Source organism: Labeo rohita, chromosome 1 (assembly GCF_022985175.1).
Source record: "Labeo rohita strain BAU-BD-2019 chromosome 1, IGBB_LRoh.1.0, whole genome shotgun sequence".
Lineage (NCBI taxonomy): Eukaryota > Metazoa > Chordata > Actinopteri > Cypriniformes > Cyprinidae > Labeo > Labeo rohita.
In genome coordinates, this window is record NC_066869.1 from 20,936,527 (window position 1) to 21,224,884 (window position 288,358).

The following is a 288,358-nucleotide window of genomic DNA, read 5'->3' on the forward strand; positions in this document are numbered from 1 at the left end:
TTCATGTTTATCTGTTTAAGCTGGAGATGGCATTTGGGAAAAAGCTGTTTTTATGTCTAGATGTTTTAGTGCTCAGGGATCTGTAGCGTCTGCCTGAGGGGAGAAGTGCAAACAGGTTGTGTCCGGGGTGAGAAGGGTCTTGGATGATGTTTCCTGCCCGTTTCTTCACTCTGGAGATGTATAAGTCCTGAAGGTTGGGCAGGTGCACACCAATGATTCTTTCTGCTGTCCTAACAGTCCATTGCAGTCTTTTCTTATATCTGATTTACTGGCTGCCCCAAACCAGACAGTTATAGAAGAGCACAGAACTGACTCAACGACTGCGGAGTAAAACTGTGTCATCAGTGCCTGTGGTAGATTGAACTTTTTCAGTTGACGGAGAAAGTACAACCTCTGCTGGGCTTTTTTCACAATTGAGTCAATGTGAATGTCCCACTTCAGGTCCTGGGAGATGTTAGTTCCTAGGAACTTGAATGAGTCCACTACAGCCACAGTGCTGTTCATGATGGTGAGAGGGGTGAGCGCAGGGGGCTTTCTCCGGAAGTCCACCGTCATCTCTACAGTTTTGAGCATGTTGAGCTCCAGGTTGTTGTGACTGCACCAGAGAGACAGCTGCTCAACCTCCTGTCTGTAAGCAGATTCATCGCCATCCCGGATGAGACCGATGACTGTGGTGTCATCTGCAAACTTCAGAAGTTTGACAGAGGGGTCTTTAGAGGTGCAATCATTTGTGTAGAGGGAGAAGAGCAGTGGGGAGAGAACGCAGCCCTGGGGAGCTCCAGTGCGGATGGTGCGGGTGCCGGACGTGAGTTTTCCCAGCCTCACTAGCTGCTGCCTATCTGTCAGGAAGCTGGTGATCCACTGACATATGGAGGTGGGTACAGAGAGCTGTGACAGTTTAATCTGAAGGATATCTGGAATGATGGTGTTGAAAGCAGAGCTGAAGTCCACAGACAAGATCCTTGCATAGGTCCCGGACAACTTTAAAGGAAATTTTGTCAATATTTTGATTTTTTTTTTTTTTTGGTGTGGATAGGACAAGAAGCAAGTGGGAGAGAGAGATGGGGGCAGACTCGAACTCAGGACACCCGAAACGTAACTGTACCACATGTCAGCACACTGCCCACAATGCCATCGGCATTAGTACTATACATTGTTTTAAACTTCATTCAGACAACTTTAAAGGAAATTTTCTCAGTATTTTGATTTTTTGGATCCTCAGATTCGAGATTTTCAAATAGTTGTATCTCGGCCAAATATTGTCCTATCCTAACAAACCATACAACAATGGAAAGCTTATTTATTTCATATGATAAATCTCAATTTCAAAAAAAGTTACCCTTACGACTGGTTTTGTTGTCCAGGGTCACATTTGTAAAAATCAATGGGTTCCAAAAAAAGGTATTGAACCCCTTATTTTTGACTGTGTATATATATGTTTTCAAAATATCTTCTGTGTATAATCTGTGTATGTGTATAATGTGTATAATCTGTTCTTCAAAGCCATTTAGGTTTTTTTTAACGACGTAATGGTTATGACTAAAGGGTGATGAGTAAATGATGACAGCTTTCATTTTTTTAATTTTCATTTAAGGTGTCGGCAGCAAAAGTATCCTGCTGGAGGACTTTTATTTTGAATAACAGTGACCATGCATCTACTATTGTCGTCAGCTTCGCAGAGAAATGCGGAAGTGTCTCTGCTGCTGATTATGAAGTTCAGTACAGTACTGACACGTACGTAAGGTAACGTCATCAAAAATTATCTTTTATGTTTGCCTTTTATAGTTAATTTGCTCATTGCATCGTTTACATTTAGTACTGAAAGAATAATAACTGCAAACGCGTTAAGTAGACACTGACGAGCTGAATCTTTTTCATTCATTCATCAATTCATGCGCTCGCTCGTTCATTCATTTCCTTATTCTTTTGTTCACTTAGCCAGTTGTTTATGCAATTTGCAGCATCTTGTGCATAGACATTAAAATTATAGTCCTGTTTCAGGAGCATATATTCACGTTAATGTGTTACTTTAGGACAGAGAGCTTCTTAAGATGCACTCAGTGTGCTAACTGTAGTCAAAACCTCTTGACTTGTGGTGATTTGCAGGTGCATTTGAATGACTGTCGTCCCCAGACCAGCTTGGTCAGGTCAAAAGAAAGATGGGTAGGCGGAGGAAGAGAGTTGCAACAGGTGATGGAGTACCTAGCCCAAAAAAGGAGGAAAAAACTCCTGCTCCCCCACGCAAGGAGAAGAAGAAGAAAACTGACATTGGGAAGATGTTTATCAATATATCCATCGGTTTGTGCATCTTCAGTCTCATCTGGTTTTTCTATGCCCTTTATATGCGCTCATCCTTGGCCAAGAGGGTTGTGACCTTGCACCCCTCTCCACGGGTCTTGGATGCTAATAGCTCAAGTCCTGCTGTGTCTCCCGAAAGATATTGGGGTACCTATCGGCCACAGGTGTACTTCGGGATGAAAACAAGAAGTCCCAGATCTGTTGTGACAGGTGGGGTGTTTCAAATTCACACTTTACGCACCATCTCTGTATTTTTACACTTGTCTTTGTGATGATTTGAGGTTATTACAAAGCCTGCCTTTTTCTATTAATTTAATTAGGCTTAATGTGGATGCGTCAGTTTGCTGAAATGGATGCAAATCTTAGGCACACTTGTGAGCAAGGGGACCATTTGCTGGGCTACGGATGGCTAATGCATGACGGAGTCTCTTTTGGAGTCCAGGAGGTCCATGACCGTGATTTTACCCTGACCACAGAGTTTGTGAAGCGTATGGGTGGAGATCATGGAGGAGACTGGACTTGGAGGATTACTGCAAAACAACATGTAAGAAATTTATGTGTTTAACAGCCATCGCTAGGTGATTTATTATTATAATATTGTCAAATACAAGGATATTTAATTATAATATAATAGGAGTTAAATGGAACACAGATATTGATTGTTTTCATTTGACATAAGGGGAAAACCTGAAGAAATGACTTTGAACGTAATGACAATTCATTAAGAAATCATTGCGGCAACGTTGATATGTGAACAGATTTAGGTCTTTAAGAGAGTCACAGATTGAAGGCCAGTCCATGGAAAAGTAATTAAATGAAATTGAATATAAAATATACAATATGTATGATTTTCTGAAGGTCAGATACTGTAAAGTATGGTAGACGTAGTTTATCAGATCCACATAACATTGCAGCTTTCTGGTAGTTCTGTTAATGTAATATAAAGTTAAAGTGGTTACTTCTGGTAAACAAAATCATAGAAACATTTAGAATTATAGTATATCTCTGTATTGAAATTGCTTCATCACAACAAGTCTGTCTTTGTTTCTGATTGGCAGAGCACTGCTTCCTCGGCTCCTGTGATTTCGCTCATGTTTTACGCTGCGACAGATATTCAAGGTTCTTTGCAGGCTCATGTAGAGGAGAAAAATCGCTTGAGCTCTGTGACTGGAACATCTGAGGAGCTTGGCAACTTCAAGATCACGTTTGGCAAGCCCACAGCAGGGGAAGGTGCTATTGGCAAATATGCCAGGTATCTTACATTTATTGCTGACTTCAAGATTTTGTAGTAGTATTATGAACAAAAGTAACAGGGAGAATTTCAATCACTTACTGCAACAGAATAAATAATGTAATTGTAATAATAACTTAAAGTAGTATTTTATTTGCAATAGTTACACATGTTTTTTTAATAAAATATATTATGTACTGATTTATTGCACCTTTTTACAATACAAAACATGGTAAACATTTTAAGGCCAGGACACACCAAGCCGGCGGTCAGCATCTGTCGGGCAAGTTTCTTTTGATGTCGGCTCTCATCAAGCTCATGTTGGCACCAGTTTGCCTGATTCAACATGTCAGGGCTGTTGGAGAAAGTGAAAACTCTGATTGGATGTTCAGTTTAGCAAATGAGTCAGTGCCTGAGAATTAAAGCGGAAGTGATGAAAACTAGGAAGTAAATGAAGGCAGCACAAACAGAAGCCTGTTCTAATGTTATGTGACCCAAGCATTTCAATATGCGAATAACAACGTGATTTCAATAAGAACAAATGTTACCCTAAACCACAAAAACAGTCATAAGGGTCATTTTTTTGAAACTGAGATGTGTATGTCATCTGAAAGCTGTATAAATAAGCTTTCAATTGATGTATGGTTTGTTAGGATAGGACAATATTTAGCTGTGATATAACTATTCCAGAATATAACATGTATTCCAGAAAATCTGGAATCTGAGGGTGCAAAATAAATCAAAATATTGAGAAAAACGCCTTTATAGTTGTCCAAATGAAGTTCTTAGCATTGCATATTACTAATCAAAAATTAAGTTTTGATATATTTATGGTAGGAAATTTACAAAATATCTTCACGGAACATGATCGCTACTTAATATCCTAATGATTTTTGGCATAAAAGAAAAAAAGATCATTTTGACCCATACAATATATTGTTAGCTATTGCTACAAATATACCTGTGCTACCTATGACTGGTTTTGGGGTCCAGTGTCACAAATATTTTCCTAACAACATGAGCCACTTAAAATTAAAAAAGTTTGTAACTGAAATTCAAAATAGTAAGCAAGGGCTGCTTTGTTTACGCTTTGTATATCCTTGTTTTGGTTTGTCTTTTTGAATGACAAATATATACTATTAAAAGCTGCTGATATAGACAGCTACATCTTCTCATGCAGGCATAAAACACGTGTGTTAGTTTGCAGTCGGCTGTAGTCTGAGCGGTGTGTTCAAGCGCAGCTCTTTGGTCCAGTTGCTCGGCTTTCCAGTACATCGTAGGCTTTCATTGCTGCTAGTTCTTTGAAGTCGGCTTGGTGTGTCCTGGCCTTTAGTTTTGAAATTTAGTGTATTTTTAAAATACAGAAAATCTTCAATTGAGTTAATTATTAATATGACTTTCTGATGAACAGAATGGAGGGGTGTGAGGGAAAAAAAGGTTTTCTGTCATTATTTTAACAAGTTACTGTATTGTTTTACACTTTTACTCTTTTTCTTTTCAGATATAACTACCTGCAAACTAAGAGCCCTGGCCTTGATAAGCTAACAGATATAGTGAAGAACAGCCTAAATCACAAGTTTGTTTTCAGTCCTCCCAAAGGCGAAAAAAGACATTATTTTGCCGTGGATTCTTACAAAGTCACCAACCACCAGAACCAACAGAAAGATCCCAAGATGGAGAGTGATTTTGTGGTGCATCAAGTAACCGTTCAAACCCCTTTCCAGATTGAAGTTTTGTTTGAATCCGGAAGCTTCCGGGAACGACCGGATCAACTTGTGGGCTCTGTTCTTACGGACGAGCTGGAGAAGCGTAAGGTGGCGTTTGATGAGAAGTTTGAGAGTACATTTGGCCTCCAAGCTAAAGGGTTCACATCTTCACATATCAAATTTGCTATGGCAGCTTTAAGCAACATGCTTGGTGGCATGGGATACTTCTTCGGACAGTCGGTTGTCCAGTCGGTTTATAATGAGCACCCTGTGCTTTACCCAGAGGGTCCGCTATTTACAGCAGTACCTTCTCGCTCTTTTTTTCCAAGGGGCTTTCTTTGGGACGAAGGATTTCATCAGCTCCTCATCAGCAAATGGGACACTCAGTTAACACAGGAGGTCATCGCACACTGGCTCGATCTTATCAACGTAGAGGGCTGGATCCCACGCGAACAAATCTTGGATGATGAAGCACGCAGCAAAGTACCGTCCGAGTTTATAGTGCAGCACAACGAAAACGCCAACCCGCCCACACTCTTCCTAGCCCTACAGGAGTTACTGGAACAGCTGGATGCTCAACCAGAGTTGTCATCCTCTCAAACCATGCTTCCTTTATTGAAAAGGTTGTACCCAAGACTGCAAATTTGGTTTGAATGGTTTAACACCACACAAGCTGGACCACTTGCCAACTCCTACCGCTGGCGAGGCCGGGACAAAGACACCAACCTTTTCCTAAATCCCAAAACCCTGACCTCTGGCCTGGATGACTACCCACGGGCTTCCCACCCATCTGCTGATGAGAGGCATGTGGACTTGTATTGCTGGATGACCCTGGCCTCTGGCATCATGGCAAATGTGGCACGAATACTTGGGGAACCCCACCAGGTGTATGAAAACACCCATCGTACTCTCAGTAATAATGATCTGTTAAACAAACTGCATTGGTCCGAGAATCTACACGCCTTCAGTGATTATGGAAATCACACCCAGGCAGTCTCACTTCTGCAGGAGAAAGTGTTCGTGCCTCCTGGACAACCACGGCACCAGTTCCCAGTTACGCGGTGGGTTCGCTCTGTTCGTAAAGCCCCTAAGCTGCAGTATGTGAATGCATTAGGCTATGTTAGCCTTTTTCCGTTCTTGCTACAAATTCTGGCACCGGACTCGCCAAAAATAGAGCATATTTTGCGGGACATTCAAGATCCCGAACGCCTTTGGACACCCTATGGTCTGCGCTCGCTCTCGCGCTCAGATCCCATCTACATGAAGAGGAACACGGAACACGATGCCCCGTACTGGCGTGGACCCATCTGGATCAACATCAACTACCTGGCAGTTAGAGCACTGCATCACTATGGCAGCATAGAAGGGCCATACAAAGAGAAGGCAGCTATCCTATATCAAGAGCTCAGGACTAACATCATCAATAATGTTTACAAGCAGTATATGGAGACTGGATACATCTGGGAACAGTATAATGATAGCACTGGAAGGGGGCAGGGTAGCCACCCCTTTACTGGCTGGTCGGCTCTGACTGTACTCATAATGGCTGAAGAGTATTAAAAATGATTAGCAGGGAAAAATCAGAATGATAAATCAAGATGCTCAACTGGTGCCATATGTTTGTTAAAACAAAGTGTAATTCATTTTTACGTAATTTAGGTAACTGGTGGACTTTTTTATTTGTTCATTTAATATAATAATGAAGAGTCCTGATTAAATATTTCAGTTTAACGTCCAGTTTAATGTGATTATATCCTCAGGTTTGAAAAGCCGTAGGCTTTTTCTGGATCAAACTAAACAACACCATCTGTTTGAACCAGGAAGAGCAGTGCACTTATTGTGGTCCATTGCTGTTTGGCTTCATTTGACAGAATAAATTCAAAACTTCTTATAAAATCATTCTTCATCTGAATTGAATTTTGGACTTTATATTCAGATAATCTCTTTATGGATTTTTTTTTAAAGTGTTATGTAATTTATAATTAGGGTTGGAGATTTGCTCTCTTTGTACTGTATGTAATTCTTTTGTTAGAGTTTGAATTGAATTGGTCACGCTTCACAGGAGGTTGAATTCCAATGGCAGAAAAAGAAATATACTGAATTGCAATGTATGTGTAATTCTTTCAGACATTTTTACACTTTTTTTTTTTCAAACATGCCTTTGTCAAGCCAACCTTCAAAGTTAGTCTTAACAATCTTTGCTTTTGCTTCTGTGGTTAAAAAAATTACACTTAAACTTATTTCAGTTCAGTGTAATTGTAGTTTTTCCGATTCTAGTTAGATGTGTGAAAACATTTGAAGTTCATTGCACACTGAGTCCGAAATTTTCATATGCGTTTTTTTTTTTTTTTTTCGGAGGCAGTATGTAAACGTATTTATTTTTTAACATGCGAAAATTTCGGACTCAGAGTGCAGTGACCTTAAGTATAACAAAAAAATGAAAAATATATTGTTTCGCAGGAAAGTATATATTCTTTGTCTGTGTCTCTACATGTATTTTTATTCTGTTTCAGGTAGGCAGTCTCAGTTTTCTTTGAGTCATAAAATTATTGAACATAAGGTAAGTGTTTGTGTAGAAACCCAGTCAACATTTCTTGCCACATTGTCAAATGAAGACTAGTGCATAGTTCACTTTGAGAATGAGGTTCTTGCTTATACACTAATGCTAACATTGAAGAATACGTTCTATTCTCACAGAATATTGAGAGGTGCCATATTAAACAGGGTTCAACAAGATGGTCCAGTGCCAGTGTGAGAGCATTTCAGGCCAGTTGAAAGAACACTTCCCTTTCCAGACAGTTAATCTTGTACATTCATTTTTATGGCTTATGTTGTATATGCCTGTACATTTCTGTTACAATTGATGATAATTTGTGACCCAGGACCACGAAACCAGTCATAAGGGTCAATTTTTTTGAAACTGAGATTTATACATCATCTGAAAGCTGAATAAATAAGCTTTCCATTGATGTATGGTTTGATGTATATTGACGTATATTTTTAAAATATTTATTATAGGCAGTATTTAAAAATCTGGAATCTGAAGGTGAAAAAAAATGCCTTTAAAGTTGTCCAAATGAAGTTCTTAGCAGTGCAAATTACTAACAAAAATTAAGGTTTTGATATGTTTACGGTAGGAAATTTACAGAATTTCTTCATGGAACATGATCTTAATATCCTAATGATTTTTGGCATAAAAGAAAAATCGATAATTTTGACCCATACAATGAACTGTTGGCCATTGCTGCAAATATACCAGTGCTACTTACGACTGGTTTTGAGCTCCAGGGTCACATGTATCACTTAAGATAATGTTATATAGATGTCTAACACACAGTTGGATAACTGCGTTTTGATTTAGTTGATTTTCTTTCTAAAGAAATTAAAATCTTGGTAGGTGAAGTAAAAATCTTAACCGCTGGCTGATTAAGCAGAAAATAAATAATGTTTAGCTCATTGACTTAAATGACTAAAAAACAATTATTAATTGTAAGTAGTATTTACGCTATAAAAAGGCTTTCTGCTTTCATTCAACTGAGCTTCAGAATCTGCAAGAAGCTTATAAACACAGGTTACATATATATTAGTGTATTAAATTACTGTTCCTTACCTAAAGTGTCTTAATTGTTATTCATTAAGTAGGTTTACTGTTTAGTGAAGCAACACTTTTGGGGCCTGTAAGAGGAACGGTAGCTAAGCTTGTAGATTAATTGTGATCATTTAAGTGTGTTGTTGATGATCGGAGGGAAAGTTCAAAAGTGTTGACATCCCTCTGTTTACACACTCCTGGTTGCGTCAGCAGTGTTTTGGAGACTTAAGCCTGTTGGTGAGTCATGCTATATTTGATATTTTTATTTTTTTTTTTTTTTACAACATCTTTCAGACAATGAAAGAACCATGTGGCAACGTGAGCAATATGACGAACGATGAGAGAGGAGATAAACTCACATCTTCCTCTATATTTTCATTCCCCTTGGGCATAATAGCATGTGTGCCCTCATAGCTGTTGCCATTTGAAATGCATCTCCCAGCCTTTGTAGTTTTTGGTTGTTCGGTGTGACTAAAACACTCAATGCGCAATCCCCCTCCCTCTCCTTAAACGCACGGTACAATGGGATAATAGCCAAAACAGCATTAGCGAGATCTAACGCACAGGCATAAATAGATGAGTCAGATTTCCTCCATTTGCGCATTGATGAGATCCCGAGCCTCTGTTTGCATCCATTGGTAAGAGTTGTTGGGGCATATTTATGTGAGTCACACTTTTGCCCCGTAATGGGACAGTTATTGCATTACATTCTCAAAGCTTCCTGTTTCATGGAGTGTGAGAGTTTCGTTTGCTGATTGTATCAACTGATGGATAACAATGAAGCTGTTCATTCACACCTCATTCAGTCAAGCTCAAAAGAATCAATATTATAATGTGGGGGGTGTAATGACTGTATACGACTGCTAGGGGGAGCCATTTAGTCACACTCGGTGCGTCAAACAAGTGTTTTGTGACACCAGGTCTCTTAAACAAGCTACTGTATCAACTATAGAAGACTTGTCCAATTCCATATACTAAACCTTTTTACATCCATACTCCACTTCAGTCATTCCAGTATCATTAGCCAAACAGATTGTGACATTGTCGTCTCAGGCCCTTTTGATTTTGTGTGGAATGTAGTGAGTGTGGCTCACTTTCCCTGTAGGTAAAGTCTTTTGTTTGTTATCCCTGACAGCATTCTTTCCATCTGTCATAAGCACTTGTTACCTCAGTGAATCAAGTGGTGATGTAATCGCTGAAACAGTGACGTTCAATGGCGAATATCTCCCACCACCACAGGCTGATATGCGTCCCATGGGAGCTTGAGTTGCTGATCAACAAGCGCATTGCCAAGCGTTCACCCTTTAGCAGTGCAACCATCAAATCCAATCCACGGTCGTCTTTTCCCCTCTCTGTTCAAACTCTTTCTTTCCTACTTCCTCCCCCTCCTGTAGCTCATAATCTTCAGTGTAACCTCCAGACGCCACTCTCGCACACTCGATTCTGGGGCCGGTGCCCCAGTGCCACTCACCCCAAAACCCAACCTCCCTCGGCCAGCGCTGGTCTGTGTGGAGATTATGTAAGCCTGCCTCTATAAATAGTGGCGCCCGGGATCTTTTGTCTTTACCTGCTCGCTCTTAGCCCAACAGTTTTATTTCTGGAGAGCTTGTGGAAGCAGTGCCATGCAGAGCGCCTGTTACCATAGTTACTTATGTTAGCGAGGAAAAAGAGAGAGAGAGAGAGACGCCACATTCTTATTTGGTTTCCTCATAGCAGCAGTGCAATCTGTTTGAATAGACTCATTCCTTTTCAGTCTGTAGTTGTCCCTCAGAAAAGGTGATGAATTCTTTTATTGGCTTTTACTGAATCACCTTGATGGGGTCAGTCGTTATGAAGTCTGCCTCCTGAAGAAATACGCAGTGCTTGAATTACACCGTAGGAAGAGGACCGCCATGCAAGTGCACAATGAGTTTGTTGATTTCTCCAAATGGCTCATGTGGCAGGTGGGGAGTTGAGGAAAAAGTTATGGGCCTCATCCCCGTAACAAGCAAGAGTGCCACAGTGTTGAGCGCCCTGCTGCGTAACAAGAAGTGAGCCCTGTCGCTGTGGTGCTAAGCTAATTTATCCTCATTTATCGTGATTAGATAACTCCAGGTAGCTGGAGGAGAGCCAGATTGGCCTGCTGGTATGCTCTGTAGCTGTGGCTCAGAGTAGAGAAGAGGTTGCTGGGAATGTGGGGGTGTCAGTCAGAGCGGGCGGGGAACTGCTGGAACCCTCCGCAGTCACGATCAGGAAGAAAGCCTGAGCTCCGGCCCCTCCCAGCCTGAAAGGCGAGGATGGATGTCCGGGGACAAGGGTGGGCGAGCGCAAGGGTGTATTTCTGGAACTGCAAGGGAAACCTGCAGCTCGCTGAGTGGGGTTTCGGTTTTGCAATCGGGCTTCCCTAACCCCACTCCCACACTCCGTAGTCGGAGGAGAGCGATAAGTCGCCGGTTCAAAAGATCGGTGCTTTCTGAAAGGGGTTCAGGCGCTGGAGCGTAGTCATGCATGGGATTGTGAGTGAAAGGGAGAAGAAAGCAAAATGATTTGGCAGCGTGATGCAAGCTTGCATCGAGTCGTGTTTCCGGTCGTGGAATCTCTGATGTTAGCTCTCCCAATCCCTTTTTTCGGCTTCACATTGTTGCTATGGTTTGAGGAAGATGAGCCTTCATCCGGTGCCGTTGGGGGTTTGTAATGTGGGACATACTGCAGAAATGTGATGCGGAGGGCGTATGATTCCTCTGCCTCTTGAAAACCTACCAGACATTCTTGAAAGTACTCCAAAGCCTTTCTTTTCAGTATGTTTTCATGCATTTCAAGCCCATTAGCTTGAACCTAAGCTTTTTGCAGTAGTTATCATAATATTTTACAGGTTGCTCCTTTTTATTGCTCTATTTTTGTACTGTTAGATGCAATATTTTCCAACTTTCTCTTTGCAGTGCTGCTTCTTCCCTCAGCTCAATCATTGCCTTGGGAATTAGTCAAATTATGAGTGGATACGATTATACCATTTGATAATGGTGTTGTTCAGCTTTCTACAAAAATGCTGCTATGAACAGATGGATCACGAGCATGAAAGAAAATGAGTGAAGACGCAATATTCATTTCATTGTCACATGCATTGCACTGGCAGGAGCTTATACTGATGAACCAATATTATCCGTAGACATCTATTTTGCCTATTTAAAGACTAAATGGGCTTAAGATATCTGTAGATACCGCAGTGCGAGCTCAGATCATCCGACGTTTCCTTTCAAACAAACTTTTAAGAAAATACCGACAGATCGATGGTCTCATTACACTTTTACCTTCATTGCATTTCTTTGGTATAATAATCTTGGTAAGTGCAGGAATTACATAAATCCATTACTGAGCTCCGTGGCATTTTGCAGAGGCGAGAGGTGAGCGCTACTCGGCAGTTATCACAACAGCGTCTCAGTGTTATGAACTCTTTAAGAGGAGAGCTTTTTAATAGGTTTAGGTCAACTGGGAGAGACCACTGGAGAGGGGGATATTAGGGGCTCGAATAGGGGAAAGTAGCGTGATGCGAACGGTTACCTCCAGAAAATGTCAAACTCGTTGTTAAGTGCGATTTTGTATCATCATAATAAGAGGAATATTTCGTGCACCGCCAAAGCCAGTTCCATCATGCATATGGCCACTTCTTTGTCATCGTGCATATGTATTTATGGAAACCTCGCCTAAATGGGTTACATGGCCAATCTATTTACTCAAGGCTGTTCCAAAATAAATGAAAAATACTGCAACTGCCAATATTTTTCAACTATTGTATGCACATGCTGTTCAGTAAAAAAAAGAAGCCATAAAATAAAACAATACATAAATAGATTTGGTGGACAAAGGATTCTTGAGTAGGCTTGTGCTAAATGAGTGCCTCGCTTTTTTCTACCCACTGCTCAACATATTCTTTCTCATCTCTTCTTGTCCTCCACTAGTGCTCCAGTGGCCTGTGTAAAATAATACTGCACAAGAGTGGCAGTCACAGCTATTACGACATAGCTGGATGGGGCAAATCACAGTTCTCAAGTGATTATAAAAGGCACCTGAACTTATCGTAAAGTTTCCACATACCCACTACAATGTAATACTCTACCCAATACTGCTTAAGCTGGTAGCTGTGTTTTGGAACATGATATCTCTGATCATTAGCTGCTCCACAGTTCAAGCTGTTTTTTGAGCATGGTGGCTGTTCAGCCAGCTACTATGTTCCAAGACACAGTTTCCAGATTAAACTGGATTTTGCAACGGGGAATTGTAGTTGTAGAGAGTAAAGCCACCAGTGTAGGAGTTTCCATGTGCTACTGTTGTAATTTTTAGAACATTTGGCTAAGAGGCTGCAAAACATAACTTTAATTTTATTAATCTAAATTCTAGGCTACTTTTTTGTTCTTATGAAATGCCTTCTTAGAAAAACTGTTTTTAAATAATGTTCAGTAACTTTCAATATTGCTATCATTTCCTGTTGAAGAGGCAAAATCGCAGAAATTGGCCTAGTTTTGCAATAATGGGTCAATGACAAATAAAGATGTCAACATTAATTGACTTTTTGTTTTAATAACAAACTGTCAGGTAAACAATCTTGCACTTATAGTTGAGGTCAAAAGTTTACATATGCCTTGCAGAATCTGCAAAATGTTAATTATTTTACCAAAATAAGAGGAATCACTCAAACTGCACGTATTTAGTATGACCTGGATAAGATATTTCACATAAAAGATGTTTACATATAGTCCACAAGAGAAAATAATAGTTACATTTATGAAAATGACCCTGATCAAAAGTTTACATACACTTGATTCTTAATACTGTGATTGATCCACAGCTGTGGTTTTTGTTTTTGTTTTTGTTTTTTGTTTAGTGATAGTTGTTCATGAGTCCCTTGTTTGTCCTGAACATTTAAACTGTCTGCTGTTCTTCAGAAAAAACCTTCAGCTCCCACAAATTCTTTGGTTTTTCAGCATTTTTGTGTATTTGAACCCTTTCCAACAATGACTGCATGATTTTGAGATCCATCTTTTCACACTGAGGACAACTGAGGGACTCACACGCAACTATTACAGAAGGTTTAAATTCTCACTGATGCTTTAGAAGGAAACACAATGCATTAAGGGGATGAAAACTTTTTGAATTTGAAGATCAGGGTAAATTTTACTTATTTTGTCTTCTGGGAAACATGTAAGTATCTTCTGTAGCTTCTGAAGGCAGTACTAAATGAAAAAAATAAAAATATTTAGGCAAAATAAGAAAAATGTACACATCTTCATTCTGTTCAAAAGTTTACACCCCTGGATCTTACTGCATTGTGTTTCCTTCTGGAGCATCAGTGAGAATTTGAACCTTCTGTAATAACTGCATATTTCCCTCAGTTTTCCTCAGTTTTCCTTTTGGATCGCAAAATTATCCAGTCATTGTTGGAAAGGGTTCAGCTACAAAAAAATGCTGAAAAACCATAGAATTTGTGGGACCTGAAGGATTTCAGCAGGTTAACTGTTTAGGACAAAAAAGGAGCTCATTGACAACTATCACTAAAAATAAAAAAAATAAAATAAAAATAAAACAAACAACAACAAACACACACACACACAGTTGTGGATCATTCAGGTAACAACACAGTATTAAGAATCAAGTGTATGTAAACTTTTGAACAGGGTCATTTTTTTTATATCAAACTATTATTTTCTCTTGTGGACTATATGTAAACGTCTTCTATGTGAAATATCTTATTCAGATCAGTACTAAATAAAAAAATAACATGCATTCTGTACGATCCCTCTTATTTTGGTAAAATAATGAACATTTAGCAGATTCTGGAAGGTGTATGTAAATTTTTTATCTCTATGTATGTATGTATGTACATATGTAAATAAATATGAATTATAAATACATTTCAGCTTCTAGAGCTGTTCCATAAAAAAAAAAAAAAAATCATTTTATTTTCTCTTGTAAAATGTAGTGACCTTCACCCAGCCATGCCACACATTATAAAATTGTAACTCTGCTTAGTACTTTTTAAGAATAATTAGGCCAACTTATGCACTTATTGCTTTGTTGATGTGACTTTTATTTACTGTTTTCTACAATTAAACAACCTACAATTGACCACGAAGAGTTATTTTGAATAAATTGCGTATAATGTATTTTTACAAAATAAATCAATGAAGAAAAAGGTAAAGAAATGGCCAAGGAAAAAGGAAACCGTTTTCACTTTGACTGTTATATTAGACCGACAGCAAGAATGTCACTGATATAGCATCGTACACAGACTCCAGGCCGTGAACTATAATTGTAGAATGGAGTAGCCTGCTATTTCAAGTGGCGCTCTCCATGGTGCTGGACAACAGAGCACTTTTACCGCCAGCTCTGCGCGACAGGATGGCAGAGCGTCTCAACAATCTACTTGTTCCAGGAAATATTCACATTTGTCTCATGGCCGTTTTACTTAATGTTGTACATTTTAATTAGATTTGTTTTCTATCTATTTTATGATGTTCTATGAATCTGTATCAAAGCATATCTAGTCTACAAGCAGTCAAGCTTATGTTCTGGAAAATGTGAATTTTCAGACTGCATTGACTTTACAGCCTGTTCAAGGTAATGACAAAACATTAATAAGGTGAAAAGGTTAATAAGGTGATACTATCATTTTTGCTCAAAAAACGAGAGGGATATGAATGAGAGTTGCTTTTCACGTTTATGATACATATTGAAGCTCTGCCCAATGCCTTTTTACCTCATTGCTCATTTGCATGTCCTAACAAACTGATATTCAAAACAAATTTGTCTGCGTTCACAGCCAGTTAATTGCTTGATTGCAGATATTTCTTATGTCGCTACGAACAGCATGTCGTGAAAGTTTGTGAAGTTTGTTAAATATCTCTTAGTAAATTATTTAAAATTTACAAGACCTTCATAAAACGAAATTAAAGTAAATACCCTCAAATTCGATGTCGAATTTTAGAGATTGCTTTGAGGACGACAGAAACTGAAAAGGACATTTTGTTTTCATGAAACACTTTCAGTTTATTTTCGTGAGGAACGCGTACATACGTCTGCGAAAACCCAGTCTAATGCATAGTGGTTAAATTTTAATTAGCTGAGAAACATTCATAGCTTTAGCCTGGCTCTCCGTCGTTCCCGTACACTTAACGACAGTCTTGTTGAAGCGTCAGAACCGTAACTCTCCTTTTTTGGGGAAGCCCGTCATATCCTCTGTCCATATATGGTCACGAAGATGACACGCAGCGGGGAATCCTCTCACTGGAGACAATGAATGGGGAGGAGGGCTGATCGGTGAGACGGAGTGTATAAAAGCCGAGCGAAGGGAAGCCGTTGGTGTGAGAATCAACAGATCTACACATCTACAGATAGCTGGAGAGCTATATTACCTTGACGCAGATCTCAAAAAGGGGGAATTCCAAAGTATTTACATTTCTTCTTTGGACGAACGCCTTCACGGACTTAACTATCGGATCGTTTTTTGCTCTTTCTTGTGTTTGCAATACCCCCTTATCAATAACCTGCTCGGACAGACAGCCATTGGAAAGCCATTCACGGAAAGATGCTTAACAACATGGATTTGAACTCTCAAGATTCTTTCTACTCTCAGTTTGAAAACTGTAACAGTTCTGCGATAGCGATGGAAACTCACGGCTCCAAAGACAGCCAGGATGTTTTCATGGATTCTGGAAGAACAGCACCTGCCCAGTTTGCACACGGTGAGTTTCTGACAGATCTTTAAAAAAATCTTAGCTCTATGTATTAAAGACAAGATTTCAGTACTGCTGCATTAAAAATAACATAATGCAAGTTAATTCGAGCCACTCACGAAACTATAAAGCCTAGTTATATAACTGATTGCACATTTCACTGAAGGCACTGACGCATGCCTGTTTTTTCTCCACATCAGGTGCGCCTATTACCCCCAAAACGGAGCCCACGAGTACAGATCAATATAACTCTTGTCAGGGTCCGAAAGAAAGCTACGCAACCTCCTTAGCTTACTCAGGCAGCTTCTATGTGGAAACATCTCAAGGAACACCGTGCAGCACGGAAACACTGCTCAACATGATCACCGAAATCGTTGGCATCTCAACTACCCCTGTGTCGGATGCGCATCAGTGTGCAGACGGAGCGATGAACGCAAGCCGTAGCAGTTTCGGCGACGAGGGCGTCCAAACGCAGGCCTCCACGTGCACCACCCCGCCGCTGTATTCCCCGGGACAGGCAGGCCACAGCTACCCGGACTCCCAGACCGCCGCGCAGGCCCAAGACACCGCTACATCGCATTTAAACTTTGCCTCCTCTGCGCAAGACGCGGAGCCGCTGTCTGAGAGCGCGACGTTCCCGGTGGTCATCAAAAATGAATTCGAGAGCAGCTGTTACGAGTGGGGGACCTTCAACAAGTCGTACTTGGATGCTGGCTTCCAGTCAGAGCCGTTCTCCATGTCGAATAGTTTTCAAGCTGATCAACAACAGGTGGACGTGAAAGAACTTTTGGACTCTTATTCCCCCATTTGCTCAAACCCGGAGACTGAATTCAAAGTGGAGAGTACCCTTAAACAGGAGCAGTGCTTTGGAGATACTTGCACACAGGGCTTCAGTGCTCCCATGTTTAACTACTCCACTCCAGTTATGGATATCCCACCCACCAGTCTTTTAAAACCGACCATTTTTCCAAATATTGAACTCCAGTCGAGTTGCGACACCAGCTACTCGACTTCCACAATAGACTCGGTACTGTATTCATCACTGTTGCCGGAGTCTTTCAGTCAAACTTACACACGGGCTCAGAAACCTAATCGTGTAAGAAAGAGCCCTGCCTCCTCCACCGGACCGGCCAAAGAGAAGCCCTTCACGTGTCCGATGGAGACCTGCGACCGGCGCTTCTCCCGGTCGGATGAGCTCAACAGGCACATCCGCATCCACACGGGACACAAACCTTTCCAGTGCCGCATCTGTTTGCGGAGCTTCAGCAGAAGCGACCATCTGACCACGCACACCCGCACTCATACCGGCGAGAAACCTTTTTCTTGCGATGTGTGCGGCAAACGCTTCGCCAGGAGCGACGAAAGGAAACGGCACGGACGGGTGCACCTCAAACAGAAAGAAAAGATGGAGTTGAAGCCACAAGTAGTCAACGCGTGGCCATTCACTTTGCCCGAGGCCATTTAAGCGACAATTGTGAAAGGCGTAATGAGCGCTCGTTGTGCGTGCTGTCAAATCTTACCGTCTTGGAAGATTCAAGCTTACTAAAACAGTTGCTTAGGCTACAGATTACAACTCCAAAGCTCAAGTGAACGTCGTGGCAACTGATTCAAGCGACCCGCATGAGCGCAAAGGTCCACTTGAGGTGACGGATCCCTGTTTCGAGAAACAGGGAATAGAATTTAAAAACACCGGACCTCCCACATTGAACCTTGCGTGCAGCTTGAGGTGTGTGCAGCAAGTGCATAAACTTAAATCGAGTGTTTTTTTTATTTATAATTTGCCCTCGACCATTATATTTCTTAATCGAGGAGCGTGTTTTGCAGAACACATGAACTGCAGTTCAGCACTTTCACTATGGAACAGCTCCAACCTCGACCTTGCATTGTAATGCGGCAGTAAAACGCACAGCTGGAATGTATTGCACTTATCTCCACTTTCGAACTTAAAATGGTTTTAATTCGTGCTTTTTGGTCTTTTCTATTCTAGCGCTGTCACCTGTTTAAGAGATCTTTAAAAATGCATGTATATGTTTACGTGATATTAATAATCACTGATAGATGCTTGACAGCACAAGTCAGATTTACCTCGTTTTACAACATGGTGGCATTATTGATTCATTTGTGCCAAGGTTTTTACAACGTATTTTCCCCTTTATATCTGTTTCATTTTGTTGCTATGCTCTATCGATTAGTAATTGTGTTGTACAATTAAACAATCCAGTTCTACTGTTGTCAAATTTACACAGCGAGTGGGAAGAAATAAATACATTTATATGCCAATGATCATTTGTATTTTTCTAACAAGTGCTACTTTTTACATTTTATTTTGAACTGAAAAGACTATTTATATCTTTATTTTCAACGTGTCCCTTGTGTTATGGAAAACACGGGCCACGCATAAGATGTCTTGAATTTCTTCAATCCATAATTTGAATGTATCAAGCCGTTTTTAAGACCCTTGTCTGCCCTAGGTATCTGCTATTCGATAACAGGTACTCTCTTTTTTTTACCAGATCATAATTGTGTGTTATTGTGTGACCATGTGACCCTGATTCATGAATTATGAATTATCCAGTTCACACGGCTCCTATATTTTGTGATGTGATGAGAAAAAAAGTAGAATAGCACAGGGTTTGACACTGCTGTTGAGTGAATAGAAAGCATACGTTGCTGCAGTTTTCAATAGCTCTTTCACATGATATTAGAACAGTTTCGACATGCCTTTCACTCTAAAAGCTTTTGTATTGTAATAGCTGAATTATTCAATAGAGGTAATGGGGAAAATGTAGAAAATGTGAACTTGCCTTAAGTTATAATAATACTGGAGAAATGATTTTGTACATATCAAGACCATTTATACGCAATACTTTGGATGAACGTTGATGTTTGTTATTTTTATGACGAATATTTATGAATAAAACCATTTCTTGAGGTGTTTAAGGAGAAGGCTTTTCACTGAGAATCGTCATTCAAATGGTACGGCAAGCTATAAATGTTATTTTGTATATACTCCTCCCATCTGTCCTGCCCTTCCCATGCAGACATCTACACTGGCTCTGAGATCTTGCAATCTGTCGCCAAGTGCTAAGCAGCAGCAATAGGGACTCCTCAGCATGTAGGCTGCCCTGTACGCATGACGCGTCCCGCTGGCAGTACATCACTGGCTCCCACTCCAATGCGTAAGAGACTGTGCTGTCTTCCTGACACTCTAGCTACTGTCAGTGATCAGCGTGTGATGGACCGCACAGCGTTACATTGATCAAACTGTATCATTCTGATGCCATCACGGTCCTCTTCAGAACAGGGTGTGTCATGGATAAGTGTTTAAGTGCTGCTTTTGTACTGTAGTGGCTATGCAACACTCTATCTATGAATGATATTCATATTTTCAATAGGGAGGAGAAGAGATGGAAGCATACACTCTTAAAAAAAGGTGCTTTATTGGCATCGATTGTTCCATGAAGAACCTTTGAAATCAAGGGAATCATTCCATTCCACGAAAGGTCCTTTAGACTAAACTCTTAAAAATAAATCTGGGGTTTTCATGGCAATGCCAAAGAACATTTCAGTGAAGAGTTCTCAAAAGAACCATTTTTTTCTTAGTGTGAAGAACGTTTTAATAATATAAACAACTTTTTTCACTATAATGAACCTTTTGTGGAATAGAAAGGTTCCATAGATGTTAAAGGTTCTTTGTGAAACCATAGATGCCAGTAAAGAACCTTAAATGTTCTTCATACTAAGAGAAAAAAGGTTAGTTTGAGAAACCTGAATGGTTCTTTTATGATATCGCTGGGTAAACCCTACTTTTTAAGAGTGTATAAGAAGAGTTTATTTGCAAAAACAGATAACTCCATTGTTTAAAAATGTCAAAAAATCATGTTTTTTTATGTTAAAAACGGAGGTATCTCTTTTTGCAAATAACGTTTTCATATTTAAACCAGAAACCACAATATAACCAAGTCTCCCGAAGTGTCAGTTTTCCACAACTGAGGAATTCCAAATGAAACCCTACTTTCATTAGCTCAACTCATTCTACTCCCCTCAGTAAGTAAAAAAAAAAAAAAAACTATTAAAACTCAAACTTTGGCAAAAGTTCTCCTTTGGGTTGATGTGGCTCCATGTTACTAAAAAAGCAACAGCCTACATTAGGCAGCCATATGTCTCATACAGATATCAACAGCCACATAATTGGTGTGTCAGGATCATTCAAACTATTCATTGCAATAGAGTGCTGTAGATATGATGTATTTTTGTAGGCCAAAACACAGAACAAGCATTTTAGCACTTTCAGTTCAATCGTCCCAAAGTAAACAGGCTTTTTGAATTGATTTTTTGTTATATGCATGAAATAAGGTTGAGAACTTGAGATATTTTCAAGTTTTAATCTACAACACAAAATACATAATACAAGTTTTCACAGCATGCTATTCTAACTCAAACTTTTTTCTTCTTTTTTTTTTTCAATTAAAAATTGAAAGAGATGTCCAGAACTTAGTGATGATGATATTAAAGTCACATATTTAGGCCTTAAAATGAACAAAAGTTTATTTATTGTGTTAACTTTCAGGTTAGACTACAAAACTATATCATTACTGCAGCACTTTATAGCAGAGTGTGCATAGACAAAGGATAAATTAGGTTCAGGAAAGAGCCTTTAAAAGGCATTTCTTGCCTAGAGGCAGATTCATTGTCTGTTACAAGTCGCCAGTTCACAGTCGGTGAAATGTCTCCACGTCCGTCAAATTAAGTGTTTGTTTTATGACGCGTAAAGGCCCGACTTTTAAAAGCCGGAGGTCTCGTTAAGTGTTACTAGCTATATAGGTCTCAAGTACACCTTATTAATCATAGTTGCACTTCAGACTAAGCTAAAAGACGATGCGGCCGCTAGATTGATCCGTCCCAGTGCAATCATTGCGTGATTTTATATCCACCTTGACGATGTGTAGCCGGCGTAGCGTGGTCCTCGGGTGGGCTTCGTAATCAGGGTGCATAATCATAAGCTACTGATGGCAATCAGCCTTAGCGGATTAATTCGTCGGATGGCTTCCCGGCCCGACGGTCCTGTCTCTGATCCTGAAGAAGGGTGTGGGTGTTTTGGAGAGTGCAAATGATTAAGATGGAGAAGTGGCGAGGTAAAAGAGCTCGTTATGCAAACATTTAAGTGTTTGATTCTCACCATTGTTCGGAAAGCGAATTTCTTCATTAGTATTACTGGTCAGGGTAGACACTAGTGGTTGGATTCGAGAACTTGCCGAGGTGTTTTTATTCCGCACTAAATGGCAAGTTAATCCGAGGGGTCAAGGAGTCTTGTCCAGGCTACCGCTGTTATCCACGGTGAAACATCACTATGGCAACAAGGGTTAAGCGTCACGGTGCGCCAAAACGAAATGGAGAGGTGAATATTTTGAGTGAGATGAATTGCCTGAAAGCAATTCAATCACATGGTGGAACAGTTCAGAGTTGTCCTTGATGGTGCGGTGGAGGCAAAGAGCCTTTAGACCCCAGAACAGATCATTTCAAACTGTTAGGAGTTTTGTGGGTTACATTATCTACAAATCAAATATGGTTTTGTCTCATGTAGAACTTTTGTGTTAGTTTTGATAGTGTGTAGCCTGCCACTGAACAGAACGTTATGTTAAATGTTAATGATATTATTAAGAATCATTTTTTATGAAGGTGCGTAAAAGTAAGTACATTTGATGGAGAAGACAGCATTTTTGTACCTCATACAAAGAAATACACAAGAAAAAGCTTTTCTGGCATATTTTTACATATGCCATTAGTAAGGTGAAAATGTTAATTGCTTTCTCTGAGATTCTGACTTTCATCTGTAACGTACATGTAAACCAATATTGCAGTCAGATTCCAAAGATAAGAGTAAACATAAATAGTATTTTTGAAATCTGCAGTCGGATTGAATTCATTCAGTTTGACAAAAACGAGTGCATGTAAACTTATCCACCTAGTGAATTTAAGGTTGGACTTTATTGATTTTTGTAACTAGAAGGCAGTGATGTAATACTCAAGTCATTCTCAAGTCCAGGTCTAAGGCAATATTTTCAGGAGCATTTGAACTTGGCCTGGACCCTTGTCCGAACTCGAGTATTACAACACTGCTAGAAGGTATAACTTTCCAATAGCTGTTAAACTAAATAATGGATTTACATTGATTTAAATAATGGATTTGTAACATTGGATTTAAAGCCTTAATTTGGACTTACTTGAGCATTACATATGTTAAATGGCAGGATATAGCATTAAGAGCCGACCTGCAGTGAGTGCAACTGCCATTGTTACAATGACAGAGAAGTTTGAAGTTACTGTTTCAATTAGATATCAGGGCCTATTCACAAAATATCTTAAGGCTAAAAGTAGCTTATAACTCGCCGATTTAGGAGAAAATCTTTAAAATAATGAGTGTGTCAGTCCTAAATGGACTCCTAAACTTTTGCTCTAAGAGTATTTCACAAAGCGTTTTAGCGTTAAAACTAGCTCCTAAAGCTGTGAATCATTAGGAGTAGTGAAGAGTCGCTAAGTCACTAAGACCAAATCACAAACTATCCTAAAATGGCAGTTGCTGGCAATCTGCCTTGGAATGTAAACATTTAAGAAACATTTGATGATTATGAGCTTTTAAAAAGGTATCACCTTCACTGCAAAAAATAAAAATAACAAAATAAATAAATAAAAGCGATTTTTGTAACTTAGTATTTTTGTCTTGTTTTTTAGTATAAATATCTAAAAACTCTTGAATCAAGAAGAATTTACTAGTAAAATGACATAAGATATTGTCTTGTTTTCTGGAAAAAATATCAGTTTTTCTTTGCTTTTGCTTAAAACAAGCAAAAATATCTGCCAATGAGGCAACAAAAATCTTGTTTATCATTTGAATTAAGATTATTTTTCTTACCCCATTGGCAGATATTTTTGCTTGTTTTAAGCAAAAACTAACCTTTTTTTCAGAAAACAAAACACATTATCTTAAGTCATTTTACTTGTCAAGTAAATGCATCTTGATTCAAGAAAGTTTATCAGATATACAGTAGTAGTTCTTAGCAGGTTTATTATTTGATTGTGCTGATTTTCCATTGTTTTTTCTATATAAACATGGACGCGTTTGACTGTTGCATTCGCGTCTCTTGCAGCATCTCATGGACTGTAAAAAACAATTTGTTGAGTCAACTTAAAATAATTTGTTACCTGGCTGCCTTAAAATTTTAAGTTCAGTCAACTCAAATAAGTTTATTCAACTTGAAATATTTAGTTATACTAAGTGACAACTTAGATACTTGAGTTGATTCAGCTTAAAATTTTAAGGCAGCTGGGTTACTTACCTTGCTTTTAAGTTTAACAAACACAAATATCTAAGTTGTCACTTAGTACAACTTAACATTTCAAGTTGACTAAACTTATTTTAGTTGACTGAACTTAAATTTTTAAGGCAGCAGGGTAATAAATTATTTTAAGCTGACTCAACAAATTGTGTTTTTTGTTTTTTACAGTGTGCATGAAACAGCATTCTAAAAACGCGGCACTCAAGTTAAAAGAAGTTCACTCCCATCTTCTTGCATGTTTTTTCTATTCCACTGCCCATGTCGCTTCTTTGTCAACACAAAGGATCGCTCTTTACTCTTTAATGTGATAATTGGCATATTGTCAAAGTGTCTATTCCTATTCGTATTTAGCATTAAATTCGAATTGACTGATAAAATCAGAAAAAACGCACAGCCCTGTTTATACTAGAAAACAAGACAAAAACTCTAGGCTAAGCAAGACAATCATTTTTTGCAGTGTTTGGTTTTGGAGGTTATCCCAACTCCAAATTTTCATTAACCAGTTGGGCAAAAGGGTAACAGCTGTTCTGGTTTTCTTTTGCATTTGCATGTCTTACTGTCAATGATGATTATTCTACTCTGTTAATTAGAAGGCTGTTTATATGCATATCTGCTAATTGTTTACGAGAAGCACACACGTAAGAGGCTGACAATTAGCTAAACATATACTTGTTTAATTAGTGACACTTAGCCTTCATTTTTAAATCTTTATTTGAATGTGGCAACATTTTTATTTTGAAATCTTTATTTGAAAATGGCAACATAATAACACACTCTACAATATTTCTATAAAAAAATCTCTGACAGAGACCCTCCCCTATCAGCCAATCACTGTGTGCATAGTTAGTGTGCATGCTGACATCATCCATAGCAATGAGGTCAACCCCGCCCTTACTCTTAACTTAAGACTTCTCTGCATTCCTCAGTAAAAGTTTGTCTCAGCAGCTTTGTGAATAGGTTTTAAGAGAAAACTCTTAGCTAAAAACTTTTATTGCTATTTAGGAGAACTCTTAGTGGTAAGATAAAATGCTTTGTGAATACGGGCCCTGGTTTTCAGCTGTGGAAGAACTAAGCATTTTCATATTAATTTGAAATTTAAATAAAAAGATGTGTGAGTGGGTAAACACTCCAACTTTTTGAATGAACTTTTTAGTCAAAATCCAAACTTGATAAACTGCATCAATTTACTGACATCTGGACAACAACTCCAGTTGTTGTAAAAATACTAGTTGAACATAGTGTATCAAACCCAGCATAAAGATATTCACCCCGGTTACTCAACACATTAAGCTAAAATGCAAAAATACCCATGCATCCATAGCACACATTCATAGTTAGAAGTCAAAAAAAGGCTTGAGTAGAGGCCGTTACCCTGTCCTCAGCGGGACAGTGATTGTGGTGTGGCTGACATTTGTGCCGCGGTAATGAGGCTTGGCCAGCAACGGCTATGTCACTTTGGGCCACCCATGTCAGCGTGTGTCAGAAAGAGAGGAAGAGGTAAAGAAAGAGAAAGAGAGGATGAAATTGGCTAAGATAAAAAGAAAGAAACAGCATGACATGTATTCGGATATGGAGAGAAATTGAGATTGTTAAGCGTGAGAGAGAAAACAATATGGTCAGTCACAGTCACACCGCTGCCAATGGTTTCACATGCCGTGTCAGACGATTGAGTGCCATAGTGAGGCAACAGTTACCTCAAATGAAGTTTACCACATTTGAACACACTGGAACCCGCTATCAGAAACAGGCTCCGGTGCTGTGCCGCTATAATCATTGCCAACAAATTTGTTATTTTAAAATCTTTTCTTATGGCCTCTGTGTTTTGAGGTAATAGATCTTTTTGCTTAATATTGTTTGCTGATTACATTTCTATATGGCTATAGATTCCTGCATGTTTATCCTTTTTTTTATACCACCCCCCAACCCCCACCACCCCCACACTATCAGAATGTAATAGTTGAAATCCTGTTCCAAAAGGGCATTAGCAAATGAGTGGGTTGGCTGTGCTTAACTCACACTGTCAGGGCTCAGCAGGAGTAGTCTATACATACACTTGCTGTACTATTCCTCAACACTGCCTATGAATCATGGTGCCATTATATGTGCATGAGCTGTATGCACATATATCATTTGTGTCTGAACAGACATGTTGCTTTTTATGCTGACATTTTCACACTGGTGTATGCTTGAAAATTGACAAGTTTGTTGTAGAAACACTGCACAGTGACTTGCACATAAAATACCGTACACACATAAAAGCATGTATGACAGTGGCCCCCAGTGCACTCTTAAAATGCTTGTGTTATGGTTAGGTACTAACTTTTACCACTCACAGAATGGATTCATAAGAAGCTGTTTATGTCAGACATTGTTGAGCTTGACTTGACTTCCAGCTAAAAATGTGAAAGAATTAAAAACACAAGAAGCATAATAACTATTAAATGCATTATCACTTTAATGTTAACAGTATGTGAACATAGAATGCAAAAGAAAACTTCTTTCAGTTTTTCAGTGAGATTTATGTCCTTGACGCATCAATATGTGTGTTGAGTGTCTGTTTGTATAATATATAGTAACTGTGTAACACAAAACTATTCTCTGACAAGTTCCATTATAAGAAAGTCACCTGTCTGCTGTATAGTCTTGCTCTTAATAATGTTAACCTGCTTTTCTTTGCCCAGTTTGTCTCACTTTCCTTGACTTCTTGATTTGAAATGATTGTAATCTATTCAGTTATTAAGAATCTACAATTTATTCATTCAAGCTATAAGGCATATTTATATAACTTATGGCTTGAATGAAGTAAATGAATAAAAAACACTGGGTTCAACTATATACATATACATACATGTACATACATACCAATATGGCCTTCGTTGCTCATATTTACCAAACAGGGCTAATAATTAGGCCACATCTGTGTCTGTCTATATATATAATTATATAATTATTTTAAAAATTAAATTAAAACACTTAATTTATTTATTTGCATGTCAGTGTGATCGCTAACTGGCACCAGAGAACTATGAACATCCAAATAACTTCTTATTCAATAAATTATTAAAATATTAACATCCTCAGGGACATTTCAAGCAAATATTTTGTCAAAGGGGTCTGGCTGACAGAAAGGTTTGTGAATAACTGCATTAGAAGAACAAGTTAAGAAACGTGAAAGCAGCAATGACACAAACTCCCAAAGTCTTCCAGGTTTAAATATTTTTGTCTAGACCTTCAGAACCAACAATTACTGAAGGTTGCTGATTACGGTGCTGACCATGGTTGGGAAGGTTAGTTTGGAAATGTAATAGTTTCAGTTACTTTATTAAAGTATGTAACTAATTTCATTTAAATACTTTTTAAAATTTCTAATGAATGTTTTCAACTGTTATTCATTTTCAAGCTCTTAAACCATGCAGGGATAATCTTACAGTAGGACTCAACACTGATTTTCAAAATCCGTCTTCACTTGAAAAAGATGGTAAAAAATGTAATTTTAAAGCACAGCCACCACAAAATCAAACTTTAACACCTCTTGCTTTGAGATTGTTCTGAGGTTAAATACTGATTTAAAATCACAAGAAATAACTTCATAGCTGACACTGTTTTTGAAATCAAATCTTTGCATAGCTATGACAGGAAACACTTGCATCTAAAATAATAATAATAGTAATAAAAAGCATTGGTCTTGGGGGAAAAAAAGCAGTCAATCTTAAAAAATAAAGCATATACATAAACCCAATAAACAGGCTTGTGCCCTATTTTGTGTCTTAAACTTTTAAAACATTGGTTTCTCATATTTTAGAGCAATCAGTGCAATCTGGGAAAGAAATCAATTAAATCTGTATGTATGTGTGTGGTCCTGATAAACTGTACGTTTTGGGGACAAAATGTCCCCACAAAGATGGCAATATCCTTGTCCTTCTAGGGACATTTTTTGGTCCCCATGAGGAAACATGCTTATAAATCATACCGAATTATTTTTTTTTTTTTTGAAAATCTAAAAATGCAGGATGTTTCCTGTGAGGGGTAGGGCTGGTGTAGGGCGATGGTTCGTAAAACCATTACGCCTATGGAATGTCTCCATAAAGTATGGAAATCCACTGTGCGTCTGTGTGTGTGTGTGAAAATATTCAGATGTAACCCCCCTAATCATTAACATGTTCATAAGTAACTGTAATTTAATTAACATAGACTGTAGAGACTGTAGAACATTTATATACAATACAATAGTGGATTTAACATCAAAATTTCAAGTCTAACCTTAAAATGCATGCTTATTATGTACCCTTCTCACTTTAAATACTTTGGTGAGTTAATAAGAATATTGGTAACACCTTAGTGTCCGATTCTCACTATTAACTAGTTGGTTATTAGCATGAATATTACTGGGCTTATTACTTAAAAAGCACATATTAATGTCCTATTCTGCAAGACCTTAATCTAAATCCTTAATCCTACCCAGTTCTTAAACTTAATTGTCAACAACTACTTTATGATGTATTAATAAGTAGCAATTAGGATATCAAGACAAAAGTATAGTTAGTTCATAGTTAATAGTTAGTAAATAATGAGAATTGGACCCGAATCTAAAGTGTGACCAGAAGAATTTATGTAGTTACCTATTATTTATTTGAAAGAATTAAAAGAATCGTTTCGTGTCTGTGCTTGTGTCATTCATTGACTTTGATATATGTTTTAGGAAATAGGAAAATAATTAGTAATAAGTAATTCTTTTAACAGAATACTTTTCGGAGGGAGTAATTCATACAGTAATCTAATTACACTGTTGAAGATGTAATTAGTAACTAGTAATTAATTATTAGTAACTTACCCAACACCGCTCCCCAACACTGATGAAAACATAATGTTTCACAGCTATACATTACCAATGTTTAGTAACTTGCATAATTACTTATCTCCTCTAAATTCAGAAGCATACACTGTAAAAAACAATTTGTTGAGTCAGCTTGAAATGTTAAATTATACTAAGTGACAACTTAGATATTTGAGTTAAATTAACTTAAAATTTTAAGGAAGCTGGGTTACTTACCCATCTGTTAAGTTTAGCAAACACAAATATCTAAGTTGTTACTTAGTACAACTTAACATGTCAAGTTGACTAAACCTATTTTAGTTGACTGAACTTAAAATTTTAAGGCAGCAGGGTAACAAATTATTTTAAGCTGACACAACAAATTGTGTTTTTTTTATTTTTTACAGTGTACACCATAAAAAAGAAAAAAATCCGTAAAATTTTGGTTAAAAACCGGCAGCTGTGGTTGCTGGAGTTTTACCGTAAAAATACAATAGCAACATTTTAGGTTTAGGGTTTTAACTTAAATTTACAGTTAAATACCATAATTTTATTAACTGATATAATGTTAATATACCAACCTATTGAAGCACTAAAATCTGTTTTTGTACCTTTGTAATACACTGATACACAGCAAAATCCCCAGTGTTAATTTAACACTCTGAGTGTGGACACATATAAACACTGAAGCAGTGTTGAAGGTAATGAGATAATTAGGTGATTAACGAAGTGATGATTGATCATTATTGAAGACACCTGATGTTAATAAGCAGAATCACCAAAGGAGAAAACCAAAATTTTTAATCAACCATTATAGTGGTCAGTGTGTGCATTAGTTGGGCTCTTGACCCTTAAATCTTTAATACTAGATTTTGTTTGGCTGCTGTATTTGAGTTGAAACAGCCAGACAAGCCAAAAGCTCAAGTCACCAGGTGATTATGTTTTAACATATTCATTGTTTGACGTAAATCACCTAGAGTCTAATCTCTAAGTTAGGTTTTTTTTTTTTTTTTTTTTTTTCTTATTGTAATAGCCTTGACAACCCACAGAAGATCCAGCACTTCCTGTACATTTTGGAAAGATTTTTTTACAACCTGTTTAAAAAAAAAAAAAAAAAAAGTATTTCACCTAGGCACACATAGACATCAAGAACCAGCCCATGAATCTCAACAATGGTGACAAACGGCATATTCAGATAAACAGATCAACTCTGAACTCTCATCATTTATTCATAATTTATTAATCATAATATTGATGAGTTAAGGGTCAAGAGCCCAACTAATACAAACACTGACCACTATAATGGTTGCTTAAAAATGTTGGTTTTCTCCTTTGGTGATTCTGCTTATTAACATCAGGTGTCTTCAAAAATGATCAATCATCACTTCGTTAATCACCTAATTATCTCGTTAACTTTAACACTGCTTCAGTGTTTATATGTGTCCACACTCAGAGTGTTAAATTAACACTGGGGATTTTGCTGTGTAACCACCAAATCCAGGTGGTGATGAGAAAATCACATAATGAACCGAAGCCCATCACAAGCAGATTTTAAATATTAACATACTGTATATAGAAGGTGTGTTATCCACATAAACACTATACACCATCATGGTAACACACATGAAACTGAAAAAATGCAATAAACATTAATTTAACAACATTAGGTGTAACATACAACTCTAATGTACAAAACTGATAAGAAAAAACTAAGAAGAAACATAAAAACGGTATACTACCGTGAAATTACATGTAATGTCCAATACAGTTTTTCACCATATTTAGTAGGGGAATTTACCATTAACCATTTAACAGGTTTTTACTGTTGCATTTTTAGAGTCTATTACTATTAAATTTACAGTCATTTACAGTTTTGTACAGTGTCTAAGACAAATAGTATGACACACAGGAAAAGGAAACTTAGAAAAAGCAATAAATTATGAATTCACTACCATTTCTGAATAATATGTAATCATGTAATGCATAGAAAAGTATATGATTATGTAATCCACATTAAGTTACATTACAGGTGTTTGTGTGTTGGTAACATTATGCTATTAATATGTTCCATAAAAACTGAATTAAAATCTACTTTAATTTTCTACTTTAAATTCTTTTTTTAGAAGTCAATAATTGTGTCTCATCTGTGTTACACATCATATGGGAAATGTAGGAATATTACAACCTCATTAACTGTCTCTGGTGCACACTGATGACCAAAAAATATTCAATTCTTTGTTTAATCTGGTTCATTTTGGACATGTTTTCAAGCTGTGCTATTTGTAATTGGTCTTTGGAGAGTATATGCAGAGTATTGTGAAACAAACTAAGATTTTCTCCTTCTGTTTGAGCAGAAACTGTAAGAGCCTTGTCATCTCCCCACCCCCTCTCCCTCACATTGTGGTACACTCCCTCCCACTGTGGCTTTTTACTGAAAATGGATTGTCACTGAGAGTGAAGGGGGGGGCATGAAATGTGGGAGGTGGTCTGTCTTTTTTGGGGACCTCGCTGTGAAAACACAGTAGCTCTTTAAGGACTACTTGACCAGTAGGTAGGCAAGACCATGACGGAGGATGAAACTGACTTCCGCTAGTATCCTGCAGTGCTTGAGCACTTAGAAAAACCTGTCATTATGTGCTTAATTAGCAGGCCATTATAAATTGTATAATTATTTGCCTTCATTTAAAGCATGTTGATTACTGAAATGACATAGGTTGGATGTTTGGTGTATGTGCAAATTAAATAGGACATTACCTTTAAAAGCAGAGCAGGAAGCAGTAGTTGCTCGCTCTTTTTAGAAAACCTAGTTTTCTTATCCTCACGAGGCTGCATAAGGTGAGATGTTTGTGAACCACTGGGAAGACACAAGAAGTCTCTTCTCTACAGTAATTATCAGCATTTACTACTGAGAGGAAGTGTTTCCGATAGAGATTTAGCTTCTCCATTCTCTGTATGAAATTACATTAGTATATATATATAGCCGGCTAAGACTTTGTCGCTCCCTGGACACAACACAATCTTCACCTAGGAAAATGTGATATTTTCTCACAGTAAGGACACTCGAGGTATTTTTTCACAAGTTTGATTTTAATCTAGATCATTTTGCTGACAAATCAAAGCGTTTCGGATATTTCTGTTCTTAAAATATTCCACAAGAAGGGATGCCATACATCAACCAGCAGGAACACCTTTGATCTCCTGATGTTCACTGCTTGTTAGATACCGTTTACATCCTCTTAGAGTTGGCTGGCCATTCAGATCTATTAGAAGTCAATGGGAGACCGATCCTAATCCTGTTTCTCTCGTCCTTTTCTCAGTGAGCGCTGACAGCCGACTGGATTGATGGCTCAATGCATTCATGAAGTGTCAGCCTACTGCCATTGGCGATCAGTTGAGTGAGGGAAGCCTAGTCTTAAGAGGGAAGTCCATTCCTTCACTGGGCTGCTTTACCCAGTTTGCTTCTTTGTGCCTAACAGGCTGGTGGCAGGATGTGCAGGTTAAGTATTAACCAAATACAGTGTATCAGGATGCCAGTGGTAATAGTTATGGGCATCCTGTTGGCTCGGTCTAACAATTGACTACGTCAAAGATCTCCATAGGCATGGCGTCCGTCATCCATCTTTATTTCTACACTGATAGATATCTGCATTTAAGTTGTTAACAGCCTGTGATGGATCTGCATACTCTCATATTATTTTATGTAGTACAAGCTTTGATAGATTTTTTTGATAGAATTTTAGCCCATTCCTTAGTACTTAACCACTTCAATTATGTGATGATGTTGGGCTTCCTCCTATGAACTGCTTGCTTCAGGACCTTCCACAAATTTGATTAAGGTCCGGACTTTGACTCTGCCATTCCAAAACATTAACTTTGTTCTTTTTAACCATTCTTTGGTAGGACGAATTGGGTCTTACGGTTGTTGTCTTGCTGCATGACCCTCTTTCTCTTGAGATTCAACTCATGGACAGATGTCCCAACATTTTCCTTTAGAATTTGCTGGTATAATTCAGCATTCTTTGTTCCAGATGCAGAAAACAGGCCCAAACCATGATACTTCCACCACCACGTTCCACAGATGGGATAAGGTTCTTATACTGAAATTCAGTGTTTTCCTTTATCCAAACAGAAGTTCTATTTTAGTCTCATCTGTCCATTAAACCTTTCACCAATAGTCTTCTGGCTTGTCCACATGATCTTCAGCAAACTGCAAAAGGGCAGCAATGTTCTTTTTGGAGAGCAGTGGCTTTCTCCCTGCAACTCTGCCATGGTTGTTCAGTGTTCTCCTGATATTGGACTCATGAACATTAACATTAGCGAATGTGAGAAAGGCATTTAGTTGCTTAGAAGTTACCATGGGGTCTTTTGCCACCTTGCAGACTATTACATGTCTTGGGGAGGGTAACAATGGTCTTGAATTTCCTCCATTTGTACACAATCTGTGGATTTGTGGAGTTAGAAATGGTTTTGTAACCTTTTCCAGTCTGATAAGCAACATCAACTATTTTCTTTCTATTTTCTTTCTATTTCATTCTTTCTATTTTCTAAGTTTTTCAGAAATCTCCTTTGTCCATGCCATGATTCACTTCCACAAACATGATCAGACTGTGATATTTCCCTGTTCTTTAAATAAAAAAGGCCATGCACTGACACCTGATGATGAAAACAGCTCTAAACAGATGGACTCTAATTTCACCTTCAAATTAACTGTTAATCCTAGTAATTCACATACTTTTGCCACTCACAGATATGTAATATGAGATTGAAATTTTCTTGAATAAATAAGTGACAAAGTATTTATTATCTCATTTGTTTTAATTTGATTCTCTTTGTCAGCTTTCAACATATGATGATGTTTTGGTTGCATTTATGTAGAAATACAAAAAAAATGTACAGGGTTCACAAACTTTCAAGCAGCACTGTATAAGTTATACAGACAGAAATATTGATGATCACATATATAAAGCTATATAGCTTCTTGAATTAGTTTTACATTGTAAATTACATGGTAATTCGTAGTTTTTACCTCCAAAAACCATAATTTTGGTAGTATGTTACAGTTAAATGACAAATAATGTTAAACCATTTGTAATTTTTCATAGCATTTTGTAAGGTAATTGACAGTAAACCAATTAAAAGGTCTTTTTTAATCATACAATTACATTATTTTACATAAGAAAAATTAAAAATCTGTAATGAAAAGTCTGAAAAGTCATCATTTACTCACCCGGCTGTTGTTTCAAAACTCATTAGCTTTCATTTTATGTATAAGAACTGTTCTTCTTCAACATCTTCCTCTGAGATCCTTAAAGGAGTAGTTCACTTCCAGATCAAAAATTTACAGATGATGTACTCACTCCCTTGTCATCCAAGATATTTGTGTTTTCCTTTCTTTCTTCAGTGGTAAAGAAATTATGTTTTTTGAGGAAAATATTTTAGGATTCCTCTCCATATAATGGACATCTATGGTGTCCGCAAGTTTAAACTTCCAAAATGTAGTTTAAATGCAGCTTCAAAGGGCTCTAAACGATCCCAGCCGAGGAATGGGGTCCAGTGTTTACAAAGTGAACATGCAAAGAAGGTCAAACACCCTTTGAAAAAAAAGGTAAAACAGCGATGTAGGAGGAGAAAATGAGATGGAAGTTTTTGACATACCCTAACTGTCATGAACTGGAATACACAGAGTCCAAACAGATCTAGACAAGATGAGCATTTTAGGTTAAAAAGTATATAAATTGTACATTTTTTAGAAAATAACTGATCGTTTTGCTAGATAAGACCCTTCTTCCTCGGTTGGGATTGTTTAGAGCCTTTTGAAGCTGCATTTAAACTGCAGCTTCAAAGGGCTTCAAGGTTCAAGCTCAGGGGCACCATATAAATCTATTATATGGAGAGATTATATGAGATTATAAGATTATATGGAGAGAAATCCTGAAATGTTTCCCTCAAAAAACATAATTTCTTTACGACTGAAGAAAGAATCATATGAACATCTTCGATGACAAGGAGGTCAGTACATAATCTGTAAATTTTTGTTCTGGAAGTGAACTACTCCTTTAACATTTAATTTATGTAACTAAAATCGTGAAATTAAGCAACTGAATTAAAATGCAATCCAGACAGAAATTCTTTTTTGTACCTGCTACTGCTTTTCTTCTAAATATGAAACAAAGTTCATAACTACATGTAGTTTATACAGAAATGGTCCCAAATCTTCTGTCCAGGCCACCAGGGCTCAAAGTTTCTCTCGCAGCGGTCCAGCATAGGCCAGATGTACTTTTATGTGTTCAGAACTGCACACCTCATTATGTACCACAGTGCCCTCACATCAAACACCCTCATTATATTTGACAATGGGATGTGCGCCAGGCGATTCCCTGAGCTGAGCGGGGGCTATAAAGTCTAAAAGGTTCAAACAATTTAGTCTTTATGGATATGCAACAAGGGCCACGGGCCACCCGTCTTGTTTTATGCAGAGATTGTTGAATTAAGGGGTAAGAAGGGGGAAATTCACGAACGTTGCCTTACAGCTCACGGCAGATTGCATGAACGTCAAAGCCGTGGATTGGAACAGTTTCACCTGTCAGTCATCCCTGCCTTGGATTGTCAGTTCCCTGAGGATGCACAATATTTAAATCATTATGAAACTGGATTTTTTTCTAAGGTGTAAAAAATTGGGAAAGTACTGGCTCAGTGTACACTTAATACCACTGACAACCATATCCACCCCAATGCTGAATTGATTCACTCCCATCTGACTCTATTTTTAGTTTACAAGTATCTTATACAATTTACATAAAAGCCCATATTGATCCTAATTCATGCTATATGATGCAAACTCTTGTTAGGGGTTAAACAAACACACCATAGCTGTTAAATCTATTAACATGCAAATCAGTGTAACAACTCAACAGCCTGTTGTCATACCTACACTGAAAGCCCAAATAAGTTCCAGAAAACACACACACACACACATACACACACAAGAGCCATACTTGATAAGATATACTCTGTTACTATGGCAACATCTGTGGCTCAAGCTAAGAATGCAGAGGTCTGTACTATTGTCATTGCTGAACGTGATTTTCACACATTTATCTGCACAGTGTCATTAACAGAGAACGATTACTAGATTTTTTTGTGCACAAGTTTCTCTTGATGTGTTAGTTTTAAAAATCACCTCCCTTTGCAATTACAAAGTCGTTAGTAAGCCAACAATCCTTTTTGTGGCATTTAGTGCCTAATCTAGGTTGATATGCATATTGTGTGCGGGTATAATCAAGCCCTTCACTTAGGTCTTGTTGGTTCATTTTATCCTCTCAGTATGTTCAATGGCCACTTGAGTCATATTATTAGCGCATACGTGCTTTTTCATTGTTTGATCACAAAATTTCAGAGAGAAAACAAACTATGTGTTTGCAAAATCTGAGCAGAATTTAGGTTGATTTCAAATATATTTCTTTGACTTATCTTTAGATTTTTTTAATGGCTCACTAGGTGTCTCAGAGTTTACCTGTTGGCTGGTCTATGACAAATATTAATGTAAGTATTGCAGCTATAATCTTACTAAAAAAATGTTTAAACAATATATTTACACTTTACACTTTGCAAGGAATTTTTTCCCTGCAATAAATATAATGATGACAGTGAATATCACAGCTATGTTGATTACATAAACTAGCACACAATATCAGATTGTACTCTAAGCACATTCATATTTCTTTTTGTCATGATTTCAGTGATTTAATATGCAACAGCACTTTCGTGGTTGTGGTGCATGCAGTTGTTTGCCCCCTTTGAGAAGCTCTATCTTTTGCTGTCCCCTGTTGATAGTACTCTTGCAATACAGGATGTGAGTGATGCATGTTGTTTGCAGGTGTATCGATTTCCATTTGGCTTTAATAGAAATGCACTTATTATTATTATGCGGAACATACCATTGCACAAATATGCAATCAAGTTCAGTCTAGCTAAGCGATTTCATTCTAATTTCTTGCTTTGCTTCAATCCTGCACGTCTCCAATGTCTCAGTGTTTAAATTACAGCGGAAAAAAAAAACACGACACATTTCAGGCACATGCTATCGTTGCTAAGCAAACAGAAGCTAATAATATCCTCAGTAAGCATTTATTGCTAAAAAGCTATGGAAAAGCACAGCACATCATGAATGGAATCCATCAAAATACAAAGGTAGATGACAGGCTAGTAATTAGCCCATAGTGTGGTTGTCACTTTTTGAAATGTCTGAATTAAAAAGACTGTAGAGAGAATGTGTGTGTGTGTGTGCGTGTGTATAGAAGGGTTTGGGAGAAAACACTTCCTTTAATTGAGCTGCGCTGAAGATGACAGCGTTTCATCTGCAGCAGGTGTTTAGGAATTACTGGTCTCATTAAAGGCTATTCGAGGACACCAGAATGCACACGGCCATGTAATACTCCTTTGCAGATAACAAGATAGAACATTGTTATCTGTAAGGGAACAGATGAAGGTCTGATGAAACTCCTGATGCTGCAAGTCATGTCTGGTATGACATACAGTGGCTTTGGTTGATGTAGTATTTTCAGTGTAGATAGATAGATTGATTTTAGCACCATTTTAGCATTGGTGTCTGTGATTAAAGTTTTAATAATTGCTGCTTTTTCGTAGATGTTGGCTTTGGGAAGTTTTCTGTGAATGCTGAGGTTTGCTGTCACTTTGCTGTAGAAGTTCTGTGATGTCTGAACACAATCTTATAGTATTTGACAGTCCTTATCATTCACTGTAGGTTTTCGTCCAGGATTCCTCTTTGCTAATGAAGTCTCACCATGCTTTGTGCACGCAGTCATAAACATTAAAGCTGTTCTTAAAACACCAAACAGTTAGGCTGTTAAGATACAGACGTGCCTGCTAAACAGCTCCCATGATTAGTCCTTTTTGGAAGTCTCAACAACACACATTTCACCTACGGTTTATACTAAACACTGCTGAACACAACTTATACTAAACTGATATAGAACCTAGAGGATATAGACAAAGACAATATTTCACTGTAGCCTACACAAATTATATTAACCCATATTATGGTTGTGTTCACATTATTTTGTCCCAATTCCTGTACTGTAGGTAGACTTTCACTGCGGTTTCTTGTGCGTGTTTACAGTACAACCACAAGGTGGCGTTAATGTCTTACTTTAACGATGTCCTCTAACTACTTGTTTCAGGTTTCAGACTGAAAGGTTGCGTCTCAATCTCTGCACTGCGTTTGTTGCACATTTGATCAGCTGTTTAACACTGTCAAACAGCAAACCTCTGGACAACAGGTCATTTGTAAAATTAGTATTTCCACCACAGATTAGACACAGTTCTATCAAAATGCACAAACAATTTTTAAGCCTACAGGATCTGAACAATGTCAATGAGTAATTGCTTTACATTAGAGCTCCAGTTTCCTTTAGAATTCACTAGTTAAAAATGCCGCCCAGGTTAAGGAGAAAGCTGTTAATTCATTGTCTTCCTGACTACACAAAAAATGCAAAAGGGTTTGTCCAGAGCGACTCACTGTACATCTGAGGTAGGCAGCACATTTTATGTGTTCCATATTTTTTCCTTGAATCGAACCCTTGAGTTACTTTTTGTAAAACTGCTATCCAATAAATTTCATTTGAATTAAAAAGTTTATATTTTTGCTTATACATATGGCATTGCTCTAGTGCAGTGGTTCTTCAAGCCTGTCCCGGACAGTGGTGTAGTCCTACGAAAAAAAAAAAAAAAAAAAGTGTTTTACTTTTACCCAGTTTACCCCCTCCTGAACGCACGGCGGAGAAGAAATTGTTAAATAAAGTTATTATTTTTGTTTTCTTTGCGCACAAAAATATTCTTGTAGCTTTATAACATTACGGTTGAACCACTGATGTCACATGGACTATTTTAACGATGTCCTTACTACCTTTCTGGGCCTTGAATGTGTCAGTTGCTGTCTAAAATATCTTAATTTGTGCTCCGAGGATGAACAAAGGTCTTACACGTTTGGACATGAGGGTGAATAATTAATGACAGAACTTTCATTTTTGGGTAAACTCATGTAAATCTCTTTAATACAATGTACATTAGAAAATGTTTAAATGAGATCATATTTTTCAGATAAAGTTTTAATATTTAGTGCAAAATCAATAGAAAAAGCTATATTTAAATTTGTCTTCATATCACATTTAATATTTTCTTCACACAGTATAGGCTAAATAGGTCGTTATACAATAAACTATACAACTGCCTGTACATTTTAGTAATTCTTTAGCATCAGAAAGTTTTAAATCCTCTGATCTATGAGGACTGAATGTAACGAACGCATAAAATGTAGCCTGCACTGTGTGGCGTACCTTCATCATCACCTTGATGTAAAACCAGTCCGCAAAAAAAAAGCTTTTTATCTTAAATTCACTGCTAAAAAAGCTGAATCACAGTCACCTTACTTAAAACCCCCGACTCCAGGCAGGACAAGTAGGGCATGTATTCTGCTCGTTGCGGCGAGCGTCACACACGCCCCTTTTTTTATTTCCCTGCGCTACGCGACGCGTGTTCGCGCTCGTCTTCTGCTGCAGAGAGTGGCGCTCGTGACGTCATCCTGCTGGAGCGGCTGCTGGGCACGGGCGGAAAATGGGCACAGATCTGCGAGGTGAGAGGCACACTTTCTGACACATGTAACATGTTTTGTACGGTGACAATGGAAAGTGCGTGTTTCTAGTCATCGGATTTGCTGATATTAGCAAGCGGCGGTCATGTAAGGGGCTCGAGGAGACGGATTTGTACCGCGACTCGCCTACGTTATTGGAGAAAATGGTGAAAATCTGTTGAACCGTGGTTGCGCCGTCGGGCACGATTTTGCAGCGAGGTAACATACCTCCAAATATATGCCCATGACCGATATGCTTGAATTGCGTTTGGCATTATTATTATTTGTCATAAAATGTAGCATCTCCATGGTTAGTATGAAAAGCGTTACAGCCGCATGCGGTATCATTTCTCACATCCACGGACCCAAGAGAGTGAGAGCATGAGCTCCATTTCTGATTATTTAGTGCCTCCACCCTTATCTTACATGACATGTTTGCCCATTAGCTGTCAGTGACACGGAGCGCAATCCTGATTATTTAGGAAGAGATCCCCTCTGAAATGATGGATTGTGTCTCAAACCCTAGTGAGCTGCCTAACTAGACAGCATTTTTAGCTGCCTACGTAAACATGGACATGATGTCGCCGGCCTTTTTCTTGTCTGGATGATTCAAGACTGTGTGGACAGTTAAAGTAGGATTTAATCAGTTCAACAACACTGTTTGCAGTTCAGTCTATTTTGTAATCACGATGATTGCTGTTTTACACTTTTGTTTGGGTAACTGGCATGGATTAAAGCCATTTTCCCTACATACACTGAGTTATGAATAGTTACGGTTAGAGATTGTCATAAGTACACTAAGAAAAAAAAATCAGATCACTAAAATTGGAAAACATTTTAATTGATGCTTTACATTTTTAAGTTTGTCTAAAATGATGACTACAGATTGACTGATACAGGCTAGTTGTTTTCACAAATGATGCAGATCATTTTTATAAATATCCAATAACCAATATCCAGGTGTGATTTGATTTTTTTTATTATTTTATTAGTATTTTGCATAATTTGCAATCTATAATAATGATATTAATGCAAAATTGTTTGTCAATCTAGATATTCACAAATATATATCTGCCTTTTATTTTGGACTGTTTCTAACTGCTAAAAAGATTTGCAGTTCTCATGTGGGAATGCGTGGTAGTAACTTTTTTTTTTATTAGACTTTAAGGAAGTGATGGTCTTAATTGGTAGACCCAAATATTAAAGATCCAGTAACCAAGTAGAAAGTTGTGAATATTATTAAAATATTGGTCAGAGCAATTCATTGCACTTATTTTGACCAGTTTAAATGTACTGTAAAGAAGAAGAGCCAGTGTAGATGTAATTTCCCTTATTATTGTATAGAAGTGCAAGCCTGTCAATGCTACCTCTTTTTTTTTGGCACTACATGATTATAATAAGACATAATGACAAATGACAATGAGAGATAATCTTATTTACTGCTTCAGACATTGGTGGTCCCCTGTGTCTGATCTGCTATTGATCTCCAGCATGCTTGGGACTGGTTTGTTTACCTCCTATGTGGAGTCCTGTTTTCTCAGATTTCATGAGTTCTGTCAGGGAAATGTGTAACAAGTTGCTTTATGTATGTATGTATATATATATATATATATATATGTACACACACACATATAGTTCACCTAAAAATTAAAATTATCCTATTATTTACTCACCCACAGGCCATCCTTGGAGTATATGACTTTCTTCCTTAAGATGAGTATGATCGGCGTTATATTAAAAAATGTTGGGGTCGAGATTTTGAAGCCCAAAAAAGTCCATCCATCCATCATAAAAAGAGCTCCACATGGCTCTGGGTGGTTAATAAAGGCCTTCTGAAGTGAATCAATGTGTTTGTTTAATATCCATATTTAAAACTGTAATCTCAAACTTACATGCCTTCACAAGAGAGCGGCGTTCAAGCGGATGACATAGGACGTAGGCATAGTGTAAGTAAATTTTTATTACACAAATGCATAGCTTCTCTTCAGAACGCCTTTATTAACCCCCCCAGAGCATGTGGGGCACTTTTTATGATGGATGGATGCACTTTATTTTGCTTCAAAATCTCAACAGCCATTCACTGGCATTATAAAGCTTGGAGGAGCCAGGGCATTTTTTAAAAAATATATAATTCCGATTGTATTCATCTGAAAGAAAGAAGTCATATACACCCTTGATGGTTTAAGGGTGAGTAGATCATGGGGTAATTTTTATTTTTGGGTTACTATCTCTTTAAGTCCCATAAAATAGTATAAATTTTAATATTTCATACAGTTAAATCTTTGGCCATACATTACAATTACTGATTTGGCAGTTTTGGTGGAATCCTTTTTTAAAAATGACAAAATGGCACATGTATCAGTAGGCCCTATTCAAAGTTTAAAACCATTATTATACTGCAGTGATTGTTTGACAGGTAAGTAGGCGATTGTTCAGGTTGTTTACACTACAAATGAAATATGGTCACAAGCATTTCACTGATCAGATCACAAAACATTTTGGTCCCTGATTACACTGTATTAGGGCAGACCACATATGATCAGATAATTCAAAATGGATATTAGTAGTGTATTTCCAAAAACTTCCCTGTTGGCTGTGATTTGAAGAATTTGATTTGAAGGGTATTTAAAGTGCACAGAGGAGTGACCACAGGCTATTGATGTTGATTAAACCCAAATATTAAATTGGAAAGCACACAGAGGTGAGATAATGCAGTAGTTATGTTTGTTAATTGCATCTGTTAACACAACAATAATGTTATTTCAGTATGCCTTCTAGCAACGAACCACAGCAAACAGTGCACTCAGTGGATGTGAATGTTTGCTAACCTGTATGGAAAATAACATAATTGTGAAATCGATTGGCCTGCATCAGCTAGCGGTACAGAAAGGGAAGTGTGAGAGGGCCTTTAGTGTTTTATTGGGATGTCTTCCCAGACTAGTGGCATGTGATGAGCTGTGGGTAATGAGGGATAATTGGCTCACTGAAATCCCATGGATCAATAGGAGCCAGACGAGTCTTTCGCCAGTGGAGCTTCAACTTTTGGAATCAACCATCCTGAGCAGCCTTGGCCTTCACTGTCTTCAGTTTTGCTGAGGCAGCTACGAGATTTTTTCGCATGCTTCGTACAAGCGTTAACAATGTCCTTGTGATTCTGCTACTATGCCAGCTGGCTCCTCTGGTTGTGCTCCTTCATGTTATTTTCCTACAGTGACTTTTACCTTCTTGCCTTTGCTTGAAATAGCGTTCACAACCCATTTTACTTAATTTATCTCAAGTGGTCCAGTGGAGGTCAAATGTGCTGAGAAGTTTTTTTTTTTTTTTTTTTGTTCCAGGAAGCTTGGACAAGAATTATATTGAGGTTTCCGCAAATGTCCGTATAACCAAAATTTGTTGTGGGCCTTGACACAAAGACTGCTAATGTGGTTAAACCAAGTTTAAAAAAGTGTAATAGCAATACAAAGAAGTAATCGCTTTGGAAAATTAATTAGGAAATTTAAAAAGCGATCAAGAAATTTTGCAATTTTTCTTTTGTAATGTGTTTCTGGGTGTAACAAAACATTATTGAGACAAAACCATAAGGCAGAGCTTGATTTTATCATTTGAGATTGACCAGAACAATAAGACAACTCAGCGTCGAGAAAATCTTTCCAGAGGCTGAGCTGGTTGTTAGATTTTGTTAAAAAGAATATGACCAGTCATTTTTTTTCCTTTGGAATAATGTGTTGATGATGAATGAATTGCGCACAGTAAGACCATGAATATACAGTATGAAATATGTATTATGTAAATTGGGTATTCAGGTACACATAACTTGTGGACTAAATTTGCATACTAAGCTTACTTTAAAATTTCCCATTCAGATCCCATGAAAATGCTTAATGAATAGTTTTAATTTTTGCAGTTTTTGCCTTTATTTTGATAGGACAGTGTAGAGGAGACAGGAAGCGAAGTTTGAGAGAGAGAGAGAAGGGTCGGGAAAGGTCCTCGAGCTGGGATTCGAATTTGGGACACACGTAGTGCAATGACGCTTTATGCCGGCATGCTGCCCATAAGGCTATAGACGCCGACAGTAGTTTTCTTTTTTCAAATTTCTTATTTAAACTCGAAGTTTGGATGAGGAAGTAGTGCTGTAATGAAAAGTGAAAATTCTGTCATTAATTACTCAAACCCCTCAAACCTGTAAGACCTTCGTTCATCAACACAAATTAAGATAATTTTGATGAAATCCGAGAGCTTTCTGACCCTGCATAAACGGCAATACAACTACTATGTTCAAGGCCCAGAAAGGTAGTAAGGACATCATAAGGACATTGATAAAATAGACCATGTGACATCAGCGGTTTAACTGTAATTTTATGAAGCTACGAGAATACATTTTGTGTGCAAAGAAAACAAAATAATGACTTCTTCAACAATTTTTTCTTTTCCATGTCACGCGCATGTGGCAGATGCACTATATCTTTACAGAGGAATGCACATGCATGCGTCATGGTCCTCTCGTGAACACGTGGCAGAGACTGACATGGAAGAGAAGAAATTGTTGAATAAAGTCATTATTTTTGTTTCCTTTGTGCACAAATTTTTTTTCTCGTAGCTTCAAAAAATTAAGTTTAAACCACTGTTGTCAGATGGACTATTTTAACGATGTCCTTACTACCTTTCTGGGCCTTGAATGTGGTAGATGTGTTGCTGTCTTCACAAGATAGGTTTTATCAGAAATATCTTAATATCTTAAGATCTTTTGGGTTTGGAACGACATGAAGTTGAGTAATCAAAGACAGAATTTTCATTTTTGGGTGAACTATCCTTTTAGTTCTTAAATGAATAAAAAAAAAAAAAACATAACAGTATGAGTAACTAAGTATAGTTATTTTCTGGTTGTCACCTTTTTTGCTGGAACTAGATTTGTGATCCAACACAATGGACAGTAAGAGCTATTTTGGCTACAACTTTTACATCAGAGGGACATTGTGTGATCATACTAGCACATCCGGCTTTACTCACTGATGAGAAACCATTTGCTCCAAAGATGTTTAGGAATCGATGTAGCATTTTGAGACAGGTCACTCACTGGCTTAAGATCTCGCTTTATAAATGAAAGTGAAATGCATGGTGTTATGTATTTAGGTAACAGGGATCAGTCAAAATCTTATTCTTAGCCTAATCATATGCATGCCTAGAATAAAAATGACTGTTCTGTTCATTTTCCTAGACATAAAATGTATATAACTAAATGTTATTGCACTGACTAAATAGATGAAATGACAGCATTCAGCTTGTACAAAGCCTCTTTCTATTCCATGAATAGAATTCAAATGTCATCATAAAAATTATGTAATGCACTGATGTGGCAAGAAATACAGAGAACATTGCTCACCATGACCTGATATAATAATGCGTGATGACGTGGGCACATGTGATTTGCATATGTATGAATCTTTCAGTAAAATGCTAACACCATGTTCTAACCAGGAACAATCAATAAGATTTTTTTTCCATCCATGTTGACAGCTAACTTGACGTAATAAAATCATAGACAATCAGATCACTAAAAATAAGGCATTGCTATTTGTGTGGTTTTGACACACAATTTGACAATGTCCCTGGTGCTCCTTTTTATAGTTAGGCCCTGAACACCGATGGTGCAAGGACCCTATTGGAATTGCTCAGATTCTTCTTCTTCTCCAAAATGAATTGCGTTTTTGAGGGCCTAAACATGCTCAAACCCATGAAACTTTGCACACACACCAGAAGTGGTGGAAATTTATATCTGATATGATTTCAGAAGTGGGTGTGGCAAAATAGCTTGATAGCGCCACCTATAAAATTTTAACGAAGTGCCCCTCGAGCTGTTTCACATACATGTATGAAATTTGGTAGACACATGTAAAACACCAATACCTATGAAAAAAAGTGCCTTGGTATGAAGTGCGAAACCCAACAGGAAGTCTGTTATTAGTTTTGTGTCGTTTTTGCCATTTTCAGGCATTGTATTGAAACAAACTCCTCCTAGAGATTTAAATAGATCAACACCAGATTTATTCAGTGTAATCTAAAGTCCCTTGTGATGTTAAATTGCGAAGATCTTGAGTTTTCACTGAAGGCCATGTCCGTGGTGGCCTGACAAACTTCGATGATAATTCAGACATACAATGTCCCATCTACACCAAACGTCACGTGTTTATTAAGAGTCCTGTCCTGAACACGTGCCCATGACCATATTCAGTTAGCCATAGCGCCACCTGCTGGCAACAGGAAGTGGCATGTTTTATGCCCTAACGAATTCCTCATGGAGATTTAATGACATCAACATTGTTTTTGGTCAGTCTACTCTAAAGGCCTTTGCAGTGTTCAATTGTGAAGATCTTGAGTGTTCGTTAAAGGGTGTGTCCGTGGCGGCCTGACAAAGTTTGATGCATTGCCATGGGAATAGAAGGTGTTGTACAATGTCCGATCTGCCCTGATTAGAATCTTGGCCTGAACACATCTAAAGGCCAATATACTGTTACAATCATAGCGCCACTATGTTTTACACTAACTTAAACATGCAATGTCCAACCTGCACCAAACTTCACATGTTTGGTAGAGTCCTGGCCTGAAGACATCTAAAGACCAACATCCAGTTACAGTCATAGCACCACCTGCTGGCAGCAGGAAGTTTGGCACATATAAATGACTTTGACATATTCCTTCTATATTTACCACTTTAAATTTATAATGCTCACCGTTCGTTGTTTTCCTAAAGCCACTGAGTGGTAGTGAGCCTGGGTGCAGGGGCCCTTTCAACCCTTTAATTTTTCTTGTTTCCACAAATCCTGTTGAATTTGTCATGTAATACCTCTTGTTTCACAATCAGTCTTTCTTTTTAGAATTTAACAGGAGCAGGAGGTCCAGTGAGATTTGGAATGGCTGTGGCTTTTCATTTGTTGTGTTTCATATGTTATAATCAAAATGTCAAACTACAATGTGAATTAAAAAAATTAACATTTTTAATCATTTTGTAATATATATTTTTTTAAATGTTAACCCCTAAACAAATGATATTAAAATCTATACTTTTTAATCTATACTATATTTAATTAAAATAAAAAGTAAACACTAAAAAATTGTCAAAATTATTGATTTTAAATGCTGCGAGTGAATGTGCAGTGTAAAAAAAAACATTAAGATTTGTTGAAGATTACATTTAACAGTCTTAAGTTATTAGTATTTGTGATCATTCACCCAAAAATGAAAATTCTGTCATAATTTGCTCATCCTCAAGTTGTTCCAGACCTGTATAAGTTCCACTGTTGAACACAAAAGAAGATATTTTGAAGAATGTTGGCAACTTAACATTTGCTGGTAGCCATTGACTTTAATAATATGGAAAAAATACTGTGTAAATCAATGGCTACCGTCAACTGTTTGTTTACCAACATTCTTGAAAATATCTTCTTTTGTGTTTAAAAGAAGAAAGAAACTCATACAGGTTTGTAACGACATGAGGGTGAGTAAATTACAGAATTTTCATTTTTTTGTTGAGGAAAAAAAAAAATTCTTAATTTCAGCCAATAACCAATATATCCCTATAACAAGTATATATGTCATAATCTGTATTTTTTTTCTTTAATTGATAATAGCGTCTTCTTTTGGAGTTCCCCGCATCGGCCCATCTCTACGAAAACCAATCACTCTCTTCTCAGTCCATTCCAACATTCTTCCTGCATTCTTTGACTTATGCACCCCATCCTCTTCTCCTTGTTACCTCTCTCTGATGATTCATCATTACTGGCTGGCTTGTTTGTATCCATTTATTACTGTGCCTCGCATTCTAAGCTTGTATCCGTGGCAACAATGAACCTCCATCTTGGAAGCAGCAGTTTGTCTGCAAGACTCAAACGGCTCTCTGTCATCAAGGTCAGAGCTGATTGCAGCAATGTTGATCGTAATGTAGCATCAAAGTGGCCGCTCTTTCGTAACCTCTGATAGCACCTGGCGTTTCCTAGGCTTAAATGGCTGCTGTTAAGAGAACCCTTTAATGGTTTTAGTTATGTTTTTACTGCTAATGCTTGCTAAGAAGGCCTTAATCAAAAGTCTTTTGTTATCCCATTACAGATCTGAGACGAGAGAGTCTTCAAGCCCCATTAGTAATGAAAAGGTTTTCTCTGTCTCCTCAGCTGAGGAAGGAGGTTATAGAGTGAGACAAATCCAGACAGAGATCATTTGTGGCACAATAGGGACAAAACCAAGAATGATACCAAAGTGCCTGTAATGATGTGCACTCCTGACAGAATGACATATGAGGACATCCACATAATGAATCTGATTGCACAGATTCTCATGTATTTCCGCTTTTTAAAATGTGTGTCACAATAGATGATATAATGATGATGCTTTTAAATCAGCAAGCAGCCTCAGGGAAAGAGCCCATGTTTTGTACCCTGTGGGAGAGAAACGCCACTGTGGAAACCCATTGTGATTTGATGAGCCAAGGACAGCAGATGTGGTCTAGGTTTTGACATGATTGTTTAAGCATGTTGTCAGATTTGTTTTCCTTCTTTCTTTTTTTCTGCAATAATATATCGTCCAGCCAATCCAAGTCAATGTCACTGTTTCTGAAATCACACTCCATTTATTACCTCAGACAACATCTTGCACTGGTCACATACAGTAAATAGTAACAATGCAATCCAGCCTAAGGTGGTTAACTGGTCATACCTGGTTTAATCAGGCTGACTAGCTGTCACGTCTAACACAATCAAATCAGACAAGTGGCAGTCTTGTGATTTAAAATCATTTGTCTAGTGTAAATTTATAATAAAATTAACATTTTGATTTGGAACTTCTGATCGTGTTATATTCTCCCTTAACATCTGAGCTTTTATTTACTGGAATATTTTGTAATTAACCTTGATGAGTATACAATCTATGTTAATATAAATTAGAAACTACCGTTTGTTATATATATATATATATATATATATATATATATATATATATATATATATATATATATAACAACAGTTTGAGGTTAGTACATTTTTTTTATTCTTTTGAAAGAAGTCTATGTTTATCAAGGTATTTATTTGAATACACATACAGGAAAATAGTATTATTGTAAAATATTGTTACAGTTTAACATTATTCTGCCAGTCTTCAGTGTCACATGAGTTTTCAGAAACTATTCTAATTGACTGATTTGCTGCTTAAGAAACTTTTCGCATTATTATCAATGTTGAAAGTTCTTGTGCTGCTTCATATTTTTGTAACAGTGTAAAAGTCTTTACTGTGACTTCTTATCATTTAATATTATTTAATGCATCCTTGTTGAAAAAAGTATTTATTTTATTTAAAGCTTAATTGTTTCAAACATTTGAATGGTAGCGTATATTTAGATATGATATATTTGCATGATTTTTTTTAATCGTTTTGTGTTGCAACATTGGTGATTTCGCTAGTAAAAAAGTGTATTAACAATTTACTGAAATATCGCTTGAGACTTACTGATATAAAATTTGTAATTAAACTTTATTTGGAGTACTACTTGTGCACAATGCTCATTTCTTAATATTAAGACTAAAATATGTTTTAATATCACCATTAATGAGGATTTTGTGATCTTTAAATAATATCGGTCTTTAAATGCAAAATATTTAAAGTGTACCTAAAGTATACTTCCAATAGTTCCACTTTAGCACAATCAAATATACTAAAGTATATCTTTAGTTGGACTTCAGCACTACTGCCGCACAATTAAAGTGCAATAAGTACAAAATTAGTTGTCCCAATTTAGGATACTTTAAATTTACCAGTTTAGTATATTAAAAGTACAATTGCAGCGTAATGCATAATGTGTAAATGTATTTGTAGTATACTTAGCATGAAATAAATGGATTTTAAACACATTTTAAACACTTTTTAGTATATTTAATTTTCACAAGGTTTGTGTCCTTAAATTGTGAATGACTGCTCATTTATTCCTCTATAAGAGCACAATTATAGTTTGAATTATTATTCTTAAATACTGGGAATCAAATGTATTTTGTGAGTTCATTTGTCAGTTTATTGATTTTGTTCAAGGCGCAAAAATAATTAATGCTGAAATTCTGAAATTCAGAACACAAACAGGAAATAAACTTCCGGAGCCAAGACTGCTGGACAATTTAGCGGTTGCTATTCTACTCTATAATATTGCTTGTACATGCACTGCGCATGACCTACTATGGCAGATTATTTGATTCGGTATCTTGGATTAATTTTGGAGAATTGTGCTTGTCTAATCCCCAGTTGAATGAATATGACTGGCTCTTTCACTGGAGCCTCATCTGAAATTCATTCTAGGATCATGTGTTCAGGATAAATACTTACCATTTCAGTTTCATGCTCCTCCTTATCTGCAGTGTTCCCAATACTGTGGGAATGAAAAGGGTGGGAAATGGAACCATTTAGAAGACTACTGAACACTAATGGGGATTAATTACACATTTAGACTTGTCTTACGTTGATGAAGTGTCTTATTGTGAGTAGTTAGATGAACTATCATGCCATGTGACCTACTACCAATAATTTCAGACAATTGAAGCCTTCTTTGCAGCGTCGTTAAGCTTCTAAGAGACTGTTCTCTGAACTATTGCCAAACATTACATTGAGTAATCACTTTGTAGTGTGGCATATTGAAAGATATACTTACTTGATAGAGGCCTGGACATAATATGTTAATTTCCATTAGTGCATAGAAATGCATATTCAGCTAAATCAGCTCCATGTGTTCCTTAGAGGCTGAAGCCACTCAGAGAGATTAGTTGACTAAAAATCTTTTACTTCTCAACTCATGATTTAAATTGTCCTGTGTTTGTTGTACACTTCCATGCACTGTTCATTTTACTATAAGTGCGGCCTTGTGGGAAAAAAAAAAGATTCCAAAAAAAGAGTAACGTTGTTAGAACTGATAAAAGGAACGAGTTTCAGTTAGTGTAGATTTCAGGAACAGAGATTTATATTTATTGCAATGCACAAATATAAATGTATGCCTCCAGTGAGCTGATATCAGCGTTTATGTTCCTCGGGTTGCAAGTAAAGCAATTTTACACATCTTGTGCTCAGTGAGTTTGCTAAATATCAGAATCAGAAAGCTTTATTGGCCACATGCTCACACATACAGGAAATGTGATATTTTTGCGACAGAAGATTCCAGTACCTTGCAGAATCAAAGTGAAATTGGGATGCACAATACTGGTAGTCATATTATTATCGGTCAATAAATGTGACTTTTTAATGTCATCTGTATTGTTCCAATAAGTAAAACAGACCAGTGTATTTAAACTGAAAATTATAGCCAAATGATAATGGACCCAACGTTATTTCAATTTGCCCTTTGGTGTCTTTGAATAGAAGCCGATAGAAGTAATGAGCAGGTCTTAAAGGGGACATCGAATGCCCATTTTCCACAAGTTGGTATGATTCTTTAGGGTCTTCATGAAATGTCTGCAAAATACTTTGGTTAAAATTCCCCAGTGGTCGTGCCTTGTCAAAAACAGCTGTGTTCACAGCGATCTGTTTCGGTGCATGACTCTTTAAATGATAATGAGCTACTGCTCACCCCGCCCCTCTCTTCTATTTTTTTGTGTATTCGGTGGCGTGTTACCATCAAAGATAAAACTAATCCAGTGGCTCTGATGTCGGGAGAAAATAAAAGACTCTGTTTATTTTTACATCCATTTACAAAACATCTGCGTTCCTTTCAAGACATTGTTTTTGCTTCAGCTGCTCGAGCACAGAGAAAATGGCGAGAAACAGCCAGGCGTGGGTGAGGCCTGAACAGTATGATGTCATGCTTCTCAGAAAACCAAAATGGCTTGATAATTTAAGTTTTTGGGGATTAAAAAAAAGAAGTGAAGAAATATATATCATTGTAGGGTGGTTGTGTCAACGCACTTATATGCACCATGTAAAAGTGAATTTTGCATCCGATGTCCACTTTAAAATAAAATATAAGTGCAGATACCCTGTACTCTATGCATTAAAAATGCATTAAAATTTGTTCATTTTGTGTGTCTTTTCTCTCTTTGACTAGGACAAAAGGTTTGGTCTGTGAGGAAAACCGATTAAGTGCCAGAAATAGGCCTAACAGCAGTCAGGACCTTATTGAAGAGCTAAATCAAGAACCTGTGACTCAGAAGAAGCATGTGTGATGATCCCCAGTTCCTTGCTCAGCCTGTAGCAAACCCAGAACATCTGAGATGAGTGGTCCTCTGTGGTGCCCAGCCGCTGTCCCTGCCTGCTCTTGGCAGCGCTTGGTGGCGTGAGCAGATTGCTCCATCCTGGCATCCACGGGAGCGTGGAATGGCCTCTTTGGACCTGCCGTACCGTTGTCCTCGCTGTGGGGAACACAAGCGTTTTCGAAGTCTGTCGTCTCTACGCGCCCATCTGGAGTACAACCACACCTACGAGACCCTGTATGTGCTGTCCAAGTCCAACAGCGTATGCGATGCCGCTGCGCTGCTCCCCCTAGTGGCCGACGGAGCCCTTGCTGCCGAATCGCGTTTTCCGTACCGCGAACTGCCCTGCCCTGGAGAAGAGCTCGGACTTGCGCCTTCGTCTACTGCTTGCTACTTGCCCAATGTGGAGTTTCCTCTGGGCGAGATCCTGGTGAAGACAGCCATGAGCTCTGGCGACGCCTTGTCCTCCACAGGGAACAACGCCGTGGCGGTGGCCGCAAACGTGGCCGCTAGTGCGGTGGAGGCGGCTTACGAGGAGGGCCTGGCTCGGTTGAAAGCTCGAGCATTTGAAAGGCTCGAGTTAGACGAGAGGCTCGAGAAATTGTCAGAAGAGGTGGAGCAGAAGATCGCAGCACGTGTCGGGCGTCTGCAGGCGGAGCTGGAGAGGAAAAGCTTGGAGCTGGAAAAGGCAAAGCTGGAGAGTGAGAGGCTCAGCCAGGAGAAGCAAGATCTGGAGGACAAGGCCACCGAGCTTTCGCGGCAAGTGGACGTGTCTGTGGAGATGCTGGCCAGCCTTAAGCAGGATCTGGTTAACAAGGAGCAGGAGCTTTCACACAAACAACAGTAAGTAACAAGCATTCCGCCTTCTTTCTTGACCAACCCCTTGCAATGAGGAAGAAGTGGCTTTGATTGAAGAAATAATGAGAAATGTTCTTGACTGCTCAAATGCTTGATTCACTCTAGGGCTCTCCAACAGAAGTTGCTTTGTGGAGCAAGCAGGGCGTTCACAAAAGAAGAAATGCTAGGTTTGTTTTCGACAGCTCTGCGGGTTAACCTCATTTAGACAAGGCAGTTGAGCAAGAGAGTTAACAAACCAGCAACTGTAACATCTCTGTGGTATGTCTTCAGTCAGATTTAATCTGCTCTATGGTAGGCTTTTCATGTTCATGGTTGTTTCAGTTTAGTGTGTTTTATTGGCGTGAAAAGCATTTGTACATTTTGTATGGCTTAGCTGGATGCAAAACAATGCAGAACAAAAATACAGCATACACTACTTTTCAGAAGTTTGGGGTTGGTGGTGGGTTAATAAGATTTCTTTTTTTGTAAGAAGTCATCTTTCTTATGCTCAACAAGGCTGCATTAATTTGATTAAAAATGCAGTATAACAGTACAAAACAATACAATTTAAAGAGACACAAAAATGAAAGTTCTGTCATTAAAGGAGAAGAACAACAATTTACAAATAATTTACTCACCTCCTTGTCATCAAAGATGTTCATGTCATTCTTTCCTCAGTTGTAAAGAAATTGTTTCTTGAGAAAAGATTTCAGGATTGTTCTCCATATAGTGGACTTCTATGGTGCTCGCGAGTTTGAACTTCCAAAATGCAGTTTAAATGCAGCTTTAAAGGGCTCTAAATCCCAGCCAAGGAATAAGAATCGGTTATTTTCTAAAAAAAAATACAAATTATATACTTTTTAACCTTAAATGCTCATCTTGTCTAGCTCCACGATGTGCATGCGTACTCTGTGTAATCCGGGTCACTACAGTTAAGGTATATTGAAAAACTCCCATCTCATTTTCTCCTTCAACTTCAAAATCGACCTACATTGCAGTTTTACCTTTTTTTGTAAAGGGCGTTTGACCTTCTTTTCACATTCACTTTGTAAACACTAGGTCGGTACTTCTGCAGCGATGTAGGGTGATTTTGAAATTGAAGGAGAAAATGAAAAGGGATTTTTTTACGACATACCCTAACTGTATTTACCTGGATTGCACAGAGTACACATGCGCTTCGCAGAGCTAGACAAGATGAGTATTTAGGTTAAAAGTTTATAAATTGTACCCTTTTTTTTTAGTTTTTTTTTTTTTTTTTTAAAATAACCAATCGTTTCACTAGATACGACTCTTCTTCCTCGGCTGGGATCATTTAGAGCCTTTTGAAGCTGCATTTAAACTGCATTTTGGAAGTTCAAACTCGCGGGCACCATAAAAGTTCACTAAATGGAGAGCATTTCTGAAATGTTTTCCTCAAAAAACATTATTTCTTTACGACTGAAGAAAAACATTGACATCTTGGATAACAAGGGGGTGAGTAAATTTTCTCAACCCCTTGAACATTTTTGTTCTGGACGCTCTCGGATTTAATTAGAAATATCTTAAATTGTGCTCTGAAGATGAATGAAGGTCTTACGGTTTTGGAACGACATGAGGGTGAGTAATTAATAGCAGAATTTTCATTTTGGTATGAAATATCCCTTTAAAAGAACTGATTTTGATTTTAACATATTTTAAACTTAATTTATTCCTTTGATTGTAAAGCTGAATGTCAGCATTATTACACCAGTCTTCAGTGTCACATGATTCTTTAGAAATCATTCTTACATACTGATTTACATTTACAATTAACATTTCTTATGCAGAAAACAGTTGCACCACTTTTTTTTTGGAAACAAGTCCTTGTCAAACATTGTGAAGTGCAACCTGTATGAATTTGCAATGGCCCAGACACCAAATTAAATGCCAGCATGTGGATTGTTTAAATTGATAATTCTTAAAAATTCTGTCATCATTTGCTCACACTCATGGCATTCCAAAACTTCTTCTGTGGAACACCAAGGAAAATATTCAGAGATAAGTCAATGTCATTGGTCACCAAAACTGTTTGGTTACCAACATTCTTAAAAATATCTTAGTTTGTGTTCTGCAGACGAGAGTTGAATAAATAATGGCGGAGTTTGAAAGGAATTTAATGCTGTTTTCTAAAGGCTTGTGCTCCTGTGATTTACAGATATTTTTATCTCCTCTGTCTAAGAGCTGATGAACTACTCTACACCCTACGGCCATTGCCTGTAATCCAGTTTGCACTGTTGTTATAATAACAACAGCATCAGTTTCCTAGCTGTATTTCTCTGTAGCAGCTCAGTCACAAATACGTCTTCATGTTATCATGGTAAGATTTCACTGCCATAATGAAGTGGTAACCCTGAGAGAAAGTGAAAAATGTCCATCAGATAGCTTGTATTTCAGTGTATTTAATTGGATGTTATGAGCTCAAAACTTGAAGTACAAAGGCATGAAATAATAATATATTTTAGAAGGTTACATATTCACTAAGCCTTTTCAATCCCGGTTTGTGGTTACAAAGCCTTTCGTAACATTTGATTTCTTTTCTGACCAAAAGCCAGAAAATTACAAATGACAGTTTTCAGATTTCAGAGTAGTACTGAAGTATAAAATTCTAGCAATAGTGAGTATAAAAGCTTTCAAGTGGTATTTTAGTTGTTAAGAATGAATAGGGAAAAATTAGGTTGAAAGAAATGATACTTCCCTTTGTTAAAGCCCCAGGATAAAGCTATTTAAACAAAATATCACCTGTCCCAGAATGATTTTGTTTCATATACTGGATATACAGTACTAGTCCAAAAAAAGAGGGGCAATTGAGCTTTTGGAGTGGTCTGAGTTTAGAGACTCATATGGTGTGTGATATTCTCAGCAGGACTTCATCTGAAATATACACCCACTGTGATTGATTTGTAGCTGCCTGTGGATTAGAGCTTTCTTGAGAAACCGGTCACGCACTGCTGGCAGGTAGAAAGAGGCCTCATTTCTCTTTTCCCTCTCTCACCTCTCTGCGTTTTGACCCTCAATGCCCTTCCTCCATTCTGTCTTTTTTTTCCCTCTCACTGTCACCTCGATCTTGTTAGCGTCTCATATCTCATCTGATTTCTGTTTCTCCTCTTGCAGTCTCTGGCTTCTTCTCACACTTGCTGATTTTTGCTTTATTTGCCTATTTTGTGTATATCCTCTGGAGCTGTACAGATCTGTACAGATACACTAGATAATTTAACCAATGAAACACATTTAAACTTTCAAGCCAGACTTGCTTTATTAGCAACAGCTTGCCTACCTTGTTGTGCATAGCATTTTTTTTTCATGCTTCAAATTAAACAAAGACCATCCTTGAATTCAGTGCTTTCTCATTTGTGTCACAATGTCCAGTTCAGCTCTTTTAAATGTGAATAGAGAGATCCAGTGTCCATGGCTGCAATTATTATGCAAACTTAGGTTTGCAGATCATGATTAATTCATCTGTCTTGCAATTAGAGTACCTCTGTGATGCCATAGTATACATCTTGAGGAGGGCAGAAGTGTGAATGACAGATTGATATACTGTGTGTGTTTAGTATTCTGTTCATAAGAGTGCTCATATAATAATCTCTCTGTATTTGCATACAAATCTCTGCTAATGTTCTCTTTCCACTGGCTTTGTCTTCCTCTGTGACCTATCCTGTCATACCGATGTTGAAATTTACAGGACAGGCACAGTTTGAGGACATGAGCTTGTTGGAATCGCCTAGAATAGCGAAGCATTGAAAATTCAGCAACTGAAAATATTTGTTCTAAAACTGAAAACTCATTCTTTATTACTTTTATTGTTTCAAATGTGGTGAGATGTCAACAGCTTGTAAACAATGTCTTGTAATGTTACATTTACCTCAGAAAAGCCATTCAATGTTCATAAAGTTCACTAGTTATTAAAAAAGTAATTCTAAAGGAGCATTTTGCTAAATATATGGACTACCTATCCCTATTTTTTACCTACCTAAATATATGGACTACCTATCCCTATATTTTCTTATATATTTTTTTAATAAATCAGTCATGAAACAAGTTTTCTGTAATTTTTAACGTGCATGTTATTAAACAAATTTTGTTTTGGTTTATCACTAGTCTAAAGATCTCTTTATACACTTTGTAACATGCAAATAAACAAGTTTGTTGCTTATATGAGCATCAGCTGAGTGACTGATAGCGTGTAGATCTCGGCGGTGTGAACAAAAGCAATTTAGTCAAGCTTATAATCTCTGATACTTCTAAGCATTCCAAGACCCCGTTTTTACCCTCCTCTAATTTCATCTCATTAACCACTCTTGTTTCTTGCATCTAATTATCATTCATATTGTCTGGAGACTGCGTGTTGCTTACAGCGTTACATAATCATTTACTAGTCTGAATACAGTGAGTTGATGATTAGCCCTCTGCTGCTATTTTTATGTGCACTTGAAATAATTGTCACTGCATTAGTGCAGAGGAATGTTAAATGTCAGATGTACGATTCCTATTTCCAGGCGACGTCTTTGTTTCTCAGTTGTCCGTGACTGATGCCCTGCATTAGTTTTACAAACAGCCTTCAAATCATGAAAATGCGGACTTTTCTCAATTGCAATTCATAAATAGTAGAGAAATTGCTTCAGCTTAGAAAATTCATGTTTATGCAATCAGTGGTCTTGCTTTAGCTCATTTTACATTATAAAAAACTTTTAAAAACTGACTAGGTAATTAGTGAGGCTGTGAAGTTTTTTGTATTATTATGTTTTGTTATATATTTTAGCAGTGGTGCTAAAAATTCAGATCTAGTTTTGCACATCCTTAGTGACAGTCATTTAGTGTAGTGTAGATATATAGAAGTGCATCATATAGAAAAATATTGATTTATTTTTTTTTTTTTGAGTGCTTCATCTGAAAATATTGCATCTCTACTTATTATTATTTTTTTTTCTGTATTGCACAACTAATATTCTAGAACATTTTGTATTAGTCATCTAACCTTCTGTGAATGAATATCATTCTTTGAATCTGAATGAAATGTCTTATTAAATTTAAGTAAAAATGTTCCCGGTGCACTGTTCGTACATTCTTTGTTGTAGCAATAAAAAGAATTATTGTTTAAAGACATATTTGACAGCCAACCAATAGTTGTTCCCATGGAAACCAGTCCGGAAAACAGTCTGTAGTCAATTGAAAGATCAAGGTTTCTTAAAAAAAGAGTCTTTTTTAGAATTGTGTGAATACAAGCTGAACTCTGTATGCCAGCTGCAACTGTGCCTTGCAAGGTTGAGCAGCACCATTACAGAATCTGGTCCCTTAGACCCTAAATTGATTTTATTACAGCAGTTGGGTTCCAGAAGTAAAACTTTTTTCCATAGGGAATTGATTTCGAACAATAACTTATAAACCTTTAAAGACAAGACCTACTGTGAGCTGTGAGGTTTTTTATCAGTGTTGAATAGCAGAACTTCTGATGAAAAACTACATTAGCCATGATTATGTAACACGTAGTATTAACTACATGTATGCATAATATGCATACTTTACAATACAATATATAAAACATCTTTTGATCAATAGTTTATATTTCTTCATTGTTTTTAATTTGATTATACCATTTACATTGCTTCATGGGATTGTATTTTGTTACCTCTTTAAAGCATTTAAGTACACTGTCTTGTAGTTTTGTGTTTTTATCTGATTTTTTGCTATTTGAACCAACTTGGCTTCAGAAATAGTGATGCTTGATCTCAGTTGATATCAGACTTGACCAGACATACTTATTTTGTGCTTTGTTAGAAATGACAGAAAATTACCTTGCATAAATGTATATAAATGCTCAGAAATCTAACTGGTTAGCCTATGGATCGTAGTGGTACCAGATTGTTTTGCTTTTCTAGCTTAATGTATTATAAATGTTAAAGGGATCGTTTACTTAAAAATGAAAATTCTGTCATTAAGTACTCACCCTCATGTCGTTCCAAACCTGTAAGACCTTCATTTGTCTTCAGAACACAAATTAATTTATTTTTGATGAAATCCAAAAGACAGCAAGGGTCCTACCAGGTTTTACAGGGTCAGAAAGCTCTCTGATTTTATCAAAAATATCTTAATTTGTGTTACGAAGATAAACGAAGGTCTTACGGGTTTGGAACGACATGAGGATGAGTAATTAATGTCAAAATGTTCATTTTTGGATGAATTATACATTTAATGTATATCAATAAAAACATCACCTGCTGTAAGATAACCACTGCTACAAATGCTTAACTGGATTTTTTTGATTGGCTACAACCAGCTATCATGATAATATATATATTTTGATCAGGCATTACAAACAGCTACTTCTTGGTGTCCAGACACAACTGGTTTCTGGGGGAAATGCATCTTTCTGAACACCGGCAACGTCATATCTGAGCAGTTTTAATCCGTTTCTTTTAGATAAGGAATGTGTGGAAGTAAGCAGGCACACTAGTTATCACACACTCTGTACACTGTGTTCTCGTCACTACATTCAGACTGAGTTCTGTCATACATTCCAATTCAAACCTTGAGGTATGACCTCCAGTCCAGATGTTAAATTGTTCTTTGTTTTTGGTTATTAATAGGCTGTGTGCATGTGAATGTGCATGTTTGTGCTTATTAGAGAAGGTTGAGTTTATTAGCTGACACAAGCTAGAGCACTTTCAAAGCATACCTAGTTTGAATTCCCACAGTGTGAATCTGAAAGCCAGGGTGTCTCTCCTAGTGTTTTTTGCTTGTAGCATATTGGATATTTAGATATCAGCTTTTTGCACTGGCAGTCTTATTTGTATTCATGTTCCCCTGTGAAGAAGCTTCAGTCAGCTCCAGGACTGTAAGCTACACTGGGAGAGCTTTGATTAGGGCAGACAGCAGGAGACACAATGTAATATGTCATGCTGCTTCAGCCACTTAATTGTCCATGCTTTCTTCTGCCACTTAATTGTGTTTACTTTAAAGGGGTCATCGGATGCCTATTTTCCACAAGTTAATATGATTCTTTAGGGTCTTAATAAAAAGTCTATAATATACTTTCGTTAAAAATTCTCAATGGTTGTGTAAAATAACATCCTTTTTACCTTGCCAAAATCAGCTCTGCAAAAATCATCTCATTCTGGTCGAGGCTGCTTTAAATGCAAATTAGTTTTGCTCGCCCCTCCCCTCTCTTCTCTCTGTGGAGAGACGAGCCTGTTTACTTTAGCCGCATTTAGCCACGTTTAGCCGCTAAACTTGCTAACTAGCACTTTATTAGGAAAGGCGATCACAAAAAGATTCATAAAAAAAAAAACCTTATACTCACTTCTGCTGTAGGTGAAGCTGGATCACGAATGATTCGCGTGAACATAGACGGATATACGTATATCCTCGGCAGCTCAGATGTCGGTAGTAAATGACGACCACTACGTTCATTATTACATCCAGCAGCACAACACCTCAATCGCTCAATTCTTTGTCATCCCTTCTCCGGCATCAAAGCATGGAGGTTGGACTGTTACAACTGATCTGAGGTAAAACACTCATGTCGATCAACTACCGTGGGTGCGGCCTCTTTCGGTGTGATGCCACAATGGCATGCATCTGAGAATGGCTTGATTTGAAAAAGGGAATATTATTTTTACAGATTAAATAAAAACCACTGCATGGATTTTTATCATTATAGGGTAGATTTGTACATACACTGTCAACAGACATTAATGTTTAAACAACATGTAAAAGTGAACTTAGCATCCGATGGCCCCTTTAAATCTGTACATATCGACCAGGCCAATCAATCGGCCAGCATTTGGACTTTTTGAAAAGTTTTGCCCAGCAACTGCATCTGCTTAGACAAGTGTTAAGCTGCCCTTCCGCTAACTCCAACAAATGATAAACATGAATCATTAATTTCCAGTGGAGATTAGTTATATGCATGTGCAGAATTTCTAATCTGTTTTGAGCATTTGATGCAAACCAGAGATTAGTGAAGAAATACATTAAGAATTACCCATATTCTTCCACTGAAATGTTTTTCTTTAAACACTATTTAAGTAAAATGAATTGCAAATTCTATGGGTCTGGCTTCCGGTCTAATCTACATCCAGTTATTTTTAGCTGTACAAAGTAGCTAAAAATAACTGTTGTTTTGTTGTGTGGTAATGCAAATTGGTGTGTTTTACGATATTATTTTAATGTATTATGTTAACACACCGGTTTGTAGTGCAAACAGTTTTACCATTTACTGCACGTTGTTAGTCTTCTCGTTGTTTCCCTCTAGCAGCTATTGCTATATATATATATATATAAAAATATATATTAAAATCTAATTAATTACATGATTAATTACATTAAATCTAATCTAATTAAATCGACACATTAATAAATTTGACACTAAATAAATTGGACTCTGAAAATACCCACAAAAGATTATTTAAAGCTATGTTTGTGTTAAATGAGAAATGACCAAGTTGACATTGCAAATTGTAGCTTCAGAAATGCAATGGCTTAACGTAGACTATGGAACAAAAAGATCATTTGAGAAGCATCTCAGTATTTTTTGTTCATCAAACATTTTTTTTTGTGTGTGAACTATCCCTTTAATGTTAATATTTTTTTCTTCTTCTTTTTTTAATGAAATGATACTCTGAATAAGAAACTAAATCTGCCAGCAGGTGGGGGTAAATGTATTTATGAGTCAGTTACTCTTTCGATTGGATTCGTTCAAACGGCTGATTCATTTAGGAATGGAGTAAATGGCTCTCTTTATAAATAGGCCTTTGAATCATTGATTCACACGTTTTGTTCAAAATGCGAATTCATTCAGAAACTAAACACAACAATTCTGCTATGGCTTCAAAGGTAGTCTTCAAAGGTCTCTGCAAAATTGAGCAAATAAACGTAATATAGTGTAGTCTTATTTACCAAACTGTTGAATAAAATCACATTTAAGATTGTGATAGGTCTGGACAAAATCAACACTCGTGTCATATTGCTCTTGCTGCCCATGTGATACTGTGTGATATGTGATATATATATATATATATATATATATACAGTGAGGTCAATAAGTATTTGATCACCCTGTGATTTTGCAAGTTCTCTTACTTAGAAATCATGGAGGGGTCTACAATTTTCAGCATAGGTGCATTTCCACTGTGAGAGACAGAATCTAAAAATAAAAATCCGGAAATCACATTGTATGATTTTTTTTAACAATTTATTTGTGAATTACTGTGTCAAATAAGTATTTGATCACTTGAGTCAAAAAATTTTAATATTTGGTACAGAAGCCTTTGTTAACAATTACAGAGGTCAAACGGTTCCTGTAGTTCTTCACCAGGTTTGCACACACTGCAGGAGGGATTTTGGCCCACTCCTCCATACAGATCTTCTCTAGATCTGTCTGGTTTCGGGGCTGTCGCTGAGCAACACAGAGTTTCAGCTCCCTCCAAAGATTTTCTATTGGATTTAGGTCTGGAGACTGGCTAGGCCACTCCAGAACCTTGATATGCTTCTTACGGAGCCACTCCTTGGTTTTCCTGGCTGTGTGCTTTGGGTCATTGTCATGTTGAAAGACCCAGCCACGACCCATCTTTAATGCTCTGACTGAGGGAAGGAGGTTTTTGCCCAATATGTCACAATACATGGCCCCGTTCATCCTCTCCTTAATACAGTGCAGTCGTCCTGTCCCCTGTGCAGAAAAACACCCCCAGAGCATGATGCTTCCAGCCCCATGCTTCACTGTAGGTATGGTATTATTGGGATGATACTCATCATTCTTCTTCCTCCAAACACGGCGAATGGAGTTAAGACCAAAAAGTTCTACTTTGGTCTCATCTGACCACAGGACTTTCTCCCATGACTCCTCTGGATCATCCAGATGGTCCCTGGCAAACTTCAGACGAGCCTGGACATGGGCTGACTTAAGCAGGGGAACCTTCCGTCCGATGCAAGATTTTAAACCATGACGTCTTAGTGTATTACTGATAGTAGCCTTGGAAACGATGGTCCCAGCTCTCTTCACGGCATTGACCAGCTCCTCCCGTGTAGTTCTGGGCTGATTCTTCACCATTCTTAGCATCATTGATACCCCACGAGGAGAGATCTTCCACTGGGGACATTGACAGTCATCATTAGCCTCTTCCATTTTCTGACAATTGCTCCAACAGTTGTTCTTTTTTCACCAAGCTGCTTGGCAATTGCCCCGTAGCCCTTTCCAGCTTTGTGAAGGTCTACAATTTTGTCTCTTGTGTCTTTTGACAGCTCTTTGGTTTTGCCCATGTTGCTACTTAGACTTTGGCTGATTGTGGGGTGCACAGGTGTCTTTATGACAGCTAACGACCTCAAACAGGTGCTACTACTTTAGAATCATGAGCAGAGTGTAGCTGGACTATTTAAAAGCAAAATAACAGGTCTTTGAGGGTCAGAAATCTGGCTGATAAGCAAGTGATCAAATACTTATTTGACACAGTAATTCACAAATAAATTGTTAAAAAAATCATACAATGTGATTTCCGGATTTTTAATTTTAGATTCTGTCTCTCACAGTGGAAATGCACCTATGCTGAAAATTGTAGACCCCTCCATGATTTCTAAGAAGAGAACTTGCAAAATCACAGAGTGATCAAATACTTATTGACCTCACTGTATATATCATAGTATAGTAACTATATATAGTTATGAGCAACAAAAATATATTTGTACTTGTTTAGAGTTGTGGGTATCTATTACATCAGCCCAGGCCATTGTTTCTATCATGTGGACAAATTAGCACCAAAAAAATTAAATGAATGGGGCTTTATATAAATGTCTCTCTAAGGGGAACTGACTGAATTTCCTTTTTTATCTTACCCCCATGTAATGCATATTAACAATATATAAAGGGCAGTGCAGCTTTGTTTACAGTAGTAACAAAGGAAACGCTGTATCGCTGCTGTTCCATAAGCGCCACCTGCTGGCACCGCCTGCTGTCAGAGAGTGAATTTGCATCTCATTTGTTTTTGTTTCACAATTTCACAAAGCAAAGGTCAGACCATTCTGTTTTTGCTTTAAATTTTGAAATTATACAATCTAATGTACATCAAAAACTGCTCATACAATATTCAGCATGTTTGGATTAAAATTAAAATGCAGTGGTTCAGCAACTGTTTCATGCAGTCTGATTCATATAAAGGCACAGTCAAGAAAAACCACAATAAACCGTGAAACCACCAGAATCCTAAAAAAAAAAAAAAAGTGTACTTCAGGGGGCTTACTGCGTTTAAGAGGTCAATTTTTTGCTGGTTAGCACGGGTCTGTTAAGCCCATGCTGGTAGATGCTGTGATTACAAAAGATTTCTGAAGGTTCTAAAGAATCTTCATTGACGAAAGTAACCATGCATTTGGGCATATTGTTGAAACTATTAAAACTGGAGGGCAGGATATTTAGGGCAGGATATATCAAACCTCTTGTTGCTAAAAATTGCTAGCATTTATTATTTAAAATTTGCATACGCCCCTGCATACAACATGAGTCATTACTTTTTGTATTTTTTTTTCAATGTTTTCAGAGGCTACTGTTGCAGTAAAAATGCATATATTTGCATAAGTAGGTGTATATTCACATAGAGACAGTCTCAATGCCAACAGACATGGACCTAAATCCACAAACCTTCAATTTTGATTTCCTGGTGTCTTTAATACAAACACACGCTGATCACAGTGTTACTCTCCCTTGAGAGGCCCCACACATTGTGGCTAGATAAACAGATTTATCAAGCTGACCGACGAAATTAGGTGCCAGCTCTTTAATTACTAAAAAGTCACTACTGCGGTTCAAGATGCACTAAGGGGCAGAGGAAGACGTAATGTATGTGGATGTGCATGTGCTATAGCACACAGTGAACACATGCTGATCTGCCCTGCCTCCACTTTACTAGGCCTGTAATTAGTCTCGTTTATACTGTTGATTGACTGTCATTCTCTATGTTGTTAGTAAACAAAAACATTGTTGACCTTTACTACGGTAAGAACACTGCAGTCGAGTGAATAGAAAGCAGTCATTCAAGAAGTGATTACACAACATGCTGAAAAAGCTGCAGTATGACTGTTTTGAATTGAAAAGTCTAGAATCAAAATGTATTCACTGGTATGCCATTCCCAACCAATGTGACTTCTTTGAAAAACAAAAGGAGATTTTTTTGAATAGTGCACTGCTTGCTTTAATGTTCCTTTCTTTGCGGTAACAATGAATAGGGAGTTTTAATAATAATGTAATAACAATAGCGGTCCATGTGACTTGAACTGTATTCCAAGGAGTGTTATTTCAGTGTTATTATTAAGTTATACCCACAAATACTATTATGTTATTAATTAACATTTTGAGTTAGCTTTTATTTTTATATTTTCAGGTTTTACTTTTAAGTTTAGTTTAAATTTTAGTAATTCAGTGCTTTTGTTTTTATTAAATAATTATTTCTGTATAGCGTTTTAGTTTTAGTACTTCAACTCAGTTGCACAGGCAATATTTCTAATATTAATTTACAAGTTTAAGTTTCTCATCTATAATATTTATTTAATATTTATATATATTTTAGTTACCAAAAATTATTTTTCAATACTTTAAGCTTTTGGTTATGTAATAGTTTTAGTTTTATAACAACACAGATTTAAGATCTGTTTGGTTCTTTAGCATAAACCACTTTTTTTCATTGAGCCTTTTTGTCCATGATTTCACTACTGATCAAATCTTGATTTGGTTGCAATGAATTATTGCACAAGAGAAACGTGGAAATATTAATACCAATGTGATATACACCAGATCTATGAAATATAAAAAGACAGCAGTGCAGACTACAGTCTGTTGTACATGATAATTTAATAGAGTCTGATCTTTATCATAGTTATTTGCTTAGAGGATCTTTTGCGATTACACAATTACATAAATGCCATTGAGATCACATTTACGCACATTCATTTTCCTAGTTTATAAAATGCTGCTTTTAATTTATGTGGATAATTATAGCCTCTTCCTTGAGTACAGGAACTGCTGCATATTCACTACGACGTATGACGTTATTTGCAACCTAGGTTGAAATACTCAAGATGTCAGTATCTCAAAATACCATTTTATTGGCGTATGAAAATGAAAAGTCCAACTGTGTGAGAATCTACTATGAGTGTGAGAGAAGCTCAGAATAGCTGAGGTGATGGTGTCGACAGAGGCGCAAGCCAGTGTTTGTGTACAGAGACATTTCCTACACAGAGATAACAGTTGTCGTGCTTTCATTGGCTGTACGCGCACTCCAGGGATTTGCAGAATGCTAGAGGAGATAAACAAGTATGAGAAAAGGGACAAATGGGAGGATGAAAGTGGTATCAGCTGCCCTTTTCCCATTTGTTGAGGTGTGACAGGTTTAAATTAGCATGTTCTGTAGACTTTAATTTCTTTAAAAGAAAATGCCATTGGTGGGAATGCTTCAGATCATTTATATGCCACACCATCCTGCCATATCTTAAAAGTTACATGCTCTTCATTTATTATTAAGAATTTGATCAAGAGCACCTGACAAGGTATCACCACTGAAACCCTTATATCTTTCTCTTTCTCGTTCATTTCCTCCTCACTCAGAGAGGTGGCCCAGATCGACCAGTTTCTCCAGGAAACAGCTGCGCGGGAAGCCAATGCTAAAGTGCGTCTTCAGCAGTTCATCGAGGAGCTGTTGGACCGGGCCGACCGTGCTGAGAAACAGCTCCAGATCATCAGCAGCTGTGCCACCACCCCCAATGGCAGCCTGGGTCACTGCAGTCTGCAGGGATCCAAACCTAATGGCCGACAGGTACAGTGACTAAACGAAATAGATGAAGGAGAAAAAAGACACTGGAGTGATAAAGAGAAATCAGAGATTACACCTGTCTTTGTAGTCAAATCATTTCATTTTTGCTCTTTCAATACCTATATAGGATAAACCATTTAGTTTTCTCTTTAAAAGCCCTGAAAATGGATATATCACTTGTAAAGTGTGGATTTCATGGTTTTGTGTGTCAGCGTGATGCATAGGTAAAATTGAATAGGTGTATAATGTTTTCTTTGTTCCTGTGCATGGTGTGCTGCCTACAAAGGTACCATTTTAAGGCATCATAAAGAAGGTGCCAAAAAGGTAGGCGACTATCTTTGTGAGCTCAAGGTCATAATCCTGTTTAGAATACAGCTGTGAGGTTTTCACATTCACATTTTACATTAGCAAATGATATTTTTCAAAATGTACAGACTGTGAGTTGTTTAAAGGGGTTATGAACTTATTATTTTGTACTGTTCTCTATGGTACACTTATAATGTTATCAAGATTGTTACATCAAAAAGCATCATAATTTAGAAGTAATAGGCTATTTTCTGTCCTGTTTTGAATGCCCTGTTTGAATAGATGTGGCAGATTGTAGACTCAAAAGTAAACGCCCCCGGCTATGATTGGCTAACGCTTGTGTATGTTTGACAGCCTACATCTTTCATAGATGGACGCTGCTGTGATTTAGGTTAAAAATACTCAGTACATATCAAACGATCTGTAATAGACAAAGCAATAGTGACCACGTAATAAAAAGAGTTACTCACTCTTGTGTGGTGCGATATTACTGCCGGATCCAATATGGTCGGTACAGCAAAATCCTGTGTCGATTTGTTCCTTATTTGTTAACGAATCTGCAGGGAAATTAAGTGAACATTTCAATGGTCCCTTTAATTACTGTACGAATACCAAGTTTAAATAAGTATGAATTTGACTCAGTCCATTGACATTCAGTCCATTTTATTAAGCAAGAATGCATGCATTTGATTAAAAGTGACGGTAAACAGTTTTACATTGTCAGAATAAGTTATTTTTCAAATAAATACTGTTCATTTGAACTTTCTATTCATCAAAGCATCATGAAAAAATGCATCATGGTTTCCACAAAAATTTTAAGCAGCAAAACTGTTTTTAACAGTGATAATAATAAGAAATATTTCTTCAGCATCAAATCAGCATATCAAAATGATCTCTGAAGGATCACGTGACAATGAAAACTGAAGTAATGGCAGCTTCAGCATTATTTATGTTAGCATTGTAACATTAATATTTTACAATAGTAATTAGGGATATAACGATACCAGAACCTCACGATACAATAATGTCATAATATGAAATCCACATTACAATATTATTGTGATATTTAAAAAAAAAAGACAAATGAAGACTTGAAAATATGAAAATGTTGTAGATTTTAAAGTTGAAATTCTTCTATCTAATGCACACTGAGAGTACAAAATTAAGAGCTCCATCTTATTTTCCTAAGAAAACTTCAGTCAGTAAACTGATTGAACTTTAAAGGAAACTCAACCCTCTTTTTAGTTGTGATATACTGTCTCAGTCTAAATTACATTCACACTGGTGTTTTAGAAGCCAAACAAATTAGAATATAATAATATTAACAATTTTATGTTATTCTTATTCCTGTGACAGCAAAAGCCATACATTGTAAAACAACTACACTGTAAAAATGGAAAAAATGGAGTGTAAAAAATGGACTGCAGGAACGTTACCCATTTAAACCACTAGCTGTTTGCAATTCATACTGCACTTTTAAGCTTTTATTTGATGTAAACGGCAGTAGAGCTTTTATTTTGAAGGAAAACTCCAGCTTCAGTGAGAACAGGCTTGCAAAAATGTGTCTCATTACATCCATCAAACTAAAGCATAACTGGTGGCCGTTGTGTTCCCAAACGTGTGCTAAACTCACAGAACATGCAATAAACAAGTTCACTGCATTTACTTTGAACTGAGCCATTGTGAGGCACAGAAAATGCTGGATCACGAGCTGGTTGCCTGAACGAAGTGTATGCTTCGCTTTGAAACGCGATATGTCTGAAGGGATTAAGCCATATGGTGCTTTAGGTTTTAGTTTGTTTGACAGATACTATGCCAAAGCATAATGGCCTAAAACACAGAGACTTTAAAGACCTTTTATGTTACAGTATTTTAAAAATCTACACTTTTTGCCTGGAAAACCTATATCGTTTCATATCGTCACATGACCATGGTAATATCAAGACAGTTTTGCTTTTGCAGTACCACAATATTGATAATATCGTTACATAGTAATGTTTTTGCCATATGTCTGATAAAATTAATGCAGCTTTGGTGATCAAAAAACTAATTTCAAAAGATTAAAAAACATACTTATCCCAGACTTTTGACTTTGTAAAGATTTAAGCTGAAAGATTCAAAGAGATAGTTATGTAACTAGCCGAATGTCTTGGCTGTGTGGACATGTGAAAAGATGGCTTTATAATATTTGAGTTAATGTAGTGAAATAATTCTTTGTTCTGTAAACACATCAACTTTTACCATTACGTCCAGAAAAAAATATAACAGATTGAGAGCAGGCAGTGGAAAATGCCTGAAAGTACTTGGTTAAAGTCATGGTTGAAGTTCTATCTGCAATTTTCTGTGAGGTAAATAAATCTTAATGTAGCACTCAGGAAGTGTTTTGTACTGAAAACTCATCAGTGCTTACCTGATTTCTATGAACCTCCAGAGAACTTTTACAATGTTAGAAGATTGCACTGGTACACTACTCTCATTTTCTTAGATGTAGAGGGTGTTTAACCGGTCTCATAACTAGCTCCTCTGAGTGTAGAGTGAATGCATTCAGATCAAGTAATTATTTTTCTGTTTTTCCCTGAGGAAAAAACTTTTTCAGAAATACTGAAAAAAGTGTAGAAATTAATATGTTTTGTAACGTGCATGTATAACGTGTGCAAGGTTAATCACAACTGCCATTTTAGGCATCTTGTTGACAATGGATGGCACATTCAGGCAGCACCTTTACAACTCACCCTCTGACATCATTGGGGACCCCCTTCATCACCATGGAAACAGCAATCTACATTTGTCATTTACTCATAAAGTGTATTGCACACAGCACTGTTGACTCAGTTTGAGTTCACACACAGCCTGTGTTCCCAAATGCCAGCCACAGCCTTCCAGTCTCCTACTTTCTGGAGAGGAAGTACACTCAGTGATGTCGGAAGAAGGGCACAGTGTTTCAGGAGCATACTTGCTGTGATTCAGGACATTTGGCCTAAATTACAGCGCAGACAGACGCAGGCAGGAAAGTAAGCAAGAAGGAAAAAGATGGAGGTGCAGAATTATTGTTGTCATCTCAAGCATTTCCCACAATCCCAGCCAGTCTTTTACACTGTGCACCACTAGTGCGATCAATGCTGCTGCTTTTCTTTCTGCCCCATTTCTGCAGGCATTAAGCCCAGTGTGTGTCTGTGAATGTGTGTGTGCCCTGTCAGCACTATGGCACCTTGCTTGGCCCATATTTTCTGGGGTGTATCACCTAACCTGCTAGAGCAGTTATTTAAAGGCACAGTTTCCCTATTTCCTGTATGAGACGAATACTTGCGTCTGACAAATAGAAGTCATTAGTAGTTGACGGATGTGGTATTTCTATGAGATGAGAATCCTTTTTTACAACACCATGAAGTACTATATTCTGGGTTTTACAAGGAAATCAATGTAGGCCAGGCTGTTTTCTCTTAAAGCAGAAGTGAGTATAAGGTTTTTTTTAATGAATCTTTGCGATCGCCTTTCCTAATAATGTGCTAGTTAGCAAGTTTAGTGGCTAAATGCAGCTAAAGTAAACAGGCTCGTCACTCCACAGAGAGAAGAGAGGGGCGGGGCGTGCAGAGCTCATTAACATTTAAAGCAACTAGAACAGGATGATTTTTGCAGAGCTGATTTTGGCGAGGTAAAAAGGATGTTGTTTTACACTACCATTGAGAATTTTTAACCAAAGAATATTATAGACTTTTCATTAAGACCCTAAAGAATCATATCAACTTGTGGAAAATGGGCATCCGATGACCCCTTTAAAATAGAAAAAAATATTTCATAAAAATTTTCCTGCATTTTAGGATCTCAGAATTGCAAATAATCTCTTAAATACAATTGTAAGTAAAATTCAGTTTACTTCAGTTATCATTAAAATAATAAATAAAAATGGTAAAAAATCTAAATATAAAAAGAATATCCTGCAACTTTAAAATTGAAGTGAAAACACTTTAAATAAAAAAATAATAAAATTGAACTCAAAATATTAAACGGTACTAAAATAACACTGATGTAGTTTGCTGAAATGAAGCAATTTTATATAATATTTAAAAACATAGAAAACACAAAATATGCATTATCCTTTCACAAGCAGATTTGTTAAAATGGCACAATCGATCAAGTAAGCATGACTATCAGGAAACAAAGGTGCAATTTTGCCAATTATTTGGCCTGGTAGTGTCTTTCATCAAGACACATTAGCGCAGGTTGCACCATAGGGATTTTCCATGTAATAAGTGTTCGGTAAGCCAATTTGCATAAAAGCAGCTAAATGACAAATTAGTAATTTGTAAGATGAGTAATCAGTGATGCAGAGCAACCTGCTGTCTTGTTGGCTGTGCTGTTATTTTGGACTCATTTGGACTCGGTGTTGACCCAGACACAACCTAGTCCTCATGAAGCGTAAATTAGTGACGCTAAAACATGCGAGTCGTAATAACGTCATTAAAGTTCTGACGAAAATGTGACGTGTTTCTCCCATGTACCGTATTTCTCTAGTCTGGATCCTGTCTAAACAGTTCACGCAAGTCCTAGTTTTCTACTCTACCTGTCAATCAGCTTTGATTCTTTTTATATTTCCCTGCAGATGTTGAGCTACGGTATCTGTTCAGTGAAATTTTGGAGCATCTTTCTCTCTTAAACACACTCTAACCTGATTTTTTTCTTTCTCTCATAGAGAAATTCCAGTCTCTCAGGGGCATCGAGGGGAATGTACCAAGTGTGCGATCGACGCTCCTCTCCTAGCACTGCGTAAGTCTCAGAATAGCCAAATTCTGCCTGCATGACTGTTTTGGCATCTGCCAAAATTTCTTATAATTATTATACATTTGAATGAAGTATATGAATGTAGCTCTGAGGGGAACTCAGAAAAGCTCAGCTTAGATGGTATTTTCTTGTTATCTTGGCACTGTACTATCCATATTAAGGTAGTATTTCTAAGAGCAGTGCTGCTTTGTTTACAGTGGTAACTAAGGGAAACGCTGCATCACTGCTGTTCCATAAGCACCACCTGCTGTTAGAGAGTGAATTTGCACTCTTAATCAACCAGTGTGGTGTTTTTGTTTCCTGCAGATATTGTTTATGTAGCATAATTTCATAAAGATAAAGTTAGACTACTCTGTTTTTGCTTCAGATTTTGAAATTAGATCAGAAACGGCTCATGTCTTTTTATATCACAATATATTTAGTAATTTTGGACGATATGATAAACAATATTTAAAAAAGCTTCAGAATTGCCTAGAACGCCCACAACAGATGTCTACACAAACTTCTGAAAAATGAATTTGCCCTAATTCTATAAAACTATAAAATATTTTAGAAAAAAATGGTACAAATAAATTAATTCTCACTGTTTATTTGTATTTAGCCTTCATGCAAACAAGAAATGTGAAAGCACCATCAAATAAACATAAGACTGTCAGACTAACCTTATTAATATTAATATATTTAGCTAAACTACAGTATAACATAGGCTGATTATTCTTATAGATTGAAACAAAAGTGCTTAAGAATATGAAAACAGAAAAAAAGAGTGCGCAAGAGTGAGAGTTTTTACTTGACCCTTTTAAAGCAACTCCTGTTTGAAAATATTTAAAGGACACATGCCAATATTTTAAAATATTTTCTTACTTATTGTTAGCATAAATAATAAACTGATTTAATTTATTTTTAAATGGGTAAATAAAATAATTTAATACTTGCAATACGTTTTGTTTATTGTGCTATAGGACTGAAATTGGTTCTGAAAATCATTTGTTGTTATGTATAATTAAGAGCTCATATTAAAGAGCTTATTTTACAGTTAAGTAATGGCCATAAACTGTATGTTTTTAAAGACTTCTCGCCATAATTAAAATAAAAATAGTGGGAAAAAGAGTGGGAACCCTGATCTCTTTTTATAACATTGTAAAAGTGTAGTTTTACCTCAGACTTTGAAGTACTAAATTTATCATTTTATTTCCCCCCAGAAGTTTTGCAGCTGTATCTCAAAAACGGCGGAGCAGCATGTTTATGTCTTTTATCTGGTGGCTTTGTCGGAGTCAGCCTGGTGTGGATGCGTCTAGGGAAAATCGCTAGATTGTTGAATTTGCCTCAGGGTTAAACCAGTCTGTAATCTCTCAGCCATGCAGAAGATATGCGGAAAGAGTCCTGTTGCACACAGACACACACTGTGTGTGTGGCTAAACTAAACTGCCTAAAAGCACAAGGCCAAAAACAACCAATACCCAAGGCTTCTGAAGGATACTGGTGTGTGTACTGAGAGCATGTGTGTGTCAGGTCAGGTTTAGCCTACGTAGTAGAGAGCAAATGCCCAAATTTAGTAAAACCTAAATTCTTGATCGAATTGTTGACAGAATTTTCATTTTTGTTTGAACAACTGCATCACTTTAATAAACAAACATAATGTCTTGGTGGAAATGTAAACATGCAGTTTTATTTATTTATATGGTGCTTTGTAAATGCTGTTTTTAATGAGGCCATAACTGCCTGCATAAATGTAGACAATTTGAACATATTGTGAACATCACTATTTTTATACGATATATTATTATTCTACTGAAATTGTCTCAACCAGTCACCATCTGACATTGAGCATGACTAATTCGCATCACAAACACTTTATTTTTAGATCTTCATATTCTTAGGCGATTTTCCCCATAACATAGCATAACCTTTGTGCGGCTGCTCTTTTAACAAGGTTCTGATCTGTGAATGAGACATCAGTGTCCATCTGTTGTGTGTGTGCATCTGCGCATGGGCCGTATCAAACCATTTGGAGCTCTGAGGGAAGGAAGGAGCAGCGTGGGTTTGCCTAGAGTCTGCTGTCCCTAAATTGACAGCACAGACTCCACAGGTCTTCCTCGTGAATCAGACGAGAGAGGATTGAAATACGAAGGACTACATACGATCACTGCTGTTCCTTCATTACGACACAAGCACCATCATTCTTCTGAGTCAATTATTAAGATGTTAATTAAACAAGTGACATATACTACTAGTGTTGAAAAGAGAGAAGACAGTAAGAAAGTTAAACTTTTATTTGGCAAAATGCATTAAATTGATCAAAAGTAACAGTAAAGACATTTATTATGTTACAAAATATTTCTGTTTTAGCTAAATGCTTTTTCTATTAATCAAAGAATAAAAATGCATCATCGTTTTTACAATAATTTGTGTTTTGAATAATGATAATAATAAGAAATGCTTACTGAGCAACAAATTAGCATATTAACATTATTTCTGAAGGGTCATGTGATGCTAAAAATTTAGCTTTGCCATCACAGGAATAAATTACATTTTAAAAATAAAAAAATAAAACACAGATATTTTAAATTGTAATAAAATAGCATAATATTAGTATTTTTTATTAAATAAATACAGCCTTAGTGAGCATTAGAGACTTAAATAAAATAAAATAAAATAAAATAAAAAATCTTACTGACCTCAAAGATATGAACAGTTGTATATATACTTTTCATAAATGTTCTGTCAATAGGTCATCAGTAAAACAACAAAATACAAGAATAACAGGTTCTCAGTGCTTTTGATCAAATTCTTTAATAATATACTGATTAATTAATAAACATTAATACAAAATTAATAAATTTTATAATAATATGTAAGTTGCTGAAAAAATGTCACATGAGTAAAGCACTATAGACATTACAAAATGTGTTTTTAGAAGTTAAATATATATCTTGTTATATTTTATATGATTAAATATAAGCTGCCCTATGGTCCACAACAGTTAGTTTTGTAAATCTTTCTGAGGTAGATTTAGGGGACAGACGTCTTTAGCCATTGCTTCTGTTTTTAGCATCTCTATTTTTTTAGCTTCAAATGAAAAGTACAAATAAGTAGTTCTAACATGAAGTAAGGTGTGCTGAAATGTTAAGAAAGCTATATATTACTATAAAGAAACCACACTTATCAAACGTCTTCTAAATGTTCTTCCAAATGTCTTTATTTTTTGCTCTTTTAAAGTTCTTTTTAGCTTTCACGTGCTATCTTACAAATGGCTTTTGATATCTCTGCCCTCGCCAGCCATGCATTACACATTACACTACCGTGTAAGAAGTGATAATGTGTCCCAGCTTCATCTCTAGTGGGTCGTTTGCTCTTCAACCCACAGTAAAATTGAAGTCTATCATTATAGTCAGTTGCCTACAGCAGAGCCTACAGTGACTAGGAACTGCAGTAACACAGTATCTCTTTAAGTCTCAGTGTTGGCTTTTGAACTGTAACATCTGGAGAGTGACTAAATGTCTGGCTGGAATCCCCAGTGGAAATTCTGTCACTACTAAGCCTTGGAGGAGAGCATTCCTTACCCATAATCCAATGCGACTGCCCTAACTGTTGCCGGAGTTTAGTGGTTTCTCTTGTAATGATTAATGAAAGGTCTTGCATAGTGGAAGTGTTCAGAAGTATCATACCCATTTAAACTGATGCCCATGCCAAGTAGATTTTGAATCCAACTTTTTGTGTCTTTGAAATTTAAGTGGCGTAATTATTGAAGATACAAAGGAATCAGGAATAATGCATTCGCGTGTCTAAATTTAGTCTAATTGACTCACAGCTTCCTCAGATCATTTGTTTTGAACTGTTTTTTTCCTATAGTTGTAATATATAATAAAAAGTGCATGATACCCCTAAAATTGTTGGTTTAGTGTTGTGTACCCTGAGCTTAGTGGTAAGAAGGATCTTCGGAGGAGTGATTTGATTGAAAACAACCAAGAGCCGCTCTCGTATGTGCAATTAAGGAAATAACCCACTACTCTTTCAGGCTTTAAAATAATATTTGCAAGATTAGTCTTTGCAAATTATCAGTCTTCCTTCCTACAAAGTGAGTTAGCAGAGTCTCTTATTTCTAAATTAGTGGGTGTGTGTGTTTGTGTGTATTATAGGAAGTCTGTCTAGACATATCTGATCATATTTCCTGGTTAACCCTTATTGTTCTTTTTACACTTTTCTTTTCAACACAAACCCTGTATCCGTACAGGGATAGTTCATCCAAAAATGAAAATTCTGTTGTTAATTACTCACTCTCATGTTGTTCCAAACCCGTAAGACCTTTGTTCATCTTTCGAACACAAATGAAGAAACTTTCCAAGAGATTTCTGATAGCAATACAAAAATGTCATGAACACGCATCAACGACTAACACAGAAAAGAATAAATTGTTTAATAAACTTGTTATTTTTGGGGGGGGGGGAGGGTTTGCATACTTTTTTTTTTAATCTAGTGGTTTCTTTGTTTTTGGTTTAAGAGATGAAGTCGGTGACACTAACTATTTTAATAATATATAATAATAATAATATTTTAATAATATTTTTCATTATTTTACAAAAGCACAACGTTTCGTTGTTATTGTGAGTTCACACAAATAAACGTAGAGTCTTTACAGATTCGAAAGATGTATTACTTTTATCTGTATGACTAAAAATTAGTATTTTAAGAGCAGGTGACCACACTGGCGCTTCCACCTGTCATGCATTGAGCGTGCTACTGTTCAGCTTCCACACTCCGCACAGACACATTTTTCTAGGTTAACATTAGATTGATCAGCCATGTAAAGTTGCTACTACATACATCTTACAGATGAAAAGCTATATTTGAGGTCCGATGAATGATAAGTGAGTGTTTGGATGTCCTGCCCGATGTATTATATAACCATATAGACCAGCTGTTAACGATCTGTCCATCTCGCACTGCGTGACTATGCCACTTTCTGTGGATTTTTTTTTTTTTTTTTTTTGATTAACCAAGCCTGGTTGGTAATGGTTAGTCGGCTATTTGGGGGCAGCCCTAGTAGTTAATGACCGAATTTTCATTATTGGGTGAACTGTGCTTTTGAAGGAGAAGTCCACTTCCAGAACAAAAATATTCTAATGATTTTTGGCATGAAAGAAAATTTGATAATTTTGACCCATACAATGCAATTTTGGCTATTTCTACAAATGTACCCATGATACTTATGACCGGTTTTGTTGTCCAGGGTCATAAATGTGTATCAATTCATATTTATTTATATCAACACATACACAAATGTGCACAAATAAAACAAACATAATATACAAACCTTTATCAATAAAACAAAAATAAAAAATCATAAACACAAGTAATAATAATAATAATAATAATAAAACAAAGTAAATCTGCTGGCTGCTGGACTTGCTGATAATCAGCAACATAAAAAGTTTTACAGATCAATAGATACAAAGTTTCTAAGGAAGAGGTAATGTGTTGAAAGAACTCCTGGAACATTAAAGACTGTGTGCTGCAAATGGGTGCAGAGGAGCTTTGGGGGACATGTAGAAATGTCTGAAACACAGATCCACTGCTTGTAGTAAGGTCTTCTGTTCCACTACTTCACTGTTGAAAATGCTAAAACTTGGGAGGAGTTCTTGGAGTTCAGAAATGCTGGTGTCATCCGGTCGCATAAAACTTCCTTCATTCACTCCTTCCTCTGTGATAAGATGAAGCAGAAGAAGAAACATTTTACAGATAAACTAGAAACATTTTTTCATAATTGTTGGAAAACCTACACTACTAATCAGAAGTTTTTGAACAGTAAGATTTTTAAAGTTTTTTAAAGAATTCTTTTCTACTCACTAAGCCTGCATTTATTTTATCCAAAATACAGTAAAAGCAGTAATATTGTGAAATATTTTTACTATTTTAAATAACTGCTTTCTATTTTAAAAGCTTTGAAAAGACTGGACAATTACATTTTAAAATATATTCAAATAGAAAGCAGTTATTTTAAATGCTGTATTTTGGATCAAATAAATGCAGGCTTAGACAGAAGGGAATTCTTTAAAAACATAAATAATCTTGCTGTCCAAAAACTTTTGACTGGTAATGTATATGGATCACTAATATAAATAGTTTACTTACCTTGAAATATTTCAGTTAATTGGCATGTGGATGTTTAATGTATGAGATTCCAGTGTTGTAGTTTTCCCTTCACTGAAGAACCCAATGTCTAAAAATAAGTATAAACACATTTAGTACACATTTAAAAAAAACATGCAAATCTGTCATAGCTTTATATGAGAAATGGCTGTAAGTAGAGGCGATTCTAATATATGCATAACAATATTCAACATAAATAAACCATAAAAACACATTTAGTGTTATTCCAATTAGTGCTCGCTTTCCAAACAACTGACGCTTGCCCTGTTTTGACCAGCAGGCGTCGCCGTTGTGTCACGAACGATTGGAAGCAGTGAATCATTTTGCGAAGCGATTCGTTTAATTGATTCGAAACTTTGAAAAGCTTCGTTTCTCCCATCACGTCTTTCTTTTGGGAAAATGTGATTATTTTTAGACTTTTCTAACAGAGAATTCGCCGAATTTGAGCGCATCTCTCTGAGCTGCCGCTGAGCGAATCTTACATACTGGACCGAAGTTGAATGATCCGTGCGGCGCGGTTCAAATCAACACCAATGTCTCATTTAGCATTAGCCATTTCCTATATATAACGTTAAATGTGATAATCATTAGTGCGACCAAACAAACTGTAGTCAGAAACCGTACGTCTAGAACCCTTCATCACCTGTAAAATAATACTAAACCTGTAGTAATGGTAGACGGTGATTTCAGTAACATAAGTAGTCCTATATACATTTCACCATACATTATTAACTTTAGGTTACTGTAATACATCTCTAAACAGTTTTACAACTTTCTGCTAATTTTAATTTACTTTATTACTGCTAGCGGCCTAACTGGGACAGCTAAGGTAACGTTAATGTGAAGTTATTCGTTTACAATGGAGCTCATTCTCCGCAGTAACGTTACAATACACTGACTAAAGGAAACTACAACTTCGTTAAAAAACAAACATACAACAACAAAAGTTCAATTTTGAAGTGGATTTCACGTTCTTCTTATAAGTATAATGTTATAAGAGTTATCAAAACCCTGTTACTCACCTCATACTGATGCAGCAGCAGCTTCTTCTGTCGTCAGTCACCGTCGTCCGTTAAAATTTGAACTGTCGCCGCGGGAACCAATTAAACCCAACGCTGGGTTATTATTAAAAACAACCCAACGATGTTTAAAAAATAACCCAACGTTTTAGAAAATAACCCAACATAGTGACCCAATATGTGTAACCCATCTATTGGGTTAAAAAAATAACCCATCTATTTTTACTGTGTAAGTAAAGATCATGTTCCATGAAGATATTTTGTAAATCTCCTACCATAAGTATATCGAAACTGAATTTCTTATTAGTAATGTATTGCTAATAACTTCATTTGGACAACTTTAAAGACAATTTTCTCAATATTTAGATTTTTTTGCACCCTCAGATTCCAGATTTTCAAATAGTTGTTCTATCCTATCAAACCACATATTAATAGAAAGCTTATTTATTGAGCTTTCAGATGATGTTTACATTTAAATACAAAAAACTCGACCCTTATGACGGGTTTTGTGGACCAGAGTCACATTTGTTGGTTTTGAATTCAGTGTACATCTTGAAAATATGTCAGTTGTGTGTGCATATTTGTGTTTTGAATGTATTATATTTTCACATTCTTGTACACTTATTTTGTAAACATTTGCAGTATGACTGTTTTACATTTAAAAATATATTTGTAAAAAAAATATTTGCATATTTAAATAAACAAAATATTTATTTGAAAACAAAGTAGTGTTATAGTGTATTTTTATTAAAATAAATAAATAAATAAATAAATAAAAACTGATATAAATGAATCTAAATAATTAACTCAACTGTTGGGTTACTTTTAACCCAACTGGATTTTAACCCAATTCATTGGGTTAAAATAACCCATAGATGGGAAGGTGCTATACCAACCCATAGTTGGGTTACTAGTTGGGTTATTTTTAACCCAACATTTTTTAGTGAGTACAGATAATGTACTCACCCCCTTGTCATCCAAGATGTTCATGTCTTTCTTTCTTTAGTTGTAAAGAAGTATGTTTTTTGAGGAAAACATTTCAGCATTTTTCTCCATATAATGGACTTCTATGGTGCCCCCAAGTTAGAGTTTAGATTCTCTGCCCGAGACCGAGCCCAGACTTGACCCGACCCGACCCGTGGGCCGGGTCGGGCCGATATTTCCTGCCACTATCGGGCCGGGCCGGGCCGGGCCGGGCGGGGCCATGATCAAGCATTTGTGTGTGTGGTTTTTTTTTTAATCATTACTTAATTAGCCTAATTGGGTGGAGAGCTATGCCATAATTATAAATATTATACGAATATTTTAGCAAAGTCGGCCTGAGCAACACGTGTAGGTCTACAAAGTTGCGCAATTTGCAACGCGTGTCATGCGCAGCAACGCTCTAGCTCCCGCGACAGCGTCTCCTCCACTTGCACACATAACACCGGGCCAGCTGTGCTGTATTGTGTATGTGTATAGCCTAAGTGCAACATGGAGCTTGAAGACGTACAAAAAAAAAAAATTAAAACGGGGGAATTAACTTTGAGCAAGTTTGGAGGAAAGTCGGAGGTACGGAAACATTTTCATTTTCTGTGTTTATCATTGTTCACGTTTTTTTAGGCTTTTTTTTTTTTTTCATTCAGATCTATTTGCGATCCATTCTGAATAAACAAACAATGCAGTTTACATGCTTCGTCCTTGTTGCATTTTTTCATTAAGATAAATCTAAACTAATTTCTGTAGTTCAAACAACTTAGAATTGTAGTTGAGAACGTCTGTTATAACGGCTCACCTATTAAAAAATAGTCGGGTTTAAAATGGGCTCGGGCTCATAATTACAGTTAATGTGTCGGACCGGGTCGGGCTCGGACACAAGGTGCACGGGCTCGGGTAGGATCGGGTTTAATTTTTTGGGCCCGATCTAAGCTCTACCCCAAGTTTGAACTTCCAAAATGCAAATTAAATGTGGCTTCAAACGATCCCAAATGTGGTTGTAAATGATCCCAGCCAAGGAAGAAGGGTCTTATCTAGCGAAACGATCGGTTATTTTCATAAAAATAATACAGTTTATATACTTTTTAATGTCATACGCTCATCTTGTCTTAGTCTGCCTGAACATGTTCTCCCTCAACTTCAAAATCGCACTGTATCGCTGTCTTACCTTTTTTGTTGGTTGTTTGATCTTATTTGCATGTTCACTTTGCAAAGACTGGGTCGGTACTTCTGCAGCGATGTAGGATGATTTTGAAATGATTTTTGAAGTTGAGGGAGAAAATACGATGGGAGTTTTTTGACATACCCTAACTGTCTTGAGCCAGAATTCAGAGTTCAGGCAGAGCAAGACGAGACGAGCGTTTAAGATTAAAAAGTATTTAAATTGTATTTTTTAATGAAAATAATGAATCGTTTCGCTAGGTAACACCCTTCTTCCTCAGCTGGGATCATTTACAACCGCATTTGGGATCGTTTGAAGCCACATTTAAACTGCATTTTGGAAATTCAAAGTCAGGGCACCATAGCAGTCCAGATATATGGAGAAAAATCCTGAAATGTTTTCCTCAAACAATTTATTTATGACTGAACATCTTGGATGACAAGGGGGTGAGTACATTATCTGTAAATTATTGTTCTGGAAGTGGACTTCTCCTTTAAAGAGACATTATTTTGGTGAGGGTTATAATGTCCAGTAATTCCTTTTATAAATTACTGTGTGAATTAACCACAACATTATGCGTGTGTTTTCTCCACGCTTCCCATTGCGTTTTTCCTAAACAGCGCATCAGGTCGAGGAAAGTCTGTGTCCCAGGGTTCAGGAGGTTACGACAGTGACAGTGTGGACCTCCACGCTCTAGAGGACTGCCCTGATGCCCAGTACTACCACGTCCAGTGCCGACTTGGGGAAGGAGGTGGTGGAGGAGGAGGATACGAAAGGGCGGCCGCTTCCCGGAGCTGGGGTCTCCGTAAACAGGCCATTCAGAACTGGCAGCGCCGGCCGTACCGGAACAGTACAGAAGGAGAGGAGGGCGACGTGTCTGACGTAGGATCCCGCACCACCGAGTCCGAGGCCGAGATGTGGGAGCAAGACAGGAGAGCAGAAAGCCAGCACGGGGGGAACCGTGGAGGATACAGACTAGCTACAGGTGCGTCATTGACCTGCGTGGGCAGAACGAGCAAAGAATTTGTCCTGGGGTTTATTTTGTGTTTCTAAATGGTGTTGGAAGAACATGGTTTGTTTCCCTGGGAACATGAATCCAAAGGCATAAATGTAAAAGTCATTTTTGGTTTGTCAGTCATTTAAAACATAATCTGGGGCAGACAGAAAAGGGCAGATGCTGCTATGGTTGCAAATGTCATTTCGTACGTTTGTGAGTTAACAGTTTGTCGACCAGTTTGTCAGGCTCGAGGCCACAGTACCCACTCTCCAAATAATGACGGTATAGTCGGGTCAGAGGCCCAGGATGCTGGCTGAGGAAAATTAGGTCACATGAATGCAACTGCTGTTAGGATCACAGGCCAGAGAGCAGTAGAGAGCGTGTGTCATAAAGCCATGAGCAATGAGCACAATTTTCCACCTACTGACTCCAGGTCATTGTGGGAAGAGCTAAATGAGTAACCAATAGATTACTATATGCTCTCATATATTATCATACCATACAGAGTGTGACTTGAGGCCATGATATCTTTACTGTATGTATTTCATTTATACTGATTAAGGCTCATTTGTGCTGTTCAGATTGTATCACCTCTCCTTTGTTCAGTTGTCAGATTATGTGGCAAAAAACTTTTGTAGAGGGCAGCAGTAGGCCTGCTCACATCTTATTGGAAAAATGTAAAGGGAAATAACAAATATATGCATCATTACAGAAGCTAACATGAAATCCTATATGTGATCCTGAACCACAAAACCAGTCATGAGGGTCAATTTGTCCAAATTGAGATTTTTAAATCATCTGAAAGCTGAATAAATAAGCTTTCCATTGATGTATGGTTTGCTAAATAGACCAATATTTGGCCGAGATACAACTATTTGAAAACCTGGAATTTGAGGGTGCAAAAAAATCAAAATATTGAGAAAATTGCCTTCCAAAAGAAGTTCTTAGCAATGCATATTACTAATCAAAAATTAAGTTTTGATATATTTACAGTAGGAATTTTACAAAATATCTTCATGGAACATGATCTTTACTTAATATCCTAATGATTTTTGGCATAAAACAAAAATCAATAATTTTGACCCATACAATGTATTTTTGGCTATTGCTACAAATAGACCCCAGCGACTTAAGACTGGTTTTGTGGTCCAGGGTCACATATTTGAATGATACACATGCCTTCCATGTCAAACAATGTCAGCGTCAACCTCAAAAAGTATTTGGAAGTTGCTATAAAATCCATTGGAGAGATCAAGGCATGTATTCTGTGAATTTATTTAAATGCAGACTTGCTTTTTAGCAGATACGAATGCAATTAAAAAATAAATGTTTATTATTATTTTATTATTGAGATTATTTATTATTTTTTTGCACATTGTTATGTTTAATATATTTACATATTTGGATGAGCTTTAATAATTTTATTTTACAAATTACACTACATATTAATTAATTAATATTACATAATTAAAACATGATGGTGAGCATCCACTTAAGTGCAGACTTGTTTAGTGTTTAAATGCATAAATGAATGTAATTGTAATTGTGTGTGTGTGTGTATATATATAGAGAGAGAGAGAGAGAGAGAGAGAGAGAGAGTATTATTTTATGGATTATTTTATTATTTTCTAAAATATTTGTACACATATGAATAAACTATTTTTTTTAATGCTAATATAATTAAACACTTTTTATGCAAGTTAAATAGTGTATTTGTATTTTATAAAACTTAATATTCTGTTGTTGTTTTTTTTTTAAATTAATTAATGTTAATTAAACTTTTATTTTATTTTATTTTGTTTTATTTTAGGTAATAATTTCAGAAATTATATTGCCTGCATCCACTGATCCAAAGTTGTATTTTTCCATCCTGCTATTAGTTGATGGTTAAATGGTTGATGGTTAAAAAAAAAAAAAAACATTATATATATATATGCATGGCAAACAACGTGGCATGATATTGCCTGCATCCACTGATCCAAAGTTGTCTTTTTAGATCCTGCTATTAGTTGATGTTTAAATGGTTGATGGTTAAAAAAAAAAAAAAAAAAAAAAAAAAATATATATATATATATGCATGGCAAACAACGTGGCATGATATTGCCTGCATCCACTGATCTAAAGTTGTCTTTTTAGATCCTGCTATTAGTTAATGGCTAGTTTTGGGCAGGATGATCCTAGACCAGCAGTCGTGGCTGGTTTATCCAGCTGGCATTGTCCAGGTGGAGGCCAAGCTTTACCATAGCTGTACACAATCCATTCTGTCATCACCATTACATCTCACTTATTTGAGAGCCTGTTTGAGTCATAGCTTTTGGCAGGTTTTGCTTAAAAATTTTAGCAGTCTTATAAAATAAGAGCACTGCCAACACCTGTTTCTTCAATCTCAGTCTCATTAGATCTTCAGCAAATCGTGTATGACTCAAGAGACCTAGAGTCTGTCAAACTGGAGCTGTGAGATAGAAATGGCCTGCTGATTGCATGATTTGGAGGATGTTCAGAACCTGTAGGAGGCAGTGAGAAGAGCAAACAGATTGATGGCTTTGCTTTTTATTTGACTGAGGCGCCACCATATGGACACGTATAGTAATGCAGCCAGTACACTTAATTCACCCATGTTCAGTGTGGAGTTCATTGTGCTAAAGGTTTCTCTTTTACATACAGGAGAACTAAATGGTGATCTTTATCTCTTATTCTTTGTATCGACAGGTCGTTCTGAAGGTGGATACAAGCCTTGTCGCCATGAGAAAAGCCCCTCTAAAGTCAACGAGGTGATCAGTCCTGAGGTGCTGAAGATACGTGCCGCTCTCTTCTGTATCTTTACCTACCTGGATACGAAGACACTCCTACAGGCGGCCGAGGTGTGCCGGGATTGGAAGTTTGTGGCTCGTCACCCTGCGGTGTGGACCAGAGTGCTGCTGGAGAACGCTCGTATCTCTTCAAAGGTTTTAACACCATTCACACAAACACTCCTACAGTAATGCTCCTGTTAAATTTCAGAACTGATCGCCTACTTTTTCTGCAGGGTTTCAGAATATATTTATTTATTTTCTCCATGACCATTTCAGAAAATTCTAAACATATTTAAGCCTTGAATCAAATCAACCAACTTCAGTAACATTACAAATGACCACATTACAGCATTATAACTGAATTTGACAGAGATTGTGTTCTTGAATGAACATCTGTTAAAGAATGAGTAAACTATTAATTATTTTTCACCTTGAATGATAAAATCAAATCAGCCTGCATTTTCATTTTAAAGGAGAATCCACTTCCAGAACAACAGTTTACAAATAATTTAATCACCCCCTTGTCACCCAAGATGTTTATGTTTTGCTTTCTTCGGTCGTAAGGAAATTATGTTTTTTGAGGAAAACATTTCAGCATTTTTCTCCATATAATGGACTGATATGGTGCCCTGATTTTGAACTTTCAAAATGCAGTTTAAATGTGGCTTCAAACGATCCCAGATGTGAAGGGTCTTATCTAGCAAAACAATCAGTTATTTTCATTTTTAAAAAATACAGTTTAAATACTTTTTAATGCCAAACGCTCATCTTGTCTTGGACTGTTTTTTTTTCTTTCTTTCTTTGAAATAATTAATACTATTCAGCAAGGATGTGTTAAAATGATCAAAAGTAATACCGAAGACTTATATTGTTAGAAAATATTGTTTCCAACATTGATAATAAATCAGCATATTAGAATGATTTCTGAAGAATCATGTGATACTAAAGACTGGAGTAATGGCTGATGAAAATTCAGCTTTGCATTACAGAAATAAACTATATTTTAAAGTATATTAAAATAGAAAATGATTTTGATTTGCAGTTATATTTCATAATATTACTTTTTTCAGTATTTTGGATCAAATAAATGGAACTTCAATGAGCATAAGCGACTTAAACATTAAAAATAGTACTAAACCCAAACTTTTGAACGCCGATGTATATACTTTAAGTATTACAAAGACTAAAATTAAAACTAAAATGAAAAGACAGATTAAAATAAAAACTAAGAAAGAGCACATAAGAAATTTTAAATCATAAGTACATATATGTGTGAAGTATATTAATAATTAACAAACTGTCATATTAAGGTAGTACATAACACCAGTAACGTGGCAACAAAATAATAATAATAATGATAATAATAATTCTATTACTTTTAAATTTGATTTCCACCTTTAAAAATTGTGATTGTAATATTTTATTAAATATTATAATAAATGTGTGTGATGTATATCTATGATAGGGAGATGAAAATGTACTCCACTGTACAAATGACCCAAAAGACATTTAACAGATCTGAATGAGCAGTGAAACGTTGTAGCATAAATTATCTGCTGCCCACGTATTTTGTAACTGCTGCTAGTCCTGAAAAAAGCCAAGGCCTCAAACTCTGTCTCTCACTCTATTTGTTTAGTTCCTGTGCATTCTGTCTCAGTGGTGCACACAGACGCATTCCCTCATCCTCCAGAACCTCAAACCCCGGCAGAGGGGCAAAAAAGAGACAAAGGAGGAGTATCTGAAGAGCACACGGTAACACGGTCTCCCACTGCGCCTGCTGTTTAATGTACCGTACTGACCCCGCTGTTTGTGTGGCTACTGCCTTCCCACAGCTCCACGCACCTCCTCCTCTTCTCGTCGCTGTTTTATTACCTTCTGCACTCTTCCCTGATCCTCTCATCACTCTTTCACACCAAACAGACACACACTCACTCGCTCACACAGTCTGACACTTGTGAAGTGCTTGTTCAGAGATCCAGCGTGAGCAGGGAACAGAATGAGCAGCCTGTTAATTGCTCTGCTAAATCACCTCAACCAGAGTGCCAGTCAAAAACCTCATGAACGAATTTGTCAAGGGAGCTTTCTGCATGGCAAACGGAGAATGTGTGTATTTGGTGGATTTAAAGCTAAAAGTGCGTAATTTTTTAATGTTAAAACATTTTGTCCGATACGATTCATTAAACGTTTATTTATAGCAATCAAACTTAAAATAGGACTAATTGTTATAACGAATGGCACTACAGGTTAATACAGTCTGACTGTCCTGACATATTTTGTATAAACTGACATATAATAGATGATGTTAATAGATTCTCTTTCTTGTGTTTAGTGGGTGTCTTGAGGAGGGTCTCGAGGCTTTGTTGAAAGCTACTGGCAGTAATCTGCTCATCTTGAAGGTGTCTCATTGTCCGAATCTGTTGACTGATCGCTCTCTGTGGTTGGCGAGCTGTTATTGCAGGGCGCTCCAGGCTGTCACATACAGGTTGGTCCACAAGGGAGCACTATTTAGTGTTTTTTTTTGTCAATATGTCCTTTTATTAAACAACTTTGACGTATACTTGAGTCTGATTGGTCAATTGCAGCATTTTACAGGCAGATATTTTTGTCTAATGACTGTATTAATGAGCACTGTCCTCAGGAAACAATTTACTACATGTCTTTAATGAAAGTAATAACTCTAATTAATTTTTCATATCTATTTCATTATTTATTCAGTAAGCAATCATGTAATAAATTGGATGATGTATGCTTTCTTTTTCTTCAAAGAGTTTTCTCTTGTAAGATGTCGTTTTTTTTTACGAAGTGCCCCTAAAGGGACTTGCTGATGGTAAAAACAAATAAGTTAGAAAATTATATCGCATTTTGCCAAGCAACTTTGCATTTACATGCAAAATCTTTGAGGTGAGAGGAAAAACTATATTCCAGTGTTTTTGTGAGTGAATACAAAAAATGTTTAATATAATGACTACTAAACTGTATTAATGACTACTGTGCTGTGAAACCAATTTGCTAAATTGCTTTAATGAAAATAATATTAGCTCCAATTAATTAATTTTTCATGTACATTTAATTATTTATTCAGTAAGCAGTCATGTAGTAATTCAGGTGATGTATGCTTTAAGGATGCAAACATTCTCTTGGCCTTCATGCATCCTTTTTCCAATTACCATCCAGCTGTAGATCAGACACATATAATAACATTCGAATTTGAAATATTTTTACTATTTAAAATAACTGTTTTCTAGTAGAATATATTTTAAAATGTAACTGTTCCTGAGATTTCAAATCTGAATTTTTAGCAACATTACTCCAGTTGCATCATTCTAATATTCTGATTTGCTTTTTAAAAAACATTTATTATTATTATTATGTTGAAAACAGCTCAGTAGAATTTTTTCATGTTTCTTTGATGAACTGAAAGTTCAGAAGAACAGTGTTTATCTATAATAAAAATCTTTTGTAACTTTATAAATGCCTTTATCATTACATTTGATCAATTTAAAGCATCCTTGCTAATTACAAAAATATTAATTTCTATAATTTCTTTAAAAATGAATGGTATAGTGTATACAAAAGCTTTTTATTTCAGCTAAATGTTGATCTTTGGATCTTTCTATTCATCAAAGAATCCAGAAAAAAAAGTACTCAACTGTTTTAAATATTGATAATAATAATAATTTAAAAAATGTTTTTTGAGCTGCAAATCAGCATATTAGAATGATTTCTGAAGAATCATGTGACTGGAGTAATGATGCTAAAAATTCAGCTTTGTAATCACAAGAATAAATTACATTTTAAAATATATTCTAATAGAAAACAGTTATTTTAAATGGTACAAGTATTTCAAAAATGTACTGTTTTTGCTGTACTTTGGATCAATTAAATTTAGGCTTGGTGAGTAATGGAGTAATGACGCTGAAAATTTTGCTCTGATCACAGGAATAAATTACATTTCAAAATGTATAATTTAATTTATATTCATACAGAAAGCAGTTATTTTAAATAGTAAAAATGTCTCAAATGTTACTGTTTTTGCTATACAGAGAAAGAAAAATTCTCAGATGTTGATTTTGATTTGTCAGGAGTGCGACAGACCCTGTTGGACAGGAGGTTATCTGGGCATTGGGAGCTGGTTGCAGAGACATCATCTCACTACAGGTGGCGCCTTTGCATCCATGGTAAGATTGAAATACACTTATTTGTTTCAAAGGCAATTGTAGATTTTTGTTAAAGCTGTGATTATACATGGCTTGATAGCTTAAATATTATATTGATTTAAATGCAAGATCATCTTTCTTGAGTATTTTGAGTATTTGTCTGTAATATTAGAAAAATCAATATATTTTTAAAGTTTAATGTAAATAATTGAAATGTAAATGTTCTTTCTGCAGTCAGCAGCCAGCACGCTTCAGTAACAGGTGCCTGCAGACCATTGGCAGATGCTGGCCACATCTGCGAGCGCTGGGTGTGGGCGGAGCTGGCTGTGGCATACAGGGATTGGCTTCTTTGGGTGAGTAAATTAGTGTTTGCCATGGAGTTTACAAATGTAAATGTATATAAATTAGTAAGATTGAGAAGTGATGGTAAAGACTTTCACATTGTTACAAAAATGTCTTTTTTAAATAAATGCTGTTCTTTTGAACATTTTCATTTTATTCTATTCATCAAATCTTGAAAAAAAGTATCATATTTTCCACATTTCACTATTAAATGAGTAGTTCACTTCCAGAACAAAAATGTACAGATAATTTATTCATCCCCTTGTCATCCAAGATGTTCATGTCTTTCTTTCTTCAGTCGATAAGAAATTATGTTTCTTGAGGAAAACATTTCAGCATTTATCTCCATATAGTGGACTTCAATGGTGCCCCCAAGTTTAAACTTCCAAAATGCAGTTTAAATGCAGCTTCAAAGGGCTCTAAATGACCCCAGGCAAGGAAGAACGGTCTTATATAGCAAAACAATCGGTCATTTTCTAAACAAATTAAAAAATTATATACTTTTAAACCTTAATTGCTCATCTTGTCTTGTGTGTAATCTGGATCAATACAGTTAGGGTATGTCGAAAAACTCCCGACTTCAAAATCGTCCTACATCGCTGCAGAACTACCGACCCAGTGGTTACAATTGAACATGCACAGAAAATCAAACGCCCTTTACAAAAAAGGTAAAACAGTGATGTAGGACGATTTTGAAGTTGGGGAAGAAAACGAGATGGGAGTTTTTCGACATACCCTAACTGTATTGAGGCGAGCATTTGAAGTTAAAAAGTATATAAATTGTCAATTTGTTTCAAAAATGGGCGATTGTTTCACTAGATAAGACCCTTCTTCCTTTGGCTAGGATCATTTAGAGCCATTTGAAGCCTCATTTAAAAGAACACTCCACTTTTTTTGAAAATAGGCTCATTTTCCAATTCCCCTACAGTTAAACAGTTGAGTTTTACAGTTTTCAAATCCATTCAGCCCATCTCCGGGTCTGGCGGTATCACTTTTAGCATATCTTAGCATAGATCATTGAATCTGATTAGACCGATAGCATCTTGCTCAAAAATGACCATATATAATGACGATATTTTTCCTATTTAAAACTTGACTCTTCTGTTGTTACATTGTGTACTAAGACTGACGGAAAATGAAAAGTTGCAATTTTCTAGGCTGATGTGGCTAGGAACTATACTCTCATTCCGGCGTAATAATCAAGGAACTTTGCTGCCGTACCATGAGTGCAGCAGGTGCAATGATATTACGGAGCGTCTGAAAGTGACTGGCACTAAGTTTGTGTGGACGCAGAGTTGACGGCTGCGTAAAATCATTGCGCCTGCTGCACCCATGGCAAAGTTCCTTGATTATTACGCCAAAATGAGAATATAGTTCCTAGCCATATCGACCTAGAAAATCGCAATTTTTCATTTTCGTCCGTCTTTGTACTTGATGTAACTACAGAAGAGTCAAGTTTTAAATAAGAAAAATATCGAAACTCTTCAGCCATTTTTGAGCGAGATGCTAACGGTCTAATCAGATTCAATGATTTATGCTAAGCTAAAAGTGCTACCACCAGACCTGGAGATCGGCTGAATGGATTCGAAAATGATAAAACTCAACTGTTTAACTCTAGGGGAGTAGGAAAATGAGCCTATTTTCAAAAAAAGTGGAGTGTTCCTTCAAACTGCATTTTGGAAGCTCAAACTTGGGGCACCATTGCAGTCCACTATATGGAGATAATTCCTGAAATGTTTTGCTCAAGAAACATAATTTATTTAGGACTGAAAAAAAAAAAAGATTTGAACATCTTGGATGACAAAGGGGTGAGTAAATTATCTGTAAATCGTTGTTCTGGATGTGAACTAATCCTTTAAGCATTGTTTTAAGAACTGTTTTCAACTATGATATAATAAGGAATGTTTCTTGAGCACCAAATCAGCATATTCGACCGATTTCCAAAGGATCGTGTAACACTGAAGACTGGAGTAATGTTTGCTGAAAATTCAACTTTGTCACGAATTATGTAAAGAAATTACATTTTTAAATAGCTGATATTTTATATTGTATTAATATTTATTCTGTTTTTACTTTATTTTTCTATGTTTTGGATATGGACACGCTTTCTGCTCTGATTTATGACAGCATCCCTTAAAAATAATTATTTGTCCAATTATTACACTAACCATACAGCTGTTCTCAGATCAGCATCGCAAAGGAACATCACTCAAACCTATTACCAGTGTAGCATAGAGTGTAACTTGTTATTCACTTTACAAATTGGGACAAAGAGACACCGGAAATGACCCTTTTAACATTCTGCAATAAGTAAACCGGAGGCACATGTTTGTGGTATACAATTTAACTATAAATAGATTTATTTTTGTATTATAAAGGAAGAAGAGCCATTTTCTACTCTGCGTGTTATTTTAACTACTTTACTGTACCATCCTCATTTAGATATAATGGTTCTGACCTTTGTGAATCACAAGACTGCACTTAGCTATGTACAAATCATCTGAGCTGTATATAGACCACCTAAGAAAACGTAATCAGAAAGTTAAACAGAATTATTTTATATATATATATATATATATATATATATATATATATATTATTATTATTATTATTTATTTATTTTTTTTTTAACTTGTTTTCCCCAATCCTTTCAGCTATTTTGTTACACTTCACTTTCAAGTGGCTATCCTCAGTATTTTGCTTTTCAGAAGTACTACAGCTGTTCTGTGTATTAGTTGAGTTGTTCTCTTCCTGTGCTCACCTAAATATAGTGCACATTCAGTACAAACTACTTTCACAGTATTTTCATAGTGCTTTTTTTTGTTTTGGAGCTTTTTGGTGCCAGTATTATATTTTTGTTCTTTTCTTCATGACTAATGCAGCCGGTGTGCCAATAGACTTTCTTTGTTGCCCTCTCCACAAACACTGCAATCACCCTGTTTGTGTTTATATCTTTAGCAAGGAATTGCATGAGGCTCCAGGTGCTAGAGTTGGACCACGTCAGTGAGATCAATCAGGAAGTGGCTGCTGAGATGTGCCGAGAGGGACTGAAGGGTCTGGAGATGCTGGTGCTCACCTCCACTCCTGTTACTCCTAAAGCCCTGCTTCACTTCAATAGTGAGTCTATACTCGCTGATTTAGATTAAACTTTGGATTTAGTGCTATCTTTAGATTTAGAGCTGTAAATGACATGAAATACACCCGCACTTCCTGTAAAATGACCCTCTGCCCTCGCTCTATTACTCATCCCCAGCTCCGCTCTTTTCACAGGTGTGTGTCGTAACCTTAAATCTATTGTAGTCCAGATCGGTATAGAAGATTACTTTGAAGACCCTAACAGTCCTGAGGCCAGAAAACTCTTTGATGAAATGGTGAACAAGCTGCAGGTATGGAATAATTCCCATAGATAGGTTTTTGAGACATCAAAAAAATTTGACCCAATCATATCCGTTTATCCACTGCCAGACTAAAATTACTAGCAAAAGCTGTTCTGTAGTAATTTAGTCTTAGGCCATGGGGTTTCCTGTGTCTGAGACGGCGTTAAAGATGAGTAAGTGAAAGCAGAAGAACCTCTCACAGCTGCCGTGTTGAGGAGCCGTGAGTCAAATGCAAGTGATTCATCTCATCCATTTGCTGTTTTTGAGGATGCAGGAAGCTGCCTCTTCTCTGTTCTGACTCTAGATAAGCTGGGAGAGGAAGTGGAAGTGGGGTTACACCCACCTACGTGAAAACTCGAACTAAAGTTACTTGCAGGATGTCTTACACAAGCTGTGCTGAAATGGGCTGCTGTAGATGACAGAGTGCATTGCTCATCATATATCATTTTCATGAGAGGCTTAAAAATATTTTTTCCTTTGTACTGCCCACGGTTTAGTTTCACCATCAGTGTGGAAGCAAATTCATAGGGTCTGCAGATGAAAGTTCTTTCATTTTGTAAAAAGGAAAACACCCTTTAATCACATCACAGGATCAGCTGAAGCCATTGAAATACAAGTGCAGATTATGACTATCCAGACATATTTTAAAATCTGAAATTATGTAACTTTAATTCCTCATTGCCAGGCATTTTTTCCTTTTGTATCCAGAAATACTTACAATAAGTGACAAAACAAGGAATTTATCATAAAAGTCAATTAAAACAGTCAGTTAAAACAAAATTTGCATGGCGTTTTCATCATTAGAAATTTTGTATGTCTTTTAAATTCCAATTCAGTTTCTGCATCTGATTTAGATTTGAACTGATATAGGAACAGAATTTGAATTTTAAGATACACTACAGAATGTTGGTCTCTCAATCACGAACTATGGTTGAAACATGGAATTGCAATTTATTTGTGCATTGTTCAGTGTTATTTTTGTATTATTTATATACTATTTGTATTTATTCATGTTGAATCAACTTTTATTTTATGTTTTCCATATTTTTTATTTTACTTTGCTTTAGTAATTTTGCTTGTTTTAAATGTGCTTTTGTCATTTTTATAAGTTTTTAAAAATATTTCTCTACCAAGTGGTCCAAGTACAGATTATGATTATCCAGAGATATTAAAAAATCTGAAATTATGTAATTTTAATGCCTCATTGCTAGGCATTTTTCCTTTTTGTATTCAGAGACCTACAAATCAATAACAAAACAAGGAATTTATCCTAAAAGTCAAATAAAATGGTCAATTAAAGCAGAAATTACCAGGTGTTTTCATCATTAGAAATTTTATGTCTTAAATGCCAAATCAGTTTCTGCATTTGAATTGGATTTGAACTGATGTAGCTACAGAATGCAGAATTATAATTTGAATTTAAATTTTAAGATACATTACAGATTGTTGGTCTCTCATATAATTGCAATTTACTTTGGCATTGTTCAGTGTTATTTTAGTATCATTTATATACTATTAGTATCTATTCATATTTTAAATCAGCCTTTATTTTATATTTTCCATGTTTTTTTTTTGTTTTTTTTTACTTTGTTTTAATAATTTACCAGTGCAATATACATACAGTTAAAGTCAAAAGTTTACATACACCTTGCAGAATCTCCAAAATGTTATTTGACCAATATAAGAGGGATCATACAAAATGCATGTTATTTTTTTTACTGACCTGAATAAGATATTTCACATAAAATACGTTTACATATAGTCCACAAGAGAAAATGGTAGTTGAATTTATAAAAATGACCCTGTTCAAAAGTTTACATACACTTGATTCTTAATATTTTGTTGTTACCTGAATGATCCACAGCTGTGTTTTTTTTTTTTTAGTGATAGTTGTTCATGAGTCCCTTGTTTGTCCTAAACAGTTAAAGTGCCTGCTGTTCTTCAGAAAAGTCCTTTAGGTCCCACAGATTCTTTGGTTTTTCAGCATTTTTGTGTATTTGAACCCTTTCCAACAATGACTGTATGCTTTTGAGATCCATCTTTTCACACTGAGGACAACTGAGGGACTCGTATGCAACTATTACAGAAGGTTCAAACGCTCACTGATGCTTCAGAAGGAAAAACGATCCATTAAGAGCCGGGGGGGTGAAAACTTTTGAATGGAATGAAGATGTGTACATTTTTCTTATTTTGCCTTAATATTATATATATATATATATATATTTTTAATTTAGTACTGCCCTTCAGAAGCTAAAGAAGATACTTGCATGTTCCCCAAAAAAAATAGTATTTAAATTTACCCGATCTTCAAATTCTAAAAGTTTTCACCCTCCAGCTCTTAATGCATTGTTTCACTGAAAGTCATCACTGAAAAGGGTTTAAATGCTGAAAAACCAAAAAATTTGTGGGACCTAAAGGATTTTTCTAAGAACAGCGGACACTTTAACTGTTCAGGACAAACAAGAAACTCATGAACAATTAGCACTAAACAAATAAAAAACAGCTGTGGATCATTCAGGTAACAACATAGAATTTAGAATCAAGTGCATGTTATATGGGGTCATTTTTATAAATTCAACTATTATTTTCTCTTGTAGACTGTATGTAAACATCTTTGAATTGAAATATCTTATTCAGGTCAGTACTAAATATAAAATAACATGCATTTTGTATGATTTTGGTAAAATAAGTAATATTTTGCAGATTCTTCAAGGTGTATGTAAACTTTTGGCTTCAACTGTATTAGAAATATAACACCAGTTCATTTACATCCTTTTCTTTCTTCTCCTTTCAGGCACTCAAAAAAAGACCTGGTTTCTCCAAAATCCTCCATGTGAAGGCTGATGGCTTGTGCTAACTCTGCTGTGTTAAGTCCAGAGCCACATAAAGGTTCACTGAATATTACAACCTGATCGAGTCATTCTTTACTCAAAGAAGCAAGGAAGAATCACACTTCCGCTTCAGCTGAAACTCTGAACACCAGTCTACCACACCAAGACGGGCGCATCTGTTAGCTTTGACATGACGCAACCAAATAGAGGAGTCTGTAAAGATCATGCGTAACAAACTCTACGAGAAGGCATAATTACTTGCCATGGATGCCGTTCCAACAGTCACCCAATTACAGACCAAGGTTTTTTCTCCTACTTGCCAAACGCACTAAACTTTTAATAAGATCTCAGAGAACATGACGTCTCTCTTCAGAGCACAGAGCTGCAGGAGGGAGCAGTCTCATATTTGAATCATAAAATCAACGTGAAATCCAAACAGCACAAATTAAAAATGCACATGGGTAAGTTAGTAACGTGGGAGTGTGTGTTTGTGTGATCAGCTCGATTACTTAGTCGTCACTCAAGAGCATTACTCTTCGAACTGGATCCGTCCGCCAGCCATATTACTGAGACAAATATCAACATAACATAATCACCAGCTTCAGACGTGGCTTACAAAGATCTATATTTAGGCGAAGCCATGTCTCCACAGAAATTCCTATTACTTGCAGCTATCTTGTGTCCTTAAGCGCAAGTTCAAACCGAATGACGAAGCCAATAAACGCAAGCTGTTCGTGTCAGACCCTCCAGTCCTTCAGCCGTATTCCCATGGCCAGGGTCACTCTGGCAAGGGATTGCTTCTCATCATTGGATCTGTTGTTCCAGACAGATGCCTTCTCCATAATGTGCCATCCATAGCTCAGACATTTTGTTTTCAAGGTTAAATTTTGGTCATACCCAATGTGCCATTAGTCTAAAAGGTGTGCAAGGTGTGCACTTACCTAAAGGGAATTTAAGGGCGAATAGTGAAGGATAGAGACGAGGTCATGGTGCTGTGAGTCCAATGTACGCCTACCGTTTCACCTCAGATGTCAACGTCTCCATCTCTTCCATCACTTGCCGTTCTATGGAACTCGGGCTGGTGCAACTGAATGGGTCACTTCTCCATCTGCTCTTTTGAGATGGAACTTTCCATGTTCTAAAGGTACTGGATGGAGAATTCTAATTCCGAGTTCTGAATGTACACTGCACAATTGAATAGAAGGGATAAAAACATAGTTGTTACATTAGGTTCTTCACAGAATCTACAAGAACAGAAATCTGTGGGTTAGTTTTTGGTTCCTTTGGATCTTTGTTGGAAATATGAAACAAGTAAACAATAGCCATATTAGGCCATGTCAGACTACAGAATTAAAAATAATTCTGCACAGCTGAGATTGAATTATATTTATAGCCTCATTTTGTCAAGGCCAGCATTCTGAAGTTTACGTTTTTCTTTGTTTTCAAATGAAAATGGTTATTTACTGGTATACTTTTGGAACATTTTTAAGTCGATTTTGCTTTCTGTTGTAATATTACTCTGTTGTTAGGAAGTTTACTGTGGAAATGAGTGTGAAGGCACTTAAATGTGTTTTAGCTGGAAGTCAGTCATACAAACAATCTAGGATATGCCATTCTCGTCAAGTTTCATTTTAAAAAAGACATGCTGATGCAATAATACTGATGCAAGTACTGGTCTCGACCTCTCTCAGTGCTGTACCAATTACCCATCAGGCATTGCTGCTCCCCTTGGCCAGTCTCTGAGCTGAAATCACACAGTCCAAACGCTCTACTCTAAGTGCTTTAGTCAAGGCGAGCACTTCTCTGGTGCGACGTTCTACTTCCTGTCTTAAAACACATTATGGGGCTTGAATTAGCATGAGAGGAGTATTCACACGAACTGCCTGAGTTTACTTTAGGATGGCTGTTCAAAATAAGGCAATGTGGACCGGAATGGAAACCGCAAGACCATCTTCAAGAAAGAAATTGCGTGATAGGACGACCTGCTCTACCCACAGCCCCAAACAATGACTTTTCGAGTGTGCTGCCACTCTTCTGAAGACTTTAAAAAAAACTGTATGTATATGTTGTTTCTATAGGAAGGAATTACAAACGGTGTAAATATTTGAAATGTAACCTACGGAAAGACATAACCTGAAGTGGACCGGATGACTTTCAGAATTCAAAGGTATTGAATTTGCAGTATGCTGTGTATGATAGATGCTTTATATTGAATGTGTATCAGAGTCCTATAGAGATGGAAATAATTTAAAAACAGAGTACAGTTTATTTCAACTATTTATTTCTATAAAAAGAGATGTCTATGATGATGGCATGTTTGTGCTAAAGCATTATATATATATATCATGTTGCCTTTTCAACTGTTCTGCCATAGATGTTATTAGATTATTAGATCTGAGTGCTCTGGATTACTGCTTGCTGCCTTTCATTTTTAGACTGAGCAACCGTTGCACCATTATTATGATAAAAAAGTAACTGCTAATGTTTAGTATTAAGCCGTTGATGTTCTATTTTGTTTAACGTCGAGCCTTTTTAAAGAATCTGACATATGTAATGCACTTTTTTTATCAGAGCGCTTCCCGTGCTCTGTGATGGTTGGTTTCATGTGCAATTCCTCTTTTCCTAAGCTTTGCACCGGAAGACTATCAGCTTTCCATTCATCACGTGATCAGTCCGTTCGATAGTTTTAGTGACTTTTTATGAAACCCTCGCAGTGGTCTTATTTGATGCATAGCATTAACCTGCAATATAAAAATAAATAGCAACATTAATATATAAATATATTTGCTTGGTCATGTAAAAACATTTGATCATGTTTGTATTTTTTAAAATGATTTGCTTTAAGTAAGTGGTGAAAGTGACGACGTGCCGGGTAATAGTGTGTGGACTGAGCACTTTGAATATGACATTCTATTAGACTAGAAAATTACTAAAAGAGATTCTGTGTGACCAACCCAAACCTTGAATTGAATTCATCTGAACAGATAGTGTTGAACTGACAGATTTCGAAATTGATTGTAACTTAGGAGGAGAAAAAGGGAAACAATCACTTTAGCAAAAGACCTGAAGCACTCAGAAAGATAAATATAACTTTTACATACGCATAACCATTTGTTTTTGTACCACTAACCAGAACTTCTTGAAACAATCAGTTATAGTGGTGTTAGCTATTGTTAGGTGCCAGATGTTGTGACAATTCATGTGTAGCTGTAATTGTAACCATCCAATCAAAGACCTATTATTAAAAGTATGTCGAGAAGACGAATCTACAAACAGATGATTTATTAATAGTGGAGTGTTATCAGCTTTTTGTTCCATTACGTTTTGTGGAATCGACATGGTGTAAGATAGAAACAGCCGTTTTTAACTCCACAAATTCACAGCCCTGGAATTATTATAACAATTGCCTTTTATTTATCTGTTTTATTTTATTTCTGCTATTCTATCCATTAATATGGCATTCAGTCCTTGATTCCGTGATATTGATATACTGCTTTTATGTTCAGCTTTGTGCTGTGATGTTCATTAGCCATGACGCTTCTTGGCTTGTCATTACCTCTTGGCTCTCGTTTGAATGATTGTATTTTATGCCCACCTGTCTGAACTGCTTTTATGCATTACCTCAAACATCTTCTGGCAACATAAGTTGAATTGTGTTGCTTTTTTTATACCAACAGATAGCATTTACGTTACTTAACAAATGCCCTGCACATTCTGTGCCGTTGCACAAAAAGGCAATTCATCACTCGAAGTTGGTTAATATTTATTGGAAAATGTTCATGAGTAAACTCGTTTCTTGCTTGTGGGAACAACTGCAGATTTTTTTTTTCCTCATTCTTTGTATTGTTGTGGCCTGCTTATTAACATTCCTTAATGTCTGTTCGACCGGTTATCCCAGTTTGCGAAAAGTTGAATATAAACGTGTGATGGAATCGTTTACATTCCAAAATCTCATGCCATTTTGTTCCAGGCATATTCTATGAGTTCTAATAAAAATCTGATACATATACTCATATTGTGTGAAGAGATCTTTGTATTGCACGCATCCCTTAGATTACGTATGTCACACATATGTGACCCTGGACCACAGAAATGCCTTATGTTGCACAGGTATATTTGTAGCAATAGCCAAAAATACATTGGATGGGTCAAATTTATCGATTTTTCTTTTATGCCAAAAATCATTAGGATATTAAGTAAAGATCATGTTCCATGAAGCTATATTGTAAATTTCCCACGGTAAATATATAAAAACTTAATTTTTGATTAGTAATATGCATTGCTATGAATTTCATTTGGACAACTTAGAGGCGATTTTCTCAGTATTTTGATTTTTTTGCACCCTCAGATTCCATATATTCAAATAGTTGTATCTCGGCCAAATATTGTCCTTTCCTAACAAACCATACATAAACGAAAAGCATATTTATTCAGCTTTCAGATGATGTATAAATCTCAATTTCGTTAAATTTACACTTATGACTGGTTTTGTGGTCCAGGGTCACATATGGGAATGAAGAAAAAAATGCTGAAAGTACAAATTAAATTTTTTGGCAAGAATTTGTTACAAGTTTTAAACACTTTGTAAAGTCATTACTAAGATAGACGAGGGGAAAAACAGTAAAATGGATTTTCGGTTGTCTAACGCTGGAAAGTATAAATGTAAGCTAAATGAAATGGGAGGTGAAGTGCATCCTCAGGCAGTACCATTAGGGTGTTTTTATTATATTTGGACCATATCATTGTCAGTATTTCTTATCAAAAACACATTTTCCACGTACTAAGTATTTTTTGCCGAGGGCTGAGAATTTTTTTATTGTGCGTTGTTGTGTTTACACGTCTTTAGTTGTAAAAATGTAAGTCATTTTCATTTTACATTGATTTTATTTTTCATGAACATTGCATAAAAACAGCACGTCCACCAGAGGTCAGTAGTGACCTGTCTAAGAGCAAGCGGAAAATAACGTGGCCTGTGCACTTTTTTTTTAATAGCTTTAGTAAATGATTCAAGGTTTTTAGTTACACGTACACTTAGTATATTATACATAACTGTTTATATGTAAGCATTGTTTTATCACTCGCATCAGGTGCCTGTGGAAGTTTGTGTGTGTGATACAAATACAAGAGTTTTTAGCAGCAATTTCCTCTTGAAAAAGAAACGGATTGCTGTTCTTATTTGTGTACAGTACAGACAAGCTCTTTCTCCCCTGTCGGTTTATCAGCTGAGGGATCTGTGATGTGGTTGATAAGCACGTGGTAGCGGGCGAAACACGTTAGTTAGTGGGTCAGTAGGTTGACAGAGTAAATATACACAGGTTTAATGGTCATCCGGACAAAAAAAGAATGAACTCGATTTGGTAACTAGATGTTTACATTTTTAGATTAAAATGTGAGGTACTTACCTCTGCAAAACGTGCGACCACGATGTACGACCCCCAAAAAGGTTTTTTGCTAGAGTAGCCCTATTCAGGAGTTGGGAATATGAGCGAAAATCTAATTTATTTCCTTAGCAACTCATTAAATTCACAACAGAATGAGAAGGTATAGGCTTAAGCTTGCGTATGCAGAATATTAGCAGGTGTTTGCAGAATTTGTATCCTCTAGTGACTTTCTTTCAGAGAGAGCGGCTGAAACACGACGTGAGAGGTCGTTGAGAATTTTTCAAAAAACACTTAAGATGGAAGGTCCACAAACTATATGTGACCTTGGGCCACAAAACTCGTCGTAAGTAGCACGAGTATATTTGTAGCAATAGCCAACAATGTTGTATGGGTCAAAATTACCTATTTTTATTTAGGTAAAGATCATGTTCCATTAAGATATTTTGTAAATTTCCCACCGTAAATATTTAAAACGTAATTTTTGATCAGTAATATGCATTGCTAAGAACTTTATTTGGGCAATTTTAAAGGTGATTTTCTCAATATTTCTTTTTTTTGCACCCTCAGATTCCAGATTTTCAAATAGCTGTATCTCAGCCACATATTGTCCTATCCTAACAAACCATGCATCAATGGAAAGTGTATTTATTTAGCTTTCAGATAATGTGTAAATCTCATTTTCAAAAAAAAATTGACCCTTATGAATGGTTTTAAGTATATTGACTGATCTGAGCCTTTAACGTGTGGTAAAATTTCTCATTACGTAAAGTTAGTCTTTAGAGAATGTTGCTCTTAAGTAAATTGCTAGCAAAATATACCACTCAAATAGGTTCTTGAGAGAAATGAGTCACAATTCAAATGATTCATAATTTTAATTGCAAGTCAAAATTTTAAATCAGTCACATCTCTGTATGCAAATGGTTCAAAGTAAAAAAAAAAATGATAGAAGTGGGGCAAGATGTGATGCCAAAATTAATTGTTTATAAAGCTTCCTGTGATTAAATGTTCAAAAAAAAAAAAAAACAGGGTTTTTTTTCACCTCAAAGTGAATTTTCCTGCATGGCAAGTCAAATTAATTTGGTGTCAAAGCAATATTAGAAAGTTCACCGAAGAATGAAAATTCTGTCATTAATTACTCACCCTAATGTCCAAACCTGTTAGACCTTCGTTCTTCTGCCTTCGGAACACAAATTAAGATAATTTTGGTAAAATCCAAGAGCTTGTAACGTCATAACATTACGGCTGAATCACTGATGTCACATGGACTACTTTTCTGGGCTTTGAACGTGTCAGTTGTGTTACTGTCCATGCAGGGTCAGAAAGCTCTTGAATTTCATCAAAAAAATCATAGTTTTCCATAGATAAACGAAGGTCTTACAGGTTTGGAACAACAAGAGGGTAATTAATTACAGAATTTTCATTTTTGGGTGAACTAACCCGTTAATCAACAATAAATAAAAGTATGTACATTTTACGATCTACTATACACTTAAATATTTATTGTAATGCTGATCTTTTGTCAATTTTAAGAATGACAACAAACATTCTTTATTTCAAAAACTTGGCAACTTTATTTACAATTCAAGTCAGTCACATGCAACATATTTTAATGAATATAACACAAAATTAGCAAAAAAAAAAAAAAAAGCATCTTTGCAATTTTTTTTATTTTCTTCAAAATGTTGATTAAATATACAAAAATATAGTTTACAAATACTGTACAGAAAATATTCTGCTGCAGAATTCTTACTTTTACAAACATGTTTGTGAGATTCACAAACATTAGCAGTGTTAAAACAAGACTGTGGTAAGGGGGTAGGGCTCATGTTTACTTGTGAGGTCACAATAGTGGGGGTAAAGCAAGAATAGGTCATCTCAGAATGAGGCAAAAGAGTGGTGTGAGGAGTTGAAAGAACATATCGCATTGTCATGGTGGTTCACAATGACTTTGTGATAGTTGATACATTGGCAGTTCAGTTTTGATAATAATCATGTATTAAAAAAAGTTTGAATTACATTATGTGCCTTAGTGACTCTCAACCATATTCTATAAAATAACAGCTACACTGTAAAGAACAACAAAAAATAAAAAAAAAAATTGTTGAGTCAACTTAAAATAATTTGTTACCCTGCAACCTTAAAATTTTAAGTTCAGTCAACTCAAATAAGTTTAGTCAATTTGAAATGTTAAGTTGTACTAAGTGAAAACTTAGATATTTGAGTTGACTAAACAAACAATTTGGTTTGTTAAACGTAAAGGCTAAGCTTGTTACCCAGCTGCCTTAAAATTTTAAGTTGAATGAACTCAAATATCTAAGTTGTCATTTAGTACTTCTTAACATTTTCAAGTTGACTAAAATTTTTTGAGTTGACAGAACTTAAAATGTTAAGGCAGCCGAGAAACAAATTATTTTAAGTTGAATCAACATTTTTTTTTTACAGTGTACTTTACTACAGAAATATTTTTTCTCAACAGCTTTCCCCCCACACAATATAGTGTTTATCGAGTCTAAAAAGCCTGTTAGGAACAAACAGAAATTCCAGAGTGAAACTGAAATCCAAAATACAACTGGTCAACCAGATATGGCACTCGATCAGTGAAAAGCGTTAGTTTGAATATATTAAACAAAAATGTAACCTCTCGCTCACTGTATAATTATGCTAATTTGACCTCCTGTTTTCTAGATCTGTTTTCAAACTGAATGTGGATTTTGAAATAGGTTTTAACAATGTCCACAAAGCCTTTCTTCTCCTAATCTGCATTAGCGCTAACTTAGAGCAGTTAGAAAGCACTACTGAAATGTTATGGGTTTTAAACTTAAGCACACAATAAATAACTTTTTTTTTTCTTTTTCTTTTTCTCTTGTTTTTTTTTTTGCCCCATTTTAGTTCTGCCTCAATGGAGAGGCGGCAATACCACCAAAACGGAAGAATATGAAAAAGTGCAGTAATGTAATTTTTGATTTTAGACACAATCAACTACTTTCACATTATATTGACACAGTTGAACCACAGCTCTCTATATGCATACATTCGTGATCAGAGTGACTTTTTAAGACCTGCTGTGTTACAGATGCCACAGAGATGAACGAGAGATCCTAATTTAGGACTCAACAATATTTGTCCATGATAAGAATTACAAGTCAAAAAGAAACCCTCAGTGTTTTACATTTTGTTAAGACAGTACCAGAAAAAGAAAATAGAAAAATTAAAAAATAAAATCTCATTAAATAAGCTTAACTTAATTCACAATCTGAATCTAACCTCTCAAAAACACAAAAATACATCACAGAACTTGGTTTGAAGTTTGCTCAGCAAAGAATGAGCAGTACACCATTCAAACCAAGACCAGACAGCACTTTAAAACAAACTACTTCTGATTCTGTTTGGATTTAGAAGAAACATTTCTTGTGTTAGTAATTCTACTTGGCAACAAAATGAAGGCATCATTTCTTGTTTTGCGGCCATAATTCCCTTCTAAGCTGGCTTAACATGGAGGGCACAGAGACCCAGACAGACCCTATAGGAGGTTGATGGTATGACCCTGCAAAATAGCTGTATAATAGCGCAGGAAAGAGCCAGAGCTTCTATTCTGTTACAAAGAATAAAGAACGGCCCATCCTGCTGACTGAATCCACCTGCCGGTCATTGGATTCTGTGTTGTGCTGGACTGATTCACTGAATGATGCTGGAATGATACTAGACTAGACTGTGAATGTGACTTCAGGTCAAATCGGAGTTTGTTTCTGTAGCATGTCTAGTTCGATTTGCCTCACTAGAGCAGCATTTCATTTATTAATATTTGTCAGAGACAGATCTGGGGGTTTATGCCAAGTATATTTTCAGAACGCTATGCAGCACAATATGAGAGCCAGTATGAGCACACACAGACACAACACACACACATTTGCTGCTTTGCATAGAGCCACAGCTTCATGGGAGATATGTAATAACTAAGAAACTATTATACACCTCAGCAGTACCTGGAGCATAAAGGTACCTGGGGTATATAATGGGACATTTCAGATTAAATTTGTTTTTTTGGTTCAAATTCATATCAGATATGGCCTGTGTGTGTGTGTATTTAACACATCCCTAAATGTAAAGATGCCCACAAAACACAGATCAAATACTGCTGGGTCACATCCTGACCTTAATAAGACAATCTCTGCATTCACATTTGTTTTGGCCACCAGCTAAATGTCACTGCGAACCATATCTCCCGATACAGCCGTTCTACTGACTTTAAAACATAAACAAACATATACACACTTGAGAGCTGCTGTCCCTTTAATATACAGTATAAACGTAACCCTCTCTAATGAAAATAAAACCAATGGTTTGCTCTGTGGCTCTAAAAAAGTTTGAAATCATAAAATATAAAACAAGATCCTGCTACTATGACAAGCAACTAGGTTTGAGTTTTGTGTAAAGTGCTTGTTAAAAAAAAAGAAGCTTTTTATTAGAAAAGTAGTTTTTGTTTTTCTTAATGTGTTATTTTTTTAGTCCTTTTTTTTTGCCTCTCACCGGCGTCTTCAAAAAAGTGCTTTGGCGTGGAACGGTTACTTTAATACACATGGCTTGGCCATGTAAACTCAATTCTTCTTCATTATCCCACAGGACAAAAAGCTTAACCCAAATAAGATCGATTATTCATCTATATTGTAATTTGGAAAAAAAAAAATCCTTTGTAAAGCCACCAAGGCACAGGTCACCGTGGCTCTGGGCACAAATCCTGTGCTCTGTCCTTGGATAGGAGCGTGTACCTGTACAGGAGGGAGTGTGAAGGTAGTGGTGGTCACATTTTTAGGAGAAACTGGAGGGGCTACACCAGGTTCTCCACTCCGGGCAGAGGCTGCTGCGTTGGGGGCACAGATTCGGACATGCTCTGCTGCTGCGCCAGCTGCAAGACGGGCATGTTGCACAGCGGGCATACCTTCCTCACCTCCAGCCATTTAATAAGGCACCTACAAAGAGAATGTAGAAGATGAAAGGCCAACTAGATAACAATCTACCCAAAATTTTCCAGATCACAGTAGAGTATTCTACAAATGCTACAGATAGAAAGTTTCAAGTGATCTCATATGATGTCTCAGGGCTGTGTCTTCTCGTCGCAGGAAGCCCATGTGGAATGTGAGACCGAATCTCGGGTTAGTCTGAGTGAGATGTTGCTATCTCTGCACTGATGAATAATTCACTGTAAGCACAGTTCTATTTTAGGCCGTGTTGGTCCCATCAGGTACACAAACAGATCTGTGTTACAGAAGTGTCCATTTAACCACTGACACAGACTCGATGTAGAAGCCTCAAGGCTTTTTTTTTAGGAATTATATTTATTTTAGAATTATTTATACAACAGTTCTTTCTGGTCCTCGAATCTGATTGGCTGAGAGGAGTGCGATATTCTAGTGATATCGGAACTCCAATCGTTTCAAGGTTTGTATCACTCCGCTTGCGGTATTTATCATGGCAGATGCCCAAATCCAATATAATATTTTAATTTATAAGGTTTATTTTTACTTTATAGTGAAATTAGTTATTTTATCATTTGTATTATTATTTATATTTATACAACATTTCTTTCTGGTCAAATCTGATTGGCTGAGAGGAGTGTGATATTCTAGTGATATCGTTACTCCGAACGTTTCACGGTTTTTATCTACGGCCAAATCACAGCCGTGCTGGTTTACAAACATATCGCACTGCTACTTGTGAGATACTGCTCATTTATAGTTTTAATAATAATTCTACTTTAGAATTTAATCATACTAATTAAGAAAAACCTCACTGTATTTTAATAACAGTCCATTAATTATCAACATGCATCCAAACAACAAGATTTTATTTAATCATTTTTATAATTATTTTAGAATTTTAATAATTACTTATATTTAGAGTTTTTATTTCACAAATGACAAATGAGAAAAACCTTTTGTAAACAGTGTATACATATTGTATATTTACTCTTCGTCTTGAAGGTTTTCTGTCCTTTATTAATAGTTCAAATCTATTTCGTTTAGGTATAATTTTATCTCCTCTAAAGTAAATTGGATAAGAAAGTTTTCAATTCAAAACTGACAGAGGAATTTTAGGGGGATTTTATGGGGATGTCCAGCAGCTCATATATCATACAGCGAGACATGTAAATGATACGTATCAAGTAATTTAGTGTCACACTATATTATGTTTTCATGTGGTTTATTTGGGGCCTAATTTGCATCAGCTAGCACACCGTTGTGTCATATTGTAGCCTTACTGCATTGATTCTAAAAGAACAAAAATATATACGAATAAATATAAAAATGTATTAATTAAATAATTAACTACTATCGTTTTACCAGTTTACCATTTAATATATTACTTCACTGACCCATTTAAGCTAAAAAAAAAACTGGCTGGATTCCCATAGAAGTACAATACTGAAATGTTTGAAAAGAACAGAGGGTTCTCCACCCCTCTGATAAGTGTCCAAGCACTGCTCTGACATTTACTTTGGCATTTACTCTGACATACAGCCCAGTGCAAATGTTTCACAAAGTGGCGAAGGAGAAGATAGGTGAGTCAGACACATTTCAACTAAATCAATGGCAGATCACAGTTATCCAGCACATTTGATATTACATAACACTGCAAATTTGCATTTAATTTAAGGTTTTAGGTGTGTAATTTACATACTCTCTGCCACTAGCAGAATCAGAATTGCTAAAAAAAAATCAGATTTCTGTCTGCCATTGTTCATAAAACAGGTGGACAAACTCAAACCCCAATGTTACTTTTGGCCCAGCTAGGTCACTTAAACAGACTTAGTTCGGTGCTGCCAGCAACGCAAAAATGTTCCTCTTTTAGAAAACAACATATGCCAGGCTACTCACTTTCTGTGAAAGGCATGTTTACACGGGCAGATTCCCAACTCATCTTTCTGCTTAAATTCCTCCAAACACACCGCACAAATCTGGGGAGAGAAAACAATATATTCCAGTGAACACAGATAAAATGTTTAAATATAAACATTTTTGCCTTTAAAGAAGTTCCATTGAATACTCTTGTCTCAGCAAGTTATTACTAGAAATGGACGATATCACCTTCAAAGATCATTGAGACTGGAAGATGTGTTGTAATGCAGTATTCATGAGAAGCTGCTGTTAACCTAGAACTTTATGATAGACGTAAGATCGATACGCCTGAGAACATTTCTTTAAAGGCTTTTCCATCTTAAGCCCACATTCAAGACGTTTCCTTTGTGAAGTATACCAGATGGGGGTGCAAATATGAAAAAAAAGAAATAAAAAATAGAAACCTTTCATTGATATTAGTGGAAATACAGCATTTTCCAACAGCTGCCTAACATGTCTAGACCCGGTGCTGTAAGAGGCAAGCCAAACGCTTTGATTAACAATCTGTCTCACATCAGAGAGTGGAATTTTGTGAACATTTGGACTTAATTAAATGGTGACGTAATCCGGAGGTTGGTAAAATACTCAGGTACTGGCTACTCCATATAAGGCTGAGGGCTACCAGCTAGTTCCTTTGATAAAGTACTCATTAAAATTTCAGAGTGAGAAAGTCAACTGAGGAAAAGAAGACTAAACCAGATGCAAACAAAGCAAAAACCTAACATACTGCTACATATTCATAATATAACTATATGCTAAAACTGATACATCCTCCAGAACTGTGTACAAAGTAAATATTTCATTAACCTTGCTGATAGCAAATAAGGGGGCTGAAAATGCACAAATGTACCAATTGTAAGAGAACAACAGTGGTTTGGGACAAATGTGCCTGTCACAACAGTTATTTACTGTTCTATGTGTGTATCATAAAACAAGATATAGTTGTGAATACAGTCCGAGTGCTTTAGGTGTCATTGACCCTGAGCAGGGGGTGGCTGGCGATTTATCAAGACACAATGGTTCTTTGTTTGAGACGAACAAGACTGCAAGCACACGTCTCGCAAGAGATTGTCTGCTGAATATACACTGTTGGGTTTTGTGAGGAAAGAATGGCATTAACAGGGCCAACAAGGGATAGAATACACTCACATGTGTGTGTATGTTTCCTCATAACACTAAACATGTAGATGAATCTTGCACAAAACAGACAGTGACTTTACTTCATTATTGTTTTTTATATACTCCAAGCAATGCCAGACTGGTTATAATAAATCATTGAGACCAGTGCCATTCTCATCAGGGTTATTATTGTTAACTAAAACAATTAAGTAAATATAATAAATTAATTTTATAAAAGTTTCTTGAATTAATCATTACCAGAATAAAATTGAAAAAAAAAAAACCTTACATTTATTATATTTCAGCTAGTTGCCTAAGCAACATTTCTCTTTTTCATTTCCATTAGGTTGAAGTATTAAAATAACCAAAATGAAAAAGTAAAACTAATAACTGAAACTTAGTAAATACATATATTTAAATACATTTACATTTAAATAAATAATAAAGTAAAACCGTAACAAAATTACCAAACTTGAAAAAAGTAAAAAATAAAATGGCATTCAAAATACTAACAAAAACTATAACGGTATATCGAAGATACTAAATAAAATTTAATACAAATTTAAGTAAATAAATAAATAAATAAGTAAGTAAATAGAACACAACAAAATTACCAAACTTTAACTAAAAATAAAAACTGAAAAATATACAAATATAATATAATTCAAAATATTAACAAAAACCATAATAGTATATCAAATACTAAATAAAGCTTAATAAAAAAAAAAAAATACAAATAAGTAAATCAATAGATAAATACAAAGCACACAACAAAGTTACCAAACTTTAAATAAAAATGAAAACAGAAAATATACAAATAAAATGTAATTCAAAATATTAATTAAAAACTATAACAGTACATTGAATATACTAAATAAAACTTAATAAAAATGTAATTAAAATAAATAAATAAATAGATAAATAAATAAAAGCACACAAAATTACCAAACTAAAAATAAAAAAGAAAATATACAAACACAATACAATTCAAAATATTAACAAAAACTATAATAGTACATCAAATATACTAAATAAAACTTAATAAAAACGTAATTAAAAATAAATAGATAGATAGATAGATAGATAGATAGATAGATAGATAGATAGATAGATAGATAGATAGATAGATAGATGGATGGATGGATAAAAATAAATAAATCAAACTAAAAATAAAAAAAGAAAATATACAAATACAACATAACAAAATGACAAACAAAAACTATAATAGTATATCAGATACTACATAAAACCTATTTTTTTAATTAAATAAAATAATAAAATAAATGCAAAAAGCACACAACAAAATTACAAAACATTAACTAAAAAAACAAAAAAACAGAAAATGTACAAATAAAATACAATTCAAAATATTAACAAAAACTGTAATAGTATATCAAAGATACTAAATAAAACTTAATAAAAATGTAATAAAATAAATAAATAAATAAAAGCACACAACAAAATTACCAAACTTTAACGACAAATAAGAACAGAAAATATACAAATAAAATAATTCAAAATATTAACAAAACTATAACAGTATATCAGTGATACCAAAACAATATTGACTCACTAAATCCCTTCAAAATAGTGAAGCCTACAAAGTCTAAACAGTGATGACATACCATTGAGGATCATCATGCATTTCTGTTTTATTAACATCCTGGCCCTCTTTTTCTCGTGTCTGCTTAGCTTCTAAATTGAAAGGACCACCTCTGCAGTTCAATCGTGACTCCCGGGGGTCTTTTTTTACCAAACGGAAATAAGTATTGCTCAGTCCATTTCACACCGCCGCTCTCATCTGTTTGATCTCTCACCTAGAGAGCTGCAGCTACGCGCAAGTATAATAAAACACAAACCGTGCAGTTTTATTTCCGACTGTTTCACTGCAGTGGAATTACGCACAATAAATCTTACTCACTGATGCGGTGATATTTATGTCCATGCTGTTCTCACTGGTTGCCAACTGAGGATCCATATCTTGGCAACCGTCTGGCACATATGCTAGATTTCTGCACCAGTGTGTTTGCACATCAATCATCTGTGCACAAGCTCTACAGTACAATGCGTCTGTGTGCATGTAATCACCTTTTAGGAAGGGTACTTAATGTTTCGAGAGCTGAGATTATATTCACTCGCCTCACATTGTACCTTATGTAAGATCAAGGACAGGGGTGATAGAGTGGTGGGAAGCTATATAATTCTGCTCATGAAGTCAACTAAAGACAGATCACCTTTCCAGCTCATGGGGGTTTGAACTTAAAAGCCGAGGCTACATGCTGTGGATGGACACTCCTTAATTCCTGGATCTAGTGAAGAACAATTCATAGCTTTAAAGGGATAGCTCAACCAAAAATGAAAATTCTTTCATTGTTTGCTCATTTTCAAGTCAGTGGTGGAAAACTTAGGAGATCTTTGCCATGAAGTCATTCAGATTTGGAACAAGGCTGAGAAAATGATGACACAATGATATTTTTGGTGAACCATTTCTTTAAACGTGGTAATATCACAGTTTTATTTTTCAGAAGCAAATCTATGTACTTCGAGGAAACAGTAGCTCTGGATGGCTGTGCTGAACGTTTGTAACCTCTCACTATGCTGGTGGAAAGCTATCATGCCTGTGGTATACAATCATAACATTGTTTTTCCCCCCTTTGGATTGTGTGCACAGGATAGGGTGTCCAATAAGCTTGTAGCTCTGCCCCACCACTTTATGTAAGACCTTCCTTCTTGTCTGAGCACACATGCAAGTGCAAACCAAACTTATCAGTAAAGGCGATGGGACTACTGACCCATTTATTTTTTTGGTTTCACAAATGCTAGAAACCTGTTTGTGGGAATATGTTTTTTCAATAAGTTTATGCTCTAGCTTAAAGCATCCCAAGATTTCATAAGTTTAAAAAAAACAACTGCAAACCCATTGCAAAATTTGTAGGCAAATTAACGTTAATTTCAGCATTTACTAATGCATTATTAAAATCATAAGTTGTGTTTATTGAGAAATAACATGAACAAACAATGAACAACTGATTTTATTTTTTTTTTTATTTCCAGTTAAGTTTTCATTTTATCACTATTCATTTTTGCTTTATTCACTAGTTATTATTATATATGTATAAATAAATAGACAATATAAACATCTTAAATAAATAAATTATTTAAAATCTAATATTGATTTAAAATACTTATTTAACATCCAATATTATATATATATATATATATATATATATATATAGATAGATAGATAGATAGATAAAATCATTATTGCATTTAGTTAATTTAGTTTTGATTATATAACATATCTAAATTAATTATATTGTATGTTTGTGGGCATGTGTGTGTATATGTAGGTCTAATTACAGATGAAAAAGATAGATAGATAGATATATTTATATACAGTATATTTATATATGATGTTTATATTTTCTATATATTTATAAATATATAATAATAACCAGTAAACTAGTAAACAAATAGTGATGAAGTGAAAACTAAAGTAAATTGAAAGGACAACCTGAAAAGACATATAAAATTAAGTAGGGCTGCAAAACAATTAGTCACGATTAATCGATTCAAAATAAAAGTTTATGTTTAAATACTATGTGTGTGTACTGTGCATATTTATTTTCTACATATAAATACACACACACATACATATATATTCTAAGGAAAAATATTTTAGATTTATATTTAAAATATATAATTATTTGTTTTGAATCGATTAATCGTGACTAATCATTTTGCAGCCCTAGTATTCAGCATTTAAAAATATACCTGTTTTTTTTTTTTTTTTTTTATTGGTAACACATTACAATAAGGTGTAATGTATTAATGTATTAACTAACATGAACAAACAATGAACAATACATTTATTGCACTATTGTTAGTGTATCTTTATAAGCAATGTGCCAATATGTTGTAGTTTACTTTATAAATAAATAATAATAAAAACGACACTACATATGATGTATGACCACTTTTTCTGGACATTTTTATGCAGTAATTTTGCAGAGAATTTTATGGTGGAATGGATTTAAATACAGTTAATAACAGGTGAAGGTACTAAACCCTTATTGGTTGCTTAAAGCATAATCAAATTTGCCTGGTTAATAGATATTGTTACCTAACAAAAGGATGGGAACACTGCAAATGGTGTTAATACTATAAAAAATCTTTTGAAAGAAAGCCAGTATCAAGCTCATGGATTAAAGTGTTTCCTCAAAGCTATTTGTGCGGAAAAAAAAAAAAAAATCAATATCAAATAAAAACCTTGGGTCTGACAAATAAGAGTCATGACTGCTGGGGCAGAAAGTCCAACAAAACATGTAGAATACCATAAAAACTGAGTTTACAAGAACGGCTGACATTTGCTTGACACTTCGAGGTAGCGCTGACAGTTTTCAGGCACTGTTTCAAAAGATATGACTAATATAAACCCACTGACAGTGCTGTTAATATTGATGACACCTCTAGCACTTCTAGTACTAGACAAAAATACAGCGGTTTGGAGAACTTTGTGTTCCTTTCTAAGATAAAATATTATTTACTGTTTCGGTTATGTTGCTATTGAACAAACTTGTATCATGCATCTTGCATTTGCTGTGCTGTTCTATCAAATACAAATGAAAAAAGCCAGATGCGACACACAAGGCTGAGTTTTCCAACAAAATATAACTCGGTTCAAAACAACACACTGCCGTCATTCTTTTGTTTAAAAATGACATTGTATTCATGCACATCTGCAGCCAGTAGCATATTGATGTTTGGTTAAACCAGCTGCCTGCTCTTTGTAGAGAAATATCCAACTTTAGCCAGGATTCTGAAAATACATCAACCTTAAAGCAAAAACTATTCCTCGCCAGTGAACTCTGATGAGATACAGAAAGGGAGTGCCGGGCTATGAGAAATTCCAGGAGAGTTTGAGCATTCAACAAGAGCGCTGGTGTCCTCACACTTCAGTATTGTCGCTAACATTTCATTAGCACTCACATATGAAGTCAGGACACTGGCCTATTAACACGGTCATGTACAAACTATCACGGTGAAGGTTAAACACGTCATAGGCTCATGCTATTATTAAACATGGAGAGTACAGTACATATCCTATAAAAGGTCCAGGTTTAATGTAACTGATACTCATTATAATATCATGGCCAACAATTGCTGTAGTTACAAGTATAATGTCCATTAGGGTGACAGTATTGTATATTACAAATATTGTATATACAAAGTACAAAAACATGTACTAAACAACAACTTAGTATAACAACAAATAGTGTTTATCGAAACATTTTACTACAAAAATACACAAAATACCAGAATTTCAATAAATCAGTTCATTATAACAATGTAATAAAACAATTCTTAAATTATTTTGTATTTCCAACAAGTAAAAAATGTCCAAGTATTGACCGTTGCAATTTTTCACTACACTGTAAAAAATAAAAAACACAATTTGTTGAGTCAGCTTAAAATAATTTGTTACCCTGCTGCCTTAAATTTTTAAGTTCAGTCAACTAAAATAAGTTTAGTCTTGAAATGTTAAGTTGTACTAAGTAACAACTTAGATATTTGTGTTCGCTAAACTTAACAGATAGGTAAGTAACCCAGCTGCCTTAAAATTTTAAGTTGATTCAACTCAAATATCTAAGTTGTCACTTAGTATAATTTAACATTTCAAGTTAAATAAACTTTTTTTGAGTTGACTGAACTTAAAATTTTAAGGCAGCCAGGTTACAAATTATTTTAAGTTGATTCAACAAATTGTTTTTTACAGTGTACTTAAATATATCTCTACTTAATATATGTATTAATTTCAGAAAAAACTATTAATTTATTAATTAATTTGTACATTTCTTAATCAATTGACAGCACACACACAATACATATATTGTTATTTTGTATAATAAATGTTAAAAATATACTGTCTTTATGTTGTTCCCCATTAATTTGAAGATCATTGCAGTATAAAAGTATATATATATTTTTTTTTTCATGCCAAGTGGGATTACTTGCAATTAATCGCAATTAGTTTCAGAAAAAAAATGTGCGATTAATTACTTTTTTTATTAATTGACAGCACACACAAAACGTATATATACTGTTGTTTTGTATAATAAATGTTAAAATATACTGTCTTTATGTTGTTTCCCTATTAATTTGAAGATCACTGCAATATAAAAGTATATTTAAAAACTTTAATGCTAAGTGGGATTATTTGTGATTAATCACAAATAATTTCAGAAAAAATGTGCGATTAATTAGTACATTTTTTACATCAGTTGACAGCACACACACACACACACACACACACACACATACACATACATACACATACATTCTTCTTTTCTGTTCAGTAACTAAAAATATTTTTTGGCAAAAATGGTCACGACACTCCAGAAACGCAAAGTACTCAAGTCAGTTTACATAGGATTTTTTTTGTTGTTGTTGTTGTTGTTGTCTCTTTTTTTAAATTACTATAATGTAATCATTTCAGAAAATGATTAACATTATTAATCAAAAAAAAAAAAAAAAAATCTGCACAGCTGGATAAAAAGGAAAACTCACCTCATGCAAATTTAATTCTTTGACCTTTTCCTTTTGAATAACCTGTAAACAAAATAATAATCAGTTTTTAAGTCTCAAATGCAATTTTCCAACTTGAGATGAGATACACGTCCCATTCACACCCACATTGAATCATAAAGTAAATAATGTACATTTATATACATTAAAGAGATTGAAGATAAAAGTCAGTGGCTTACCTGCTTGTATGCATAGAGCTCTTTGTGTGCCTGGTGCCGTAACCTAGACAAAACAAATCTTTGTTTTAGTTCAGAGAGTGACATACCATTTTCATAAACCTGTGCTGGAGAGACATTGGTAATACCAAACTACATACATCATAAAGTAGAACCATGATACTAAAATACAGTCTATTTTAAATGGCAGTGGTTTTCATGGATGTGAAAAACTCTGGGCCTCTGTTTATATATTCCAGCTGTATATAGTCAACACAAGCCTGGATCTTATTTTTCAACCACAATTTGACAAATTGTAGTCTTCACTACCCATAAGGCATTACTCCAGTCATCCCGATTATATACAGTATAAATTATACCCACCACATTTGAGCCTAAATCACATAATTAAAACACACTGACATCCACTTCCTCTTGACATTGGCTGCGTCCAGTTCTACCAGTGCTGTGAGCTGCCTCAGTATTTGAAAACTCTCTTCAGAGTCTTTCTAGAGTAGTTTGGGTCTTGTATTGTCTCATCAAGCTTGACCACACTTTAATAGCCTGTCTGAATCAGACTGCCCAAGCGCTACCTACACACACCACTGCAGTGTTTTACGGAGTGTGACTGTCAAGACTGGAGCCAGACCCTTTAAAAAAAACTATATATAGATACTCTTGGCATGAAGTCAAGAAATGGAGGCAGCCAAGCAATGGACGGTCTACATTTAACACTATTTTGATCTTGAGCAAGTGTGTGTGTCACAGACAGAGAGAAAGAAAGTGAGAGAGGAACCCTGATGGAAAATAACTGGAATGCATCAGGCATGATGGAAGAGTCTCTAGTGTAAGAAAAAGGCTATTTAAAGCAAACCAGCAAACGCCTCACGCTCTATGTTTAGCCTCTAATTTGTGAACACTGAACTGTTAATGTCTGTAGAGCCGTTAGGACATTAGCATTGGTCCAAGATATTTATCTTGGCCTTTTTTGAATGTTTGTTTTACTGCATAACATTTTTAACCAATATTACTTCCTGAGGAAATGAACACAACATACAATACTTCGGTATCTTGCAATCACCTCCTTAGCAGAAATTAACAAAGCCAATTAAAGACAACACAGAATACATTCAGAAAAGACGCAGCAAGTGAAGAAAGAGTTGAAAAGATATGAGAAAAATGCAGTCATGTATTGTAAAATTTACCTCCATTACAAGTAAGCTTAACCTCTCGCAGCAGAGTGAGAGGGACCTGTAAAACAGGCAGCACAGTCTAGGAGAAAAAACTGACATTCTGAAAGAGACCAGCAGGTAAAGGTGCAGAAACTCCCTCTGGTGTGAGGCAGATGGATGTATGGGAATTTTAGGATATTTTTATGTTTATACTCATTGGCATGCATAAACAATCAAACCCATAAAAGCCCTAGCACTAATGTGGATGTCTAAAGGGCCATTCGAAAGAATGTTTTTGTGCTTAAAAATTATTTTAAACATTTAAAAAAACATATCTTAAGCAATGCATTTTTTGAATGCCATGTCATGCGAAAGATGCGGATGTAACACGTCCGTCTACCACACATTTATAAAAGAAAACAATGGAAATTCAGTGCAGCGGAATGCAAAAATGTGTTTTGTGTGAATAGCACCTGAAGTGTGTCATGCCTGGGTGAAAGCAGTTACGGACCATTCATTCTTCAAAGCAAAAATGCAATCATAATGTGAAGGGAACGCTAAATAAGATATTTCATAATCATGGCCAAAATCGTACAGCATGTTTTGGTCTAGTTCCTGAGGTCAGCCAGGTCAAGATAAACTGTCGTTTGACAAACTACTGGCAGTCATGATTGCTCACGCACCATTAGGGTAGTGTTACAGTTCATCACGTAGAAAACCACCTTATGACCGCTTGCCTGCATTGTAAAATAACTGATACAGCTATTAACATGTCACAGCGAGTGCTCAATCTCAGACGTGTGTGTGAATTTCAAATTTTCTCCCATTAGGACGTCCGCGCCAGACAAATACTCCCCCACCCGCCTGTTTTCTTCTCCAAGTGTGTGTTCGACAGTCAGAGGGGCATTTTGCATTTGTGTGCGAAGCTGGTGCATGAATGCTACGTGCGGCTGTTTGTGTTTGCTCTGAATCACGACGTCCTTCACAGGTCTGTTTGAGCTCACGACTCCCTCGTCTTTCACACCAGTGAATGTCCACAGAGTCGCACGACTACAATCTGATGGTCCTTTATTCAGTCTGTGATTTTCCTGATGAAATGGCAGTTTAACTAAACAGGTCAAAAGACCAGCTCTAGATCTCTATAATTTCATCTTGACTTCAAAAAGGTAGCATTATTTTTTTTTTTAAATCCCTGCTGAAAAGACCAACATTATGCTTCTATAGCTGGTAGTCCGGTATAGCCATAACTAGTTTATAACTAGTATTTATTTATTTATTTTTTTAATGTACTCGTCGCCTTTTTCGAAGCATTCACAATGAAATGGGACTGAAGCTTTCAAGTTTCATAAAGGATGCAAAAGACATATAAAAGTACTCAGATGTGGTCCATACAACTATATTCCAAGTCTCTTCAAGCCATACAGACCCTTGAATTTAACGGTAAAAGAATGTAAAAATGCTACAGTAAAAACCTGTTAAATGGTTAACGGTAAGTTCCCCACTATATACGGTGAAAAACTGTATTGGACATTAAATGTAATTTTACGGTTTTTGGAAGTAAAAAAGAATGCTTTGGAATGACATGAAGGTAAATAAATGACAGAATTTTCATTTTTCCGTTAATTATTTCAATAAGAACCCTGGTGGGTACACTAGCACACAGTCATCCCATGCTGGTCACCAGCATTGAAAACACAACATATGTTGGTGTTCTCAATAGGGACGTCTCCACCCTGTCAAAAGCAGCTGCTAAATGAGGTAAAAAGCTGTGAATAAGCACTCTGTGCTCTTCCCTATTGTTTCAGCGATGCAGAAGGTATACGTGGAAGTGAAAAATAGCAAGCTAAAAATGTTGTGGAAAATGCAACTAGGTAAAACGGTAGCTTACTATTTTGGTACTTGCTGAATTTGCGATTGTAGTCATTTCCATGTATGGTATAAATATTTCAGAGTTGGTTTTCAGATGCGCAGTGCCCCCCGCCACCCAACATATTTTGTGAAATATTGTATGTCAAAAATGTGCTTGTGCAATCAGCTAAAATAAATACTGGTTATATTGACATTTTGGTAATTAATGCAATGACGTTAATGCGTTTTTAAGTGTGCCAAACACTTTGTTGGGGCTACATAGTGTTTGTGCATGGAGGCATGACAAATGTTTGTTGGTTAATTTAATGAGGAAGTCATGAATATTTGTGAACTAATTACATGCAAGGGAGCCTGCATCTTTAAAAGCGTGGAATCTAGGCTAAATACAAACTTGTTTTATAAATGACTTGGTAATCTGACAGTTTTTCATTCAAGAATCCAGTGTTTTTTACTGGTACGACTAATGTATGACTATAAAATACAGGTAAACATTTGAAAATACAGTAAGGGGGAGGCAAAGTCTAACAAAACAGAACTAGTACATAATAAATGGGAAAGAACTTACCATCTTCCCCACTGGTTAGGGTGAATTTGGATGAGAGCCGTTGGTTCTCACTGTCTTATGTAAGAGATGCTACACAATTGCACATTAAAACTTCAGTATCTCTGCTGCCAGGAATGACCACATGGCAACAGTGCTTAAATCTGACTAGATGACACCAGCTCAGTAGCTGAAGGAAAAAGAGTTTCTTAAGCTTTACGAAGGACCACATAATTGCCATTTCTATGTTTGCTCTTTTCTGTAAAACATCAGTGTTTGATTGTTTTTGTCACTGCCAGGTTCCTTCTCACTTGAGAAGAAAAAAAAACACTAATATCCTTCAGGCTATGAAGCAGCTTCTGTTGAGTTCACTCAATCCATAAGGGAAGTTGGTGACACAATGTAGTTTCCTCAAGGTTGAAAATGCATTGATTTGTGGTTGCGCAGCTAAGCTGCTTTGGGTTCAGTTCTTGTGAAAATAAGCTTTATATCCATCTACATGGAGACTACAAGACAAATCTAAGCAGGGGCAAGCTTGTAATGGTGTTTTTACTTTCAATTCAGATTATCAAGTCAGTAATTTTCTTAGATTCTCCAAACTGTGCTGTTTGACCTTCTCACTCTTCATGAAAAGCTTTGTTAGTGCACTGAACACACGCACAAGAACTATCAAAAATAACAAAACCATTTCAGGGACAAATGATTTTCCATCAAAATGCCATACAATTGCCTTGTTGTCCTAATCATCACTTACTTAGGAATTTTAGAACTAAGGACTTCATTCACAAGCTGAGCACACATGCTTGCATTGCAATAGGGCTGTTCAGGCATGCCATCAAAACAAGGCTCATTTGCCACAGGCTCCCATGGGAGTTAATTTTAAATGTGTAGCAATAAACAAACTGTGCTAACCTGTTTGTACTTAGCAAAAGTATAAATTTAAAAAATGCTGATTTACCTCTACTTATTTATTGCACAGACACTAATAATTAAGGTATGGCTCTGAAATTTAGAGTTGGTTCAGTCTTCAAAGTAAACATGATAAAAGCTGCCTCACGTGGCATGAACTCAGTGTGGAGATGAAAGAGAACTTCTCTGTTCCATCACCATCTGTCAGCTTTTCCTCTATCCTCTCACATAAGTCCTTTAAACTCTAAACTAATTTTTTTTTTAACCTTTGAGCACAGTGCAATAAACAGTTGTCTAGATTAGTGGTTCCCAACCACGTTCCTAGAGGCCCCCCAACATTGCAGATTTTCCATGTCTCCTTAATTAAACACACCTGATTCAGATCATCAGCTCATTAGTAGAGACACCAAAGCCTGAAATGGGTGTGTCAGACAAAGGAATGCAAAGATGCAAAATATGCAGTGTTGGAGGGCCTCCAGAAACCACTGGTCTAGATCAGTGGTCTAGATGAATATTTGTGGTGTAGCTGTGACTTTAATGATGTATGTTGGACCTGTTGGCAACACTCGACACCAGTGGTTTTCAAACCTGTCCTGGAGGCACCCCTGCCTTGCACATTTTGTACGTCTTACTTATCAGACACACCCAATTCAGGTCTTGCAGTCTCTACCAATGAGCTGATGAGTTGAATCAGGTGTGTCTGGTGAGGAAGACATACAAAATGTGCAGGACAGAGGTGTGAAAGTACTGCTCTACACCAGTGGTTCCCAACCACGTTCCTGGAGGCCCTCAGGTGTGTTTGATTAAGGAGACATGGAAAACCTGCAGTGTTGGGGGGCCACCAGGAACCTGGTTGGGAACCACTTCTCTACACCACACATTCCAACAACACCCACCTACTGATTGGATTTCCTTTTTCATGACTTTCCAAACAAATTATGATGCAAACTATGCTTAAATGTGTGTTAGCCTTTAATTACAACAATTCCGTTTTGTATCCTGTATGTTTAGGGATTAAATCGGACTTTCAAACCCTGTAACTGGCTGAAGAGAATAAATAAGCAAATATATGGCATTTTGAGGCTTGTTCAAACACATTCTCCTGCCGCACACATAGAAGAGCCAGGTGGTCTTACCTTATCAGGTAGCAGCAGAAGAGTAGGCTGAGGATGAAGACGAAAATGGCCGTCCCGAAGACGACAATGTAGATATTGAGGGGAAGGTTCTGGAACCCTATATTCGGCATCCTGAAACTGTAATGCTGTAAATCTGAGGTCATGGATAACCTAGAAGAGAGGGAAAAGAAACAAAGAAACATTAGTGAGTGTTTTATTGATCACAACACTAAATGCTAGAGCAAATGCTAGCAGACCACATGCCCATTAGTGCAGTAAACCATTTATGCTGTGTCAGCTCAGTTTCGAAGGAAAATAATCGCCCTGTCTGCCGATGCACGTATAAGCGAATATTCTTGTCAGTATGACTGTGATTTGATATGTGGCTTGGCTTGATTTCTGGACCGTTTCCACAACAACTGCTTATGTACCCAACAGACCAATGAATAAACTCATTAACGCATTAAATTGTGCATTGGGCAGTGCATGTAATATTCTAGTGGAGAGAGTTTGAGAACATTGGTCCTGCAGGAGCCATTAAGCAATACCCACACTGTCTGTCTGTGGGAAATTAGTGTTAACTAATCTACTGAGAGTCAGCACAGCTTTGACTTGGTCCCTTATGAGCATGTTTTTTATTTATTTAATATATCAGATACTTATTTCTGACTGGAAAAATACTCAAAAGCCCTAAAATTGCTAAGACAAAGATGAATATGTTTTCTTGCCAAAACTTAAATTCAAAAGGGTGTACAGTCATCTCAAAAAGAATTTGACACTTTAAAGTTTCTATTTCAGTGTGTTAAAAAAACAAAATATCTAATAAAATGTCAAATAAAACAATGTCAGAGACAAAATTGAGGGATATTGAATGACAAAGGGGATAGTAACCCTGCTGAAAAACCAGCTAAAACCAACCTAAGCTGGTTGGCTGGTTTTAGCTGGTCTTAGTTGGTCAACAGGCTGGTTTTAGAGAGGTTTTGGACACTTCCAGGTTGGTCTTAGCTGGTCAGGCTGGGAGACAGCTTTGTCCAGTTTAAACCGGCTAAAACCAGCCAACCAGCCTAGGCTGGTTTTAGCTTTTTTTCAGCAGGGAAAACATGAATTCAACTGCATTAAGTAAATTTTGTTTAATAAAAACACTAAGGCCTTTCACAGACAAGGCTTCAACTTAGCCAGGATTAGGCCATAGTTCAGTTAGGACATTTAAGTAATTTTTAAAAATTTGCTTTGGAAAACACTACCGAGACAAAACAAAGGCACTGATATATTTTAAGATCAGTCAGTGCAAGTTTCTTTCATTTGAAACAGCTCAGACTTAGATTTTAGTCTGGGACTAGGCTTAAGCCTTTTCTGTGAAACCGGAGGTTAATGATTAATAAAGACACTACAGGCAAAACCATTGTTTATTCAATTTTGGCCAATTTTGCTTCTATAACTTGTTTTCTATCAGACTACTGAAAAGAAAATATCCAAAACACATGTTAAGTGTTTGTTTTATTACACTTTATCTATTTGTGTCTACATTACAACAGATATCTTTAAAGGCTTTTTTCTGAAATGTAATTGTTTTTCATGCTAAGTTAATTGTTTCCACAAATTTTAACACACTTTTCCACAAATTGTCACTATTCTGAAGGATTTTACTGAAGGGTTTATATATATAAACATGGTGATTTTTTTCCAGCTATTGTCAATATTTTCAGATTTATGGAGTAATAAAGAAGAGATATCCAAAATCTCCTCTGTAAAAACCTTTAACTCTAATATTCCAACAAAACAATGTTGAACCTGTTTTATACAATGTTTACGTTTATGCTGGGGAAATATGGCGATATCTATGCTAAGTCTTTCGTCTTACCTTAAAATGTTAAAATGCAAAGGGTTTCTGTGGAGTTTAGGGCTAAAGTTAGGAGATGCAGTACAAAATATCCATAGGTCAAACAACAAAAGTCAAAAATAAGTGCCCTGCATAAAAAAAACAAAAAAATTTAGGGTAAGTCTAGTGGAACATCCCCAACTTGGTCTAAAAACAAATGTGTGTGAGTGTGTTTGTGTGTAGGCCTTTTTTGTGTGTGAGAGGGAGAGTTTTCACTGAAAATTCTTTAGGATGTTACTCCCCCCAGTACGGGCATGTCAGGACATGCCTTTAGTAGACAAGAGACACGTGAGGCAGTGTGTGTAAACAAAGGGGGAGGCAGAGAAAAACTGTGATGTAACAGCACATGCAGCTGGGTGTTAGCCATCATACTTTATTCTCACAGACACACTTGTCCTGGCCCTATAAATATTTGACATCCTGGACCTGTCTGAATGCGAGGGCCTTTGACACATTCGGAAACTCTCCCACTTTCACCCAGATTCCTAATGACCACCAACAGATTGTTTACTTTGCCTCTCCGTCTCTGTTTGTGTCTGTAAAGCTTTACCCATGCAAAGCTTTCTGGCAGATGAGGGTAAATACCCAAACAGAAAATCAATAACCAGCTGCCTTTACACAGACACACCATTATATCAATAACCGCATCCCTCCCTCATTTTTACCGATATAGTACGTACTAGTAAACAGTAGTATTTTTTTTTTTTTTACAGGTCTGAGTTACAGGTCTGAATCTGTCGGGTTCATGATGCTATTTAGCCTCTGTAGCAAAATACAGTTCACTACTCTTATTGTTTCTTTATATCGCTGTACAGTCATTAATCTGAGCTCTTAAGGGCTAGCTTTTGTCACAAAGCCAAAACAGACATACATGCTAACTTTTTAATACTCCTAAACACAATGATGCATGCTTGGAAAAACTCCACAAGTTCAAAACATAGAAAACAATCTGGAATAACCTACATTTGAAAAGAACAAGGAGGTTTGGCATGTTAAATAGGTTAGATGCTGGGAGAGGCTCCATTGGCTGCAGGCATGTATTTATCGTCCTCAGTGATAGTAATCATTTTAATGTCATGTCTGTTGATTGATTACTTTGGCTCTTTTTAATATATTTTAAAATGCAAAATACTCAGCAGCCATTACTCCAGACTTCAGTGCCATGTGATCCTTGAGAAATCATTCTTATATGCTGATTTTCTCAGTTATTAAATTTGAACAAAGAGACGCATTAATCTAAACACACAGAAAACTGATTTAAAAGCAAAAACTTCTCAACTACTTTTGATTAGAATTGGTTTGGCTCCAATTTAATGCAGAGTCAATGTCAAGTTACAGTGAGGTGCTCAGAGACAAAAAGACAAAGTATGAGAGCTAAATGCATTTTCACAACATCACTTTCACCCCAGTTAACAGTCTGCAGAATAGCATTCCAACTGAGATCTGTGTTCAACCATAATGAGGGCAAACTGAGTACACAAAAGGGGTTTTGATAAGTTAAAAAAATCCATCGCTTTTGAAGTTCTGGGCCAATATCAGTAACAAAAAATCAACAGCTTGTTGTGGCTGATACAATAAGCAATATGTTTTACTTTACTGATTATATACAGATCAGACAATACAGATCTTGTATTGTATCACTGGAAAGATCTCACTGAGACACTAATATAAACACAGTAAAACTAAACAAATTAGTTAAAGTATTCCATTTTTGGTATCATTAATAATAAACTGAATTCAGATACACAGTTTCATCTTTGCATTGTAACTTTTATTTTGTAATTAATAAAAATGATTTAAGTCGGCACTGATAGCCTTGTGGGCAGCACGCCGCCATACGACGGCATTGTGCTTTGGGTTTCCCGTGTTCGAATCCCGACTTGAGGACCTTTCCCGATCCTGTCCCCTTTCTCTGTCCCACACTTTGCTTCCTGTCATGTCTGATCTGTCCTATCATAATAAAAGGCCAAAAAAAATATATATATAACTAAAACAATTTAATGAGTGAAGTGATATTGCTGTGAAAACTTATTTCTGCCTACACTGTCAGCTCAGTGCAAAATTCCTCATCCAATTTTGCTCATGAGTCTGGTCCAGCAAAGAAAAAAAGAACCATTCAAACAAAACTGGCTCTCATCCATAACTTTACACAACTTGAATCTTTTTCCAGGCAACAGCAGCTATCAATTTTGACTTTATAACCATTTAACAGATCGTAAATGTGAAGAACTGCAGCCCTGATATGTAGCCTAACTGATTACAGTTTATGATTTTATGGTACTGTTAGGAAAGAATCCTTTGTTTACTCATGACATAATAACAAAAATCCACCTTGGGAGTGTTCGGGATTTTCCCCAGATCTGATCCTGTGATTCTGAGATGATGGTTCTTAAATGAGCGATAGACTTTCAAGAACTTTCAAGAACTTTGCCTGTAAAGGGAATCTCCAAAAGAGAGAGATGGTCTAAAAGCTTTAGAAAACATGTCAACTTCTCAAAAGGGAGAAGAGGGACAGCTTGCAGAGGTCACAGCAGGAACACCACAAATAAAAACTCCCTGTGTACCAGGGTGACAGTTTCACATACCAGCTTCTGCTAAGCAAGAGAGTGTCAGACACCAAAAGTATCACGGAGCCGCTGTCCTGCTGTGGAAGACAACCTGAACCACAAAAGGTGTTTTTAAGTGTCTGTCAAGCCATTGCTGCCACCCAAAATGAAGGGAAGTGAAACTAAACAGTTTCTTTTTCTGATCTTCCGAACCACAGGGTGCAATATCCAGTCTCTTCTCACCCCTACTTCCCATTATGTCACAGAACTGACCAGACAAGTTCATTCTGTGATGCTCGGCTTGCTGTAACGACACTGCCAAATGGTATTTTCACCACCAGTGAGGAAGAAATGCTTTTCTATAGTGCACTGAAGTGCAGAGTAACACTGAAGTGGCCCTTGCTTGTTCAAAATCTGCTACATTTTATAATCCTTAATATACTCAGATGGGTTATAAAAAGCAAACTCTTGGGCTTAAAAGAGGGTTCTGACTAAACACAATGAGTCACATATAGTGAGCCGTGTGCATTTTAGCAATAGCACTTTTTGGTTTTATTAAAACAAAGCAACGGAACCTACTTTATAGTTCCATATTCACATCCACTTTTCAGTTTCAGTGTAAATAATGCCCAACTGGAGTACCTGAAATGTAATAAAGCACTTAAAGGATCCTTGTTAAAGAAACAAAGCTATTCCTATAAGATGACTTACAACACTAGTAAATATCTATCTATGAGTGCTTGAAAATGAAATTGCACTGGAGTGAAAGCAAGGCTTAAAGGCACAGTTCACCCAAAAATGAAAATTACCCCAAGAATTACTCACCCTCAAGCCATCCTAGGTATATATGACTTTCTTCTTTCAGACAAAAACAGTTGGAGTTATAATAAAATACGTTCTGGCTCTTCCAGGCTTTAAAATGGCAGTGAATAGGTGTTGAGATTTTGAAGTCCAATAAAGTGCATCCATCCATCATAAAAAGTACTCCACACAGCTCCAGGGGTTAATAAAAGCCTTCTGAAGCAAATCAATGCATTTTTGTAAGAAAAATATCTCTAGCTTCCGTTAACTGTCGTACGTACTGAATTAGGACGTAGGCGTAGCATAAGCTCCGATAAGAATATGTTAGTCTCGTGAGAACGAAGTTTTGTTTAGAGCAAAGAAAAAACAGTCTCTTGGCTTATATCGAAATCCTCTGACATTTTTCTTTACAATCCTCGTTTTGTCCTTCTAATTTGTGACCAGTGTTTTTTGTTTTGTTCTCTCTGCTTCTTTCATCACCCTGTTCGCCTACGTTCCATGTCATCCTCTTTAACGCCACTCTCTCATGCACACGCATACAAATATGAGTATTTGTCTTATAAAACGTATCAATTCATCTCAAAAGGCCTTTATTAACCTCCTAAAGCCATGTGGAGTACTTTTTATGATAGATGGATGCACTTTACTGGAGGTTTATTGAACTATCTAATTTCAACAGCCATTCACTGCTATTATAAAGCTTGAAATAACTCAGATTCAGTATTCGCCTGATGAAGAAGAACATCATATACAACTAAGATGGCTTGAATCTTGATAGATATAACAGAATTTGCTAATATTAATATCATTGTCACGGGTTAGCTAAGTTTTGATAAAATCTCACAAGAAAGAAGAAAACTTCAATCCACAAGAAACTCAACAGGGTAAATCCAAGCTATTCCTTTCAGACTTTGAACTGAAGAGGCCTCCAACTTGAAATGTGGCACAGGGTTTAGAATTTACATACTGCTTTTTGATAACCCAAGAAACTTTCATTTAATGCCAGGATACTACATTAATGAGGCAATACAAAACAGTATTTAAATGCCTGTGTCTTTAAACAGAATACTATTATTTAAATAGCTAGTTAACCTAATAACAATTATATAGCCAGCTAACAATTATTTATGCAGGTAACAAACTTTAATTAACTTGCTCTGCAAGATTCTGTTCAAACTATTGCTTGACTATGATGGTAGTTAACCTAAAAAAGAAAACTGACTGTAGAAGACTACAGTTTACACAATTTTGTCCATTATAGCACCCACTAAAGCTGAGAATAAACAAGACAGGTATCTAAAGTCAAAACAGGGTAAAGGTGTGACAATTATCAACTCATTTGCATTACACAAAATAATAATAAAATATTTTTCAGAATTTAGCATTAATTTATAAATATACTATTGTCTGTAAATAATTCATGATCATTCATAGTTCATTAACTGATACAACTTAAAATGTTCAAAATACATTACTATATGTAAACATTAACACTGTTCAAATAAACGCTGTAAAAGTATAACCCTTGAAAGAACACTTGAAATCTATTTGTAAGTGACATTAACTGAATTGAGCTTTAACTCTTAGTTCATACTGTTGCAATTTTCTTGTCTTTCTATGCCCTATCGCTCTCTCCCTCTCTCTCTCCCTCTATATATATATACATCCAAAAAATTACATTACATAACAAGATCATCGGGCACAATGTCATATTCCAATTTATGTGCATTAGCTAAGCTCTAATCGCAATCCAAGACCTACTGTGACCTGATGTGAACAATATAAACACTGAAAGTATACCAGACAACAGAGGAAATGCCTGATTAACTGCCAAATGATCTTCCCAAGGGAAACAACCCACCAGCAGACTGGGAAAAAAGAAGTGCGTAATGTACATCATATATATTAAGTTCTCCCTGTGAAAATTAATACAGACTTAGTGTCAAATATATATGTAGTCATCATTCACAATAGCAAATTACAATGGGTAAGCCAATGCTAAATCTGCATAGTGAGGCTTTCAAAGCACCCATGACATCCATCCGGGGAAAAAATATGTAGGTTTCACTTAAGAAGGCAGTGGTTTTAAATAAACTAGTGTTAAGCTACAGCTTCCTTTCAGACTTTGAACTGAAGAGGCCTCCAACTTGAAATGTGGCACAGGGTTTAGAATTTACATACTGCTTTTTGATAACCCAAGAAACTTTCATTTAATGCCTGGATACTACATTAATGAGGCAATACAAAACAGTATTTAAATGCCTGTGTCTTTAAACAGAATACTATTATTTAAATAGCTAGTTAACCTAATAACAATTATATAGCCAGCTAACAATTATTTATGCAGGTAACAAACTTTAATTAACTTGCTCTGGAAGATTCTGTTCAAACTATTGCTTGACTATGATGGTAGTTAACCTAAAAAAGAAAACTGACTGTAGAAGACTACAGTTTACACAATTTTGTCCATTATAGCACCCACTAAAGCTGAGAATGCAATGCACACTTGTGTTATAAATTATGGTTCTGACACTTTCCGGACTGCAATAAAATGTGAAATTGAAAGTTGTTGTCTTTAAGCAGATTATTTATTCAAACTAAGTTACAATACTCATGTTTCAGGCATTTTCAAGTTTCAAACCCACAATCTTTTTTAGTTACCAGTCTAGACTTGTAACCAGCAGGCCACACCAACCACTTTCATACTTTGCAAGAAAAAAGTATGATAAAATTGACAAATCCAAAGCTGATATAATTTATGTTTGACTACCCTGGAAATGTCTTCAATTTGAACAAAGTCATCATGGCTATAAAAGTTGGAAATGCCCATTTCTGTTACCAGTAAAAGTAAAAAATCCCTCTGAGGTTAAAAGAAAAGCACCTCTGTATTTCTGGAAAAGAAAAGAAACTCTCTGTCTTTAGGCCACCAAGACAGTTCTCCATATCCACTAAGGGAATGCAGCTTTTTAACATTCAACGTCACTTTCACATTCACTCATGAGTCATGTCTAACTTTGACACTTAGCACAGACCCAAAAGGAAGCATTTATTGCAGTAAAGAGAGCTATAATTACACACTCTGTGTGCAATCCTGATTGCTAAAGTGTTTGCATAGAGATGTTGTGAAACTCAGTGAAGCAGACCACCGGCACACGCCTTTATGATGACCTCTCTTATGTTGTCTGGCAGCTAAAGACTCAATGGCACACAATAATGCAGAGATATTTCACACATCCACTGAGTGGCCCCAAACACATTAAATATAAATGACATTAAAATGGACATGCAAACATTATTACAGTTGCCCTTCTAAGAGGGCATCATAACTGTCATGAAACCACCCTACACTGTCAGTCACACAAATAGCGCTCTTAACATGTAGTACACAGAAAACATTCAACTCACAATGGATAGCAATAGAGTCTGACATCAGCATGCTGCTTATCAATGCTGACATGCAAAATAGAGGGGTTGGATGAAATAATATGAATACATAATTGTGATTAACTTTTATTTATCTTTCCATTGTCTGTTTTCTCTAGTTTGTATATCAGTGTAGTATACATTTTGTTCAGCAGTGGTTAGTTACAAGCAATGGGTAACTTGTCAGACGTCCAGACAGGACAAATCAGGAGTCTGTTTAGTAAAAGTGTCTGTAACCTTAACCCCCCAGTTGTCTGGTGTTTTAAGAACAATAGACTTTTACCAGACAATTATGAATGCATAACATTCAAAGAAGAATACTGAATGAAAACTGAAAGTGAATGATAGTGACCATCAGAAAGTAGGTCCAAACAAACATTGTCCAAACAAACCGCAGAACTACTTCTTCGCTTTGAAGACCTTGTGTCTACAAAACCTGACCATAGGGAAAAGCCAAAATCCATGAAAGAGCTGCAAATGCTAAAACTTCAATCAAAGAAACCAATACTAAAATGTAATAAAGATGATGTCATGATTATAAAACCTGGACAGCTGGAGAGCAAAGATTAACCTCAACGTCTTCCCTGTCTATTTCAGTCACCTAAACATTATGTAGACAGTTTTGGAGAGTGCATTTTGGTATTGCTTTCCCCACAAAGGATACATGTGATTTTTAGATTTTGCCAAAAATTACTTCTCTGAGAAGTTAATACGCTGTTGTCAAGACAGTATCTGTAATGATGTAAAATGTTGTCTGGAAAGGCAGACATTAGATTACTAGGTTTTGGAACAGAGACAAACCATATAATTTTTCCTTACCTAAAGTGTTTATTCAGCTTTTCATTCTAAGACAGTAAATTCCATTCAACAAAACAAGACAAAAATAACTCTACTACTCATACTGACACCACCCTTCGACCTCTGTACACCACTTGTGGGTAACCATCATAAAAATCAACATGACACACTCATGAAGACACACTTAACCTACATTTGCTTGTAAGTTAAAACTGTTATTTATCCATAGAAACACTATCAAGCTGAAAGAAGACTCCTTGCTGGGTACTTCTGGTAATCTTCCATCATAGGGAGGGTAGTTGTTACCCCCCCATCTCTCCCTCCCAAAGGAGGAGCTCAATATCTCAAGGCTTAGAATGGTAAAACAGTGTTTTTACTGTCAACATGCCCCCACTGAGCAGCAAACGTTACTCCCCACCTAACATTGTTAGTTAATCGTTCTCTTTTTACAGCCGGTTGGACTCTAAACATGATCAATAGAGCTATATTAGGGAAATTAGTTTGGATAATTAGTATTCCTGATGACTGTCAGTAAACAGAGGCGTTGGAAGGCAAAGCATTTTTACACAATGCACATGATTCTGCGTTTCTAAAAAAAACAAAAAAAAAGAAAGTATAGTCAACTGACCATTAATGGCTGGAAAAGTTTGAGTTGCTCAATATCCTTCTATTCACCAGAGCCCTTTAAAACAGGAACATGCTTTACCAGAGGTTGATTTTTTGTTTTCTTTTTTTAATCATTATCGTTTTTGGTCTATTTTTTTCTCTATGTCGGGAAAAAGCTGTCTGTTTGCACTCTTTCGCAACAGAGTCCCAAGCCAATTTCTAGCAACTTGTGTCGAGCCCCTGCACCAGAACAAAGGCTGCTGTCTGAATCTGAAGTGGAAATTTCCACTGAGCCTTGAGCCTGGCTATCCCAGTTGCACATTTGAAACTTAATATTACAACAAAACTAGAGGGCCTCCAGCTTCCTAAGGGGAGTGGTGTGGGTCCTGACAGTGTCGGTGCCAGGTTAGTGAGAATATGCGGTCACCAGTTTGTTATTTCATCTCGCATATAATACCTAACAAGATGTGATGGTCATGCAGAAACGTCAACAGTATCAGTTACTTATAGTTATGGCCCAAAACAAACAAACAAACAAAAAAAACTAGAATGCCCTGAAAATTAACTGATATTACAAAGCTTGCTTTCAAGGCTTTACTTCAGCTGGGAGAATAATAGATAGTATCAGACAGTGACTCTGCCAACATCTACATAAACAAACAATTTTCTTATCAGTGCGATGAGTAAATCTGCTCTTTCAGTATTTTCCCCTAGTCAGTCTTAAATAATGGCAATTCTTTGAAAAATTCAAATCAATTTACAATTTAGCTTTTAAAAATCATAATCACTTAAACATTCACAAATACACATTAAGACTGATCAAGTTACCCTGAAGTTTTATACTCTGAAAAATTAAGAACACTATACAATTTGTGCAACTTACTAAGTGCATTAATGTAAACATTGTAAAAGAAAGCTTTGTCAACTAGTTACAACATACTACCGTTCAAAAGTCAGGAATCAGTAAGATTTTTTAAAGAAATTCATATTTTTATCTTCATATTTTACTTTTATATCAGCAAGGAAACAATCAATTAATCAAAGCTGACAACATTCAACATTGTTAACAATAAGAAATGTTTCTTAAGCATCAAATCAGCATATTAGATTGATTTCTGAAGGATCATGTGACAATGAAGACTGCAGAAATGATTCCATTACAGGAATAAATTACATTTTAACAAAACCATTTAAATTGTAAGAATACTTGACTATATTACTGTTTTTGCTTAACCTTGATCAGCAAAAGTTCTTTCAAAACATTTTTTTTAATGTACCAACTCAAACCTATAAACGCTAGAATATCTTATCTGTCAAGGCTTTATGGGTTTGATGAATAAATAGTTGTAAATGTTATATGCATTTTCACAGATCCAAAACCATATTTAGCAGGGCTGGGTTTCGACACTAATTTCACAATTTGATTTGATTTTGAATCAAAAGCTTGCAATTCAAATTGATTCCAAATCGATTCGATATGGATTATTTTGGATATATATCAGGTACAGGTACTCAACTAATGCTGTATAATATACATGGTACTACATTGCTATAATATTGAAGGTTAAAACTAACCAACATGTTTTGCTGTTTACCTTTAGCGTCACTTTTTGATGTGGAGGGTACTCCATTGCTTTCAGTTGTTTGCCTTAATTTAATGGTTTGTTTGCATTTCTAAAAGTAGAAATCATTGTGTATAAATAAATACTTTCATTGGAGCACATAACCCCACCCCTACCCTAAACCTACCCACTTCTAAACAATATAAAACACATTACAGGCAAATAAAAGTACAGTGACAGTCACCAGTATTTACTGCAAAAACGGACCATAAAAAAAGCATAATAAAAGTATTACAAACAAGTCGTGTTGCATTGCAAGTCTATATATAGTTTATATATATATATATATATATCTATATATATAGATATATACATATACCTTTATGCAAATAATCGAGTATATCATACGTTTTTAAGAGCCAATGGCACAACAAGAGTCACAAGAGACAATGGCATTTCACAACCAAAGCTGATATAAGCCTTTTTCTGGTGGCAATTTTTGAATTTGTGCACAGACTGCACACAGGATGAGCTCTACAAATAGTAGGTTTTGGGGCAGAGGTTGGGTTACATGCTCATAAATCTGCAATATATGCACAATGGCAATAATGCAATAATGGCAATATTATTACCCAATATATAATTTAATCATAATGATGAAAATTATCCAAAGCCTTTCTCATCCACATATTGACACCAAAGGTTTCTTATTTAAAGCAATGCAGGACCCTGCACATCAAAAAATTACGCTAAAGGGGTACCCTGCGCATCAAAAAGCGAAGCCGAAGTGTCCTGACTAACCGTCAATATGTGACGAGTTGGGAGTGAGAACGTGTTGAATTAACTGATTAATATGCAAACACCTAAATTACACTCAGTTAATTTTGTATACTAATAAAGTTATAATACTAATACAATTACATTACTATGTTTCTACTCCAATTCGTTTTTGTGAAATATAAACATCTAAAGGGTGGCTGTCATAAAAACTTGACAGACTTATTTAAACAAATTAAATATTGAAAAACAGCAATAAATATGTTATATGGTACATGTATTTAGCAAATTGCTCATCATCTGAGTTAATGATCACCAAATATGTTTTTTTGTTTTTTTTCCGGAGGTAAATGTGACGTTATGTCACATATGTGACCCTGGACCACAAAACCAGTCATAAGGTACATTTTTTTTTAAAGCTGAATAATTAAGCTTTCAGTTGATGTATGGTTTGTTAGGATGGGAGAATATTTGGCTCAGATACCACTATTTTAAAAAATTGCATTCTGAGGGTGCAAAAAAAATAAATAAATAATAATAATAAAAAATTGAGAAAGTCGCCTTTAAAGTTGTCCAAGCAATTAATATCACTAATCAAAAATTATGTTTTGATATATATGGTAGGAAATTTACAAAATATCTTAATAATTTAATAAATATCTTAATGATCTTTGCTTAATATCCTAATGATTTTTGTCATAAAAGAAAAATCTATCATTTTGACCCACACAATGTATTTTTGGCTATTGCTACAAATATACCCGTGCTAAACACGGGTTGAAACACTGAGTAAGCAATTACATGAGACAGCTTACAGATTTTGGTAAGTTGTACTCTTTCTTTTAACATACCTTTGGATGTTTATTCATGTTTATTTTGAGCTGAAACTGGTATTAAACTGGAAAAGACGATCAGTTCATGTGCGCTTCGTGTGGTTGCTTCTCTTGAACTGAGGCGCTATCTGTCACTCCACAATAAGCAGCGCCAAAACGGCATTTGTTGTTTGAATATTGTAATATATCTGAAACTTAGTTTCATATCAAAAATAACAAAGCACAAAGCTTATTGCAATTTAGGTACAAAGAGGTGCGCTACAATGTTCCTTTCACTAAAAAAAAACAGGCTAGACTAATCGAGTTTTGGGATTTGAGAATCCATATTGTTTCGTAAAAACTGAATCAATTAAAATCAAGAAATCAGTATTTTTTACCCAACCCTAACATTTATTAAATATATTTTAACCATAATATAAAAATGAGGATTCTAGAGATCATAGTTCTGCAAAAAGTCCTGATAGATGGTTTGTTTTTTTCTAAACAAATGCAAATCTTGTAGTCTACATCTTCTACTGCATCTCTGACCCATGTGAAGTGAACCTTTACCACATTAATTCAGACTTTAAGTTTGTGCATGATAAGTAAGGAACCTTGTATCAGTACAGCCATCATCTAAATCATCAAAGATTAGTATAAAAAATCGTCTTGGCTCAGTGTGTGGGCAGTCAGAGTAATACACTGTTCAGTCCAGGGCAATGGTGTTACTCCCACAGCTAATTAATCCACTTTAAGTAGAAGCAGAGCTGCAGGTGAAGGATTAGACAGGACAGAGAAGAGGAGCCAAATCCATATGACTTTATATCTAAAGTCACACTGCGAGGAACACAAAAGGAGAAATGCTGTCTTTCTGTATTCCACGAAAGCAAAAATGTCATATGGGTTTGGAACAACATGAGGCTGAACAAACGACAGAATTTTCATTTCTGGGTGAATTGGAATACGCACTGCAGACTAAGCACTGGAAGAGAGAAGATGTGATTTATAGGTCCAGAATAACGATGAACACTGTGCATGCCATCAAATAGCTTATCTTGCAATAATTCTCTCCAATGCTCAGCTGTGCTGAGAGTGCAAGCTGGCTTGTTATAATGATCTGAGAACAGATGTGTGGTCACTTTTATGAGTGGTTTAATAATCCTAAATGTACGTAAGAGGGCAAGTGTCCTGTCTTGTGAGCTTAAACAGTAACATGAGATGGAACAAACAAGTTGTAGAAGTGACACCAGCAGCTGTTGCCCCTAATTTACCCTCTCAGCCAACATTTCCCACAGGGCCCTCATAAACAACTCTGTATTTCTTCTTGGCTGTCTTTCTTTTTGTCTTATTGCTCATCTTCTGTTCATCATGTGGCTATGTATATACTGTACACACATAAGCACACAATAATACTTTTGCACAATAATACAGTATCAGTATTACACAAGTATCTTTTGCTACAGAATCAGTGTTTCTAAAACAGCACAGAGTGATTTTCTTTCAATGTGTCTATAAAAACTCTAGATACCGGAAATACCATAGCAACTGTTCATTAAAGAGACTTACAAGCTGTTGATGCAAGACATCATGAAGGTGAGCGAACTCAGGTGAATGATCAATCATACAAGGGACAGTTTTATTCTTTCAAAATATATGGAGAATGTCTAATGTTTGCATTTTGCTAATCAATTACCTTTAAAGGAGTAGTTCATTCATGAATGAAAAATTGCTGGAAACTGACTCACCCTAAGGCCATTCAAGATGTAGATGAGTTTGTTTCCTCTTTGGAACAGATTTGGATAAATTTAGCCTTACTTCACTTGCTCACAAGTGGATTCTCTGCAGTGATTGGGTGTTGTCAGAATGAGAGTCTAAGCAGCTGATAATAACATCACAATGATCCACAAGCAATCCATACAACTCAATTCACATCTTGTGACACTGAGCTGTAAGTTTTTTTCAAATCCATCATTAAGACATGTTAAACTTTAAACCATTGCTTCTGGCTAGAATACAGAGTCCTCTGTCCATAACATTGGTTTCTCCACTGATAAAGTTGTCTTGTCTTGTCTTTTCAGGAGAGAAATATACACACATCAAGCACTGTTTACAAGTGAAAACAGTTGTAAACAAATATGTCAGTGGATTTGAATGTGAGAGGATTTTCCCCTGGAGGAAGCCTTACTGTGGATTATGGACTTGTACTTTGGCCAGAAGTGACTGTTTGAAGTTAAAACATCTTGAAACACCAAATAAATGGACTCTTATTCTGACGGCACCCGTTCACTGCAAAGGATCCATTGGTGAACAAGAGATGCTACATTTCTAAAAATCATGTTATACTGAATCTCTACATCAAAATCTACATGTTGGGTGGTCTGATGGAGAGTAATTTGTCAGAAAATATTCATTTTCGGGTGAACTCTTCCTTTAAATGACCAGACAACTTGGAACTCAACTATCATATATGTTGTAAAGCATTATATTAAGACTTACACTGGCAGATATAGCATCTTTGTGGATTTTAGGCTGGATTCAGAATTCAGGAGCCTGCAAAACATGATGACTAATTCAAATCTGTGTCTTTGAAACTTACATAATCCTTTTCTTTTTTTTACAAAAGAGTATTGAGGGGAACAAACATGCAAATCCAGCTGATGACGAATCGCCTCACCATCTAGGATGTGTTTATATTCTACCTAAATAATACAATTTCCGGTCTTATCAAAAGAAAAAAATAATTTGGAATAATCAGAAATGACTACACTTACCACAAATGACTCATGAGTCATATCTGGCATGTGTAAGACTATTCATAAGCATTGTGCACGAGTCAAAAACAGACTAGGTTCAACAGCTCGTTTGCATGTAAAGTTACCTCAAAAATATATTAGCAAAAGCTGAATGTATGTCAGTCATAAGCATACAGCATCATACAAGCATTTTGTACATTATTACAAAACATAAACATCAGAAATGACCACTTTCGGCATGTTGAAATAAATCTGGATGAATCTGAACGCATAGCAAAAACATGTGGATTTGAGGGTCAGTTGCCCGTGAATAAACTGCTTTTAACAGCGAGCTGTAGGCAAATGTTTATAGTTTTTGAGCGCTGCTCCACATAGGGTCACACTGTTGACCTCTACACCATAGGGGGCTTTTATTTTCATTGTCTAATACCAAGCAGCCAGGATGGCATAAGGCAAACTGACATCTCTGGACATTGTGCACAAAAACAAGTTCCTGATTAGTTCTTATTACGTGCTGTACATGACGTTCAGCCAGCTACACTGAAAAACAGCATGCACAAGCTTGATGTATTACACCAGAGCCCAGACCTGCCTGCTTGAAGAAGTGAGGGATGCAACTGAAGTAAATTAATTTTCTTGTCATGACAAATTAAGAGGAATGGGGTTTGGATAAGTTTACATGTGCACTTTAAAAGTACACTGTCAATAAACCTAAAAATGTGCTGTAAATCAGTGGAAGGCCAAAAATCAAAATGGTTCATTATGACAGTGCATCTGAAGTAAAATAACGTTAAATGCAAGTAATAACACGCTATAATTGTGCATATCTAGGGCAGCAAAGTGGTCAGTGAAACTCTACTGTGTTTTGACACAAATTCATCTAGACAGTCACCAAATTAGGCAAATAATAGCATGGACATATCATGAAAACCATGACTTAAACTAAGTTTAAAAAAAACGTAAGACCCATATAGACATATGATATAGCAATTTAAGTATCTAATGTCAAATATCGCAAGGCTTATACCAAGTTTCGGTGTACTATAACTAAACATTCCCCAGCGCTGGAGTTTATAATGAAGTGCACAGATTACTATTGTGTTTACTTTGTGTAAGAGAAGCACGTGGTAAACAAACAGCTGGGGTCAGGCCAGCACGCGGCTCGAACATTCTGCTTTTGCGCTTCGTTTTATTATCACTATGACGTCGAGAAGTTTGACACCACACGTGAATGAACGAGCATTCAGCAAAAAAAAAAAAAAAAAAAAGAAAAGAAAACAGACACAGCAAATAAAAGCCGTCAAAACGGCTCATATTCAAATGCAAGCCTGTTCAATTCAATCAGTTAAACACTTGCTATTCACATAACTGCGGTTATATTTGTATTGGGCTGATAGTAGGCGGTGTCTCTGCTGTCTATACAGAGTAATAAATGCTCTGTGCTTGTAAAAGCAAAGGCATATGTTTAATTGTAATTAACACTAACATTATACACCTATTAGTGACATTAAACACTTAGACTTACATTAGCTCACTAGCCGTTCTGCTATCTAATGCAGAATAGGGAAATCCGACTCATTTCTGCGAATCGATTCGTTTGAACAGTTAGTTTCAAAGAATCATTTAAAAATGATTCAACGTTCTTTTACGTCAAGATGTCTTTGCGTCATCCCAGGGTCCTGTCATCCCACAGAAGCATGTTGATTATTCAATAAAATCTTATGTTAGCACATATTGCTGCTTATTATGCTTTTATTACATTTGATTATTACTAATAATACTATATTATTGTAATACGTTCCAGGGTTTCAAGTAACACACATTTTATTCAGAATTTAAATCTAATTTGCATTTGCATTAAACTCTTATCTGAAAAGTTTATTCAGGTCCAAATTATATATTTATTTATTAAAGCCAATGCTTGTTGATATTGCTGTCAATAAATTAGTAAAAGTACATTTTAAATTTAATATTTAAGTTATTCGGCTTTTAGAATAACTTTCATAGTTTTCGCCTTATCAGTGAAATCGTTGGTTCAATTCAAGTCTTTAAGACATGTTGGATTACAAATCGGAATAATTCGAAAAAGCAGTTTTCGCTCAATGAGTTGAATGAGATATTGAATCACGAACCGTACGGGGCGATTCAGTCCGATTCGAAACAGATCGTTGTGAAGCGGTTCAATCGAAACATACAGAGATCCGACTCAAATGAATGATTCGTTCACGATTCGGACACGCTAACCAGCGGGCTAACGGTGTCTATAACGTTACAAGACATCAGTTTATGTCTTTTAAGCTTTGGTTTAAGGGTCTTTAATCGTGCAATCGAGAAATAAACATTGCAAAGGAAGAATGTCGTTTATGATAGTGCAACAACCACATGACTGTATGTGTTTATTGCTCATGTGGAGGTGTAGTATTATGGACTTACCAGCCTTTTCTCCGCCACTCCTCCCTCTTGCTCGACCACGAACCCAAACAGATGAAAGAGCTCAAATTCAGCGCCTCCGCAATATAATATACCTTCTACCTTCTTCTTTTAACAAGCGACCATAAATAAATCAGTCACGTCTTTAAGTGTGCATAAATCCGTGAGCATTATTAACCAATCAATTATCGTATAAACACAAGCATCGCAGGCTGTAAGTTCACGGATGCTCGTAAAACCGAAACTAAATTCGCTCTCCAGATCGCTTGAGACTGTATTGAGAAGTGCGCGCCCCTGATATACGTCTTCATGGGATGGTCGATTGAGATTTTTGGTGGTAGATGTGAACTCTGCACGTAGCTCACGACACGAGCAGGTCCCTCCTCCTTCATCACAGAAAGAGAGAGAGGAAGGGAGGGAGAGAGAGAGAGAGAGAGAGATCGGGGGAGGGGGGGGGGGGGTGAGTCTGTGCATGTGGGGAGGGATGCGGATGCTTTCACAGAAGGAGGGGCAGATTCATACGTAGCCCCTGCTGAATCTCCTTACTTAGACTATATGGACATTATATCCTCCTGAGATCCAACAATTCTTCTTCTTCTTCTCCTTTTTTTTCAGTGTAGTGTACGTATTTTATACTGTTTATAATATAACGCAACACCCAACATAGGATAAGTGGTTTGGAGAATGATTAAGTATAATATAATATAATATAATTAGTGCTGTCAAGCTATTAACTGCATCCAATTTTTTTTTGTACGTATGTGTGTATACTGTGTATATTGTGTATAGATAAATACACACACATACAGTATATATTTTAAAAATAATTACATGTATTTACATTTATATATTTATCATAATGTAATTCATATTATATATAAATATATTTAATATATAAACATAGCATATTTTTCTTAAATGTATACATGCATGTGTGTGTATTTATATAGATAATAAATATACAGAGAACACACACATTGGTTTGGATAATATAATATGATATAATATAATATAATATACACCTGCAACCTTAATAAGAATTGGATATGGTTCAAATGCTCACTGATGCTCCAGAAGGAAAAACCATGCATTAAGAGCCAAGGGGTGAAAACTTTTTGAATTTGAAGATCAGGGTAAATTTAACTTATTTTGTCTTCTGGGAAACATGTAGCAGTACTAAATGAAAAACGATGATATTTAGGCAAAATAAGAAAAAATCTCTATTCTGTTCAAAAGTTTTCCAGTTCATAGCTGTGGATCATTTAGGTAACAACACACTATTAAGAATCAAGAGGATGTAAACTTTTAACTGGGGTTAGTTTTATAAATTCAACTATTATTTACTCTTGTGGACTATATGTAAACATATTTTATGTGAAATATCTTATTCAGGTCAGTACTAAATAAACAATAACATGCGTTTTGTATGATCCATCTTATTTTAGTAAAATAATTCACATTTTGCAGATTCTGAAAGGAGGGTGTAAACTTTTGACCTCAACTATATAATATAATATAATAGCTATAATATATATTTATTTAAGACCTTTTGCATTTACAGTATATATAAGCATTCATATTTGATGAATCTAGGGCAGTCTTAGAAAGTTTGAATCGGTGCCCAATGCAAACCGTCTCTGGAACGCACAGTGAGTGGGCACACTTGGTTGAGACATAGCCTGTGCGCGTGTGCCAGTGCATGCCAATGAGGTGCCACTGACAGACACATATTGTACCAGAGCCAACTGGGCGGAATCATGGGAACCCATGAATAGCTGCCTGGGGGTGGGTCGGGAGACCAGGATGGCAGCGCTTACAAAGCCCTATTGAGGTCGACACACCGGGCGCTAGACTGGCACTGAATCAAGTGACATGTGGGGTATAAAGAGTGCAAGGAGGCAGGAAGCATAATCCTCCGTACAAACCGATGAAGCAGAATGGAGTAATACTCTATACATTGTATATGGACTTGTAGAATGTCAGTTAAAGCGATCTCAACATTTGCCAACCACCACAAACATCTTTTTGCCCCCATAATCAATGCTTACTCAAAACAGATGTCATGTCATTAGCGTACACATTACAGAATATTATAGAAGTCAGTAAGGACAAGAAACTGTTACCCTCATTCTTCAAAATACCTTCTTTTATGTTTAACAGAACAAAAAAACTCAAACAGGTTTGAAACAACTCGAGGGTGAGTAAATGATAATAGATGTTTGTGTAAATTACTCCTTTAACTGTCTTTGTGAACCTAGTCATTCACAAAAACATTTTGACATTGACCAATGCTTAAACATGCCCTAAAGTAGGCTAATATGCAGTGTTCAGTAGCACATTACATGCTTGTCTGTTAATAATAGCTTTGAGGCATATGTAAGTATGAGGTGAGTGTTAAATGAGCTCTATCACTTTTTTCAGTGTTTATCTTTCCATTGAAGTTATTACATTGTTTTGAATCCACCTAGAATAATGCAAAATATACATTTATTTCCATATTCTTTATCTGTTAATTAACATCTCCATTTACAGTGCAGAGATTCTGTTCATAAAGTCACACTGTCTTATGCTCTTATACACACGTAAGTGCTGATTTCACAGTGCAATCAAATTAAAAGCTGTTCAAGCACTTAGCTGTGACTTTTTCTTTTTTTCTTTTTCCTAGTTGTGATATGAAATACAGCCCACAAAATTGTAGAGATGCCACTCAATGATATTTACAGTAAAATGATTCCTATCTTCTGAATGTCTGTAAATTACTGATTTGTGCCATGTACATGTGAAGCTGAATCTTGAAAAGAGAGCACTGTGATGAAGGCTTCCTCTTGACTTTTTTATGAACTGATGTGTAGGTAGTTCTATGAATCATTTTTAAACAACTACACAGAGAACAGGAAACTGTCTCACAACAGGGGAGCTCTTTCTGTAGTCTATCTCCATGGTCACCATAAAAGCTGAAATCAAAAGTTCAGATCTTAATGCAGGCCTACTTGCAGTTTGCTACTTTGATTTGTATGTGAAAGCTTTTGTCGCCCTCTAGTGTTTGCAGGTTGCTATTACATTTGGGTTTTGCATTGCAGTAAGCCACTTTGAGTTGACTTCTAAAAAGGATTGGATTTATATGAAACATTTTGGGTTACATAACATATCTGCCACAATTATAAGTATAGCTTTCAGATTCAGAGCTAAATGTCTTTTGCTGTTTATTTTTATTTTTTTCAAACTTAAGATTTTTAAGGGGTTGTTAATATTTTTATTTATTTATTTATTTATTTATTTTGAGAGGAAAAAATGCATTATTTATTTAAACACACACACACACACACACACACACACACACACAATTGTAATAACTGTTTTCTATTTTGATATATTTTAAAGGTTAATTTATTTCCTATGATGGCAGCAGTGTCACATCATCCTTCAAGAATCAATGTCAACATTTTTTCAGCACTCTTTGATGAACAGAAGTAGAAAGAACAGCATTTATTTACAATAGAAATGTTTTGTACCATTATAAATGTCTTTACTGTCACTTTCATCACTTTAATGCATCCTTGCTGAATAAAAGTATTAATTTATCGTATTTCAGTCATCTTTTGAGAATACGCTTACATCAAATGAAATGCAAATAAGTACAAATCTAGTGTGCTACTGTATATATGCACATTTCTTTATTTGCTACACGATTCTCTTAAGTTGACATAACAAACACACCCTACAGGGCGGTGTAGAGGTTTTTGTTGTTGTTATTGTTATGTAATGTGGTTGGAGCATCAGCTGTTCTAACAGTTATTGGGAATCGTATTTACTATACACCTAAAGGCAACAACTGACCTTTAACCAAAATAGAGAGAGACTTGACAGAGTCAAGATGAGGCTTGAGGGTCAACATTCAGTTTGACTTATCAGAGAGGCATATAAATCCTCATACCAGGTGTTGTTTGAATATTAGTGGTAAGAAAATGTGCTATAATGGGTAAGGTAATGAGATAATGAGTTACAGATGGAGGATAATAGGGGTCCAAACACCGATAATTTCAAATCAATATTTCATGTCTATTTATTTGGTAAGCAACAGTGCAGTAAGTTGAATAATGTGGCCTGTTAGAGTATAATAAACTCCTTCACTGTGATAAAAACACCTGTATCCTACCGTAAATCATCTTTTAACTATATATTTCTAGACTAAAATCTATAAAATATTTCCACAACAGTTTTTTCCTTTTCTATTCTACATCTATCCTCTAGGTGGCAGCAAAATAGCATTCATGGCCTGTTGAAAGGTTATGCATTTTATGCAAGATGGGAGCATATGAAGCCTTACTTGATATACGTGGGTAGTGTTTTACTGTGCCTCTTTTAATGCCTCTACATGGCTAGAGATTACACACTCTGCTTGTCCTTTTATCCCCTCATTTGGAGCTGCACTAATGGTTATGATACATCAGAGGATGTGTGAATCACAGATTCCCCCTTTCAGTAGCTAGAGATGATGTATGAAGTTTCCATGGTTTCTGTAGAGCATAAAACACAGAGATTCATGTTCCTACACAAGCAATCACAGACAGCAGATGGTTTAATTTGAATGACTAAAGGAGATTTCCTATTTTAACAGTGTCAAGGATACTTTCTGCAATGCTCAACCATCTATATCTCAGAAAATTCTTTTAATTCTTTTTTTTTAGAACACCATAGGAAATAAGAGATATGCATCTGCATAATTATCAATTGTATTTAATAGTATTTAGATAAACCATTCAATTATCTTACCCCATTTTGAAATTATTTAAAAGCAAAACTGTACTTGTTTTTTTTTTTTTTTCCTGATGCTTCAAACATAATCTGTATTTATGTTTGTTTTTAAAACAACAATGTATGTTGCTACCTGAAAAAAAAAATGCAATTCTCAAGAACAGATAAGATTGAGAACTAGTTGTTGTGGTTAAGCAGGTGCAACGACAGCTGTCATTTTCACATCAATAAGTCAAAGATATTACAAAAGATCATTCCAGGCAATGCTAGGGAACAGTCTGTGCAATGCATACAAAGGTGGTGTCCTTTTGAAGGCACTGTTAACAGACAATACCATTTCAATGCCCCTCAAATAACTGGTTATTTGCTAGCCGATAGAGGACACTTCACCCCAGACATTTCAGCAGTAGAGCCTGTGGCATTACTTACAGCTAGAGAACAGTTGCATAACATGTCTTCATGGCCTCTTTTACTAATGAAGAGATGTGAACACTGAAGCCTTTGACTTTCTTTAAACAGTGTTAACTGCTATCAGTCTCTCTCTACAATTCAAAGAATTTTGTATTCATATGCACGTACATTGCATTACAGTCAGGTCATTTAGTAGCTCTGGATGTTCATGAGCTGCTTCTGAACAATTTAAGGGTGACACTTCACATTGCAGCTTAACTATTAGTAACACTGTTGACATACTGGTTATACACTACAGGTCAAATGTTTGAAATAATTAAGATTTGTTAAAGGAGACCTATTATGCCTATTATGTAATATAAATTTCAGGTGTCCCCAGAAGGTGTCTGTGAAGTTTCAGCTCAAAGTACCCCACAAATCATTTATTATATCACTCTGTTAAAGGGATCATCGGCTGCAATGTTCACTTTTACATGTTGTTTGAACATTAATGTGTGTTGGCAGTGTATGTACACATCTACCCTATAATGATAAAAATCTATGGAGTGGTTTTTAATTAATCTGTAAACAATAATATCCCCTTTTTTCAAATCAAGCCATTCTCAGATGGCATCACACCGACAGAGGCCGTTCCCACGATAGTTGATTGACATGAGTGTCTTACCTCAGACCCGCCTAAATCAGCTGTAACAGTCCGACCTCCATAGTTTTGATGGCGGAGCAGGGATGTAAGTTAGACAAGAATATCTCTGATTGAGCGATTGAGCTGTTGTGTTGCTGGATGTAATAATGAACATAGCGGTCGTCATTTACTCCCGACATCTGAGCTGCTGAAGATGCAGTGCATTACTTTTGTTTGTGAAGGGAATGCACCTCCCAATCTACATAAATGCATCTATGTTCACGCAAATCATTCATGATCCAGTTTCACCTATACAGCAGAAGTGAGTACAAGGTTTTTTTTTTATTAATCTCTTCAATCACCTTTCCTAAACGTGCTAGTTAGCAAGTTTTGTGGCTAAATGCAGCTAAAGTAAACAGGCTTGTCACTCCACAGAGAGAAGAGAGGGGCGGGGCGAGTAGAGCTCATTTGCATTTAAAGGAACAATCTGTCAGAATGGGATAATTTTTGCAGAGCTCTTTTTGACAAGGTAAAAAAGGTGTTGTTTTACACTACCATTGAGAATTTTTAACCAAAGTATATTATAGACTTTTCATTAAGACCCTAAAGAATCATATCAACTTGTGGAAAATGACCCCTTTAATGCCCATTTTGAGTGGAAGCAGAAACACCCCGTTATCGCGCATGTCTCTTTAAATGCAAACGGGCTGCTGCTCCCCGCCCCCTTTTCCAGAATAGGCCTGTGCCTTTACAGCTTGTACCTTGGATGCTATGCTAAAAACATCTATTTGGTTTAGATTATCATGTGTTTTGAACTATATTAGTTTAAACATCTGATATAGCACATGCACAGAAAGCAGCTGTCACACAGCATGTGAGTACTAAACTAAGTTCTCTTTCATATCTTATTGCTTAAACTGTCAAATACACACAAGCTCATGTTAAAAATTACATTGTCAACTTTTGGGTTTGCATAAACAAAGAGCTCTGTCTTTGCAAGGCTGAGCTGCAGATGATGCTCTTTGATTTAAACAGATATGTCTGAAAGGCAGGCAGAAGTCCCTTTATGACTGTGCCTAGTGAGGTTGTGTAAATGGAGAAAAGAAAAGGACCACGCACTGAACCTTGAGGAACCCCACTGATTAGTTGATGTCACTCAGACATCGGGCTGCCCTCGACTAAAGATTTTTATGGTCAACTAGTGTTTCATTTTAAGCATTAGTCGACTATTAGTTGCACGTTTCTAAACCATATAAATCATAATAATGAGCCTTTAATTGCCTACATAGCCTAATAAGTGCTCAAGCACACACAAAAAAAGTTTGCCACAGCGCACCCGTGAAGTTTCGTGCAGACTAAGTTCACAGAGACCAAGATGGCAGAAAGCGCATCCTGTTTGCTTTTTATTATTTTACAAAAGCACAACATTTCGTTGTCATTGTGAGAGCACACAAATAAATGTAGCGTCTTTACAGATTCGAAAGATTTTATTACTTTTATCTGTATGACCAAAAATGACAGAGTATTTTAAGAGCAAGAAACCGCATCTGCGCCTCCATCTGTCATGCAGTGATTGCGCTACTATTTAGCTTCCACACTCCACACAGACACTTCAATAGCACACATTGTTCTTGGTCAACATTAGTCTATCACAGACTGCATGACTTTGCTACTTACTGTGGATTTTTTTGTTTTTTCTGTGACTAAGCGACTAATACAATTTTGGTTGACCAAGTGCCTTCTAGGTTAGTCGACTATTAGGGGGCAGCCCTACTCAGACACCTAATTTTTCCACAAAATCCTAAAAGATCTACCTGTGAGGTAGAACTGAAGCCATCAAAGTACCATACCTGTGACGCCTAAGTCAGAACGGATAGACTGGAAGATCTGGTGGTTAAGAATGTCAAAGGCTGCAGACAGGTCCAGCAGAAGAAGAACAGATGATTTGGAGTTTGCTCTTGCCAGCTGAAGAGTTTCAGCAACGCTTTGTGAAGTGTACACTTGTGAAACCAGAATAGTTGTTGTCAACCAAGTTGTTCTTTGACAGAAAAGCAGAGAGCTGACTGAACACAACTCATTCAAGAGATTTAAACAGAAAAGGCAGAAGAGAGACTGGTTTGTAGTTTTCAACTGCTGTGGGATTGAGTTTTGGCTTTTTAAGCAGCGGGTTACCCGAGCCTGTTTACAGTTTTTCTCAGTCGCTTTGGTGCATTTCTCAAATCATCCTTAACATTTGCAAAGAAGTATGTGCATTTCTCAAAACAATTCATACAAACAGCACAACGCAATGGATTACCTGCAAAAAGCCTGTAACTTACTTAAAATCTTTAGTTCATCTACCAAAAGTAAGTATGCATATCAATTAATATATCAGTGCCATCAGAATGAAAAGTCCTTGTGTCATTGTGTTCACAAACAAGATTGTCAAAATGCTTAGTCATGTTGTCAATCTAACAGTGTACTCTATTAGCATTACCTGATGTAAACTATAGCAATAGCTTGCATGACAGTTACTGTATTGAAATGCTGAAGGCTGCAATTCTTATATGTGCCATATATCCATTTCAAAAGTACAAATGTACATATTACTGTATGTGAGATATTGATTGAAAGAGACTGGATAGGACAAAAAAAAAAAAAAAAGAAAAAAAAAAACACATTATAAAGTCATTGAGACAGACAAGAAAAAGAAATATCCCTGATAGTACACGTACATCACTAAGACGTCTATTTTACATCTACATTTACATCTGCAAGATTTATTTTTTAGAATGTTCGCTCATCTGCACATTTCCTACCAGGTGTCAAATAAACTTTTATTAGATGTCTTTACTTTAAGATGTTTATGATTTAGAGTGTATGTAAAACTGACATCTTACAGATGTCTGTGAGATGTTTGTACATGGCAGATGCACAAAAGCGAAAATACAAGATTAGAAAGGCAAACACAGGAATCAACCCTTAGGCAGAACTTTGCTTTTGCATACAGCACTGTATGAGGAATTTCAGAGAACTGGTTTGTTATTGGTTAATCTACATTCCCTTATTAGTGAAAGTCAAGATTCACCTGCACAATGCATGGCAAATTTACAGATAGACTAACAGGAATGTGTACAAAATATACTTGACAGTTTATGACAACTATATCAACCATTTTGCATTTAATGACTTATATGATGAACTAATGACTAGATGTTTTGATGGGTAAGACTATTGCACAGAGGACTATATAATACATTTTGAGCAACATGATACTAGCAACTGATAATGTAGAAAAACACAGACAAATGTACATAATCAATTGCATGAATGTACCAAAGCAATCTTGTTCAAAAGAATAAGAAAATGCTATTACGATGTGCACAAGTGACTAGATGATGCAGAGATTGAACAAGTAGTTTTGAGAGTGTCATTTCTGATCTGAGAAATGCACCAAAGCGACTGAGAAACACTGTAAATGCGGTGGGAAATTTTCCAGTAGTGAGGGATGTGTTTATGATGTGAGTGAGAGTGGGTAGAAATGTTGATGAGATCACCTGCAGTGGTTGGGAGGGCATTGGGTCTAAGGGACAAGTTGTGGGACGGCTGGCAGACAGAACTTTGGAGACCTCATTATCTGTAAGAGGAGAGAAGGAAGAGTGGAATGTGTGTGGGTGGAAGTTGGCTGTGTAGAGAACTGGTTGCCACCTTATCAGTGTAATAGCTGGCAAAGACATCAGCAGTCAGAGAAGAAGTGGAAAGAGGTGAGGGAGACAGTGAAGAGAAGGGAATGTTGTGAATAGTTTCCAAGAGTCTGAGGTGTTGCTGATTTTGTTTTGGTTGTGAAATATCTTGGCAACAGAAACAATAAAAGGAGAATGGTACTTCTCAACATCTCTCAGCTTAGTTTGATGGTTATGGAGAACATCTGTGAGCCAGGGGCTGGGAGGTCTAACAAGTACCGGCCTGGAGGTGAAAAGACACATTATGATCAAGGCAGGGTAACTGCTTTCATGTAACTATATGTTGGAAAGTATACTAGTTCAAGGTGAGCATGAATCTGTACAGCACCAAGACCCATCTCAAGCAAACCATACTGTATTTACTCTTTACCTGCAGGAGTCGTTTACAAGTAGCAGGCACAGTTAATAAATAACTTTTTCAATGGTGCCACAAGACAGGATGCATCTGGAGATTTCAACTATACTTCATCCGTTCTTTTTGTGGGTTACAGAGCATATGTTAAGTATTGCTGGGTTAATGTTTGTTTACTGCACAAGTTACTGCTCCAGTGATTCAGTAAGTAAAAAATGATTCAGACAGTTGTGCATCCACATTTGTGACCCAGGACTACAAAAGCAGTAATAAGGGTATTTAAGGGGTTTTTAAATTGAGATTTATACATAATCTAAAAGCTGAATAAATAAGCTTTCCATTGATGTATTGTATGGTTTGCAACAATAGTTGGTCAAGATACAACTATTTAAACATTTGAGGGTACAAAAAAATCATAATACTGAGAAAATCACCTTTAAAGTTGTCCAAATTAAGTTCTTAGCAATGCATATTACTATTGAAAAATGAAGCTTTTATATATTTATGGTAGGAAATGTACAAAATATCTTCATGGAACAATACTTAATATCCTAATGATTTTTGGCATAAAAGAGAAAGAAATCAATAGTTTTGACCCATACAATGTATTTTTCGCTACTGCTACAAATATGCCCATGTTTCTTATGACTGGTTTTGTGTTGTAAACAAGGACGTTATTTTTACTTTCAACAACACCTTTTAAGATGCAGCTAACAGATGCACTGTGGGAATCAACCTTAACAGATGAAAGGATAGTACGACAAAGATACTGCTTTCCTCAGCGGACATTCAAACTAATGTTTTACTGTGAATATGAGATTGAGCTAAAGAATGAATGCTGTATCAGATGCAGGTAATCACACTTGCTCAGCCCATCTCTGTCATAATACTGTCTACATAATACAGTGAACTTTTAATACAGTAATACAATAAGCTTTTAATTAATCAACTCAACGTTCCTTTGTTACTAGTTCGAAAGTGACATTTTCAAATTAGTAATGGAGGCTTGGGCTCAGCTGTACAACTGTCAACGCATCTTAACACCAAATTAATTACCAAATAACTTTTCTTATGTATTTACACATCTGTGTCATTGAACTCTTGTATAAAGCCGTGCAATATGTACAGCCATATTACACGGCCACGATGTGATATGGCTCATTTAGCGTTCGGCATTTGCCATATAAATACATGATACAAAAATATAAACTTCAACTTACAAGCCGAAAATGATTCACATAAATCTTATATTCTTGTAACTTATTTTTTCTTCAAAATTCACTTGAACTTTCAGACTGAAAATACATCCTAGTGATTCATAACCTGTACATCTGTAGTGTGCTTTCTTCTGTCATCTGAGACTGTTCGGAAATCTTGGCGGGCTGGAGAATAACAGCACGCTATCTCTGAGACGCACAGCTGCTGGCCCATCTGCTGTGTGACAGACAGGTCTGTTAGGAAAATATGAATGGCAATGTGAAGTCATTAGTTCTGGGTGAATGTGGTTAATATGCACTGATCTGAGATCACTCCCACCAAAACCAAACACACTGATATTCATGAAAGTAAAAAGCACCAGCAGGTTTTGTCTTAGATTAGTGCAACTGCAGGGGGGTCCAACTGACAATTCTAAAACAATATGGTCAGACTGACATTTAACCAACATGTTGACTAAATTACATCACAGCTGGCTATTTTAAGGATTTTATTATTTTATTTTATTTATTTTATTTTAATGCCATGGAAAAAAAAAAAACATTTTTTTCTTCTTTTTTAAATAAGGAGGGTCTCCTTTCTTCTTTAAATCACTGGAAAATTAAACCCACTGGGATTTGGCCGATGTATTTTCACTCTTTTGTAAGCTTTTACATAGAGTGTAAAATGAATGAGTGAAATCTCCCAGAGCAAATGTTCTTTAAACAGGAATCAACTAAATCCTGACTGTTGTCCAGGGTGTCTGTGTGTGTTCTTTACGGCTTAAAGGGATAGTTTGCAAATTCTGTCATCATTTACTCACTCTCATGTCGTTCCAAACCTGAATGACTAATATATGTTTCTCCAAACAAAAAGCTTGTGTAAACATATTATATTAACATTACAAACTACACAAATGACCTTTAACTGATCACTAGCTTCAGCCTTGTTACTGTGAGTATGTTTGTGTATAACATGATCCTCGTCTCAGTCGGGTTCTGACTGTCTGGCGGTGAAGGTATGCTGACTAACCCAGCTGATAGACTGTTTACAGTATCATTTTACCACATGCTATAGAGGCAGAGGGCAAGAACAGTTTGAACCTGTAGCCTCTGACGCTAATAGTCCTCTACCATGCTCATTTTACCCTTTTCCTGGGTCTTGTTGTTTCTGATTAAAGATAATTTTAAAGCACTTATTGTGATCTTGGTATCAAATGTTTATTTAGTGATGCATCTTTAGTATCACTGGGTTATACAGCAGTACTTGAGCTAGAAGGACAGTTGGTTTGTTGGTTTGAAGGTGATTTAACAAACTGTAGCTGAAAGGAACCTGGAAGGGAACCATCTTTGCTAGTATTACAGCACTCTGGTGATTTGTGGTGTCAACTAAATACACAAACTGTACTGTACAGACTTTATTGTGATTTTAGCAAGCCAGTGATCCTAAAATGAGCTACTGTAGGTGTCTTAGAACCATTTGATATTTAGATTTGGTCTGCCATCTACTTGATCCAAATGTTGTTCATGAGTCCCTTGTTTGTCCAGAACAGTTAAACTGCCCAGTGTTCCTCAGAAAAAAATCCTTCAGGTCCCACTAATTCTTTGGTTTTCCAGCGTATTTTGCGTACTTGAACCCTTTCCAACAATGATTATGATTTTGAGTTCCATCTTTTCACACTGAGGACAACTGAAGGACTTGATACAATGCAACTATTACAAAAAGTTAAAACACTCATTGATGCTCCAGAACGAAACACAATGCATTAAGAGCATTAAGGGGGTGAAAACTTTTGAACAGAATGATGATGTGTACATTTTTCATATTTTGCCTAGCATTTTTTTTTTTTTTCATTTAGTACTGCCCTTCAGAAGCTACAAAAGATACTACATATTTCCCAGAAGACAAAATAAGATCACTTATCCTGATCTTTAAATTCAAGTTTTCACCCCTAGGTTCTTAATACATTGTTTTTTTCTTCTGGATCATCAGTGAGCGTTTGAACTTTTTGTAATAGTTGCATCCCAGTTGTTCTCAGTCTGAAAAGATGGGCCTCAAAATCATACAGTCATACATTTGTGTGACCTGGACGATTTTTCTGAAGAACAGCTGGCAGTTTAACTGTTCAGGACAAACGAGGAACTCATAAACAACTATCACACAAACATAAAAACAATGTAATCTTTTGAATGGGGTCATTTTTAGAAATTCAACTATTATTTTCTCTTGTGGACTATATGTAAACATAATTTATAATGGCTGCTAAAAATTCAATAATATTATTGTCTTTACTGTATTTTCGATCAAACAAAAGAGACTTATTTTAATAGCATTAAACCAAAATCTTCAATATTTGGAACAATTGACCAGTAGTGTTAATTTTATGTAAATTGCTGATAATTATTTATAAATATGTTAATTTTTATAATGTCATAGTTTAAGACTTAAAATGAAGACATAACAAGGTCTGGGACAAAGGTAAAACAATAAATTCTATACAAAAAAAAAAGGCTATGAAATGTAATATGTATAAAACAACAAACTAATGTGAAATGTATAAAACGTTTCAAGTCAAGAAATAAAAAGTTTGTTTTGATAAAAATCAAACCCTGGGACATAAAACTGTCCATTAAGTTAAAGGAACATACATATTTATATTGGAAATACAAATTTGGTGGAACCTAAAACTTCCCAGATGCAATCCGGGCATGATCACTGATATGAAACCACCCAAAAAGATGTTTATGAAAACCCAAAACCAGATTCCTGATGTGCAGAGGGTCTTTGAACTCACCCCAGGACACATTTGCAAAGGACCTGTGTCCTGTCCCCCACAGAGACCTAAGACCCATGAAGGTAATCAAGTCCATCCCACCCTCTCCGGTTGTGTCTCTCCCTTTCTGAGGAAATACCTGCGAGAAGGATGGAGATGAATTGTTTGAGTCCATCACCGCCACAGGCTTCCTTCCTATGATTCAGAGAAGAGGATATGGGCCATGTTATTACAGACACACCCAACGTGAGACAGGACAGAAAGACAGACACCCGATGTCACCTCACCCAGTGTACCACAGCCTAAGAATAGCAGGGCGGAAGGTACAAGGAACATAACGGCTGTTGGAAGAAGAGGATACAGACTCCCTGCAATCATCGTGACTCTTTCGTTGGTGTATCCTATTGGTGTATTCAGATTTAAGCAGCAACATTATTATTGTTTTATTGACTACATTATAGTTTAGATGTAACATGAAGTATATTTTTACCTCACCTTAGAATTTTTTTTATTTAGGTGTATGGTTAATTTCCACTCAGGAATTGCTAGGAAATGTTACAAACATATACAAAGAAATGGCAGTAACTTCCCCAATACTGGTGGCCATTGCGAATTTGAACAATTTTCTATTTACTCTAACTTCTAGTTAAATAGGATAACAGGGATTTCAGCATAGTTTACATACCACCATTTAGGTGTGCACTGAGTACAGAAGAACAAGTGCGGCACAACAAAATTTGGTTTCATGCACAAATACACTATGAAATGTGGTTTCATGTCCCTAAATAATAGTTTGTACTGTTATAGTTAAGTCTTTATGTAAGCAGCTGAAAGTGGGGGGTGTGCTGTGCTGCCCTAATGAATTATGGCACATTTGAAAACGAGATTTACTCGTAACGCATGGTAACAGAGCACTGTGTCATACAACCACAATGAAGAGAAGGCCAGCTCTCCAGCCAAAAGTGTTGCGCAACCAGAGCTGTGAGCGAAAGCATACAAAAGAGCTGGTGAGGAAGCAAAAGTGAGATAGCGAACGAGTGCAGGCAGTGGTGTGACTGTCTTGGCTTGCCTGGTCAGACTGGAACTCATTCATTTTGTTGCAAAGAACAGAGTCTTTATATGCAGTCAATTAAAATGCCTCTCACATCAGGTACAGCATGTTACAACTGGCTTTGTTTGCATCATTCTTTAACGCTTATTATCACCCAAAATAAATAAATAAAATTATATATATACAGTATATATGACAAGAACGGGTATTGTTTTGGTTTTAGGACAACTTTGATGAAAAGTTTTGATTCACTTCAAATGTTGACTACTGTATATAGCGATTTTAATCGATTCTCATTTTTACGTAACAATATCGATTCTTAAATCCCAACAATCGATTAGTTTAGCCTGTTTTTGGTTAATGCATGGAACACTGTGTGCAATAAATCGCAATAAGCTTTGTGTTTTGTTATTTTTTATATGAAGCAAAGTCTTAGATTTCAAGTTCTGTCCATTTTATTACAGTATTCAAACAATAAATGGCATTGTGGCGCTGTTTAATGTGGAGTGACAGTTTTTTGTAGTGCCTCAGTTGCAAAGTAGCTGCAGCACAAAGCGAACGTGAACTGATCATCTCCTCAGCTTTAATACCAGTTTCAGCATGGAATAAACATAAATAAACCAAAGTTAAAATTGTTAAAATGAAAGTATGACTTACCAAAATCTGTGTCCCATCTCACGTAATCACTCAATCAATGTTTCAACCATGCAAAAACGTCAGTATAACAGCTTTTAAACAATAACACGTGACGTCACGTTTACCTCTGAAAAAACATTTTTGGTGTCCATAAACTTGCTAGTCAGCTAGAAATATTAACCTTAGAGAAGAGCATTTTGCTAAATATATGTACCTTATAACATTCATTAGCATTTTTTTTTTACTGTTCTTCAGTGTTTAATTTAAGTTAATAAATCTGTCAGGTTTTTTATGACAGCCACAATTAAAATGTTTATATTTCAAAAAACAATTTTCTTCCCTGAGAAAATATGGCATGTACTGTACCTGATATATATCCAAAATAATTGATATATCGAATCGAATTGGAAATCAAATTGAATTGTTAAATTTGTGTGAAAACCCAGTCCTGACATATTATATGTATATATATTAGTAACATTATGAAATATTGTTTCAATTATAATAACTTCTATTTTAATATATTTTTAAATTATTGTTTTCCTTTGATGTCCAAAATTAAATTTCAGTAACCATTACTAGAGTCTTCAGTGTCACATGGTTTTTCAGAAATCTTTCTGATATAATGAAGTTTGATTTTTTTTTTTTTTACTTTTCTTCTTAGCAATACTGAGATTGAATTATAACAGAAAGTACATTCAAAGATAAAACTGCAAGAAAAAACATAAAATACAAAAATACCCTAAAAATATAAAAACAAAATTTCCAGAACATTTAGTAATAATACTCCAAAAAATAATAAAAGATATACACTTGCACATATATACATATACATCCATACATAAACAAAATATACATCCCTTCAAATAAAAATATATTTTTTTAAAACATACAAGGGTGACTGCAAAAAGGGCCATAAGCATCCACATTACATTCATTTAACAGTCTAATACCATAAGGAATGGTTGAATTAGCATAATGTTTTGTCCTTGCTTTGAATAATGTCAAATTACTTTGCTTCCTAAGAAGCCAACCAGTTTTTTCACCCCTGAAGAGGATGGTCATTCTGAAATGTCATATGCTGATTTGGTGCTAAAAAAAAAAAAAAAAAAAAAAAAATCTTATTATTATCATAGATGAAAACAGTTGTGCTGCTTTTTAAATATGATTGATTATTTTTATTTTTAAACCATAATGCATTCTTTTCAGGATTCTTTGATAAATTGAAAGTTCTTTTTGTAACAATATCTTCACATTTGATCAATTAAATACATTTTCGCTGATTAAGCATACAGCAGTAATTAATTTTTTTTTCTGTTCTATTCTGTTCTTTGGGTGGATCTAAATATTTTTAGGAAAACTTTATGTATAACACGTTCTACATTTCTAAACTTCCTCCTGTTCTCTCTCTCTCCTTTTTTTTTGTCAGGTTTCCCAGGCTGATCCTGGATCAAATGGCTCTAGTAAAACCTTTATACAGGGAATCGCATTTGAGTTTGGCCTCAATCTTTAGAGGACAGCATTGATTTGGTGGTGCTGTTTTTTAAAAAGTAACATTTTTAGAATTTAGTTCACAAGTTAAATGTTCCACTTTAATGGAATCTCTGTCTTTGTCCTTTTGGGGCTTGATATATGAACTATTCCTACAAAATTTCAGAAATTAAATAAATTACTGAAACTATAAAGAGCCTCTCCTTTCCAGACAAAATTATATCATTACTCATAACAAGCAAAACAACTCAAAATCTTAGTTCAGCCCACAAGGTAGCCACTGCCAACATTCACAATGAAGCTGCCTAATGAGAACGATTCCACCCAGTTCCTGTGCTCGCTTTCTCCTCCCATTAATGAAAAGACACTTTCTTCCTTCTCTTTTGTACTCTTGATGCACATGGCCAATGCCAGTTGGACTGCTAGAGAAAACGGGGGCTAGACGGGCAGCATTCACAATGTGCAGGCTATGTGCCCCACTGAAGTCACCAACAGAAGGGCCATTCTAGTAGACCAGTCCACTGGTGAAGGCCTATTACCACATTCCACTTTGTTACACTTATTCAAGAGGCTCGTGTCTATTCACGTGCAGGCCACATAACAGCAGCCTTTCTATTAGGGCCAAGCTTGCTTTGACATCACCAAGATAACACATACAAAGTGGAGCCCATGTGTTACTGAAACCAGCGACAGTGTGGTTTGCATACGACTGCATGTATTAGACTTGTTTCAAAGTGGTTAACCGCTGCTCAGCAAGTAAAGAGATTCAAAGTGGGTGATTTCTCAAAGATTAGAAAGAGTCATTGTGTTTATAGGTAATTATGCCCGCACACATGTATATTTGTGTGTAACTAAACTCTTTCTATCCAACAACAGCATTTTCCATCCAGTCGACACTAATTTAGAGAATTTACAAAATAGCACAATAAGCATATCTTAATCTGTGTGTGTAGGTGAAATACTTCAGACGCCAATGGCAAATGACTTTTTAAAACCAAACAGAGTTTGTTAATGAGGTATATGCAGTGTTTTCAAAACAGAGGAATCTGACCAGTGTTTAAATTTGAAAGAAGATTATACTGTCAACAAGCGTCTGTGCTCCACCCGACAATTCTTACTGTTTTTTTCCACCTTGAGTAAACATAAAACTGAATGTTATTTAGATTAAATCTTTTAAGCAACTTGGATGTTTCAACCAAAATAAAGCTTTGAGTGCCACAAATTATATTGCTATATAATAAAACAGCTTTTAACTGTATCTGGGATCACAAGTATTTTTTTTTTCCAATTCCCAAATGGAACGCTTCTAATCCTCAGTGTTTTAATTTTAATGAGTTGTGCTTTGGCACCCATTCATGAATGGGTTTTAACTAGTTTTACATCTCAGGAACATACTGACCACTGCTAATCCTCTTGTGATTTTTTTTAAACCAAAGCCTGTGGAAAACAGACCTTTAATCACATGGCACTGGAATATACCAGGCATTTATTAAATTAGGTTTTCTAATGTAAGTTTTCTTTCATAGTAAATACTCATATTCTACTATGAATTTGCTGGTGGTGATCACTGTAAATTTTAAAATGTGAGATTTTAAATCTACCTTCTTTATAACATGCACAAGATTTTCTTCTCTTTGCATGCTGAACTAGTAGCTTACGTCAGGGATAATTTGGAAGAAAAGCTGTATAAATGTAGTAAGAAAATTGAGGGAAAACATGATGTACAAAGAACAGACTACACATTAAAAAAGTGATTAGATAAATGCATAAACCAATGCATGCAGAACTGAATCACTATCAAGATTTATTTGCATTTCTAAGATAAATTATCTTTTTAGCATTACTCATATCAGAACATGAACTGTACTGACGTGACAAAGTGAGCAACCAACGCTGTGCCACAGCAAGGACACAGTGTTCCGCTGAACCTGAAAAAGGGAAGTTGTGAATCTGCTGAACTGGGTTTATATTAGAACAACTAACAAAAGATGAGAGCTACAAAAATACAATGAAAAATACAAGTCTGATGGGATTAATCTCTTTAAAGACACAAATACACATTAAAATCAGATTGCCAGTTGATTAAATTAGGTTGTATTTAATCTTCGTAAGTGAGTAAAAAGCACATCTTTTACCCAACAGCAATGCCATATTGCAGCCTTCGGTGAATTACATAACAGCTATTGGATCAGAAATAATCTTTAGTCAAATTAATGATCAAAAAAGTGTATTGAAAGACCAATAGAACCTCACTTTTAATGAATCTTCTTTTTCTTTGTACTCATCACTGAGTATTGTTATAACCACTGACTTTATGTAATTTTGTAATATATAGCCTAAATGTTGGTATAAAACATGCTGTAACCTTTTAAAATAATAATAAACTTTTTTCCCCTTCTTTTTATTGTTTTTACAAATGAAAAAACAAAAACAACAACAACAAAACACCAACACACAACAAGGTAAAATATATTTTTATGTTACAAATGTGATCGATTTTTCCGTTATGCATATCAAGATTTTTTTGTTTGGACTATTAGCCTCAAAGAATAATAAATTCAGAGTCATGTTCATCATAGTAGATCTGTATTTATAACATTTATATGACTTTTTTAAATAACTACAGAATAAAAGAGTATCTCGTCATTAATTCATGTAGACATAAAACTAATATGTTAAGCAATATGATACATACAGTATGTAGGTTTGTATGCAGCACATTGCTGTAACAACTTTAAAATATTTATATAGTGTAAAACACTTAAACTGAAATACTGACTGACTCACGCGTTCATTCAACCATGCATTTGTTTGTTTGCTTAAGGATAGGCTTTCGCCTCATTCTAACAAAACCGAACAAAACAAGCTCTACTCTCTCATTACTACAAGAGGGGTGGGCTTTGTGTTTAGTTCAAACGCCCCTGTGACAAACAGTGAGTCACGCCAAGACTCGCTTTAAGCGCCGGTGTTGGTTTCGTGCCGGTACGTCACGGATCCTCATATTTATTCAGCGAGGAGGCAGCGGCATCGGCTAAACTGGCTGCTTCTGGTTTCAAGACACATAAATACAAAGCGAGACGCTGCGAATATACAAAGAACAGGGGATCGCTCTCCGCTTTACGCTGAAGACGTCAAAGTCAGGTAAAGGCCGTACTAAATAAGATAATTTGTGTGTGTTTTCGCTGCTGCAGTACTGCGCGTTTTAATCATGTAGGTTGTAAACGGGAGAAACGGTGAATCCAAACAAAATCGTAAACAAAACTGACTCGCAGGACTGATCAGTGTTTTCACACTGGACAGAAGGTGTTTCTCTATCTTTTTCGTTTTTTCCCGTTATTTTTCTCGGAAGCACAGTCCATTGTCTGTTACAATACAGTTTTCATTGAGCTGCTTTTAATAACGGGCTGTTATATTAACACGTATAGATTATGACTTAAATGTTGAGTAAGCTGAAAAAGGTACAATAAAAGGTGATGGTTGATTTTATGAAAAGGATATTTGGTAAATGATATAGGTTGACGTTTATTATTATTATTTTTTTTTTATCATTGGAGGCCACTCGCCCGTGACAGTATATAGTTACGTGGCAGCGCTGATTCCACTGGACGCACTTTGTGCTGCTACTTTATCAGAAGCCAAACTTCGTTTATCTAAACTTAAATGACCCAGTGCTTCGGGCTTTTATGCACACACGGCTACTTTTTTTTTTTAATCACATATGGATTTTTAAATAAGAATAATAGTAGGCTAATATAAATATAACTGATTCATTTGTATAGATAAAATCCTTTCCTTGTATCCAACCAGGAAAGAGATTCCTCTGCCGGCTTGTGAAGGTTATCTTCTCCACATAGACAGCTGCTGTCCTGTTTTATTTCCTGCATTTGATTTGTAAGTCTCAATAAGGGTCTGTTTAACAATTCCAAGTCTGCATTAACGAAGAGACCATGCTGATAATGTGGAATGGGATGGGGGAAAAACTTTACAGTGCTGATATACATCCTTTGTCTTACAATGTGTGAATGGGGGCAGGCATTATAGAGAATGTAGGTTGTGATTTCAGAGTGTATGTGTCTACCAAAGCCCACCCTTAATCTGTGGCGAGTGAGGTGCCGGGACATGTTGTGTTGTTATTATCGTGCTGCAAGGATAACACTCATAAAATAAGAAAAAAAATATTCGAGCCACAGTGTTGTAAGAGTAATGCTATTTGAGGTTGCTCAAATAGGAGTTTCAAAATACAAAAAGTTACTTCTCTTTTTCTTTGTTAAGCAATGTCTCTGGAACAATCTAGTTTCATTTTGCGTCAGTTTTTGCCAGATTTTTTCTTGTGTTCTACATTGGTCACTGTCTATAGCACCAGCACCCTGTTGGTAGAAAAGGGGCAAAAGTGCCCTAAACATTAAAACTTCTAGATGATGCTAACAGGGAATATAAGGGTTTGTTACAAAAAAATATAAAAAGTTTGAAAGACAGCCTTATATGGGTCATCTAATGTAGGATCAGTGGACTGGAACAATGTAAACCATGCCTTATATACACCACATCTAATTTTCTGTTATGACTTCATTCTAACTTAACAAAATATGACCTTCTCTACTATGGCCTCTGCCTTGAAACCAGATGTACCAGAAGGCAAGGACTTCTCATGCATACAGTGTTTCGTACACAAACCTTCTCAACCATAACCACTGTGTTGAAAATAGGTGAACGTCTGTAGTTTTATTTGGTACAGCTGTTTGTAATGCCTTCAGGAACTTGCGATGTGCTCCACAATCTAGAGAGCACTGGTCATATCAGAAATGTGTCTCTTCTAAACATTTCACATACACTCTGGTTTTCAAACTGCATGAGATTGGAACAGAGTTAGGACCTGTAGTTGCAGGTTATCCAGGCCTTTCCATTTCAGGACCCTATCAAAAAACCTCTCCACCCCACTATAGAGTGTCCTTTCTATAGGAGTTTCTGGTTGTGAGTCACTGATAAACACCTCACTACTTCTTTCAGTTCAACAGGAGTTCAGTGGAGATCAAGAAGACAACACACATTCACAAGTCAAAATCCAAAAACCAGGCGCTTGTCATACTATCACTGCTGCCGCTAATCAAAGAGCTGCTTTAGAAGCAGCTTCTTCTGCTTAAGTTATAAATGACAAGAATAGACGGTCAGCTTTCTAAAACATTGGTTTTTTTTGCAGAATCTGGAAAAACTGTCTTCACTCTGTAATTTTGGATATACAGCTGCAAAGCTAGTCTATAGTTGTGTTGTTTTTCTAGCTGTAGGCCACACGTGGAGATTTCTAGTATGCTTCATGCTTTCAGCAGTTCAGTGCAACAAAACATTATGTGTTTAGCTAATCCTTATTACATACATACTTCACATTATAGCTAGGATAAGGTTTCATGTTTTGCTATTTTGCCCTGACACTGGTTGTTTTTGCATGGTGAATTAATCGAGTATCTTTGGAAAACTGTGTTTCATTTTTTTCAGGAAATCTATTTAACAAATGTAACAAACCATCTTAAAGTTCTTAGCTCAGCCATATTTCAAATCTGCTGATTTGTGGCTAAAATCAGTTGAGGTCACATGCTGAGAATTCTCAAGAAGGAAACAACCCATTCCTGCAGTAGCAGATAGAACGCAGCCTCCAAGCTAGCTTCTTTTAGTATTTATAATAAGCGTTCTGATTGTCACTGTGCGTCAGAGAAGCCGCAGGCAGCCCTTCCTGTCCTCTCCACAGTCTGATAACAAACTGTGTTAATGAATTTGGCCTGTGCAAACTCCCAACAGGAGGTTATTGTGGTTTGTACTGAGGGCATAGTAGCCACAACCTCATTCATTTAAATCATATTCATTCACAGTTGTCCATCTCTTCCTCTTTGCACGTGCGTGGCTATGCCTACAGGGTACAATAACAATGTTAACAGATAAAGAGCATGTACAGTTGAGTATGATATAAAGAAGAGAACATTGTTCTTTTTGCTTTGATGAAAGGAAAAATTCTGTTTAGTCTACCGTATTAACATCCTGTGTCCATAACAATATTCCGTTGTGACTCTTTCTTGATAAACTTCTCTTATGAGGTCTGTCCAACATCAGGTGCATCTTTTCCTTGTGGCTGTCGTTGTGTTTATGTGAAGACCTTGCCTGAAAAGCCTGAACGGAAATGTGAAGAGCGCATTCATTTCCTTGTGGCTATCACAATGTAATTATTTTCACAGCCACATACAGACCTTTTCCATTCACTAGTATAATGGACTCTGTTATGTAGTTGCAAGTCTGTTGCCCTGTCCACTGCTGATTCTCAGTTCAAATCTTTACCCATCTGAGGACACAAATTTACACTTCACCAGCCTTTTTGCTTAGACTTAGTTCTTGTTCAGCACTGCAGTGGTGATATAAACACTCTCAACATGAGGTTGGAGATAAAAAACCTTATATTTGGAATGGTGTTATTTAAGGTTGTACTTTGAAAAGACACTCTGTTGCAGTCATTCCTATGAACCACATGGTCAAAGATGTAAAGTCCTGCATCTTTGATGTCTTCTTTTCCTCCTTTCTCTGAAAGATCTCTATTATTTGTCTTGCTGGAGGGTTTGGTGTTCACTCTAACGGCTTCTCCCCATTTGACCCTTTTCCAGATTCCCTAGAAGAAGAGTTTGGACGGCATGCAAAGTTGTGAAATATCTTCAGACAGCACTGATGATCCTCTTAGTAGTGCCTTACACAGACATCGACAACCGCGAATAGTAGTAATTGGCGCGGGCTTGGCTGGCCTTGCCGCCACAAAAACCCTCTTGGAGAACGGCTTCACCAATGTCACGGTGCTAGACGCCTCGGACCGTATCGGAGGCAGAGTGCAAAGCATTCAGCACGGTGAGACAACTGTCTTGTCATGATAGCATCCTTTTTAGTGCTTCATCCTAAACTTTCTCTGATCAAAAATCTGTCTTTTCAATTTGCCTCATCTCCTTCTCTCTACAGGTAAAACCACTTTGGAACTTGGAGCAACCTGGATCCATGGGGCAAATGGGAACCCCATCTACCACCTGGCTGAGGACAATGGGCTACTGGAGCACACCACTGAGGAGGAAAGGAGTGTGGGCCGCATCAGCCTCTATGCCAAAAATGGTGTGGCCCACTACCAGACCAACAACGGCAAGCGGATCCCAAAGGATCTGGTGGAGGAATTCAGTGACCTGTACAATGAGGTGATTGAAGAGAGCTGAGTGTAGCCTCTTTTGATGTAGCCTATTGCCTCTATAAGGCTTGAATAACTTTATGCAGTAATGCCCTGTTTTCACCTGGTATTAAGACATGCTTTCGGTGATCCAATCATGAATGGTCAGCTGAGATGCATTTCTGTATTAAAAAGCAGTGGGCGCTTCAAAGGATCGCTTGCAGATAGCGTTTCCAAATGCTTTTTTGACTACCTGTGTGGTTTCCATAAAATTTTAATACCAGGTGGAAACAGAGCCTATGCCATTCCCCAATTCATATGAATTTGTACGAATGACCTACCTGTATAAAGGTTTGGAACAACAATAGGGAGATGACAGAATAGCAATATTTTGACCCAAGTGTATTCCAACCCAATTAATGCAATTAAACCCTTGTTTGTGGTAAGGATAGCTCCATGATCTGATGACTCTACGATCTCTCTCCTAATCTTGTTGAACAACATCCTTTGTACAGGTGTACGAGCTGACTCAAGAGTTCTTCCAGAATGGAAAGCCTGTGGGAGCCGAGAGTCAAAACAGTGTCGGGATCTTCACACGAGATGTGGTGCGCAAGAAGATCATGCTTGATCCCTATGACTCTGAAAGCACCAAGAAACTCAAGTTATCTATGCTACAACAGTACCTCAAGGTGGGCAGGGCTCTAATGTTTTAGAGAGATTCTTTATAAGTAAATCAAGGTTTCAACTATAGTTAAAAAAATCAAGATATATCTCTATAGACCTGATTTCCGAAATTGTAAGTGTGGCATCATGCTTGTCATCTCCATAACAAGCCACAGCCGGAAATAGTTCCTTTCATGAGCAGATTTACTGCAACTCTGTGACAACATCAAACACATTGCACCTTTGTAAGACAACAGTGACGTCAAGCTCACTGCTGTGCATGCTCTTTCAACAGTGAGTACAACTCTTGCGAAATACAAAACTGTAGACTTCCACCCACAGAGGTGTGGATTAAAACATACTACTGTTTTAATCATTTCCCACACTTTGACCTAGACTTACAATGGGCTTGTGTTTACAATTCATGAAATAATTAAACTTCTTTATAAAAGCCTCACAGTACTGTTTGTGCCCTGTTTAGTCAGGCTATTCACAGAAATTCTCATAGTAATGAAAGCTCTGGATTACTGAGGTAAAAGTAGGACAGACATTGAATGTCATCCTGTAATGCTAGAGGTTATGGGAGGAAGGGGCAGGACCAGAAAAAGCACTCAGCTGGCTATATGCCTGCTAGTCTATGACTGCCTGTGTTTGTTTACAGCAGTGTAAATTGGAACTGTAACTTTAGAATAAATGGTGTGTGTAGCAGAGCTCAAGCATTTACTGTGTGAAAACAATGTGAAAACAACAGTAAATGAAGCTATGCAAGGCTATTAATCAATGGTCACATTATCTGACTCAGTAGACTTGCCAAGAAGTACCTTAAAGGGTTACTCCACCCCAAAATGAAAATTTTGTCATTAATCACTTAACCCCAATGTCGTTCCAAACCCGTAAAAGCTTTGTTTGTCTTTGGAACACAATTTAAGATATTTTGGATGAAAACCGGGAGGCTTGTGACTGTCCCATTGATTGCCGGGTAAATACCACTGTCAAGACCCAGAAAAGTATGAAAGACATCGTCAAAATAGTCCATCTGTCATCAGTGGTTCAATCTGAATTTTAGAGAATACGAGAATAATTTTTGTACGCAAAGAAAAAGACTTTATTCAACAATTTGTCTCCTCCACGTCAGCGTGGTGCCATTTTGGAGAGTATCCACTGCATGCAAACTGTGTACGCCGGATGCGCTGTTTTCATTCAAATCAAAGCGTAAATATACGTAGAAAAATGATCCGTGTGGTGCAACTGACACAAACCTGCGTACACAGTTTGCGTCCAGCGGATACTCTCCAAAATGGTGTGACGGTGATGCGGAGGAGACAGAAAGTACAAAAAGTATTCTTGTCACTTCATAAAATTCAGATTGAACCACTGATGGACTATTTTGACGATGATGTCTTTCATACTTTTCTGGGTCTTGACAGTGGTATTTACCAGGCAGTCAATGGGACAGTCACAAGCCTCCCGCTTTTCAGTCAGAATATCTTAAATTGTGTTCCAAAGATGAACAAAGCTTTTACGGATTTGGAGTGACATGGGGGTAAGTGATTAATGACAAAATTTTAATTTTTGGGTGGATTAAGCCTTTAACAGCAAGATGCTGGTAAGTTTATGCGCAATTTCTTCTTTCCTTAATATCATCTTTTGTGCCTCAGGTAGAGAGCTGTGAAAGCAGTTCCCCCAGCATGGATGAAGTGTCTCTAAGTGAGTTTGGTGAGTGGACCGAGATTCCTGGTGCTCACCATGTCATTCCTGCTGGTTTCATTAAAATCATTGAGATTCTGGCTCAAGACATCCCAAGTCGTGTCCTCCGCCTCAGCAAGCCTGTCCGCCGCATCCACTGGAACTGCAGCTCCCATGATACAGAGGAAATTGTAGACCAGGTTGACCATAACCAGGACCAACGGCCCAGCCATTCTCCGGTCTGTGTGGAGTGCGAAGATGGCGAGTGTCTGCTGGCAGACCACGTGATCGTTACGGCCTCTCTTGGGGTCCTGAAGAAAGCTCACGAGACGCTCTTCTCCCCAGGACTGCCGCTAGACAAGGCACAGGCCATCCAGAAACTGGGCATTAGCACTACCGACAAGATCTTTCTGGAGTTTGCAGAGCCCTTCTGGAGCCCCGAGTGCAACAGCATTCAGTTTGTGTGGGAGGACGAGGCACAACTGGAGAGCCAGGCATACCCGGAAGAGCTGTGGTACCGAAAGATCTGCAGCTTTGATGTGCTGTATCCGCCCGAGCGCTATGGCCATATGCTGAGTGGCTGGATCTGCGGAGACGAGGCCCTGCGCATGGAAAGGTGTGACGACGAGACTGTGGCAGAGATATGCACCGAACTACTGCGTCAGTTTACAGGTCAGCACATGTGTAACAATGTAATTATTTTACTGTAATTACACAAGTGTCCAACTATAATCAGGGTATGACAAAATAAAAAATAACACCTATCTTAATTCTCTGTAGTACATTATGTCATTGAATTGCACTTTGTTTCCCACTACCACTAAGCCTTCAAAGTATTGCTGACCATTTTTTTTGGCATTTGTCATTAGCAGAAAGAGCATTGTTAATGCGTTGTTTACATAATGATTTAAGCTTCTCAATACCTTTCCCCTGATTGGTATAATCCCTGTTTTGATGCTCTAAAGAGCTGCATTTACACAACAATCAAGGTAGATAATTTCCAGCTGACAGGAGATTTGTGTAGGGGTTTAGGAATTGAATTCATTCAAGTTTGTCATCCAGTTTTGTTACATGCATTATATTTCTCTATGACAAGATGGCAGATTTACCTGTTAAATCAGGACAGAAAAAGGACCTTTGACAAGGTCAGGTCTCTAGTGTAAATGTATAGACAATGGCTCTAACTTTTCCAGGGTCGTGTGAAAGATTGTACTGTAAACAACTCTGGTTTCTCTTCCACTGTAACCCTTTCATTACAGATCACAAGTCAAATATAAGGGCCAATGCACACATTCTCTGTAGATGATGTCAACAGACTGGCATTGCTCTTAACTAGGTCAGTCTGTTTTAATCCAGATCCACAGTAGGTTCCCCTCCCATCTGCCCCAGACCTATATAATTAGTGTGCAGAAATCGGATTTGGTCACACCTTACCTCTGATAATTGGAAGGTACCCTAATTTCTGTCATTGTGTGACAGTTGATTTAGGATTAACTTCCCTTGTTCAACACGTGTCTACTAAAACCAACATGTCCACCAACACAAACACAGATCAGCGTGAATGAACAACACTTAAAAGTACACTTTAAAAGAAAGTTTTCTCTTGGTTAGCTGGGTTTAAAATAGTAGCAAATAGTCAATTTATTTTGATGTTTTTAACAGGGAACCAGAATATTCCGAAACCAAGGCGGATCCTGCGTTCCTCATGGGGCAGTAATCCTTATATCCGGGGTTCTTACTCCTTCACTCGAGTGGGCTCCAGCGGCAGAGATGTGGAGAAGCTAGCTGAGCCCCTGCCTTATATTAAGAACACTAAGGCTCCGGTGAGCTGAAATTTCCACTGAGCTGTAAATTTTGCACAGTTGAAGTATGTGCTTAACATAGTTTACGTATCAGAATTTTCGCAGTATCTTTCTGGAAAGTATATTTGAGTATCACTGCTCTTTATAGGTACATGTTTATGTGGAGCGCAAATAGTGGTTTGGGGCAAATTATGGTTTTTGTTTTCCATTGCCAATTCCAAACTAAAAACAGCAGGTGTCCCTTCACTCGTAAGACTTGTTTATGATTATTTTAATCAAAGCCATTTGAATTCTGTTTAGAACCACTTGGCCTCTTCACTTTGTGTCATTGTTCAGATTTCCCATGACTGCTCTAAAGTCAGGTTGACCTGAGTTGCTTGCATGGTGCATGGTGTTTTTTTAAATGTGTTATGTTGAGCTGTGCAGCACTGAGACTGAAATTTGAGTCAGATGAGAAGGCTGAGTTATACAAGGGCCAGACAGGCACGCACATATACGCACACAAACATGCTTTGGCCAATTAAGGGTCTGAAAGGAACAGTCTGACCCCACAGAGCACACTGCACAAAAAGAACAAGTGGCTGAAAACTGTTAAAATCACTTTTCTATAACGGGAAGATAGAAACTAAATAGCTTACTGGGCCCCAGGGCAGTAATGTTGTACAGCATATGTTTGGTCAAGCTAACTTTTTGTTGTTCTTTTCTTTTCTTCTGTTTAAAGCCTTTACAGGTGTTGTTTGCTGGGGAGGCCACCCATAGAAAATACTATTCCACTACCCATGGTGCTTTGTTGTCAGGGCAGAGGGAGGCCAACCGCTTGATCGAGCTGTACCAGTACTCCTTCGGTGCAGAAACCACAAAGCCTAACATTTAAAATAAATTGCAACAAAAACAAGAACCACTTACTAGTGACAAAAAACAATTGTGTTATGTGCTATCTGTATTTTAAATGATGAAATTATGTATGAAAACCTAGTAGGGGCATTAAACTAATAACAATAAATCCTCTTTATACTGTATTTAGATTAGCGCTCTGTAGATTTTACTTGAGATGTACTGTACAAGGCTGCCATGTGGCACTATCTCTGGTCCTTATCATTTTTTCTTATTATTTTTAATCCATGTTAATATGTTTCTATAATTTAACAATTTTTGTAAGTGCCTTCTGTATTTAATGTTGTCTTTAAAAATTAAACAAAAAAAGACTTGATATGAATAAAGTGTATGTTAATGTGAAGAAGAGTGTTTTCTTTCTTTTCCAAGTTCTTTCCTGCATATTATTCAAATGTCTTTTTCTTTTTTTCTTTTCTTTTCTTTTCTTTTAAATCTATATTTAAATCTTAAATATAGTGATTGAACTAACTCACCAGGCTTTTAAGATTTAGTTCTTTTTTTCTTACTTTCTGTTAAATATAGTGCTATTCAGTGCATCATCTAGTGCAACTACACTTTTTTTTGTTTTTTTTAACAGTTTTGGCTCTGTATGACTATAAATTGTAGTCTCTATTTTGAAACAATGGTTAAGCCACAAGACAACAAAAATTCTAACCGACCACAAGAGGGCAATATTGACCTGTTAAAAATAAATAAAACCCATATAAATATACTTAAAAAAAACACTCTGAAACAAAACAGTTAAAGTCTTATTAAATTGCACCACATGTAACAACAAAAAAGGTGGAAAAGATTGTCTTTATTGGTTAAAGGGGGGGTCAAGAACATAAATAAAGATCAGCACCCCATTTCACTTGGTAGCAGTATTGTACTAAAAGCTGATTTGCTAACTGACAAAAAAGGTTGATACAAAGAAGGAGGAGAAGATTCTCAAATATGGGTAAAGTGATGAATGTATGTTGTAGAATAAACGTAATACATTTATTACATTAGATGCTTGTGGATTGTAAAGTTCAGAGTATTTTAATGAAGTTCAGCTTAATAAGATTTCTTAAAAAGACAGATGTCTGTGGCATTGATGGCCCAACCACACCTTGTAATCAGGAGCACTGTGTTGTGTTTTAATTCTCTGCAAAATTTTTATATGCTTTTAAATGTAGATGTGCACCTATGGGCCATATTGTCAAGGTTTATCAGTGAATATTTAATAGAGATAGTTCACGCAAAAATAATAATTCTGTCATTAATTACTCAACTTCATGTCGTTCCAAACCTGTAAGACCTTCGTTCATCTTCGGAACACTAATTAAGATATTTGTGATGAAATCCGAGAGCTTTCTGACACTGCGTAGACAGCAATGGAACAAACATTCAAGGCCCAGAAATGTAGTAAGGACATCGCTATAATAGTCCATTTGACACGAGTGGTTCAACCTTAATTTATGAACCTACAAGAATACTTTTTGTGCACAAAGAAAACAAAAATAATGACTTTATTCAGTTTCTTCTTTTCTTTGTCAGTCTCTGACAGACTTTTCATTTTTGAGTGAACTATCCCTTTAAGCTTCACAGGATTTAATTAGGACATTTTACATAAATCATGAACATACTAAAGTAGAGATGACTATCTTGGTTTCATGTTACATTAAATGAGTTAATACAGAGCTACACTATTTATTATTATTAATAATAATCGTTGTTGTTACCTTTTTTTAATAGTTATTTTTTGTGGAACTGGCGTTTATAGTGATTGATTTTTTAGAATTAATTCCAGTCTCCTGTTTGCCTTTTGATTTCTATATGAGTTACATGCTTCCAGTGATTTTATGCTTAATGTATTGACTGCCATCTTCTGGTCGGGAAGAAAATCACTAGACGAGGCTTGTTTAATTATTTTCTTGATTTAACAAGTGTTCCATTGTCATCGTCATGTCCAAGAAGAGTTTCCAAACAACTTTTCAAACAGTGTACCCTTCTCTTATCTTCTATATTCGTAAAACCACAAAGTCGTGAGCACAATTTAAATGACAACAACCCAATACACGTTGCGCACAAAATACCCGTTAAAATGATGTAAAAAGGGAAATTGCTGCTTACCGTCTTGTAGTTAGATGAGAGGGTCATAACTCACCACACTGAGAATAGAATGGTGTTTTTTAATCGTTCGTACTAACATTTACTGTTAAATTTGTCGAGTGACACACTGTGTGAACTAGCTAATTAACTGTCACGTAGAGAGCCCGCCAAACATGGAAATTGGCGGAACAATTTGATGACGTTTCTTATCACGTGTTAAAAGGCTGTAATCATATTAAAGTTTTTTTTGTAATCATTAAGACTTATGCTTATAATGTGAACTTATTCGTCACTTACAGTAAGTCTACTTGTATAACATCAAACAGCCTCTGTCAAACAAGTAAAATTAATATGACAATTTTTTAACCTTTACAAATATTTCTCGCCCCCCAGAGGTCACTCTCTGCGCATCACCATTTGTCAACAGTTGCTTTACAATTTAGGTTTTCAAATTAAGAAAAGTTTAAGATATCAAACATTTATTTTAACATCAGGAAAAAGCAACAAGATATATGCACTACATATAGTTTTAAGTACATTTTCATCTCCCTTCCCTTGTGTTTTTCATCTGTTGCTTGCTCACTGGATGTTAATCTATTTACATCTTAGATTTTATTATGAAAAATGCTACACACTTTTTTTATTTGAAAATGTTTCTCTTATCGTTTTGCACTGAAAATTCTGTTAAAAGTAAGTTATTTAAATATTTTGTAATCGCTGATTAAACTTCAGTGATGCTAAAAAACAAAGCAGTCTAAAAAGATTTCTGCTGTAAAAACAAAAAACAAACATTGAAACACACGTGTAACATTTTTAAAAAATCATAACATATTGGGCTCTTTTTATGTAAATTAAAATGGGATGGGAACTGAGCTTAACTATAACATCCCAAATTTCAAAGCAGATCTCTTTTTTTTACTACTTCTGTACTATTTCTATTCCCCTGTGTATTCATACAGTGACACAAACTAACCCCACCACAGATTTTGTTGTTTATAGGCAGACATATTTAGAGGGAAAATGTTCAGCTTTTTGTACTGAGAAAGTTTTCAAATGTTTTCTGTCCTGTAAAACTGATAGACACACTAGAGGGCATTCCCACGGTACAAAACCTCCAAAGTGCCAGTGTACAGGGGGCTGACACTGTTCTTATTTTAACTTCAACCTTTTGATCTCTTGTTCCTGACCTAGCTGATTTCTGTGCTTTGATTTTTAATGTGCAAGGTATACATTAATATTCTTCTTTCTATTCTTCTTTAAAACACAGAAATCTAGCAAAGAAAAAAAGTTTTTAAAATACCAGATTATTTTAGATTTTTATATTCATGTCCTTATTTAATATGAGCAAAGCCTTGTTTATGCTTACAAAAGAGTACTTATGCATGTAAACAGAAACATATGCTACAATATCACTCAAAGCATTGACAGGCAGACATGGTTTTTTTCAGACTTCATGGACATGGGAATTCCCAAAGACATCTGTAGACCAATGTTTACTCATATGCTTGTTTAGCTATAAACAAATGTCAGAGGAACACCAGAGCTTGAGATACAGAGCAGTATTAATGTGAGACCCTTGATTTACAATCACTCTGGGGAGATCACTGTTGTGGATGGCTGCATTCAGAGCAAAACCATATGGCCACAGTTTGCCACTGGATATTTTTCCCATCCTCGAAACAGGTAGTTTCTTATCCAGGGTCCTTTTTTATTTGTTTTTGACTCATTTTGGTCAAACTCTCTGTTGGAACAGGAATTATTCTTTTGGAATGAGTGGTAAGTAATTTTATTTATTACTTTTACAGGCTTATTTAGTGCTGTGATTTTAATATCGACTATGCTGCAGCTAGAAGCTATTCAAACACATTTTGTTTGCTTACGCTGTCAAAAATGTATACATACAACTATATCTCTGTGTGTATAATAAAATATGAATGTAAATTTGGACTAATATGTCATCTAGAGGTAATGAAGCACTTTGAGAGACTTCCTGGCTCACTGCTTTTTTTGATGACCCTGGTTCCTCTCAGTCTGGGCACCAGATTCACCTTGCTGATCTCCATGCCTAACACCTCCAGTTCTTTCAGTATTGGTCGGATTGGGGCTGGAGCTCTTATCGCCATCAATTCTGTAAACAGACGTCCGGACCTTCTGCAAGGTCAGTGAGCTATTTTTACCAAGTAGAAAAGGAAGATGAATGGTATTTATATATCATTTTTAATGTAATATGTTGTTGAATTATTCATGTCAGGTCATCATCTGGATTACCATTATGTGGACGATGAATGCAATGATCTACGTGGCCCGGGGAAAATTGCGGCGCTTTACCATAGACACAATTACAGTGCTTTCATCGGACCATCTTGCTCAAATGTATGTGGTTATATTAGCTTCGTCTGCAAGACAACTGAAGGTCAAAATAAATGATTAACCAATAAAAATACAGCTAGTTTAAATGGAATGTGTCAAAAATAACAATCACTCACTCATATTATTAGATGATAGACTCTACAAGCACACAGTTCCAATTAAAGCTTAAAATTGACTTTTAACGCATGAAGGGCTATCAAAAAGTAATTACAAAAGTCGTTATAATCTCATTTGTCACAAGATATCATCATTACAAGACAAAGGACTATCAAATGTTCATTGAGTAGGAAATGGAGTATCATCATCTGTTGTTAATTCTTATTTAAGGTCTGTGCAGTGACTGCTAAACTAGCAGCTTATTGGAACATTGCTGTCATCAGTCCCGTATGTGCAGATCAACAGTTTCTAGATAAGAAGGTCGGTTGTAATGTTTGTGGTACCACTGACATGCTACATCTTAAAATGTACTTTTCAGCTGCTAAATGTCTTGTTCTCTTGTCCCCTTTAAATTCAGGCCTATCCGACTTTAACAAGAGTGTTTGGATCTTTCACTAAACTAGGAGCTTTTTTTGTGGAAATCTGTAAGCAGTTTGGCTGGCGGCAGATCGGCATCATCTATGACAATAAAACGACCTGGGCTATTCCCGCCGAGGGGATCAGGTATGTAATGTACCTTAAAAGTGAGAGGCAGACATTTACATTTTATTATAAAATAACATAAAATATACAGTAAAAATATTGTAATTTTAATGGTAAAAGACTGTTTAACCTACAACAAAAACCTGTTAATTTTTTAACAGTAAGTTTTTCATTTATACAGCTATTTTTCTTGTTTATTATCAGCTATGTATGTTAGCCTACATTCTATGTATCATTATGTTGTGACTTTACTTGTTGAGGCACAGAACTATTAAATAATTGTTAAGTAATATGTCATTGTGGTTATGGATATAGAATTAGTTAGTTCGTCATGTGCCTCAGTGGGTTGAAGCCATGCATTTCAGCTTCCATGAGCTTCAGCTTATTCGATGTTAATTGATACTCATTTTTACCAAACAATATCGATTCTTAAATCCCAAAATTAATCACAAGTAGCATTTGTATACAAATCAGTTCATTTTAATGCTCAATATTGTAATAGTATACCAGCTGACTCTCCTGTATATTTTTTTTTTTCCTTAAGAAAATTTGCCATGTACTATACCTGATACAGTGGCATGCGAAAGTTTGAAAACCCCTCGCAGAATCTGTGAAAATGTGAGCAATTTCAACAAAAAATTAGTATATCTTCATCCTGTTCAAAAGTTTTCACCCCCTGGCTCTTAATGCATTGTGTTTTCTTCTGGGGTTCCCAAACTTTTATATGCCACTGTATATATCCAAAATAATCAAATTGTAAATTGAATAGAATTGCAAGCTTGTGAATCAGAATGAAATCAAATTGTGAAATTTCTGTCAACTGCTATGATGAAGTCAAGAAGTTGATTTTAGATTTCTTTTTAGATATAATTATTACATTTTCTCGAAAGGTATCAAGCAGAGCACAATAACATCACAGTGGCCAAGTATCAACAAATCCATGGCTCTGTCTCCCAAGGGTCCTTGTCAACCTGGCCCTGGGCCTTAACTGAGGTGTCTCGAGTCTCTCGCAGTAAGAAAAAATCCCCTCTGATGAGAATTTATTCTCATAAAAGCAGTGAGGAACTAAACAATTAAACTATTGTTTCTGTTCTTTCACCTGTACAGTTATTGTGATATCAGCACATGGCAAGGTGGTCCGCAGTTTGCTAATTGAAGCTCACAAGAAAGGCCTCACCAATGGAGATTTCGTTTTCTTTTGTTTCGAGCCCTACAAGCAAAAGGTGTTATTTGGCAGTTTCGACTGGAACCAAGGTGTGTTACGTAACAACAAAACCAATGACTTTGCTCATAAACTGAGACATTACTGAACATGCTGTAATTTGCTATTTATAAGTACATGGTTTTCTTCTTTCTCAGGTGATGGATATGACTCAGTGGCCAGGCAAGCTTATCAGGCTCTTTTTTTCCTGTCTCTGTATAAACCCAGTGATAAACGATATCAGGCCTTCTCAGAGAATGTCACCAGAAGATCCCAAATAGACTTTGGCTATACATATGCTCCTAATGAAAAGGTTTACTTTTACATTATGCACATTACCAAAGTTTTGGCATGGAGGTATGTTTTAAGGAAGCTTGATGTGAAATTTAGGACCACAAAACTAGTCCCAAGTAGTACAGGTATATTTGTAGCAATAGCCAAAAATATATTGTATGGGTCAAAATTATTGATTTTTCTTATATGTCAAAAATAATTAGGATATTAAGTAAAGATCATGTTTCATGAAGATATTTTGTAAATTTCCTACCGTATGTATGTATCAAAGCTTAATTTTTTATTAGTAATATGCATTGCTAAGAACTTCATTTGGACCATTTAAAGGCAATTTTCTTAATATTTTGATTTTTTTTTCACTGTCAGATTCCAGATTTTCAAACAGTTGTCCAAATATTGTCTCATACATCAATGGAAAGCTTATTTGTTCAGCTTTCAGATGATGTATAAATCTCAATTTCCAAAAACTGACCCTTATGACTGGTTTTGTGGTCCAAGGTCACATTTAGTTTATTTGTAAATATCATTATTCCAGTGAGATGACCCTTCAGCACAACTTCTATGTAATTTCATTATGAGTTCAAATGTTTTAATTCAACAGGTTTCAGTCCTAGCAGCCATAGCACATGATAGTGTCTGGCTGTATGCCCAGGCATTAAACGAAACTTTGGCAGAAAATGGAAACCCATATGATGGCTTATCCATCACTAAACGAATGTGGAACAGGACCATCACAGGTTTGTAGAGCCTAAACGATAACCAGTGATTCTCAACTAGCATGCAAGTTGTAATTAAATTTTCCCAAACCTTTATGAGGTTAAGATTATATGTGCATATGCAATGCTGGGTTATGAGTGTCTAGTATTTTGGGTTCGGTGAAAGAGTGCTTGAGCCTTCTCAGTCCTACAGCATTTGCATTTTTTGTGACTTTTTGTTGAACAGGTATCCAGGGAGATGTAACTATTGATGCAAGTGGAGACCGTGAGTTAAATTACATGATGAAACAATTCCAAAGCAGTAATAACCAGTGTCAGGTGAGCTATATGCTTACTATCTAGACTGACTGTAAGCACAACCAATGCAAGCTGTCTGAAAACTGCTTTGCTATTCTGAATTACATTTGTCAAATGAGTCATAGGGTTCTCAACACAGGTCACTGCAAACTATTTTGGGACTTATAAGGCAGTACAAGGGGTTCACATTAAGTGGCCTGGAGGACGGACAACTCCCCCAAAAGACGCTCCAGACTGTGGCTTTCATGGAGAACTCTGCAACAATCTAGGTACTGGGCAACCCCAGTTCTGCAAATTATATTACATAACTTCTTGCACATTTCGTGACACTTACAAAGTGAAATGTCAAGTTCGTGGCAGAGGCATGTTTTTCCAGTGAGGGGCTGGGCTTTCATAGCCTCAAAGTTGAATGTATTTCATTGTTGGTCTGTCATTTGTTAACAACATGATTTGAGGCTTGGAAGCATGTTCATGTGGTTTTAGCTTATCAGCTCCTTCAAGGGGCCAGTCAGAGGCCATAGTGCAGGAACTTTATTTCCAGTAGGTGGCACCAGATGCCCAACTTTGCTCTGTACATCAGCGAATTCACATCCCAGCACTCAGCCCTGTTTTCTTAACCCTTCATTTTCATCTTTTTGGCATTTCCCCGTACCCTCTCTTTGATTAAAGAAGGAGGAAAGGAAAAAATCTTGAATAATGTACCAGTGCCTGCAAGATCCAAATGTCCAGCTCTGTGCAATATAGATTTCTCAGATTTCTCCCCCAAGCTAACAGGTCGAAGTAATAAAGTCTGGACTTACGCAACCAGATATAATACTTTTATCAAAATTCTGAAAAGGTGACTGGATGTGACTGTTCCATATTGCATTCCTACGGAATTACTCTTGGTGGCTTCCAGTCTTGCTGTATCATACTTCTATAAATGGACGTAGTTGGATTTTGACACCAAGTGAGTGCTAATCACCCCGCAGACCTGCAGATTACAAAAATGTGTTGTATTTTCAGAGGGAAAATTCTTGTTTGTTTTGGGGATCATTGCTGGCTTGGTGGCTGCAGGGACCCTTGCAATCTGTGCTTTATACAGGTAATAGTTACTAAACTGTATTTTTACTGCTCTTAAACATTAACATTGCACATTCAGGATTGCCGAATCAAGTGTAGCAATGAGATAATTTGCATAAATGAGATGCATATACTTTGATTTTTCTTCCCGAGAGATCTTTTCCATTTTCATTTATTTTGGATGTAAGATTTTGCATGTTATACTGTAATTATGTTGCAACATTCTGTTGATTTTATAGCTCATGAATGCCAGACTAAATTCAGCTAAAGCGTTAGAGCTGTTGCCCAAAAATACAAGCCATATTCAGTCAGCCCCACTGCTGTTTTTCAGTTTTTGTCAGTATTTCAGGATTTATTTGCTTTGTAGATTTTTAGATTACAGTCTTCAAATGAAACTAATATTCATTACCAGGAAGTTCAAACTCCAGGAAGAAGCTTCCAAGATGCTGTGGACAGTCAATGCTGAAGATGTCGTAATGATGGAGCATCACTCCTCAACTATGCCAGCAAAGGTTTTGAGAAGATTTAATGCATTTAATGCATGTTGATTAAGTAACTCTTCTGGCCCACAATTTCCTTAATTTTGTAATGCAAGAATTGTGTAAACTCCTGCATAAGTACTAATAGCAATTGTTACACAGAAATATTGAAATATAAGACACTCTTGCTAATCAGTACTGTTTTCATTTTGGTTTGTATGGATTAAATTACTATATGCACTATGAATGAATCTATTACATACTACATTCTCCCCTTTGTGGTTCAGTCCTACAGATCCAAACCCATTCAGGCTTCTTTGGAGTCTATAATTTGCAGCATGCAAGACAAGCCATCAGCACACAGAACCGCAGTCTACAAAGTAAAGTATATGGGATCTCAGTGTTTATACATTTACGTCACTGCATAGTGACATTATGTAGAAGACAATTTATGCTATAAAACATTGGCCATGATTTAGTTGGACAATAAAACGATTCATAGTTCAGTTAATTCAATTAATTTTCTCTCACCTTCAGGGGACAATTTGTTCTGTTTGCTTTCTGAATTTAAGAAGCACTCATCTGAGCAACGAACTGCTGGCGGAACTCAAACAGGTAAACTCTGTTTAAAACATTGACAAATGCACTTAATTTGTTTATACAAAATGCATTTACTCATTTAGGTAATATTATGTACCTTTGTGTCTTCAGTGCAGAGATTTGACCCACTATAACCTTTGTAAATTTATTGGAGCAGTCTTGGAGACCCCTCGGCCCTTCATTCTTACAGAGTACTGCCCTAAAGGAAGCCTGCAGGTGCTATTACATAGATAATTGTTTCTTTTCTATCAGTTAAGTGTATTTCTTCTGGGTTTTCTTATGGGTTTTTAATAATGGGAGTTTCGATTTATGAATAAAATGAGTGTAACTATTGGGACAATGGTTGCAATCATTAGCCAGGAACTTTATTGCAATGTATATTTAAAATAAAATGCATCCATCTTTTCACGCTGAAAACAACTGAGGGACTCATATGCAACTATTACAGAAGGTTTAAACACTCACTGATGCATTAGAAGGAAGCACAATGCATTAAGAGCCAGGGGTGTAAAATTTTGAACAGAATGATCTAAATATCATTTTTTTTTTTTCATTTAGTACTGCCCTTCAGAAGCTATAGAAGATACTTACATGTTTCCCAGAAGACAAAATAAGTTAAAACCACCTGAAGCATCAGAGAGCATTTGAACCTTCTATAATAGCTGCATTTGAGTCCTTCAGTTGTCCTCAGTGTGAAAAGATGGATCTCAAGACCATATAGTCATTGTTGAAAAGGGTTCAGATACACAAAAATGCTGAAAAACCAAAGAATTTGTGGGACCTAAAGACATTCATTGACATTTTGTATGATCCCTCTTATTTTAGTAAAATAATTAACATTTTGCAGATTCTGCAAGATGTATGTAAACTTTTGACTTTAACCGTACGTGATGAAGGCATAGCTAACTAGCAAACTGTAGGCTGCAGTAACTAACAGTAATTACAGTAACTTGAGATTGAGCAGGCGAACCACTGATGCTGATGCTAGTGCACTCTAGTTATTATAGTGTTCCAGTGTGTCATCAAGATCTCAGGCCCGCCCAAAAATCCTGAACACAAAATGGTGAAAAACTGTTTAACGGTCTAACTTCACAATTCAATACTACATAGTTCACAGTCTTTGTAACGTAGTTTCAGCAAAACATTTATAATGTGTTTAGAAGCAATTCTCTGACTTTTTTTGTCCATTGTAACAAAATTTTTGTCTCCAAAATTTGCAGGACATTTTGAAGAATGAGTCTATCAAGTTGGACTGGACTTTCAAGTATTCCCTCATGCTGGACATTGTAAAGGTCATTGTGTCTGTGCTTCATAGTTTAAACTGTTTTCGCTGACAATAAAATATAAAACAGTGATGGATAAATTTTGTCTCTGTTGTAGGGCATGGATTATTTGCACCACAGTCCCCTGCAATGTCATGGTCACCTCTCATCGGCAAGCTGTGTGGTGGACAGCCGCTTTGTCCTGAAGGTCACTGATTTTGGACTTAACGCACTCAGGCGTTCAGACTCAGAGCAGATCCCTGGATTTGACCCCTGGACTGGTAAGCTGGAAATGTAGAAATGCATATACATTACATTTTTTAAACAATAGTGTGCAATACATAAACACACAAATGTGCTGCACACATAAATGCAAAATGTAGATAGGTTTAGTTAGATTTTGTGAATTCTGTGGGTTTCTAAATACGCGTTTTGTATTTTAAGCTCTACTATGGAGGGCACCAGAGCTGCTGAGGCAGTCCATTTCAGCTAATGGTACTCAAAAAGGGGACATCTACAGTTTTGCCATTATCGCTCAAGAGGTAGTATATCGTAGAGGGCCTTTCTACATCCCCAATTGTCACTTCAGTGCTAGAGGTATGGTAATGCACTTCACTTCCTCTCTCTTTGAAGCCACTCTTCATAACATAAGAAAAAAACATTTCAGATGGACAACTGTACAGAACTGTTGGCGAATCTCTCCGTGTCTGTTTTTCAGAGATTGTGGAGAGGGTCAGGGCGGCAGGCTGTAGCCCACTGAGGCCTCACATCGACTCAGCGGAGGGTGTTGAGGAACTGGAGGGAATCATAGTCAGCTGCTGGAAGGAGAAACCCACAGACAGACCAGACTTCAGTTCTCTCAGGAATGCCATCAAAAAACTTTTTCCTAATGGGTCTGTATTGAAGCAAGACACAGAGCAATATGTTGTTTAAGCATCTCTACATTTCTTTACATATATACATAGACATACAGTGCTGCCTAAATGTTTGTGAACCCTTTAGAATTTTCTATATTTCTGCATAAATATGACCAAAAAGTTAATCAGATTTTCCTGAAATTTTCCTCAGAAGTCCTGAAAGTTGACAAAGAGAACCCAATCAAACAAATGAGATAAAAATATATAATTTGTCATTTATTTATTGAGAAAAAGTGGTCCAGTGTTAAATATTTGTGAGCTGCAAAAGTATGTGAATTTCTAGGATTAGCAGTTCATTTTAAGGTGAAATTAGAGTCCATTTGTTCAGATATGTAATCAATCAATAGGATGACTATCAGGTGCCAGTGCATGTCCTGTTTTAATTAAAGAACAGGAATAGGTTGCAAATGACCTCAAGGCTAATATAAAAGCACATAAAGGCCTTTCTCACATTGGTTAATATTAATGTTCATGAGTCCATCATCTGAACAACCATGGTATGAATGGCAGAGCTGTAAGGAGAAAGCCACAACTCAAAAAAAAATACAAAACACTGCTGTCTATCTGCAGTTTGTTAAAGATCATGTGGACAAGTCAGCGGGCTATTGGAGAAAAGTTTTGTGGACAGATGAGACCAAAATAAAACTTTTTGTGTTTAAATAAGAAAATGTTATGTTTGGAAAAAGAAATTCACTTCATTTCCAACATAAGAGCCTTATTCCATCTGTGAAACATGATGGTGGTAGTATCATGCTTTGGGCCTGCTTTGCTGCATCTTGGCCAGAATGGCTTGGCGTCAATGATGGAACAATGAATTCTGAATTACACCAGCAAATTCTAAAGGAAAATGTCAGGACATCTGTCCGAGAACTGAATCTTAGAAGAAAGTGGGTCATGCAGCAAGACAACAACGACAAGCACACAAGTCATTATACCAAAAAATAGTTAAAGAAGATCAAGGTTAATGATTTGGAATGCCTGAGTCAAAGTCCAGACCTTAATCCAATTGAACTGTTGTGGAAGGACCTGAAGCAAACAGTTCATAGGAGGAAACCCACCAATTTCACAGGGTTCAAGTGTTTCTGTACTGAAAAATAGGCTAGAATTCCTACATGCTCTTATGCAGAACTGATCAGCGGTTACAAAATATGTTGCAGTACCTGCAGTTATTGCTTTAAAAAGGGGTCACACCAGATATTAAAGGCAAAGATTCACATACTTTTGCAACTCGCAAATATTTAACACTGGATCATTTTTTTTCATGTTCTTCTATTTTTCATGTTTTTGATCTCTGGTTGGTTTTGTTTGATTGGATTCTCTTTGTCAACTTTCAGGACTTGTGTGAAAATCTGATGTTTTGTGTTATATTTATGCACAAATGTAGAAAATTCTAAAGGGTTCACAAACTTTCAAGCAGCCCTGCATACATACGATACCTTATAATCTGTAACTTTATAATCTACATTTTTATTTTACGTCCTATACAGTACACTGTAAAATAGTAACATGTTGGCACTTGGCACTTGCTTACAACAGATCATAACAAAGAGAACCACAAACACTCTGACTTTTATGGTCCTCTGTGGACTGCACTTTTATTAGACTTTCTGCTGATACAATCTTCTCCATTTGCAGAGTAAGATTCCCAAGTGAAGTCAGTGATAACATTGAGATAAGTTTGATTAAAGCCACTTAAAACAAGCAGTGCTGAGGCATCAGTAGTGTACAGCTATCTCTCCTCCCCAATCTAGTGGTGTCTTGACACTGTAACAGTTGCACATTCTTCCTCTTTGTGCTTGTTTCAGCTCTAAATGCGGGTAGTTGTGACTAATGAGTGCTTTTGAGGTAATAAAGAAGAACAGGGCAGAGACACAGAGGATCATTAATTACACTTACAAATGACAGTGTTTAATCAGGTAGACAAACACACAGGATATGTCCACTCTGGGGACCAGTGACACACAACCCAGCGATCACAGAGTCCCATGAGAGTAACACTGTCACAACGTATCACGCTACACATTTATACTGGCCTTGGAGGATGAACGGAGAGAGAGAGATTAAAAAAGCAATAGTGTAGTGTGTGCTGATAAATGTTTCTTTTGCAGCTGTTGAAGGGGCAATAAAGAATTACTGCTTCTTTAATGTGGTAGTACTAAAGCTAGATAATAGCTTGTAATAATATTAAATGATTTTTGCTAAGCATTTGTGTGTGTGTGCACAGGGGGTCTGAGAACATTCTGGATAACCTGCTGTCCCGTATGGAGCAGTATGCGTGTAATCTTGAGGAAATAGTCAGTGAACGTACCGCTGAACTCCAGGAGGAGAAGAAGCGAGCAGAGGGTTTGCTCACGCAGATGTTGCCACGGTAACGCTCCAGATTATTAAAAAAAAGCTGATCCGAAGCTACCTATGACACAGGCTATGGCACACCAAGCCGAAGGTCAGTCAATTTCAGGCTGTCTCTGAGCATCTAGTCTAGTTTTTTCAGTATTTTCCACTTGTTGGACCATTGGCAGCTTTTACGCATGCTGATTGAGCATGCTGAATCAACAGCACAGTTCCATAGTGAGACAGCCTGTACTGATTGGCTGTTCAACTTAGCAAAACAGTGCACAGGAAGTTAAGAAAGCACATACAGAACACTCTTTTGGCTCTTCCAGTTTGTCTTTTAGAATGATGAATACAGACTACTGCCTTCTGCTGGTATGGAGAGTTATTTCCTTTCACGCAGGAGCAAAAACTGTATGCTAGCTGTTGGCTTTAGTGTTTGGTCAACCTCAACTTTTTTTTTTTTTTTTTTTACTATAGTCAGCTTGGTTTCTGCTATTTTTGATGTCGGTTTGATGTCCCTGCTGAACCAATATAATTTCCCATTATAACCAGTAAAACCATTACAAATTCTGTGATGTTTTTTATTGTTTTCTTTTTTTTTTTTCCAGTAGGGGTGTCTTGGCCTTAATGCCCTAATGTTTAAAGGTTTTTTAAAATTAACACAAATTTAAAATGTATAATTTTGCAAGATGCTTGGGTTATAATATACTTGACTGACATTTAAAGGGTTACCCTGGTGAAAAAAACAGCATATGCTGGTACACTGTAAAAAATAAAAAACACAATTTGTTGAGTCAGCTTAAAATAATTTGTTACCCTGCTGCCTTAAAATTTTAAGTTCAATCAACTAAAATAAGTTTAGTCAACTTGAAATGTTAAGTTGTACTAAGTAACAACTTAGATATTTGTGTTTGCTAAACTTAACAGATGGGTAAGTAACCCAGCTGCCTTAAAATTTTAAGTTGATTCAACTCAAATATCTAAGTTGTCACTTAGTATAATTTAACATTTCAAGCTGAATAAACTTTTTTTGAGTTGACTGAACTTAAAATTTTGAGGCAGCCAGGTTACAAATTATTTTAAGTTGACTCAACAAATTGTTTTTTACAGTGTAGGCATGTTTTGATGCTGGAATGCTGGTTAGGTATGTTTTGGTGCTGGTTTATGCTGGTCCTTGACCAGCAACATGACCAGCATAAACCAGCAAAGGACCAGCATAAACCAGCTAAAGACCATCATAAACCAGCATCAAAACATACCTACCAGCATATGCTGTTTTTTTCACCAGGGAGTTCACCCAAAAATGAAAATTCTGTCATTAATTACTCGCCCTCATGTTGTTCAAAACTTGTAAGACCTTTGTTCATCTTTGGAACACAATTTAAGATATTTTTGATGAAATCCAAAAGGTCTCTGACCCTCCCATAGACAGCAACCCTGGTGAAAAAAACAGCATATGCTGGTAGGTATGTTTTGATGCTGGGATGCTGGTTAGGTAGGTTTTGATGCTGGTTTAAGCTGGTCCTTTGCTGGTTCATGCTGGTCCTTGACCAGCAACATGACCAGCAAAAACCAGCAAAGGACCAGCTTAAACCAGCTAAGCACCAGCATAAATGCTGGTTTTTTCACCAGGGAAGGGTACTACCACGTTCAAGGCTCAGAAAGTACCAAGATGATCGGCAAAGTAGTCCATGTGACATCAGTGGTTCAACTGTAATTTTAAGAAGCTACGAGAATGCTTTTTGTGCGCAAAAAAAAACAAAAAACAAAAACAAAAACAAAAACAACTACTTTATTCCACATTTTCATTTCTACTGCGTCACTTGTGGACACATGTTCACGAGAGCCCCCCCGACGTATGTGTGTAGCAGCGCTGACTCAGATTAATAGATATCAATAGCTTTCATACAGCGTGCATCTTTCTCTGCGTGTAAACAAGGCACGGCACATGTGTTCAATGTCATAGCGCCGTATCTGGGTCAGCGAAGGCGCCGCCATACGCTTGGGTCATGGTAACGTACTCTTGTGAACGCGCGTCCATAAATGACGCAGTAGAGATGAAAATGTGGAATAAAGTCGTTATTTTTGTTTTCTTTGCGCACAGAAAGTATTCTCGTAATGCACTGGGAAACGAGAAATAATAATAATAGTCAAAGATCAGAGAAACAAGAAAGGAAAAGATATGTTTTAAAGTGGGTTTTGAAATCCTGTCATGAAGAAAGATCACGAATGTGTTTGGGAATAGCATTAAAGAGTGTAGGGGCAGAAATACAGAAATTCAGTGCAGAAGTGATTCTGCATTGATTGTAAGATTTTCTGAATGGATTGTGAAGTGATTCTGCACTTAGTTTTTAACAAAGATGGCACTGTGTGCCTTACACAAACATAAACATAAAATAATCATTTTAAAAAGTCTGCAAAGGTAGAAGCAAATTACAAGGGTGCCCTGATAGCGCACATGCATCACGGAGATGTCTATTTTACGTCTGCATTTGCATCTGGAAGATATATTTTTTAGAGTGTTTGCTCATCTGCAATACGTCTATAGGATGTTTATCTATCAGATGTCAAACAGACATCTATTAGATGTCTTTAAGATGTTTGTGATTTAGAATGTATGTAAAACTGACATCTTACAGACGTCTGTCAGATGTTTGTACACAACAGATGCTTTGCAGATCAAGTGATATTTAACAGACATCTTGCAGTCGTATGTGTGCTATCTGGGTGTACAAGGGTTATCTTGTGTCATAAAAGCCGAACGCACAAGCTTCTTCGTGAGCATTTGAGTATGGGGTTAAAAACTAGATTAGAGCACCATCCGCTGTTAAAAATTAAGCTCAGAATCAATTTCAGAGAGAAACGCAATGCATCCGAAAAATCTCAGAATCTACGAATAGTGATGCATCAATTTACTGTTGCAGCCCTACACATGAGTGTAATAATGACAAAATTTTCACTTTTGGCAGAACTATCCCTTTAAACACTGGATGCCTACACTTTCAAAAAAAAAAAATACAGTTCTGTTGCTGGGGCGGTACAGTAAGGTACAAAAGTGAAAAGGTACATCTTTGTACCTTACCTACCCCTAAACAGTACATATTAGTACCTTGAAGGTACATTTTAGTACTTTGAAAGTACATATTGGTACCTTAAAGGTACGTATTAGTACATTAAAAGTACATATTTGTAACTTTTCACTCTGTACCTCAGGGTACTGCCCCAGTGACAGAACTGTACCTTTTTTCTGACAGTGTAGTGAATGCGATATAGGTTTTCTTGTTGATATACTGCAGACAAAAGTGGAACAACTGTTGATTGAATTTGACCACCACACTTCAGTTACTAAAAACTTGCTTGCACCTGGCCTAACAAGCCTACGTGTCAAGACCAGTGATCATCACCAAGCTCTCCACTTGAAACCTGGCTTTGAACAGTGCCTGTCTTTTTTCTCGTATTTTTAGATGTGTAGCTGCTCAGCTCATTGCGGGAAAGACAGTGAGAGCAGAGACCTACGACTGCGTCACCATCTATTTCAGTGACATTGAAGGCTTCACAGCCATGTCAGCATCTCTCACGCCAATGCAGGTGATGAAAGACGCAGAGACTCAAACAGCATCTCTGAGTTTCTGCTCGGTACTTTCTGACTAGGCCTCGCAGGCATTTTGAAAACTATTCACAGTGTTTTTTTTTGTTTGTTTGTTTTAAAAAAGGTCCTATGTGGGGTAATTTGTTCATATTTTAAAAAATACATATGTCCACTGCTATTTGGGGAGGCTTGAGGAGCCGCTGTCTCCTGTTGTCTAAGACTTTGAAATGCCCTACACTTGCTAAATAATGTATGTGTGTTTGTTTGTGTAGAGGTCTGTTGTGAGATCAGATACCCACATAGTAAGCTCAGGAATGGGTTTCATATGTCACATAAGAGCTCCTGACATTACTAGGTGACATGACTCAAGTGCCGAAAACCCCACTCTGTCACGAATATCAGACTTCTGTTAGCATAGCTGTTGGCCAGTCAGAGCCTTAAAGTGGAAATAATACATTCACATGAAGTTATTTTTGGACCATACTGAAGCCCACAGCTGAACCACAACGGAAAACTATTGTCACCTTACAGAAACTTTGATCTCTGTATCTGTATGCATAAGCTGACTGCTGTAAACTGACCGCACTTGTTTCCTTCGCTGTAGGTTGTAAACGTGCTGAATGACCTGTACACATACTTTGACAATATCATTGACAACCACAATGTTTATAAGGTACATAATTCATATGACTCACCATCATGCGAAATGATTTTATCCATCGTAGGATATGGGTTGCTTCATGTGTCTTTCGCTGTATCCAGGTAGAAACCATCGGTGACGCCTACATGGTTGTTTCGGGCCTGCCTATAAGAAATGGAGACGACCATGCAAAAGAAATAGCAAGAATGTCATTAGCTATAGTGCAGGGCATGAGGAGCTTCTGCAGTCCACACGTACCAGAGCAGCAGCTGCGAGTCCGCATTGGAGTTCATTCAGGTAATAAATGGATGGTGACAGCTTTTTGGCTGTGCTATTCTTGTATATTCACTGGCCTGCAATGACCCTGATCAATCACAAAAAAGAAATGTGCTCAGCATATGAATGTACTGGGATATTGCATTGTAATTTATGCAATGTAAGCACTACGTTTTATATATTTTATGAAATATGAACAAATGTACATCGGACTGGAGGTGTTCAACCTTACCAGTATTTCAACAAATTTCTTTTGTCTGCCAAAAACGCATTTTAAAAATATCCTCATCCTCTACAAATGCTTTGCACATGGAAAAAAATTCAAGCTGCCACTCCACTTTGAGTTTCTGGTACGCCTCTCATATTTCCATTTGATTTTTCAGCCTGAATATTCATAAAACGTACACAAAAAAATGTACAAAAGTAAGATTTGAAAACAACAACATTAAATAACACCAATATAATAATAATAATAATAATAATAATAATAATAATAAAATGTCTCTTTCATGTAAATGCTGTTTTTAACTTTCTATTAATCAAAGAATCCTGAAAAAAATATATATCTGAGATTCCACAAAAATTAGAAATGTTTCTTTCACAATAAATCAGCGAATTAAATCATTTGACACAAATTCAGCTTTGTGATCACAGAAATTACATTTTAAAATATATCAAATTAAAAAAACAAAATAAAATAAAATAAAATATCTTCTCCAAGTATGAAAAAGTGTGCAAATAAAAGAATATATCAATATGCATATAATATGTGCAATATACTGTAAGAAACAGATGGAACAAATTGTGCATTGTAAAGGTTTGGGGGACTACTTCTCATAAATATATTTGATTATGACTGGTTATTTATACAGAAGGTTTATACAGCACATTTTATTTCTTCTCTCTTGCCTTTTTCAGATGTGTTTTCACCAGAAAACCAATGACGCATTTGTATATTCCTTCTGATTTGGTCAATTTACACATTGGAGGAGTGTTTATGCTGCTCAGGCATTCGTGCAGTGATTACAATATGCCAACTTGCCTTATGACACATATAAGAAAAATTCAAATAAAATACATCATTATGCATTCTACTGCATAACACCACAATAAAGAGCTGATTTAGGCACACAGAACACTGGCTGAGTACTACTGCAATGGAGGAACAGAAGAAACAATTTGAAATGTGTTTGTTAAAACTACTAGAGGTTGTGGAAAAAAACGACTCATGTTGTTTGTTACAGGGCCTTGTGTCACAGGAATTGTGGGTCTGAAAATGCCACGCTACTGTTTATTTGGAGACACTGTGAATACTGCCTCCAGGATGGAGACATATGGATTACGTAAGATCATTCTTGAAGGATGTGCTGACAGCAGATTAGGAAGATATGTCAGAGAAGCATTTTAAATGAAACCCTTGTGATTGATCTGACCAATGCCTTGACCTCAGCACTTTTTTGGACTGCTGTTTAATTATGTAATAGTGGAGACAGATATCATATTGTTGTGCTTTTCCCTCTGAAGCACTGAGGATCCATGTGAGCAGTTCCACCAAGTCTCTTCTTGACACTTTCAGGACTTTCCGCTGTGAACTCCGAGGAGACATCCACATAAAGGTACAGAGTTTCTGTCACTTTGGCATTCACCTCAGAAAGCATCATATTGCTGTCATCTCACCTGTCTTAGCACATCACAACAATCCGATTCGCTCAACTGATTTTTTTCACACACGTTTATTTTAGGATTGGTGCTTCAAAATTACTAGAGCTAACAGTGATGCATCCATTGTGTTACAAAACCATAGTGTAATAAAATGACATCATAGCTACAATCAAGGCTGCAAGCATTCATATCCGAAAAGTTGTGTATACATAGCAACATAATTTCAGAAAGAGTGAAAATATTTATCCGGTAACAAGTCACAGCTGGTAAGGACCTATAAATAGATCTCAATAGCTTCCTCTTAACAACTTTTCAAAGCTTCGGAGCTGCTCTCACCTCCCTGTTCTCTTCCATTTCAGGGAAAGGGCTGGGTGAGGACATACTGGCTTTTGGGAGAGGACTACTAAACCAGATGTCTCATTTTTTCAGTAATTGTTAAGAACAAAACAAAACAAACAAAAAAGAAAGTGTGTTGATGTTTTTAGAGTGTATTACACAATTTCTACTTTGTTTTGTGTGGAAGCCCGTTTCATACAGCTTTGACACTCCATTGAAGGTTAATCTCAATAACAGGAAATTTCCAGCAAAGTCAGAACTGCGAGAAATAATGACTTTTTTTCTCGCAATTGCGATCTTAAATCTTGCAGTTCTGACTTTTTTCCTCGAAGTTGACTTTATATCTCGCAATTCTCTTTTTTTCTCAAACTTGCAAGTTTATATCTAGCAATTCTGACTTTTTTTTCCTCAAAATGGCAAGTTTATATCTTGCAATTCTGACTTTTTTCTCAAAGTTGCGAGTTTATATCTCGCAATTCTGACTTTTTCTCAAAGTTTTGAGTTTATATCTCGCAATTCTGATCTTTTTTTCTCAAAATTGTAAGTGTATATCTCGCAATTCTTACTTTTTTCTCAGAATTGCAAGTTTATTACTCAAAATTGTGACTTTATTTCTCAGAATTCTGACTTTATTTTTCAGAATTGTGAGTTTATAACTTGCAATTCCGACTTTATAACTCTCAATCTGACTTTATAACAAGTTTATATTACGCAATTCTAAGAAAATTAAGTCAGAATTGCGACTTTATCTCTTGCAATTCTTACTTTTTTTTTCTTGCAAATGCGAGTTTATATCTCCCAATTCTGAGAAAAGTCACAATTGGGAAATGTAGATTCGCAATTGTGAGAAAAAAGTCAGAATTGCGAGATAAAAAGTAATATATATATATATATATATATATATATATACACTACCGTTCAAAAGTTTGGGGTCAGTAGATTTTTATTGTTTCTTTTTTTTTTCTTTTTTTTTTTTTTAAGAAATTAATACTTTTATTCACCAAGGATGTATTAAGTTAATAATTAAAAGTTTATTAAAAGTTAATAATAAATAGTTTACATTGTTATAAAATATTTATATTTTGAATAAACACTGTACTTTTTAAACTTGTTATTCATGAAAGAATCCTGAAAAAAAAAATCACAGGTTCCAAAAAATATTTGGCAGCACAACTGTTGATATTATCCAACATTGATCATTCTAATAATAAATCCGCATATTAGAATGATTTCTGAAGGATCATGTGACACTTAAGACTGGAGTAACAGCTGATAAAAATTCAGCTTTTCATCACAGGAATAAATTCTATTTTAAAGTATGTTAAAATAAAAAACATTATTTTATATTGTAAAAACATTTTGCAATATTACTGTTTTTTTTTTCTATATTTTTAATCAAATAAATGCAGCCTTGATGAGCATAAGAGACTTCTTTAAAGACTATTACAAGTCTTACTGACCCCAAACTTTTGAACGGTAGTGTATATATTTATGCAGTAGTGGAAATGGACTTCCATATATATTTGATGAACAATACAGTAAAAAAAAAAAAAACATGAAATATTGTTACAAATATATTACATATATTACAGACAGTTTTTAATACATTGACTCTTTAGTATGAACATTCAGAAATAATAATGTTTCTTGAACACCAAATTGTTATCATTTACAATAATGAAAACAGTTGTGCTGCTTGATATTTGTGTAAAAACTGCAATTTGTGGATACATTTTTTAGGGTTCTTTGATGAAAAGATTCAAAACATGATTCATTTACTGCTACTTTTGACCAAAATTAATGCATTCTTGCAGAATACGCATTAGCATCTTTATTTAAAAAAAAGAATATACATAGTAGTGTATATCAATACCCAAGTGTTTTCATAGTTACAGTATTTTAGTTGTATCTTTATATTAATCACAAAGTTTACTGGGCACTGTAATGGAATGAAATATAATAGCCAAAAAAGATCTTTTATTTCCTTTATCAATTAATCAAATGTTTGTAAGTGTTTATTTGCATTTGAGCACTCTGTCCACACTTAATAATGCTAATAAATCAATTCTTGTACCATTTTTGTTGGACTGTATTTTGTAATCTGTCACCTATATGGACACTGCTGAGAGCCAGTCATTACATTAATAGCTCTCCCATTCCAGAGTTGACCCTTGGTGATTCATTCCCCTTCTGGCTTTTAACCAGTCATCTCTATCCTGCATTGCCGCTGGAACTTTCACTAAAAGCCTTTAACTGTTGTACCATATTGACAGCAAACCTCTAAAAACTCTAGATTCGGTCTTAACGGTCTACAAATTACTGTCGCTGAAAGGGACAGTCCACATCGGCATTACTTCTTTCTTGCTTTCTGGTAACCTTTGCCCCCTTATCACAGGGGTCATAAACGCACAATTTTTAGATGAGATGTTGCTGTGTAGAATTGCCGTGCGTTTTGTTAGGGGAGAAATAAAAAGGGTATGTTTTTGCCATAATCACTGTGCTTTCTGTGCACTTTTGGAGTTAATGGGAAACTTATCTGAGTTTGCTAGAAATTGTTCCTGCAGATAATCTTCAATTCAAACACAAACGTCTCAGGAGATGAAGGATTAAGCCTTTGATCTCTATTCAACAATATTTGTTCAAAGTTTGGCGATTTAAAGATATGTGTTGTTGAAAAGGTAAATTCAGGATTTAAACTGAAACATGCACCAAAAAAGGGGGTTTTATGATATTTCAGGCTTTGATAAAAATGTATGGTTTCATTTGATTGTGAAGATTGGGTGACTTTGCTAACTTCTTTTTTTCAAACACACTCTAATGGCAGTTTGCAACTGTTGTACTGAATGAATTCAGACATCTCATTTGTATGTTTCTGTACAATCTACTTACATCCATTAACAGGTTTAGGGGTGGACTTCTGTGCATAATTTCTTTGTAAAAATTGTTTGTTTAATCACATGAATTTGTCTGAAATTGCCACCTTGTAAAATAGGCACGTTTTCTCAAGGTTTCTAATGTTTTACTGATGCTAACCACATCTATTTTTGCATAGCTTTTGGACATTGGAATGATTTTTTCCCACCAGAAATATTATTATGAACACATTTGGTCATGAAAAGACTCCAACAGCAAGCATTTTGACTTGCTCATGAATACTTGATCAAATTTAAATCCCCGGGAATGATTTCTTTATTTCACTTAAAATGACGTTAGTGTTAGTGTTATTGTTAATGTTAAAAAAAACAACAACATGTAGAATACTGTAATGCTTGCATAAGCTGCACTTGCTCCAAGATACATTTTTCATTTACTACAAGCATGATACACACTGTAAAAAGAGTTTTATAAGTTGCAAAATGATTAAATTCACTGCCTCTTGCCTGATTAATAGTTGTTTGTTTTGCATATTTTTAGTCAAAACAGCTTTTTATAATTTCTTTTAATGTTGCTACATTAATATTTAATAAAAAGTAACATGTATTTTTAATCCTAATACACTTTTAACCAGATTTTTTTTTATGTCAGTAGTCCCATTTAGCCCTACTGTACCCTATACTATACATTCAACACACAATTGTAATCACAATACTATAGGTGTTGATACAATATCCATGAAATAAGTTTGCTTTTTCCCCTTTCTGATGTGCCACTATTTGTGCAAAGCTTTTTTTCCCCTAGAGATTTTTAATATAAACACATTCAGTTCGGAAAAAGATTCCAAAATCAACTATTTTGACTCTAGTCACTCATGAATACTTAATCAAATTCAAATCCCTCATGAATACTTTATTTTATATCTCTTAAAGGTACACCGCAAGCTCCTTTGCAGAATTCAGAGATCATGTTTGCCTTGTAATTCATTTCTTGCTCAGGTTGCTGCCTGCTTCCTGTAATATAGTATATAATGTATCCCTTAAGTAGCAACGGCACTCATCCAAGACCACTTTAGCAATTTCCCTCCGGTTAAGATTCTTGTCACGGAAGCCGGATCAGTGTCCTCTGAGAGGCGCTTTCTTAAAATGAGCTGAGACCCCAAACGGGAGATTTGTTTTACGCATTGAATGTGCTGATGGGGTTACTTCCTCCTCATGATCACCCTGTTGTGTCGGTGTTGTTATAAGCTGCATACAGGTCATGTTTACAGTAGAAACGGTTTCTGCGGTATGTTTGCTTTGGCTTTATGCCTTGTTGGCACTGGCGTGTTGTGGACAGTCATTGGCTGGATGAGTAATTATGGGCGGGGCTAGTTGATATTGTATGAGTGAGGCAGTGTTGGGTAAGAGGGGCCTGTATAGGAGATGAGCCTGGGCTTTCTTCGCTGACCTGTGACCGGCTCCGCAAACGTCCCATCAATCTCCAGAGCCTGTCAATGTCTCCCTGCTGACCACTCCACAATTGTGGGCTTGTTTTCTTTTGTGATGACCTGATAAGCGGCTGCCATGAGTGGCTTAAATACTTGATGCAGATCATTGTTCTTGTTACACAGATGCCACTGAACAGAAGAGTTTTAACCCAAACATCCTGGAGCAGATTGAAGGATATCCTGCTTTCTTCAGCCAGTAAAAGTCAAAGACTGTTAATGTTATTGTTAAAGTAAAAAACAAATACAATGCAGAATATGCCTTTTATGTAACACTTTCTGTGAAGCTTTGCATTATAACTGTAATATATATCTTTAGTTTCGTAAAAAAAAAGGATAATAATACAGAGTTTTGAAATACCCAAAATGAATATACTGCCTCTTTGCCTGATTAAATAGCTGATTATTTATCATAATCTGTATTATTTTTATACAAATTATGTTTTATTTTCTTAAAGGAGGGCATTTTGTTTCTCATTTTAACACTGAATTTATAATGTATTTCCTGTTGTCTTATACTCTTATAAGCTTTAATCATGGTATTATGGCTGTTGATACAATCATTTATCAAAACAATATAATCGATTACATTGTGTTTTATTAGATATAGTACACGTTCATATTGCAGTGGATGGATGTATAGTGCAACATCAATATCAAAACGATAGATGGATGGTAGGTTATTTGGGTGGATGGGTTGTTAATTAGGTGGATGGAATGGACGAATAGTTAATTGGATGGATGAAAGGATGGATGGATGATGCAAAGTTAATTGGATAGATGGATGGATGAATAGATAGATGGATCGATTGATTGTATAGATGGTAGTTCATTAATTGGATGGATGAATAGATGAATGGATAGATGGATGCATGTATAATGCAACGTTTATTAGATGGATGGATGGATGGATGGATGCATTTAATTCTGGAACTAATCCTGCCCAAACATCCATAGACAGCGCTCATCCTGAGCGAGATCTAGTTCACGGATCAAAAGTGTGTGTAAACTTGAGACTGGGACATATCAACCGGAGTAGCCTAATTTAATTTCCAGTAACGGACGGTAGAAAGTTCAGGAATTAATGGTATGTGATTTATGACAGAATAGTCCCACAACTGATTGTTTATTTTTTTCCTCACATGTCACACCCTAATTGGATGGATGAAAGGATGAATGGATGATGCAAAGTTAATTGGATAGATGGATAGATGATTAATTGGGTGGATGGTAGTTTGTTAAATGTATAAATGAAAGGATGGATAAAAGGGTGGATGGATGGATATATAGATGGTTCACTGGGTGGGTAGCTAGTCAAATGGAATGAGGATGTATGGTTGGTTAATTGGGTGGATGGATGATAAATTGGGAGGATGGTAATTTGTTAAATGGATGCATGGATGATGGATGGTGTGATTGTGTGATTGTGTGGATGGTGGTGCATTAACTGTATGGATGAATAGATGAATAGATGTATAATGCAAAGTTAATTGGATGGATGAATGGATGGATGGTTAATTGGGTGGATGGATAGCTAGTTAATTGGATTGGCGAAAGGATGGGTGGATGGATGGATGGATGGATGGATGGATGGATGGATGGATGGATGAATGGATGGATGGTTAATTAGGTGGATGGATGGATAGTTAATTAGGTGGATGGATGGATGATGCAAAGTTAATTGGATCGATGGATAGATGATTAATTGGGTGGATGGTAGTTCGTTAAATGGATTGATGAAAGGATGGGTGGATGGATGGTAGTTTTTTAACTGGATGGATGGTTTGATGGATAATGCAAAGTTAATTGGATGGATGGATGGATGGATGGATGGTTAATTTGGCGGATGGATGGATGATGCAAAGTTAATTGAATAGATGGATGGATGATTAATTGGGTGGATGGTAGTTCATTAAATGGATGGATGGAAGGATGGATTGATGAAAGAATGAATGGATGAAAGGATGGGTGGATGGATGGATGGATGGATGGATGGATGGATGGATGGATGGTAGTTTGTTAACTGGATGGATGAAAGGATGAATGGATGGATGGTTAGATGGATAATGCAAAGTTAATTGGATGGATGGATAGATGGATGATGCAAAGTTAAATGGACTAATGGATGAATGAAAAGATGGATGGATGGATGAATGAAAGGATGGATGGATGGATGATGCAAAGTTAATTGGATGGATGGATAGATTGATGATGCAAAGGTAATTGAATGGATCGATGGATGGAGAGATAGATGGATGGATGGATGAATGGATGGATGGTTAATTAGGTGGATGGATGGATAGTTAATTAGGTGGATGGATGGATGATGCAAAGTTAATTGGATCGATGGATAGATGATTAATTGGGTGGATGGTAGTTCGTTAAATGGATTGATGAAAGGATGGGTGGATGGATGGTAGTTTTTTAACTGGATGGATGGTTTGATGGATAATGCAAAGTTAAATGGACTAATGGATGAATGAAAAGATGGATGGATGGATGAATGAAAGGATGGATGGATGGATGATGCAAAGTTAATTGGATGGATGGATAGATTGATGATGCAAAGTTAATTGAATGGATCGATGGATGGAGAGATAGATGAACGGATGGGTGATTAATTGGGTGGATGGTCGTTTGTTAATTGAATGGATGGATGGATGATGCAGAGTTAACCTGATGGATGATGGGGTGGATGGAAGTTTATTCACTGGAAATTGGATGAATTGATGATTAATTGGGTGGATGGTAGTTTGTTGTTTGGGTGGATGAATGGATGGATGGATGCATGGATAGATGGATAATGCAAAGTTAATTGGATGGATAGATGGATGGATGAATGAATGAATGAATGAATGGATGGATGGATAGCCCAATGTAGCCGGTGTGTACAACAATGTAATGTAGTCTGTGATTACCTCCAATGAATTCTGCTGCTTTATAGTCATACAGTATCCTTGATCATATTCATAATTAACAAAACTCTCATTATACAGGATTCAGTGTGACACATCGCTGCCTGTTGGTCTCAGTCTGCTTTTTCAATAGCGCAGATGCTCTGTGCCTCTCCTGACAAACACTCACATTACATATGAATGACTGGGCTGGAGACACCGCTGGCCAAGGAGTGAGTGTGCCTTTTATCTGGGAGCAATTGAAAACCCCACATGTTTAATTAAAGCTCATCCTACACACTTGAAGGACTTGAGCACAGACAGACGTTCCAGGTATCTGGAGGCCAGTTTCACCTGCCAGATGTAACACAGCAGGGGTTTCTGGAGGGGAGAGGGACGCACATAGCAGGGTGGGCTTGGAAAAGATTATAAGCAGGGTTACATTCAGTCTTATGCATAATTTGAAAGACATAAATATATTTGTGTCAAGTCAATACACATTGTTTCAAAGCACCTTTACAAATCATGATGTTAATGTTAATAACAATTGTTTTGTGGTCATCTAAATTATGTTTTACAATGCATTTAATAATTTAGTGATAATTATTTGTATCATTTGCATTGCATTTAGCAAGCAAGCCTCTTACAGTTAGCAGTGAAAACGTTCATCCAGGCATCTTTATTCCCACAAATATGTTAAAAACGTTTGTTATTTGGAGTAACAGAATGGGAATTAGGTTTGAGTGGGTTTGTGAATTTATTCATCAGTCTTGTGCAGAGTGTGTAGCTTTTATTCAAGCCACATTAATCAAGGAGTGGCAATTAACCTTTGCAGTTAAGATGCCTTCCACGTTATGTGATGTGTCAGGTGTGCTGAGTTACTGAATGCTTTTACATGCATAATCGTACACCAGTTATGCTTAATAACCTGTCAAGGTCATGTAACCACCTTGAACTGTGTTCTTTCTCAGCATGCTGGCACTTTATTCAACAACTGCACATCTTGTCCTCATGACAATTCGTGTTTTGACATAAAAAAATGAACTGATTTTTGAGTTATCAGAGTTGTGTTGTATATTTAAGCACTCTCATTGTTTGAAAGTGGCTTGTTTTAAGTGGCTGACATTTTGGTTGTGGAAAAAAGGATGGGGGGATTATGGACTGTTTCCTTTTCGACATTTTAATGGATAATGCATAAAAAGCAACACTGAAGCTCATCCCATCTACTGCAAATGTTCTCTGCTAGGCAGCCTGTGACACTGCTGTAGAGAGCTGCAGAGCTGCCATGAGCAGATGTTCACAGTGGATCCAAAGGAATATTTTTCCTAATTTTATTAGTTTCAATATGCTACGGGGCCACAACATTTCACTCTCTTGGTGTTTTAGGCTTGTACCGTTATTTTTGTCATTGTTTGTTATTGTTATAATTTTTATTATTTTATGCAGTGAATTTAGGTTGAAATCTACAGTTCTGTTCACTTAATATAAAGTATGCAAAATTTGTTAAAAAGAGCTGACCATTTTATTGTTTAGGACAAATAAGTATGTCAGAGATGATAAAAAATGTAGTAATAATAATAATAATAATAATAATAATTATTATTATTATTATTAACATTTAATTGGGTGGACAGTTTTAATAATAATAATAATAATAATAATAATAATTATTATTATTATTAACAGTTATTTGGGTGAATGGTTTTATTTATATTATTAATAATAATACTTAACATTATAAACATTATATTGCATTATAAAATGTAATAATAATAAAAATTAAATTAATAATAATGTAAACATATTACATTATAAAATGTGTTATTATTTTAATTATTAGTATTGTTAATTATTAACAGTAAATTGGGTGGATGTTTTATTTATATTAAAAAATAATAATTCTTTATTATTATTATTATTATTATTATTATGCCAAATTACTCATGCAAATGTATATTTTTCAAGAATGGAAACATTATTTATTTATTTATTTATGCTTACAGCACCTTATTTATTTATTTATTTATTTATTTATTTATTTATTTATTTATTTATTTATTTATTTATTTATCAATCATTATTTTATTTTATTTTATTTTTTACTTTAAGCTTCCCAAAAAAAATTGTGATTAATTTTGAATGTGTGCATTCATCATTATTAAATAACTCTGTAGATCCAGCCAAAAATCTGCTGAGATTTCTGCGGAGTCGTGTGGGCAAAAAAGTAGTAGTAGTAGTAGTAGTAGTAGTAATAATAATAATAATAATAATAATAATAATAATAATAATAATAACATAAACATAATATTACATTATAAAATGTATTATTAGTATTATTATTAACGGTTAATGTAACAGCTGGATGTTTAATTTAAATTAAAAATATATATATTTAATATTATTATTATTATTATTATTATTATGGCAAACTACTTATGCAAATGTATCTTTTTCAAGAATGAAAAAAATATGTATTTATTTATTTATTTATTTATTCTTACAGCACCTTATTTGTATTATTATACATATATATTTTTTTACTTTAAGCCTCACTTAAAGTTAAAAATTAATTTTAATGTGTGCATTCATCATTATTAAATAACTCAGTAGATCCAGCCAAAAATCTGCTGAGATTTCTGTGGAGCCGTGTGGGCACATATTCCCTATATGCCTGGCCAAAGCCAAAGCAGAGCTAAACTCATTCTGAGATCAGAACGGAATGCAGTGTGTTTACCGATCATATCTGTGAAATCCAGACTGTCAATACACCAGACTGTATCCTTCTACTGCCCGCTTAGGAAAAGCAATTATTTCACACATCAAGCACAATTTAGAAAACATGTAACCTCTCAGTTTATGATCCAGTCTAGATGACTTTGATGTCTGCATTAGCCATACTGAGAAACAGCAAACAGTGCAGGAAATTTGTTGGATGTGAGGATTATTTGCATAACAATGCCCAACTCTTAATACCCAACACACAGGCACCCACACACACACGCCCCGCCTACATTCAGATCAAGAGGACCGTTTTAGAGCTTATTAATGTGGCATATTCAAAATAACACACACACAGGCACTTTACCGTCCTCACCTCACAGATGGAACTGCCATTCAGGAGAAATGGAGGAAACGAGAAGAGTCAGTTAAACATGGCATTGTAAAGAAAGACAAAACCCTGTCATTTAGGTGAGTAGATCTTCTCTTATTTGACCTGTGAAAATTGCTATTGTGATTGTAAAATGCTTAAATATGTTTTACAAGTCAGAGAAAGGCTGTTATAATAATAATAATATTGTATTTATTAATAATTTTTTTTAATTATTATTATTGCTCTCCCATAAGCCCAGTACTCGTGACATATGCAAGAATGGTAATAATAATAATAATAACAATAATAATAATAATATGAGTCCACTTGTATATCACATGTAAGCGCGTTTATACTACTACTACTATTAGTAATAAACAATATAGTATTTATTAATACTTTATTATTAGTAGTAGTAGTAGTAGTACTGGAGTCAGGGGAGAACAACAACAACAACAACAACAACAACAACAACAATAATAATAATAATAATAATAATAAATGAATAAATATTGTATTGTTTATTATTATAATAAATATTGTATTTTTTATTATTATTATTATTATTATTATTATTATTATTATTATTAACAACAACAACACGCTTACATATGCCATACAAGTACTGGACTCAGTGGAAAGAAATAATAATAATAATAATAATAATAATAATAATAATAATAATAATAATAATAATAGGTATTATTACGCATTAATACATATTATATTGTTTATAATTATTATTATTAAGTATTAATACATATTATATTGTTTATTATTATTATTATTATTATTATTATTATTATTATTATATGCTTAGCATTTTACTTTTCATTTTGTTTTTACCTTTCACATGTGTATTTTTAAAGTACATTTTTTTTACTTTAAAAATACACGTTTTTAAGTACCCAACCCTAACCCTAATCTGGTATGTCTATATCAACTCCAGCTTTGTTATTTTTAATTTTTTAGTTTACATTATCGTTAACCCTGAATGTCCCCTCACTGATCCCTTTATGACTGACAGGTCTGTTTATCTCCTCGTTGGTGTGGGAAGGTGAGTTTTATGCAGCCCGCTTTTAGTAGATTATTAATATGTCTGACTCAAATGGACATTCCTCCCTTGTCCAGTCTCTCCATCCAATTCCTTGAAAGTAAAGTAAATACATATTTTAAGTTAGTTGGCAGAATGCAGCGATTTGATTTGGGTAAATTGTTTTGCTTGGAACGCCCTAGAGATGAATTTTGTTCAAGAATAACAAACAAAGCAACTGATAGCGCAATCGTGCTGGATTTCCAGTGGCTTTGGTTTAAATATAAGATTAAAGGAATGAATGGTAAGTCACTCGTATTACCTCCAGTAGAGGTAAGTTAAGATAAAGAATAAAAAAGTGCTTAGGTATTGTCCTACAGGATAACCTGTGAAGAGATTTTATTATGGAACAGCTGAGTGCTTTGTTATGGTCTGGATGTCTTTATGAACTGGATCAAAAATGGCCCCATCTTTATTATGCACTTAGAATTGGTCTGTGTTTACATTTGTGAAGTGTGGGGTAGAGTTTAATTTGTCACGTTTAAGATGAGGAACGACCACACACGTAGGCATATGCACAATATCTGTTTATGTTTCTTTACAAGTATTTTTAAGCCATTCTCAGAACATTGTCTGGATGGTCACAGCTTCTTGCTGCGAGAGTATCTGTGCAGGATATTTTTAAAGCTCACCTGCTGGGTCTGAGTGGTCAGACAGACAGTGTGTGTTTGTCAGAATTAGTGTCTGCAATCCTGACCTCCCAGATCTGTTATTTTGTAACACTGCACATGATTCAGAGGAACAGAAAGAACTGTATCATTTTCATTGAGAAGCCGAGTGTTCCTTCTGTTCCCCTTATTATTGAGTGTAAATTGCAATATAACGTGCAATATAGCATGCACATCATGCCATTTGCCATTTCTTTGTTTTTGAATAGATTTTATTTTTCAGTAACCCATCTTCATACCCAGTTTTTATTAAACAGTTTGTCAAAGAGACACTGGGTAGATGATCTACATTATGTTACAATACATAGCACAATATTATTATTCATTATATGGATATTATGATTATTCAAAGACTAGCTCACTGCTAAAAAGAAATTGTCAGTGTTTACTTACTCTCATTGTCAACCATATTGCAATTTGTTTATACAAATCTTCATGCATTTTCTCATAAGCTTATTTGTCAAGATGCACCCAAAAAGAATAAAAAACTAAAACTTAAAGGGATAGTTTACCCTAAAATGATCATTCTGTCATTAATTACTCACCCTCATGTCATTCCAAACCTGTAAGACCTTCGTTTATCTTCGATACACAAATTAAGATATTTGTGATAAAATCCGAGAGCTTTCTGACCCTGCGTAGACAGCAACACAGCTACCACATTCAAGGCCCAGAAAGGTATTAAGGACATTGTTAAAATAGTCCCTGTGACAGGTGTAATTTTATAAAGCTACGAGAATATTTTTTGTGCATAAACAAAAGAAAAATAATGACTTTATTTAACAATTGGTCTTCGACGCATGTTCACGAGGCGCAGAAGCCAGCGTTCTGACGTAGGATGTCCATCTCACTTAGTTTATCGACTGTATATTCTGGTTCAAATCAGTAAGGCTGGTTAAAAAATTGCAGTCATGCTCTCTGACTTCTTAAAATCTTCAGACATGTTTACAAAGATTTGTACAGTGTGCATCTTCTTTTAAGTCAGAATGCCGGCTTCTGCATCAGACAAACACAAATGCGTGGCGTAGACTGAAATTGGTAAATAAAGTTTTTATTTTTGTTTCCTTTGTGCACAAAAAGTATTCTCGTAGCTTCAGAACATTACGGTTGAACCACTGATGTCACATGGACTATTTTATCGATGTCCTTACTACCGTTCTTGGCCTTGAAAGTGTCAGTTGTGCTGCCGTCTATGCAGGGTCAGAAAACTCTCGGATTTCATGAAAAATATCTTTATTTGTGTTACGAAGATGAACAAAGTAAATAATGAGAGAAATTTCATTTTTTGGTGAACTATCCCTTTCATTAGTCCATACAACTTGCGCTATATATTCCACTTTAAAATTACATCGTTCAATCATAATTGAAACCAAAACAGCACTGATTCTCATGGATGGGTTGAAGAGATCCATATAGTGCAAGTTTATGATATTTTTGTGCTGTTTTCTCCTTCAACCAAACCTAAAAGGTTTGTTTGCCAAAAAATGAAAATTCTGTCATTAATTAGCTTCTCACCCTCAAGTCGTTCTAAACCCGTAAAACTTTCATTCATATTTGGAACACAATTAAGATCATTTTGATTAAATCAGAGAGCTTTCTGACCCTACATAGAGAGAAACGCAACTGACAAGGCCCAGAAAGGTAGTAAGAACATCATTAAAATAGTCCATGTGACATCAGTGGTTCAACAGTATTGTTATGATGCTACAAAGCTACATACTTTTAAAACAAAATAACTTTATTCAAAGACTCCTTCTCTTCCGTGTCAGTCTTCAATGTGCGTTCATGAGAGTATCAAGACTCATACGTGTGGTGCCCCTCATGAAAAAAATCAGTATTATATAGAGCACTAAACAATTAAAAGTAACTTGACCTGATTGCAAACACCAACTAATACTCTCAAAGCTGTCATAAAACAAAAAAGTGTCATAATTGCTGATATCCACACAGGAGCCATAAAATAGTTAAGAATGGCAAAGAAAGCTAAATGACTTTTAAAAATGATAGGTAGTGGAGAGCAAAATGTTAAGCTTTGCCTTTATCTGTCACACGGTCCCATTGGTGGTAATTAAATTTTTATTATTACTGAACTAAAACCATTTTTTTTCCCCAGTATCCTTTCTTTTTCCTCTCTGTCAAACATCCCCAGATGTTGTTTTCAGGTTCTGTCACGGGCTGAGAAACATGCCTGTCAGTCAGTGGGAACTGACACTCTCTTCCACATGACTGGATCTGAGAGAATTCATTGGTGGTTTTTATTTAACATGATGTACATTTTACACGAAGAATGTGCAAAGGAAGTTTTCTTCATTCTTCATTACATCCCAAATATGCTATTTCTAGAATTTGATTAATTATGTAACACATTACACCATCCTTTTGAATTGTTTCCAACAGCGAAAATAAATGTGTCAGATTGCTTTCAAACTTGTGTTTTTGCTCACATCCCAACAGGGATGTTAAAGTTAAACTTTAACAATGCTGATGACATTTTAGGTATGCACGTTAGGTATAACCCCAAAGGTCACTATGGGGCAAACTGCAGGGATACAATTCCTGAGACAAAGTCGAGTTGAGGGGCTTTTTATGATTCTTGGCCAATATCCAGAACTAAAGGATCCAAAATATTGTTTTCATTGCAGATTTGGCTTCGGTTTCCCAGTCTGTTCTGCGTTCCCAGCCTTACAGGAGCTTCAGGGGCAGTTGTCACTTAGCAAAAATATTAATGGTGAAATAGAGCGATTATCAATGCGTGGTGAAACGACACAGACATTTTTGTTCTCATATATCAATCTAGCTCTAGCAACTCTAGACAGTATCTCGAACAAGAATTTTTCTTCTCTGTCTTCTAAAACACAGCATGTTGTGAGATCAAACAAAGCATTTATCAATGATCATGGGAATTAATCTTGAATGCATGTGTTTCGTTTATCACCAGGTTGAACAGCATGGAAAACTCCTCGGAATGGAGCAACATTTCACTCGACTCTGATTTTGAGCCTTGTGCCACATTGAGGAGCTCCGGTTCACGAGTCGCCCTCTATGTCTTCATCATCGCCGGGATCGTCTGCACCGTTGTCGGCAACTTCCTGGTGGTTCTCGCCATTGCTTACTTCAAACAGCTGCAGTGCCCTACTAACTCTTTCGTAATGTCTCTGGCTGTCGCTGACTTCCTGGTGGGCCTGGTGGTAATGCCATACAGTATGGTCAGAACAGTAGAAGGATGTTGGTATTTTGGCCCAACCTTCTGTCATCTTCACTCCAGCTTGGACGTTATGCTCTGCACAGCCTCCATCTTCCATTTGAGCTGCATCGCTTTTGACCGCTATTACGCTGTCTGTAACCCTTTGGTGTATTCGTTTAAGATGTCCCGTAAACGTGTGGGTCTGCTGATTGTGGTTTGCTGGGCCATTCCTTTCCTCATCTCCTTTGGGCCAATCCTCCTTGGGCTGCACAAGCTTGGCATGGACGTTACTTTGCCTGAGAATGTGTGTATTTTCTTGGTGAACCGTGTTTATGCCGTCATGGCGTCTCTTGTTGCATTTTACCTGCCTATGGTGACCATGCTGGTGGCCTACTGGAAGATCTACAAAGCGGCCAAGAGGCAAGCCATGCAGATAAGCGCAATGGAGGCACAGATGGCGGCAGGTGTGGGCAAGGACTCGAGCAAGAAACAAAAACATCGCAATTCTATAAGGAGGGAAAGAAAAGCGGCCAAAACTCTGGGCATTATCATGGGGGTGTTCCTTCTTTTCTGGTTGCCCTTCTTTACTGTTAATATTGTCGACCCGTTTATTGAGTACGGGACTGCTGCTGTGATATGGGATGTGTTCCTGTGGTTGGGGTACGTCAACTCCTCCCTAAACCCTTTCCTCTATGGTTTCTTCAACCGATCCTTCCGTAGAGCTTTCCTCATGATCATGGGCTGCAGAATATGTCTACATGGGACAACTCAAGGAATGGACCTCTCTCATTCAAAAAGAGATGCCAATGAGCGCACTGACAACCAGTAGACTGTAGTGGCAGTTCATCTGTTTTAATAAAATATCTCAAACTTGTTCCTGTCCAGCCCATATGGCAAAATATATTTTAGATAAATATATATTTACATAAATATAATAATATAATAAAATAGCATCTGAGTTTTTTGGCCAAAATATAGTGAAAATATAGTCTGTTAGATGCCAGAAATGCCACTTGGAATCCTTCTCAGTGGTACGTTTCCCAAAAGCATTGTTCGCTAACGAAAGTTGCAAGTTGCATTGAACTCTATTGGTATGATGGAACTTGCGACCATAGTTGCTTTTGGGAAACACACCCCAGAATGATTGTGGTGAGTAGAACTGGAGGTATGGTGCTGGTGCCGTGACCCGGATGGGAGTGAGGTTTTGGAACAGAGGCCAGCCAGCAAAAAATGTGCAGGTAAACCTCATTCCCCTGATCTCAAGAAGCACACTAGCAACTGATTCTAGAGCCTGCTGTCTTTAGTGTCCTTGTTAGCGTGGCCGCCTTCCATGCTCAAAATGCCAGTTTGATTCTTACTCAGGGGTGCTTTTCCCAAAAAAAATTATGGTTGCAAGTTTCTTCATTACCGATAGAGTTAAATGGAACTTGCAGCCATAGTTACCTAACAATGCTTTTGGGAAACACACCCCAGAGTGAGTGATGTGAGTAGAACCAGAGGGGTCACATTGGTGCCGTGACGTGGATGGGAATGAGGTTTAGAGGTGTGAGTGTAACAGAGGCCAGCTAGCAAGAGCTGTGCAAGTTAACCTCCGGCATCTGATCTCAAGAGGCACATTAGCGACTTACGCTGGAGCATCCTTGTTAGTGTGCTCACCTTCTATGGCAGAAATGATCTGCTCGACTCAATTTTGGACAATGTTAATACATGTACATTTAAAATATCTAAAAAAGGCTATATGTAAAGAGATGTAAGTAACTAAAACTTCCCATACAGCAATATATATATATATATATATATATATATATACAGTGCCATGCAGACTTGCAGAATCTGTAAAAATGTGAACAATTTTAACAAAATAAGAGAGATCATACAAAATGCATGTTATTTTTTTTTTTTTTTTAAGTACTGTTCTGAGTAAGATATTTTACATAAAAGATGTCTACATACAGTTCACAAAACTTTTTGAATTTGAAGATCAAGGTAAATTGTACTTAATTTGTCTTCCGGGAAACATGCAGGTATTCTTCTGTTGCTTCGAAAGGGCAGTACTAAATGGAAAAAAATGATACTTAAACAAAATAAGAAAAATTTGGGCATCTTCATCCTGTTCAAAAGTTTTCACCCCATGGCTCTTAATGCGTCGTGTTTCCTTCTGGCGCATCAATGACAGTTTTTTTTTTTTTTTTTTTAATTAATAGTTGTGTCCCTCAGTTGTCCTCAGTGTGAAAAGATGAATCTCAAAAATCATTTTTATAATTTTAGCATTTTTTGGTCTTGTGGACCATATGTAAACATATTTTATGTAAAATATCTTACTCAGGACAGTACTAAATAAAAAACAACATGAATTTTGTATGATCTCTATTTTGTTAAAATTATTTGCATTTTCACAGATTCTGCAAAGGGCTTCCAAACTTTTGCATAAACCTGTGTGTATATATATATATATATATATATATAGATAGATTTAAATCCAAGAAAATACATTCACATGTCACATTTGAAGAAAAACGTAGTTGCCTGTAAAAGTTTAAACACATAACACATTTGAGTTTGCAATTATATTCAATTCAATATATTTTCAAATATATTTTGGCATATACACTTTTTTTTTTTTCTATTCAGAAATATATTTATTGAGCTTCACTGTTTACAACACATAACTGGCATGTATTTAAATACATTTTGGTCACAAAAAATATATATATATTTTTTGCTGTAAGGCTCATTGAAAATATATTTATGTAATATTAGCAATAGGCCATTTTTGTATATTTTAAAACATATTTAAAATAGATCTGAAAATATATTATTGGCTTATGGGTGACCACTGGTATTATTTGTTGTAAAACTTACGTAAGATTTAAAAGATTAACACATTATGTAATCTCATTATGCATTTCAAATAATGATTAATGATATAACACAAATCCCAGTGAGATGAGGATAACTCAGTTATTAGGCTAACAGCGTGACAAGTGATAAAGTGCATGCAAACATTGTGATTTGGTGTTGAACTTCCTGTAAGATGTGTTTTCCTTCACATTTTTTTTTACTGTGTGAATAAAATAAATGCCTGGCCTGAATTCATCATTTTTTTTGCAGATTTGGTGCTTTGCAGCAAATAATCCTTTATTCTACTCCATCTATTGCCAACACTAATGCAGCATACTCATGGTAACAAACAGAACTTTACCTTTTGTATACTAGCAGAATTATGAGCGTTCTGTGGTACAAGATGTACAGCTGAATTCTAAAATGAATAAGAGCACATTTTAAACTCACATAATGTCCTTTGCAGAAAAGTTCTGGTATGTTCCACAAACTATGGCAGCATGAAATAATAAACAGAATGAGGAACAACCAGGAACAGAAGGTTTTTGCTATTTGAGGGCGCAGTTACAGGGCACTTACCCTGCACATAAAGTGCCTATCAAAAGAAACACTCCAAAAGCGTGTGACACATCCTCCCCTGTCACAGATTAGCACCCGTGACCTGCAGAACATCACAGTCATAACTAAAATATGTATGAGAACAAATAATTACATAATGATGGAAATTAAATCTCAGTTATGATCACGTTTCCTTAATATAATTCTTATAAAATTACTTGACATGCCGGACAGAGAATTGGCCCCAGCTGGTCTGCCTGCTTAAATAATGAGGTAAGCAAAGATAAAGGAACTGGGGGGTGAGGTTCTTTATAATCAAAAATTTATATAATAATTTTGAAACTGAAAGTCTCAGGAAATCATCCAATATTATGCTTTCTTTCTTTCTTTCTTTCTTTCTTTTCTTTTTCTTTCTTTTTTTTTTTTTTTTTTTAATTAAGCTAATGTTCTATTAACTCTGTGCCCGACCATTCACTCCACCACTCTACTTTTTAGACATTTCTGGCACTGCTCAGCGAGTTAAGGCAGTGAAATGTTCGTAAAGTCATTTTTGTGACAAGTCTAAACATACAAGCGTTAGCTAACGGAGCCCATTAAGAACTGTTATGCATGCTGGTGTTAGTCTTCAGTAATCCACAGGAAACAGGGGAGGACAGAGACTCACAGTGATTTACTCCTCAGTAAGTTCTAAGAAATGTTTAATGGAAAAGGAAACCACTGTTCAAAAACAGTTAGTTTGCACATACGGTATGTTATCCTCAAGTCATCTTCACACCCACAGTCTTGTCACTTTTATAAGCATAATGTGAGATGATTCAACCCCTGCCTGTTAATGATTGTGTTTCCAAATCTGTTGGAAAATTTGTAGGAATTTGCAATTCATTTACATGAACAGTGACCTCTACTGGCCATCTTAGATTTTTCATCAGTAATGAGTAAAGTAATACAGCAATAAATCAGTTGATAGACGGACTGATTTAAATATGCAGAGACTGCTCTTTCATGGGTCAAGGGACATATATAGTTCTCAGTATGTTTCATTTAAGTATCAACTTTGCCTGCGTAAGAGATGTGCAGTAAAAAGCCATGAACAAAGCTAAAAAAAAAATAATGTGGATTTTTCAGATCCTGGCAAGTCTGAGCACAGCATGGAACACTGTCAGCTCTCTTCTAGAGACATGCAATGAGTTTCAAAATGTCTTAGTATTTCATATGTCCTTCCTTTTTTTTAAATGTCAGCAGCACTTGAGCTGCATGAACTCCACAAGTTACAGATAATCATGTTCTCTGGCATGATTTGATAATTTTCCACCAAAGAACATCTTGAATGGAAGCAAGGACATCTGACCTTTTGTATAAAGGAGCCACAATTTGCCTATAAGAGTAGTGACTCTAAAGTTGTGGAATCTTAAAGGGATAGTTCACCCAAAAAATAAAATTCTATCATCATTTGTTACTCCAAACCCATAAGACTTTGGTTAATCTCCTAAACACAAATTCAGGCATTTTTAAAGGAGAACTCCGCTTTCAGAACAACAATTCACAAATAATTTACTCACCCCCTTGTCATCCAAGATGTTCATGTCTTTATGTCTTCAGTCGTGAAGAAATTATGGTTTTTGAGGAAAACATTTCAGGATTTTTCTTCATATAATGGACATCGGTGCCCCGATTTTGAACTTCCAAAATGTAGTTTAAATGCAGCTTTAAGGGGCTCTAAATGATCCCAGTCAAGGAAGAAGGGTCTTATCTAGCGAAACGATCTGTCATTTTTTTTGGAAAATAAAAATTTGCATACTTTTTAAGCACAAAAGCTTGTGTAGCATTTGAAGCTGCTTTTAAACTACATTTTGGAAGTTCAAAATCGGGTCACCAATGAAGTCCATTATATAGAGAAAAATCCTGAAATGCTTTCCTCAAAAACCATAATTTCTTACAGCTGAAGACAGAAAGACATGAACATCTTGGATGACAACGGGGTGAGTAAATTATTTGTAAATTGTTATTCTGGAAGTGGACTTCTCCTTTAATGAAACCTGTGTTTGTCTCCATTTATATGTGTTTATATGCAAACAAAAGCCTAAATTAAATCTGTTCATCATAAAGCCATTGTATCTCTGCACAAGGCTTGAATTAAACTTCTTAATTCATTTGGATTTTTTCTATGATATCTTTATAACCTTTTTGGATCTTGTAAGTTTTGTTTACCTCGACTTTCAATGGAAGAAAAATATCTTCAAGGTTACATATCATGAAAATCTGACTTTTTTCATATTTAAGTGTTATAATTGGGTCCTCAGTGTATCTACCAATCCATAAAATGTGAAAAAGGACAACCCAGTAACTGTTTTGGTAAGCCTTTTTCTGCAACCATGTGAAAAAACAAGCCCGCTTTCTGTCTGTGATCTTCGGATGTATGCGCTAAGAAAACCGTATATCAAAAGTTTAAACTAATATGAAAAACACATAATTTCAGCACAACAGACATGATAATCAAAACCAAACAGATGTTTTTTAGCAGAGTATCTGCGTTACGAGCTGCAAAGGCACAGCTCTATTCTGAAAAAGGGGGAGGGGACCAGCAGCTCATTTGCATTTAAATAGACATGCACAAAAACAGTGTGTTTTTGCTTCCGCTAACAATAGGCATTTACAAAATGATATAATAAATGGTCTGTGGGGTATTTTCAGCTGAAACTTCACAGATACATTCTGGGGACACCTGAGACTTATGTTACATTGTTTAAGGAGACATAATAGGCCTCCTATAAATTGTGTTCAAAGATTAACCAAAGTCTTATGAGGATGGAACAACATGAGGGTGAGTAAATATTGATTTGGGGGTGAACTATTGCTTGAAATATTTCTCAGAAGAAAAGTCTGACAAGATAGGTACTTGATTTCAATTAATTTCATTGCTGTGTACAAATAACATCACCGAAGGCATCTAATCTGATTTTTCTTTCCTGTGGGATGGTTGTTTGAATAAAATGGATTATTGTTTTCAAGATTCAAATACACATCAGATCAACTGCATGCTCTTTTTTAGATTTATTATGTTTAATAATTGACACTGAAAGACATTGTCACATCAGCATTACAAAGAAACCCAAAGCGTTTCTCAACAACACAAAAACTGAGTTGGAGTCCATGAATTATGATTTTTTTTTTTTTTTTTCACTGTTGGTCCTTTTAGGGATGACGTAAAAAATCATCATGGTTGAAATTAGAATAGCATGAATAGCACATGAATAGCACAGTATTCAACTACCCTCTGTAATACTGAAAACATCTGCACAAAAAATCTGTTTAGGTTACAAACTGTGCCTCACATTTAAAGGTATGTACCTCAGAATTAATTTTGAGTCATTTAAAAGTGAATTCCACAGCAATCTGCGAATCACAGTGAATCGTTATGTCTATATAAATCAGTGTCATGGAGTCAACAGTCTCTCGAGTACATCACAGTTAAATATGTTTTCCATTCACACTTAATGGACAACAAGTCAAAGAAACTGTAACAATCTCTTTTTGTAAATACAGTTCAAACCATTGCAGGTCATCAGAGAGTTTGAAACATCTGTCAGACTATTTCTCAAAGGCCACATGGACAACACGGTATACAGATACCCAGCAGCTATGAGTCTTTTCGTTCTGATCCAGTGCAGTTATAATTTTTTTCTCAGAATTTTTCCATTCAGTGTACTTTTCACACTTTTAAAGAAATATTTTTAAATTATCCACATGGAAATACATTAATCTCCTTTAACACACATAGTCCTTGTCATTTTTCCTCATATTTGCTTCTAAACTGTTGAAGCTAGCATTTTAAGACATAAGAATACTAGTCTCTGAGAGAAAAAAATCGACAAATCCTAAGAACTGGCAGTGGGTCAGAGCTCTCAGAGAGAACAGCCAGTAATCCTTGTCTTTGTTTAGATGTCTGTTTCCTTCAGGCCGTAGCACTCGGAGAGGTCATAGATCTGGTAGCCGCTCTGATCGCCGCAGTCGTTATAGATCCCCATGGAGACCGTGTCAATCTCTGTCCGGGCCAGAGCAGACGTGCTACTCTTCCCCGTCCCGTTCTTAATCTTATTGGAAAGGTTGTTCATTTTCTCCTTCAGCTGGAAGGAGGACTTCTGTAAAGGGGGGAAGAAGCTCCAGCTCTTCAGACTAAGAGGCCGGCTCTTGCTCTGGCAGGAATAGATAGAGTTTCCGCACTGCTCGTGAAAGGGAAATCCAGAGCAGTAGTCTCTGTGCGGCTCCCTCCGGGCTCCTCGCATGGCTGTTCTCCAGCGCTGGTCGTAGAACCGACGTAGGATGCGGCGGCGCCGCTGGCACTGGCAGCGCACCAGACGAGTGAAGGCGCGCTGGAATTCCTTGCTCGAGCAGGGGTAAATTATGGGGTTAATGCAACTGTTGAAGTAGCCCAACCAAAAGATTACTTTGAACACCATCTCTGACGGCTTCAGAGCTGGGAAAAAAGAGCCTGAGGACGCAAAGAAAGAGAGAGAGGTGGAAAAACATTTAGTTGTCGGCTCAAGCAAGATTATTTACATGGGAAATAACACTGTGGCTCAAGTAAACTTAGCCCGAAGCTACCATTCTCCTCCCACACACTGAAAAGTTCAAATCCGCGAGTTCACCGTTTTTAAACCATGTGTGCCTAATTATACCCAGCAGACAGATTATACACTTTGCACATCGTTTTTTTCCTTCAGCTCACTGGAGAAGTCTAATGCATTTTAAATAGTACGTGGCGTGTCTTCTCACCATCTTTTTGAAACAATGTCTATTTATTTCTGCCTGTAAGAAACGTGGGAGCCATGCCAATATGTCATTCCCCAATTCTCCTCCAAACCAAACAAGCACTACTACCTTTGATAGAGTGGCCACACAAGGCCATTAGTCATTATAATCAACATGAACTGCCGTTTCACTGCAGTAATTTGATGCATTTCATAGTGAAAGATGTTTAAAGAAAAAAAATGCAAGGCAAGATTTGATTTTATCCATTGGGAATTGATTGGATTGTGAAAAGTGGGCGGACCAAATGCAGGCTTCATAAAACACTGCCTAAATAGCTATTCGGCTGTTGGTTAACATTATCCAACGTGACGTCAGTGGAAATAGAAAGTCGTTTTAGAGGAGAAGCAAGTTGTTGCATTTTGATCAAAGATTACGAAGAAAAATGGTTCTTAATTGGCATAGATGGTTCCATTAAGAAACTTTATCATCCATAGAACTATAGAAGGTTCTTTAGAGAGTAAATAGGCCCATTTTTTATTTCACGTTGACTTTAAAAGCCAAATCAATCTTGTAGTTTCAGCAGGCCTGCACAAACTTAAGATACAGATCATTAGATTTGGGCTGTGTCTACATTGTGTCTCTCTTCACATCCTCTCCTCCCACACATCTACACTACCTGCGTATTTCCTCTCCGTCTACCTTCGACAGACACCACATATGTTGCCAATATCTCCTCCCTGCCTTGTGCTTTCCCCGCAGGGAGTGAGAGGAGGCTAGCGCTGCATTATCTCACACATAAAACAGTTGTCGTCGCCCATGCCATGCATTTCAGTGTCACGAGAGGTCAGAATACCTCCCTGTCAGTGGGGACGTCTAAAAATAGCACTAGAGGGAATAGATAGTAAGAACGGACCGGGAATAGTGCGGTCCTGTTGAAACAGATTTCGATGTACAAAGAGATATGCTGCTCTCCCTCTTGGGTAGAGGTCGTCAATTGGTTGCATTTGTGACTTTGAGATGAAAGCCAGTCTGTGGAAAGCTCCTTTTTGGTAATTGTTGTGATTACGAGACACACCAAGCAGGATGTTTGGGAGCTACTGAGAGAAAACTTCCTTTTAGCCAGAGCATCATGTACAATGTTGCAGCCCTTACTCTGGGGGTAATCTGGAGCCATTCGGTATACTTACATAGCAGAAAAAGTGGATCTTCTAAGTTTTACAGATTTGCTGTTCTAATTTTGGGAGGAACATCTGAGGAATTTTGCTAAAAGGATGTAGAAAAGCAAACCAAACTAAAAGTAGACATTTAGCCGTAGCTGAAAGCATTACCAATAATCCAAGTATTTTAAAAATGAATAAACAAAAGGCCATTGGAAGTACAGAAATTTCTAAACTTTGGATGTGGACTCACCTAGTTATAAGTTAAGCAAATGGGTTCATTTGACAACGTGGCCCAAAATGGATTTTCTGTACACTCTTAAAAAAAAGGTTCCAAAAGTGGGTCATCACAATAATGCTGTATGTGACCCTGGACCACAAAACTAGTCTTAAGGGTCAGTTGAGATTTATATATCATCTGAAAGCTAAAAAAGTAAGTTTTCCATTGATGTATGGTTGGTTAGGATAGGTCAATATTTAGCCAAGATGCAACTATTTGAAAATCTGAGGGTCCAAAAATTAAAATATTGAAAATATCACCTTTGAAGTTGTCCAAATGAAGTTCTTAGCAATCCATATTACTAATCAAAAATTAAGTTTTATATAATTAAAGAAAGAAATTTACTAAATATCTTCATGGAATGTGATCTTTACTAAATATCCTAAAGATTTTTGACATAAAAGAAAAATTGATCATTTTGACCCATAAAATGTATTTTTGGCTATTGCTGCAAACACGCGACTTACGACTGGTTTTGTGGTCAAGAGTCACATATAAGAACTATTCTGGGTTCCTCAAAGAACCTTTAAGGGGACAGTTCTTAAAAGACCTGAGAAAATATTTCACTAATGATGGAGCAGTCAGGTAGGCAATTCTTTTCTGCTGCAGTCTGAGAGTGTTGAACACATGCTGGCGGACTTTGCTTTCTAGCAATGCACTTGAGCTATAGGAGCGTTTTGGCAGATAGCCACATGTTAAAGTTGTCTCATCTCATACTGATCACCTCAAGTCCTACTTTAACATGGTCTGTGGTTATTGGCTTATATGTGTACATTCCTGTCAAGCTGCATTCTGTGTCAATTTGATGTAAATGTATTACAGGCTGATATAACAGCTTGGGTCAGAAAAATTCAAGATAATTTGACAGCCAGGCAACATTTCTTACAGGGGGAACAAAAAAAAAAAAATATATATATATAAAAATAAATAATTTTGCTGCTGAAATTTAAATCAAAAGCACTATTAAAACATTTCTCACAACTCCTCGCAAAGGGCTAAAAATAGTCTAAAAATATGGTATTTGGAAAACTTAATGACCAAATAATAACAATTTTAATTCATAATGTTGCATAATTCTACATTGGGAGAAAAGTCATTCAAATATATCATGAATATTCAATATGTCACCAACATAAATACATACACATAATAAAAAAGGCTCATTTTGTACATCCTCTGGACTTAATCATGTAGACATACTCTAAAATTACTAGAATGACAATATTTACAGTTATTAAATATTAAAATGAACAAACCTGGCAGTGCACTTAACTGTCATGTAATTTCATTAAAGCAATTTGTATAGTTTTCTTCAGTAGAGAAGGAGCATTTAGTTCTGTGTGTCACCAGAAATACATTTTCACTGTTCAGCACAAAAATGCCATAAGGAAAATATTCCCCTGATCCATCACAACAATAACATGGCAAAAATGTGACTATCATTTAGACTTGTCATTTTAAAGACTTGTACCACAAAAAGTACAATTATATAAGAGGAGCAGAGGGGTGAAGTGGTTTATTTTGTAGAAATGACCATCTGATTATACTTTGCATGGTTATTGCACAGCTACTCAAAAACTACAAAATATGTTTTATTAGAGCTCTGAGGTAAATTTTGCCACAATTATGATTGAAACCTAAGATATCAGAAATTGAGGTTGTATGAAACAAGACAGAACAAGTCAGCAATGCGAGAAGAGAAAGTAGCGCTGATTGTAGTTACCCGGATAAGTGGACTGATATACACTACCAGTCAAATTTTTTGAACAGTAAGATTTTTAATTGTTTTTTTTTCAGCTCACCAAGCCTAGATTTATTTGATCCAAAATACAGCAAAAGCAGTTATATTGTGAAATATTTTTAAATAACGGCTTTCTATTTGAATATATTTTAAAATGTAATTTATTCCTGTGATCCAGTCTTCAGTCACATGATCCTTCAGAAATCATTCTAATATGCTGATTTGCTGTTCAAGAAACATTTTTTATTATTATCATTTACATTTTTCCAGGATTCTTTGATGAATACAAATATCCAAAGATCAGCATTTATCTGAAATAAATAAGTTTTTATAACATTATACACTATACCATTCAAAAGCTTGGAGACAGTATAATTTTTGGGGCGAGAGAAATTATTTATTATAGAAATTAATACTTTTATTTAGGAAGGATACTTCAAATTGATCAAAAGTGATGATAATGACATTTATGATGTTACAAAAGATTTCTATTTCAGATAAATGCCATTCTTCTGAACTTTAATATTTATCAAAAAATCCTGAAAAAATTCTACTCAGCTGTTTTCAACATAATAATAAAAATAGTAAATGTTTTTGAGCAACAAATCAGAATATTCGAATGATTTCTTAAGGATCATGCGACTGGAGTGATGATGCTAAAAATTCAGCTTTGAAATCACAGGAATAAATTACATTTTAAAATACATTGAAATAGAAAACAGTTATTTTAAATAGTAAAAAAGATTTCAAAGTTGTACTGTTTTTGCTGTACTTTGGATCAAATAAATGCAGGCTTGGTGAGCAGAAGAGATGTCTTTAAAAAACATTTTAAAAAATCTTATTTTTGACTAATACAGCATTGGCATGAGCAACAGATCAAGCATCTTAGAGCACACTGCAAATGAATCACAAAAGCACTCTTTTTTTTTAATATAAGAATTTCCCCCCAGATTTCCAAATGCTGTCACACTAAAGCCAGGTATAACATCGGTCAGTTATTATAACACAGTGCCTCACACTTTTTGATTCTTCTGCTGTGTACGTGTGGATCTAAGCCATGTCATATCCCTCCTCTGTCCTGGTTGCTGGCTGTTGCTGAGGCTTTGGAAAACGAAAGCACACTCTTTAACTCCACTCGTTAATAGCCGTGATTAAGGCAGTGGAGCGTTGGGCAGAAGGAAGTCAGGGACTTGAGTGAAACTGCCTCCTTCATTTTCTCTGGTTGAACAAAGTCCCCCTTCCCAAAACATTGCCCCAACCTCTGGGAGCCCAAAAAAAAAAAAAAAAAAAAAAAGAACGAAGAAGAGTTGATCCCAAAGCTTGCCAGGAGATGTTATCAACCACTTCTGCCCTATTTTCCCCCACAGTGACTGTGAGTGGAATACTAGGAAGGGCCATGCAAAAACCACACTCTTGGATTACCCTGGAGATGGATGGGATGGTGGGTTTGGGGGGGAAACCAATACATTGTGGGGAATGTACAATGCCAGCCATGTATTTTAAATTCTTTTTAATGTATATTTTAATTATAAACTACTAAGAATAGTCAAAATGATAATAGTTGTTATTTGTTTGCTATGTCTGATGTACCCATTGCATGCCTCAGACAATGATGTCAGCGACACGAAAATTCTTTTAATGTAATAGGAGACTGTTTTTTCCATTTCTAGCCCACATTTTGGCCTCTGTGTCATGATCTTGGGTAATGGTTGCGTGACTGGAACACTGCATTTAATGTCTGTGCTTTAGTCTCCCAAGGGTGGTCTTTGATTGAGCACACTTATAACAATTCATCATCTCTGCATTATGAATATCCCAAAATCTCCTTTTTTCTTCTATGTAGGAATCACTTACAGCTATTAACTCTGGGATGCAAAGAACTTAATAAGCCAACAGAACATATGTTTTTCAAGGGGTTTGATTACAGGAGGATTTTGATTTATGACTGTGGACTGGCAGTGTTTTATATAAAAAAAAAAAAAAAGTTTGGAATTTTTGCATTTACATGCTGTTTATTAGCATTTGATTATTCTGTTAAGTGTGTTAATATCATAACATCTTGGGTAATATAACTAAATGAGCCATAACTCATTCTTGGCTGCTTGAGGACAAGAAAACCTTTTGATTTTCTGATAAAAGGGGTAGGGGATATTATGAGACGTACTGTTATGAATAAACTCCTAGAAGCTATTGAACTACAAAATGTGAGGAGAACAGATTGCATGCATGATCTGTAAAGAAACAAAGCGTGTTCTTGTGAACTCTTCATGCCATTGCCTTTAAAAAGGGGAAAATTGTTCATAAGTCTCTCACAAGCCTTTCACATCTGCCTTCACTGTTATGCTTTGTTTTGACAACGTACAGGTCAACATGTGTAGTGTTGTTATGTGCAGTTACATTATGGTCACCACTGAAGGCAACATATAAATAAAGATGATTAATCAAAAAATAGCTCTTTTTCCAACATATTCTTGTGGCATAAAGAAGAGAGCTCTTTGTTAGGAATAGAAATGCTTTATTTCATCCCAAATTTAAATTGCTGTTGCATTTTATAGGGTTTTCTTTAAACTGTGGTTTAAATAGTTAGAAACGTTTCTTTAGCAACAATTTGGAATCTGTAAGTGCACAAATCTGTTTTGGTTATTTGGTTTAGTACACGTTATCATGCATTGGGTTGTATTTGGCTGATTTTGCCTTTGTTCTTGCACTCCAACATGCACTGTTATTTATTTGAATCCTAAAGGGCACAATGTTCTCCAAAAACAAAGACCACCAGCGTTAATATCAGGTGTAAGACATCAATACATTCTCCCCTCCAATTTTGCTCTTTAAGGTGGAGCTGCTGTCAAATCCTGCTTAAAACCCCATCCATGCCATGTGCACACATTCGCCATCTAATTTAATCGGATTAACTCTGAATATAATAGAAAAGCGATGCGTGGAACTGCTTTCATCAGTCATGACATAACAGCTCTCGTGCTTTATATCAGGCTACGCATTTCGCACATTTCTATTCTGACTCTCCACGGAGTTTCGCAGTTTCTAAATAAATACGTATTTTTCTATGCATGTATAGACTTTAAGGCATCAAACAGATCATACTGTAAAATTATCAAAACCCATATCACCATATACCAGCCTATATTACGTCAGATGTTTACGTTTGGCAGATGCAGATTTTTTTTTTTTTTTTTTTTTTCACTTCTAGCATTTTTATAAACAAACTGAAAAAGGGACAACGAACTCTAACCAGTGAATTAATTGCATAATAAATGTTTTATCAAAGTCAAAAAAATCGATTGCAATTTTTATCATAATTTGGAACTAATCCTGTTTTTTTTAATGAGGGAAATGTCTCTGCAAGAATATCACAAGGAATTTTGCACAATATTTTTAAAACTTTTATAGCTCTATCATTTACCTGTCCAGTAGCAATACAATAAAAAAAAAATAATAATTTTGGAATTTTATTTAATACAGTATGACCTTTTTTTGATAATTAGAGGACTCATTTAAATCCATTATGATTACTGGAAAATGTTATACAAATTTCGCAGTATGCTAATCTGTACATCCATTTACGTCGTCACAATAATTTCTGTTCGGTTTAATGCATTTTGAGAGTCCAAAAAGTGCAGTGAAATGTACCGTACTCTATTTTTTTTAATGTAAAAAATTAAGTTACGTTTTTATTTTTGTTCTATCCATATAACGAAGATTATCGTTTGAAAACTTCCAAACAGAGAATATCTCATACGTACCCAAAGGCAAAACGAAGAAAAACGGTAGCCAACAAAGAATGAACATCCCCACGACGATGGCGAGGGTTTTAGCAGCTTTCTTTTCCCTGGAGAACTTCATGAGTCTCACGGACAGTGAACTTCTGAACGGGTGGTTTTTGGTTTTCGAGTTCGCGCTCGAATCCTCCGGTATGCTCCTGCAGTGTATCCTCAGCACCACTTCCATTGATTTGTCTCTCTCCCGTTTCACACCCGCTTCCAAACTTTTTGTAGTCCTGCGGGCCACGATGTATACTCGAATGTACATGACTAAAATCACCATGAGCGGGAGGTAGAAGGAGAATAAAGAGGAGAACAGAGCATAACCCGGTTCCTCCGTGATGCGGCAGATGCTCTCATCAGAAGGTGGAGGCTCTTTCCATCCTAAAAGCGGTCCGATTGAAATCACCATTGAAGAAACCCACACCACCACGAGTATGACACCTGCTTTCCGTTCAGTCATGATAGTGGGGTATTTCAGACAGTATTTTACCCCGATGTACCTGTCTATAGATATAATGCACAAACTTAAAATAGACGCCGTGCAGCAGAGCACATCCACCGCTGCCCAGATGTTGCAGAAGACCCGACCGAACACCCAGCATCCCAGCACCTCCAGAGACGCGGAGAACGGGAGGACGATGATACTAAGCAGAAGGTCCGCTATGGCCAGGTTCACAATGAAGAAGTTGGTGACCGTCTGCAAATGTTTGTTGCACAGCACCGAGAGAATAACCAGAATGTTTCCAACGATCGCCACCAGAATGAAAACAGCCAGAAAGATTCCGACACCGATGACTTGAGAGTCGAGGGTGATGCCCTCACAGGTGGTGTTGCTGATGTTGGAGAGAAAGTCCGAAGGGAATCCATCCTTGCTCTCGTTCAGCAGTTTAGAAAATGTCATTTTGAAACTCCATAAAGACGACTTTTACTGGTTTGGTCCGAAGGTGTTGACTGGTCGGTCCATGCTGACTTTCACCTTCATCATCACTCTTGGAAGGTGTCTTCAAAATCAGATTCTTCAGACGGATCCGTTACTTCGTAGATATAGTCTGTTTTACAGTTTTGCCCGTTAAACATCTCTGAAATATCTGAAATATAATTTGAACTCTTTTTAAACTATTATGAGGTAGAATAAACTAATTAGCAACTAATAAGCTCCCAAGTCTATAAAACCACAGTGCCGATGCACTGCAGGTCTTATGGAGAGGCTTCTTCTGGTGGCATCCTCAGCGACCACTCCAAACTGGATTACAGAGACTCAATGTGGACCCCAGTGCTCCAGGTCTCCTCCTCCAGCTCTGAGAACTTGGTGACGCGTCGCACACTTGCTGCAAATCTTCATATGACCACTAGAGGGTTCTGTATCATTGTTGTACACAGCAGGACTGTTTTTTTTTTTGTTTTTTTTTTAACAATGCATATTTTTTATCAGTAGCATACATTAATCAGAATAACGTCGTCATGTCAGTTTTATTTGTGTAGAATTTTAAGAGCATGTTTATTCTTTCAGAGAAGCTTTACAGAAATTATTTCCTTATACTCTTAAAAATAAAGCTTGCTTATGGCATATATGGCTTCATGAAGAACATCTATGGAACCTTTCCATTCCACAACAGCTTGTTTATAGTGGATTTTTGAAATGTTAGGAATTGTTCACTGAACACTGAACAGTCCTCAGAGGGACAAAAAATGGTTCTTTTGTGGCATCACATAGAACATTTATTTTATATGTGTATGCAGCATTTAATGGTAAATAGTTTAGGTGCAAGTATAATAACTCATTTATAGCCTCAAACATGTCATGTATTATTTATCAGCAGGTTACTGCATTGGTCGGTAAAGCATTCCTCGTGATCTTTCTATATAACAGTTTTACTAAAATCACATTGAAAAACAAAACTTTGATAACAATGCTTTATTTGCATATCTGGTGAATGTTAATCACGCTGTCTACAATAAAAGGTACCAAATATGAATTTTTTTTTTTTTTTTTTGGCAGTAGAAAAAGTTTTTTTTTTTTTTTGTCATGACAGCTTTCTGAATAAAAATAAACCTCTTAAAGCTCTGTGCAGTAAAGCCAGAATTAATGCTTTTCCTACTGATGCTGTGCAGCTGCCAATCTGCCACCTGTAAGTCCAGATGCATACTAAAAGCTGAGGGGCAATTTAAGAGCCACAGGGTCCCTTGATTAGGGGTTGGAAAGAAGCGATTAGACGAAAAAAAAAAAAATAGTGCTGGGATACACATTAAGAATATGCAAGACACCACACATGTATGTCAATCACAGTCAGTGTTTAAATATTTTATGTTGCCTTCCAGGTAGTCATCACTGCTGGCATCAGGGAGTTGTACAGACACACATCTGAAATGTAAATTCTACATAAATATCTTGGGATCAGTCTTATCATCATATGACATGTGAACATTAAATACAACATTAAATATGACTGTCATGCTCACCAAGACTGCATTTATTTGACCAAAATACAGTGAAAACAGTAATAGTGTATACAGAAAAACAATTATTTTCTATTTCCGTACTCATCAAAATATATTTTTTCCTGTGATGGTAAAGCTGAATTTTCAGCATTAATTACTGTAATCTTTATTGTCTCATGATCCTTCTGAAATCATTCTAATATCATGTTTGGTGCTTGATTATTTATTGGGGCTCAGTTGTTAATAACGTTTCTTAATATTATTGATACTGAAAACATTTTTTCTGCTTAATATTTTTTTGGAAACTGCATACATTATTTATTTATTATTATTATTATTATTATTATTATTATTATTTTATTTTATTTATTTATTTATTTATTTTTTTTTTGATGAATAGAAAGTTCCATGAACAGCATTCATTTGAAATAGACAGTTTGCTGTAATCAAAATAAATGCAGCCTTGGTGAGCATAAGAGACTTCTTTCAAAATTCATAAAAAAAACTTTTGCAGTGTATATTGCAGTTGTATCTTAGCTGAATATAAGCAGTAGACATGCTGTTGTGAGGATGAATCTGTTGTCTGTAGTGTATGTGCAGCTCTTCCAAGTTCCTTTCCTAATCCCAAGCAAAGAAGCTTAGTTCCAGCTGAGAAAAGGAAAAAGAGTCTACAATTCACACATGATCACCAAATCTGAATAGCTAAAATTGGATAGACACTGCATGGCCTGCAAAATCCTGCCTGTGAAAGGCAGATGGTATGGTCAGAATCTGGCACATCATAAATCCACACATCCTTCCTGCCTTGTGTCAACAGGGCACAGTGGTGACGCTGGCATAACAGCCCTGGAAATGTTTTCTTGTGACACATTAGACCAACCGACCATCGTCCGAATGACGCAGGTTGCCTGAGCGCTGCTTTGATTACGTGCATCTCCATAGCCACTAACTACACATTTTCAGATTTCACTCTGGTCTTTCAGATCTGCAGGAGCAGAATGGAAGGTTTTAAAGTATGAATGTGCAGCCGAAAAGGCTGCAGAAGCTCCATGGAGTGAGTCAGCATGGACAAAAATCCCTGTGGATTGTTTCCAGGACTATTCTGAAATCATAACACAGTTCTGCCTATTGTGAAGACAAAGTATGAAACAGTAAAATAGCTATTAACTGTAAACCCAAGGAAGGGGGCAAGGGATAGTTGATTGTAGATCTAATCAATTAATTCCTCATTAAATTAATAACATCATAAAGCACATTTTTCTAAAGATGTTCGTGTCTATTTATAGGTCTACCTGTAGCGGTTTGCATTAATATATCACAAATGATACTTCCAATTGTAATTATAAAAGAAATATATGTAAATATATATTTATTTTAAATTTATATTCTAATACAGATTTCAAATTCTTATAAAATAGCATTTCTTTTACAATTTGGTGCTTTAAGTCTTTTTATTTTATGGAATGGTATGCAATACTAATCCTACTACTCTATGAAAGATATCAGTCAAATAGGCTATATGTGCTTAGATATCACGCCAATTTCTTTGTCTCTTTAAATACCAAAATAAAAAGATTCTTTCTTCTTGTTCCTCCGTTTTTTTTGGCGCGTTGCATTTTTTTTGTGCATGTCGCCACCTACATTTGCTATTGTGCAGTCATGATTAATTTATAATCAGTTTTTAAAAATAATCTTTATTTAGCTGACCAGAAGGCGTTGAAGCGCTTTCTGCTTGTCAATCATTAAGTGCGTTCTAAGCAGGAAGGTCATATGGGAAACCGGAAGCTGAAAGTGTGAGATTAACACGTTTTCAGGAGTTTGGAGCGTGCGAAATGTTCGTGATTTCTCATCTTTCACGGCTTAAACGTCCTTAAATGATTTGAAGGACCGAAGAAAATAAAGAAGGAAGAATGAACTTTTTTTTTTTTTTTTTTTAATCGCTGCAGGATATTGAGTTTCAAAAGGCTAAAATCAGATGCTTGACAGGTAATTATATTGCAGTAGAGAGAGAGAGGGTGTATCTAATTCTGAAATGTGGCAGAAGTTCTTAAACAGAAGTTGCTTCTTACTTGGGTGGTTAAATTTGATCTTTAGTTGTTGTTCAAAGCTCAGTTACTTTATTGTATTCTGTACAAGGTTTCCTACTATTGTTATTTTTAAGGCATTAAAATTTGAACACAGGCAGATCAGTCTACTTTTCTATAACAACAGAGCTATTGTTATGTGTTTTGGAAAAGATTCCAGGTCTTGGTATGAAATTGTCAAATTTGACATGACAGCCGTAACAGCACTGCCCTCTCTGTAGCTCTAAATGAAGCGTTTTTTGCTCAGCTGTCAGACCCGCAATGTCATTACTCTTCCCTATCGGAGATGTTTATGAACAGTGGTTGTGCTGTCACACTCTCCAGGTCCCGGCCTGCTAGGTTTCATGAATGAATGATTTTTCCATCCACGAAATTCTCCACCTGAACACCGTCAGCCACCTTCCAAAATCTGCTCTGGAACACTTTCAGGATTTATCAGGATGCTTCTGCCTGCTGGCAGCAATAAAATAATGATCCTAAATATAAAGAAAATCGAAAACAATTGCTAACAGCTCTGCCATCATTAATTAATGACTAACCTTTAATTATGCATTTTTAATTGACTGTTTCTACTGCTTAAGGGTCATTAATTATTAATCTTCTCTTAAATTAGAAAACCACAATTCTCTTCATGCTCTTCTTCTGCATCTACTAATCTGGCATTTTCTTCAATGGATCATGTTATTTATTCTCAGCACTTACGTCTGTAATTTATGGAAGCTTGTTTCCGCCACAGGATAAAAAATTTAAAAAGCTAATTGTGACTTTTTATCTCACAATTTAAACTCTTTTTCTTGCAACGCTGTGTTTAGATCTCATACTGTAATTAAATTCTATGAATTGTGCGATATAAACTCACAGTTGTGAGATATAAACTGACTGCAAGACAAAAAGTTGTGAGATAAAAAGCCACAATTACCTTTTTATTCTGTGGTGAAAAAAAACGGTTATTTTTCAGAAAAAGGTTAGAATAGTGAGATATAAACTCAGAACTGCAAGATGCAAAGTCAGAATCCTAAGAAAGAAAGTCAGAATTTTGCATTTATATCCTGCTGTTGTGAGTTTTTCTCAGTTTTGATTTTTTTTTTTTTTTTAAATGTATTTATCCCATAGCAGAAACAGGCTTTCAAAGTAACTACTACAAATCCCCAATAGCACAGTTTATGTCTTTCACTTTAGGAGAAATTGCACTGCATTTCTGCTACAGTTTTAATATAGGTATTCATCTTTGACACTCACTGTGTAGGGGAATAAGAACAGAGTTTTTTGTTTGAAGCTGGCAGGTATTTAACAATGCTCCATTTACATGACAGTCAGTTTAAAACAGTCTCTGTGGAGTCTAAACTGAATGTAATACCATTGAAGGGCTCAATGCTATGCTCTAATTGAATTGACACTATGCATGCGCTGTCTGCTTTAGAACACGATGACGTCCTTCAGGTTTGTGACTGATAGAAGTTGCCTATGAGTCACACAGCAAATGAACAGCAATTGCTTTTACCTCTCAGATGAGAGCCACCATCATCTCTCGCATCAGACATTATTACCTGCACACAGCCAGGTTTCACATTGTTATCTGTGTCAGAGAGATGCAAAAGCAGTTTGTTATGCTGATTAGAAAAGAGTTTTATAGTTCTAATAGGTCTTGCACTAAAAGCATATCTGCTGTCGACAGATGTTATTTTATTTTGCAGTGATGACACATTCAAGATTCACAGCCGACACAGTTTAAGGGATGGTTAGGCTATTGGTCTAGCTAATTTAACCACAGAAAACCACTGATTGCGCCAAACAGAACCACAGCTGCAGTGTAGAATCCGTAGGTTTCACACACACATACACACTTTTATTAGAGGGTGATTCCCCTGACAATGATCCCTGTTCCCAGAGTACTTGTCGCAGGCCCAGTCCATTTCCACACCGCTCTATATGGAAAATTCCAGCTGCCAATCACCTCTTCCAGCTGTCCCAGCTTCAAACAGAGAAGAATTTGAACCTAATATTAACTTAGACTTAAAGTTTTTCTATAAAATATGCTGCTAACTCTCTAAAGAAAACAAATTTAGAATAGAGCTGTTCACCATAATATTACATGTATGTAAACACATTGTAAACACATTGCATAATATATATATACAGAATAAAGAAAAGCATCGGGTTGGGTTTTAAAAATCATTTTATTTTGATAAAAATCTTTTTTCTCTCTCTCTCAAAACTTTGCCATTATTATTACAATTTTAAGTAGCTTTTAGTTTTCTTTTTTGATATATTTTTAATTATATTGATGGCAAAGCTGAATTTTCAACAGCGATTACTATTCAGTGTCGTGATCCTTCAGAAATCATTCTAATATGCTGATTTGGTGTTCAAGTAACATTAATTATTATTATTATTGATTCTGAAAAAAGATTTTTTTAGGATCCTAGATGCATTTCTTTCAGAACTAAATAAAACATTCAAAAGAACAGTATTTATTTGAAACAGAAATATTTAAACAATTCTTCTACTTTGCATTTTTTATAGAATATACTTGGTCTCAGACTTTTTTAATCTCAGTCATATTTTTATTAGATTCATTTTCATAGTGCATACAGGTGGAGTTATTAAGAGGTAATTATGCACTAGAGGTCTAGAGGATCTTGATTGTATTTCTGTGATACAAATGGCTACAAATGGCCTTCTGTGGCCATATTATGAATAATCTTAATACACTTCACAGTGTCCAAAAACAGCAGTAGTTAAAAAAGTGCACATATTATGTTCTGTGATTGTTATGTATACATTTTCAGTGTAAATTGTTGTATACTGTCATATTGGTTAAATACTGGTGGAATCATTGCTGTTTGTTTGGGTTTTTTTCATATGGTCTGGGTCTAGGGCATATCCTGTGTTTGTTTATTTAGTTTTCTCCAGCATTTCTACTGCAAAGGCCAATGCAGTATGTTAGTTGGAAAATACCATTAAGGATTAAAAAAAAAAAAAGAATAAAAACATAACATCACAGTGCAAAGACTTCATAAACAGTTTCATATCATTTTAATCCCCTCATTTTGGATGTTCAGTTCTGTAAAAATAATTTAATGACTAGAACATTTCTGCTGTTTGACCAAACCCCTGCTGTCCTAATAACAAGAACAGGACTTAAATGACTCCACATGTCCACATGCCAGAGTATCACTATTTTAGTGCTATTAAAACAATAATTCAAAGTCCATTGCCCTGTCCTCATGAAACATCGCTGATCTGGGAACAACACTCATGTCCTTAACCGTCATAACCGAGACGGCAAATCTCCGCTCTCATTAGAGCAGAGGGTCAAGTTCTACCAGCTTTAAGTAGCACATGTTTTATGATTTCCATGTTGTGTCCTCAGTTCCATCTGGGTCTCATGGGGCCGTCACAAGCGCCGCACCGGACACTGTGGTCCATGGGGTCACATTTTTCACAGATGTCTCCTAGTGGGGAGATATCCGCATCACATAGAGTGCATACACTCGCACACATATACACAACCCCCCACAGAACATGTGTCACACCTCTGCACGCAATTACTGGCACACATGCTTCCCTTTATTTACACAAACATACATAAGATGTATGATGGATTGTCTCTGCAGTTTAAGCACAAAATACCACTGATGCCAATGACAGAACACCAAAATACTCTAAGGCCTGGTTTCACAGACAGGGCAGAACTGGTGTGCATCTTGAGACAAAACAAAGGCAGTGACGTATTTTAAGATCAGTCAGTGCAAGGTTCTTTTAGTTGAAACAGCTCAGATTTACATTTTAGTCTGGGATAAGGCTTAAGCCTTGTCTGTGAAACCGGGGATAAAAGTGTTAGTTATTTGACATAAAAGATACAGAGCGACCAGTGAAGTCCAATCCCTAAGCTGTTTTTATTGAATTAAAAGAAACATAAATGTTAGCCTTTGAGTAATGATTCTTATGAGACAGTTCTTTGTACTGAATCAAAAACCTACAGCACAAGCAGTTAAAACCAGTTCCATTAGCCGCTTCTTTTTAGTGAATCAGAAACATACAGTGTAACCAGTTTAGGCTCCAGAACTAAAGACTCTTTTGACTCACACGTTTTAGTCAATCAAAAACATGGTGTGACCAGTCAAATCCAACTCCCAGGCTACTAGTGACTCTTATGAGCTGGCTCGTTTCAGTCAATCAAAACAAAGTATGACCAGCTAAATCTGATTTCCGGGCTAATGACTCTTATTAGCCAGTTCTTTGAAGTGAATCAAAAACATCCAGTGTAAACAGTTTAGTCTGTTTCCAGAGCTAAAGTCTCTTATGGGCCAGCTCTTTTTAGTCAAGCAGAAACATATAGCATGACCAGCTAAATCCGATTCCCAGGCTAATGACTCTTATGAACCAGTTCTTTTTAGTGAATCAAAAACATATAGCACAACTAGTCAAAACCAGTTTCAGAACTAATGACTCTTATGAGCTGGTTCGTTTCAGTTAATCAAAACATACAGCATGACCAGCTAAATTTGATTCCCAGGCTAATGTATCTTATTAGGTGGTTCTTTTTATTGAATCAAAAACATCCAGTGTAAACTGTTATATCTGATTCCAGAGCTGAAGTCTCTTATGGGCCAGGTCCTTTTAGTCAATCAAAAACATAAAGCGTAGCCAGCCAAATCCTATTCCCACGCTAATGACTCTTATGAACCAGTTTTTTTGAACCAGTTTTTTTTTTTTTTTTGTGAATCAAAAACATATAGTACAATTAGTCAATCCCAGTTTCAGAACTAATGACTCTTATGAGCTGGTTCTCTTTAGTGAATCAAAAACATATAGTGTAACCAGTTAAGTCTGATTCCAGAGCTAAACTCTCTTATTGGCCAGCAAAAACATGCAGTGTAAAGCGTGAGCAGCTAAATCCGATTCTTTTTAGTGAATCAAAAGATGTAGTGTAATTAGTTAGTTTGATTCCTGAGAATGGTTCTCATGGGCTTAGTGGATCAAAAACAGTTATGAATCATTTGGAGCAGTTTATCTTTTCATCTGACTCACTTCCTGAATCTCAAGTGATTAATTTCGCCATGTTCTACTCCATTAATTAAGAAGTCATACTGTTTTATGTTGGCAAGCTCGTTTGTATTCAAGTTCACTTTCTTATTCAGACCTTTCACCTCAAAGAAAGCAGCTCCACACCAGATATCCTGATATTTAGAACTCTTTATTCTTACCTTTAATCTGTCTTTTAGCGACTCTTACATTACATACGTGCCACTAAAAGCAGCTGCAACTTCTGCACCCGGATGTTCAAATGACTGCATAGATTTTCCATTAATGGTAATGCAACCTAAGGAAAGAGAGGACTCTTTTAGCAGAGTTGGCTGTTAAATTATATAATATATAATGTTGCTTAAGGCTTACACTATAACAGTAGCATGCCGTATTTTCAGAGTACTTGTGTGTGTGCTTTTGTTCATAGGTGCTCTTTATGAGAGCAGTGCTAATTTTTACCCATTAGATTGATTTTTTGAAATGACGGAGTAGATGGGTTCCTGTATGTAGGGATAACTAATGAGACTCCATGTGCCTGGAGCAGATGATACAAAATGCTTTTGTTCTAAATCAACTACACATCCACTTTTACAATGTATAACTTAAGGCACACAAAAAGTATGTTTGTGCCTTTTTGGAACATTCTCAGAGCACCCTCCTTTGCTGATAACCAAATTATCTTGCAGCCAAGGACAAAAACTTAGAAAACAGAGTACATTTTTGGATTCATAATAAATTGTTGTTGTTCTGAATTATTCTGTGTGATATATTTTGTTTGTTTTAAGTTTCTTGCTCTAAAATTTTAGCTTGCACTGCTTTAAGCTTGAAAACAAAGATAAAAAGCTAATTCCATCATTTAGGTTTTTTTTATTATTATTTTATTTTAAGGCCACAGCAGTGATGGAAATGAACACAAAACATTCACCTTTCTAATCTTTGTTATGGCTCATACAATAACGTTAACTAAAATTTCAAAATAATTTTTTGGTCATTTAAAAAATATTATATGAAAAAACGTGGCAACTAACTGAAATTTAAGTTGAAGTATTGAAATTATACAACAAACAAAAACAACAATTGAAATAAAAATAGAAATAAAAATAAATAATTAAAAAAAAAAAAACTAAATTAAAAACACTGACAGAAGCACATAACAAAATTATAAAACACTTACCAAAATATAAAATAAGCTGCAAGCAGCAATTACCGGGGTTCAAGCGCTTCAAGGCATTTAAGCACATATGAAAAAAAGTCATTACTTACCCTGTAACGTCCTAAATAAATTATTTTAAAAAGCATTTTTGGCAAGTCCAGGTAATTTACTATAGAAATATTTGTTTAAACGTTTATGACTGTTTTAGAGCCAGCTGTGGTCCAATCTTCTTAAAACTTTTCATGCTTGTTCAGAATCACCTGTCGCATGTGCTCACCAGGTTTTGTGAAGTTTTGAGTTTTCCTTTAGGCTTTATACAGAAAAGGGGCCTGTCCAGATTTACCCTAAATCCTATAAAGCCTAAAGGAAAACTCAAAACTTCACAAAACCTGGTGAGCACATGCGACAGGTGATTCTAAACAAGCATGAAAAGTTTTTCACTACTCACTATTGTGTGTGTGTGCACTTGGATGGGTTAAATGGTTAATCATGGGTCACCATACTTGGCCACACATCACGTCCTTTCTTTTCTTTTCCTTTCCTTTCCTTTCCTAAACGACCCCATTATAGCCTCCCAAAGGGTAAATTTCAACATTTTTTTTATAATTATTTACCTAGGGAGTCCAGAGAATTGTACTGCAGTGGTTTTTCCAGACTGATCCAGAAAAAACCTAGTTTGCAAAAGTAGGTTTTTTACATCTTCTCAATCTTTAAATAAATGATTTGATTGACAGTAGTGGTTCTAGAGGCAAAGTTGTCTGGAATGTGGCATTCTTTCACAGGATATGATTTATGATTTATGAAATATAATTTCTTTCAAATGTCTCTCAGATATTTGGGGCCGTGAGTCGAACAGGCCCACCGAGATTCGAGCCTTTGTTAACCTTGACTAACAGGTGCTCAAACTTCGTAGGACAATGGCGGACATGTTGAAAGGACAGATGGTTGCACAGTGATAGCTATATTTATGTTTTCCCCTCTAATAGCGCCATCGAGTGGCCAAGCTCTGTTATTTTTTTTTTTTTCCCCTGTTGACTTCTTACATAACTGAGTTTGGCGGAGATATCTCATTCCATTCAGAAAAGTGGCCCTGCCCCTTTTGAACGTTTTGGCACCCCTTTGCGACAGGCGAAAGTACAACTTTTTTGGATAATTATTGATAATAGCTCTCCAGAGAATCTTTCTGCACTGTTTTGGTTCCGATCTGGCGAAAAATCTAAAGTAGGAAAATGCAAAAGTAGGTTTTTCAAAAAACGTGAAATACTCAAAACTTTCACCAGCCTCACCATCGAACGCACGTTTGTCCAGCTTGAGCCAAGGAATCCAACGACACTCGAACCTGTGACGGTTTAGAAGTTATGAGTGATTTCGTAGATTTGATCACTGTCACTGTAGCTCCCCTGTCAGGCAGATTAGCGTGAGCCTTGGTAACATTGTAGGCTGTGTGAGTACTACCATCCCTCCAATTTTTGACTTATAGTTTGTTCTGCACAATCAGTTTTACGTAGAGATCGCTGATCCGTGACGCTACGTGCTGGAACCCCAAAATATTATTCAAATATTAATAGACACTATAATAGCATATAAATGATGTCAAAAATATAGTAACACTAGACACAGGCGCCTCTTGCATCTTAGAGAATGCAGAAGTAATTCATATACCTCACAAAGATGAAACTGCAAACAAAATGGATCAAACTGTATCTGTTCACCCGGATCACTTATTCAGCTGGGAGGGATTATGCTTCCAGCCCTTATCATAACAAAGCTGTCTTCTCTAATAACAAGAAACCAGAAGATGTGTGTTGGTTTTCACAGATTTGTTTTCTTTGTATACGAGGCTGTATGTATCTAAAATGTGTGTGATAATAAGCTTTTTGACCCAATAATATTGAAGGAATGCAAAGTAGAAGCTGATGGGATGTTATGGAGGTAAAGAGACTGAAGACAGTTTGAGATTTGCTGAAGTTTGATTAGTGTTCTGAGCGAGAAACTCTTCAGCTGTCATGCGATAAGATAGTGAAGCGGTGAGAGTAGCCGCAAGGGATCATTCATCTCCTGATCTGTTACACCTTTCAAAAGAACACAAAAAGTAGTTTCAAAGCAGCCTGTCATCTGGAGATTCAGGTTCTGATGGGGTGAGAGTGGATGGAGAATTCATACACATACAGATCGGAAATCTGCAGATGTTTGTGATGACGCTCTCTTCCTCTGTTTTCCATTTGATTCCTCTGTTTGTGACATTTATGATCCTTGTGAGTACAAACAATTTCTCTCTGGAATATGTCCTAATAAATGCAAAAAGGTGGCCAAACACTGTATTAATGAAAGAGAAAAACACTGCATCCAAGACAATTTACTGCTTTATTCAAAAAGTGGCAAACGTTTCAGAAACGTAACCTTTCTCAATGCCAATGAAAACTTTTTTAATTTGAAGATCAGGGTAAATTTAACTAATTTTGTCTTTTGGGAAACATGTAAGTATCTTCTGTAGCTTCTGAAGGGCAGTACTAAATGGAAAAAATATGATATTTAGGCAAAAATAAGAAAAATGTACACATCTTCATTCTGTTCAAAAGTTTACAGCCCTGGCTCTTAATGTGTCATCTTTCCTTTTGAAGCATCAGTGAATGTTTGAACCTTCTGTAATAACTGCATATGAGTCCCTCAGTTGTCCTCAATGTGAAAAGATAGATCTCAAATTCATACAGTCATTGTCGAAACGTTGGAAATGGTTCAAATACACAAAAATGCTGAAAGACCAAAGAATTTGTGGGACCTGAAGGATTTTCATGAAGAACAGTGGGCAACTGTTCAGAACAAATAAGGGACTCATGAACAACTATCACTAAACAAAAAAAACAACAACAACAAAACAAACAAACACTTTTTAACAGGGTCATTTTTATAAATTCAACTATTATTTTCTCTCTTGGATTATATGTAAATGTATTTTATGTAAAATATCTTATTCAGGTCAGTACTAAATAAATAACACATTTTGTATGAAAATTCTTATTTTGGTAAAATAAGTAACAATTTGCAGATTCTGCAAGGTGTATGTAAACTTTTGACCTCAACAATACATATATTAAATTTATTGCAGAATATCATATAATGTAGTTTGTTTTTATTTAAAATAATGTAAATTTAAGGCAGGTAAAGGGACATGTTTTTACCCGTTTCCAAATACATGTGATTATTTCCAAGTATATCATCAGCTTCATAAATGTTTTTAAAATTATATTGAAGTTCAAATATCAAATGGCCTAAAATTTTTTTTTTTTTTTCCATTGCATGCAATCACCACTAAGAGCTGGAGGTTTTCACTTTTTCATTTTCAGTAAACAGTGTTGAAATTAAAGCAGTATGATGGTGGGTTTTGTTGATCTTTAGGGTTTTGGGAGAAAATAAACAGGCCCTTCAGTGCCGTTGTACCCTACACCTCATGGAAAAGCTGTGCAGATATTCTAAAACCTCAAATGGAGCAATTCCAGGTTATTCAATCAGCCCTCAAAATGGTATTATAATTTATGGAACAACTTTTCTTTTTTCAGCTAAGTACTTTTTTTGCAGCCGAATGTCTAAAAAGCATTTTGACAACTTTAGAGTTCATTGAGTTGACAACCTAAAGTTTGTAAGTCCCCAGAGGGCTATCAAAGCATACCTGGACAATTGAAACAAAGCAGATACTTTTCACTGAAGTCCTTCAGATAAGCAACTTGTTTACACACTTCTAGAGAGGTCAGACCAATAGACGAGCCATAAATAAACACACACACTGTGCACGTATACTGAAGTTTACAGAGCCCTGGGCATCAGAGAAAAAAACATTTGAAGTTGCAGTGGAAGGTGTATACTGTGTTGTCTGTCTACATAAGACAAAACCTTCAGACAAATACAATCCTCTCAAGCTGTAATAATGCTTGATGGGACTGTGTCTGTGAATTGTGATGAAAACTAGTACTTTTAAAAAACTATCAGCATTATGGGGAAAAAAAAAAAAAAAAAAAAAACTTTTGACAGGAATACAAAATAATAAATGCACTGCTAATGCTCAAGTGATTTTCTTTTAGAATGTGGTGTAGGAACTGACACAGTAATTAACAGACCATTTGGTTGTGTAAGCCAGAACTTGATGCTGAGCAGTAATTACAATGGAAAAAATGTGTTAGTTCTGAAAAGAAAAAAAAAAAAAAAAGGAATTGTGGAAGGCAAAATGATGCACTGAAATTTTTCTTAGTTCTCATTAGCTAGTTGTCCTCAACCAATTTAGGCAAATTTATTATTATTATTATTATTATTATTTACCTGCAAAATAAAAAGGCTTTAGCTTATAATTTTGTAAATGTACTTATTTATATTAGTATTTTCAAAAAACCCTATTAGGGTATTGGACGTATTGGGAAGATTTGTTAGTCTAGTATGTGTTATGCCACATTTCTTAGTATCTGTGATTTTAAAAAGCTAGTTGGTGCAACACAAGATCTTGAGTATGGAAAACAAAAGTTAAAAATACAATCAAATGATATGATTTTCAGAAGAAAAGACCTGTTTTTCCACTACTACTGACAGCTTTGTATTGCTGATAGACAGTACAATTTCATTCAGGAGTATACCTGTTTTTTGTGCGTGTTTGCTGTTTAGTTTTTTAATGGCAGGACATCAGTGACAGCCCTGGCTTACTTGGTGTCCCACATTTTTATACAGTAACCATTCAGAAGTTTGGGGTTAATTATTTATTGGAAGATATTAATACTCAAAAATCCCAATTAAAAATATTAATAAGTTTGTTTATTTGTTTGTTTGTTTGTTTTAGTCACTAAAGCATATTAAAATGATTTCTGGAGGATCATGTGACACTAAAGACTGGAGTGATAGCTGTTAAAATTCAGCTTTGTCATCACATTAAAAAAACATTTAAATAAATTACAACATATTAAAATAGAAAACTGCTGTTTCACACTACAATAATAATTCACAATAGTATCATTTTTGTTTTATTGTGTAATATGTTTGAAAGAAACAAAAAGTGATTTATTGGCTTTGCAACACAAATGTAATAGTTTCAGCAGGAGTGCAAACTAATTTAGCACTGTCAGACTTCAGGTTGCAAATGTGCTAAATCAGTTCAGGCACAAACGAATATGAAAAATGATGTCTGAATTCTAAAACTTCATAAAGGTTAAAAGGTGGAGAAGTCTAGTGGTTACATACCACATATCTTCTCTTGAATCAGCTGTATAGTTGTGCTGTTCAGGGTTAGAGCTTTCATTTGGAGTGGAGTTAGCATTTGTTCTGTATGCTCTTGTGTGGGAGTGTGGCACAAGCGAAACATTTAATTAGTCTACAGTCTCTTATTAGAAAACCTCTACAGTGTGAGACTGACATGGAGGACTCATATAAAAAGTCTTTCTTTGTTTAAATCGTGATTTTTGACAAGCTTGAATTTTTGTGAATTAGAGGTCATCTATTATGCCCATTTTTACAAGATGAAATATTGGTCTTGGGGCCCCAGAATATGTCTGTGAAGTTTCAGCTGTAGAATGATATATTATTTTGAAAATGCCTATTTTGAGTGGAAGCAGAAACAAGCTGTTTTCGTGCATGTCTCTTTAAATGCAAATGAGCTGCTGCTCCCCGCCCCCTTTTTTCAGAATAGAGCTGTGCCTTTACAGCTCGTAACTGCTAAAAAACTGTTTGCTGTTTGGTTTTGATTATCATGTCTATCATGCTGAAATATAGTGTTTTAAAGCCATATTAGTTTAAACTTCTGATATACGTTTTTCTGTGCGCACACACACACACACACACACAAACATATATATTAGGGCTGTCAGTTTAACACGTTAACTTAATTAATATTTTAACGCAGTTAACTTGCTGGCCTGGCCCCCAGACCTGTACATCACTTACTTATATTTTATATACTTATATTTTATACAGTTGACTGTTAACAACTCCATAAATGCAGTTATGCCCTAAAATGTAAGATATTGGTGCAAAAAAATGCCCCTCTATGTGTTTCGTTTCATATTTATATATATCAGATTTCACACAATATCACACAGGCAGCAAGAGCAATATGACACAAGTGCTGATTTTGTCCCGATCTATCACAAACTTAAACATGATTTTATACAACAGTTCAGTAAATAAGAAGTTGAAATTGTGTTATACTTTAAACACTATATTGTGTGTTTTTGCTCAGTTTTGCAGAGAACATATTACCTTTGAAGCCGTAGCAGAATTGTTGTGCATCTATGAGCAACACAGCGGTGTTTAGTTTCTGAATGAATCCGCAATTTGAACAAATCGTGTGAATCAATGAATCATTGAGTCATAAGGAAAGCCATTTACTTTATTCCTGAATGAATCAGCTGTTTGAACGAATCAAATCGAATGAGTGAATGACTCATAAAGACATTTACCTCCACCTGCTGGCAGATTTAGTTTCTTATTCAGAGTATAATTTTATTAATAAATAAATAAATAAATAATAATATTAAAGGGATAGTTCACAGAAAAAAAAAAAAAAAATCTGTCATAATTTACTCACCCTCATGCTGTTTCAAACCTTTCTTTTGTGGGATATAAACAAAAGTATTTTGAAGACTGTTGGTAACAAAGCTGTTTTGGTTACCATGACTTTAGTTGTATATACAAAAAATACTGAGATTTACTCAAATTATCTTCTTTTATGTTCCATAGTTTATGTTGTCCATTGTCACTTAAATGTTTATTTCTTGAATCAACTAAAATGTTTCTTTTAAAGCTACAGTTTGTAATATCTGCTTGATACTACAAACTAAATTACATGTAAGTAATCTTTTGTGGGTATTTTCAGTCAAAATTATTTTGCGATTAATTAGATTAATTAATCGACACATTGTGTAATTAATTTGATTAAAAAAAAATTAATTTACTGACATCCCTTATATATATATATATATATATATATATATATATATATATATATATATATCATTTTAGCACTACTTGATAACATTTTTTTTTTTTTTGTTTGTTTGTTTGATGCAACTTTGCAAACCTAAGCCAGGCTTTTAACTGGTAACCGTTCCAAGCAAGCCATATTTGTTCAATCATTTTCTACTGTCTTTTTATTCAATTTATTACTGTGTATTATTTTGATTAAGACTGACAGCTCAAAAAAGCATTTGTATAGATGCTGATTTATTTACTGTAAGTCATGTTCATTGTTATGATAATAACATGTTACCTTATGGCAGGAAGAGACATGGAAAGAGAACTGTGGGAGGAAAAGTGGCCAAAAAAAAAAAAAAAAAAAAAAATCCCAAGTTGCCTTTTAAGAGCACACTAGCTTTGTCAGACTGTCAACACTCTAAGTGATTTGATAACAAATAGTCACAAACATGTTGATGTATACACATAAACACACACCACACACACTCACATCCTCTTGTCCTGTGCTTGACACTGAGTGTAAATCCCTCTTGATTGCAAAACAGTGACATAAGTTTACTTAGTAAAGTCTCTAGAGAAGGACTCTCTGTGTCCCCTCGACTCTAAGGGTCCGGATGCCTGGAAAGGCCGTTCTCACGCTGGCTGGACGTTGCGTGGTTTAAGAGCAAATGGACAGTGTGTCTCCACGTGTTTCTGCTGAGGTGGTGCCCATGGCTTTCATTTCCTCTGGTTCTCCTCATCTGTGTTTCTTACGGAGGAATGCATGGTCAAAATTACCCCTCTACAGTCACAGGTTTACTTTAATTAACCTCAGCGTTAAAGAAAATAGTATACTTTTCAGTAACCGCGGCTGAAACCTAATAAGACTACAACCCAAATCTAATAAGATTATTGCATTTGCTCAGTGCATTCTATTATAGAATCTATAACTATTTGTTTGTTATTTATACTTGATGCATTTGTGGAAAAGTATGGATCAAATGAGACCAGAACTATGGCTAGTCGGTTTTTCAGGAGAAGCAGTGGATATAACAGAAGTCCGTCTTGCCGAAGCGTTAATTTCAACATGCCTGATCCTGTTGGAAGGTCGGCAGGGCCATTACCTCAGCAGGGAGTTGAATGTCTGGGGCTGCTAATGCCTACCCACTGAGAGGATGGGGCTGACTCATTTGGATTTTCAACTGACTATGTAAATAAAACCTGACTGAACATCATGTGGTTAGATGCAGGACTTTACCCCTGACTGTTCATAGACAGTCCAGTGGTCTTTTTGCACAATCTCTTATCTGATAAAGCTAATGACAGTTATACACCACTTCACACTGCCCTCTAGCTTACCATGCTGATAATCTTGTACAGTTATTACAGTTATTTGTAAGACCCGCTAACAGCCTTTCGCCATCACACTAGAAAATATGATGGGGGTGGGGGGGGGTGAGTATTGTACAAATGAATGGATTGTGTTTGCAGATAATGTCTCAGTGTTCCTCTAAGATAAAGGTTGGCAACTTTGGTCCTGGATGTCCACTGTCCTGCAGAATTTAGCTCCAACCCTAATCAAACACACCTGAACAAGCTAATTAATGCCTTCAAAATAACTAGAAACAAAGTCACTAGAAGGCAAGTCTGCAACCAATATCTAAAAAAGCATAACGGCTGAAGCTAATGCTTCCAATCTCGCAGTATGTGGGAAAGCAGACCGGAAGCCATTTTTTTTAATGGATGTCAATGTAGGAGAGGTTTTACTGTGCTGAATAAACAGCTTTTTAGAGGAAACGGCTTATCATTTAATAAATCGACAGCCTATCTGCTAATCTTTAACATGTTTTACACTAAACAGTGCTTTTGGATAGAACGATTTTTAGAGTTTACCACAATAAAAAATGCTGTTTTACAAGACAAGTCACTGACTTTTTGGACAGGTGTGATTCAGCTTATGGCACTTCTCATTCATTCCTGTGGTATCCATAAATGGTGATTGAGTGTTGCACAACTCTGACTGAAATTCAATGACGTCAAGGCTGTAATGTGATTGGTTATTAAGGGACACGTGATCCAGGTTAGCTGTTATGCTTTCTCCAATAGTAAGTAATACAGACCCTCTCATCTCCCTATAGTAAGACTGAAGATTCCTATCTACTGAAGAGTGGACCATGTCTGTATGTAATACGTATGTAAATGTTCCTAATGTTTTTTGTTGTTGTTGTTTGTTTGGTTTTTTGCCAAACAATGGTGATTTTCTTCAAATCTATGGCAGTTACAGAGGGATTTGGGTGAGCAGATCCACAACAGCTTTGGCACCTACACTGTAAAAAGCAAAAGAAAAAAAAAAGTTGATTTGTTTTTAAAATCTGTAACTGTCAAAGCAACCCTATTACTGATTTTCTGGAGCTCAACCATCTGACAACACACTCTCAACAGGTGAATGAGTTTCTTTTTTTTTTTTCAATTCTAACTTTCAAATTGCAATTGGTTTCCTACCAATCATTTTCAAGGACTTTTTCTCTTTTTAGTTTAACAAAACATGTTAACTTTTTAGCTTAACAAAACAAGTTTGAACAGCTTAGGATACTTATTAAACTCTCCTCTTATGCATTTATTTTCTAACAGAAATGGATTTATGATCCATATTATTGAACTTGGGTTCATTCATAAACATGCCCAGTCATAGAAAAAAATTAAACATTAAAGCTATACAGTGATTGTGAATGGCACATACTTACCCATCCTGTCAATTCTTACATTTTTTGGCCTTCACAAACATAATTGTTTTACATAAAGGAGAAGAAAAAAAAAACTATTGGACATTACTTTTACAGTAGTATACAGTTTTTGGAAGTAAAATAGAAAAAAAAAAAAGAATAACTGTCAATTGACATTCCCAGAATTCCCTGCATTACATTTCAAATTTGATGTTTTTTTGTTTGGTTTGTTGTTGTTGAAATAACTGTTTCTTCTAGTTTTGTACATTAGGGTTGTATGTTACATATAATGTTAAATGAATATTTATTGCATTATTTCAGTTTCATGTGTTACCATGATGGTGTTTAGTGTTTGTGTGAACAACACTGTGCACCTTCTATATGTGTTAATATTTAAAGCTGCTTGTGATGGGCTTTGATTTATCATGTGATTTTCTCAACACCTCCTGCTTTTGGTGGTTATCAGTGTATTACAAAGCTTCAAAACAGATTTCAGTACTTTAATAGGTTGGCATATTAACATTATATCAGTTAATGAAATTACGGTATTTAAATGTAAATTTAAGTTAAACCTGTAAAATCTAAAACATTGCTAACTTTTTTATGGTATAATTCTGGAATTTACGCTTTTTTTTTTTTTTTTTTTTTTTTTTTTTTTTTTTTTTTTACCATAAATTTTACTTATTTTTTTAACAGTGAAGGGTACTATAGTTTTAATCTAATAGATGTCAGTTTTACACACATTCTAAATCATAAACATCTTAAAGACATCTAATACACGTCTATTTGACATTAAATAGGAAATGTCCTACAGACATATTGCAGATGAACAAACACAATAAAAAATACCTTTCAGATCTAAATGCAGACGTCTCTGTGATGTATGTGTGCTATTAATGAATGTATTATGCAAGCATAAAGGAAGTTATTTCAAACATTTGATTGATGTTGTAAAAACATGTTATTTCATGAAATTATTTAAACATACAAAGCAAAAAGTATGTTTATGTTTTATTGCTATGACTTATCATTATTGTTGCGCATTCTCATTGATTTGTTGACGTGGTTGAATTCATGCACAAAAAAAGCCATCCACAATTTGCTGGCCCAAGTGGAAAAATGTGCTGTTCCTGCCAGCTCTCGATTACTGAAAATCACACTGTATTTGATACAAAACTAACGTGACTACATCAACTGAAAAAGTCATAGCCGTATATTTTCATGTTTTCTTAAGCAAAACAAATTTTGTAAGTCTGCTGAAAACATATCTTCTTAAATCTTTTGGCAAAAAGTTTGTTGAAGGTACTTGTTATTTGGCAACATGCTTGAGCAAACTAATCAAAGTGAAACTTTCTGAAGATTAGCACTCAGCACATCTGGTTAAAGAAGTCACCGCTTGCCAGTGGCATGTAATAGTAATAAATGTAATTGTTTTTAGCATGATGACATGCTATTAAACTGAAAAACTGAAGTGTGAGAACCTTGCATTGAAAAACAGATGACCTGTGTCTGATGCTGGTTGAAGGCCAGTCATTTTACTCACAATGATAGTGGATCTTCATAGTGGTGAAATGTCAGAAAGAACTATTGGCCCTTAATGGACTTTCAGCAAGGACGGAGTCGGTTTATGTGAGACGTGTGTGTGTTACTAAATGACAAGGATTAAAAAGTGAGTGAAAAGAAGAAGATGAGAAGGAAGAGGGAGACAGAGAGCTGGTGGAAGCATTGAGGGAAAGAGAGAGAGCAGGAAGACATGCAAATTAAGGAGATATGCTGATTTTTGTGCAACAATGAGGATGTGACAAGACTGCCATGCAATTTAAAGTTACGGAACCAGCTCAGCATGTTTCTTGAATCTAAATAGAGCCTAAAAAGCTGTTACGAAACATCCCTATTTTAGAGCAGCGATTTTCAGTAACAACAACTTGACTTTTTTTGGTATATAGAACACAATGCTGTAATACTCAAAGGTAATCTCTTGTTGGAAATGTTTACCTGTTGGGCATGTTAGCAGCTGTCAAATGTCCTTTTGTCCTCTGTCAAGCTGTGAACCTTACACAGTCCAGTTTTAAGGATTGTGTAAGAGAGCTGCTTCAAGGATAGATCAGGGAAAAGCTGCTCAAAAGCTAAAAAATGCGGAAGGGTGGCAGTTTTTTTGTGTGTGGATGCATGTTTTAAGCCTTGTGATCATATCTATATTTGCATTAAATAATGTGCACGTTTATACCTTGTTGGCCTGTGACCATATCTGAGCATATAATGACCGTAAGTGAGTTAATAGTTTGAGTTGAGTAATATAGTGTGTGTGTGTTCACAAGTTCATGCTTACATATAATTAGTCGGAGTATAGTAATGCATATTTGGCGTGCTGTCCGGGGAAGGGCTCCGAGCTCGGGAATGGCCCGAACCCAGAGAACTGAAGGTGTAGTGAGAACTCGGAGTGAGGAGATGGGGTGGTGGAGGGATGCTGATAAACCGTCGAATGGATAGAGGTAAATCAGCTGTATTTAAACCTATAGCGTTGATTGACTTGAGTGAGCTCCTCTTGTGATAATTAGGCTAGGTGTCTGACCTGCTCCTCCCGAACCTTGTTAATAAAACATCATATCTGAAAAGGTGTTGAGGAATGTTATATTTGAAAGAAAGAAAATATTGAATTAATTATTTAAAATGGTTTATATAATTAATTGCCATTTAATTAAACAAATTAACCTGAAAATATTAGTGAAATGTCCCAAATAAAGACTAATTATTTGATTAATTTATTAATTGCATCTGGTGAGGAAGTTGCATGTGAAATTTCTTTGGCAGGTATGTTGAAAGTTGTACACAATGATAATAAAAAATTAAATTTAGTTACATTTTATTATATTTATATTATTTTTTGTTTTTAATATACACTACCATTTAAAATTGTTTATTGTTTTTAAAATAAGTCTCTTAATATTCACTAAGGTTGCATTTCTTTGATAAAAAAATATAGTAAAACTTATATAGTAGTATTGTGAAATGTTATGACAGTTTAATATATTCTGCACTTTTAAAAAATTAAGGTGCTTTACGATGCCATAAATAAAGCTCTTTTTTTTGTCCAAATTGTTCCATAAAGAACCTTTAACATCTGAAGAACCTTTCTGTCTCAGGTTCTTTGTGGCAAAAGAAGGTTCTTCAGATTATAAAAGATAAAAAAAGAGATTCTTTGGTTCTTTGTGGAACCAAAAATGGTTCTTCTATAGCATTGCTGTGAAGAACCTTTTAAAGCACCTTTATTTTTAAGCATGTACTCTAATATTAACATATAATTTATTCATGCAATGCAAAGGATTATTCTATTCAATTTGTTGGAATTTTACTATTAATTACGCAAACACTTTTTTTTTTAAAGAATAGCATTTGTTTTGATTTTTTTTTTTTTTTACACTTTGTAAAAGTCTTTAATCTCTCTTCTGTGTTCTTTTAATCTTATTTTGTGTTCGACAAGGGACATGAAGTCATGAGGTTTGGAATAACATGAGGGTACATAAATGATGACAGAATTTTCTTTTTTTTTTTAAGTGAACTAATGCTTTAAATACCCTTAAGTATACAGTACATGCGTAAATATTCAGGTCAGGATGTATAAGGTATTCCCAGGTAACTTCATGTATTAAACTCATGCATCAGCACTTGCACTGACTGTTACATATTCATATTTATTATGAATATTGTTATCCATATTGACATTCTTTTGCTTGGATCGTCAGAACATCATTCAGCTGAGCAAACTTTTCTGAGGCAGCTTTTTTTGAAGACGCTTCACATAACATTCAATCCTTTTTCTCTAAGAAGATAACGGTTCCCACAGGGGAATCTCAGCTCACACTCTCGTAGGCCGACAAAAATCCTGCTGCTGTTGCTTTACTGCTGCACTAACTCTGAAAAGCAAACAAAACATTCCTCCACTACTTTTCAGTGTTTCGCAGCACAATTTCTTCCCATCATGGTGGTCTGCTGCGAGGTGGGGTGTGACCTCCAATTAGGATAATTATTCAGTATAATCAGATCCGCCATAATGGACATTAATATGCTCTCTTGCGTTAAATTGTGAGATTTGGAAACGCCATAGGCCAACTAATAGGAAGCCTGTTGTTTTACACAACCTGAGGGACCACAGCAATTTGCTGACCAGGAAGTTAAAAAAGAGCAAACATGTACCATATGAAAAGCTGGAGTACTTTCACATGTAACTTCATGGTTATTTGTTTTTTTTTTTTTTTTTAATTGTACATTGTTAAAAGTTTCATTATTACATCTACCTATTTTATTTAAACCCAAATCTGTTCTCTAAGCATTTGTAAAATCATTTTCAGCACAAGCACGTCTGTGTAAAGCTTAGGCAACAAAATGACTCACAAATTGGTTAAAATTGGTCCCTAATTACCATTATCTTTAACAGAAAAATCTGTTCTAGATATACAAGATATCCAATACACAAACTTTTTTAATAAATAGTGTATTTTGTACATTGGGATAGATTATGTTATCACTTCATATTACAGTGTCCATTTTACACATATTATTATAATTAATTCCAATAGCCATATCAGTAACTATGTATAATTACACACAGCTGCACAAAGTAATTACATTAAGTACATGTTGTTTGTTGGTTTAACTCGTAACTCATGACGTAATTGCACAGCGCACCATATCATGAACACTAATGTTGAGGTTGACCAACAGAAGTATCATAACTTGCATGTTCAACTTAAGAGTCTATGAAAACAACGGTATGATGGTATGAAAATATCACATTCTGTGATGCACAATCTGTGTTGATTTTAAACCTAGAAAACGAGCACAAAAAATGTATTTAAAGTGAACTAGCTTACAATAAATGACAATGCTATCATTCTTCATCATGTTTAATGCATCTGTTATACCCAGAACCTTTTTTAAAGTCATACCACTGATGATTATCATAAATAACAGCTATAAAAACAAAACAATAATAGTATGGTAACTTTGAGATGCCATTGAGAGAAATCACAGGAATTGAAGCCATTTTCTCACTGTCACTAGACTGTGTACTCATAAATGAGAGCTCTTGTAAATCAAGCACTTATTGTATAGTGAACACCTTTTGTTCTTATGATAGAAACTTGTCAATCAGTTAAATTTCGTTGAATGCTGAGATGAAACCAACCGTCGGATTCAGGCGATGTGATTTCATAGCCTCTAGTTTGAATGTGGAGTTTGAATAGAGCAATCAATATTAGGCATGATTGCTTCATTTGCATCCAACCACTGAGTGGGCACAGGAAAAGGGTTTTAGATCATTTCTATGGCTGCTTGAAAAGGATATGATTCTTTTCCCATTCCAGAGAAAATAGCATCACCAGGTTTCAAACACTGTCCAAAAAGAAAATAACTATTGATGGAATTATGTTGGATTTGAAGCAAGAAGCGTTGCATTTTTGAGGAAAACATTCCAGGACTTTTCTACATATAGCAGACTTCAGTGGTGACCAGTGGGCTGAAGGTCCAAATTACAGTTTCAGTGCAGCTTTAAAGGGCTCTACACAATCCCAGCCAAGGATCTTATCTAGCGAAACAATTATTCAGTTTCTTAAAACAATAAAAATGTATATATATTTAAACCACAAATGCTCATCTTGCTCTAGCCCGACCTCACACATCATGTAATTATGTTGGAAAGGTCACGTTTGACATAGGCGGATGTACCTTACCAAAGAGAGCATGCAAAGAAAGTCCAATGCCCTTTACAAAGAAAGTTAAAACAATGATGTCGGACAATTTTGAATTTGGAGGTGAACATGAGATGAGGTTTTTCACCCAACCTTACCTTCTTAAACCAAAGTACACAGATGAAGAACTGCTCGTGACCTTTCCAACGTGATTACTTAATGCGTGAAGTCAGACCTAGTGCAAAATCTGGTACGAGATGAGAATTTGTGGTTAAAGTATACACATTTTTATTTCTTTTTGACTGAAGAAAGAAAGACATGAACATCTTGGATCACATGGGGTGAGTAAATTATCAGGAAATTTTTATTCTGTAAATTAACTTCTTTAATACTTATATTTAGCAAAGCATACATTAAACAAATCAAAACAGTAAAGATTACAGTACATGACCATGTTCTACATATTTAATCCTATCCAATACCTAAACTTAACAACTACCTTGCTAACTATTAATAAGCACAAATTAGGAGTTTATTAAGGCAAAAATTGTAGTTAATAGTTAGTTAGAACTTGAGTGTGACCAAGATCAGCTCTGCCATCTCAAGAATACATTTTAAAAGTTTAACAGCTAAGCATTTTACTGTTTTTATTATATTTCTTTCAAACATTAAAAATCATACTGACTTTTGAACTGTAGTCTATGTACTGTATATGCTGGATGGTAAATTTTTATATTTTAAACAATAAATTACACTAAACTGATGTTTAATTGACATCCCAATTATTAATACATGCATTTTGGCATTACATTTGCTATGTTTATATATTTTGATGATCCTATTGTATCACCACAGAATTTTGTTCCTGCATAAGAATATTAAACTGCCTTTTGTCATGACAAGGGTGATGATTCTCTTATTACTGGCCTTTAGACGACCTTTGATCAGGGTCACAGTGTTGTCTGAACCGTGACCTCCACTCAACTCTTCTAAGAAAAAAGGTAACAAATAAACAGATTTTGCATTTTAGTCTAAATGTCAAAGCACATTCCGATTACTGCATCATATCTTGAAGTAAATGTTGTTATCTAAAGAGCAGTTGAGAATTGCTTCTTGTTTAGTTTATTTATTTATTGGTTAGTTGGTTTGGCTTGGTGTGCTTGGGTGGTTTCATTTTTCACTTAAATAATTGTTTTTGAAAAAGTCTTTGTCAGCCCAAAAATGTCTTAATGTTTCTGTCTTTAGTTTCCTTTCCACCAACTTTGAAAACGCACACACACACAAATAGTTTTGAGTTGAGACAAATAGTTGTCTTAACCCCTTGCTGAGAAGTTTAACCATGGGTCAGTTCACACAACCTTGTCAAACAAAAATCATAGTAAACAGATGCTGCAGCTTCCTATGGTTCTCTATGCCATCTTGTGTCTGTAAATTATCAACAGATCTTCTCTCTGCACAGTTACTCTTAAAAAACAGACTGAATCAAAGCTTCAAGGTGCTGTTGTTTCTCTCACATATTCAGCCCCTCCTTATTTCTCTAAAACAGAGAACATAAAGTGCAGTCAGTAGCTTATCTGTTAATTCATTTAAAGCATAGAATCCAAGAATGAACAAAATGTGCATTTTTTGTCGCTGGTCAAATGGAGAACTGCAGCGTCATGTCCCTATCTTTGCCTGTGTATTTTAGGACAGGATGTCCAGTGTCGTGGAGTACGACTGTTGTCCTGCAGACCTCCTGTTGCGCATAATAAATTTAAACAGTCCTGTAGCGGAAGAGACTGGCAAGTGTCCAGTACTTTTTTAAAATGCCAAAGCCATTTCACCAAGACAAAACTGGCTAGATAAGAGTCATTCCGACAAACAAACAGTTTGTTCATTTATTTGAAAGATACAATCTAAATGAGTGTATTTGTGAGTGCCACAACAGGCCTAAAAAATGCTACCGTTTAAATGGTTGGCATCATTAAGATTGATTGATTGACTGACTGACTGACTGATCAATTGATTGATTGAGTGATTGATAAGAAATGAATATTGTCTCTTGCCACTTGTGATCAATTTAATGTGCTCTTGATATATAAACACTTATTTTATTGCCAAAAAAAAATCAGTTTTAAATAAATGCTGTTTGCACTTTCTATTCATCAAAGAGTTCTAAAAAAAAAAAGGCAGCAGCAAAGCAGCACAACCATTTTCAACATATAATTGTAAGAAATGTTTCTTGAGCGCCAAACCAGCATATTAGAATGATTTCTGAAGGATCATGTGACACTGAAGACTGGAATAAATAGTGTTTTACTACATTTTGCAGCCTTGGTGGGCATAAGAGAAAAAAATCTTACTGACCCCAAACTTTTGAACAGTATGGTGAGTTTTGCAAAACTCTTATTAACTACTTCTAATTAAAATCTGTGCTATAGTTCATCTCATATATCATGATAAAATTACCTTATTATACCTTACCTTATTATACCTTATTATTGTAAATCTGCCCATTAGTAGCTTTGACAAATTCATTAATATTGCTTGTAAAATAATAATGAAAAAAAAATGATCCTCAGTACAGTGGATGTGATTATTATTTAGATCGGAGCACAAATACTGTGCTGTTACAGTTTTATTACTGAATGTGTCCAGACAGTTGAAACAGGTGCAGATTTTCCTACATCATTTTGTAAGCTAGTCTGCAAAAGTGCCATAACACTGCATTATCACACTGGTGACGACTGAGTATATGACTGCAAGAAAATTATTACTAAACAAAATAACAGGGGGGTGCAACGATTTGACAAATGAAAAAAAAAAATGTCTTTAAGATTCTGCTCTGAACAATCCACAGAATATGCTGTTAAAGCAAAAATTTAAAGTCTAGTAAAACACTGAAATTCATGTAACTTTTAGCTCTTTTAATGATTACAGATAATGTGATTTGCATGAAAAAAAATGCTGTTTTAAATTATTAGAACAAAAAACAGGTTAAATTAAATGTCTTGGGATTTGCTGTAGAGAGAGAGAAAGAGAGATACACACAAAAAAGGATCACACAGAATTAATTTGCCGTTTTATTTTTCTAGGAGCTCTACAATCTGCTCTAGAAAAAGTCACAGATGCCGAAGTCAATTTTTTATAAGTTTTTTATGAGGGTTGGGATAATGCACTTCAAAAATTATGAATGAGGCTCTTATGGGAGGTTTTGTTCCTGACTGCACACATAAAATGTTAAAACACTCATTGTTTTGTTATCGGTTGTATAATCTCTCCTGACATTTCTTGCTCGCATCCATACGGTTCTATTTTTGCTTTCTGACGTGTTTCATCAATAATGTCATGATTGCAATCGCTCGCTGTCTGTTCAGCTCGTCCGATCTGAATCGTGACAGTCTTCTGTATGTTGGTCTATTTTCGGTTAGATGTTGCTTTCATTGTACTTTATTACAGTTTGAAATAATAATAATAATAATAATAATAAAAAAATTCAATTCAAGATAATCCAAAATAAAGAAAGTCCCTGAGTTGGTTTCTTAAACAATTTGTATTTTTGGCGCTTTTGTTAAACATGACTTCCTCTTATTCCTTCATATCTAAAGTTAGGTGCAGTGACTGACACTCATTTAGATACAATAAGTATGTTATGGCATGTAATGTGAAATTTATTTAAGTTTAAATGGAAAATCTATCATTTTTGAGCAGTCTCTGAATGATGCTTATTTCAGCTGTCAGGTATGTCCCTGATGCAGCATGATCTTAGTAATGTGAATATTAAACCAATGTGCCTTATAGTAATTAAAAAGCTGTTTAATTATATCTTCAGGATGACAAATCTAAACCTTAATGCACATTTCATGCTCAGCGAATTAGTGACACCAGTCATCACTATTCTACTGCAGTTCATATAAACTCATGAGCTTTACAACTACAAATTATTAGTCTTTATACAAATATGCTTGTGTTCTTGTGAACCTAATTTGCAACAGCTGGCATCAACAATGACAGAGGAAAGGTCATGTAGCGTTACTGGGTCAATCGACAAAAGAGGCTAAATATCACAGCTAAATGCCATTATGGTGTGTTGTCTCTCATCATTGACTGTAGATTGACATTTTACTCCTCGTATCAGAAGAAGCATCCTTTGAGAGCCACAGCCTATTGCTTTAATAAAATGACCTGGATACGCCACAGCAGTCCCGTCACGATACAATCAAGTGTTCATCCATCAAAAGAATCTTTCTGAACTATGAAACTTAAAGGTTATTTGAAGTTACTGAAGCTATAAAGAAGCTTTGCGTCTTTGATTTGTGTGTCAAGATGAATGACCAGCAACAATGGCTTGTGTGGTGGTTTATCCATTATTTATTAACATATACTATATACAGAGAGGTCCAACAGTCTGAGACCACACTGAAAATATGGGATTCAAAATCTAATTTAAACACAGAAGCAAAGTGGAGTAAAAGACTTTCATTCATAGTCTCAGATTTTTGGACCCCACTGTGTATATTAAATATGTTAATGTTCGTGCATTTGTTTAATGAAGCAGCATTAAAACATTATATAATATATATATATATACACATATATATATACATATACATATACATATATACATATATACATACATATATATATATATATATATATACATATATATATACACACACACACACATATACATATACACACACACTGTATGTGACCCTGGACCACAAAAACCAGTCTTAAGCAGCATAGGTTTTATTGAAGCAATAGCAAAAAAATACACTGGATGGGTCAAAATGATTGATTTTTCTTTTATGCCAAAAATCATTAGTATATTAAGTAAAGATCATGTTCCATGAAGATATTTTGTAAATTTCCTACCATAAATACATCAAAACATAATTTTTGATTAGTAATATACATTGCTAAGAACTTCATTTGGACAATTTTAACAAATTTTCTCAGTATTTTGATTTTTTTGTACCCTCAGATTCCAGATTTTTCAAATAGCTTTCATGTGATGTATAAATCTCAGTTTCAAAAATATAAGTTTATAAATATTAAAATGTGATTTTAATAAAATCAGCATAATGAATTCAGTATATAATTTATAGTGGTAACATAGTTTGCATTAAGAAATGGCACACATTTTCTTTATATCCTTTGTGAAACATTAAAGTGAGGTCTGCATTCTGCTTGCAGTTGTTTTGTGGGGGGTCTTGGAGGTCACTTCCTATGACTGGACTCTAAATCTGTGTCATTTTGGTATTAGAGTGAAAATAACCATTCATTCAGTAGTTGAATCTTCCCAGATCATATATTAAAAACAACAAACAGAGCATACAGCAGTGACTCCAGTGATCAAAGCGTATGCATCCCTTCATGTGAAGTTAAAGATGTGCTGTTTGTTTTATTTGCTAATGAGGGATTGTGTGATTTCCTTTGTGATTCTTGATGATTGGAGTAGTAGATTTATGGTCACAAAACAACAAACAGTAATGTGGCGTGCTTATTTTCCATGCAGGCTTTTGCTTGGACGATAAATGAGCTCAGGAGCAAGGAGTTAACTACTAAGACATTCATCTCACCTGTAAGGATTTCCACAGTTTTCCACAAAAAACAGTTTAATGCCTGAAAAGCAAGAATTAGACAGTTTGGGGAATTGTTTGGAAGCTTCGGATGTAATGATGTTAGTCAGATGTGTTAAAACGCTTCATCTTTGTCAGCACATGTGAGGATAGTTACAGAATCTGGGCTTTTGATCCAATTTTATTTGGGGATTTTTGTCTTAATCTTTTTGTTTTTTTATCATTATTTGAATAATTGCAATCTTATTTTTGTATTTGCATCTTCGTATCTCACAACTGGGTGTTTATTTTTCATTTTTGCAATGTCAGTCTCACTATTTTGATGAGATTTCAACAAGAAAGGGAAATTTATGAAAAGCTTAACCTAAAAGGATGCAATAAAAAAAAATGGTACATATGATTTTGAGGCTTTTTGCAGGCACTGTAAAGTTTTGTAGTTATTTTGAAGGATATTACTCTCCTAAGCACTCTATAAGTCACTTTTATCATTGTTGGGTGAATTTTCGCTGGGTAAATTCACCCAACAATATTTTTATGGGTTCCAGGTAAAAGTCTCTTTCATTTTGTGTCTGTCTGAGTATTTCCTTAATGATCTGCAAAGTGTGTCGACTGCAGATATTTCCCTTTTATTTTCGCAGTAGGAATCCACATGATTTGGTGTTTCGTGTGAGGGTGTCCCAGTTTGCATACTATCCATCCCAAATGGTATTCAAAATTAGAATTAGTGTGCCCCAAAGCATGGCAGGCTGAAATGAGGACCCCAAAGGTACCCGGATCCCACAGGTATTGGGTTTCCTGTCCCAAAGGTAGACAGGAAATTCAAGCTCATCCAAATTTCACTGTTCCAAAGTTTTCGTATCACATTTTGGCCTCTTAGCTGAATTAAAAGAACAGTAAGTGCTCTAAAGTGAAGTATATTACATTTTGGATGTCATGTTACACTGTTAACTGTTGCATGTGTCTGTAGAATTTTTGTGTGTGAGAAGTCTAGTGTAGTCTCTTAACTGCTATTTTGTCCATAACCCATTGTGCTTTGGATGAGAATTTGATTTTGAACTGAGTGATTAATAATAAATATATAACCTGATGAAAATAATATTTAATGTTATCCTCATTATATTTAATCTACAACAACACTGTGAACTTTTACAAAAAATACACTTGGTCATTAACTTTTAAATGCATCATTTGCAAACACAAGGAGAGTTCTTGGCATGAACGACCCACGACTGGCAGAATGACATGCTACATTATTTCTCTTCAGTAGGGTGGGAAATTAAATGAAACATGGAAGATGTAACTGTGACAAGATGTGACAGGCAGTTTAAATGGTGACAGGACGCACATAACTAAATGACAGAGTGGTCTATTAAAGACACAATTGTGATGAAGAAGAATGTACCAAACCTTGCCTACTTTCCTGCTATGCGTTTAAAAGTATGTATCTTTACTTTACAAAAACAGCTGATATTTTAAGGGCATAGCATATGAAGGAGAATTGGTTGAATCTTTTGGAGTGATTGAATCATTTGCTTAAAGGAGAAGTCCACTTCCAAAACAAAGATTCACATATAATGTACTCACCCCCTTGTCATCCAAGATGTTCATGTCTTTCTTTCATCAGTCGTAAAGAAATTATGTTTTTTGAGGAAAACATTTCTGCATTTTTCTCCAGATAATGGACTGATATGGTGCCCTGATTTTGAACTTCCAAAATGCAGTTTAAATGCGGCTTCAAACGATCCCAAATGCGTTTGTGTCGAGGAAGAAGGGTCTTATCTAGTGAAATGATCGGTTATAGACAGTTAGGGTATGTTGAAAAACTCCAATCGTATTTTCTCCCTCAACTTCAAAAATCATTTCAACATCATAGCTGTAGAAGTACCGACCCAGTGTTTGCAAAGTGAACATGCAAAGAAGATCAAACACCCTTAACAAAAAAGGTAAAACAGCGATATAGGATGATTTCAAAGTTGAGGGAGAACATGAGATGGGAGTTTTTCAACATACGCTAACTGTCATGAAGCGGAACAAAAATAGTCCAGGCAGAGTAAGACAAGATGAGCATTTGGCATTAAAAAGTATATAAATTGTATTATTTTTATTATTTTATTATTATTATTATTATTATTATTATTATTATTTTAGTAACCAATCGCTACGCTAGAAAAGACCCTACTTTCTCAGCTGGGATCGTTTACAACCAGGGTTGGGATCGTTTGAAGCCGCATTTAAACTGCATTTTGGAAGTTCAAAATCATATATCATCACCATATCAGTCCATTATATGGAGAAAAATGCTGAAATGTTTTCCCTCAAAAAACAATTTCTTTACAACTGAAGAAAGAAAGAAATGAATATCTTGGATGACAAGTGGGTGAGTACATTATTTGTAAATTGTTGTTCTCGAAGTGGACTTCTCCTTTAAATGATATGTTCCAAACATTGATTTATCCATATGAGGTATTGCTCGTAGATAATTCTGACTTTCTTTGTCGGCTAACTATATTCTTTTGCAGCACAAAAATAGAAAAAGTAACTAACAAAAGATTGTCAAATCTATTAACCTCTTACTGAGCTGTTGTATAGAGCAATATTTTATTTGTAGTCATGCCTAAATGTTCTGTGTGATATTGCTTAATTATAGTTGTTTGCACTTCAAAGTAGTATTGTCAGTTATGAATTAAATTGAATTTATGCAAATTCTTTATAATAACTACAGACATGGATAATTCATAGTCTTTTGTTTAATAGCTATTCATTGTCAGGTTTATCAGCTCACAGATTTTCCCTTTCAAACAGAACTTTAGGATCAATCAGGAAAGCTTCAAACAATCCAAAGCGTCTGTATTCCAGACGGAGGTACAAAAATGAAACACTCCTGAGATGAGACAGATTGAATGACTCATGTGTTTGAGAAAAAAAAAATAATAATAAAACAACAGCCAGGAGCAACAGATGCAGCCATCAGCTGCAGGCTTTCTGTAAGAAAACACTAGGGACTTTGTGTAAATTTGGCTGGACATATTGTGCCTTTCAAATCAATCACTTTGAACACAGTATTTGAGGTGGGAGAAAAGACTGTTTGTGCTTCATTTGCCACCATTATCATCCAGAAGATGTTAGGAGATATACCCTTAACTTGCTTTTATTTATTTGAAAGAATAAAATACTGTTATTCAAGCTTGTCTGCAGGTAATTCGGTGTGTTTTGTGTGAACAATATTTTTATGGGTTGCAGGTAAAAGTCTCTTTTATTTTGTGTCTGTCTGAGTATTTCCTTAATGATCTGCAAAGTGTGTCGACTGCAGATATTTCCCTTTTATTAAATAATGCCAATGGCAGTAACAGAAACACTCTGGAAGTTCTGTTGTACTCAATTTAGAAGGGTCAGACGAGCCCCAATCAATCACAGAGATAAGAATTTAGTGCAGAATTCATTATGCATTTTAGAGTGCTCATTTACAATCTGTTCCCATCAGGCTGCTGCAAGGAACAATATAGGCTCCTTGGGACTAATGAGCAGTGCTGACCTGGATTCAGTTCTCTGTTATCTATTTTTAATAAGGTATTTTATTTATCAAATCATGTACTGCATAATATAAAAACAGTATAATGCACATAAGACCCAATTATGCAAAAAAGGTGAAATATATATTTCATTGCACAAGAACAAATGTAGATTATTTCATTAATTTTTTTGTTTTTATACTGAACTAGTGAACTTTTATATCTCCTGACCTTGAATTGAACTCTCAAACAAACTTTCTGTATTTTTACATTTTTATACTTTATTTTAGGATGTTTATCAAGCAGTGCTCCATGCACAGTGCAGACAAAACCTGACTCCCAAACACACAAACAAATGAAATAAATAATAATAAAAAGCTATTGTGGCTATTTTAAGAAGTCTCCTACAGCTTCAGAGCTTTGCAAAAAGTGAAGAGTCTGTTGAAGCACGCTTAAAGCATGCAGAGTTTGGTCATTTGCATATCATCTGCATAAGTAATTTGCATAGCACTACATTACATGCACATAAAGTTTGTGAAATGTTGAATATAACTACATATGACTTAAAACACAATGATTTTACTATTATTATTATTCTTTTTGGTAAAAGAATAAAAACGTTTTTTTTTTTATGAGTTCAATTTTTTTTTTAATTGAAAAAAATAATTAAAATACATAATTTCAAAATCAATCAAAATAAAAAAGAAATTAAATATTTTCTTTGTTTACTTGCATATCATGTGACCATGACCAACGTCAGAGAACCTATGAACATGCAAATGTGATCCTTAATTATTCAAATATATATTTTTTAAAGCTCAGGGGTGCTTCAAGTAAATATATTGGGTGAAAGCGGTTCAGATGACAAGAAAGTTTGTGCTTTTTTTAATGTGTTTTTCATATTGTATGATTTTGTGTGCGTGTGCAATCTGTGAATCGATTTCTTCGAGCATTTGCGTGTTTTAGCTTTGTGATGTAACACATAAGACCAAAATTTAAAGCCAAAGCTATTTTCATTTGGAGAGAGAGATTTACCAGGAAAAAAAAAAAAAAGCACACGCTGCACATGCCAGGACTCAGATGGTGTGATGTATGAGATGATGCCATTTACAGGAGGGAGTGAGATGGGCTTTTACTGCCGCTGAGCTGCCTAATCCTTTTAACTGTGAGCTGAGGTGTGAAAGCTGAATATTAGCTGCTGGTGATGATACAGACCGCCGCATTCCAGAGGCATTTATTCACACCGCAGATGGGGGAACACTATCAGTTGGGCTAACTGGCTTGAGACTGTCCTGCATGCTACCAAACCAAATTCCAGTGGTGCTTTCACACTGTTTCACACATTAAAGCCACAATTGGCCACGACTTACTGTAAAGAGTACTTAGTTCTAGCCCTGTAGTGAAGTAGGAAACACGGTTCTCACTGTTAGCATTACTTAAAAAGGCAAAAAGACAAATTGCAGGACCTAAACCTAAAATGAAAGCACCAATCAGACACGCCAGACACCTCTCATGTTAAAATGGAAAACATTAGGTTTGCTATAGTCTGTTTGGTTTCTGTCTGTTCTCAAAGCATGACCCAGCCAGCTAACTTTTATATAATGACAGTCCTTTAGAAATGAGATTTGGATAAGATTACTGTGGTCAAGTACACTGCATAAAATTGGCAGAAACTTTGAACAATGCAATGATTTACTTTTTATGGACTGAAATTCAGCTTGCTTAAGAGGCTTTTCCCCTCAAATATATTTATTATGGATATTTAAACCCACTTTAGTTCATCAAGGGATTAAGGCAATAATAATTAGATTTCTGAAGTGACTTGAAAAATGCATGTGGTTAAAAAAATAAAAGTGTATTGCACAAATATTCTGACCTGCAGTAGACTTTTTGTTCAGGTCTCTGACAAATTCCATTAAAATGTGCATCGTCAGAATCATCAAATGCAAAAATAGTTTAATTAATCGTTTGCTATTAATATTAATGAAGTCTGTACGGATTTCCGTATCTGACACTAAAATTATCTTTTGGGTTAGAGCTTTTATTAAATTGAGAGTAAGCTCAGTTTTGCTCACCACTGCATGTATCCCATCTATTCACAGTGTGATAATTCACTGTGTCAGTTTCATTCAAATCTCAACATTTTCTTATGCTCTACAGCCTTAGCAAAAGAACTGTCCTCTTCAATAAAAATGTTTTAGAAGCATGCAGTGAAATGCATGCTCTAGCATTTGTTGCACTTTATGTTGTGTAATTTCACCTTTATATATCAAAAATGAAGGACTCTTTCATGTAGCCGGAGGAAGCGTTCAGAGGGGATTCAAAGTGAATGTTTGTATAGACACAGGCATCACTCCAGAGACTGTCTCAGTATATGTCAGATAAAGCACTTTCCTTTTTTGTTGCAGATAAGTCATGTTTCTAAAAAGTATGTTTAAAAAATGCAAAAAAGTAAATACATTGATTTATGTATTATGTAAGCCACTTCAAATTCATTTCAGAGTGCCTTTCAATGCACTGTACCAGGTTTTTCAGTGCCTATAATGGCCCTTTAGGATCCTTGCGAACTATTATCAACATCCTCGACATGTTGAAGGATAAAATGAACATATTCTCATCATTTACTCACCCTCATGCTGTCCCACATCTATATGAATTTTTCTTATAAACAAAAAGTTTTTTTTTTTTTTTTTAAATAATCCATCTCTGTGAGTACATTATAATGCAAGTGTACAGGAGCTTTGAAAATCTATGGCAAAAATCCATATGACCTCAGCTGAAAAATCAATGTCTTCTGAAGTGAAACAAGAGGTGTGTAAGAAAACTAGTAATATTCTATAATAGTGTAAACCATCACTTCCTGCCAATAGTCATAAGTGGGGACATGAGATCACATTTGACGTAAGTGACAGTCGTTAGCATCAAAGTTAAAGTAACAAGGCTGTTACAAAATAATAAGAATTGATTGCAATGAACAGCTATGTTTCCACCCAACTATTTTAATGTGATATTTTTGGATATTGCAAAAAAAAAAAAAAAATTGGATGAAAACGCAAAAGTGTATAAGTTCTGAAAATTTGCAGAATCAAACTTATGTGCTTAACTGATTAGATAATTTTTTGTCCAATAACAAGATATTTACGTACATTATGATAGAAACACATTAACTGAATAAATTCCTAAATGCCGAGCAAAAAACAAAGTGGCTTTGCCTTAACAGACTGATAGATTTTGATAACTAAACTAACCAGTGCTTTACTCACAAATCTTTTATGGAGTATGTATTTACACTACGTGCAAATAGCCCGCTTTGTTGGCAGAGGCTATTTACATTAACTCCGCCCACCAAAGTGGGCAATAAGTAGTATTACAGTAGTATATAGTGTAAATAGAAAATATAGCCATTCACACTTAGCGTAAATAGCACATAGCTAAAAACACAACTGTTTTCACTTAGTGTAAAAAGAATCCATTGCTATTTGCGCTTAGTGTAAATCGCCACTATCACTATTTACACTTCACTAGGGTGAACCATATGTCATTTTTCCCCGGCCATGTCCTCTTTTTGCACCTAAAAGATGCGTCCGGCCAGGATTTGTAAATCGCCCAAAATGTCCGGGATTCAGCTTTTGTTTTCTACAGTCGACATTCATTGTGTGCGTTTTTGTAATAAAGTCCTGCGCTGCACTGTTTTCTTGATCCGGATCCCACTGAATGTCGGGCCATTACCGCCTGCTCACGCAATCATACTAATATTAAATATAATTTTCGCGCTTCAGGGAGCCGCTATCTTACGCGGAGTATTTAAATCTCGTTTAAATGAGCGGCTATTCACTTTCACTTCTAATTTCGCGATCACAGGCACTCTGTTTAAAGTGACCACATATCACAAATATGAGCACATTACCAGCATGATTTGTCAGTCATCTCTCCTCGCTCTTGTCTTGACCTATGATCAGTTATATCTGATTCCTGCAGCTTGTGTTGGTTGCCAATTTTTTTTTTTTTTTTTTTTTTTTTTGCACAGAATTGGGCTGATTTTAAACTGTTGCGAAGGGTTGATCTTTCTCCCATGGGTTAAATGTGTTAAATATTGCATGAATCACGTTTGACTGAAATGCCTGTATTGAAACATTTAGCATTCTGCCTATGATAAAACTGTGCAAGATGTTAAGTTTTGTGATGGCCACTGGTAGGAAGCCTTTTAGCTGTGTTTATGGTCAGTCTGCACAATGGTGAATGGAAATTAAGTATTTTGAGTTTTGATATGGGATATGGTCATTGTGTTCCTTTGGGGGCTTTTAAGCCCCCCAACCCTCCACCGCTGATTTCTTACGGCTTGAATACTATCAGGTTTTTATTGTGAAGAAATATCAGGTCAATTTGACCCTAGAAAAATAAACCTCCACTTTGACCACTTCATGTCGAATCAGTAATCGCAGGACGTAATAATTATGTCTTATAATTAGACGTGGTTGCTCAGTCATGCTGGTGTGTCTTGTGGAACAAAATAATTACGGGTTCTGGCCGCTTTGAATACATTGAGAGTGGGCTTGTGTTTTGGTGAGTGGGTGAGTCATGTCTCCAGTTTTTCAACTCTCAGCTCTGGGCCCTTCTTTTTGTTTTCTTCCTCTTTGCGCCACGCGAAGACAGAGACTGTCAGAACGTTTACTTTCTGGTTTTTGCCGCACATATGTTGTCTCTGCTATGCATCTCGTAAATCATTTGGACACATGCCTGAGACACAAAGACAGACTCCAACACCTGATCCAATTCCCTCTCGCACACTGAGACGTGCAGATAGTCTTGCTGTAATTGTTGTGTTGAAATGTTTCGCTCCTTTGGCTCAGAGGCAGATTAAAATGAGTTTCTCTGCGCAAAAGGTCTTGGACAGCCCCTCGCTGCTCTTGTAGTGAATTTCTTTCGTATCATAATTTCCTCTGAGAAGGACTGATGTCCTCTGAGCGGAATTAGTCATTTATGAATCTTTCATTCTAGATGAGTTGTACACTCGGAATTGAACATCTGAAAGAGCTCATTGATGATGATGATCATTCAGACAGTCCCTCTGTGTTCTTCCTGTCAAATATTAAATGTTTCCACTGCCACGTTTTGAAGGGTCTGGATGACAGTCTAGAACATTATATGCCAGAGATATCTTCAAGACATTTTTCGAATTTTCACTGTTTGTATTGCTCTGCTTGTCTGTGTTGTCACATTCCAGGCTGTAACCATTTGTATTTTAAGTGGGTCAGTTTTAATTTAATGCATTTAAATAAAGGATTTAAATGGACTGAATGCAACAAAGAAAAACGGCATGAACTAGAATCTAAATACTTGGCATTAGTGGATATTATTGTTGGTATGAACTAACATCCATAACACTATCAGTAAAACAGCTGTCAAAAAAATTCATAGCTTACTGTATATTTTAACTCACACTCTTTCACCGTTATCTGAAATTCATGCTCCGAAGAGTAGCTGGATTGGAGATCCAAATCATTTTAACACTGATGAGCATTTTTAAACCACTGACAGATAATACCTAATATATTCTATTTATTTATTTATTTATGTATTTATTTACAGAAAATATTTAAATAAATAAAAATATCCATAAACATTTATTTTTTGTAAAAAAAATAAAGTAATAAAAGAATAAACTGTCAGTGGTCTAACAATTTGTTTGTGAAAAAAAATATGATTACTCTAATAAGTGGTATTTATGCATATATAAATTAAAAACATTTTAAAAATATATATAAATATGTAAAATATAATACACACACACACACACACACACACATATATATATATATATACACACACACATACATATACATATATATATATACACATATATATATATATATATATATATATATATATATATATATATATATATATATATATATATATTTATATATATATATATATATATATATATATTATATATATATATATATATATATATATATATATATATATATATATATATATATATATATATATGGATAGATACATAGATACATTATATATATATATATACATACATATATATACACATACATACATACATACATACATACATATATAAACAAACATTTGTATAATTGTGATCCAAAACTTGGGACAACTAGTTCTAGTCTCCTTTATTTCTGCATTAGACTCACATCCCCAGTTGAATTCCTCTTACAATAAACTCTAATAATATCAAGTTTAGGAATTGTGGCCCTGTGGTGTTTGACCTCAAATATTTGTGTCCAGTCTAATCACTTTTGTAATTGTTGATTTATTACTTTTGGGCCACATTACTGAAATATTCCAGTGTTTACCATCCATATATTTGTTTGTGTCCGCACTATGATATCAGGTTAATGTTTCAAGCTTTCTATTGCATCTAACAGGCTATAGTCCATTTCAGCATGCTGCATCAAATCCAAATCAAATCTTTAGATAATATTGAACTTAATATTACTTATTCTTGCACATGTCATCATACATCACATACCTAACTTTTCATCACCTTCTTTTATTTCTCTCCACTAAATACAGCTTATGGTTATACCAAGTTTTGGCTATGGTAACTACAGTATTTATTTCACCTGGAATAATGAAATACTAAGACTATTTGAATGAGAGGGCATGCATTACCCTAAGAAGCAGAGATGACTGGAACGTTTCCACTTCTTTGGTAAATCCTACTATCTTCTTCCAATAGCTTCTCAATTTCAAAAGCCAGTTCAATTTTCAATTTTTCTCAATCCCTGCATGATCCTTTAGATGTGTATCTTGATCCTAACAGACTCTATTCACCTTGTTACACAGAACAAATACACAATCCTATAAATAATGCTATAACAACAATCCCATGGTATCACAAGACGACTTTGGTTTGCTTTTTATATTAAATGCAATAAAAGAAAGGCGAGCTATATTATAGCGACATGAATTTCTTGTCTCACCACTAATCAAAATGTCAGAAGTTCATGGATTACATACATAAAGAGAAAGAATGCATGTATGCATGTATAATTTCCTCTATTTCTGCTTATCAGCGTCTGGAAAAATGCTCAACAGATCCAGAGAAAGTATTCCCAGTCTGGGACGCTCTGTAAGTCCAGGTCCTGAACCACTCTGTCTGCATTCACCGCTCTGGCCAAGAAAAGGAATGAGTGTTCTTTATGAGGAGACATCAGGTCTTAGCCAGTCCTCAGACTATATTTAAGAAACTCACTGCACATCTCTTTGAAAGCTATTCATCTAGATTTAGCTGTCTTGCCTTGACTGTTACGTGCAAGGCACAGAAATGAATGTGCTAACTTTATTCTAATATGAAATCCTGCTGTTAGTCACTGGTATTGTAATGTATCTTTGCAGACACTTTCCTGTTTCCCATAATTTTGAAATATTATAGGCAAAGGAATGTTGCTTTTCAAAAGGCAACAGCAGTTCATAAATATTTTTTATACATTTCAGGTGAGGATATGTTGCAATGTGTTTTAACAGTAAAATTCATTCATTCATTCATTCATTCTTGTTGTTTCAATAATCATTTTGGGCTTTGTTTATTTCTGCTCAAAAGTCTGTAATAAGCTGTTTAATAGCTTATACAGATTGTTATATAGTGCAACAACATAGTGGACAAAAATATTTATTTATCTATTTATTTATTTTAAAAAGTAAAAAAGATTTTAAAAAGATTTTCAGTTAATTAAGTAATTTACTGATTGACTGATTATCGTTTGTTTGTCAATTTTAAAAATTAAAAATAGATTAAAAAAGATTTTTAATTTTTTAAACTTTCAATTCTTTCTTTCTTTCTTTCTTTCAATTAAAAAAAAAATGTAAATTTTAAAATTAAAAAAGTTAATTTTTTTATTTTTGAAACTTTCAGTTCATTCATTTACTTATATTTTAGTTGTTTCATTAATCATTTTGTACTTTGTTTTATTTCTGCTGAAAAGTCTATAAAAAGTATGTATGTATTTATTCATTCATTCATTCACTCATTTAAAAATAAAAATAGATTAAACAAAATTTAATTTGTTTTTAAACTTTCAATTTATTAATTCATTCATTCGTTCATTCATTCATTCGATTATTTATTTAATTTTTTTTTTTTTAGTTAACTATAATAGCCTTGGTTCGGGCATATAGGTCTCAGTTCATTATTGCATCTGCTGCAATCCGAATGATATTATTCTTAATAATATTATTAAGAATGCATTTATGAATGTGTTTGAGACTGTTTTTATGTGGTGTCAGTGAGTGAACTTACACCCACTGGCACCAGCTGAAAATACAAACTAGCAACAGATTTGTCTCAAGTCCACACATCCAAAACATTCCTACAAGAATATATGGAATTCTTTAACTATCACTTAACGTCAGAATTGCACCTTGACACCTGAATATTGTCATGCATGGTTGCACCGTCTCATAAGAGATTATGCATTTTTTTCTCTCTGACAGCAAAGGCTATCTTTCAAATCCAGCCCTCTCCAGTGAACTAAATTGTGAGTATTTTTTTCAGATTTGGGCTTTAAAAGAGTAATGTGGAAACTGAAGGGCAAAAGGCGTGACAGGTCACACAAAGACCGGTCTAGAGAGAGATAGAAATGACTTACAGGATGAAGTCACTAGATAGTTTTCCAGATTTATCTGTGTGTTTATGTGGGAGGGTACAAGCGCACGCTAGTGTGTGAACTCGGCTGTTGAAACTGCCAGTTCAGACGCAGATTCTTGGTAATACTGGAGCCCCCCACAACCCCCTAACCATCCTCAGCTGTGGGAAAATACTTCAGATGTCACCAGTGCACAACCTCATTCCCCTTCCCTTTCCAGAGACAGCAACGGCCAAGATAATAAACATCCTGAAGTCCAGGCCCACAGAAAACACAACACAGAACTAGATTTTGGGCTCAGCTGCCCATTGATATTGCATAGATGATGCTGAAATCATGATGAGACTGACTGCTTTTCTGAGGATCTCCAGACTGACAGAGTTGACAGGAGCATGCTTAATAGTCCTCTCTATATCAGCAATCAATCTTACTGCAATTTCATCTGACCACCTGGGGAAATTTAAAAGCATTGTCTTTAGTTAGTATTCAGACAGTTTGTTGATCTTGATAAATTAGACTTCATTTTTGTTAGTGGTACGGCCAAAAGAAATACTGTTCAGAAATTAAAACGGCCTTGCAACACCAGCGCTTTTGTTCTTTTCTGTCCTTCAGAAGGGGTTGTGATTGTTCAAAAGGTTATGTCCTTAAAAATTACCTCGTTATTAAATATAATGCCTAAGTCAGACATTTATTTGCTCTACCCTTCAACAATTTGGAGTCAGTAATATTTAATTGATCATTAAATTGATCAAAGGTGATAGTAAAGAATGAAATGAATTCAGTTTCAAATAAATTCTGTTAAACTTTGTATTCATCAAAAATATTAAAAAGCTCGACTGTTTTAACACGAAGAAGAAGAAATCAGCAAATCAGCATCTGTGAAAGACACTGAAGACTGGAGTAATGATAGCTAAACATTCAGCTTTGACATAATAAATGACATTTTAATATATATAAATTAGAAACCAGTTCTAATAATTATAAAATAAACTAAAAATTCTAATTATATGACTACTTTTACTGTATTGATCAAATAAATGCAGTCTTGGTGAGCATTACTTAAAATTGCACTTAAAAAATGCACTGACCGCAAACTTAAAGGAGAACTGTACTTCCAGAACAACAATTCACAAATAATTTACTCACCCCCTTGTCGTCCGAGATGTTCATGTCTTTCTGTCTTCAGTCGCGAAGAAATTATGATTTTTGAGGAAAGCATTTCTCCATATAATGGACTTCACTGGTGGCCCGATTTTGAACTTCCAAAATGTAGTTTAAATGCAGTTTCAAAGGGCTCTAAACGATCCCATCCGAGGAAGAAGGGTATTATCTAGTGAAACGATCTGTCATTTTTTTTTTTTTTTGGAAAAATAAACATTTGTTTACTTTAAGCACAAAAGCTTGTGTAACACAGGTTCTGGGATGCGCGTTCGCGTACTATTGAATCATGTTGAAAGGTCACGTGGACGTTGGTGGAACTACAGACCCAGTGTTTACAAAGCGAACGTGCAAAGACTAAGAAAGTGCAAGTAAATCAAACGCTGTTTACAAACAAAAAGGTACAACGATGTCGGACGATGCTGAAGTTGTAGGATAAAATAACATGGAGTTTTTAGACATACTCTACCTTTTTGAGCCAGAGTACACAGACGATGAACTTGTGGTGATTCAAAGACGTGATTCGTAGTAGTGATGGGATGTTTGGATCATTTTACCGACTCGGACCTTTGAGTCTTGTTCAGCAAAATGAACGAATCTTTTTGAGTCATTTCATTCGTTTTGGCAAAATCAGCATCACGTGACAGCCCCATAAGATGAACGAACGACTCGAAAAACCCGAAGACTCGAAACAGGTGAACTAATTCCAGTACAGAACCTAATATGATGTTGCGCATGCGCGACTAAACGAGTCACTCCCCGAGACGACTTGTTCTTCCCGAGTCACATTAGAGATTTGTTCAAAATCAAAAAAGAACGCACGTCCCAGAGCCTGTGCTACACAAGCTTTTGTGCTTAAAAAGTATACAAATTTTTATTTTTCGAAAACAATGACCGATCGTTTTGCTAGATAAGACCCTTGTTCATCAGCTGGGATCATTTAGAGCCCTTTGAAGCTGCATTTAAACTACATTTTGGAAATTCAAATTCAGGGCACCAGTGAAGTCCATTATATGCAGAAAAATCCTGAAATGTTTTCTTCCAAAACCATAATTTCTTTACGACTGAAGACAGAAAGACATGAACATCTTGGATGACAAAGGGGGTAAATTATTTGTAAATTGTTGTTCAGGAAGTGGAGTTCTCCTTTAATTACATGTTTATTTGGTGTTTTTTTTTTTTTTTTTTTTAAGTAGCAATTGTAGTAGTATTTATAACAAATAACATGACTAACTGATGGAAATTTCCAAATGTTTGGTTTGCTACTATGATGATGTGTTTACTTTCCAGTCATAATCTTCTTTTGTCCCCCGTCACATTTTAATCCAAAACAAATGAGTTTTAATTAATGCTGCAGTTTTACCATCAGGTCACAGGAGTCGCCACTGTTACATATCACATGTCATAACATGCCTAAGCACAGTGTGCAAAAGCAATCTATCATAATGAACAATGGCCTTGAGCGGAGTCTAGAGCTTAACCAGAAATCTTTTCAGAAGCTTTCTGCATACGTTTAGAGGAAATCCTAGCCATGCCCATGGCCTGATTTAATTACAGAAGCTTTCTGAGTTGGAAATCCTAGTACAGTGTCAGCTAATCCTCAGAGCATAACATAATTTTACATTCTGATTAAAGAGATTAATGAGATTTTTATGATCCTCCACTGAAGCACTGCATTTTCTATTTAGACAAATTAGACATGTTTTCTATCAGGTCTTGCAGGAGGTTCTTTATGGTTCGAACACCATATTTAGCATTCTTTAAAGTATAAGTTATTGTCAAGGGGTTATAGTAGTTCACCAAAAAAAAAAAATAAAATAAAAATCCTGTCAGCACTCACCCTCATGTTGTTCCAAACCCGTATGATTTAATTTCTACGGTGGAACATTCAGAGTGATTGTACTGGACGCTGTTCTGTGTAGCCTAATTAGTCCCTATGGGCACTGAAGCTTTTTAAGGTTCAGAAAAGGCACAAAAGAATCATAAAAGTGAAGTAACTGACTCATGTGCTACATTACGGTGAGTCTTCTGAAGCCATATGATATTTGCCTAAGGAAAAAGTCAAGACATGCATTTTAATGCTAGTTTTACCTGTTTTTGTGCCGTAAGTCAATGGCTGTTTGTGAAACTGTGCACTAATAGTGCACTATTGAGGAGACAGCCATAGCTGTGTTCCAAACCACACTGTAGTGGACATTATCAAGTGCACACATTAAATCCTATAATGCACCTCAATAACAAATGTACAACCAATGTACACTCAGCAGTTAGCTGCTATACAATACACTGAACTATACTCAGTGTTTGCTCACTCATTTACGTTTCGCAAATCAACAAAGAATCATTTGAATCATTTGATTTTTGTTACCAAAACCAGTCTAAGCGATTCAGTCAACTGAATCATTTAGACTGGTTTTGGTAACCAAATCAAATGATTCATTTAAAACGTCAGATTAAAAAAAAAACTACTGGGGATACAGTTTGGTTACAGCCAATAAGCTGAACTCAGCAAATCAATTTGATTCAGAAGACTGAATCATTCAGACTGGTTTTGTTAAGCAAACCAAATGATTCATTTAAAAAATAAGATAAAAAAAAACAACAACATCAACCACTTTGGGGAGTAGTGAACGAGAGTATAGGGCCAATACGTCAGTTCAGATACAGCCAATAAGTTGAACTCAGTTAATTAATTTGATTCAGTTGACTGAATCTTTCAGACTGGTTTTGTTAAGCAAATCAAATTATTTATTTAGGAGTGAGAAATTATTAATTATTTATGAGTCAGATTCAGAAAAAAAAAAAAAAAAAAAAAAACTTTGGGAAATAGTGAATGAGAATATAGGGCTAATGCGTCAGTTCAGGTAGAGCCGATAAGTTGAACTCAGTTTAATTAATTTGATTCAGCTGACTGAATCTTTCAGACTGGTTTTGTTAAGCGAATCAAATTATTTATTTATTTAGGAGTCAGAAATGATTAATTATTTATGAGTCAGATTCAGAAAAAAAAAAAAAAAAAAAAAAATAAAAATTGGGAAATAGTGAATGAGAATATAGGGCCAATGTGTCAGTTCAGATAGAGCCGATAAGTTGAACTCAGTTAATTAATTTGATTCAGTTGAATGAATCATTCAGGCTGCTTTTGTTAATTGAATCAAATGATTCATTCAAAAAGTCAGACTCAAAAAAAAAAAAAAAAAAAAAAAAAAAAAAAAACTTTGGGGAATAGTGAATGAGAGTATAGGGCCAATAAATCAGTTTATATTCATATTTGTTTTGTTGTTATTTTTAATGTCTCTATAGAGCTTTTATTAAGCTTAAGTTTTAGCTTTGATTTAGTTTAAGTACTTAAGGTTAAACTAAACAAAAATAAGAAATACTGCCTTGGCAACTAGGTAACATATAATAAATATAATAAATAATATAATAAAATATTGATATAAATATTAATATTAATATAATAAATATATAATAAAATATATAACATATATAAGGGATAATTCACCCAAAAGGTTGCTGGTAGCCAATGAATTCCATATACAGAAGAAAGTCATCCAGGTTTGGAACAACATAAGAGCGATTAAACAATGAAAAAAAAAAGAAAAAAAAAAAAGTCATATGGTATGTTTATGATGCTTCTGAGATCTTTTTGTAGCTTTGTAGCCTCTATCCTCATTGACCTTTTAAATGCATCAAAAAGAGAAACCAGTAGCATCATATGGGTTTGAAGCTACATGATTGTTAGGTACATAATGACTAATCAGCAAATAGTCAAAAGCAGTAGTATAAAAGTAAAATGTTATGGGGGCTTTCTTGAACCAACATGCAAATAACAAAGGGGATATGCTGTACTCAATGTACAGGAAGCATCTGTGACAAAGAGGGAAAAGAGGTCCAGATGCTTTGGGACCAGGTGGCCATCAATTTTCGGGGGTCTGGATATGACATCCATAAACCTCAACACTTGCCCCAATACACTAGAGAACCCAAAGCCGTATTTATGGCAGCACTGACAAGGCAAAATTAGCATCAGGTGTGCCTCATCATGCACCGCCAGCAGCGTTCAGCTTTCATGTCCTGCATCCTGGCCACATGCTCCTGTTATGAGCCTGGATAATGATGATAAGAGGGTTGGTACGTCCTCTGTCACGCAGAGTAATTTGTTTGTTCGCCAGTCAGAGAGGACTGACTTCTTATTTATGAATAAATATTATTATGATCAGCCCTTTAAAATAAAAAAATTAGGTTGTTACATTTAATTACCTCATAATATTCTGGTCAGTTTGTGATTCATTATTTCTTTTAAATACTGTAAGGATAAACCTGAATAGATTAATGCATCATTATAGTGATTACTATTCCATTTGGAGGGAAAAAATGGCTTCTAATTGACTCTGGCTGATATAATGTAAGAGTGTCTCAACAAACACTTTTACAGGTACTGTAGAAGCTGTTGCAGAGATCTGACAGCAAGCAAGGTTGAAACTGAAAACAATGAAGTTTGGTACACTGATGAGACGAAAAATAATGAGTTTAATTAAGGTGGGAAAGAGAGAAACCAGAGGAGAGATGTTGAAATAGAGTGCAAATTGAAAAGATGGCAGATGGACATGGTCTCTCAAAACAGATGGGAAGAAAAACAAACACAGGGTAATGAGAGACAAAGGGGGATTCACAGAAGCAATTATGTAATCCACAACATATATTCTGAGAAATGTGTGTTTGCAAATGTGTGTTTATTCTCCTCTAATGCATTTTTCCAGATTTTAAATGGGACATTTTAGCACCTACAGGTGCTTCTCAATAAATTAGAATGTCGTGGAAAAGCTCAATTTATTATATAAAAATTCAATTTATTAAATAAATTCAATGCAAGACTGAAGTAGTTTAAGTCTTTGGTTCTTTTAATTGTGATGATCTGGGCTCACATTTAACAAAAACCCACCAATTCGCTATCTCAACAAATTAGAATATGCTGACATGCTATTCAGCTAATCAACTCAAAACACCTGCAGAGGTTTCCTGAGCCTTCAAAATGGGCTCTCAGTTTGCTTCACTAGGCTACACAATCATGGGGAAGACTGCTGATCTGACAGTTGTCCAGAAGACAATCATTAACACCCTTCACAAGGAGGGTAAGCCACAAACATTCAATGCCAAAGAAGCTGGCTGTTCACAGAGTGCTGTATCCAAGCATGTTAACAGAAAGTTGAGTGGAAGGAAAAAGTGTGGAAGAAAAAGATGCACAACCAACCGAGAGAACCGCAGCCTTGAGAGGCTTGTTAAGCAAAATCGATTCAAGAATTTGGGTGAAGTTCACAAGGAATGGACTGAGGCTGGGGTCAAGGCATCAAGAGCCACCACACACAGACGTGTCAAGGAATTTGGCTACAGTTGTCGTATTCCTCTTGTTAAGCCACTCCTGAACCACAGACAACGTCAAAAGCGTCTTACCTAGGCTAAGGAGAAGAAGAAATGGACTGTTGCCCAGTGGTCCAAAGTCCTCTTTTCAGATGAGAGCAAGTTTTGTATTTCATTTGGAAACCAAGGTCCTAGAGTCTGGAGGAAGGGTGGAGAAGCTCATAGCCCAAGTTGCTTGAAGTCCAGTGTTAAGTTTCCACAGTTTGTGATGATTTGGGGCGTAATGTCATCTGCTGGCGTTGGTCCACTGTGTTTTATGAAAACAAAAGTCACTGCACCCGTTTACCAAGAAATTTTAGAGCACTTCATGCTTCCTTCTCCTGACCAGCTTTTTAAAGATGCTGATTTCATTTACCAGGATTTGGCACCTGCCCACACTGCCAAAAGCACCAAAAGTTGGTTAAATGACCATGGTGTTGGTGTGCTTGACTGGCCAGCAAACTCACCAGACCTGAACCCCATAGAGAATCTATGGGGTGTTGTCAAGAGGAAAATTAGAAACAAGAGACCAAAAAATGCAGATGAGCTGAAGGCCACTGTCATAGAAACCTGGGCTTCCATACCACATCAACAGTGCCACAGACTGATCACTTCCATGCCACACCAAATTGAGGCAGTAATTAGAGCAAAAGGGGCCCCTACAAAGTATTGAGTACATATACAGTAAATTAACATACTTTTCAGAAGGCCAACAATTCACTAAATTTTTATTTTTTTATTTTTTTTTATTGGTCTTATGAAGTATTCTAATTTGTTGAGATAGTGAATTGGTGGGTTTTTGTTAAATGTGAGCCAAAATCATCACAATTAAAAGAACCAAAGATTTAAACTACTTCAGTCTGTGTGCATGGAATTTATTTAATACACAAGTACTGAAATAAATGAACTTTTCCACAACATTCTAATTTATTGAGATGCACCTGTATGAACTTGAGAAGAAGAAAGGTAGAAACGAACAGAAAGATCTGTCTTCTCTGATTTTCTGGTTTGTTATAGAAATTACAGATAATGCAACATAAAGTTACAGATTAAATGACAGGAAAAAAAAAAAAAGACAGATTTTCAGAAAATCAAGGCTGTAAAATCAAGATTTTAGACAACATTCAGCATTTGTTCCTGTTTAAGTGAACAATTCACCAACATAATTAACTACAAATCTTTTTGAGGTCAAAACAGATATTGATTGAACAAAAGATGAAGTTTCTGTAGCTCTGGTTTTAAAAGATATGGTACAAATGAACACAGCTATAAAATGCAAGTAAAATGTATTGTTTTTCAAAGTTGCAATAAACAAACTAAATGAATGAATGCTATGTACATTGTTCATATAGACTCAGAGGCACCAACTTAGTCTTGAATGTCATGACTTCCAGAAACACAGGGGCTCAAGCCCAACTGAGAAACTTTTAAGAGGACTTGCCAGCACACAGCTCCCAAAATCAGATCTGGCCAGCAGCTCAATTGTTTAATGGACATTTTGAAAGACTGCAGGTCCTGGCAACAAATGGCTCATGATTGAAGCAACAATTTTCATCCAAAGTGACCTGTGCAAGAACTTAGAGTAGAGTAGTTCTCTCTTACCCCCAGCCTGGGGTTAAGTGTCTTGCCAAAGGTGAAATGTAATGGTGATAGAGCAGGATAGCCATCTGAGTGACTCTCTAGGTCAAAGGTCAGCCACTGCTAGCCAAGAGTCTTAACCACTTAGCCAACAACATCCAACTGGCTGGTTCTACAGTAAGAGCATGTTAAGTGACAATAAATTAATAAATAAATATTACATCCAAGTCCATATGCATTTTACACAGCTAATGTTACTGCCTAATATTCCATGCAATGCTCCTCTCCGTTCATTTTCACACTTGGTATTTTCACAATTTTAAAATGCTTTCATTATAGGTCTAAGTGCCAACAGAAGCTGAAGTTTTCTCACCTGTGAAGCTAAAAACATGTAAAGTGTTTTAGGATTTCAAAATATGTAATGTAAAGAAAAGGTTAGGATGCAAATTAGGTGTGTGGGGGGGAAAAAAACCATTTAAGATTCTGCACTATTTCTAGTCTCCTAATTAAATCTGTGACATTGACCATGTGAAATCTTTTGTACAAAAGGTCAGATTTCCTTTGCTTCCACTGACGCACACATAAATACATTTTGGAACATTCTCAAATCTAGTTTTAACTTTGAAGTTACAGGCTGCTTGTGCTATTAATGCTATTGTATGAAATGCTGTTCCATAAATGTAATGCATTCTTGTTTAATTCATACACTTTAATTGTACTGTAAGCTCTATGATGCACTCAATTTTTTTGTGTGAAACATTTTTAAAGAAAAAAAATATATACAAATTTAAAGTGGTGAATTGAGTAAACGTAAATAAAAAATGTAGTAATTACGCAATTTTCAAATATTTATTAAAATGTAATATAATAAAAGTAAATTTTAGACAGTTTTAGGCATTTATTTTGGTATGTCCAAGTCAAACAATCACTGAAGCAATATTCAGAGATATAGTATAGTTCAGTGGTGTGCACTGGTGTTCTGAAATTAGGAGGCAAAGTCCTGAAAGTGTGTTTTTTTTATTCCTCAAATATAAAATTCACATCCCAGTCACTTACACAATCAGAAAAAGAAAGTCTCATCAAGTTTGTGTTTTTAAGCATTTCACATTTTTGGCAATTCCTTGCCGTCTGAACTACTGAGCAAGCTTGTTACACCTGGTGTTGAGTTGATTTGTGCTACCCTGTCAGGTACACCTACCCCAACCCAAACCTACCCTTACTGCATTAAAAATACAGTGTTGGTAGCATAATCTGATAGGTAGTATTATTTGTCAGAACACCAGAAAGCGAAACATATGGAGCTGTCATAACTGTGTATGAAAACGATTAAAAGTGTTCGCTGTTTTACCGTCTTCAGTGTTCATTTCTTTTGGAAACTGCAGTGATATGTATTTATTGGTATGTATTTCACATCTCGCAAAAATTTCCCCCTTATTTTGTCGTAACAAAGTAGTTGTATAGTGTGTGAATTGTTTGCTTACTTTTTAAAATCTACCTTCCCATCATATTGTTCATTCAGACTGATTCGCAAATGCACACAAACACAAGAGTCTAGATTTATCGCATGAACCAATCACATCTGATCACACTGTAAAACCCAATAGTTTACCTTACTTAGTTACAATTAGTTATCTTTACTTAGTTACTATACTTACTAGGTTTTATTAAGTTACAGCTACTTTCAAGGCAAATAAAACAATTTACTTACTTGCTTTGAGTGATGTTTACTTAAAATATCCAAGTATCCACAAAGAAACCAATGACATTAATAAACCAGTGAGAGGCAGCAGTGCACTAATATGTTGCTAATGTGCAACATAACAACAGAAGAAGAAGAAAAAGTTTTTGAGATGGGGCAATTTTTAGTAGACTTTTCACTCACATCTTTCTTTCACTACTTGAATTCACTCATTTCCCAAAGTCATCTTGAATGTTGAATTTTCAATACAACTGAAATATTAGAGAGAACTTTTTTTTTTTTTTAATACTCACCATTATAGTGAATAGTGTTACTTTTGATTGGGCATTTGGAACTTTGTTTATATTACTATAGTTTTCTTTCTATTGTTGCAGCAATACAACATGAAATCAGAGTTCTTTGATTTCAAAGAAAGAAAAGTAATAAATAGGTTGCTTTTAGAAAGTGACCTATATTTTAATTAAATAATTAGATTGCATACTTTTCATGTTGATTAATGATGTTTTACAATTTTCATGTTGATTAATGATCTTTTACAATTTTACTGTTTTTCTATTTTTTATAAACACTACAAGAAGCTTGTATCTGTGTTGATACAATCTTTTAATATTTGGGGTAATGTGCGTGAGTCACACACAGGCTTCAACATTCAGCATGTGAATCACAACAATGGTAACAACTCAATTTTATTTATTTTTATTAACTGTATCAATAACCATTTTATGAGCTTTTTTTTGTTTGTTTTTTGTTGTGCTACTACTGACACAAGACAGCAAATGAAATTGACAAATACAAACAACAACAGTAAAGCAAAGCAATTGCATAATTTATTCATGTCGCAATGCACTCTGGGAGTCAGTGAGTACCTATTAGAGGAATGGAGTAATTAGATAAATTAAAAGCATTAAGTAAATTCAACTTAAAATGGTTGTTAAAATGACTCTTATATTTAAGTAATGATTACTTCAAGTTTTCCAGTAAACATTACTTAAATATTTTAGGGCAACCAGTTTCCTTAAGTTTTTTAAGTAAATTCAACTTAAAATGGTTGTCAAAATGACTCTTATATTTAAGTAATGATTACTTCAAGTTTTCCAGTAAACGTTACTTAAATTTTTTAGGGCAACCAGTTTCCTTAAGTTTTTTAAGTAAATTCAACTTAGCCGGGTTTAGAGTGCACAACCAGTTATATAAAATCATATTGCGTCATTTTTTATGTGACTTTCCCCCATTCATTCTCAGTAACCTCCCAACAAACTCACTGCACGCTTCAGGGGGTCTGTTAAAACTCAGTGGGCTCGGGAGGCAAGAGAGAGAGACTCCCGTTGTAACTTCACATGTTGGTGTATAGTTAACTATTATTGTGATATTTAAAAAGCCTTCAATGATTTTTAGAGTGTATTAGAGTCTGTATGCTTGAAGCCTGTTCTCCTTCACCCCAGTTGTTCAGCTTTCCAGTGATAGTTCAGATCTGACAAGAGGTGTTCGATTTCATGTTGCAGAGAACTACACTGCAAATCCAAGCCCACCAGTGGCGTTATTCTATTCCCTCAGTAGTTACCATGACAACCAGGCCTTTTCACAAGCCCAGAAATACTCAGTGTCTTGCCCAGAAGCCACTTAATTCTGGAATCAGTACAAATGGCAACGATTAGTCCGATTCTGTAAAGTCTGAAAAGAGCTAGTGCAGACTTCTTTCCTGTACTTGACCTCTTACGTAGTTGTGGTTTGTGCAGACTCATGTTGTGGCTAGATGAGGCAACAAACACTGAGCTTGAGACTGAGGTGTGGTTGGATAACCTGATCTTAGATCAACAAAAACCATTAAACTAGTGGAGCTCTGGCGCTGAACGGTGTCATTAATGGTATGGGAACATGAGCATGGGCCTGCAAATGTAGTTTCTGGGACTAATACACTAATCAGTCATGGTTCTGACATCCTGGTGGCATTTGACTGTATATTAACCCCTCTGGCTGTTGGGCTTCTCTTTACTGTGATTCATTTTATTTTTTTTTAAGCTATTTGCTTAGGATTTCCAAATTGGCTTGAAACCAGCATGCTGTTACAGAATCAACCGACTGTAAATAATACAGAGGCTTTTACAAAGACAGATGCCATAGGATGTTTTGTCCTGCTAATTTTTTAAAAATATATTTGTTATATAATCTTAAATATTCAGACAAGGGGAAAAAAAAGTTGATTATAGTGAATAAAACAGTCCTAAGACTTAAACAGTTTTACAGTTTCAATATAATTATTATTATTATTTTAATCTCTGATGACGGACAATGGTCAAAAGTTTAAAATAATTGACTATATATACATTACCGTTCAAAAGTTTGGGGTCAGTAAGACTTGTAATAGTCTTTAAAGAAGTCTCTTATGCTCATCAAGGCTGCATTTATTTGATTAAAAATATAGAAAAAAAAAACAGTAATATTGCAAAATGTTTTTACAATATAAAATAATGTTTTTTATTTTATATACTTTAAAATAGAATTTATTTCTGTGATGAAAGCTGAATTTTTATCAGCTGTTATTCCAGTCTTAAGTGTCACATGATCCTTCAGAAATCATTCTAATATGCGGATTTATTATTAGAATGATCATTGTTGGATAATATCAACAGTTGTGCTGCCAAATATTTTTTGGAACCTGTGAATTTTTTTTTTCAGGATTCTTTCATGAATAACAAGTTTAAAAAGTACAGTGTTTATTCAAAATATAAATATTTTATAACAATGTAAATTATTTATTATTAACTTTTAATAAACTTTTAATTATTAACTTAATACATCCTTGGTGAATAAAAGTATTAATTTCTTTAAAAAAAAAAAGAAAGAAACAATAAAAATGTACTGACCCTTTTGAACGGTAGTGTATATATATATATATATATATATATATATATATATATATAATTTAGATTTTTATTGTATTTTTATGCTCACCAAGGCTGCATTTATTTGATCAAAAATGCAGTAAATGCAAAAATGCAAAATTGTGAAATATAATACCTGTGATAGCAAAGCTGAATATTCAGATCCTTCAGAAATCATTCTAATATGCTGATTTGGTGCTCAAAAATACATATTTTATTTTATTTTTATTTTTTATTTTTTTTATTTTAGCTGTTGTTGTTTCGGGTGTCACAATTTATAAAATAGTATTAGGCAGTAAAAACTGTGCTAACAATAAGAACCATTATTAATATGCCCTGCTGCCTTAAAATTTTAAGTTCAGTCAACTAAAATAAGTTTAGTCAACTTGAAATGTTAAGTTGTACTAAGTAACAACTTGGATATTTGTGTTTGCTAAACCTTACAGATGGGTAAGTAACCCAGCTGCCTTAAAATTTTAAGTTGATTCAACTCAAATATCTAAGTTGTCACTTAGTATAATTTAACATTTCAAGCTGAATAAACTTTTTTGAGTTAACTGAACTTAAAATTTTAAGGCAGCCAGGTTACAAATTGTTTTAAGTTGACTCAACAAATTGTTTTTTACAGTGCAGTTCACAAAACAAACTTCTCTGAAAGTATTAAAACATGGGCACAGTAAAAGTGAAAATGAGTTTTCTGATAAGCATTTTAAAATACAGTAGTCAACATCTGAAGTGGATCAAAAAAGTTCATCAAAGTTGTCCTAAGACAAGAACTGGTATTGTTTTGGTTTTATGACAACTTTGATAAAAGGTTTTGATCCGCTTCAAATGTTGACTACTATTTAATATTCTGGTTTACCATTAAAATGAATGATTTAATGAATAAATGGAAGAATAAATAAATCCAAATAATTTATTCTATGCAGTTTGCACAGCTGAAAGTTGTATCAAGACATCTGCCGTCTCCGTCTTGTCTTGTGCCATCAGTCGCATTAGATCAACATCAGTCAGTGCTGTCTGATCAGAATAAAAGTGATGATTTTGCATAGAAAACTCAGCACAGAAACACTGATGCATGATGGGTTAGTATAATAATGTGTTGAAAGCCTTGAACTTCTGCCACCACAATCTCCACTCTCATCCCTCTAGTCCTTTTATGATCTTTTTCACAGAGTCCTTCTGGATTTCCTTTCATGTCTTAATTTCATGATCTTAGCATACAAAATATGTAAAATATTCTGCATAATTTATGAATGTCCAATCCTGACAAATTCCAACGTTTCAAAAATGATTACTCCAGCATTTGGGCACCTTTCTATGTGGAGCGGTGAATGCTGTCATAATAACAGACAATTTAGACTAGCGGATACTATTTCAATTACGGGGTGCCAAAATCCAGATATCCTTTCTTTTCTTTGGCACATAACATTGCTGGTGCCATTGAATATACTTGTATGTTGACTGCAAATATTAAATAATATTAGAGCGTTATGCCAAGAAGTCATAAGGCAGCACACTGAGACCACAACATGATCTAAGCCTTCAGTATTCCATATTTCCACATGATACCTCCATAAGTATGCTGATGGAAGTCTGGTTATATAAGTTATATTCTAAGTTAAATACAATTTAAAACTGAAGCGTGTAATTTCTGGATGTTAAAATACTTTCTGATCCCAGCTTAATGTGCAAACTTTAAGTGACTTTATTTCAGAATGTTAATACAAACACTGTGGTTGTTTATATGAGTATACAATCATTACTTGTGCTCATCTTTGTTAAAATTTATTGTGTGAATATGGTAAACCATGTGACTTATTATTATTCTTTGTGTGAAGAGGAGAATAAATTTAAAGCAGTTCACTTTCATCGTATGAAAAAGAACAGCTTGGACATTCAGCTATAAATAACTTTTTGTTTTCCAAAGATGAAAAACATCACACGGGTTTGATGACAGAATTTTGGGGCGACCTAGTGGTTTAAAATCAGCTCTTGAATAAGAAGAGAGATCAGAAAGTTAAAGAATTATAAACTAAAACAGACTTTTTGTAAATTAGTTTATATAAAAGTCATTTTAACTAATGAACTTCACAGATCAGATTGTTATGCTTCTGATTAGACAGAACGAACAACAGATTTAATTTATGTCAGTAATCAGGTCTAAAATCAAATCCAGAAACATGTTACCCACAAGCTAGTAACAAAAAGATAACTTTAAATTTAATTTAAATAATATTAACAGACTCTGAAACATGAAATGTTTATAAAACCTCAGGGGTGATATTGAACCAAAAAACTAAACTATATTAGAGCAAATTATATCATTCCCCTTTCAGATCTATGCGATATTTCAACGGCAGGCTTCTGGAGAGTCAAATGCTCAGCCGCCGGGGAGCAAGCAAGTCTAATTACACTGATGGAAAAATAGAAAGACTGGCTTTTGTTAAAAAGAATAGAGAACAATCACTAACCAGGAAATGTTACAGCGTGAGCAAAAAGACAAGCAGAACAGGCATTCCTGTCAGAGCGTGATTGATATGTTTGTTCTTCCCGCCTGTGCACCAGTCAATGATGAATATGACATTCTGGAGAACAGGGTGCACTTTCAGGCATTATACTTGTGCGTCCATCAAAAGTGATGGAGCAACATACCTCACAATGAAACCTGTGGATCAGTGATGTTTTATGAATATTGAGTAGAGAGTGCTTTTAGAGTTCATTTTATAATGAAATGTGGAAGGGGGAAGGAGCCTCTAATTGCTTCTTTGTTTATTAGAAACTGTATGCTGGTTTATTGTACGTGTCAAATTCTTAATGCAAACGCTATTGTTTCACCTATTAGCCAATGTTTGTGTACAAGCTGAATAAATAACAGTCTTGTGAGCTCTGTGCGCACTGTGTCCTTGTTTTTGTTTAATTGGAAAATGTAAGTTGTGTGAAAATGTTGCTTGGTGGTCTCAGTTTTAAGATCAGATCATATAGCATGTGTGAATGTTTGTATGTGAATGCGTTAGTGTAATATGATAAAAGAAGGACAAAAAAACACTTTTTAATAATGATAGTGAGTTTTAATACTTAATAGTGTAGGCCAAATGTTGCTTAATTACATTTACAAAAATGTGAAATGGTTTCTCTTTAATTGAAACTAATTTAAAAATAAAATAAATATTATATACTTATACTGTATATAGATATATCTTAAAAAAAAAAAAAAAAAAAAAAAAAAGGGTGTTTTCTAACTGAGGTCCAGGGATCAGAAAAAAACTGTGATTTTTTGACAGACAGACAGACAGACAGATGAAAATAACAGTAACAGAATGTACTTTTACGATTTTGTTTTGCTTTATACTGATTCCATGCTGAGGACATCCACAGCGCATGAATCGTATATATTAAATGCAGTCTCAAAAACTCAATAGGAACACTAACATGTGCAGTGGCCAGAATGGCTATGTGTACAGTATGAATAGCATGGAAAAGGCATGATTAAGAGTGTGGGTGAGTGCCACTTTGATGAGGAACTGCATGTACTCGGCAACTTGTGATATTCCCAAGCAGAGACACTTATTCTACAACTTTAAGTCTTGTTAGTCACGGGTAAACATCAAAATTGAAAGGGCTGGTGACAGGTTAATGATTATGGTGGCAGATATAAAGTCAAAACAGACCTGAATCCGAGTAGGCGAGATGTTAGCAACTTGCAGAGTTATTTAAGTCATCCACCCCCAATTGCTTTCACTACTCTGCCCTGATGTAAGACATTTAACCCACGCTTTCAAGGGAATGGTCGCAGTTACGGTATAGAATGGGGTAAAAAGCATCTGCTAAATGGCAGGTAACCAGTACAGCTTGTTCTTTCAAATGTGGGCAGAATATAAGAAACAAGTGTCTTGGCTATATATATTTAAAGCTTACTTTTCTTAAACTACTGTAAACAAACCTTAAACAAATAACATAAGTAAATAAATAAATAATAATAATAAAAAAAAATAAAAAAAAATAGAAAAAATTTAAAAAAACAATAATAATACAATAATAAGATGTTTTTGGAGGCCAAACAAACATATTAGAATGGCTGCAGAAAATTCAGTTCTGTCATCACAGGAAAAAAACATAATTTTAAAAAGTTTTCAAATTAAAACACTTATTTTTAACTGTAATAATATTTCACAATTTTACCATTTTACTATATTTTATCAACTAAATTCAGCCTTAGTGAGCACAAGAGATCAAAAACATTCAACAATAATATTTGTTTCATATTCACAAGCTATGCTGCATATACGTTTTTCGCTGTACCTTTTTTTAATATGCTTAAGTCCAGGAAATAGTAATAACTGCACGAAAATTAGATGATGCAAAAAACACCTCTTATTAATAATGTTGCCTCAGACTGTTGCTTCAAGGCCAAAATGCAGCAATTTATATATATATATATATATATATATATATATATATATAAATTTAAATAAATAAATAATCAATTATTATGAGATAAGACAATCATCTTTCAGTATCACTTTAGTTGCGTCTGAGGACAAGAAGTAAAAGAAGCAGTTTTGCCAGAATATCTATGAAATCTGAATTAATAAAGGCTGTCAAAACAATATTAACTGGATGGCTGCTCCACATTTTACCGTAAGGTGTTATGGATGGAGTTTCTCTTCACACAGGTGAGTAGATGGAAATTTATATTGATTCATGTACAGATGTTTTATATGTGATTTGTGGCGTTGGTTTATTACATACCGACAGTTTTTTTGTGAACGGAGACATTACAGCGTGTCATTAAGTAGCAAAATGTCAAGGGGATATCATAATATATGTGGTGGAGTACAATTATTTGCAATATAAAAATTAAACCTGCTGCAGTCTTTTATTGGTTTGATGAATATTGATTTACATATCAACCTATATGAAAATCCATATACCACTATGTAATCTACGTAATTCCTATAATTTGCCTAAAATTAATTCGGTGAATTGAGGGTCGGGTTGCAAAAAAACTCTTAAGATAAGAAAGCCTTTGTTATGATTATAAAGATTTATTACACATTTGTATGACTTTAGTCGAGTATTAAGGAGCGTAAAAGGTAAGTGACTAAATGAATCATCATGACTGCGACGTGTGAAATAAATCAAGTATGTTCCACATTAAACATTTATTTAATAGTACAATTATTGGTTTAAAATATGAACATTTATTTATTTTAATAATTTTAATGTAAAAAATGCAAGGTATAATTCATTTTTGTTTATTTAAAGAAGTATAACCCTTAATCTGCAAAACACATGTCATCTGAGTTTGAGGTTGGAGTCCAGGTGGTGCTTTCTGGTTAAATGAACAGGCATTTCAGTGTCATCTCCTTCCGGGCATAAGGGACAGCAATTATTACTCAGTATTTTAAGCTCAAAATTACATGACGTCTCATGGATATCCTCCAGTCATGGGGCCGACTGCAAGCATAGTGTGTTTATGAATATTGTCATGAGTCCAGTCAGTTGTAGAATTTCTGGTGCCATCATCAGAAAGCTCTGCCTCACCTGTGAAAGACCTGCAGTTTGAGACGTGACCATTGCTGTCAACCCCCAAGACAAAATAATGCAAATTCTGTTTATGTTCACTGCATACTGAGGCATAAAGGCTGTGGTATTCTGAAACATGTTGAACCAGATTCAATCCAACTAAAGGCCATAATTTAGATATTTACAGAAACTCAGCAATTACATAATACAGTAATGATGCACAGTTCAACATTTAGTGCCCTTATATGATGAGTTAGAAAATATGAAGAAGATTTAAGAATTGAGTGTTGATGCTGAGTGATTAATGGGGTTTTCTCCACTTTGTGGCACTTATAAACATGAGTCATAACACAGCTGAATTTTAAAGTTGAAATATGTCATTTCTGCACCACTTGAACATTTCCTTCAAACTGAGACACAACACAATGCAATATGGTATGGTATTCAAAATACGGGTAAAACAGCTGTGAAAAATTAACAATAAACTAATTTCTTCATATTAACAGTACATTGTTTCCTGGATTTACAGTTTTTTTTCACCCAGAAAATGTATTAAATATTCAGCCCTGTAAACTGACCTTGCATACCTTGCATCTTGAAGGTGTGAGATGTAAATAAACATATGCAGGTTCATAAAATGAATGTAAACATGCAACATGCCACTTAGGTGTATGCAAAAATAAGGTATTTTTGCATCCGATTGACAAAATAGTCACTTTAAAGTGTTTACATGCTTATTTTATTATTGTTATTATTATTATTCCTGTTGATCGGATTATTTCAGGTCTCTACCACCCATTTAAATGCAATCAAAATTTAATAGTGAGTTTACATGAAAGCTCTTCAGTCCAGCTGAACAAACAATCCAATTATAAATTGATTATTTGGGTGCATGTTAACATAACTAGTGACAAATACCTGAATATATTTTGAATATATTTCACGCTGCATGCAAAAGCAAAAAGAGCATATTTTCTCTACATCAATGTTAATAGGTTGAAGTATTCACTATGTATATAGTTGTAAGTAGCAGAACTGCAGTCACGAAAACACAAGTTGAGACTACTGTTGTAGTAATGCACTGCTGAAATGAGCAGAAGATACAGTAGGCGTTTTAGTGGAAGCACTAAATGAAATCTCCCACAAACTATAGTAAGGCTAAAGGCTTTAATGAGCCACACAGCACCTGATATTATTGAGATCATGATGCATAGATCAATAAATGTCTCTCTCTCCAACCATCTCTATGATTAAGTTGCGCTTCAATTACAAGCCCACCGCGTAAGGTTCTGATGGTGATGATTGCTACCCATTTGCAGCAAATGACGGTAATTTGAGTCACAAATCATCCTACCTGCTTAAGGACTTCCTGCGCCGAACAGCAGTTGCTCGGATAATGCATTAGTTTATTTGAATATGCCCCTCCTCTCTATTTACCACACAAATCAGGGTGTGTTTTTCTAAGAGTGTGTGTGTCGGCTCACTTTGTGTGCGTGTTTGTGGTTTTTATATGGACACCATTATGATTAATAGTCTTCAGAAGGGAAAAAAAAAAAAAATAGCTAAATAGTCTCCATGGGTTGTTTTCTGGACTTTCGCCGTGCAGCTGAGTTTTTCTCAATTGCGTAATTTTGCAATTACAACATTTGAATCTCCAAACGTGCATTATTCGGACATATTAAGAGGTTTGTGGCAAATCATCTATTCTTTGAAGGCTTCCAGCCATTGCAACATGTTCGTCACATGACAATGTGGACGTCCATATCTTTTCGGATCTAACTTTTCATCTGGTTTCCCAACCAAGTCTGGTTATATGCTGTTTAAACCAGCTGCGTCTCCACAAGCCACTGTCTGTGGTCGTGTAATCTCCATCTTTCCTTGCCGTCTATGGTTCATAGCCATCATTCAAGAATGCCCGTAATGTTTTGAGCACCACTATGAAAGCACTGACTTTTGACTGGGCTTCTCATGGAGCTAATTGAAAACAGCTGGTGTTGTGGTATACAGCAAGACTTGCATGATGCTACAAAAATGTATTAAACCGCTCTTGGCTCTATATCACAGTGCATTTATCATAGTTTATTCAGTGACATTACCAGAAATGGACCATTCCAAATGAACTGCTCATTTTGGAGATAATAATCAAGGTCAAAAGCTTGGGTTTGCCATGGACAAACCATAGTGTTCCCCGTGGAAAACAGGACCTGGTGTTTGAAATTCAATCTAAGTACATTTATCTAATTAAAATCTAGGTAGAAACAAATATTACTAGGGATTTTTGTGTTCCAGTTCAATGGTAAGCAATTTATTTGGCAAAACCTTTATAATTAGCAATTATTTCATTGATGAGATGAGTCACTGAGCCAATAATCACATGCTATATCATATATAATTTCATTATATACATTTCAATAGCTTTGAGTCAAGGTTTCAAGGGTTTAAAGACTTGGCGTTGTTTGATCACTTGAGTGTGAGGTCAAGAATCACACCTGACTGACTGACTGACTTGGGTGTTCTCTAACTAGTCCATTGAAGCTCAATGAAAGATTATAAGGATTATAAGGTTTTGCAACACTTCTGTTCACATTACCAACTTTCATGTGCATTGAAATGGAAGTGATTCAGAAAAATGTTCAGGCCCTGTCTATTACGTCATACAATTTGGCCGTCACACAACGACGGGTGTTAAACCACCGGTTTGACAGTTATGCCAAAAGGAGAGTAGCTGAAAAGAGAGATGTCCTACTCCAGAGCGTAAAATTCAAGGATTTAAACCGTTTCCCAGGCGCTATTAATTCTGATGATGGTGTCTTGGGGTGTAGGTTCACATTCACTGAATTTGAGACAAGTGAAGTCTTGACAGGAGCTGGAGGACAGCTCATGATATGAGCCAAATGTATTATGAAATCTTATCTCGCAACACATAGTCATTATGTAAATGTGGTCTTATAATAGGCACCATGACTTCTGGGGCTAGTTGTCACAGTTTTTTAGAAAAGTTTAAAATATATTTTAATAGAAATAATTGTTGTATTTCATTGTTAATTTGACAATTTCATTGTCAGATCTGATGAGCATAAGAGACTTCTTCTCAAAAACACTAATAAAACCTTACTTACCCCAAGCCTTTGAAGTGTATATGTAGCAGGTTGTCACAGTGAAACCTGCTATTACTAAATTCTGAGAAACAAGTCTGAGACGCACGCATGCACACAAATCAGTTAATTGGACAAATTTAAAACACAATAGCTTCCCGACAAATGTGACCGCTTGCAATGAACTGCAATTTGATGAATGAATGCATGCTAAAAACCTGAGAAATTAAAAGGAAAACTAAATTGTTTTTGGAACTCCTAGAAGAAGAAATGCTTTTAAACAGTGGTCTTGTAATGCACTTTTTAACAGGAAGTGATCTTCCACATGATTCAACCATGTTTGACGGAGTGGTACAATTTTGAGAGCCAAGCCCAAGCTTTTACCAATAAGAAAATCTGACTACGCCACCCTAGGAACTACCCCAAGGGAATAATACTCAAAAACCCCAAAATTTCAGTGATTAAGCATACAGGTTTGGTTCCCTCAGAGAATTAGACAGGAGACGTGGGTAAAGTATTAAAATACAAATGTCTGTTAATACAAAATGTTTTAAAATACTAAACACTAAAATTAAGAAGAAAAATTAGAAAACCACCTCAAATCAAACAACACAAATCACAAACACAGGGGAAAAGAAGAATAATAATGTACACCAACTTTATATATCTGTAACAACTGAATAAACAAAACAAGTAAATGGTACCCGCAGGGCTGAGGTTCCAACGGCCGGATACAAGATGGAGTTTGGTTTTACAAGGACACACTTCCACGCACATACCACCGTGCACTCGGATCATACTACCAAACACTCAAAGTGTTACACAGCACACAATAAAGAAGAACCACCACAACAGGGAGGAAGATTCACCCCGTTCACCCGTGGGACCCCTGCTCCTGCAATAAATTAAAACTAATTGAATAAACAATAACAAAATTGACTTCAAAGAAAACACAGTATGGACCTCAATTAATTGATAGAGCAACCCCACACAATGTGGGGATCAATACAAAATAAAAAAAAGAAGAAAAAAAAAAAAAGAAAAACAATGAAATATTATAAGGATGAAATATTTGATCATATGCGGTTATTACAAAGCAACTTGGATTCAGACGTAAATGATCACATACAAATCAAGTTGCATTATTCAATGAGGAATATAATGAAAATAAACGGCAAACAAAACAACTAACAGGAATGAAGAAAGGAAGGAGAGAGAGCAGTTTCCTTTATACCTTTCTCAAAAGGATGAGACCGTCATATTCCCCCCAAAAAAATACACAAACGTGAAGGAGGACAGTGAGAATTCACCTAATGCTAAACGCCACACGTAGACACAGTGTAAGATATTATATGTGTAGTTCCGAGAGCGTCATTGATTATAACGGAACATTGTGAGATTGCAAAAAATTGAAGTGAGTGACAGCTTTTTAGTGACTATATGGAAGCGCTATTTGCTCGCTTTTAATCAGTTCGGAACTTGAATAAAAGTTTCGCTTTACGTGCTGCTAACAGGACCAATGGCCACAAAACCTTGCACATGCAGCGGACTTTCAGGAGTGACTGAAAAAGCAGAACGGATGAGATGGAGGAATGTCTGTACTGTACAAGAGAAACGTATAAACAGAAAATCACAACATATGTTGGATGTGATCCTTATGTTATGAAGAGGAGTGATTTTTCAGCTAAATTGAAATAGCTGCCTCGGTTGCCTGTCATCGAGGCGGTACGCAACTAAGCCTGATAGCAAACAAACTCTTTCGAAAGTGATTCCCACATTTATATGAAGGATGCAGGATATGTCACTCCTAAAACTACTGCTGTACAGGGTTTTTGGCCATTTGTCCTGTTAGTAGCATGTAAAGCGAAACTGTTTTTTTCAAATTCTGAATTGATTATGGCCTAGAAAGCGAGCAAATAGCGCTTTCATATAGTCACTAAAAAGCTGTGACTCACTTCACAATTTATCGCAATCTCACAAGGTTCAATTGTAATCAACTGCAAATATAATATCTTATTTGCATTTTATGTACCCGTGGCATTTAGCATTGAGCGTATTCTCACTGTCTCACCCTGTATCTATTTATATATTTATTTATATCTTAATATTATTATATCTTTATTAACCATTCGCACACACAAGCATTATCTGACTCTCCTCCTGACCGCAGACGCAGGTTTACAAGCCACTTTTCCCAATTTCTTTTTTTTTTTCTTCAGTCAATTTCTTGCCTTTTCCTCCTTATGAACAGCAAATGTTCATAGAAGTGAATTAAACGCAATATTTATCAAATACACAGACTTCTCAAAAGCATTTTCATGAGCAACAGAAACACGTTTCATATACTGCTTAACGCAGCGCCATCTGAACAAGAATAATGATCAACATAAACATATACTGTTTAAATACTAATAAAGTGGGGTTATATATGCTTTTATCAGTGTTTTATGATAAATCTGACTCAATATAACATTGCGACTACAGTAAAAACACTTTTACTGTTCTAAAAACACAGATTTGTCAGCATTATCGGACGTGAGGATGTTAGAATAAACCCAAAACACACGTGATCGTTGTCATGCAGTGAATCTGGCCAATCGTGAAACGGCCATGTGGTCATCAGAGCTCCTGCAGCCGCTCTGAAGAAACTGCGCCGGCTGAGTTAGTCGGCTGCTCTCTATTGGCTATCGCAGTACAGTGGCACACGTAAAATTTCTAACCGGCATACACTGCTTCAAGTCAGAATTTGATCGAGCTGCGCTGCGTTAAGTCAAACACACCTACTGATTCCTATAGAGAAAAATCACTTCCTGCCCTCCAGCTGCATTTCGCGCATCCTCAGAATCACGTGATTGCAAACAACCTAGGGGAGTAGTAATCTGGCGGGGGTCAGAATTTGGCATAACACCGGCAAATGAACCAACTCCAACATAAGGCTAAAAGCAGCCTAATGTTTTCAGCGCCTAATCTATTTTTGACGGATAATAATATTAATAATGGTCCTGCTATCGTTGAAGTCACCAGCAAACAGGCGATATTTCTGACTATCGTCGATACACGATACTATCGTCAATCGGCACAACCCTAAACCGCACATCAACATAATAACCCAATACAACAAACTCGTACAAACAGACATACCTGAAAGGCGAACAGTCTTCAAACCCACTAAACCAGCGCCGAAACAGCACCAGCAAAACAACGCACTATAATTTTAAAACGCTTTATAAGTTATGCACATCCAAGCAGTTTAAAATAACCGCCTGTTAAACCACAACCTACTTACCTGCAACCACAGTCAACACAGAAGGGGGAAGGCGGACGTGACGCATCCCAGGCAACAGCCAATCAACCCTTAAATCAAACATACTACGTGCTGATAGGCGAACACTCCTGTCAATCACTTAGTCCTGTCACACATTCATAAATTCGAGTCTGAGGACGTGAACAGCTTCGAGTAGTCGTCACATGTTGTCATCTCGAAATTATGGTAATTACGATATGGCGTGAACGCAGCATAAGTGTGCTCAGTAGGCTGCATTCATAAAACAGGAGCAGGAGAAATTTCTTATGTAAATTGTCACATTCAATAATTCACAGCAACTATTTACTTTATGGTTTTTAGCAACGGTTTAAACAAATTTGTTCCACTCGTTTCATGAATGAAGCCCTTTGTATGTGGTGAGTTGGGTGCATTCAGTGGACAGAAA

General features: G+C 35.8%; 8 protein-coding genes and 1 long non-coding RNA gene across 15 annotated transcripts; 6 read left to right on the forward strand and 3 right to left on the reverse strand.

Annotated features, from left to right (window-relative positions):
- Nucleotides 1–1,671: 1,671 nt before the first annotated feature.
- mogs (mannosyl-oligosaccharide glucosidase) lies at nucleotides 1,672–8,313 on the forward strand. The gene is made up of 5 exons (XM_051116354.1): nucleotides 1,672–1,743; nucleotides 2,107–2,508; nucleotides 2,619–2,842; nucleotides 3,357–3,550; nucleotides 5,031–8,313. Exons 2-5 carry the CDS (start codon nucleotides 2,160–2,162, stop codon nucleotides 6,793–6,795), a joined length of 2,532 nt encoding a protein of 843 aa, XP_050972311.1. The 5' UTR covers nucleotides 1,672–1,743; nucleotides 2,107–2,159; the 3' UTR covers nucleotides 6,796–8,313.
- Nucleotides 8,314–16,158: 7,845 nt separating this feature from the next.
- Nucleotides 16,159–18,769, forward strand: LOC127169203 (zinc finger protein 629). Its single transcript, XM_051116403.1, has 2 exons — nucleotides 16,159–16,539; nucleotides 16,731–18,769. The coding sequence occupies exons 1-2, from the start codon at nucleotides 16,383–16,385 to the stop codon at nucleotides 17,993–17,995; spliced, it is 1,422 nt and encodes a 473-aa protein (XP_050972360.1). The 5' UTR covers nucleotides 16,159–16,382; the 3' UTR covers nucleotides 17,996–18,769.
- Nucleotides 18,770–39,209: 20,440 nt separating this feature from the next.
- fbxo41 (F-box protein 41) lies at nucleotides 39,210–99,069 on the forward strand. Its single transcript, XM_051116367.1, has 13 exons — nucleotides 39,210–39,331; nucleotides 51,387–52,374; nucleotides 65,969–66,176; nucleotides 71,170–71,243; nucleotides 81,185–81,549; nucleotides 84,271–84,506; nucleotides 85,990–86,105; nucleotides 86,683–86,835; nucleotides 88,436–88,531; nucleotides 88,745–88,863; nucleotides 91,811–91,969; nucleotides 92,123–92,238; nucleotides 95,024–99,069. Exons 2-13 carry the CDS (start codon nucleotides 51,656–51,658, stop codon nucleotides 95,084–95,086), a joined length of 2,424 nt encoding a protein of 807 aa, XP_050972324.1. The 5' UTR covers nucleotides 39,210–39,331; nucleotides 51,387–51,655; the 3' UTR covers nucleotides 95,087–99,069.
- Nucleotides 99,070–102,093: 3,024 nt separating this feature from the next.
- Nucleotides 102,094–139,550, reverse strand: rnf24 (ring finger protein 24). Of its 2 annotated transcripts, XM_051116417.1 has the most exons (7): nucleotides 139,190–139,550; nucleotides 136,500–136,553; nucleotides 120,821–120,970; nucleotides 115,218–115,260; nucleotides 115,021–115,062; nucleotides 107,314–107,393; nucleotides 102,094–105,408 (listed from the first exon to the last, which is right to left on the reverse strand). In XM_051116417.1, exons 2-7 carry the CDS (start codon nucleotides 136,514–136,516, stop codon nucleotides 105,267–105,269), a joined length of 474 nt encoding a protein of 157 aa, XP_050972374.1. In that variant the 5' UTR covers nucleotides 136,517–136,553; nucleotides 139,190–139,550; the 3' UTR covers nucleotides 102,094–105,266. The 2 variants fall into 2 exon arrangements, with proteins under 2 accessions (XP_050972374.1, XP_050972383.1); XM_051116426.1 differs by lacking the exon at nucleotides 136,500–136,553 and having other exon boundaries at nucleotides 139,190–139,546.
- A 19,618-nt stretch (nucleotides 139,551–159,168) lies between these two features.
- On the forward strand, nucleotides 159,169–168,764 carry smox (spermine oxidase). Of its 3 annotated transcripts, XM_051109925.1 has the most exons (8): nucleotides 159,174–159,334; nucleotides 160,001–160,084; nucleotides 162,835–163,069; nucleotides 163,178–163,404; nucleotides 163,889–164,062; nucleotides 165,695–166,394; nucleotides 167,385–167,545; nucleotides 168,246–168,764. In XM_051109925.1, exons 3-8 carry the CDS (start codon nucleotides 162,862–162,864, stop codon nucleotides 168,396–168,398), a joined length of 1,623 nt encoding a protein of 540 aa, XP_050965882.1. In that variant the 5' UTR covers nucleotides 159,174–159,334; nucleotides 160,001–160,084; nucleotides 162,835–162,861; the 3' UTR covers nucleotides 168,399–168,764. The 3 variants fall into 3 exon arrangements, with proteins under 3 accessions (XP_050965893.1, XP_050965871.1, XP_050965882.1); XM_051109914.1 differs by lacking the exon at nucleotides 160,001–160,084 and having other exon boundaries at nucleotides 159,171–159,334; XM_051109936.1 differs by lacking the exons at nucleotides 160,001–160,084; nucleotides 167,385–167,545 and having other exon boundaries at nucleotides 159,169–159,334.
- Nucleotides 168,765–172,097: 3,333 nt separating this feature from the next.
- On the forward strand, nucleotides 172,098–191,233 carry si:dkey-37g12.1 (atrial natriuretic peptide receptor 1). Of its 4 annotated transcripts, none has more exons than XM_051121146.1 (27): nucleotides 172,098–172,270; nucleotides 172,458–172,652; nucleotides 172,746–172,867; nucleotides 173,192–173,281; nucleotides 173,379–173,524; nucleotides 174,394–174,515; nucleotides 174,611–174,757; nucleotides 174,863–175,017; nucleotides 175,600–175,735; nucleotides 175,941–176,032; nucleotides 176,151–176,280; nucleotides 177,017–177,095; nucleotides 177,486–177,585; nucleotides 177,840–177,932; nucleotides 178,090–178,167; nucleotides 178,264–178,368; nucleotides 179,373–179,444; nucleotides 179,533–179,695; nucleotides 179,859–180,011; nucleotides 180,133–180,307; nucleotides 182,556–182,699; nucleotides 186,130–186,253; nucleotides 186,859–186,927; nucleotides 187,017–187,191; nucleotides 188,415–188,513; nucleotides 188,695–188,786; nucleotides 189,192–191,233. In XM_051121146.1, exons 1-27 carry the CDS (start codon nucleotides 172,108–172,110, stop codon nucleotides 189,237–189,239), a joined length of 3,267 nt encoding a protein of 1,088 aa, XP_050977103.1. In that variant the 5' UTR covers nucleotides 172,098–172,107; the 3' UTR covers nucleotides 189,240–191,233. The 4 variants fall into 4 exon arrangements, 3 of the variants coding, with proteins under 3 accessions (XP_050977103.1, XP_050977112.1, XP_050977119.1); XM_051121155.1 differs by having other exon boundaries at nucleotides 176,181–176,280; XM_051121162.1 differs by having other exon boundaries at nucleotides 172,525–172,652.
- An 8,269-nt stretch (nucleotides 191,234–199,502) lies between these two features.
- On the forward strand, nucleotides 199,503–205,287 carry LOC127163058 (5-hydroxytryptamine receptor 4). The gene is made up of 2 exons (XM_051106075.1): nucleotides 199,503–199,611; nucleotides 204,213–205,287. Exon 2 carries the CDS (start codon nucleotides 204,223–204,225, stop codon nucleotides 205,285–205,287), a length of 1,065 nt encoding a protein of 354 aa, XP_050962032.1. The 5' UTR covers nucleotides 199,503–199,611; nucleotides 204,213–204,222.
- A 5,614-nt stretch (nucleotides 205,288–210,901) lies between these two features.
- Nucleotides 210,902–220,794, reverse strand: adra1d (adrenoceptor alpha 1D). The gene is made up of 2 exons (XM_051092114.1): nucleotides 219,546–220,794; nucleotides 210,902–212,346 (listed from the first exon to the last, which is right to left on the reverse strand). The coding sequence occupies exons 1-2, from the start codon at nucleotides 220,465–220,467 to the stop codon at nucleotides 211,793–211,795; spliced, it is 1,476 nt and encodes a 491-aa protein (XP_050948071.1). The 5' UTR covers nucleotides 220,468–220,794; the 3' UTR covers nucleotides 210,902–211,792.
- A 64,624-nt stretch (nucleotides 220,795–285,418) lies between these two features.
- LOC127163948 (uncharacterized) lies at nucleotides 285,419–287,971 on the reverse strand. The gene is made up of 3 exons (XR_007827566.1): nucleotides 287,935–287,971; nucleotides 287,790–287,854; nucleotides 285,419–285,543 (listed from the first exon to the last, which is right to left on the reverse strand). It is a non-coding gene; the product is annotated as an uncharacterized LOC127163948 (long non-coding RNA).
- Between the last annotated feature and the right edge of the window lie 387 nt (nucleotides 287,972–288,358).

What these genes read in the sequence shown, in the direction of transcription:
- mogs (XM_051116354.1), top strand. Translation starts at nt 2,160, where the DNA reads ATGGGTAGGCGGAGGAAGAGAGTTGCAACAGGTGATGGAGTACCTAGC. An exon ending in TCCCAGATCTGTTGTGACAG is followed by an intron (nt 2,509 to 2,618) that starts GTGGGGTGTTTC and finishes TAATTTAATTAG; the next exon opens with GCTTAATGTGGATGCGTCAG. An exon ending in GCTATTGGCAAATATGCCAG is followed by an intron (nt 3,551 to 5,030) that starts GTATCTTACATT and finishes TTTTCTTTTCAG; the next exon opens with ATATAACTACCTGCAAACTA.
- LOC127169203 (XM_051116403.1), top strand. Translation starts at nt 16,383, where the DNA reads ATGCTTAACAACATGGATTTGAACTCTCAAGATTCTTTCTACTCTCAG. An exon ending in ACCTGCCCAGTTTGCACACG is followed by an intron (nt 16,540 to 16,730) that starts GTGAGTTTCTGA and finishes TCTCCACATCAG; the next exon opens with GTGCGCCTATTACCCCCAAA.
- fbxo41 (XM_051116367.1), top strand. Translation starts at nt 51,656, where the DNA reads ATGGCCTCTTTGGACCTGCCGTACCGTTGTCCTCGCTGTGGGGAACAC. An exon ending in CCAAACCTAATGGCCGACAG is followed by an intron (nt 66,177 to 71,169) that starts GTACAGTGACTA and finishes TTTCTCTCATAG; the next exon opens with AGAAATTCCAGTCTCTCAGG. An exon ending in ACAGGGATTGGCTTCTTTGG is followed by an intron (nt 88,864 to 91,810) that starts GTGAGTAAATTA and finishes TTATATCTTTAG; the next exon opens with CAAGGAATTGCATGAGGCTC.
- rnf24 (XM_051116417.1), bottom strand. An exon ending in AGCTCTATGCATACAAGCAG is followed by an intron (nt 115,063 to 115,217) that starts GTAAGCCACTGA and finishes TTTTGTTTACAG; the next exon opens with GTTATTCAAAAGGAAAAGGT. An exon ending in AAACATGCCTTTCACAGAAA is followed by an intron (nt 105,409 to 107,313) that starts GTGAGTAGCCTG and finishes TTCTCTTTGTAG; the next exon opens with GTGCCTTATTAAATGGCTGG.
- smox (XM_051109914.1), top strand. Translation starts at nt 162,862, where the DNA reads ATGCAAAGTTGTGAAATATCTTCAGACAGCACTGATGATCCTCTTAGT. An exon ending in TCAGTGACCTGTACAATGAG is followed by an intron (nt 163,405 to 163,888) that starts GTGATTGAAGAG and finishes TCCTTTGTACAG; the next exon opens with GTGTACGAGCTGACTCAAGA. An exon ending in ACTACTGCGTCAGTTTACAG is followed by an intron (nt 166,395 to 167,384) that starts GTCAGCACATGT and finishes TGTTTTTAACAG; the next exon opens with GGAACCAGAATATTCCGAAA.
- si:dkey-37g12.1 (XM_051121146.1), top strand. Translation starts at nt 172,108, where the DNA reads ATGGCTGCATTCAGAGCAAAACCATATGGCCACAGTTTGCCACTGGAT. An exon ending in ACGTCCGGACCTTCTGCAAG is followed by an intron (nt 172,653 to 172,745) that starts GTCAGTGAGCTA and finishes TATTCATGTCAG; the next exon opens with GTCATCATCTGGATTACCAT. An exon ending in TTGTCACTTCAGTGCTAGAG is followed by an intron (nt 180,012 to 180,132) that starts GTATGGTAATGC and finishes TCTGTTTTTCAG; the next exon opens with AGATTGTGGAGAGGGTCAGG.
- LOC127163058 (XM_051106075.1), top strand. Translation starts at nt 204,223, where the DNA reads ATGGAAAACTCCTCGGAATGGAGCAACATTTCACTCGACTCTGATTTT.
- adra1d (XM_051092114.1), bottom strand. Translation starts at nt 220,467, where the DNA reads ATGACATTTTCTAAACTGCTGAACGAGAGCAAGGATGGATTCCCTTCG. An exon ending in TTTCTTCGTTTTGCCTTTGG is followed by an intron (nt 212,347 to 219,545) that starts GTACGTATGAGA and finishes TTGCGTCCTCAG; the next exon opens with GCTCTTTTTTCCCAGCTCTG.